The following is a 288,358-nucleotide window of genomic DNA, read 5'->3' as shown; positions in this document are numbered from 1 at the left end:
ATGATAGAAGAGGTACATAAAGCTATAGCTATTGGCAAAGTCAAACTTGTCAAATTTATTGCTGAGTTGTCCCCTCAACTCAAGCACATTCTTTATTTATTTTAGAAACTTTGTACATTTTCTTTATTCATTAAAGATATCAAAAATAAAATAGAAGCAATTGAGAAAGAGATCACTGATCTCTCAAATAAGTTGACCACAGAGCCCAATTCAGTTTAGAATTTCTATACAAAGTTACAACAACTCATGGCTCAACAATTAGACCTAAGAAATGAAGAACACAAGATCAGGATGGACATAATGACACTTCAGACATTATTCCTTCCTCATCTTTCATCTGTCCAAGAACAGATCAACTGAGCCACATACTTATCTACTACATAAGAGGGAAGAACTTTAGATGGCTTAATATCATTACTGGCTGATATTCAAGCGCATAATTCTTTAATAGACAGTGTAAAGGATGTCCTCTCTGTCGCTCTCACCGAAGCACGGACAAAGTACAAATCCATTTTTGACCAGTTGCCACCACCGAATGGTAACTAAATTTTGATGTTTGTCAAAAAGGGGGAGTGATATAGTATTCAAAGCATCAAAGTATAGTATCAAACAAAATGAGTGTAGTATACATGGGGAGTATACCAAGCAGAGTAAGCAGAGTATCCAAGAGCAGCAAACTAAGTAGTGAACAGAACAGTAAGCAAAGAACAAGAGCAGATCACCGAGCATACAAAATGAGAGTTTTGTACTGTATATTGATAACGGGAGTATATTTGGATTTACTATTTCATTGACTATTGTATATACTGTCAGTATAGTCAAATTTTGCAAAGTATATAGATTATTGAGTTATAACTTTGAAAGCAGTTTTTGTCAAACATTTCAACTAATGTCAAAAGGGGAGATTGTTACTACTTATCAAGTTGCCATTAGTTTTATGTTCAAAGTTATTCTATATACTCTAGTCGGTTATCTCTACTGAAATATTCAGTCGGTATGCACAATCCAGTCGGTTATAGAAGAAAGTAGTCAAGAGCCCAATATGCACTGAGCTTTCTACCGAGTATCATTCCATGTCCACCAAGCAGCAAATATGACACACTGAGTTGACATACACCAAGTGAAATGTGTTACCAGATTAATTGAACCTGGACATACATATGAAACGTGTTACAAGATCAAGGAACATAGAACCGTTATCACATTGGAAATTGCACTTAAAGATTGTGTATGATTTCGAGGTCATCTAACCAATGAAATATTTTGCATGGTTATTCATTCAATAAAACATGTTTGTAAGATCAAAGCAATGAATGGATCATCGACATAAGAGATCTATTTATACAAAATGGATTAAGATCACACATATACATGGAGCATGATAGAAAGGAAGATATAGAAATATATGAAGCAAGACATGTGAAAGCACTAAGTGTTATGACTATTACAGAGACACAAAGGTCACCGAGAAGGATTTTAGAGAACAGTCAAATAACAGTAAATAGAAGGGTTTACCGAGTTACTATATGGGTTACCGAGGTATGCTATAAGCAACGTAGTCTTATTCTGAGCACATAGAATCTTCTATAACATTCCAGATGTAAATTTGTAGATATTTGTAATGATTTTATTGTAATATTTTGAAGTTGTAAGAGAAACCTTTAACAGGGTAAAAGACTCTAATCAAGTCTATAAATTGTAAAACCTCTAACCAGGTGCAACATTAAAATTAAGTGTTGTAAAATCCTTTAGCATGGTAGATCTAATAGTTCTTGATACTCCTAATAGGGTAAGCTATCAGAAATAGCTAAACATGTAGCTCTAACCGAGCAACCTTTATTATTGCAGTAGTGAAGTTGTGGGTGCCATCCCCACTGCAGTTTTTCTCTCTAACCAAGAGTTTATGCGTTACCAAAATATATGTGTTATGGAGTGAATCATGTATGATTGTTATTTATTTGTTTTAGCATTATATTATGTTACTGCACTATTCAGTTTCTGCTTAATAGTAAAGATATTGTTAAGAAAAGGATTTGAAGTACTGATTCACCCCTCCCCTCTCAGTACATTAGCTTTCCATATTGGGCCTAACAATTGGTATTAGAGCTTCAATCTTGGAAAAGGGTTTAACTACCTAAAGATAAAGATCATATCAATGGAAGGCTATAAACAATCTTGGAGGATTGTGTATCTGCAAGAAGAGCTAGATCATGCTAATCAAGTGATTGCAGACATGCAAAGGCAAATGCAAAAATCTCTGAAAGTGAGAAAAAGATTATATGATGATTTGTAGGACTCTCAAGAGTTAGTAGAACAAATTGAGACATCATCTGAGAATAGTATATCTAAAGAGACTAAAGAAATGATTGGAGTATTGAAAGAAAAGAACAAAGCACTGGCTAATCAACTAAAAGCAATGAAAAGAGAACATGAACATTTCAGCACATAGATGACTGAAAATCTTGATGCATTGAGAATCCATTGCATGAGACTCAGCGGCCATATTCTAATTAGCTATTGGGTGTGTACCTAAGTTTGCAATCAATGGTTTTCTCTCCTCAGCCAACCTCCTTAGGGTTAGCATACTTGTGGTCACTTATCATATCGCGTGTTTGTTGTGTATTCATCCCTAAATTGAAAAAAAAAAATAGGCATCTAAAACTTGAAAACATAAGAAAAACATCAAAATTCATTGATTAAAATTCAACCAAACAAACACATTTTCCTCTGATCTGCTCTTGTTCATACAAGTCATTTATCTTGTCATATGGTTTAGGAAAGTTCATCATATGGTCTAGTTATTTGTCATATGGTTTAGAAAATACTATCGTACAAGCCTTTTCTTTTTCACATAAAAATCCTAGTTTGTCGTATGGGCTTGTATCTTTTGTCATTTGGGCCTGTATAGTTTGTCGTACAAGTCTCTATTTCTGCTAGTCCAAAGCTGTGTCCTGTATGCCTTTTTTAGATTTTTCATTTCTTCTTGGTCAATTTGTAGTAATCAAAAACATCGATTATTTATCACTTTGTGCTTAGATTGTCTTCTTGGTTCACTTTGTCAATTTATCATCCGTCAAAATTAGACTTTAGAACATAAACACCTCAAGATTTTCAAGTGCTTATCCTAAACAAGTTCAAGATCTAAACATCTCAAAGTGCATTATCACCCTCTTTGATAAACTAATCACTCAAACATAGTTTCTCATCAGAATCTATCATCCTTTATCACAAAACTGAAACGTTTGGTCAAGATAATCTTGTCCCACATCGTAGGATATATCATTCCTACTAGACTTGGTTCTTATCAAATCATCATCATTGCACTCCTAAATCAAAGATCAAAAAACTTGCAAAACTTTAAACACATGAACCATCTTTTCGTGTCATATCACACTATCACATTTACCTTAACAATTGTTCACTTATCAAAACCAACTTTTGGGAAATTGAATCCTAGCCAAATAACACACGTGTATTCCCATTCTAACTAGATCTCAGAGACGAAGAATCACAGAGATAGAAATTAAAACATTGGAAACAACTGAAGAGTATATAACCATGGAACACGAATATGAAATACAAGTCAAAGAAGAAATAATAGAACAAAATATTAGAGACATCAAAAAGGATCCTCAATTTGATAAATTTATGCAGAAATTATTGGAGGAAGAAAAAGAAAAATATTTTCTAATGCTAGCAAAATCTGGTGCTACACTTCCCCAAGATTTTGATGTTAACAAATTGACACAAAAGAAAAGTGATCCTCCCTCTAATAATGAACAATATGAGGATATTTTTGGTCTTCACATGAATGACACATCAATTCCCAATAACACCAGAACCAATGAAGAAACTTACATACCCAAAAGAGATGAAGTGGAAATTTTGAATAACATTCAATCCAATGAAGATACAAGAAGGACTAGAGATGAAACAAGATGAGATCCAAATCCCCCTAGGGTGTAAAATCATGGTCATGCAAGAACAAATCATGTCCATAATCCTATCACAACTCTCACACAACAACTACAAACATTGCAAACACAAATTCAAGATATGCAAAGAGGAAATGTTAGATAATACTCACTTCAAGAAATCTATCCTTATCCATTCAATAGAAACCTAAACATGGTACCATTGGCCCTCAAGATCATATACGATAATTTTTGCACATTGAGTATAGAATTTGCACACAAGGATACCTACTTAATGAGATTATTCCCCAAAAGCTTAACTGGACTAGCTATGGAATGGTTCTCCAAACTTCCACCTGTAATCATATCATTCTCAGAATTGGTGGATAAGTTTGTTTCACAATACTCTTGCAACATACAACATGAAGTAGCAATGCTAGACCTATGTAATGCCAAACAAAAAAGTGGAGAACCTTTCATGACATTTTTACAATGATGGAGATGATTAGCTTTGCGACATCCTCGTACAATGTCAGAATACAAAAAAATGGACATATTCATCGACAAATTAAATGATCAAATGAGTTATCACTTAAAAATACAAGGAAATCAAAGTTTTGGAAAAATGATTGATAATGGAATCAGAATGGAGGAAGACATGATAAAGAAAGGTGAATTGAAAATATACAAAGATGGATTTCATCCTCCTAATGACAACAACAATAACAACAATCACAATGATAAGCCAAAGTTTTGGAATAGAAATTGAAATATTGGCAATGATGGAATAGTGGATAACAACAATGTGAAACCAAAGCAACTAACTTTTAATTTATCCACTCACTCAGTAGTGGCTCAGCAAAACAACCATCACCAAAAAGCAACTATCAAAAATTTCTTTCAAAGGCAATTTACAAACATCGGTGAACCCCTTGGGTCAACACTAAAGACACTTCTCGCAAACAAATTGATTACTTTACCAAAAGAAAGGAACTATGAACCTCAAATAAAACCACCTTGGTCGAATGATAACCATTATTGTGATTTCCATCGAAACAAGGGACATCACACAGATAGTTGCTAGCGGTTGAAACATGTCATCTAAGATTTGATAGATAATGGAGTAATAACTATGGATGGACATAAAACTAATGAATCTCATACAACTTTTAAAAATCCACTTCCAAACTATGAGAAAGGTGAATCATCAACAACAAACAATGGCAAGGGTGAAGCGAAGGTAATCTATGCTCATACATATGATAATGTGGTAAACATGATTATAGTTAAAGAAAAGCAAAATCAAGAACATGCTCATGCTATCACAAGAAGTAAAGCCAAAGTTTTTTTCCCGAGTCCTACGACAAACACATCATCCACTACCAAACAATACAACCTAGTGGATCAATTGCAGAAAACACTCGCACAAATATGTAAAGCCAATTTTTTTTTCCTGGGTCCTACAAAAAATGCATCATCCACTACCAAACAATACAACCTAGTGGATCAATTGCAGAAAAATCTCGCACAAATATCCATCTTGGAACTTTTAAATCTTTCACCTGCACACAGAAATTCTTGAACGAGCATTAGTACATACAACAGTGTCCAAAGATCTTGATATCAATCAATTCCAAACCATGGTGGGACACCTAATAAACCCTCACTTCTTATCATTCACTGAAGAAGATGACATGTCCTTGAAACATCCCCATAAGGATCCCTTGCATATCGAATTCATCATTCATAAGACGCGAGTTAAACACGTCCTAATAGATGGAGGAGTTGGCTTAAACATCTGCTCTTTGAGTCTTGTTTGTGCTGTAGGTTATTCAGAAGATGCAGCTGATCCCTGGAAAAAGATCACCATTAAAGCCTATGATGAAGAAGAACATTCCTCTAGAGGAATTGTGATGTTACCCATCAGAGTGGGACCTTTGCAGAAAGACACAACATGCCAAGTTCTAGACTTAGATTTATCATACACTATACTCTTGGGAAGACACTAGATACATGACATACAAGATGTTCCATCAACATATCATCAATGCTTAAAGTTTCCCTACAGTGTGCAGGAAATCATGATCTCAGCAGATTCAAATCCATTTTAGCATTGTAGTGATCTTAAACCAATTCAAGAAGTCATTGTTCCTCATAATAAAGAGGCATCATCTTCGAACACACAATCTAAGGAACAATCATTTGCCTCTATCTTGTCAAGAATGGAAAAAAAAATGCAGCTAAGAGATCGAGGGCATGGAGAATATTCAATATCATAATTACCACTTTCTCCTAAATCCTTTGGAAAACCATCAAATTCTAAACAACAACCAATTGTAAAACATCTTCCGATATTTGATGGAGCATTTGTTAGTGTTGGAACCTTATCAGAGGAAACATAAGACAAAGATGTGCTATGGTGGCTATACAAGGATGAAGAATGTCAACAAAATATTAACAATGTTAGAATACGTACAGAAAAGTATGGAAAAGGATTTAACATTCTCAGAAAAATGGGATACACTGGAACAGGTCCTATAGGGAAACGAAAAGAAGGTATCTCAGAACCTATTCAACCTTACACTTAGCAGACTATAGACAAACAGGCTTAGGGTATGAACAAGTCAATCTACCAGAAGACACATCTTTTAGTCAACAACAAGAGGAATATGACAACATACAAGAACAACTGGCAATTGAAAGAGAAGAAACATCAGCTAAGCAACAAACACAAACAAAAATGAAATGGGAAAAGAAACAAGCTTCAAATCAACAAGAGAAACAAACTAAAAGCATCTCTCAAGTAGCATTAAAGCTTGATCAAAACAAGAAAGAAGCTAATATAAGTCAAGGAGAGCTCATAGAAAAATTGACAAAACTCAATCTCAGTCCCGAAGAAGCTGAATATGAAAGAAGAAAAGATATAACAAGAAAAGTAGAAGAAATACTATATGAACAAATCTGTAGATTGCAAGCTGCAAGTGATACAAATTCTAATGAATGGGAATGGGATTCCTATCACTCTAAAGAATCAACTGAAGAAAATTGCTTTAAAGGAGATGTAGGAGTCGATGTAGTTCATATGTATGCAAGACAAATGTCAAGAACTAGTTCACTTAAATTAGAATCACATTTGGCTGACTTGGACTTAACCGAGGACAATCAAGAGTTTCTTATGTGAGGTCATTCTGATGAGAGTATAGTTCTAGACATCGACATACATATTGAAAACTTTGATACATCTATCATGATCTTCGATACCCTTGAAACATCTCAACCTGAAGATCCCTTACCTCTAATCCACCTTGAGCTTATTGATTGGGAAAATGAAGGACATACCTCCATTGATACCTTTCCAAATGACCAGGCCATATATGTATATCTTAACGCAATAGAACCTGTAACAAATCTCACTAGGAATTTCAGCAATGCATCTTCTAGTCAAGTGGGTGCCAAATCTCCTAGTCGCAAAAGTGAAAATAAATAAAACAATATCAGGTCTAATGCTCAAAACCATTTTTTGGCAACATTAGATAAGGAAAACATAAAAAGAAAGGATGCACCTAATGGTGAAAACTTGCTTGAGATGTCAGAAGATGGGAGATTTGACACTTTACCTAAGCACTATCAAGAAAGGTCATCCATTTTGATCAAACCAACAAAGGCAGTTAACATTGGCACAATAGAGCAAACAAAGATTCTTCATCCAACTTCTCTGTCTGAGGAAGAAATGCAACAATATAAGGAATTTTTCAAACAATGGCAAATCAAATTTTCCTAGTCATATGTAGACATGCCAGGGTTGGATAGAGATCTTATTATGCATCACTTAAATGTTAGTCTAGGAGCCAAACCAGTCAAACAGAAGTTAAGGAAAATGCATCCGCATATTGCTCTCTTGGTCAGAGTAGAGCTAAAGAAATTATTGGATGTAGGATTTGTCTACCCCAACTATAATGACAATAATAATACCTCTAATTGAAATCTCAATCTGAAGTTTGAACATTCATATGGTAGAGTTTACTATTCTCATGGCTGGTGTTCATTTAGTTGTCAATCCAGGAACGTAAAACTTGAAATGGGTGTGCAATATATATGCACTAAGCTCCTTAAATGATTATTCTTAATTACTATAGGAAAGGTAGGAATGGAAATCATAAAAGGCTAAATGAAAGCTTTACAAAACTCTGCTGAAAAGATATAATAAAAATAACAGGAATCACACCGTTCTGCCTTGGCTACAAGAATAGTCAAAGGATCTATTTCTAGTGGCTGCAGGAATAGTCCAGTCATAAACTTCTACTGCAACTAAGTAAAAACTAACTTTAATAATCATAAACATAGGATCACTCACCAAGTGGGCCCCCTTGGATGAGTGATATCAAACTTTTAGCAAAGATCTATTAGTAGATCAAAATAACATATATTTATTCATTTTTCTTGAAAGATGATTACATATTCTAAAAGAGAAAAATTTAGAATGTGTGACAAAAACTCTGCTCAATCCCTTTCCATTCTATCTAACTCAGAAAAGAAGGAAGAGCTTATTATAAAGAAAAGACAAACTATAATGGACAACTCCAGTTATGCCCATAAGAAGAGGCAGATAGCTATCAGATGAAGGGGATAATAGAGAGCTTGGCTGCAGGAACTGTGGATCTGAAACCGAACCATAGTCTTTGCACACCAAAGAGATATTTTGCAAATTAAACATGCACCAGAGTTAAACTCCCAATGGTGAAGTACAACTACTTTGATTATGCCATAGATTGCACTCGCTTGAATGTCCTTCAATTTGACCTCCAGCTATCTGAATGTGATTCTCCAATCCTTAGGCGCAAAGGAAAATTCTCCACTGCGGCATCAATTATTATCTACACTAAAATAGAAACAATATACAAGGACATGCATATGCATCTTACTTAACTAATACATTCATTAACTCATATATGAAATCATCCTAAATAATCTGCTTATCACAGGGACAAACCATTTGGCTATAGGAATAAACTGGCATGGCTGTAGGAATTAACAGACAAGGTTCAAACATGATTTCTTAAATTTAGTTTTAAAACATGGATTACATATATTCAATTCACAATATTTTACTATCACAATGCAACCCAAAAGATACCAAAAACCTAAGAGTCCTAATAAAAAATATGTCAATACACCGACTTATCATGCCCCCCAACTTTAAGGGTTTGTTGCTCCTCCAGCAAAAGGAAAATTTCTGATTTTTGCTGAAACTTTGAAATCACCAACAGTGTCCTGTCCGGTTCCCTTGGAAGGCAAATTTCAATAAAATCCCTTCATCTTCTTCAACCTGAACCATCTAGTTGTTTCTTCCACATCTACATCATAATTCTATTCTATTGGTTGATATGCCAAAAGTGGCCACATAAGGATAGGAGGCTGAAAGATTAATGGCAACCAATTATTGGATTTCTCCCTACCTAGCTATATGTACTTGGAGGCTCTATGTATAGCTGCATGAAAATTCTATAATGAGTAGGGTTCTCCCAGTTTTAAATGGTCTGGTAGATGATTCCAGTGTTGAGTTAGTCCTTCTAGTGCTGTTGTCTTATGGGTATGAACCAATTGCTCATATGCTTGATAGACTTCCTCTCTCATTAGAAGTACTATCTTACTAACATCATCTCTTATTAGCAACTTTTGCCAATCATAATACAGAACCCTAGGTGCTTCTGATTCCCTCCTCAAAGGCAATGGACATTCAAGTTCCAATTTTTCAAACTCCAAGGCTTGTGGTCCTATATTCATTTCATTTTGTATCCAAGACATTAGAGCTCTGAGATGAATATCCCCAATGTACAACAAAGGATTCCAATCTCTGTCCTGGGGTACAACATAATTATGTAAATATAATTCACATAATAGGTTCCTTACAGAATATGGGGAGGTTTGATAAGCATGATAGAATTCCTTAGGTGTTTCCAAGGATGGATTAAGATCCCTTACTATGCGGTTTAATCTGAAATTCAGATACCATTCTTTCAAGTGCACTGCATAAATTCTTGGGGGAGCCCTACACTGCATTATCTCAGGAATCATACCATAAATCTCTTCTACCTTAGTCTCCAATTCTTTAATTCTATTATCTTTTTTCTCAATCTCTTTTTGTTGCTTATTAATTATCCCTTGCAACCTATCCTTCTCTATTTCCCATGGCCGAAAGAATGTTAAAGCAATTGATAAACTAGTTAGGGATGAAGGAGTTCTTATGGGTCCTACCTTAGACCGTGGGATTTCTTCAATAACTTCCTCATTCTGGATTGGCATATCTCCCACGTTTTCTTCAGGTTGGTATAAAACATCATCAATAATCTCCTCACATTGCAATGCCACTGAAGCCAGATTTGCAAGCTTATCCATTACAATTTCTTCCTAAATTTCTTATTCTATAGGGTTTTCTTGAATTTCCTCTTCTATATGGATTTCTTGAATTTCCTCTTCTGTAGGGTTTTCTTCTTCTGAAGTTTCTACTGCAATCACCTCTATTGGATTACTCACTGGTTGAGTCTTTTGTGTCCTCTTTCTCGTTCTCCTCACATACACTTTTGAAACAGACGCAGGAGTTTTTGTTTTTGTTCGACGCCTCTTGGCTGTAGGAGGGATATGCACTTCCTATGGCCGGATAACAAATTCTTCATCTGACTCCTCTTTTTCCAATTCTTTTCCTTCCCTCTGCAAAATAGGTGAACCTCCTTGAAGAGAGGTAGAGGGTTGTCCTTTGATTGACTCTACTTCAATATTTTCTTCTAAAATAATTGCAGCTCCTTTAGCAACCAGCAAACCCTCATCTTCACCAGAAAGACCTTCCAAAACTATCTCTTCTTGAACTGGCAGATTATTTTCAATAGGGGCTTCATCTACCCTAAATTGCAGAATATCTTCAAATACACCCCATTCCATCTATGAAACATCTCTCAAGGACCATTGTACCAGCAACTTCACCAGTCCATGATAGCTAACAAAGCAATTTTCATATTTTTTAGTCTCCTTAGCACTTATAGAAATGAGATGATACAAGAAATTTGAGACATTAACTCACCGGTAATGACACAAATGACTAAGTAACTTGAAGTGAGGTGAATGGAGATTTGAATACCGTCCTTCACAGGTAATAAATTTCATAATATATAGAGCTACCTGAGGACAATGTGTTGGCAAAGAAACCCTTCTAGTCCCTTGCCTATCCACCATTAAGGGTTTGTCAGTAGGAACTGTGAACTCTGCCCTGGCACTCCTTGCATCCTTTGATTCTAGAAAGAGTTTTCCTTCCTGCAGCAACCCTATGACCTCTGCAATTCGTTGCTTTATAGCAATTACCCTCAACCCCTTAACTGTAGCTTCTCCTTCGTCAAAAGAATGCATAAATTCTGCAACTATTTCATCATTGAAATCCTTGATTCTTAAGAAATAATCTAGCCAGCCGTGGTTTTGGAAATAATGCACACAGACAACATCCTGCAGCAACCCTTCATGGACAGTGGGTTCATGGCGAATCAGATCACCACCCATCATTTACTCTAATAATTCCGCAGCTTCACCAAAATGTTTGACAGATTCACAAAAGCTAAAATCTACATATCTTAAATTTGGCGGTAGAAGTTATTATTCACTCACATGAAATAATAATCATCATACGTAATGTCAGTTAGGAAATTAGTTTGGGATAATAAATCTTACTCGGAAAAAGGACCATAAAGTACCCCCCCCAACTTAACCTAGCATGTGTCCACACAAGCTGATGAGATTTTGGGTTTGGAGCAGATTAAAATAGAATTAAAATCATAATGACCTAATAAATGCATAATTAAAATAATGTACAATATACACGTACCTGCAATTGGGTGAAAATGATGGTGAAATGAAATGAAGTGATAGATAAGAAAGTGGGATGGAGTGTAGTGGATGAAACTTTATGTACAAAGAACAATATTCCTAATGGAAATATTTTATTATGATACGGTCAATAAGTTCACTGCAGAGGCTACAGGAACATCACCTTTATCAACACACTCAAATGCAATAGGAAGGTCATGAATTGATACCAAAGCATTGGCAGTTGCTGCAAGAACAATACCAGTTGCTGCAGGAACTTGTATTTCATTTTGAGGAGCAAACTGCTTCAGGAACTCTTCTCTAGTAGATGGCTTGTGATAAAGTCGTAGTCGGTGTCCATTCACTAAGATTTTAAATTGAATAGGATCTATTATGGACAATTGAACTGCTCCATTGTGAAAAACTTCTTCTACCTCATAAGGACCCAACCACCTTGTTTGGAGTTTTCCCATAGCATCCTTATATCTGGAATCATACAAGAGTGCCTAGTTACCAACTTTGAATTTCTTTTCTTTGATATATTTATCATGCCATCTAGCTCTTTGGTTTTGAATCAACTCTGTCTGTTGAACAACTATCTTTCTCCATTCATCAAGAGCATTTAACTACTGAATGCATTCCTTCTGTGCTTTAGACAATGTCATATTTAGTTGTAGAGCTGTTCTCAAGGTTTTATACTCAAATTCAATAGGCATCATTGTTGTTTTGCCATAAACCATCTCAAGAGGTGTGAATCCAATTGGTGTTTTCATGTTGTTCTATATGCCCAAATTGCCTCTGAAAGCCGATTAGACCAATCTTTCTTGTTGATAGACACTATTTTTGTAAGAATACCCTCAAGCTCTTTGTTGGTAACTTCTACTTGGCCATTAGACTTTGGATGATATGGAGTAGATTTTATGTGTCTTATATTGTATTCATTGACCAAAGCTTTTATCAATGTTGATGTAAATTATGGTCCCTAATCTGAGACAATTTCCCTGGGTACTCCATACCTTTTAAATATTTCTTCATAGAGAAATTCAGGTACCTTATTGTCTCTTGCATGTTGCATAGCTCTAGCTTCTACCCATTTTGTCACATAGTCTGTACATACCAAGATATAAGATTTGCCATTAGAAGGTGGATCAATGGGGCCAACAAAATCTAGTCCCCATTTGTCAAATGGTGTAACAGATATTTGAGGGTATAGTGGCATCTCATCAGATTTTGTAGGTCTACCCATTCGCTGACATCTGGCACATTTCCTTGTGTACTGAGCTGCATCCTTGTGTAGTGTAGTCCAGTAATAACTAGTATTGAGTACTTTCAGTGTTGTCCTTTTGGCAGCAAAATGACCTCCACATGGCTCATCATGACATGCATGCAAGATGTCATATGTTTCATCCTCTCTAACACATCTTCGCATGACTTGATTGGGTCCAGTATAAAATAGACAATCAGCAATCCATGAAAAGTTAAAACTTTTTTCAACTAGCAACCTTCTTTCCTTAGGAGAAAAAGAAATTGGCATCTTAGCTACAGCTAAATAGTTGACAATATTAGCATACCAAGGAGTATGAGCCTGTATGAGAAACAAATGCTCATCTGGAAAAGTGTCATCTATTATTGTAGAGTCTTCCTGCAATTGAAGACGTGAAAGATAATCTGCAACAACATTAGACTTCCCTGGCTTATCAACAACTGTGATATCAAATTCCTGCATCAACAATAACCAGCAAGCCAGTCTACCGGTGATGGATGGCTTATTCATAAGACATCTAATTGTAGTATGATCCATATGCACAAATATTGGATACCTTGTAATATAGTGTCTAAACTTGTTAAGGGCATATATGACAACTAGCATTTCCTTTTCAGTAACTGTATAATTCAATTCAGGTCCCTGCAAATTCTTGCTGATATAATATATTGCATTTTCCAACTTATCAACTTTTTGTCCTAGCACTACTCCTATAGCATAATCAGATGCATCAGTATGGATTTGGAATGGTAGAGACCAATTAGGTCCTTTTAGAACTGGTGCTTGAGTCAAAGCATGCTTAAGCTTTAAAAAAGCTTCATTGCATGATGAGGTCCATTTAAATTTTGCATCTTTAGTAAGCAATGTATATAAAGGACTTGCAATTTTGCTAAAATATTTGATGAACCGTCTGCAGTATCTAGCATGGCCAAGAAAACTTCTCACATCTTTCTACTTCACAGGGTTATTAATATGCTGAATAACCTCAATCTTTGCTAGATCCACTTGTATGTCTTGTACAAATATATGATGACCAAGGACTATTCCTTCTTCCATCATAATGAACCACTTTTCACTATTTAGAGACAAGTTGTAGTGTTCACACATCTGCAAAACTTTCTTCAAATTACCCAATGCTTGATCAAATTCAGAACCAAAGGTTGTAAAGTCATCCATGTAAATTTCCATTATGTCTTGAGAAATATCAGAAAAAATACTGATGACTGCCCTTTGAAAAGTGGCTGGAGCATTACACAACCCTAAAGGAAGAACAGAATATGCATAAGTGCTCCATGGACAAGTAAATGTTGTTTTCTCCTGATCCTCAGGAGCTATTTGTATCTGATTATAGCCACTAAATCTATCCAGAAATGAAAAATATCTCTTACCAGCAAGAGAATCCAATACCTGATCCACAAATGGCAGTGGAAAATGATCCTTCCTTGTGGCTAAGTTCAAAGCTCTATAATCAACACATACTCTACATTTGCCTCCCTTTTTAGGAACTATCACCAAAGGTGATACCCATTGACTGTTAGAGATAGGATAGATAAACCCAGCTTTCAACAATTTTTGCAATTGTTCCTTAACTATCTCCTTTAGGGTAGGATTGACTCTTATTTGAGGTTGTCTGAGGGGGCAACACTCATCTTTATATAAATGCGATGAGTACAAACTGCTCGATCAATTCCATTCATATCCTTCTAATCCCATGCAAAGACATTTCTATGGAGTTTTAGCAAGTCCACCAGGCTATCTTTCTGAGCATCTGCTATATTCTTGTTGATGTTCAAATATTTATTCAATTCAACCTCTATCTTGATAGTAAGATCAATCTGATTTATATCAGAAACATGAGAATATGACAGTTCTTGTGGCAACAAGGTATGTAAGATATCAGTGGCTGCAGGAAAGTCCAACCCTGCAATATTCAGAACCAATTCCTGCAATTCTTGGTTTTCTAATTCGTTTATCAAGACCTTATAAAAGATTGATTCTTCATCATATAACTGCATGAGTGGCACTCAATTAATCATCATAAGGTGATTAATAGAGTCAATTTCTTTAGATTCCTCTCCCAAAATAGGCCAAACAACCTGATGCTGATCAAGCTGAGGTTTTGCAGGGGAATACAAGGCCAATGTTTTTGTGGAATTGCCATTTGAAACAGTCATGTCTCCTAATCTACACCCAATATATGCATCAGTTGTGGCAAGCCATGGCCTTCCCAAAATGACTGGATATCCCCCCAATGTTGCTTTTGGGGATAAAATCATAAAGTCTGCAAGATATTCCCAGGAATCTAGAATGACCACTATATCTTCTATCATACCATCAGGTCTTACTACAGAGCCATCAACAAGTTGAAGAACTATGGGTGTAGCCCTTAAACTATCTATCTCTAGATGTTTCATTACTTCACTTGTCATTACATTAATGGCTGCCCCTAGATCAACTAAAACATTTTTTATTTGACTGCCATTAATAACTATACTAACAATAGGACTGCCTGGATCAGAATACTTTGGAATAACAATTTTTCCTAACATAATATCAGCCAATTGACCCATAACATGAACTGGGATCTTTTTTCTTTCTGCTAGGTTTCTTTAGGCATGCCTCTCTCAATGCTTTACCATATATTGGAACATCCTTTATTGCTTGCAACAATGGAATTTTAACACAAATGTGCTTTAGTTGATCAAGAATATCAAAGCTTTGCTGTTGATCAGTTGAAACTTCTTTGTCTTTCAATCTTTGGGGAAATGGTGGTAATATTTGAGTCTGAGGTATTACATCATTAGGATCAGAGATTGGATGCTCTTCTTGTACCTCAGTAATAGCTGGCTGAGAGGGATTAGGTAGTGTTTTTCTAGATCGGAGGTGAATACCATCTAGTGATAAAGAATAGGCTAGGTATTGATTAGCATCAGCTGAATAAGCTTGTTGTTGTTGCTGAGATTTGATATTTGTGTAGCATCGGAATTAGGAATCATCAAAAAAGTAGATCAAAACACTAGACATGATAACTCAATCATGAGAGCACTCATTGCAAATGAACCTAATCCTAAGCACACTCAATAGAGATATGAAAACAAAGCATTCAAAATGAAAGATTATGCAAACCAAATGCAGAATTGAATGCTCCTTCCATGCGGCTCCATTATTGTTCTTTCCTCTTCAATGGATTTGTGGATCTCACCTACAAGTGCACATACAATTGAAAGCAAGATTGATGAAAAGCTCAAGAGTACTAGAAGCGTAAGTTCGATAGTCTAATAGGAATTCGGGATTAAGAATCAAGGGATTTAAGGGGTTTGATTGAAGAAAATCATCCAATTTATAGAAGAATTGGAGAGATGACAAGATTAGCATGATAGTGATTCGAATGGAAATTCAAATCAAGAATAGCAAAATTATGACATGTCTATGACAAATTGCTATGCAAGGATTTATGACAATTTATGACAATTTATGACAAATTGCTATGCAAAGATTTATGACAAGAATTTGAAATAGAAATAGACATTTAGGAATATAGGAGAATTTAGAAAATTAGGTTGGAAATGATGACTTGGAAATTAGAAAATTGATGAAAAATAGGTAAATTAATTAATAATTTCTCATTCATTAATTAATTTACAAAAATAGGAGGAATTAATTAGCCAATTAAATAAACATTTAATTGTGACAAGAAGACTTAGGATAAATAAATAAATTATTTAACTTAGAGGGAAAATGCCAAACAAGATTAAATGAATAAATCATAAAACCTTGGAAGATGAATTAGAAATGCAAGGATGACAATTAGGTCTTGATGATAGATAATTAATGTCGATTATGATTTTGAATTGATAAATGAACAGTGTTGATAAATGATTTGATTGAGATTGGTTGACAAAAATTAATGACAAATTGACCAAATTGACATGATTGAAAAGGACAAGGATCGATGACGAATCGATCGCAATATGACAAGATTGACAAAAGGACAAAGATTGACCAAAATCATGATTAAAGATTGTTATCGACAAGACCTAATTCAAAAGCAAGACAAATGAAGAATACAGAAGAATGACTCAATGCTCGCAAATGATAAAGATCAAGTGTGAATCATAGGAGAAATGTTAATGCGACGCAAAAACCTAAAATGAGGCAATGCGCAAATGTTAAAGTATGACTCCGCAAGCGTTGACCATTTTTAGGTGTCTACATTTTGCCCCTCTTTGAGACAATGCGATTTTAAGCGTTGTTTCAAAGAACAATAATGAAAATGCCCCAGAAAATAATAATGACATATGCATGCCCCCTCGAGGAATTGGCCGGAAACATGCAGGAAAGAGGCCAATTGATCGATAAAAATGATAGAATCGAATGGACTGACAATCGGAGATCAGATGCATGAAGGACAAGCAATGTAAGGTGAACAAGACCGCGACCAACATAAGATGGAGAGGACGCATGTCCATATATGAAATGACAAAGAGCTATAAATGAGACCAAAAGGGTGAAAATTGCTCATTTTTACTAGCCAAAGAGGAGAATTTGTTGCTCTGGACAAGGACACGTGCAGAGAGATGGCGAACATTCCCATGGTGGATCACCTTGGAGAACGTGTATGAACATTTAGATGACCGGACGATGCAGGAGCAGCGGTATGTATCTTGAAAACCCATGTGTTGAATTTCATGAATTTTGAGTGCTTGCGGGACATTGCGGGGCCCACAGAGGATGTAGAAACTAACTTCTGTGCTTGTGTAGGGTCTTCTGCGCTTGTGTAAGGTCTTCTGCGCTTGTGTGAGGTCTTATGCACTTGTGTAAGGGTACACAAGTGCAGGTTACATGAAACAAGCGCAGGTTCCTTGACACAAGCGCAGTTGTGCATTGGGAACTCAATTTTGGTCCAAAACAACACGCAAATGATCCGAAAAGGGGGGATAAGGGTAGGATAGGTCAGAATAGATGAAAAACACCCTGAGGTGGACATGAAAATGAGGAAATGCGACCTGTAGGAGCAAACCCTAAAACTGACAAAATGTGCCCCAATTGTGATGCAGAGTCGACAATGTCCATTGATCACACGGGAGAACCGACCTGACTGCTTCATGTTATGACATAGGCTCAGGAGCACGGACATAGATACATTAGCAGGACTTGAGACATGGTAGGGATGAGGAGGATAGAGGGAGAACCCAGTGACAGAGGCACATGCTCCTTATGACAGACAGTGGACATTATTTAGTTTGACATTATATAGTCAGCCTGTGGGCCATACTTAGGACAGATAGTCCAATTTTGTACTCCGATATTATTATGATATGTGACATGAAATGCATTGATATGATGGGATGCAATGTGTTATGATTTGTAGTTATTTTTCTATGTATGGATGACTTATGTATTGTTTATGAACATGTATGGATGTATTTTTATGTATTTTTGATGTATTTATGAAATGAAATGGATAAAATGCTTGATGTGGTGCAAATGTAATGCAAATGTACTAACCAAATGGATGCAGGATGCAGTATATGTGTTTGGATATCGGAGCACTAGACCGAACTGACTATCCGGACTGATGGAAGAAATGTTAGTAAGAAGAAATGAGACAGGGGAGAGTTAGAGACGAAGAAAAACTTGCTTTCAGTAATGCACTTTGTAGGTGAGAACCTTTATTTTTATGTAGCAAAATGGATGCGTAGCATCATGGCATGGAAGGCCAGAGCTGAAATGCAACCCTTTTTGCAAAAGACAGACACATTACAGACAAACGACAATCACAATCAAAAAAAGAAAAGGGATCATGAACCATCCCGGTCACTCTAAATCACTCAGTGACATCATCGAGCGACATAGGAACATGATCGAAGCCAAAGATAAATCAATAAAAAGATAAGACTCACAAATTCAAGCAAATCAGACAAACATCTTGAGCTTCATTGTCAAAAGTTGAAAGTGCTGATAGGACGATCATGTTGTCTGGTTTCAAGAAATGTGGTACCCCATCTAAGACAGGACACAGTCTGGTTTCGAGTATACCACACCCTGTATAAGACCCATGATAGTATGCCAAGGACAAATGATTGTGAGGTTGATTGAGATGACAAGTTTGATCAGTTTGAATGTTTGATTTGATTGAAAAAGTTCATCTGGTTAAAGCATGATGTCATTAAAGCATAGTGTTCGATTGATTGCGAGGCATTGGATGGATGCTCAGTGATCTGTCTATGGACAAAGGGGATCCTTTATTGCAAAATGCGTGTTTTTGGATTTTAATGTTTTGAAAAAAAAATTGTGTTCATTTTTTCAGGACGTTATGTGATTTTTAGGGATTTTCATTTTTTCAATTTTTAGATATTTTTTCAGGACATTATTCGATTTTTTTGAGATTTTTTTTCAGGACATTTTTAAATGTTTTTGAGATTTTTTCAGGACATTTTTCAATTTTTTTATGAAATTTTTTCAGGACATTTTAAATTTTTTTGTTTTTAGTTTTTAATGACTTTGCCCCCAGTGTCTAGCAAGGCAAGGAATATGACAGGTGAATAAATAGGCTTGCTGAAATGATGGTGGATAGAGGGAAGACAAAGGCCTTTTATCATGGAGACAATATGGATGCAATTTCCAAGGGCTATGGCATGATGGGACAAGAGACTGGATATGACAATGTAAAGCAGGAACATGGCATGAGGGACATGTCAAGAGGTGTTTGAAACCATGTTTAAATTTTGCGTCCTTATGTCAGATCAAGATCAAGGAATGAAAAAGAGTGTATGGATAGTGATAAGATATGGATAGGATATGCAAGACCAAGAATGGATAAGGGACATGGATTGAAGGTCGGGATTGGCTAAGGGACAGTGGCAGAAAGTTGCAATAAGCCAGGGAATATGGATGAAAGGTTGTAATAAGCAAATGGATAAATGACCAAAAGCTATGATAGACTGAAAGCTACAAACAAGATGCATGATGCTCATGATGATCGTTAGCCTTTGTCAAGATCAAATGTGGAAAGGGAAAATGGACATGAAGGACAATAGGGTATGAAGGGTAATGATAGGGGTTCGATAGGATAGTGAAGGGCAATAAGATATGAAGGAGGAAACTTGCCCCCAAGTGTGGTGTGCAAGAAGTTCATAGATTACGCATGACGCCTGTTTGCTAGGTTTTCATCACGGTACTTGCCCAAAGCACTTGTTTGCCAGGTTTTCACTAGTGGACGAATTATTTTTCTTTATTTTGGTTTTTTTTTCACTTTTTTCTTTTTTTTGTCTTTTTGATTTTTTCAATAGAAGATGGACACATGATAGGGAATGGAAGAAGGACTCAAACATCTTTTTGTTTGGATAGTAGCCTTTAAAAAAAAATGGACCATGACCTTTAAAAGTATGCTCAAAGATGTTGGTAGGATAAGGACATGGAAAAAGAGATGAAACTAAGGCAAGGATTTATGCAAAGGATTGGACCAAAGGGATGGAAGGATGGAAAATATGCATTGGATAATGGATAGGGTATTGGAAGAACTGGGCTTCAGTTGATGGAAATGTTGGCAAGATCGGCATTGGCACACACCTTGAGGGGTGATGGACTGATGGAGGAAAAATGGATCTCAGATTGTGAGATTTGGATGGAGGAATAGCTTGGGATTTTGGGACATAAGGGCCCAAAATGGATGAAGAAGGTGATGTAGGAATAGATTTGAGAGGTTTGGATGGAGGAATAGCAATTTTGGATGCCAAGTGGGATATTTCTTTAGGCTTTTGTGCTTCAAGGAGCCGCTTAGGGATCCACATGGTTTTTGATTTTTCATGCTTTTGTGGTTCCTTGGAGTGCATTGCTTGCACAAGGGATTTAGGAACCCATATATATTTTGACTTTGCTTTATTTTGCTCAGTGGGCCTTTGTGGCCTTTGAGATATTTCTTTTTCTTTATAGATCATATTGTTCTTTGTTTTGACATGTCGATTATATTGGACATGTTGATCCTTGAATACATGTGGATTTTTAGACTTATGACTTTTATACTTGGCATCCAAATTACTTGGAGGGGGAAAGGAATGCATGGATGGATATGAATGAAATGGAGTTCTTTTGGATGGATGGAATTTACTCAAGGATGTGTGCCTTTGTTGACCTTGCATAGAGGATGAAGGGATATAAGGACCTAAGATGGATGGAAGGGATGATGGGGAAAGTGGACATTTGGATTTTGACTTTGAAGGGATATCAATGCCTTGAGTGTGAGCTCTGTAGCCATGACCATTAGTATATTCTTTGATATGAAGGGGTTCTTGCTCATGGAGGTCTACTCCTTTGCCTTTATGAATATCTTGACTTGTAGGAGACTCTTTTCTTTGGGACAAAGACGCGAGTCCATTATGAGGTGGATATGATATGAGAGAAATAATGAGTTCTTGAAGTGGATCGGATTGCACCAAAGTGGAAGAACCCATTATGCATGTCGAGGGTTCATGAACATCTTGCACTGGCACGTTAGGATCATGAGTGGAATTAGAATCGTGAGGGGGACTAGGATTGTGTAGTGGACATGGTTCAATGACAAGCTCTTCAAGAGATGGAATGGGATCATCAAAAGAAATGCGATCTTGGAGTGTATATGCTGGATTAGGATGTGGAGATGGAGGAACAAGTGGATCTTGTGGAGGATCTGAAGGAATGATAGGGTCTTGTGTTGGAAATGAACTTGGAAGGATACTTTGATCTTGACAAGGAGGAAGATCATTGGATTCCTCTTTAAAATTGCTTTGCTCTGGACTTTCAATGGGATCATCAGAAAGGATGGAAGGGATATTTGGAATGTCAATGGGATTTGAAAGGACATTTTTTTCATGAAATGGAAGGGGATCATTTGGGATTGGATGGACTGGGATATCTTGATCTTGCTCGGGGAATGGAGTGTCAATAGGATCTTGGATAGGATGGACAAGAATAGGGGAATCATTGTGAGTGTCTGGGAACATGAGATCCTAGTCAACAATTGGATGGGATGATAAGTTTTCAGGATCTTGATCTTGATCTATTTCAAGACACGTTTCTTCATGCTCTAAATTATCCTCTTGACATGAGGTTGGACTTTGGATATGCATGGGGGATTCTGACAAGGAATCAATGTTTTGACATGAAGGAAATGCACTTTGAACATTTGTGATGGATTCTGACAAGGAATCAATGCTTGAACATGAGGAAGAGGGACTTTGACTGGGGTCCTCTAAAATAGGTAATGGCAATAAAGTGCATGGTGGCATTGGGTCTTTTATTTCTGAAACATGACAAGGATGTGCATCATGAATTGGATTCTCTTGGCAATCAATTATGGATAGCTCTTGTATAATTGCATCCTTGGGTGTATTGTTTGATGAGGACAATATGGAAGGTTCTTGTGAAACTTCTAGAGGTGTAGGGATAGATGCCACTGGAGAGTCAATTTGTTTGCGAGGGGATGAGGCATTGCTAGACATGGTTGTATTATCTTGATCTTCCTCAATAAACTCACTTGGTAATTTCCTTAAGAGCATTGCAATAAAGCCACCTTTCTTTCAAGGTTTTGACATAGTTGTATTTGGAATTTGAACTTGTTTGGCAAGAATTTGGTTCTGATCTGATGTCATGTTTTGATATTGGACTTGGTTCAATTGTTCTGACATGTTTGAAACTTGGCTTGGTGTGTGCTGCAACCTTTGTTTTTGAATTTGTGATTGTGGTTGTTCACATTGATATGTTGATTGAACTTGTTGATATCCCACCATTGGTTGAACCATTTGTTGACATTGTATAGTTGGTTGGACATATTGTTGAAATTGGACCATAGGTTGTATTGGTTGTATATGTTGAACAATTTTTTGTGATGGTTGAAAATCTGATTGATAGTAAACACCTTCTTGTTCTTGTTGTGGAGGCACATAATGTTGAAATTGATGTTGTCTCCTTTCTTGAAATTGTTTCATCATCTCTATTTGTGAGAGGAGAGCTGGTATGTCTGATCATTCAAGAAGAGATCTTACATCAATTGGCTCAATCTTTGGATTTTGACCTGGAAATTTTTGAAACATTTTGGACATTTGTGATCTATTCTTCACAATGTTTTTCACTCTTTGTTCTAATATCTCATTTTCTTGAGCTAGTTTCTCCTCTAGTTTTTGTATTTGGAGATTTGTTTCATCATAAAAAGTTTGATCAATATTGCCTTGTTGTTGGGTTGGATAGAATTGTGATTGCCTTGGATTAAAATTTGATTGCATTGTCGGTTGATACGTCAAACTTTGTTGCATCATTGGTGCTTGGAACCTTGTTTCAATAGACATGTCACTATGAAAATGCAATATTTTTTGGAATTTTTCAAGGATAATGTATGATATGCAACTAAATGCAAACTAAATAGATGAAAATGCAAATCTATGGCAAGAATGCAACCTATGTTTTTGGTTATTTTTTCAAGATTTTGACAAACTTTTGAAATGCAAATCTAAAAAGAGACCCTTAGGAAATTGAAATGATGTCTAGACCTCAAAGGACAAAAGGACCAAGTGACAAAAGGACAAAATGACAATGTCTCCCCTATATGCTTGGATACTAAGCTAGGTTTGATGAAATGATATTGATGACAAAAGGACAAAAGATTTGATAAGGTCTAGACTTCTTAACAATGACTTAGGGTTGCATCAAAGATTTGGATTACCCAAGTATGACAAAACCTAGTTTTGACACTATATGCTAAGGGTCAATTAATATGAAAGTGACCCTAATATGATATGACAATGACTTAAGCTTAATGAAGAGACTTAGGATATGCAAATATGAATGTATGATAATGGTATGACTTTAATGCAAGAGGACACATGCAAATGAATGACCCTTATTAATATGCAAAGGAGTATGACTTAGGTGAAACCTAACCTTGGTACTTGACAATGAACTTCGCAAAATGCAACCTAGGATGAACCTAAATGTAAGTGACATGAATGTTGAGACAAGATTTTGAAAAATGTTTGACAACCATGTTTGAAGATGAGTTTTTGAATCTAGTTGAACCTTTGTTGGATGAATGTCTCTTGTGTTTAAATCTTGTTTGGAATCAATTTGCCTTGTTTTTGAAATGGGATGCAATTCAACTTTTGACAAGCAAAGAATACAAGATATTACAACTTAGACTCAAGACAATCATGCTCATTTCCACATTTCTTATGGTAGGCAAGGACATTAGGTACTTGAGAGGTAGACTCATTATGGGATTCAAGGAGAATACTTAGATGCTTGACCCAACGGGCTCCCCTCCACGACACTCACTTCTCAGGGCAACCAAGCATCAGTCCCCATGGAATCTCCCCATGGCGAACTTAGTATCTCTTCCAAGTATCCGAATTTGTCCTTCTCAGGCAACTAGAAGGGTTTTTGGCCTCTAAAAACAAGGTGTTTAGTAAGGATTTCTGTTAAGCATTACTCCTTGATGTCACACAAGCATTATTGAGACATTAAGCCCATCAAGATAGCAAACAAATGTAGTCATGCAAGCACGATTTAGACCAAAAGGCCCTACTTAGATGTTGATATGAGAAAGAGTTTCAAGGGGCATCACTTCCCAAGTAACTACAATTCCCACGTAACACTTCCTTCAAAGCTTTCGCTCATCAGGTATTTGTTTATAGTGAGTTAGAATGCCAAGGAATTCTAGCCGTACTCACTTTGGGTTGTTCCCTTCTCACGATTATCACTTGCTTGCAAAAGCAAAGTGGTCGAGAAGGCAGGCCCTCTAAGGGTGCCAAACAATCAAAGACATGAGCATGGTATTGAAGATCTGGATTTCTGATCACCCTAAAACGATGAAAGCATACTCTCCCACTCCAATGTCAAACTCAACAATCAAATCAAAAACATGTTCATTCCAACCTACTTATAAATCACTAAGTGCCTAATTAAAAATCTCAAACACACAGTTTGGTTGTTTCTCCAAGGCAACCTGCAAAACCCAAGTTAGAGGTTTGATTTGTTGTCTTTGACCATCGATTCTGCATAACACATGTTAGTAGTTTGATTTGTAGTCTTTTCCATGTGTATGCCAAGATTCTGCACAAATAATTAGTACCAAAATCCAAAGCACAGAAAATAGAATGCAAAAACACCAAAAAATTCAAGTAAAAACTGTATTTTTCACCTCTATTCTGGACTTTACACAAGCGCAAGATGCATGACACAGGCGCAAGATGTATGACACAAGCACGGAATGTCACCTACACAAGTGCAAGATTCATGACACAAGCACAAGATGTCTGACACAAGCGCGGAAGTGTCCAGAATACCTTGCACGGCCCTGTTTTGGGGTTTTTTGCCTGCAAAATCAACATAAAAGCACTCCAAATCACAGTTAAAGGGTTAGAAGGTTAGTATTTCACGTCAAGTTCACCAATTAATGTAGCATTAGAATTAGGAATCATCAAAAAAGTAGATCAAAACACTAGACATGATAACTCAATCATGACAGCACTCATTGCAAATGAACCTAATCCTAAGCACACTCAATAGAGATATGAAAACAAAGCATTCAAAATGAAAGATTATGCAAACCAAATGCAGAATTGAATGCTCCTTCCATGCAGCTCCATTATTGTTCTTTCCTCTTCAATGGATTTGTGGATCTCACCTACAAGTGCACATACAATTGAAAGCAAGATTGATGAAAAGCTCAAGAGTACTAGAAGCGTAAGTTCGATAGTCTAATAGGAATTCAGGATTAAGAATCAAGGGATTTGGGATTCAAGAATCAAGGGATTTAAGGGGTTTGATTGAAGAAAATCATCCAATTTATAGAAGAATTGGAGAGATGAAAAGATTAGCATGATAGTGATTCGAATGGAAATTCAAATCAAGAATAGCAAAATTATGACATGTCTATGACAAATTGCTATGCAAGGATTTATGACAATTTATGACAATTTATGACAAATTGCTATGCAAAGATTTATGACAAGAATTTGAAATAGAAATAGACATTTAGGAATATAGGGGAATTTAGAAAATTAGGTTGGAAATGATGACTTGGAAATTAGAAAATTGATGAAAAATAGGTAAATTAATTAATAATTTCTCATTCATTAATTAATTTACAAAAATAGGAGGAATTAATTAGCCAATTAAATAAACATTTAATTGTGACAAGAAGACTTAGGATAAATAAATAAATTATTTAACCTAGAGGGAAAATGCCAAATAAGATTAAATGAATAAATCATAAAACCTTGGAAGATGAATTAGAAATGCAAGGATGACAATTAGGTCTTGATGATAGATAATTAATGTCGATTATGATTTTGAATGGATAAATGAACAGTGTTGATAAATGATTTGATTGAGATTGGTTGACAAAAATTAATGACAAATTGACCAAATTAACATGATTGAAAAGGACAAGGATTGATGACGAATCGATCGCAATATGACAAGATTGACAAAACGACAAAGATCGACCAAAATCATGATTAAAGATTGTTATCGACAAGACCTAATTCAAAAGCAAGACAAATGAAGAATACAGAAGAATGACTCGATTCTCGCAAATGATAAAGATCAAGTGCGAATCATAGGAGAAATGTTAATGTGATGCAAAAACCTAAAATGAGGCAATGCGCAAATGTTAAAGTATGACTCCGCAAGCATTGAGCATTTTTAGGTGTCTACAATTTGGATTAGGCAATGGTTGAGTAGGTAGTTGTGTTGGCCTGGGAGGTGGTGTTGTGGCTACAGGAGGTGGCATTAAAGCAGGAGGTTGTGGCTGCTGAGCAGAGGGCTGATATCTAGAAGATTGGGATGACCATGATGGGTTTCCCCTCCATTGAGAGGTAGGTTGTCAATTCCCTTGAAACTGGTTCCCTACACCCTGAGGTGGATACTAGTTTCCCTGTGGCTACTGCCATTGGGGTATTTGATTAGAAAATTTCTATCCTTGGCCTTGTGATCCATACCAATGTGGATAATTACTAAAATTTTGAGAATACTGTGGTTTTCGTTGGTTATTTGGTGCATAAGAAATACCACTATAACTAGAAAAGGAAAGTGGATCAGGTGGCATACGTTGTCTCTAAAAATTTGGTCTTCTTTGAGCAACATAGAAGACTTGTTCATCCTCCCCTTGAACTAGTTTGAACTCAGGTACTTCAACATTTGCAACCATCTTACATCTACAATCTTTCTTCCGCTACTTACAATGAGGACAAAATTCTGCAAGAAATGCATCAGCTTCCTCATGCTTCTTCTTGGCTACCAATGTATCCAACTGAGTAGCCATATTGTTTATAATATCCTCATTGAAATCTTTTAATAAATGACTAAGTTCCAACCTAGAAACTCCTTTTCTAGATGATGATGATAGTGCTCCTGGCTTAAATCTCCTATTCTTCTTAGAAGTGGATCTGGAATACTTTTTGCAAATTTGTCCTATTTCAGCCCAAGTAGACTGTGTAATGTCACCTCCCCCCATTAGATCTAAGGAATCGGTGCATTCATCACTGATACCCCTCAAGAATATCAATTTGAGGGAATCTTCATTCAGATTACTATGCTTGGACTTCTTGACACTAAACAAAATCCTTTCTAGATAATCCTCAAGGCTCTCATCTTCAGTTTGTGTCATTCTAAAGATATCATCCCCATGATGATCAGTGCCTCTACAGTAATCTTTGTATTTTGCAAGAAACAACCATTTCATCTCATCCCATGTATTGATTGTGCTACTACTCAAGCTCATAAACCATCTCAAGGATGACTCCTTCAAAGTGGCTGGAAATTTTTTGAGTCTAGGGGCATCTGTAGTATACTCAAAAATCCTACAAAGAACATCAAACTCAAACAGAAATGTATCCGGATCCTCTGTAACCAACCCATAGAACTTAGGAAGTGAAGATGCTGGAATGTTCTTGAGGTTAGCATTATCATGCTGGTCAGAGATGGGAAACTCAAATGTTGGACCAGGTGGTGGTGGTGGATTATTTCCACCAGGAGGTGTGTTCCCTTGCATTGGACTTGTGGGGGTTATTACAATAGGCAATTCTTCTTCTTGTGGACCAAAAAGGAATTGAAGACTACCTTCTGGAAATTCAGACTCAAGGTGATTCAAATTTTGTGGGACTTGATATAGCTCAGAAAAAGGGTTTATATCTGGAAAACTATCTTTTGCATGAGTAGAATGAGTGGGTAAAAATCTACCTCTGGCATCTCTTCTTCTATTATGCATGCAGATTCATGAGATTCAAACAATTAACTAGAAACTAAAATAATCATAAAAGGCTCTTAGCTTGACACCATCCCCAGCAACAGCGCCAAAAATGTCTACCCCAACTATAATGACAATAATAATACCTCTAATTGAAATCTCAATCTAAAGTTTGGACATTCATATGGTAGAGTTTACTATTCTCATGGCTGGTGTTCATTTAGTTGTTAATCCAGGAACATAAAACTTGAAATGGGTTTGCAATATATATGCACTAAGCTCCTTAAATGATTATTCTTAATTACTGCAAGAAAGGTAGGAATGGAAATCATAAAAGGCCAAATGAAAGCTTTACAAAACTCTATTGAAAAGATCTAATAAAAATAATAGGAATCACACCGTTCTGCCTTGGCTACAGGAATAGTCAAAGGATCTATTTCTAGTGGCTGCAGGAATAGTCCAATCATGAACTTCTACTACAACTAAGTAAAAACTAACTTAAATAATCATAAACATAGGATCACTCACCAAGTGGGCCCCCTTGGATGAGTGATATCAAACTCTTAGCAAAGAACTATTAGTAGATCAGAATAACATATCTTTATTCATTTTTCTTGAAAGATGATTACATATTCTAAAAGAGAAAAATTCAGAATGCATGACAAAAATTGTGCTCAATCCCTTTCCATTATGTCTAACTCAGAAAAGAAGGAAGAGCTTATTATAAAGAAAATACAAACTACAATGGACAACTCTAGTTATGCTCAGAAAAAGAGGCGGATAGCTATCAGATGAAGGGGATAATAGAGAGCTTGGCTACAGGAACTATGGATCTGAAATTGAACCACATTCTTTGCACGCCAAAGAGATATTTTGCAAATTAAACATGCACTAGAGTTATACTCCCATTTTGAAGTACAACTGCTTTGATTATGCCATAGATTGGGCTCGCTTGAATCTCCTTCAATTTGACCTCCAATCCTTAGGCGTGAAGGAGAATTCTCCACCACGGCATCAATTATTATCTGCACTAAAATAGAAACACTATACAAGGACATGCATATGCATCTTACTTAACTAATACATTCATTAACTCATATATGAAATCATCCTAAATAATCCGTATATCACAGGGACAAACCATTTGGCTATAGGAATAAACTAGCATGGTTGCAGGAATTAACACACAAGGTTCAAACATGATTTCTTAAGTTTAGTTTTAAAACATGGATTACATATATTCAATTCACAATATTTTACTATCACAATGCAACCCAAAAGATACCAAAAACCTAAGAGTCCTGATAAAAAACATGTCAATACATCGACTTATCAAGATTCATCAAACCTGTAGCTTATCTTCAATGGGTATCCAACATCGTTCCTATTTCAAAACCAAATAAAAGCATCAGAATATGCACAGACTTCAAAGATCTTAATAATGCATGTCCAAAGGATGACTTTCCTTTTCCTAACATCGACATCATTGTAGATTTAACTATTGGACACTCCATGTTTTCTTTAATGGATGGTTTCTCTGGATACAGTCAGATCAAAATAGCACCCGAAGATCAAGAAAAGACATCTTTCACATGCTAGTGGGGTACTTTATGCTAGAACGTCATGCCTTTTGGATTAAAGAATGTTGGTGTTACATATTAGAGAGCTATGACAACAATATTCCATGACATGATGCATACATTCATGGAAGACTATGTGGATGACATCTTGGCTAAATCATACAATAGAGAAGAACATATAGAGATACAGGAAAAGATCTTTGATAGGTTAGAACAATACAAGTTATGGCCAAATCCTAAGAAATGTGCCTTTGGTGTCACTTTAGGAAAGTTATTGGGATACATTGTTTCAGCTAGAGGTATCGAAGTGGATCCAACTAAGGCAAAATAAATCATGGAAATGGCATCTCCCAAGAATATAAGTCAACTCAGATTACTCCAAGGAAGACTCCAATCAATCAGAAGATTTGTTGCTCAACTAGCCGATAAATGTCAACCATTTACTCATCTATTGCACAAAAATGTTCATTTCAAGTGGGACCATCAATGTGAAGATGCATTCAACAAGATCAAGGCATATCTCATGCAACCACCCATCCTAATGTCACCAATTCTAGGAAAACCATTGTTACTCTATGTATCGACCACCAAAACATCATTAGGAGTTTTGCTTGCACAACAAGATAGTGAAGGAAAAGAACGAGCTATCTACTACATCAGTAGAACACTAGTAGGATATGAGATCAACTATTCACTAACAGAAAAAGAATGCTTGGCAATATTTTTTGCTTCTCAAAAATTCTGATACTATCTACTATTTCACTCCATCAAGTTGATAGCTAAAATTGATCCACTAAAATATTTACTCAGCAAAGCAACATTGACAGGATGACTAGCAAAATGGATCATGATTCTAAGTGAGTTTTATATTGAGTATGTTGATAGAAAAGCTATAAAAGGACAAGTCATTGCAGACCAACTAGCAGAGGCACCACTTCCAGATGATAATCCTTTACATATTTAATTTACCGATGCTGATATCCTAACAGTCACCATAAAAATATGGCAATTATACTTTGATAGTTCATATACACAACATGGATCAGGAGCAGGTATTCTATTCATCACACCACAAGGTCATACAATTCCAAAAGCATACAAATTAATCTTTCCTTGCACCAACAACATAGTAGAATATGAAGCTTTGGTTATAGGTATCAAAATGGCTATAGAATGGAACATTACACAACTTCAAGTCTTTGGAGACTCTTAGCTCATCATCAATCAAATTAATGATGACTATCAAATAAAGGATGAAAATTTAATGCTTTATAAAATGATGGTTGATGATATCAAGAAATACTTTGTAGAAATAACCTTTCAGCAGATTCCAAGAAATGACAACAAAGCAACAAATGCCATGACTACACTTTCTTCTCTACTTCAGACACACGAAAATCAACAATGTTATGAATTCCCGGTGGAAGAATTATTTTACCCTGCTCATAATTGTCTTGATTCCCAAACTATCTATCACCTTGTTGGGCATGATTTCTCCCGCTACAACCAAACTTACACCTCCTGACATATTGAAATATCAAAAGAGAAACTTTATTCGCCAATCCTCACATTTTACTCTCATGGCGGATACCCTATTTAAATGAGGTCTAGACGGTACTCTTTTAAGATGCCTCAAATAAGAAGAATCTGAGAAGGCCTTACATGAATTCCATAACAAAATTTGTGGCACTTATTCAAGTGGTCTTACCCTTTCAAAAAAACTCATATGCTTGGGCTATTATTGGTCGTCTATGGAATGAGATTCTTTTCAAATAGCTAGAACATGAAAACACTGTCAGATCCATGGGAATTTGATTCATGCACCAACAAAAGAACTTCATGCTTTGGCAACATCTTAGACTTTTTATCAATGGGGTCTTGATCTAGTAGGAAAAATAAATCCTTCTTCATCTAATGGTCACAAATTCATCCTTGTAGCTATAGAATATTTCATAAAATGGATTGAGGCATTACCTCTCATAAATATCATGGGAAAACAAAGTGCTACATTTGTCTTGAACTATATCATCTGTCGCTATGGAATACCAATGACCATTATCAATGACAATGGGTGACCATTCAAGAATCAGGATGTACAAGAGCTATGTGAGAAATTCAAGATCCAACATAGATTCTCCACACCCTACTATCCACAGGGAAATGGGCAAGCAGAAGCATCAAACAAAGCTATTCTAAAAATCCTCAAAAAGACAATGAATGATGCTAGAAGAAATTTGCATATTCAATTGAACCCTACTCTATGGTCCTACCATACTAGTATTCACACACCAACAAGTACCACACCTTTCTCTCCTATTTATGGATCAGAAGCAATATTGCCAATAGAAGTAGAGATACCTTCTCTACGAGTATCATTAAAAGGTCTCATCCCAGATGAAGAACAACGAGTATCTAGACTGCAAGAGTTAGAATTGATCCATGAATGAAGACAAAATGCCTTTGATCATTTAAAAGTATATCAACAAAGAATGTGCCAAAGCTATAATCACAAGGTCAAACCACAATTTTTTCAAGTAGGGGAATTAGTACTAAAAGATAATCCACGCAACCAAGCAGATCGTGAAAAGAAAGGAAAGTTTGAACCAAATTGGTTAGGTCCGTTTGTGGTCACAATAGTATTTAGATCAGGAGCATATCAGCTATCAACACAGGATGGAGATCAGCTTGAAGAACCCATCAATAGCATGCATCTGAAGAAATTCTATGTCTTAAAAAGCAGAAAAAAAAAAAAAAAAAAGTGAAAAAGCAGAAAAAAAAAAAAAGAAAAAAAGAAAAAAAAAGTGAAAAAGCAGAAAAAAATCAAAAATAGTGAAAAAGAAAAAAACAAAAAAAAAATCAAATATGAAAGAAAAAAGTGCAATAAAAATAGACAGTGAAAACCTGGCAAATAGGTGCTATCTGTCAGCTAGCTCTTCCATCTATTAGTTCATGCATTTTTTTAGCTTGCATTCATTTTCCATTAGCGCTATTCATATGCATAATGAAGCCTTTGTACATACGCAGGCATCCCATGTGGCTTCTTGCCATGGTTTGGATCATTAGGTATATCATAACAACTTTGTTTCTAGGCTTGGGGTAAAATCCTGCACTTAGCTGGGGGCAAAACTTCTTGATCATTTTGAGCTTAATCAAATAGGTAGAACAATAGTTAAACAACCCTTATCAAGCAAAAACTGAGACATATCCAACATTGAACACGAGAACAAATTATCAACCATCAAACTATCACAAAGTCAGTCCAAACGCATGGATGATATCTTTTGGATAATGATTTTAACATGATTGTTCAACTTTTTTATCTTGATTTTCGTTATCATGATTTCTGAGTGACTCTAGGATGTCTTTGACTAGAGGAACAAGGAATAAACATGATATTTTTCTTGTCTCTTGTCTGAAAATTAATCATTAATATGTGCAAATTTGTCTCAAGACATGATCATCAGAGTACCATTGAAGACATTTCCGATTTGCATATATCAATGGTTAATACTGCCTATTTTATGCAAGAAACACTCAATTCATCTTGACTCAATTATACCTTGATGCTTGTGCTAACTTTCCATATCAAAATCCAAGAAAGAAGTCCTCAGGTAATCATGGTTAATTATACCATCGATGTTTGCACTCACTTCCCACATTTCAACAGCTCAATGATGACAAAATGCAATATTCCAGTGACTGGTCCGATCATAGCTTTGCATTTCATTTGCATTTAGCTTGCATCACATTCTTGCATGGGAACCCGCATGCTCCTTTTATCCAAGGTTAAATATATCATAGGAATCATCAAGGTATCATCACAAGTGTATACACAATCAGACTAATGACTCATATCTCTCCAGATATTGTCGACCCAACAAAAATCTTATGCTACCCTCTCAATAGAACCAACATCAACATATCCAAATATTTCTGCAACTTGATATCAACAAACTCTCAGTTCTTTATCCAATCAATCTTATCAATTCTATCAATCAATCACATCTAAATTGATTCTCTCGTGTCTTATATAGGATGTATCTTTCCTGAAACCAAATGTTTTGATCATGTCTTATACAAGATATATCGTTCTTGAAACTAGACGCTTTGATCATCTTTGTCTTATACAGGAGGTGTCATTCCTGAAACCACACTGAATCTCAATCATATTGATCTAATCAATCAAGCTTTATCAATAATCAATAACCACATCATCATGCTTATTGAACTCGCATTTTCATCAATCAGAGTTGCAGACATCAAATCATTTCTAATCAGGACATCAATTTCCCAATCATCCAAACCACTCCAAAAAATCAATTATCTCAATTGATCTTCGGAGGGGGCATCATCGTATCATAATTTATCAATCAAGAGCTGGGGCATCCTATCGAACCAATATCATCATCAAAATGAGATTATTCTTTGAATCAACAGGTCACCACACCTCGCTTCAAAGAGGGGCAAAATGTATACACCTAAAAATGGTTTTGAAGATAATAAATTGAATAAGCAATTATTTAATTAATCCCCTTTCCCAACTTAATTGAATTCACTAAGTAATTTGATTAAATTCCCCCTTTCAACTACTTATTAATAAATCTAAGGATTTATTTAATAAGTTCATTTTGATAATCTCCTTAAATTAATTAATTCCCCCCATCAAATTCATTTCTTCTAAATCCCCTAATTAATTAAAACCAATCAATTTATGAGTTGTTGAGATTAATTAGCCTTTTCCTATTATTTGAATTTTTAAATTCAAATTCTCCTAACTTCTAACCACCTAACCTAACCCCTTCTAAACCTAACTCATTCCATCTAACCCCGGGTTTAATTAACCCCATCCTAGCTTGCACATCCTAACCACCATGTCCCCTTTCCTTAGACATTTTCTCTCTCATGAACAAAGTCTCTTGTCACTTGCCACCATAAAGATGGAAAATGTTCCCTTTCATCCAACCTTTCTAGAAGCTCCTTGACACTTGTCACCATAGGGATGACAAATGTTCCCTTTCATCCAACCTCTTTTCCAACCTCCTCCAATTTCACCATTGATATCTTTAGACTTAATCTTGACCATTGATTCCTACCACCTCACCCTTGGCCTTGGAAATCCTATAAATAGACCCCATTTTGGAGCAATAATGATCCCATCTCATTTGCATTTCATGCATTGTTACTATAGGCATAATATCTCTTAGCATATCATTTGAGCATTGTTATTATAGGCAATTGCATTCTTCGATCTATCTTATTTTCTAACATAGTTGTTGAATCATGTAGCTTAATCATGCTCTTTTCTAGCTTAAGTACATAATTATCATCTTAAATCCTCCATCTAGATGAAGTCAAGTCACTATAATTTTCTTATCCAGATCTGAGAGAAAATCTACACTCACATTTATTAGGAGACGATAGATCGATTAGCCATGGTTTTATCTTTATTTGTTTTAAATTTTCTAACCATGCTTGTAATGATCTATTGAGTGTTTTGTGTTGTAGCTACAGGTATACACTTCACAAGCACAACAGATTCCATGATGTGTATTTTAGATGAGTAACTAAAAAAATGTCTTTCTTATGAATAACATGATAATGTGCTTGCATTTGACAATTTGTTTGGATTTTGCATTAATAGGATGTGCTAAGGAAGAACATGTTGATGTGTATCCATAATCATGTAATAGTTAATGGATAGATCTCTCTCTCCCCACTTTTCCTCATAGCTTGATATTCAATGAAAGATGATAGTTAAATATGTGCTTGTATTAGTGGGAAGTAGCGAGTGCGTACATAAGAGGTTTGTCTGTTAGAAAAGATTGTCTGCGTTGATTTCATCTTGAAAGTTAGGACATTTAGCAATATGTATAATTTTATGAAATGCTATGACAGATTAATTTGCATGTCTCTAAGTTGGCAAAGAAATGAATTTTAGTACAATAATGACATCATAGGGAAAAAATTTAACATCTTTGCATGACCTTTCTCGTTTACTTGTATATGTATGAATTGTATGACTATTAATTTCCCTCTCTCATTCCTCCATCTAGGTATAAGAATTCATAGGAATGCTACTATTTGATGTATTTGAAAGTAAAGAAGATAATTGCATTGTAATGAGTATTATATAGCTTGCATTAAGGAATGTTTGATTAATCACTACATTAAAGTCCTTAAAGATTACATTGTACTAAAAAGTTATGTAGTTAACTTAATAGCCTGGGGTGTCTATTATACATTTTCTAACACACTCAACTTATGTGATCTTGGGTGTTTTGAAGTAGTTACTCCCTATAGTGTGGCTAATATTGGTCACCTCCTTTTGAGATTTTGTTGTGACCATGATTTCATTGAATTTATTATGAATTGTATTTTGTGAACTTGGGACTAGCATTATTATTTTATAATTTCTTATGAAAGGTATGACCACTAAATTCTCTTTTTTCTCCATTAATTTATGAAACTTGTCATGTTTTTGGTGTTGTTGGTTGTCGAAATCACTGACACTTTTCATTGTTTATTATTGGTCTTGATGGTGTTGCTTCTTGGATTATTCTCTCTTTGAATCTTTGGTGGTCATTCTTAATGTTTGTTATAGCTACCCCTACTTATGTGTTAGTGTTACTTCTATCATGTTCGCTAGAACCTCTGATAGTGTGTTAAGGGAGAACACCGTGGAGAATGGATCTAGTCATGTTGGGTAATCAAATAGTATTAATAGTAATCTAAGGAAATAAAAGTGTAATCTCTAAGATGAGATTCATTTGTAATAATTTGGATCATAAGATATAATAGAAAGAAGTGTGAGCTAGATTAATTAGATTGGGTTATATGCTTGTGATAAATATATGGTCTATAGATTGATTATTTGATGTGTGTTTCTTGATGCCTGTAGACATGGATTCTATTTGAATTAAGATGGTTGATGTATGAAATTATTTTCACTACCCCTCTTAGATGGAGACTATATTGTGCATTATGATTGGATCTTTGTGTTGATCTGATATGATATATGCACCATGAACTCTTATCTTCATCCAATGTGCATGCATTATGGACCTTAGATGATAAATGATACATTAGTTATTGTTGGCATTACAGTGAGAAAGATTGTCAGTATTTCAATATTGGGAGATTGTTGATATTCAATAAGGATATTGAGAAAGATGTTGAAGATTATTGATACAACTGAAGAAGGATGATAACTATCTTTATAACATTATTTTATCATTGATGTCAAGAAATTGATTATCTGATTCAGTATGATGTTGCCATATCTTGAGAAGATTGATTAGAAGAGAATTAAGATGTCGGTAAAAGATATAGAAAGAATGTGATGAATAAAGGGAGGAATAAGTTATTCAATGGGAAACTATTATCAAATTAGACAATGACGAGATCATGATGTTTAGATTGTAAGGTTAATACTATACTATGTAATTGAGCAAAGAACCTAGTCGGTAAACCCTAAGGTTATTGATATCGGTTAATGAAGGCAAAATGTCTACTGAGTAAAGTTTAGTATTTATCGAGTTGCAACCAAGTTATGACAATGCGCATGGGATGGATAAAAGCATTATTTAATGAAGGACAATGATTAGCTAGAGATTTATAAATGATTGGTATGCCATACATGAAGTTTGTTAAGGATCTATGGCAAAGGAAAATCGGCAGGAAGATCTACAACGCAGATTGAATCGCAATAACCTTATGCAGGTTCCAACAAGGAAATGCAAGTCCCTAGGTAAGGTAAAATGTTTTCAGATCATAAGGATACATTGAACCTAGTCAAGTTTGAAGATCTGATGGCTAAGATTGATCATGGGAAATGTGATCAAGGAGATTCAGCAGTTAGCAATTGTTTATAAATAAGGAATTGTTGAAAAACAATGTATGCGGGCAAGTGTATGCATAGGGATGCTACATAGTGATTACCAAGCATAGAAGCTTGAAGACCTGTTTGAATAATAGAGTAGAGAGCCTAGAAGAGGGACAAGATAAGTCCTATGACTAGATTGTTTTGAGCAAAAAAGAATCTACTTTAGCATTTTAGATGTGAAGTTGCAGATAGATTTTTATTATTGTTATTTTGTAATTGATAGAAAATCTCTTAACCGAGTGGACTTAACAGACTTATTTGTAAACCCTCTAGCAAGGTAACATTCTAAGTGAGTGTTTGAAATCCTTTGACAAGGTCACTTCTAACAAAGTGAAGATCCTAGCAGTTCTAAGGGAAATCCCTTAATCGGGTCACATCTAGCAATGTGTTTGTAATCTTTAACAGGATTTGCTTTTAACCGAGCATACTCTAGAAGAGTATATTTCTTAGTGGGTCTGAAATCCCATAGTGGTTTTTCCCTATTTGGATTTCCACGTTAAATCTGGTGTTATGAGTGTTATTATGATTATGTGTTCATAATTTTGCATGTTTAGCAAGTTTTTGGTTAAGTTGTTGAAGTTTAAGTTACCGAGGTTGAATCTGTTGATTTTATGGAAGTTTAAGTTTGTATGATTCACCCCCCCTCTCATCTTGTTAGCTATTGGCATCTATACTTTACATTAAGTATCAGAACTAACAATTGGTATCAGAGCTTTGGACTCCAAAAGAAAAATTTTAAAGGTACTTGAGGGAAAGATCCGAAGATGTATAAAAGGGATGCACCGAAGCTAAACAAGTCAAGTTTCTCCACATGGCAGAAAAGGATGAAGTTGCATTTATCAGGAATTGGAGAATATGCAACATATTATCTAGAGAATGATTACGTTGCACTGAGCACCAACCCTATGACCTTGGAAGAGATTAAGGAAAAGCAAGAACATATTCAAGCTATGATTGAAATAACATCAGCATTGACTGACTCGGAGTTTAATGATCTAGAAGGCTGTAATGATGCAAAAGCAATGTGGACTAAACTCATATATGTGTATGGAGGTGATGAACATGTTCAAAGAGAAAAAGTAGATAGTCTAAGAGGACAACTTGAATCCATGAGGATGAATGAAGGTGAGAACATAACCCAATACAGTACAAGACTAAAGGAGATTGTCAATCAAATTAAAGGAGCGGGTGAAACTATTGAAGAAAAGGATATAACAAGTAAGTTGTTGAGAACCCTTCTACCAGCTTATGCATGCTAGTTTCTTTGGATGCTACTATTGATAAGCTACATGCATTTGAGTTGAGTAATTTTAATAATAGTGGGTCTTCGGTAAATAAAGTAGAATTTGCATTTAGTTCTTTTCATATTGGTGAATCTGATGATTACAATGATAGAATGAGTAAGTACTCTGAAGGGGATCACAGTGGAGCAAGTGAAAGATTTCGCAAGAACATGGAAAAAATGCACAAACTGTATGAGGAAATCAAGAAGGAAGAAGAATTTGAAGCATTATTAGCCAAAAGGTTACCGAGAGGAAAAGGTAAGTATAAAGGAAAGCTACCTTTAAAATGTTTCAATTGTGATAAAATAGGACATATGGCTTCTAACTGCCCTGACAAAGAATCTAGTGAAAAGAGAGAATACCGAGATAACAGGCAGAAAGATAACCAATACAGAGGACATCGAGACTTCAGAAGGAGAGAAAGAAAGACATGTCTAGTAGCAGATGAGGAATCCAACAATGACAAATCTGATGAAACTGATACTGAGGAAGTTGTTTATGTGGCTATTAAAGATGGATTTGATGAAGAAAGGTATGAAGAAAAAGCCCTAATATCTCACATAAATAATAATGATTCTTGGATCATAAACAGTGGATGCTCACATCATATGACAGGTGATAAACACAAGTTTGTTAAATTAGAAGACTATGATGGAGGCTATGTAAGATTTGGTAATGGTGCACCATGTCCGGTAAAAGGTAAAGGATCTATAACACTTCTTGACAATGCTAAATGTGATGATGTATACTGGGTTGAAGGTTTGAAATACAATTTGTTGAGTGTAGCACAACTAAACAATACAAGATACCGAATAGAATTTTAGAAAGGAATTGTCAAAGTTCATGACAAACATGGAAAGTTAGCTGCTACTGGGACACAAACAAAAGGTAATACATTTCATCTTGACTCAACTCGGAACAAGTGTCTTTATGCAAAGATAGATGGTACCTAGTTATGGTATAAAAGGTTTTGTCATGTAAATTTTGATAATCTGATCAAAATAAGTAAGAAGCACCAAAAAATAGGTCTACCGAGTCTTGAAAAACCTGAGAGTGCTATGTGCTGAGGATGCTAGATGGGTAGATGGGTAAGATGGCAAGATCAAGCTTTACAAGTAAGTCTTACACTTCTAAAGGAATTTTAGATCTAGTACACACTAATCTTTGTGGTCCTATGAAAGTTCAAAGTTATTATGGTGATAAATATTTCATATTATTTGTGGATGATTACTCAAGGATGATGTCAGTTATGTTTTTAAAGAAAAATCAGAAGCTTTTCAAATGTTCAAATGGTACAAGGAAAGAGTTGAAAATGAAATAGGAAGAGAACTGAAATGTCTTAGATCTGATAGAGGAGGAGAATTCACTTGTGGTGAATTTAACTTATTCTGCAATGATCATGGTATAAAGAGGCAACTATCTGCACCGAGAACACCTCAACAAAATGGGATAGCCGAGAGAAGAAATAGATCAATTGTGGATTGTGCAAGAACCCTGGTGATAGAAAAGAGGGTACCTCAAACATTTTGGAGAGAAGCAATTAGCACTATAGTTTACACCCTGAACCGAGTTCAACTGAAGAAAGGAACTATGAAGACACCATATGAGATTTGGTATGATAAGAAACCTAATGTAAGTTACTTTAAAATCTTTGGAAGTAGATGCTATGTTCAAAAAGATGACAAAAATGGAAAGTTTGATTAGAAAAGTGAAGAAGGAACATTTCTTGGTTATTCTTCTAGAAGTAAAGCATTTAAATGTCTGATAAAATTATCTAACAAAATAGTGGAAAGTGCAAATGTGAAAACTAATGAATTTACAGAAAGAAATGATGAACGAAATTCCAAAGAACCAGAAGATTATGAAGAATTTGTTTATGTTCAACCAAGAAGTCCTACCAAGAATGCTGCTGAAGAAAATGAGGATAATGTCCAGTTACCAAGTGACGAAGAAGATCATATAGAACCTACCGAGCCTATATTAGCCAAATATGTTAGAAGACATCATGCATCAAGTTAGATTATAGGAGATAAAGATGATCCAGTGATGACAAGAAACAAACTGAGATAGAGCACATGTCTGATTTCTGAATTTGAACCGAGAATAGTGAAAGAGGCATTTAACAATGAAGATTGGGTAAATGCTATGATAGAAGAAATTGATCAAATCAAGAAGAATAACACATGGTCACTAATCCCAAGATCAAAGGAAAAAAATGTAATCGGTACTAAGTGGATTTTCAGAAACAAGCTAAATGAAAAAGGTGAGGTCATTCACAACAAAGCAAGACTAGTTTGCAAAGGTTATGCTCAAGAAGAAGGAATATATTATGGTGAGACTTTTGCACCTGTGGCTAGACTTGAGGGAGTAAGAACATTGTTGGCATATGTTGCTTTCAAAAATTTCAAGGTATATCAAATGGATGTTAAATCTGCATTTTTGAATGGTATACTAGAAGAACAAGTTTTCATTGAACAACTTGAAGGATTTGTTGAAGACAGGAGTAAAGATCAGGTATGCAAACTAAACAAATCCTTATATGGTCTGAAACAAGCACCTAGAGCATGGTATGAAAGATTGCACTCTTATTTAATCAAGATTGGTTTTATAAGGACAAGTGAAAACAACAATATGTACATGAAGAAAGATGAGAAAAATGGAATACTGATCTCAACTATATTTGTTGATGACATTATATTTTGTGGTAATGACTCCTTATGCAAGAACTTTGGAAATAAAATGTGCAAAGAATTTGAGATGTCACTAATCGGTGAGATAAAGTATTTTATAGGTTTATATATATTGCAAATGAAATATGAGATTTTCATTACTCAATCCAAGTACATAAAGGAAATCTTGAAGAAATTTGGAATGGAGGATTATAATCTAGTAAGTACTCCTATGACTACTAACTATAAATTATCAACGAATGATGAATCTGCATCTATTGATGAGACACTTTACCGATTTATGATTGGAAAATTGCAATATGTTGTGCATAGTAGACTAGATATAGCACATGCAGTAGGTATTGTAGCAAGATTCTTTGCAGATCCCAAGGAAACCCATATGACAACAATCAAGAGAATTTTCAGATACTTGAGAGGCACTAAAGATTATGGCTTAGTATATGAAAAGATGAATAATTTTGATTTAAAAGTTTATACTGATGCTGATTAGGCAGGCAACATAGATGACAGGAAAAACACAAGTGGTGGAGCTTTCTTTTTGGGAGAAAGACTAGTAAGTTGGCTTAGCAAGAAACAAGGATTTATTTCTCAGTCTACAATAGAAGCTGAATATGTTGCTACAACATTGAATTGTACTAATATAGCATGGATCAAACAACTATTGGAAGGTATAAATGAGAAAGTTATCGAGCCAGTAACTATATTCTGTGATAATACTAGTGCCATTAACATTTCAAAGAATCTAGTAATGCAATCTAAGACAAAGCATATATCTATAAAGTATCACTATCTCAAAGAAGAAGTTCAAGAGAAGAAAGTTGTGCTAGAATATATCAGTTCAAAGGAGCAATTAGCAGACATCTTCACAAAGCCACTGCCAAGGGACACTTTTGAGTATCTCAAAAGCAAGTTAGGGGTCCTACCCCTATCATCTACTCACTGACTGAGTTCGGTGAAAGCATCAATTCAATGAATCTATAAAATATTATGTGTGGATTGATGTTGATTTATGCACTTTAGAAGGTTTTTTTAAGGTGTGCAAGAAAAAGTGAATAGAGACAAGTTGATCTGACCGAGACTGAGATGTTAGACAGCAAGACAAATCACTTCACAGAGGAAGAAATCATGATTTAGTTCTTTTACTTTTTGGCATTGTTGTCAAAGGAGGAGAAGACTAAATGGTTGGAAGACTAAATGGTTGACTGAATGGTAAAAGCCCTGAATGATGGAAATAATACAAGACTAATGACAGGGGGAGATTATTATAACACGGAAAAGACTAAATGCAAGTAAATGCAAGTCAACAGCTCAGAAGCCTAATGAAAAATGGAGAAGACTTCAGAAGACAACAGATCAAGGATAACAGGAGAAGTCTAACAGCAATCTGAATCTGACTCAATTTGAATATCTTGTTGGTATTACCATTTAATTGTTGGTTTTGCCATCAATGCCAAAGGGGGAGATTGTTGGCATTATAGTAAGAAATATTGTTGGTATTTCAATATCAGGAGATTGTTGATATTCAATAAAGATATTGAGAAAGTTGTTGAAGATTATTGATATAACTGAAGAAGGATGATAACTATCTTTATAACATTATTTTGTCATTGATGTCAAGAAATTGATTATCTGATTCAGTATGATGTTGCCATATCTTGAGAAGATTGATTAGAAGAGAATTAAGATGTCGGTAAAAGACACAAAAAGAATGTGATGAATAAAGGGAAGAATAAGTTATTCAATGGGCAACTATTACTGAGTTAGACAATGATGAGATTTTGATATCCTACATACGTTGTTGATTGTAAGGTTAATACTATACTATACAACTAAGCAAAGAACCTAGCTGGTAAACCCTAAAGAACCTAGTTGGTCAAACTTAAGGTTATCGACATTGGTTAATGAAGGCAAAATGTCTACCGAGTAAAGTTAAGTATTTACCAAGTTGCAACTGAGTTATGACAATGCACATGGGATGGATAAAAGCATTATTTAATGAAGGACAATGATTAGCTGGAGATGTATAAATGATTGGTATGCCATACATGAAGTTTGTTAAGGATCTATGGCAAAGGAAAATCGACATGAAGATCTACAACGCGGATTGAACTGCAATAACCTTATGCAAGTTCCAAGAAGGAAATGCAAGTCCCTAGGTAAGGTAAAACATTTTCAGATTGAAAGGATACATTGAACCTAGTCAAGTTTGAAGATCTAATGGCTAAGATTGATCATGGGAAATGTGATCAAGGAGATTTAGTGGTTAGCAATTGTTTATAAATAATGAATTATTGATAAAGAATGTATGCAGACAAGTGTATGCACAAGGATGCTACATAGTGATTACCAATCACAAAAGCTTGAAGACCTGTTTGAATAATAGAGTAGAGAGCCTAGCAGAGGGGCAAGATAAGTCCTATGACTAGATTGTTTTGAGCAAATAAGAATCTACTTTAGCATTTTAGATGTGAAGTTGCAGATAGATTTTTATTACTGCTATTTTGTAATTGACAGAAAATCTCATAACCGAGTGGACTTAACAGTTTTATTTGTAAACCCTCTAGCAAGGTAACATTCTAAGTGAGTGTTTGAAATCCTTTGACAAGGTCACTTCTAACAAAGTGAAGATCCTAACAGATCCAAGGGAAATCCCTTAATCGGGTCACATCTAGCAATGTGTTTGTAATCTTTAATAGGATTTGCTTTTAACCGAGCATACTCTAGAAGAGTATATTTCTTAGTGGGTCTGAAATCCCATAGTGGTTTTTCCCTATTTGGGTTTCCACGTTAAATTTGGTGTTATGAGTGTTATTATGATTATGTGTTCATAAGTTTACATGTTTAGCAGGTTTTTGGTTAAGTTGCTGAAGTATAATTTACCGAGGTTGAATCTATTGATTTTATGGAAGTTTAAGTTTGTATGATTCACCCCCCCCTCATCTTGTTAGCTATTGGCATATGTACTTTACATTAAGTATCAGAACTAATAGTTATGACTAAAACTGCGAGATTAATCTGGTAGTATGTTATGTTTGCCTTGGTATGTAGAAAGAAATGTATGTGTGGGATGTTGAAATTATATGTATATCTATCCATTTTATGGTGCATATAGATGTTAATGAGGTGTTGTCTTCCTTGAAAAGTGTAGGTTTTGATGTTTGTACATTATGATATATCCACTTTCCAATAAGGAATTCAGAAAAGGATTGTTTTTTTGCAAAAATAATTGTGCAATGATGGTTTTGGAATTATTTAATATAAGTATTATGACTAACATGTCCTTGTTGTTCCTAATTGGTCCTTGTGACTTCCAGAAGTAATTCAAACCCTAGGAGGGGAGGATGTGATGCCCCTCCCTTGATCAGACTTGATTTAACCTAGTTTGACTCTAGATGATCTTATGTGGCTATCTATGGTATATCCTTTATGGATCGATGATTTAAATATTGATGTGATTATATGTTGTTATTTATGCTCTAAAAGATAGATGATTAAGAAGATGGCTTATATGTGTGATGTTAGGATCTAGTCAATATATTTATCTATGTTTAATTATTTTGATATACACTATGTTTTATCCTTGATGTGCTTGGGTGGAAGGGAAAAGTGTCACACTATTTTTTATGGGAAAACTACGTCAATTCCATTCCCTTTTCATGGTATGATATTATATGGTTATATATCCATATTCAATAGCTTGTTTATGTAGCTGCAGGTACTAAGCCTCGACTCCACCTGAATCTTTAGGTCTAAGTGTGATGTACAACCCAATGGTAAAGTGGAAATTGGAGCTATCAATGAGACCCTTGTTGTACCACAATTCCTACAAGAATGAGTCCCCAATTAGGTATGCTTGTTTCTTAGTTGTCTGGTCTTGTCAGTCAGTCACTGTATTGGTCTATCATGTTCTGTCTTGTCACAATTCATTACTCTCGTGTATAGTATAATAATTATCTAGTACTTTTGTGAAAGAGATTAATTTTTTTTTTTTTGGCAAAAGTGGAAGAACCACGAATATATTTATTATAATAGTAAATGTTAGGTCCTGGAGACAACTTAGAGGGGGGGTGAATCAGTTATCCAATAAATTCAACCAAAATTAACTTAACCAGAACTTAATGCTTAATGTCGGTAAACCAAACTTTATGTCGGTAGACAGTTTTATCAGTTAATTGTAGTGTCGATAAAGATTAATGCATGAAACAAAAAGACAATAACATCCACAACACATAACACAAATATTTGTACGTGGAAACCCTATAAGGGTGAAAACCATGGTGGGAAGCCTTACCCACAATCAAATGATACTACTACAGATAGTATGTGTGTACAATATGGAGTCTGCACATATAGAAAGGCCAGCTGCCTAGAGCTCACTGCTCAATCACAAAATGGGAGTCACATTGACTACAATTGGATGGTTAAATCCAATGATAATGTACTGCATAAAATAGCATCTTAATATGTTAGATTCATTACCGGTTTAGCTCTGATTGCCTTCACAAAAACCTTCCTTTAGTCTTCAAATGATGTTTGCATGTATAGCTCTGCTTATTTTCACATATACCCTATTACAATCCTTTTCCTTATTGCATATCAATCTCATAAATGAGATCTTACATTTATACCGTAGCCTAAGACCAATTGAATAGGTCGGCTCACTAAAAGATATTACAATAAAATCAATTACAAATAAATCATTATGTGATGCATCATGTTGACTCAATGCATTTATAATAATAATAAATCATCTCCATAATGTTTTGTGTTGATCTGGAATAGATATGCTTGTCGGTGCATAACCTGGACCTATTTGTTGGTAACAACAAATATGCAAACCCGAATAGACCAATAACCAAATTGCCAAAACTAAGTGATCAAATAATGTGTTCGACATAACCAAGTAGTCTCCAAGTCATTCCAAGTACCGGTGAACAATATAACCTTTCGGTGAACCAAATACCGGTGACTGTACATAAGTCACTGACTTGCCGGTGAACAAAACCAAAGATCTCCAAGTGCTGATAAGTTTGACAAGTGTTTGACAAGTGATGACATCAATGACAAAACCATATCAACATATCCAAAATACCAATATTAAACTGGTTCAATAGCTCCTGGAGGAAAGAACCAGTTAAGAAATCCTCACTCAAGATTACAATGTATAAGAGGAATCCAATATCTCTGAAGATGAAACCTACATACCTAGCTATATAGAAATATAATACATCCCAAAAAACTAAAAAAAAATACTCATAAATGGTGTTCTAAAATTACCCAAAAAACACCTAGCAATCAGTATATCCAAGGACTAACACAGTCCAAACATGACACTTCAAAACCTATCATGAGATAACGAGCCCAAGTAAGACATTCAAAGACCATAATAAAACACCACCAAATAATAAGTGTTTCTTGCACGATATACATATACAAGTATCAAATCCCCTTTATTAGACAAAACTTATTTTTTAGTAACAACTCCCCTTTATTAGAAGTAGAACATCAACTAACAAACCAATTAACTCCTTCAAAATTAACAAAATGAGGCTGTCGAACAAAGCCAGGAACAAAGATAGGGGACATATAGTATATTATCACAAAAATTCTATTTGAAATGAAACCAAAAATTCACTCCTCCATTGGTTGTGAACCTGAGCCAACACTTAAAGCGGCAAAAGAAACTACCATTCCTTTGATAGGGTCAGATGATTGGTGAAGGTCATTGACATGGTTCAAAGAAAGCCTAATAGGTGCAGAATCCCAGTCAACCTGCATCACATCCTTGTTACCCACTTGCATTGGTGGGCGGAGAGAAGAGATTCCTGATTACCCATGATCAATGGCATTTGAATATTATTGATTAATGAATTAATAAAATTTAAATTATTAAAGATAAAATTTAAATTGATGTTATTGGTAAAATGATTAAATTTATCTTATCCTTGTTGTAAATGATTAATTAAATTGGGAAATTAGGCATTTAATTTGGTATTTACTATGCTTAACATAAATTAATTTTTAAAGTAATTTATATTTAATTATTTTCAATTTTAAAATTTGCATGTCTGGAAGTTACAAAAAGAAAATAAATAAATCAATTAATGAATTTAAAGTGGGAATCTTGCATTCTTTTTGGGGGGGAGTTATTTCTAGGGAAAGAAATGCTTTTTGCTTCCCGTGATTGTTACTATGTGCACGAATTCTCTGAAAATGGGTTTTTGAAAAGATTTTTCTCTCGTAAATATGGTTTGGAAAGAGGATATTGGAAAAATAATGGAGTTCTATTTTGGATTTTGCTAACGAACTAGTGAAAGGGTTTGAAATTATATTGTTGAAACTTCTGGATTTGGGTTTTTGGTTCTTCGAGATTCATGGCCATGGAACTTCTTGAGGATTTTTGCTTATGCTTCTCTGCGTGATTTCCAAATAGCATTTTAGAGGTAGGGTTCTAGAATTACTTCTTTTGCATAAAGAATCTCTTTTAGTTTGATTACAAATTTAGTTTGTTGTTCACTTGAAAATAGAAAATTTAAAGGATTGTCTGTTAAATGGGGGTTATTGGGCAATTGAAATTATCTGGGAATCTTGTAATTCTGGAAATTATGGGTTTATGGATTTGAAATCTTTTAAGATCCTTCCTCTAAAAATATTTCTATGAAATCATGTCCGTTATGTGTTTATATATATATATATATATATATATATATTTCAATGTAAATTAATATCTACTTTGTGTATAATTTAATTTTTGCATATTAAGTTTTTTTTTAAATTTTGGTGCACTGATTTTATTTATTTTTGGGTGTCATGGGCACCCACGGTGTTGGGAAACAACACCCACCATATGCTTACCCACGATGGTGGGGAGCTCATCCACCGTGGGCTTACCCATAGTGGTGGGGAGCCCACCCACCGTGGGCTTAACCACAGTGACCCCCCTCACGACATCATTGTTTTAGTCTACTATTAAATTAATAAATAATAGATTGTTTTCTTAATAAACAGTTTTGTAGATATTAATTTTTTGTTGTTATATTTTATGTGTGTATATATATATATTCAAATCAAATCATTATTATATATATACATAAGTATTTTGGTATATTTAAATTGTTGTTGTTCAATAAATTAGATAAAATTATATATATTCATAATTTGGAAAATGTAGTTTATTTTGATAAGATAGTTGAATGGATTAAAAATTAGATATATTTAGATTAATGTTAATAGATTTGAGCATAGAGTTATATTTTGGTGAAATATATATAGATACTTTGTTAAATATAGATATATTTGAAAATTAGATGTATTTTTGTGAAAAGTAAATGTGATTAGATTAAAACATATGTCATTTCATATAATCAATTTATCACATGGTTAAGTTCTATTTAAGATTATATATATGTTTTCATATGAACTTGGCTAATCTTCATTTAATTTATTGTTCATCTAATATAATGATAGAAATTGTAGGAATGGACTACGATTTCTTAAATGTTGTGAATAATAAAATGTCAGTATCATTGAGAAAATAATTAGGAATAAAGTGAGTTATAATGGTTATTAAAATTAATGCTAATTTGAATTAATTGATGTATAGATGATATTATGGCCTCTTTGTTGTTTTATTATGTTGGATTCTCTTATGTTGACTTTATGAGACCTTGTATTTTCTTATGGATCTTGTCTATCATAGTTGGATACTCAGTGAAATGTTTCTTTAATGCAATTTTGTTCTAGAGGCTAAGGAAAATGTTTGAGTTCCTACTTGTGTATGGTTATGTTTTCATCTTTTAATGTAATGAGATTGGTTTCATGCATGACTTCTATGCTAGTCACTCACTCTTTGTTGTATTGAATCTCCTTGATTGTAATATTGTTCTAGCAAGTTAACCAGCCTTATTATGGTAGACGAGTCTAGACTCTTGGTGTTTTGGGTGTCATAGACCTTGTTTTGAAATTTTAATCCTAGGTGCAAGTCAAGGGGGAGTGGCTTGTTAGGTCCCAAAGACAACTGAGAGGGGGGGGGGGTGAATCAGTTGTCAAATAAATTTAAACCAAAAACAACTTAACCAACTTAATGCTTAATACCCGTAAACCAGTTCAATATGCCGGTAGATAGTTTTAATAGTTAATTGCTATACCAATAAGGATTAGTGCATGAAACATAAACACAAAGTTATCCACAACACATAACACCAATATTTGTACGTGGAAAACCTTGTAAGGGGAAAAACCACGGTGGGAAACCTTACCCACAATCAGATGATACCACTACAAATAGTAAGTGTAAATAAATGGGGCCTGCACATGCAGAAAGGCCAACCACCTAGAGCTCACTGCTCAATCACAAAATGGGAGTCACACTGACTACAGTTGGATGGTTAAATCCAATAAGAATGTATTGAATAAAATAGCATCTTCATATGCTGGATTTAGTACCGGTGTAGTTTTGATTGTCTTCAAAAAACCTTCCTTCAATCTTCAAATGATGTCTGCATGTATAGCTCTCCTTATTTTCGCAAATACCTTCACACAATCCTTTTTCGCATTCCACATTTGATCTTACAAATAAGATCTTACATTTATACCATAACCTAAGAGGAATTTTAGTAGGTCGGCTCTACAAGATATTACAATAAAAAAATTTTACAAACAATACAATATCTGATGAAATAACTGATTGAACATGTTGGCTTAATGCATTTACAACAATAATTAATCATCTCCATAGCGTGCCATGTTGATCTAGAAAAGATAAACCTGTTGGTGTAACCCTAGACCTATTTGCTGGTAACAGAAAATATGTAGCTATGAATATACCAATGAACAAAACTCTAGGACAAGATGTCCAAATGATGTCTTTGACATAACCATGTGTTTTCCATATCATTCCAAGTATCGGTGATCATTATATATTGCTGGTATACTAGACACTGGTGACTATGCATGAATCACTTGCTTGCCAGTGAATGTTGTTGATTCTCCAAAGTGCCAACGTTGATAAGAGTTTAGTAGGTGTTGACATAAATGGTAAAACCATACCAAAATACCAACAATCTCCCCCTTTGGCATTGATGGCAACACAAGATGGAAAAACTATCAAAGTGCCAAAACAGAAATTCCAAGTACCAAAAACCAACAATCTCCAAAAAGATCATAAATAGAAATCAAAATACAGATACAGAGAGTAATAACCTCTCCTAAACAACAATCTCTCCCCTTGGGAGCAACATGTGTTTTCCTTGTGTTTTTCAAAGTTTTTCCATACCAATCTCTCCCCCTTTGACATCAAATGCCAAAGTTACAATAAAACCAAGTTCATATACAAAATACCAATCAATTCAATATACCAAGTACCCCCCCTGAGAAGTAGCTTCCCATCAAAGACTGGAATAAAAGATTTCTCTATTAATTCTACTAGTTGATGACAATCATCAACTGTCTAAGTCTTTACCAGTGGTGGTATGACTCCAAGCTGATCTCTGAGATATTCAAAAGTCTCCTTAGGTAAAGGTTTAGTGAAAATATCTGCAATCTGTTCTTTAGTATTCACATAAACCAGTTTTATCTCCTTTGCTTCAACATTTTCCCTTACAAAATTCAGTCTAATAGAAACATGTTTGGTTTTAGAATGTAATACTGGATTCTTAGATATATCAATTGTTGCAGTGTTATCACAATAGATAGTAATAGGTTCCAATTACATTTTTATCTTTATGTCTTTCAACATTTGCTTAAGCCATAGTACTTGTGTACAGTTAGTTGCTGCTGCAACATATTCAGATTCCTACTATTAATAAAAATGTACAACTTTGTTTCTTACTCAACCAAGAAACTAATCTATTTCAAAGAAAGAATGCTCCACCGGTGGTGCTTTTTCTGTCATCCACATCTCCTGCCCAATTTGCATTTGTGTATGCACATAATTCAAAGTTTTCATCTCTAGGATACCATAATCCAAGATTTATAGTTCCTTGTAAGTATCAAAAAATCATTTTTACTGCCGATTCATGATTTTATCTAGGATTACTTTGAAATATTGAAACAATACATACTACATTCATAATATCAGGTCTGGTTTGTGTCAAATATAGTAAACCTCCTATCATAGATTTGTATCTAGTTGGATTAATAGGTGTAGATTCATCCCTTTGTGATAATTTGTCATTTGTTGTCATAGGTGTGCTTACCGGTTTAGAGTTCTCCATCCCAAATTTCTTTAGTAACTCTTTTAAGTATTTGGATTGACTCAAGAATATACCTTTATCAGTCTGTGAAATTTGCAATCCTAAAAAGAATTTTATTTCTCCAATCATAGACATTTCAAATTCTTGCTGCATTTTAATAGAAAATTCTTTACATAATCCATCTTCTCCTCCAAAGATTATATCATCAACAAATACTTCTATAATCAAGATGTCATCATTAGTTACTTTATAATATAAATTGTTGTCTGCATTTCTTTTAGTAAAACCAATCTTTAAAAGATACTTATCCAATCTTGCATACCAAGCTCTTGGAGCTTGTTTTAGTCCATACAAAACTTTTCTTAACCTGCAAACCATATCATTGTCATCTATCAAAGAAAATCCATCAGGTTGTTCAATGTATACTTTCTCTTCAAGATCTCCATTCAAAAATGCACAAACCCAACATGGTCAGCAGGGTAACTCAATGAGATTTTTGTAATCAAGTGAACATTTAAAGTAATTAACAGGGGAGGGTAGCTAGTTCACATTAATAAAGATTAAATTGTTGCCTCTTATTATCGAATGTTTATTTAGGACTGAGGTAAGTAGAAAAGACCTGGAATGGCTTTCATCAATATTTTTCTTTCAAAAGGTTGGTGTGGTCCACTAGTGTTTATACGAGGGATGGGGTGGGGAGAGGTCTCCAAGGTAACCCAAGAAGGGGGTTGGGACCTAGTGAACACTCACCAAGGTAACTCATCACAAACTAGTGATGACTTATGTAGAGGCCTACCCAAACTCCTAATGACAAGCCCAAATTAGGTTAGGCTAGTGACCCTTCAACTACTCACAAGGGTCCTACAAGGAAGGACTCTACACCTTGGATGAAACTACTCACACACTTAATAGTCATGAGCCTACTCAAGATGAGTAAAAGGCTTCAACTCTTCAAAATTAACCCTAGTCCATAATTGGCTAGGTTTTTTGCACCTTCTACACTTTGAACTTTTCCAAAGTTCAGGCGGGTATACCACTTGTGAATTGAATTCACACTACAAAAATAGATCCACGATAAACCAGTCTGAAAACTAGTGAATCATATTGCCTTTAAACTAACTAAAACAAATAAATAAGGCTTATGCTCATGTTCAGTATTGACCTACAAGATATATAAATTCTGAGTCTGGTATGCCCTAGTTGCTTCAAAATTGTTTTAAGTCCTAAAGGGTCTAGGGTTTTGGTCTTAAATTGCTCCTATGTTTGAAAAAAACCCTTATAATTCTATTTTCATGTTACTTTATTCACTTACAAGGAGGGTCCATTGGTTGTGAAGAGTGTCCCCCCCCTTCTTTAATTTTTCCTAGGCAGGTTTATCAACACATTATCCTTCTATGTCTTTCCTAAAGTTTTAATTTCTTAATCAGGCTCCTAAAAGGTGAGGAAGTTCCTTTTGATCTAAAGGTGCGTGTGGTTTCTATGAGCTAAGATGCCCATGAGTTACCAATTGCAAAGCAGTGAAAGGCATAGGTGGGCCTGACCAGATGGACTGACCATCGGGTAAAAGAGTTACATCTTGATTGTGATCCAATGACTTGCGTTGATTCGCTAGCCCGAGATGCATATGGTTTATGTTCTGCAAAGCAGTGAAAACACGTGGCAGGTCCCAAAGACAAGCAATCTTCCTTGGTTAAAGAGTGATCAAGTTGGAAAAGGATCAATGGCTTGCATTGATTCGTGGTCGGGAAATGCGCATGTTTTACCTTTCACGAAGTAGAAAAAAGGTGGCGAGTCCTGCTAAAGGTGTCGATAAAGGTGGTAGATCTAGCTGGTGATGACAGAGCAGTGACAAGGTGGTTAGTTGGTGGTCCGTAGTGGGCCCGGGCAAGGTTGCCAGAGAAAGAGTAAACAACGAGTAGGTTCCTGAAATCCAATGGCTTGCATGGATTCGTGAAGGTAAGATGCTAGTAAGTTAGTCATCGCGAAGTCGCGAAAAGGTTAGTGGGGCCCAAAAGATAGGCAAGGCACATAGTTAAAAGCTGATCATATCTATTTTGATCCAACGACTCTCGTTGTTTCGTGGCTGCAAGCCAAATGAAGATTAATGTTCATGAAATGGCGAAAGACAAGTGGACATCACACAAAGGCATGACATGGCATGATAGCTGCTGCTTTTCGTAGAGCTTGATAGTGATGTGTCGAATGCCATGTGGCTCTGAAGGGTAGTTAAGGGCCCACCCAAGTGTAACCGGCAGTTATGTGGGAATAATAAAGAGAACATGCGGTGGATTTAGGGTGGAACCCAGAGGAGTTTTCAGAGCTAAAGGTCGATTGCCATGTGGCACTTGTTAATTAGAGAATAAATAGAGTAAGTGATTTCCAAATAAAGGGCCCACTTAAAAGGTTTGAAGCCTGTTAAAAAGTATTCATCTCATGGTCGATCCAATAGTTCTCATTGTTTCATGGCCCGAAGGTGCTTGCGGCTTAACCTCTGCAAAATGGCAAAAACTGTTAGCCATCAAGATGAGGCGCGGCTAGTTAGTAAGGTTGACAGTCCTAGTTAGAGTTAAAGACTGGGTGTTTTGAGCATGATCTAATGGTTGGCGTGGCTTTGCGAAAGAAAAATGCATGAGTGTTAAAGTCCACGAAGTCATGAAAAGGAGGTAGGGCCTGACACTAAAGCAGATAGATCAATCAGAGCCAAGACAATGTAAGTTCTCATGATCCAATAGCCAACGTTGCTTTGCAAAAGAAAAGAGCACAAGTTTTATGTTCCACGAAATGGCGAAAGAGTGAAATAGAGGAAAGACTCAGAGAAGTTATGACCCATTAGGGCCAGTTTTGAATTCGATTTGGTGAATTCAATTCTAAAAAGAAAGCTGAAGCATGCGGAGTTAATTTCTAAAAATTCAATGCCAACTTGCCCTTATGAGTCTGCATCAACTTGATTGCTAGTATTGTTTCATCAAAGTTTGTTGCAGAGGAAATTGGTGTGGAGCATTTCTCTTCAGGCGAATAATCAGGTTTTTTGTGCTTTTCTTGATAATTCTGGTCTGTTTCCAAATATTGTTGTGTGAATTATTTCATTAGAGATCTATGCTAGTTGCTAGTGGTTTAGTTGCTTGTTCAGAATGGCACCAAGAAGAGAGTTGACAAGAAAAGTCAATTATCAGGATAGAAACATCTATGATGATTTTTTAGAGCAATTAACCGTGTCTACCAATGTCGGGGCTAAGGCCAAAGAGCTATTACCAAAGAACCCTCACCTGAAAATTGGGGATGGCCTATATGATAAAGGTAATTGGTTAAGGGACCCTGAAATAGGAATATCAGATTTAGGACTGTTCAAAGTCAATTTTGGGTAGAGACATTCCCCAACTCCTCTGAATAGCATATGGGAACTAGATGTAGGAAAGCTTGTGGTCCCAGGTGTTTTCATGGATGTAGATCTGTTGACCGTAATTGCATAGAATTATGACCCTATGGCAAGATGCATCAGGAATATAAAGGGATCAGTCCTGATTGAAATAAATGAAGATGAATTCAGGAAAGTGTTTAAACTCAGTGAGGCCTCCAATTTATTAGAGCCTATTGACTTTGAGTCATTAGCCCAAGTTTATAATGCACAAAGGGATCATCTCAAGAGTGGCCCATTGAAAGAATTTTTTGTTAAGATAGGAGGGTTAATAGTTGTAGGCCCCAGCACAATGGAACCATTCTCCCTCAATTTATTCACTCTGAGGGATAAGGGTATGTATTGGGCCTTATGTTAGATCTTTGTAGAGGATGCTGAAAAGAATATGTCAACCCATTACATGTTAATGATTGCACAAATTCTAAACCCCTCCCTAGCAATAACATTTGATTATGCCTCATACCTTGCTAATGCAATTCATAAAGGGCTAGTAGGGATCAAAAATGGTAAGGTGGATAGACCGTTTGGATGGTACTCATGTTAATGCACATGTTCTATTCAAAGGTGCCAATTACTTTGCAAAGGAAATGGACTTGATCAAGATAAAGGATAAGGAAGAGATGCATGTTCAACTCTGGAGCACTGTCTTATCCTGGGATAGAGAAGATGCTAGTTTCTTGAAATTTGATAGGTGCTTTGCTCTAAAATTAGAATTCTTTTATGCAGACAAAACCCTAGAATTCCTAAGGCTCTTTTGGAATTCCTTAGACCTAAGGAGTTTGTAGAGGATAATAAGATTTGTTTTCACAATTGGGGAGACATAAATTTGTACCTTGTGTCAACTATTTTCAGAGTGTATGGATTTAGAGGTACCCCCTATTTACTGCCCTTTCAGGTCCCATTAAAGATAGGGATTGAAAAAGTATGAAGATAGATTGGAGGAGTGCAAGAGGAAGAGCTAACCAATAGGGTTAAAGGGACCATTTTCCCAACTATTACCATGGCCCACCATTTTGTAATCACTAAGGGTGGATGGAAATATTTTGAAGAATTATTTAAACCATATAGGCTGTCAACTACAATTTCAAGATGTGCAGACCCTGAGGACTTCTTCAATGGCATGTTCAGAAGGAGAGCAGTGTGTACAGGTAGGCCTCACAAATTTCAGTTCCCAGAAGATTTAATCAGAAATGAATTCAGCTTAGATGAGCAGGAACTAAGGAAAGAGAAGTGGATCGCATACAAGAAGGCACTTGATTTTATCCATCAATTTGACAGTAGCTATGATCCTCTTTCTAGCTTCAACCCTTTTGAGGAGAAAATCAAATTCTTGATTCTCTATTTTGAAGACCTCATGCAAACCTTAAAAGAAAGAAGGGAGGCCATAATGCAAAATGATCCTGATAAGGTTAAGTTGGTCTTGGCCAAGCCTACCTTTGCTAAGGCTATCCCACCTAGTGACTATGTAATGCATAAGAAGTCAAAGTACACTATGATGATGCTAGTGATAGTTGAGCCTTCCACTTCAAAAGGAAAAAGGAAAATTGAAGATGTCATTGACATTCAGGATTCTCGTAAAAGACAAAGAGTGGGAAAGGAAATTGAAACTGATCTACCTCAATATTCTCCATCTCAGTCCCCCATACACATTGGAGATGAACAAGCAGTGGCTAAACAATTATTACAGTTAGGGAGTCTCGGTGATATTGCCTATACTTATGAAGAGACCTAAGAGGGAATTCCTGAAGAGCCACATAGTGCTGAAGTGAATTTGACTGATGGTGAGCTAAAAGGCCAAGAATTGGACCTTACTGTTAAGCAAGCCAGTGAAGAATTCTTGGCTGACAATAACTTTGTTACAACAGGGGCTTTTATGTAATTTGTATGGAAGAAAAATATGGAGAAATTCAAGGTTAGATGTGAACAGAGGAAGAGTGAACAACCTCTCAGAGATACAACTCAGGTGGAAGAAGAGATAAAGCAAGAAATCATGGAAGAATTTAAGACTATTACCCTTGAGAAAGGAAGAGAAATGGTAGCAAAAGCTGGTGTGTTGATTCTCCCTGAATGGGATATAGTCGATGCTCTAGTGCTTGATGCCGTAAGGAAAGAAACAAAGCCTATGGAAGTAGTGACATTCAGCAGGGATAATGTTGCTCTTGTCATGTGGTCTTTAAAGAAGGAAAGATGCATCGGATTCTAGCCTACTAGGAGGCATCATTATCAAAAGAGCCCAAGATACAGGGGTAGTGGAAGCTGCAAGCATTGTTTTGGAAACTGTAAAGTTCAATGTGGCAGTAGCAGAGAGAAAGGCACAAGAAAGAGATAGTCTCCAATTGAAGTTGGAGACTATCTTAAAGGCCTACAATGAGGTTAAAGAAGAAATAGCCAATAGGGATAACATTATTACTAGACTCTAGAGTCAGTTGGTAGGTCAGTACCATCCAGGTGAATCCTCTACACTCATGATAGCCTCCTCTCCAGCAAGACCCCCTCCTACTAGTCCCATTGTAAAATACTCCCCTTCTCCTATGCCTTCTGGTTCCCAATCACCTGAAAGTGTCCAACATGAGTTGAAAAGGTTGAAACAAGCTAAAGCCTTGTTTGCAAACAAATATGAAGAGAAGGTGAAAGCCATAGTCTTGAAGTTTGTTGACTCAGTCAAGCTCCCCATTGTATACATAAATATGAAAAGGATTTTGGATGTTATGATCAAATTCAGAGAAGATGAGGCCACTTTGGAGCCAATCCTTAATAAGTGGATGCCCAGAGGTAAAGAATTGGAGCTCATGTGCTCATCTCATCCAGATGCAGAGGAGAATGACCTTCTAAGGTCTACCAATGAGTTTATAAAAGAGATGAATATTCTCTCAAAGGAAAGGGTAGGTGTGAAAAGAAAAGCCCTACTTTATAGAAAAGAATATTTGGATCATAAATTTGAATTGTTTCCAGGAGGTTTTATTGGTCCAATTCAGTTGAAAGAAGAGAAGACCTGGTTGAAAGAGGTGGACCACAATTTATCCTTAAGGATCAATCAAATTATCAAAACTGATGACACCTCCCTATTTGTCCAAACAATTGAAGAAATTGAAAAGGTGAAATCTCATTACGGTTTCATAGAAAAGGAAATTGGACATTTAAGAGTCACTTGGAAAAGGCTAGAAGACATGAAGTAGAAGGTTGTTAGTTTTTCTTGGCCAAGTGATGATGCTTATCAAGAATGGAAGAGAAGTTATATGGGACATAAAGAAGATGCCCTGAAGTACTTAGAAGGGGTTGCGACTGAACAAGAGGCACAAGAAGCTGTGGATGCTGAAAAAGACTTGTAACCATTTCTTGGAGAGTAATTCGGTTTGTAACAAACCTTTTTGAAAACTGTCTGAAGCTTGTATGCATCCATGTTATTATAAATGGATACCAAGACAATGAAAAAGGGATTGCAAGAAATTGTAAGAAAAATCTGTAGAAATATATCTAGGATTTTTCTAGTCTTATGGAGAAAACTCTAATGTTTTGGTAATCTTTTCTGAAATTAATATCAATATACAGACCATCAATGTTGAGCCTAGAATCTGTGTTGTCTTTGGGTGTGCTTGCAAATATTTACTGGTCTCAATGTCAGTGATTCAAGGTTATTCATTTGAGCATGGGTTGTAAGGCAATCTTTTATATGTGTGTTTCTTAGCTTTTCTCTTTAGGAGGGAAATTAAATACGCAAGAAATATCTCTATCAGTGAATTATTTGTTTAGAAACTTTGAATTTGATGAATTCTTTCTAGTTTGATAAGGATAAAATTTTATATATGTTAGGCGTATGTGGGGTTTATAGAAGCCAAGGTGATGGGATGTGTTGAGATGTCTAAATGAGGGATTATTGTTTAAACTTAGATGACTCTATGGCTTGGATAAGGCACTGGTATTAATTCTAGTTATCTTTTTACATATCATATAGGTCAACACTGAACATGAGCATAAGCCTTATTTATTTGTTTTAGTTAGTTTAAAGGTGATAAGATTCACTGGTTTTTAGACTAGCTTACCATGGATCTATTTTTATAGTGTGAATTCAATTCACAAGTGGTATACCTGCCTAAACTTTGGAAAAGTTTGAAGTGTAGAAGGTGCAAAAAACCTTGTCATATGTTGCTCTGAAGTTCCTTTTCCTTGATCTCTCTTTTGCAGATAGAGTTATAATTTTTTCACAAGAGATAAGAAGAAATCATAACTTGAGACCAACAGGTCCTACAAGGAAGGACTCTACACCTTGGATGAAACTACTCACACACTCAATAGTCATGAGCCTATTCAAGATGAGTAAAAGGCTTCAACTCTTCAAAAGTACCTTACTGGTGATCCCTACTTCTTGGTAATTTTTATTTCATCCACACATAACATCTAAGACCTCTTTTGAGAATTGGCTTTGTTCTTGAGCATCAAATCCTTATACCTCCTTTGTGAACCTACCCCCTAGGCTTGTAGCCCTATTTGACAATAGAATGGATCTTAACTCAAAAAAGTTCCACACACCCATACAAAAAACTTATCATTTCAAACACCCTTTTGGAATTTATACTGATCCCTTGAATAATTTGATCAGATCTACAAATATAAGGTATGCTCCCTTTAGAGGCTAAGGGACCTAATTAGGGCAATTAGCCCTATTTTCCAAAGCAACTACCTTTACTGACCTAGACCAAATGAAAACTAAAATTAATATGCATGTGTAGGTTAGTGATAAACTTCTACTTCTAGGTTTGTACGCCTAGAATCCATCGCTAAAACAAATTATGATGACTATCCTGAAACTTGTCCTAGGTAGTCACATAGAGATGCCCACCTAAATCTCTTATTTTCTCCACACAAAAAGGTTTCTCCTACAAAAAAACATAAAAAAACTAAAATAAAAAGGCTTCTCATGCATCCCTCCAAAGGTAGAGTCTTCTAATAGACTGGAGTACAAGATAAAGCCATTTTGGTTCAAAACCCTCTCCAAACCCTCACTTTCTGGGTCACAGTCAGTAAAATGGAGGGTTCTCTCTACTCCAGAATGATTAGGACCTCAAAAAACAACAAAAAGAAATATAATTAATCTCCCTATTTAATCCATGGATGGTGGGGTTCAGAACAATCCGTACAGTCATGTACAACACCTGCAAACTCAAAATTTCTGAGAAAACTGATGTATTTTGAGTATTATTGCTTCATAAATTCCAACTCCAACAACATACCCCTTTGGAATCAAGCCCAAAATTCCTATACCCCTCTTCAATATTTTCCCACCAAATTTGGAGTAGGTTGGAGCCATTGAAAGGCTTCCCCTAACCAAATTACAAAAAGTTGCACTTTTGCACTCAAAAGTTGCATTTGTGCAATTTTGCACAAAAAGTTGTCATACTTCCTATGGTTGGGATCCACACACATGGACCAATAAAACACACAAAAAACATAACTAAATCCTATCAAACACAAATCTAAACCATATACTACCCCTCTTTACCACATTGTCCCAATTGACGTGTCAAATTGCCTAATTGGTGACATGGGCTTACATGGTGGGGTTTATTTACATACATGAAACACATGACACTCTAACATATCCTAGTGGTCCTAGTATTCATCTTCAGGGTCATGAATAAATTTTTGATGAGGTGCTTCTACACCATACTCCCCAGGAGAAGAGATCTCAAGCCTACTTGAGATCAGAGTTTGTAAATCTGCACCATGATTGGATATTTGTTCACTTGTCATCCAAACCACCTCAGAATCTGGTTTATCCTGCCAATCCACCAAGTACTCAATGTACTCCTTATTCCTTGTCTTCTTTGTGACTCTAGTTTCAATGAATTTTCTCAACTTAAGTGATTCTTTCCTTGGAATGTCATTGTTTGCTACAACCTGCAATTGTTCCTCTTCTTCATTATCAGTACCTTTGAAAAGTGTAAAATCACACACATTAAAGATGGGTGATAATCCAAGATCAAGAGGAAGTTGGATCTCATATGCATTTTGTCCACACTTCTTCAAAATCTGACATGGTCCAATCTTTATCTGCATGAGTTTGGTTTATTTTCCTTTTAGTAGTCTCTCCTTTTTCAAATGTACCCATACCAGTTCCCCAACATTAAATTGTACATCTCTCTTCTTCTTATCAGCATGAGCTTTATACTTCACTGTAGATTGTTGGAGATGAGACTTGACTCGATCATGCACCTCTTTAATGGCTGATGTAAAAGCTTCACCATTTGCACTAATGGCTTCTCCTTTTGGTAGATCTCTTAACTCCAACACTCTCCTTGGGTGTATGCCATAAACAATGTGAAAAGGAGATTTACTAATACTCCTATTTATGGTGTCATTGTATGAGAATTCTGCCTGTGACAAAATGTTTTCCCACTTCTCTCCACGTTTCCTTGTTAAACACCTTAATAGGTTCCCTAATGACCTATTGACAACTTTAGTTTGCCCATCCATTTGAGGATGGTAGGCTGATGAGAAAGCTAGGTTAGTTCCCAACTTCTTCCAAAGAGTCCTCCAACAGTGACCTATGAACTTCACATCTCTGTCTAAAACAATGTTCAAGGGAAATCCATGTATCCGAACTATCTCTTTGAAGAATAGGTCTTCAACATATGATGCATCACAAGAAGTCTTACATGGAAAGAAGTGAGTCATTTTACTAAACTTGTTTACTACTAGAAAGACACTATCAAATCCTCTCCTAGTTCTAGGCAAACCCAACACAAAGTCCATACTTATGCTCTCCCATGGCCTAGAAGGAATGGGTAAATGCTGATATAAACCTGCATTTGTAGACTTCCCCTTGGCTTTCTGACATATGACACATGTTTCCACAAACTTTCTTACATCTGCTTGCAATTTAGGCCAAAAATAATGTCTCTTCACAAGGTTTAGGGTCTTGTCAAGACCGAAATGACCTGCCATAGCTCCACAATGCTTCTCCCTAATAATATTCAACCTCATGGAACATTTAGGAATACACAAATACACTCCCTTGAACAACAATCCATCTTGTATCAAAAAGTCAGAAAACTCAATATGATACCAGTCACTCAAAGTTTCACATACCTTGTATATTTCTCCAAAATCTTCATCAACAACATACATACTCTTCAAGGAATCAATACCAACACTCTCTATCTTGATTTGGTTTAAAGTCAAGACTCTTCTACTCAAATCATCACCAACTTTGTTCTTAACCCCCTTCTTGTGTTTGAGGGTAAATGTGAAGGCTTGCAGAGTCTCTACCCACTTCATATGCCGATGATTAAGCTTCTCTTGACTATTTATGAAACTGAGTGCCTAGTTATTAGTAAACACTATGAACTCCTTAGGCAATAAATAGTGCCTTCATTTCTTCAAGGACTCTACTAGAGCATACATCTCCAAGTCATAAGATGAGTATCTTTTCTTAGCATCATTTAGCTTTTCAATAAAAAAAGCAATATGCCTTCCTTCTTGACTAATTACTACTCCAATTGCCATGTGACTTCCATCACATTCCACCTAAAATATCTTGTTGAAGTCTGGTAAGGAAAGGACTGGTTGTTTTGCAACCTTCTTCTTCGATGTCTCAAATGAAACATCTGTCTCTTTGGTCCAACTGAACCTGCACTTTTGTCCCCACTTTATGGTATTAAGCATGGGTGCACAAACATGACTAAATCCTCTTATGAATTTCCTATAAAAATTTTCTAGACAATATAGCACTCACCTTCTTCTGATCCATTTTCAACTCACCTTGTGAGATTACAAAACCCAAGTAGATGATTTCTTCCTGCATGAACAAACACTTCTTCAAATTGATCATTAGTCGCTCTTCATGTAATCTCTTGAGAACCATATCTGTGTTTGAGGTGCTCTTCCATTGTGTGACTGAAGATAAAGATATCATCTAGGTATACTATGACAAATCTCCCTATGAATTCCACCAAGACTTCATTCATTAACCTCATAAAGGTACTAGGTGCATTGGATAACCCAAATGGCATTAATTTCCATTCATATAACCCCTCATTATTTTTAAATTTTTATTTTCCATTCATCCCCTGGCCTTATTCTAATCTGATGGTATCCACTTTTTAGATCCATTTTTGTAAAGTATTTAGCACTCCCTAAGCAATCAATCAAATCCTCTATTCTAGGGATTGGGAACCTATACCTTATGGTTATCTTATTGATGGCTCTTGAGTCTATACAAAGCCTCTAAGTGCCTTCTTTCTTGGGTGCAAGGACTATTAGTACTACACATGGGCTTAGACTTTTTCCAATCAGTCTTGATTCAAGTAACTCTTCAATCTGCCTTGCCATTTCTACATTCTGGTCTAGGGTGAGCTTGTAGGCTGCTTTGTTTGGCAATGTAGATCCAGGGATCAGATCTATGAAATGACTAATGTCCCTTACCAGTGGTAGGGACCTTGGCATTCCATCTAAGATGATGCCTTGATGCTTATCAAGCAACTTTCTGAATGTCGGGTCTATGTGCTTTGGTCCTCCTTCTTTCTCTTATGTAAACTGCTCTTTCCTTGTCACCTTCGGACTAGGCATGAGGGCATAGCAAACTGCACCTTTCTTTGTAATCTCCATCATGAATTTTTTACCTTCTACTATCAGCAATCTTGTATCCTTCCCTTTTGATTCCATCTCTTCCTCTATCAGAGGTAAGAGTTCTATCACCTTCCCATCTTTGGTGATTGAGTAGGTGTTTCTTAGCCCATCATGATGAGCTTTCAAGTCATACTACCATGGTCTCCCAAATAAGAGATGGCATGCATCCATTTTGGCTATGTCAAATAGCAATCTATCCTTGTAAGATCCAATCTGAAACTTCACCCAAGCCTTCTTTTCCACCACTACTTGTTGACCTTGGGTGAGGCATGAAACCTTATAGACATATAGGTGAGGCAACTTTCTAAGTTTAAGCTTTTCTACCATTTCAAGTGATACAAAATTTTCAATGGATCCAGAGTCTATCAGAACCTTGCATACCTTTCCTCCTGCCTTACAAGTGGATTTGAAAAGAGATTTCCTTTGTGTGGGTCCTTGTCAGGTACTTTCATGGTGGTTGATGAATAATGATGAACAGTTAGTACCAAACCGGTACTGAGAGGGGGGGTGAATCAGTACAGACAAAAAATTTCCCTGAACCAGTTTGATTGCAAAAGACTGCACTTAACTGGTAAATAGTAACACCGGTCTAAATTAGGGCACTACAGATAAAACACAGCCAGAGTATGAAAGACATAAACTGGTAAACACTTAGATCTCCACACAATCTAATATCTCATTTCCACTTCACCCATATGCATAAACAAGTAATATATCATTAGAAATATAATGACTGTCGGTTCAACATGCTTTATCACTTGACAGAAAATATTAAAGCATCACATGAAAAGCATCACACATGCCACACTAGTTTTTCACGTGGAAACCCAACTAGGAAAAACCATGGTGGGGATGAGTACCCACAAGCTGTTATTTGAACTCTTTTGAAGTCTGCTCTATTAGGATCCTAGTCTGGTTAAAGACTTTTTACAATAGGTTCTGCTAGGAACCTATCCTGCTAGGGATCACCTGGTTAAGGGATGGCTAAATACCTAGTTAAAGGGTAGAACCCTATTAAAGGTTACCTTGCAAGAGGATTTGAAAAACTCATTGAATTGAGTCACCCTATTAAAGGATTTACATAGAAGCCTATTAAAGCTACCCGGTTAAGGGATTTTCCAACTGCTGAAATGGTTAGAAGTCAACAGGTAATACACTGATCTGATAATAGTACTCAATGCCAAGGCAAGTCCACTTTAGCTTCTTTACTTCTGCAGTCATACTCTACAAGTATCAACACACTTCTCTGGTCTAGCAAGAATCAAGTGTCTCTTCACTTGGATACACACATAACATTTGCCAACAACTTCAAAATGAAAAACATCATCGACCTTATAGGAAATAGAGGTCAGTAGCATAAACCCTAAACCCTAAACATTTTAGGTTTAACACTTCAATCAGTTCAATCCTGACCATTAATCATATTGCGTTGAATACAATAGTCTTGAATAGATCTCAAGACGTTCTCCAACATTCATTCTTTATTGCTTGAGAAAGTTGATAACCCATCACATGCACTCCACCATTTATAGAGACTTCACACATTCCCAAGGTAGATAGGATCAATCTCCATGCAAGATCCTCAAGGAAATCCTTCACGTGCACAAGGCTAACATGGCAACACTATCTGAACTTCATTATAATGATAACTCATCACAAGATGTCATCGGTTGAATCACACAAGCTTGGAATGCATCAATCGAAAACCCTAAAGTGTAGACTACTAATGGGTAGTCATGCTACATGAAACCCCAATATAGAATTTCCCATATATCGGTTCTCATTCCAATATACTGCTTCACTTTTTCACATATTTTGGTTCACAATATCATACCGATTCTCACATATACCGGTTTGCTTACTTCAATATATCGGTTCGTACTTTAGCATATTGACATCAATGACAACATACAATATCATCATGTCATCAAGCTCTACACATATGCCAAGGATCTCCCCCTTTGGCATTGATGGCAATATACAAAGACATCTTTTTGCTTCACATATTTTCCCCAATATTGTAGATATCTTCTCCGCTTCACATCTTCTCCCCCTTTGACAACAATGCCAAAGTGGAGGCACAAATAGCTATGTTCCACTATGTTGCTCCCCCTAAGGAGTAGCATCCTTCAACAAACCAATCCTGAAAAATATTTATCAATGCCATACCTGACTAATGTGGAGGACACACCTTTAGTTCATCTCTTGAAGGGGTAACACCCCTAATTCACCTCTTAAATAGGTAAATGTAGCCTTTGGTAGAGGCTTGGTGAATATGTCTGCTAACTGCTCCTTATGGGAAACATGTTCCAATACAACTTCTTTGTTCTGAACCTTCTCCCTCAAGAAATGATACTTGACCTCGAAGTGCTTAGTTCTAGCATGTAAAACTGGATTCTTGGAAACATTAATTGCATTTGTGTTGTCATAGAATATACTTACCGGTTCAAATACAGGAACTTTGAAGCCACTTAATACATGCTTCATCCAAATTGTCTGGGTATAGTTCATAAATGCTGCAACATATTCCACTTCTATTTTTAGACTGAGAGATACAACTCTACTTCTTACTCATCCATGAGACTAGTCTACCACCAAGAAAGAATGCACTACCGGTTGTGCTCTTCCGATCGTCCACATTACTAGCCCAATCAGCATCTGTAAACACTTTGAGGTTGAAATCATTACTATATGGATACCATAATCCATAGTCAATAGTTCCCTTCAGATATCTAAGAATCCGCTTGACTGCTACCAAGTGGGATTCTCTTGGATATTTCTAGAACCATGTAGTAATGCCCACTGCATGTGCAATGTCCAGTCTGCTATGTACTACAAAGTGCAGCTTACCAATCATTGATCGGTATTCCTTCTCATTCACCAATGCTGAGTCATCCTCTTTTGATAATTTACAACCAATAACCATCGGTGTACCAACCAGTTTGTTGTCTTCCATGCCAAAGGTCTTCAACACTCTTTGACATACTTGGACTAAGTGATAAAGATACCATCTTTCATTTGTTGAATCTGTAGTCCAATGAAGAAGTTAATCTCCCCTATAAGTGACATCTCAAATTCCTTTTTCATCTCATCTACAAAATCATGACTCATCTTGTCATCTCCTCCAAAAATTATGTCATTAATAAATACTTCACAGATCGAAATCTGATCTCCTTCTGACTTCAAATAGATATTGCTATCTTCACTTGTTCTTTTAAATCCAATGTTCACAAGATGGGAGTGTAAGCGTTCATACCATGCTCTAGGTGTCTGCTTCAATCCATACAAGGCTTTATGTAGCCTACACACCATGTCACTATCTTCTGATAGGGAAAACCCATCTGGTTGTTCTATACATACCTCCTCTTCAAGTATTGCATTCAGAAATGTAGATTTTACATCCATTTGATATACTTTGAATCCCTTGAAGGCTACATATGCAAGAAGCATACGAACTCCTTCCAATCTAGCTACTGGAGCAAAGGTTTCTCCATAGTCTTCTCCTTCTTCTTGAGCATATCCCTTACACACTAGTCTGGCTTTGTTTCTTACCACTATGCCATTTTCATTCAGCTTATTTCTAAAAACCTATTGTTGAAACAATTCTTTGATACTTTCAAAAATTCTTTGAGTCCTATTGTTGAAACACTTGAGAGCTTTGCTCTTGGTGGAATATCCTAGGAATATTCCCTCATCACATTTTGCATCAAACTTGCTCTGATGTTCACTCATCTTGATATAACATTTGCTACCAAACACTCTAAAGTAGCTTAGTACAGGAGTCTTACCAGTCCAATATTCATAAGGTGTTTTATCCTTACCTTTCTTGATGAGTACCCGGTTCATAGTGTAGACTACATTGCTCACCGATTCTCTCCAGAAGGCGTGAGCAACCTTCCCTTGAATCAACATTGTTATGGCTGCTTCAACTATAGTCTATTTGTTCCTCTCTGCTAGGCCATTCTATTGTGGAGTCTGAGGGGCAGACAATTTCCTCTTGATCCCATTCTCTTCACAATACTTGTTGAATTCATCGGAAGTGAATTCTCCTCCTTGATCAGTTCTTAGGCACTTAATCCTCTTACCACTTTCCTTTTCGACTAGTGCTCTGAAAGCTTTGAACTTTCCAAAAGCTTCAGACTTATCTTTCAAGAATGTCACCCACATCATTCTTGAGCAGTCATCAATGAGAATCATAAAGTACCTATCTCCCTGCACACCCCTAGTTTTCATAGGACCACACAAATTAGTATGCACAAGATCAAGTAAATTGTCTGTAGTGAAATATTTACCTTTGAAGGTTGTGGAAGACATTTTCCCTAGTTGACACTCTCTACATAAAGGAATCTCTAGTTTGCTCAGCACAGGAAATCCTCTAACTACCTTGATCTTATTGGCCTTCACAATATTATCAAAGTTTACATGGCAGAGCCTCCCATGCCATATCCAACTATCATCAAACTTAGCCATTAGACATGTACTGATATTTGCATTCAGTTGAAATAAGTTACCTTTGGTCTGCATACCGGTGGCCATTAGTTTGCCACTCTTTCCTTTTATTTTGCACACTCCATCTTTGAATTCCAGAGTGAGTCCATTGTCATTCAGCTGGGCAACACTCAAAAGGTCATGCCTAAGACCTTCTACCCAATACACATTATCAGCACTACTTTTTCCATTTAGAGAGATGGGCCCTCTGCCTTTTACCATACATGGTGCATCATTACCAAATCGGACCACACCACCATCATACTCTTCCAGAGACATAAACTTACTCCGGTCACCAGTCATGTGGTGAGAACAAACATTGTCAATAATCCACTCATTGGAATTATCAAAGTGGGAGACAAGAGCCTTCTTGTTTGACACATCTTCCTTAGCTGCTACAAACACAATGTCTTTACTTTCTTCATCTTCTGATTCCTCATCAGTGACACCTTCATCAACTGCTACAAAATAGTTTCTCCTGTTTCCTCTTTTGAACTTCTTGAACTTCTTCGGTTTGCCCTTATTATCACCATTAGGACAATTTACAACAATGTGTCCTATCCTATTGCAAGAAAAGCATTTCAAAGGGAGCTTACCTCTGTATTTACCAATTCCCTTAGGAAGTCTCATGGCAAGGAAAGATTCAAATTCCATCAGGATCTCCTCATCATCCATTTCTCTGCTTTGTCTTGGTTCACAACTAATACTAGCTTCTTTTCCCTTTCTAGATGGTGTAGCAGATGCTCTAAAGGCTGATTCAGTCTTCTAAATACTGCCATAATAATTATTTAGCTCATATGTGGTCAACTTAGTAATGATGGAGTCTAGGGATACCTTTGTCTTGTCTATAGACATCAACTCCAGAATAGCAACAACCCTTATTGCATAGACCAGTAATAAGGATCTCAAGAATTTTCTAACAATAGTGGAATCATCTATTTTACCTCCTACACTCTTGATGTCTCCAACAACAGTTTTGATTCTTATTTCATATTGTTGAATGGTCTCTCCTTCAACCATCTACATGTCTTCAAAATTTCCCCTAAGGCTCTCTTCCTTAGCTTGTTTCACATACTCATCACCACCATAGAGAATACCATACTTCTTTGGGATTATCTTTATCCTGAACATCAATAAACTCAATGTCAGATAGACTGCTGATTAGGGCTTCCATGACTTGCCCATTCTCCTGAATCTCTCTTTTTTGATCAACGGTGAGAGTACTAGTAGGGATAACATAATAATTCTCAACATAGCTCCAGTGCTGAGCACCCATGCTTCTAATGTAGATCTTCATTTTGTCCTTCCATATCTTAAAGTTATCACTGTTGAACTTTGGACCTTCCCTCTTCATCATTAGAGTAGGATGTTTTCCTCAAGTGGTTAAGCTTACAACACAGAGGACCTAGAAGATGCTCTGATACTAATTGATGAATAATGATGAACAATTAGTACCAAACTAGTATGAGGAGGGGGCCAGGGGCGGTGAATCAGTATAGACTAAAACTTTCCCTAAACCAGTTTGACTACAAAAGACTGCACTTAACTAGTAAACAGTAACACCAGTCTAAATCAGGGCACTACCAGTAAAACATAGTGAGAGTATGAAAGACATAAACTGGTAAACACTTATATCTCCACGCAATCTAATATCTCATTTCCACTTCACCCATATGCATAAACAAGTAATATATCATCAGAAATATAATGACTATCAGTTCAACATGCTTTATCACTTAACAAAAAATATTAAAGCATCACATGAAAAGCATCACACATGACACACTAATTTTTCAAGTGGAAACCCAACTAGGAAAAACCACGATGGGGATGAGTACCCACAAGCTGTTATTTGAACTCTTTTGAAGTCTGCTCTATTAGGAGCCTAGTTTGGTTAAAAACTTTTTACAATAGGTTCTGCTAGGAACCAATCTTGCTAGGGATCACCTGGTTAAGGGATGGCTAAATACTCAGTTAAAGGTTAGAACCCTATTAAAGGTTACCTCACAAGAGGATTTGAAGAACTCATTGAATTCATTCACCCTGTTAAAGGATTTACACAGAGGCCTATTAAAGCTACTCGGTTAAGGGATTTTCCAATTGCTAAAATGGTTAGAAGTCAATAGGTAATACACTGATCTGATAACAACACTCAATGCCAAGGTAGATCCACTTTAGCTCCTTTTCTTCTATTGTCACACTCTACAGGTATCAACACACTTCTCCGGTCTGGTAAGAATCAAGTATCTCTTCACTTGGATACACACATAACATTTGCCAACAACTTTAAAATGAAAAACATCATCGACCTTATAGGAAACATCATCGACTTAATAATGTTGGGGTTTTAGTTTTATTTGTTTTTGAAATGTTATTAAAACTCAAAAAAAAGAATAGATATATATATATATATATATATATATATATATATACATTACTGTTGGTTTGTGTACCCAGCAGCTGAGGTTTTAGTTTTATTTGTTTTTGAAATGTTATTAAAACTCAAAAAAAAGAAATATATATATGTGTGTGTGTGTGTGTGTGTGTGTGTGTGTGTGTGTGTGTGTAAAAACATATACATTATTGCTGGTTTGTGTACCCAGTAGCTGAGATTTTAGTTTTATTTGTTTTGAAATGTTATTAAAACTGAAAACTCAGTTGTTGGGTACACAAACTAGCAGTAATGTAATATATATATATATATATATATATATATATATATATATATATATATATATATATATATATATATATATATATACATACATACATATATATATATATGTATATATATATATATATATACATATATATATATATATTACTGTCGGTCTGTGTACCCATCAGCTGGGGTTTTAGTTTTATTTGTTTTGAAATTTTATTAAAACTCAATATATATATATATATATATATATATATATATATACTGGTCTGTGTACCCAGCAACTGGGGTTTTAGTTTAATTAATTATTAATTATTAATCATATATATTTATTAATGAAGATTAATATATATATATATATATATATATTAATTAATATTTGATTGGATTATTGTGTATTATTAATTATTAATTGTGTATATTTTATTAATCATGGGTTAATAAATATATATTAATTAATATTTAATTTTGGTATCAGTATTAATGGGAAAGTATCTTTTTGGGAAAAAGATAGAATATTATTTTGATCAAAAAATTGTTGAAGTAAAATATATTTATTAATTGATAATTTTTAAATAATATTTTATCGAGGAACATATTTGAAAAGTAAAAATAAAATGAATGAGATATTTATCATTGGATATTTTGAAAACATAGCTCATTTAGAAAACTTGATCGACATTTAAATGTTTAAATCAACATGAGAAAAGATTGTATTTTCCGGTTATTGCTTGTGCAAGGTTTAATTTTTGCTTTCACTTTTGTTTAAAGTAATGGCAAGTTCCTTGATATGTTTGTTTGGACCCTGTTGTTTGGTTGTTTTGTGTTTGGCCATAATTGGTCAAGTCCCCAGGTTAGTGTACTGCTAGACAAGAGACCTTTGTAGTTCTTTTAATATGCTCAGTTGGATCCGTTTCTATGTAGAGATCTTTTAGAATTTATTGACTGAAGTGGTCATTTGTATATTGTTGTGCTCGCCTAAAAGGGTAGGAATGTAAATGATGTGTAACCTATGTAACTATAACTTAATTAATTACCAGAGGGGTCTTGCAGTTGAGCAGACCCGGACATGTAGCCCTTTAGGGGTGAAATCTGAGATCATTTTTGTGTGATGTGATGTTTTTTTCTCTCATGTTTCATGGATAGTGCTAGCATGTATGGATGATAATTGGATAGAATATATAAGTGGGTTAGATGAGAATTATCGTAATTCATGTATGTAGTCATCTTTTAAATGCAATAAATGGATCATGAAGGAATGTAATCAATTTTAGTTAATGATGATACAATTAAGTATGCATGAAAGAACTCATTAGTTATGATGAAATTATAGTACATTTTGGAACAAGATGCATGGCATGTGTTAATGTAAACTTGAACGCAATGAATGGATAACAATTACTGGATGAACTCATCATATTATCTAAATTGTAATTCTAATGGATGAACTTCATTTAGTTATCTACATTTTTAACCTCAATAAATGAACTTCATCTTATTAGCTATAATTTAACTATAATGGATGTACTCATCAAGTTATCTATATTTTAACCCTAATGGATGAACCTCATTATGCTGCTTACATTATAACCTTAATAAATGTACTCCATCTTAATAGCTATAATTGAACTAAAATGGGTGAACTCATTAGTTATTTATATTTTAATCTTAATAAATGAACTTCATCATATTAACCTTATTTTAACTACAATGGGTGAACTCAATAAGCTATCTATATTTTAACCCTAATGGATGAACTTCATTATGTTATTTACATTTTATCCTTAATAAATGATCTTCATCTTATTAGATATATTTTAACTATAATGGATGAATTCATTTGGTTATTTACATTTTAACCTTAATAAATGAACTTCATCTTATTAGTTATATTTTAACTAGATTGGATGAACTCATCAAGATAACTACATTTCAACCTTAATGGATGAATTCATATGTTATCTATGCTTTAACTTGAAAGGGGTAGATATCCTCTTGTTAGCCTCAACTCCAACCATAATAGATGAACATTTCCTAAATTCTATATCGTTAATTCACTGAACAAATTTAATCCATGTTCCAAGTAATAACATGTAATTAAGATATCCTACATAATTGGATCAAATGTCACGAGTTGAGTTAGGTGTTAAGTTACATAATCACGTTGGGAAACTCCTTAGGTTCATTTAGTCTCCCACTGTGTTATCTAAGCGTTAGATAACTCCAAGGAATCTTAATGTTGTGCCTTATTATTATAAAAAAAATAAAAAAATATTTACACTCCATTTGAGTGTTTTAGCTTTATCCCTTCGAGGTTTCCTGGTGGGGCATTACAACTTTGCACATTCCCAAGGTAGATAGGATCAATCTCCATGTAGGATCCTCAAGGAAATCCTTCACGTGCACAAGGCTGATGTGGCAACACTATCTGAACTTCATTATAATGCTAACTAATCACAAGATGTCATCAGTTAAATCACACAGGCTTGGAATGCATCAATCGGAAACCCTGAAGTTCAGACTACCAACCAGTAGTCATGCCAAATGAAACCTCAATACAAAATTTCCCATATACCAGTTCTCATTCCAACATACCGCTTCACTTTTTCACATATACCAGTTCACAATATCATACCGGTTCTCACATATACCGATTTTCTTACTTCAATATACTAGTTCATACTTCAGCATATTGACATCAGTGAGAACATGCAATATCATGATGTCATCAAGCTCTGTACATATGCCAATAGTGGTTGCTACTCTCCTCATCATCAGGGCTTCTCCTCCTTTAGGATATCGATAACTATCAAGAGCATTCACACTTTGATAAGTGCTTGCACTTGCCACACTTTGACAATTAGATTCCTGCACCAAATTGCTCCTCCTTTCTCCCATGGAGCTAGAAGCCTTCTTTAGATGCCTATTGGCCATATGCCCTTCTTGATTATAGTTATATCACCTAGGAGGTCCTCTACCTTGGGATCTCCCTCTAGAGGGTGGTCTTCTACCCCTAAAGATCCCTCTTGGATTGTAGCCTCCTCCATGGTTGTAACCACTCTCTCCTCTATTGCCTTCTTGATTAGAGTCTCCTTGGTAACCAAAACCATTTCCTCTACCTCTAAAAGCACCTCTTCCTCCTCTTTTCTATCTCCCTTTACCTTTTCCATTTTGATCCTACCTTCTCTTCAAATTCTCCTTCACTTTGAGTGTCAATTGAAAGCACTTTTAGACTGTCTCTAGGGTGTGGATATTCAAGTCTTCTTGGATTGTAAATCTCAACCCATTGAGATACCTTGCCACCTTCTCATATTCATTCTCTTTCACCTTAGCCCTCACACATAACTTCATGAAATCCTTAGTATAGGAACTCACATCCATCTCCTTTTGTTTCAAATTTTGTCTCCTCCTATGGAATTGGATATTGTAATCCATTAGAACATAGGCTTCTTTCACCAAAGAAATCATCTTCTTCCATGTAGCTTTTATTCTCTTTCTCTCTTTCACCCTCTCCTCTTGGATGAAAGTCCACCAAGTTAATGCAGCCCCTTTCAATTTAGAGTTAGCTGTCTTCACCCTCTCATGGTCTGGTATGTCTTCACTTTCAAAAAAAGTTGTCCAAGGAGTCTATCCACTCCATCACGGTGTCAGGCTCCATCTTGCCTACAAATACTGGCAGATCCATTTTCACATCCATTGTTCTTCTCTCCATGGACTTGAGGACACTCATCAGGGGTCTCTGGTCTGCAGGTACCTCTAGCTCTTCCTTCATAGGGATCTCCTCTTCATCCCTTTCTTCTCCAGAGTCTCTCTCTCCCCTTTCCACTCTGTCCTTCAATCGGTCCATCTCATTTCTCAAGGCCTGATTCTTAGCCCTGAATACTCTGCTCTTTTCCATCTACTTCTTCACCAAGACATTCAATTCTGCATTAGTCATTCTTGAAGGTGCCTCATGGGATCCTTCTTCTGACATCTTATCTTCTCCTTCTCTTCCAAAGAACACTCCTTTGCTCTGATACCACTTGATGCAGAGGCCTACCCAAACTCCTAATGAAAATATTAAATGAGGTTAGGCTAGTTACCCTTTAACTACCCATAAGGGTCCTCCAAGGAAGGACTCTACACCATGGATGAAACTACTCACACACTCAATAGTATAGTCCTGAGCCTACTCAAGATGAGTAAAAGGCTTCAACTCTTCAAACTTACCTTACTGATGATCCCTACTCCTTGGGAATTTTTATCTAGTCCACACATAACATCCAAGACCTCTTTCAAGCATTCACTTTGATCTTGGGCATCAAATCCTTATACCTCCTTTCTGAACCTACCCCTTAGGCTTGTAGCCCTATTTGACGATAGAATGGATCTTAACTCAAAAATTTTCCACACACCCATGCAAAAAAATTATCATTTAAGACACCCTTTTGGAATTTATACTAAACCCCAAAATGTTTTGATTAGATCTACAAATATAAGGTCTGCTCCCTTTAGAGGCTAAGAGACCTAATTGAAGCAATTAGCCCTATTTTCCAAAGCAACTACCTTTACCAGTAGACCAAATGAAAAATAAACTTAATAGGCATGTGGGGGTTAGTGATAAACTTCTAATTCTATGGTTGCATGCTTAGAATCCATCGCTAAGACAAATTATGATGACTGTACTAAAACTTGTCCTAGGTAGTCACATAGAGATGCCTACCTAAATCTGTTCTTTTCTCCACACAACAAGCTCTCTCCTACAAAAAGACATTAAAAAAACTAAAATAAAAAGTCTTATCCTATATCCCTCCAAAGGAGGATTTTTCTAATTAGCTGGAGTGCAGGATAAAGCCATTTTGGTTCAAAACCCTCACCAAACCCTCACTTTCTGGGTCACAGTCAGTAAAATGGAGGGTTCTTTCTACTCCAGAATGATTAATACCTTAGACCAAAACCAAAAGAAATATAAGTAATCTCCCTATCTACTCCATGGATGGTGGGGTTCAAATCAATCTGTACAGTCACGTACAACACCTACAAACTCAGAATTTCTGAGAAAACTGAAGTATTTTGAGTACTATTGCTTCATAAACTCCAACTCCAACAACAACGCCCTTGGGAGTGAAGTCCACAAGGCTTATACCAATATAAAATGGTTTCCCACCAAATTTGGAGTAGGTTGGAGCTATTGAAAGGCTTCCCCCAACCAAATTACAAAAGGTTGCACTTTTGCACTAAAAAGTTGCATTTTTGCAATTTTGCACAAAAAGTTGTCATACTTCCTAAGGTTGGGATCCACACACATGGACCAAAAAAACACACACAAAACATGTCTAAAACATATCAAACATAAATCTAAACCATCTACTACCCCTCTTTACTACATTGTCCCAATTGGCTTCTCAAATCGCCTAATTGGTGGCATGGGCCATTTGGCTTACATGGTGGGGTTTATTTGCATACATGAAACACAAGACACTCTAACATATCATAATGGTCCTATTCTTCATCCTTAGGGTCATGAATATCTTGTTGATGAGGTTCTCCTACACTAATGACACTCTTCCCTATTGCATACCTAGTGGTTCCTCTCGGATTTGTCCTTCTCTGGATTGCTTGGGCCTCTGAAAATTGGTTGTTTTTACTTTTGAGTTCCTATGATCCTAGACTTGTGGGTCTCTTATGATTATAGTCTTGTAATCCTCATGAGATTCTTTATATCATCTTTTTCTTCCTTTTGTCTCTTGGTTCTGGTTGATACCTCCTAGCATGGGGGGTGGACCTGATGGTACCATATGGTTGGGATGGGTGCTTTTTGCACCCATTAAGTTTTGGTTCATACTGCATCATATTCGTGATGGATCATGGGAAGATTGAATAATTTCATTCTGTACCACATTGATGTATTCACTCCATTATTTGTACTTATGAATATTTTATCCTTATGGATACCCTATGATGTAATCGATGATCATATGTTTATTCTCATGGAAATGTACATTATGTATCATGATCTTGGTAAGATGTTGCTATAATATTTAATGAGATTTTGTATGTCCTTGTATGTTTGGTTATTAATATCCTTGAGTAACATTGTTGTGGGGCCTTGAGGATTATTGTTATGTTGGAATCCAAGAACACTAAGAGGGGGGTGAATGAGTATTCTATCACAATCTTCAATTTTACCTTATTATAAAATGCATTCACCAACCGATAAACCGATACATGTATAATTGAAAGAAGTAAAGAAATTAATAAGCCAATCACACAAATGAATACCATAACACAAATAATTTATATGTGGAAAATGTCAAAGAGGAAAAACCATGGTGGGATTTGTGACCCACAATATCAATCCATTGGCCATATGAAAAGATATTACATAATAAGGGGGCCTGCACATGCAGGAAAACTTATAGCCTAGAGCTCACTACTCAATACAAAGTAGTCTCACTAACTATAGTTACTTTGAATAACAAAATATAATACTAAACTCATTTAATACATCTTCTATGCCTGATTGAGTTTTGGTTCAAGCTCTGACTTTTCTGGTTTTGAAAACCCTAAACCATTACCAGAATAACCTCTTATACAAATGTCCTCATATACATGATCTTCACATCACTCACAACATCAACATCCTATCATATCTCTTATTACACAAAATGATTATACATGTCATCTCAATACATATATACATAAATAACAAAATGAATTGCCAATTGCCAGATCTCCCAATCATGTCAACCTCCAATGTCGGTACCCATAGAATCCTTCCTACCAGTGAAGATTCCTACCGGTGTCGGTGAAGTGTCTGCCAGTGAAGAACCAAACCAAAGAATGAAGCTAGAACATGTTTCCATCAATGATAGCATATGAAACCAATTAGATGAGTGTCAATTTCCAAGAATCTCCCCCTTTGGCATTGATGGCAACACTCATGTGAAAATGATAATGATTTACGTCTATTGGTTTCACCTTGAGACTACTCCCCATGAGTTGAATATCCATCTATGATCATGATCTATACAAATGCTCTATATCTCCTGATGTCTAGGATATATTTTTCACCTATACCTCTCCCTTTGACATCAATGCCAAAACACCAAAAATTGGGATGAAGAATAAAATTTTGTACAAAGAAAGTGTCCCACAACACGTTACCAGAGTTGGATATACTTGAAAATTTCCAAATAGGCTTTCTCCAAAAGCTCTAGATAAGTGTCCCAACTTGATTTTCATGTGCTTGATATTGGTAGAAGTCCATTAAGCATGTGAGCATGAGACTCTTTCTCCTTAAGCTTTGTCGGTGTGGGCCTACCAACCATATCAATGCATTCCTTCTTATGTACACTCAAGGAGTCCAACCGGGGACTCACCAATCCTCTGAGCCATATAGCTCTCCCGATGATTTTGTCTTTTTCCCTTTCAAGAGCTGAAATTTGAGCATCTAACAATTAAATCTACCCATCAATAGATGTAGTCAAAGAATTGGAACCATCAAAAGAATTGACTATACCTACACTTTTATCTTGAGAATGTTGGCATTATGTGAACCGGTATGTGGACATAATGACATTGTATGTTGTCATTGATGTCAATATGTTGAAGAGGTATGAACCGACATATGTGAGAATCGGTATAACACTATGAACCAACATTTGTGCCAAAGTGAAGTGGTGTGCTTGTTCAAGATAAACCAGCATACAGTTATGCGAACCGGCACATGGAAGCGTTGTATGACTACCGGTTGGTAGTCTCAACTTTAGGGTTTCCGATTGAAGTGCTTTAAGCCTGTATGGCTCAACCGGTGATCTTTGTGTAATGAGTAAGCAGTATAACAAAGAATAGATCATGTTGCCACATCAGCCTTGCGCACATGAAGGATCTTGCATGAAGAACACTATCCCTATCTACCTCAGGAATGTGTGAAGTTTGTAAATGGTGAAAATGCATGATGGATTATTAGCCACCATGAAATCAGTGGATAATAAATGATGGAGAATGTCTTGATATTTATTCAAGATCTACTACATTTAATATAGTATGATCAACGATCAGGATTGAACTGTTTGAATTCCTTAACCTAATAGGTCTATGGTTTAGGGTTTATACTACCGACCTATCTGTTGTCCTATAGGGTCAATGTTGTGATTCCTTCAAAGGTTGTTGGCAAAAGCTATGTGTGACTATCCAAGAGAAGGGATACGAGATCCTTGCTAGACCAAAGGAGAGAAGTGATACCTACAGAGTGCAAGTATAGAAGGTGAAGAGGAGCTTAAGTGGATCTGCATTGACATTGAGTGTTGTTACCAGATCATTGCAATACCTACTGATCTTTAACCACCTCAACAGTTGGAAAATCCCCTAATAGGGTAGCCTTAACTAGCTTACTGTAAATCCCTTAATAGGGTAACTCAAAGTTATTGAGATCTAGAAAGCTAGTGAGCTTTGGAAATCCTTTATCTATTGAGTTCTTGAAATCCTCTAACAGGGTACCCTTAACAGGGTTTAACCCTTAACTGGGTATTGTAGCCATCCCTTAACCAGGTGATCTCTAAAAGGATCGGTTCCTAGAAGAACCTTTTGTAATGTCTTTAATCGAACAAGACTTCTAACAGAGCGGATTTCCAAAGAGTTCAACAACAAACTTGTGGGTATTCATCCCCACCGTGGTTTTTCCCAATTGGGTTTCCATGTGAAAAATATGTGTTTCATGTGTGATGCTTTTATCTTGTGATGCTTTGTTATTACCTATTAAGCATATGATGGTTTTGTGTTTTATACCTGTCAATAAAACTTGTTGAACTAGCTGTTGTGAAGATATGATGATAGATTACCTATTCATACATAAGGGTGAAATGGTAGTGTAGTTCTGAGTTGAGTGGAAAGCTCAATGAGTAACTGGTTTATGGTTGTTTTAGTTGTTCTGAGTTTTTCCGGTTGCACTCTGTTTCAAACCGGTGTCACTATTTGCCAGTCATTTGGAGTGATTGCTACTAAACCAGTTTAGGTCTGTATTTTGTCTGTACTGATTCACCCCCCGCCTCTCAGCACTAATTTGGTACTATTCGTTCATCATTGAGTTATCAATTGGTATAAGAGCTTCCTCCATCTCCTCTATGTTTTAAGCTTAACCGCTTGAGGTAAAGATCCCAGTCAAATGATGAAGAGGGAAGGTCTAAAGTTTAACAGGGAAAATTTTGGTATATGGAAAGATAGGATGAAGATATTCATCAGAAGCATGGTTGCTCAACACTCAATTTATGTTGAGAATGTCTATGTTGTCCCTACCGGTACTCTCACCATTGACCAAAAGAGAGAGATACAAGAAAATGGGCAAGTCATGGAAGCCCTTATTAGTAGTCTATCTGACATTGAGTTTATTGATGTTCAAGACAAGGTAAATCCCAAAGAGGTATGGGATGCTCTTGAAAATATCTATGGTGGTGATGAACATGTAAAACAGGCTAAGGAAGAAAGCCTGAGAAGGAAGTTTGAAGATATGCAGATGGTTGAAGGTGAGACCATTCAATAGTATGGAATAAGAATCAAAATAGTTGTTGGAGAAATCAAGAGTGCAGGTGGTAAAATAGAAGATTCCACTGTGGTAAGCAAAGTCCTGAGATCCCAATTGTCGGTCTATACAATAAGGGTTGCTGCTATTCAGGAGCTAAGATCAATAGACAAGGCTAAGGTATCCATGGACTCCATCATAGCCAAGTTGACAACCTATGAGCTAAATTGTTTGGATGGCAGTGCTCAAAAGACTGAATCAACATTTAAAGCCTCTGCTATATCATCTAGAAAAGGAAAAGAAGCTAGCACTAGTGGTGAACCTAGACAGAGTAGAGAAATGGACGATGAGGAGATTTTGATGGCATTTGAAGCTCTCCTTGCCAGGAAGCTTCCTAAAGGAACCAGTAAATACAAAGGTAAGCTACCTTTGAAATGCTTTCCTTGTAACTGGATAGGACATATTTCTATAAACTATCCTAATGGCGATATCAAGGAAAAACCAGAAAGGTTCAGGAAATTTAAATGAGGAAACCAGAGAAACTGTTTTGTGGCAATTGATGAAGGTGTCATAGATGAGGAATCAAAAGATGAAGAGAATGAAGACATTGTGTTTGTTGCTGTAAAGGAAGATGTGGTAGACAAGAAGGCTCTTGTCTCCTAGTTTGATAATTCCAATGAGTGGATCATTGACAGTGACTGTTCTCACCATATGACTGGTGACTGGAGTAAGTTTCTATCCTTGGAGGAGTATGATGGTGGTGTGGTTCACTTTGGCAATGATGCACCATGCATGGTCAAAGGTAGAGGGTCCATCTCTCTGAATAGAAAGAGTAGTGCTGACAATGTGTACTGGATTGATGGTCTCAGATACAACCTTCCGAGTGTTGCCCAGCTGAATGACAGTGGCCTCACTCTAGAATTAAATAATGGAGTCTGCAAAATGAAAGGAAAATATGGTGAATTGGTGGCCACTGGCATGCAGACCAAAGGTAACCTATTTCATCTGAATGCAAATATAAGTACATGTCTTATGAATAAGTTTGATGATAGCTGGATATGGCATACGAGACTCTGCCATGTAAACTTTGATAACATTGTGAAGGTTAGTAAGATCAAGGCAGTTAGAGGGTTGCCAGTTCTAAGCAAACTAGATAATACCTTGTGCAGAGAGTGTCAATTGGGGAAAATATCTTCCTCAACCTTTAAAGGTAAATCTTTCATTGCTGACAACTTGCTTGATCTTGTGCATACTAATTTGTGTGGTCCTATGGAAATTAGAAGTGTGTAGGGTGATATGTACTTCATGATTCTCACTGATGACTACTCAATAATGATGTGGGTCACATTCTTGAAAGACAAGTCTGAAGCCTTTGTGAAGTTCAAAGCTTTCAGAGCATTAGTAGAGAAGGAAAGCAGTAAAAGGATCAAGTGTCTCAGAACTAATCAAGGAGGGGAATTCACTTCCAGTGAATTGAACAAGTATTGTGAAGAATTTGGCATCAAGAGGCAACTGTTTGCCCCTCGAACTCGACAGTAGATTGGCCTAGCAAAGAGGAATAACCAGACTGTGGTTGAAGCAGCTAGAACCATGTTGATTCAAGGAAATGTAGCTCACACCTTTTGGAGAGAAGCGGTGAGCACTACAGTCTACACAATGAATCGGGTACTCATTAAGAAAGGTAAGGACAAAACTCCTTATGAGTATTGGACTGGTAAGACACCTGTTGTTAGCTACTTTAGGGTATTTGGTAGCAAATGTTACATCAAGAGGAGTGAACATCAGGGCAAATTTGAAGCTAAATGCGATGAGGGAATATTCCTAGGATATTCCACCAAGAGTAAAGCTCTCAAGTGTTACAACAATAGGACTCAGAGAATTTTGGAAAGTATCAATGTAAGAGTTGATGAATCCTCTGAGAAAACTAAGGAAACTGGTAGTGAGCAAAATGTAAATGAATGGGTTGCAACCTTTTGGGAATTGATTGTCAGTCAATCAAGTACCATTAATAGTGTTACTAAACTGGTGAATGCTAATACTGATGAAGATGACGATAAAGAAGAAAAGTGAGAAGAACCAGTCAAGACCATTCCTTGGTATGTCAAGCTGAATCATGATCCCAAGCAGATCATAGCACATAAGGATGCAGGAATCCTTACAAGAAGAAAGATCAGAGAAAACTCATTTATAATCTCTGAATTTGAGCCTAAATCATTCAAAGAGGCTCATAAAGATGAAGACTGGATCAAGGCAATGGAAAAGGAACTTGACCAGATAGAGAAAAATGGTACATGGTCCTTGGTACCCAAACTAGAGCATAAAAATGTCATTGGCACCAAATGGGTGTTCAGAAACAAGCTGAATGAGGATGGCACAGTGATTAGGAATAAAGCCAGATTGGTGTGCAAAGGATATGCTCAAGAAGAAGGAGAAGACTATGGAGAAACCTTTGCTCATGTAGCCAGATTGGAAGGAGTTTGTATGCTTCTTGCATATGCAGCTTTTAAAGGCTTCAAAGTATATCAAATGGATGTAAAATTTTCATTCCTAAATGGTGTACTTGAAGAGGAGGTGTATATTGATCAACTAGGTGGGTTTGCCCTATCTGAAGATAGTGACATGGTATGTAGGCTACATAAAGTCTTGTATGGTCTAAAGCAAGCACCTAGGGCATGGTATGAGCACCTACATTCCCATCTTATGAATATTGGATTTGAGAGAACAAGTGAAGATAGCAATATTGACTTGAAGTTTAAAGGAGATCAGACCTTTATCTGTGAGGTATTTGTTGACGACATTATCTTTGGTGGTGATGACAAGATGAGTCATGAGTTTGCTGATGAGATGAAGGAAGACTTTGAGATGTCACTCATAGGGGAGATTAAGTTCTTCATTGGACTATAGATTCAACAGATCAAGGATGGAATCTTTATCACTCAGTCCAAATATGTCAAAGAGGTGTTGAAGACCTTTGGCATGGAAGATAGCAAACCAGTTGGTACACAGATGGTGACCGGTTGTAAACTATCCAAAGAGGATGACTCTGCATTGGTTGATGAGAAGGAATATAGATCAATGAATGGTAAGATGCATTATGTAATACATAGCAAACCGGATATTGCACATGCAGTTGGCATTACTGCAAGGTTTCAGAAAAGTCCAAGAGAATCCCACTTGGTTGTAGTCAAGTGAATTCTTAGGTATCTAAAGGGAGCTATTGACTATGGATTGTGGTATCCATATAGCAAGGACTTCAACTTGAAAGTGTTCACAGATGCTGATTGGGCTGGTAATGTAGATGACTAGAAGAGCACATCTAGTGGTGCATTATTCCTTAGTGGTAGACTGGTCTCATGGATGAGTAAAAAGCAGAGTTGTATCTCTTAGTCTATAGCGGAAGTGAAGTATGTTGTAGCTTTCATGAACTACACTCAGACAAATTGGATGAAGCATGTACTGAAAGGCTCCAAAATTACTGTACCTAAACTAGTAAGTATATTCTGTGATAACACAAGTGCTATCAATATTTGAAAGAATTTGGTTTTACATTCTAGAACCAAGCACTTTGAGCTTAAGTATCATTTTTTAAGGGAAAAGGTTCAGAACAAAGAGATTGCACTAGAGCATGTGTCCAGTAAGGAGTAGTTAGCAGACATATTCACCAAGCCTCTTCCAAAGACTACATTTACACACTTAAGAGGTGAATTAGGGGTACTACCCCTTCAAGAGGTGAACTAAAGGTATATTCTCCACATCAGTCATGTATTGCATAGTCAAATCTTTCTTCAGGATTGATGTGTTGAAGGATGCTACTCCTTAGGTGGAGTAGCATAATGGAACCAAGAAGCTTGTGCCTCCACTTTGGCATTGTTGTCAAAGGGGGAGAAGATGTCAAGCAGAGAAGATACCTATAGAAATTGGGGGGAGAAAATGTGAAGCGGAGAGATATCTTTTTATATTGCCATCAATGCCAAAGGGGGAGATTATTTGCATTATGTGAACTGGTATGTGGACATAATGACATTGTATGTTGTCATTGATGTCAATATGTTGAAGAGGTATGAACCCCGACATATGTGAGAACTGGTATAACACTGTGAACTAGCATTTGTGCCAAAGTGAAGTGGTGTGCTTGTTCAAGATGAACTGGCATATAGTTATGGGAACTGGCACATGGAAGCATTATATAGCTACTGGTTGGTAGTTTCAACTTCGAGGTTTTCGGTTGAAGTGCTTCAAGCCTATATGGCTCAACCGGTGATCTTTGTGTAATGAGTAAGCAGTATAACAAAGAACAGATCATGTTGCCATGTTAGCCTTGTGTAGAAGGTGAAGAGGAGCTTAAGCGGATCTACATTGGTATTGAGTGTTGTTACCAAATCATTGTAATACCTATTGATCTCTAACCACCTCAACAGTTGGAAAATCCCCTAACAGGGTAGCCTTAACCAGCTTGCTGTAAGTACCTTAACAGGGTAACTCAAAGTTATTGAGATCTAGAAAGCTAGTGAGCTCTGGAAATCCTTTAGCTATTGAGTTCTTGAAATCCTCTAACAATGTACCCTTAACAGGGTTCAACACTTAACCAAGTATTGTAGCCATCCCTTAACCAGGTGATCTCTAATAGGATTGGTTCCTAGCAGAACCTTTTGTAATGTCTTTAATCGAACAAGGCTTCTAACAGAGAAAACTTCCAAAGATTTCAACAACAAGCTTGTGGGTATTCATCCCCACTGTGGGTTTTCCCAGTTGGATTTCCATGTGAAAAATATGTGTGTCATGTGTGATGCTTTTATCTTGTGATGCTTTGTTATTACCTATTAAGCATATGATGGTTTTGTGTTTTATGCTTGTCAATAAAACATGTTGAACTAGCTGTTGTGAAGATATGATGATAGATTACCTATTCATACATAAGGGTGAAATGGTAGTGTAGTTCTGAGTTGAGTGGAAAGATCAGTGAGTAACCCGTTTATGGTTGTTTTAGTTGTTCTGAGTTTTACCGGTTGCACTCTGTTTCAAACCGGTGTCACTGTTTGTGAGTCATTTGGAGTGATTACTGCTGAACCAGTTTAGGTCTATATTTTGTCTGTAGTGATTCACCCCCCCTCTTAGTACTAAATTGGTACTATTTGTTCATCATTGAGTTATCAATTGGTATCAGGGCATCCTCGAGGTCCTCTATGTTTTAAGCTTAACTACTTGAGGTAAAGATCCCAGTCAAATGATGAAGAGGGAAGGTCCAAAGTTTAATAGGGAAAATTTTGGTATATGGAAAGATAGGATGAAGATATTCATCAGAAGCATGGGAACCCAACACTGGATTTATGTTGATAATGTCTATGTTGTCCCTACCGGTACTCTCACTGATGACCAAAAGAGAGAGATATAAGAAAATGGGCAAGTCATGAAAGCCCTTATTAGTAGTCTATCTGACATTGAGTTTATTGATGTTCAGGACATGGTAAATCCCAAAGAGGTATGGGATGCTCTTGAAAATATCTATGGTGGTGATGAACATGTAAAACAGGCTAAGGAAGAAAGCTTGAGAAGGAAGTTTGAAGATATGCAGATGGTTGAAGGTGAGACCATTCAGCAGTATGGAATAAGAATCAAAAAAGTTGTTGGAGAAATCAGGAGTGCAGGTGGTAAAATAGAAGATTCCACTGTGGTAAGCAAAGTCCTGAGATCCCTATTGTGGGTCTATGCAATAAGGGTCGCTTCTATTCAAGAGCTGAGATCAATAGACAAGAATAAGGTATTCTTGGACTCCATCATAGCATGTTTGATAGCCTATGAGCTAAATAGTTTGGATGGCAGTGTTCAAAAGATTGAATCAACATTTAAAGCCTGTGCTATACCATCCAAAAAAGGAAAAGAAGCTAGCACTAGTGGTGAACCTAGACAGAGTAGATAAATGGAAGATGAGGAGATTCTGATGGCATTTGAAGCTCTCCTTGCTAGGAAGCTTCCTAAAGGAATAGGTAAATACAAAGGTAAGCTACCTTTGAAATGCTTTTCTTATAACTAGATAGGACATATTGCTATAAACTGTCCTAATGGCGATATCAAGGAAAAGCTAGAAAGGTTCAGGAAATTCAAAGGAGGAAACTGGAGAAACTATTTTGTGGTAGTTGATGAAGGTGTCATAGATGAGGAATCAGAAGATGAAGAGAATGAAGACATTGTGTTTGTTGTTGTAAAGGAAGATGTGGCAAATAAGAAGTCTCTTGTCTCCTGGTTTGATAATTTCAATGAGTGGATCATTGACAGTGGCTATTCTCACCATATGACTGGTGACGGGAACAAGTTTCTATCCTTGGAGGAGTATGATGGTGTTGTGGTTTGCTATGGCAATGATGCACCATGCATGGTCAAAGGGAGAGGTTCCATCTCTCTGAATGGAAATAGTAGTGCTGACAATGTGTAATGGGTTGATGATCTTAGACACAACCTTCTGAGTGTTGACCAACTAAATGACAGTGGCCTCACTCTAGAATTCAAGAATGGAGTCTGTAGAATCGAAGGAAAAGATGGTGAATTGGTGGCCACCAACATGCAGACCAAAGGTAACCTATTTCATCTGAATGCAAATATAAGTACATGTCTTATGGCTAGGTTTGATGATAGCTAGATATGGCATAGGAGACTCTGCCATGTAAACTTTGATAACATTGTGAAGGTTAGTAAGATCAAGGCAGTTAGAGGGTTGTTGGTGCTAAGGAAACCAGATAATACCTTGTGCAGAGAGAGTCAATTGGGGAAAATGTCTTCCTCAACCTTTAAAGGTAAATCTTTCACTGCTGACAACTTGCTTGATCTTGTACATACTGATTTGTGTGGTCCTATGAAAATAAAGAAGTGTGCAGGGTGATAGGTACTTCATGATTATCATTGATGACTGCTCAAGAATGATGTGGGTCACATTCATGAAAGATAAGTCTGAAGCCTTCATGAAGTTCAAAGCTTTTAGAGCATTAGTAGAGAAGGAAAGTAGTAAAAGGATCAAGTGTCTCAAAATTGATCAAGGAGGGGAATTCACTTCCGGTGAATTCAATAAGTATTGTGAAGAATTTGGCATCAAGAGGCAACTGTCTGCCCCCCAGACTCCATAGCAGAATGGCCTAGTAGAAAGGAATAACTGGACTATGTTTGAAGCAGCTAGAACCATGTTGATTCAAGGAAAGGTAGCGAACACCTTTTGGAGAGAAGCAGTGAGCACTGTAGTCTACACAATGAACCGGGTACTCATTAAGAAAGTTAAGGACAACACTCCTTATGAGTATTGGACTGGTAAGACACCTGTGGTTAGCTACTTTAGGGTATTTGGTAGCAAATGTTACATCAAGAGGAGTGAACATCAGAGAAAATTTGAAGCTAAATGCGATGAGGGAATATTCCTAGGATATTCCACCAAGAGTAAAGCTCTCAAGTGTTACAACAATAGGATTCAGAGAATTATGGAAAGTATCAATGTAAGAGTTGATGAATCCTCTGAGAAAACTGAGGAAACCAGAAATGAGCAAGCTATAAATGAAATGGTTGCAACCTTCTGGGAACCAATTGGCAGTCAACCAGGTACCAGTAACAGTGTTCCTGAATCGGTGAATGCTGATACTGATGAAGATGAGGATGAAGAAGAAAAACAAGAGGAAATAGTTAAGACCATTCCTTAGTATGTCAAGCTGAATCATGATCCCAAGAAGATCATAGGAGATAAGGATGTAGGAATCCTTACAAGAAGAAAGATCAGAGAAAACTCATGTATGATCTTTGAATTTGACCCTAAATCATTCAAAGAGGCTCATAAAGATGAAGACTGGATCAAGGCAATGAAAGAGGAACTTGACCAGATAGAGAAAAATGGTACATGGTCCTTGGTACCCAGACCGGAGCATAAAAATGTCATTGGCACCAAATGGGTGTTCATAAACAAGCTGAATGAGGATGGCACAGTGATTAGGAATAAAGCCAGATTGGTATGGAAATGGTATGCGTAAGAAGAAGAAGAAGAATATGGAGAAACCTTTGCTCCTATAGCCAGATTGGAAGGAGTTTGTATGCTTCTTGCATATGCAGCTTTTAAAGGCTTCAAAGTATATCAAATGGATGTAAAATCTACATTTCTAAATGGTGTACTTGAAGAGGAGGTGTATATTGAGCAACCAGATGGGTTTTCCCTATCTAAAGACAGTGACATGGTATGTAGGCTACATAAATCCTTATATGGTCTTAAGCAAGTACCTAGGGCATGGTATGAGTGCCTACATTCCCATCTTGTGAAGATTGGATTTGAGAGAACAAGTGAAGATAGCAATATCTACTTGAAGTCTAAAGGAGATTAGATCCTGATCTGTGAGGTATTTGTTGATGACATTATCTTTGGTGGTGATGACAAGATGAGTCATGAGTTTGCTGATGAGATGAAGGAAGAATTTGAGATGTCACTCATAGGGGAGATTAAGTTCTTCATTGGACTACAAATTCAACAGATGAAGGATGGAATCTTTATCACTCTGTCCAAATATGTCAAAGAGGTGTTGAAGACCTTTGGCATGGAAGATAGCAAATTGGTTGGTACACCAATGGTGACTGATTGTAAACTATCCAAAGAGGATGACTCTGCATTGGTTGATGAGAAGGAATACTGATCAATGATTGGTAAGCTACATTATGTAATACATAGCAGACTGGATATTGCACATGTAGTTGGAATTACTGCAAGGTTCTAGAAAAGTCCAAGAGAATCCCACTTGGTTGTAGTCAAGCGAATTCTTAGGTATCTGTAGGGAACTGTTGACTATGGATTGTGGTATCCATATAGCAAGGACTTCAACTTGAAAGTGTTCATATATGTTGATTGGGATAGTAATGTAGATTACCGAAAGAGCACAACCGGTGGTGAATTCTTCCTTGGTGGTAGACTGGTCTCATGGATGAGTAAAAAGCAGAGTTGTATCTCTTAGTCTACAGCGGAAGCGGAGTATGTTGCAGCTTTCATGAACTGCACTCAGACAATTTGGATGAAGCATGTACTGAAAGGCTTCAAATTCCCTGTACCTGAACCGGTAAGTATATTCTATGATAACACAAGTGCTATCAATATTTGAAAGAATCTAGTTTTACATTCTAGAACCAAGCACTTTGAGCTTAAGTATCATTTCTTAAGGGAAAAGGTTCAGAACAAAGAGATTGCACTAGAGCATGTGTCCAGTAAGGAGCACTTAACAAACATATTCACCAAGCCTCTTCCAAAGACTACATTTACACACTTAAAAGGTGAATTAGGGGTACTACCCCTTCAAGAGGTGAACTAAAGGATGCTTCTCCTTAGGGGGAGTAGCATAATGGAACCAAGAAGCTTGTGCCTCTAGTTTGGCATTGTTATCAAAGGGAGAGAAGATGTCAAGCAGAGAAGATACCTACAAAAATTGGGGGGAGAAAATGTGAAGCGCAAGGATATCTTTGTATATTGCCATCAATGCCAAAGGGGGAGATTGTTGGAATTATGTGAACCAGTATGTGGACATAATGACATTGTATGTTGTCATTGATGTCAATATGTTGAAGAGGTATGAATTGGCATATGTGAGAACCGATATAACACTGTGAACTGGCATTTGTGCCAAAGTGAAGTGGTGTGCTTGTTCAAGATGAACCAGCATACAGTTATGGGAACCGGCACATGGAAGCATTGTATGACTACCGGTTGGTAGTTTCAACTTCAGGGTTTTCGGTTGAAGTGCTTCAAGCCTATATGGCTCAACCGGTGATCTTTGTGTAATGAGTAAGCAGTATAACAAAGAACAGATCATGTTGCCATGTCAACCTTACGTGCATGAAGGATCTTGAATGAAGAAGACTATCCCTATCTACCTCAGGAATGTGCGAAGTTTGTAAATGGTGAAAATGCGCGATGTATTATCAGCCGCCATGAAATCAGTGGATAATGAACAATGGAGAATGTCTTGAGATTTATTGAAGATCTGTTGCATTTAATACAGTATGATCAACGATCAGGATTGAACTATTTGAATTCCTAAACCTAACAGGTCTATGGTTTAGGATTTATGCTACCGACCTATTTTTTGTCCTATAAGGTCGATGTTGTGATTCTTTTAGAGGTTGTTGGAAAAAGTTGTGTGTGAGTATCCAAGAGAAGGGATACGAGATCCTTGCTAGACTAGAGGAGAGAAGTGATACCTGCAGAGTGCAAGTGCAGAAGGTGAAGAGGATCTTAAGCGGATCTGTATTGGCATTCATTTCTGTTACTAGATCATTGTAATACCTATTGATCTCTAACCACCTCAACAGTTGGAAATCCCCTAACAGGGTAGCCTTAACCGGCTTGCTGTAAATCCCTTAACAGGGTAACTCAAAGTTATTGAGATCTGTAAAGCTAGTGAGCTTTCGAAATCCTTTAGCTATTGAGTTCTTGAAATCCTCTAGCAAGGTACCCTTAACAAGGTTTAACCCTTAACTAGGTATTGTAGCCATCCCCTAACTGGGTGATCTCTAATAGGATCGGTTCCTAGCAGAACCTTTTGTAATGTCTTTAACTGGACAAGGCTTATAACAAAGTGGACTTTCGAAGAGTTCAACAATAAGCTTGTGGGTATTCATCCCCACCGTGGTTTTTCCTAGTTGGGTATCCACATGAAAAATATGTGTGTTGTGTGTGATGCTTTTATGTTGTGATGCTTTGTTATTACCTGTTAAGCATATGATGGTTCTATGTTTTATGCCTGTCAATAAAACATGTTGAACTAGCTATTGTGAAGATATGATGATAGATTACCTGTTCATACATAAGGGTGAAATGGTAGTGTAGTTCTGAGTTGAGTGGAAATCTCAGTGAGTAACTGGTTTATTGTTGTTTTAGTTGTTCTATGTTTTACCAGTTGCACTCTGTTTCAAACCAGTGTCACTGTTTGCCAGTCATTTGGAGTGATTGCTGCTGAACTGGTTTAGGTCTATATTTTGTCTGTACTGATTCACTCCCCCTGCTTAGTATCAATTTGGTACTATTCATTCATAATTGAGTTATCAAAGAATCTGTAATCCCTTTATCTATATCTGCAGTAAGTAATCTAGTGTTACAACATACTCTGTATATAATAGTACATTGCCTTAAAGTATTATCAATTAAATTCAATTTTCTAGTAGTATCTTTCTTTTCTAATTCAATCATCTGATAAAAAATGGGTCTCTTAGCTTGTGTGAATCTTTCTAATGCTTGTCAGTTAGATATTTTCTCCAGTGATTGAAAATCCTTAGAAATGTTCTTAGTCATTATTTTGAGCTTGTCGGATGGGCTTGCTCCTTTGTCAAAATAGTACTCCGGGACAAGTCTATACAAAATTGGGATTGACTGATCAATTATTCCTTTGTCCACTGATCCTTCCTTCATTATCTTTTGAGAAGCCATCATCATGAGCTTAGTAGAAATCATCTTAGTTATGCTCTTTTTCTCTACCAGGGAGGTGTCAATTGACAACAATTATGTTCTTGCTATTAGTTCCTTGTCAAATTCCTCTCCCTTCTCCTTTGATGGTTGATTAACTTTAATAACATCCTCTTTTGCAAATATGTCTTCACCACTTGGTGCAATATCTGGTATTGTCAGTTCCACATGAACTGTATCCTTAACCTGTACATTCTGATATGGAGGACTATTGTCCTCAACATTTGTAACCTGTACATTTTGTGAATTTGCCAGTATATCTACTTTATCTACTTCTTCCACTATCTCCTCTATGTTCTATATATTAGATTCTACTAGGTGCTTTACATCCAATGCCTTAGTATCCTTCAAAATTGTAGGTGGGGTACCCACTATACCTTTTCCTTTCCCTTCAACTAGGATGTCAGTAGTGTCAGTTTTAGCTTTCGATGAAGAGAAGAAACTAGGATTGTCAACAAGGAATTGAACCCATGCCTTGTGGGTTTCACTGATTATTTCATTAACCCTACCTGACATAAGACCAATTACCCTGTGCTTGCTATGGAAAATTATTCTGTCAGCAACTTCAAGGATCATATCCAACTCATTTGGAGTAGTTGATCCACAAGTAGTGAATAACTCTTGAATTTTTATGCACTTCTCCTCCTCCATAGCGGATAATCTCCTAGAATCTATATTGTTATATAGTTGTGCTGGTATTTGATTCTCAATTTCTAACAAAGCCTTCTTAAATATATCTAGGTATAACAAAACTACTTCATCAATTTCTTTCTACTCATCATCATTTAAGTGCTCATAATAGAATTGTACATTTTTTAAAATTCCATCCTTGGTGATTTCATCTATCAATTTTGCACAAGTCTTGGGAAGGATTATACTTACATTACTGGATACAATAGCAAGGTTTGTGTCATCTATCTTCTTTCTTTTGCTAGTACCACATGGTGTAGAAGGTGTATGAGATGTTTCCTTTGGAGCTCTTTTATTTTCAGGTTTGTTGGCTACTACTTTGATTGTGACCTTCCTTATCGGTTGCTTCCTTGCTTCCTCCTTAGACTCCTCACTTTTTTTCCTCAATACCCTCTTGAATGCTAAAGGAGTGTCATCTTCAGTTCTAGAGTCTGATAGAATAGGCTCAATGAAGATTTTGGGCTCTTTCCTCTTCCTTCCTTTTTCCAGAACAACATCCATTAAGGCCTTGATGTCCCAAGATACTTTTTCAACAAATGTTTTGGCCTTTCCTTTTTATTTCTCCCTCTTCTTTTGATTGAATTCAGTTTGAACCTCTTGCTTCTTTTGTTTTGTAGTACCAAAGGACTTTTTACTCTCATCAATATGAGCATCAATCCTCTTGGCATAAGCATCCAGAATCTTAGTATCAACCTCATATCCCATCTCCTCTATCCATATCTTCTAGGGTTTAACTGCTTCCATTAAGGTTTCATCCTTTTTGACCATAAAGAAGATCTTGGTTTAGTATTTCTCAACAATGTGGTTAAGAACCCTCTCTCTAGATTTTATTGCTTTATGAAATTCCTTGAAGTAACCCCAAACCTTATCATCTCGCCGGCTACCCAAGCTAGCAATAGATTGCTTCAGTTGTCTGCCTACCAGGATATCAAATGGCCATTGTCTCTTCCCAAAACTGGGAGTTTCATTAAGAAAAATTAACATTAAGAATACAATAAGATTTCTATACTAGAATACCCCCTTTTTCTCTACTTTAATCTTCCCAAGGTTAATGATCAACTCATCTACCATCTATCCACATAGATCTATCTTCTCATTTTCCCTCATAATCTTATGTGCGACAAATATGCAGGAGCTAGAAAAAAAATTGAGATGATTGGACTGAGTTACCTTATACCTAATGATCATGCTACCAAATCCGATATCTCAATTAGTGATGACGTTGACCCTCATCGATCAGTGGTCTGAAGTTGCAATAGTGAGTTTGTTAACTTGATCATTTGAAATCTTTTTCTCTGAACGCTGACCAATTTGTGGCAAACCGGTGATGGCCCTAATGGCCTCCTTTGTGATCTTATAAGGCCTATCTAGCCAAATGAGCTCTCCATAAACTCTACTCAGAACATATCGGATGATTTCATCTTCAAATTCAAGGATATTAAGCATGCTAGTAAACCCTAGATCCTCAATGTGCTTATATTCAGGCTTGATCTTTCTTGAGTAACCCATCAACTCATTCATATACATACTCTTGATGTCACTAGTACCCAGATCCTCATTGTGGAAGTGAATGTATACTCTGACATCTTCCACATAAACAACTCCTTTAGGAACACAGGAAAATGCACCAACTCAATCATCCAAGGTGGCAATATGTGGACATTGCTTGAAATTTGGCTTGGGATGATCCTTAACCTTGAAAATAGTTAAATTTGCAATGAAATTAGGTGCAGAGAATGATCATGCTTCCATGATGCAATATGGTTGCGATAAATACATGAGAAATGATTGTCGGTGAATAACCCTAAAGAACTCTTCCAATCGCTGGTGGAATCACTGAAGAAGATATCTAATCACACTAAATCTCATTAGACTCACTCTATATTGGTCTTAATCACTTTGAATGCAAGGTGATAATAAATGAATTGGATTTGTGAGGCCCTACCCCGACCCATCCTATCTCTTCAGTTATTTTCATTTTGGAACTATTTTGGATGCTAGTTTTGACACACTATGGATATAGAACTTTTCATGGTTCCGCGATTTCGGTAACATTGATATATATGGATGCTTCATTTCTATGCCTTGTGGATGATAGAATATTATATGATTCTAGATTAGGGTAATATTGTGATGATGCAGGTTATTATCTGAATTTCAGAATTTGTTATAATGTTAGAAAAATATTTGCATATCTTGTAGATGGATCAAATTTTGAGGATTATGATGAAATTGCTTTGATTTGTGACAAATCGTATTTTATAATGTCAAGTCCTTGCAGAATGAATGTATTGTATTATGATTTTGTGTTATATATTATATGAGGCTATTTGGGAAATACTATTGTTTAAATTGAGATGTGTAGGAAATTATCCATGTGACCATGGAAATATTAGGGAGAATCAAGCCTAGGCCAATGTGCGTTAGTAAAACCAGGGGTTGTCTATTTGGAGAGACAACACCCCGTATGTACTGTATTTTATTCGTAAATGTAAAATGTTGCATGAATGTAATTTGTATTTATTGGATTGTTTTAATTGTTTAAGGGACAATTGCCATGTGTATATTGTGATGTGAAATTATTTTGTAGTGTCACTTGGCACCTATGTAGTATGTTGTGTTGGCAATTTGTCATGTCACCTTTTTGAGAGTTTTAATTTTGTTAATTGTTATATCTCCTAATTATCCTTGAAGGAACCAAGAAATCTAGGTTAGTGAGCCACAAGGAAGGTCAACTCAGAGTTGACCAGTAGGTTAACTTCAGGTGGACTTTCTGAAGGTCAAATCAACTCCTAGAGTCAATTTTAGAGCTTTTCTATTAGGCCTCATGGGGTACCTATGGGTGAAGGCTAAAATTGGCCATGTGTCTTTCCCTTAGGACTTGTTTAACCACCCAAAAAAGTGGTTTTACCAAGATGGACGAATTCCATCTATAGGAGTGCCATCCTTGATAGGATAACCTTCTTGGAGATAGTAATCCCTCTTCCCCATTTCATTTCCCTTCTCTAGACACCTAGGTTAGGGAGTGTGTAAGACCTAGGGAAGACCAACCAATGGGGGATCTCTCACTCTATCCAAGAGGTTGGAAGGAGTGAGAGAGGCCTTCTTAGGCTAAGAATGGAAGCTTAGTGAGCTAATCACCCACTCTCCATCCTAGGAGATTTTTGGAAAAACTTGGGAGAAAAAAAAAAAGAAACCAGTTTTAGGAATAGAGGAATTTGGGGGGGGCCAAAGAATTGCAGAAAGTTGTGTGGATTGGGCAGCTCATCTCCAACTAAAATTAGCATACCTATTGGCAGGATAAGGTTGGTTTTTATCTCCTCTTGTTTATGTTGTTTATGTTAGTTTATGTTGTTTGTTGAAGGAAAGAAATGCTTGTAAAGGGAGTGTTTATGTAAATTGTTGTTGGAAAAAAAAAGTGTAGTTTCACTTCTATGTTTTTTGTTTGTGTTCTTGTTTTGGGAGTGTCCAAGATCTTCTACTCTTGGGAGAGTAGGATGATCTTGGGGTGGAAGAATCATGACAGCCTTGGGTGAGAGGCTCTCCTTAAGGAGAGTGGTCTCAAGGGTGTCCTTTGTGACCCTTGCTGCATAGCCTTGTGTATGCATTAGGGGGTCATAAGGGGAGAGAATATGGCTTTGAGCCTTTGGGGGGCATAAGGTGTGTGGGATGAATCTATTGTGTATTTTGTGTTGCCATGAGGTGGCTTGAGTTATATTTTGGCTGCAGTCTCCCCAATGGTACTTGGTCCACTTCCACCCATAGATTGATCATCACAAAGTGTGGTGAAAGTGTAGCTTGGGATGGAAGGTGTATGTTTGTGTGTTTGCCCTATTGTTGTGTTGTATTGCTTGGTTGTAACCCCATCTAGGTCTTGATTCTCCTAGCTCGGGGGTGGCTTCTGGTAAGCCTAGGCTGGGAGGTGAGCATCCCATGGTCACAGTCCTAAATTTTACTTGCAGGTGGCTTGGAACCAGACTAGGAGTTGCAGATTGTGTTGTTGCAGAGTTTTGTTCAGATTTCAAATTTCCATTAAATGCAGAAAAGCAAAGAAAGAAATGTAACCTTATGATTTGTAAAAAAAGAAAGGGGAAAAGAGAAAGTGCATACGTAAATATAGGGCTTAAGTTGATTTTCTTCCTGTTTAAATAAATGTATTCTTTATTTGCTGTGTAAAGATTAGAAAAAAAAAGAGACTGTTAGATTATTTACCCATCTTTTTTATTTGGGCTATTGTAACTTATCATTCTGGAAAGCAATGTAACTTTAATTATATTTTGATGTCTAATGTGTTTGTTGTAGCCTACATTTAAATCTGGTCTATTCACTAGTTTATTTACTGCAATGTTAAAGAAAGGAAAAGAAAAATGCATTAGGACTCCCTATTTACTTGCATAGTTTAAATTCTGTTATTTTATGACTGTTAAAACAAAAAAAAAAAGGGAGAACCAGAATTGTTTTACTTCTGTAGAAAGTTTAAATAAAAGGAAGAAGAAAATAGACCTATTCTAAATGTTGTTAGAAGACTAAAAACAGAATGTAAATGGTTAAAATCTCAAATCAATATAAGGGTTTTTAGCCCTATTATTCCAACATATAATTATATATATCTATAGGTATATAAGTATATATATTGAAAATATATACCTATATATATATAAATATATATATAAGCTTCCTGTATGTGCATACCCCTTTAACAACGAAATAAAAGATACATTCTGAACTTGTGCATCCCTGTTATAGAATATATAAAAGATTATATACTGCTGTGTTTAAAATATAATGCAGAATAAACTTCTTAATATATATATATATATATATATATATATATATATATATATATATATATATATATATATATATATATATATATATATATATATATATATATATATATATATTCTGCATCTAAAAATATACTCTGTGGATGCCTGTAGAAGAAAATATTTTCATATTCATAAATGATATTGTGCACCGTGTGTATATATATATATATATAATATACATAATATACATTTGACATTCAAAAAAACTCATCACATAATGTTTACCCCAACGAAATATTTAAATGAAAACAAAAAAAAGGGAGTAATAATAACACTGGCCGAACCACTGTGTGTAAACACAGTGGATGGCTCTCGGGCCGCGCCACTGTGTTTACCCACAGTGGACGGCACGGTAAAGCCGAGCCACTATGTGTAAACACAGTGGGTGGCGCTCGGGCTGCGCCACTGTGCTTACCCACAGTGGATGGCACGGAGGGTGCCGCCACTGTGTGTAAGCACAGTGGATGGTCCGCGGCCGCCACTGTGCTTATACATAGTGGACGGCACCGCCGTCACTGTGTATAAACACAGTGGCGACCGGGATAGCCCCGCGCCGCCTCCTCCTCTCATTTCCCCCCCTCTACAAAAAAAAACTCCGCTTGCTACCCTCCACCGTGCCCTAGCTTCGCCGTACCTGCGATCTCCAAACCACAAAAAAGGGGGACAAACAATAAAATAAAGGGGTTTAATAAACCCTAACCCATTTCGGGTTAGGGTATAAAATGATGAATAAAATAAAACAAGAGTAATATATAAAAATGCAACCCTAACCCAATTTCGGGTTAGGGTTAGCATTTTAATAATATATATATATATATATATATATATATATATATATATATATATATATATATATATATATATATATATATATATATATATATATATATATATATATATATGGGAGGTTTAAATTTGAATTTTAAACTTAGATTTTAATATATATTTGGGGTTAAGTTAATAATTGAAATATTATGGAATTTTAAACTTTGATTTTAATATATATATAATAGGGGTTAAATTAATAATTGAATTATTATATGTTTCCATTCTTTAGAAATTTAAATTTTAATATAGTTAATTCAAGGGGGTTAATAATAAAGGATTACTATAGTGGGATAAACTATACATTTAATCCAGCAATATATTTAATTAATCAATGGACTTACCCCCCATATAATTGGACGTTAGGAAAATTTAAAAAGGAGGAATTTTTAAATTTATGAACCTTAAGCCCTTGAGACCGATTTTGGTCGGATTGAAATTTAATTGTCAAAATCAAGGGATTTAGGGAAAATTAGAATTGGCCTTAGCTTATTGTCAGTTTTAGTGGGCAAATGTCATTGTAGTAATTCGAACCCTCGTCGGTTGGATGTATATAATAATTTCGCATGTGCATCAATTAATTAATAGCATTATCCTTATATGGATTTGGAATGATATAATACACTAAGATAATCAATTATCCCTTGATTTAATTAGCGACATCTTGTCTTAGGAAATTGAGCTAGCTAACTAATCCGCGATGCTAATTAATCTCCACCAAACAAGTCGCTCGCTCGAGTTGGTTAATTTACCCAACCTTAGAAGTAAGTTTATTTACATCCTAGATAAGGCAAAAAAAAAATTTAATAAAGTTATTATGTTATTAGGATATATTGCGAGTTCTTGACGTCAAAAAAAAATTTGTTGTTCCGTTTTTTGTGCCCTAAAGTTTGGGCGTGACATTCTGGTATCAGAGCAAGGTTTCCGACACTAGGAACCTTTCTCCATTACGTTTCGCTTTAATTACCTAAATTGATCAGATATTTTCTTAAAAAGAAAATATAAATATAAATATATGAAGATTAAATTATTTAATTAATTGTTATTTATTTTATTTTTGTTTCCTCATTAGGATGCCTCCGACTACGCGACAAGCTCGCAAGTGCGGAAGGGGTCCTAGGCGTACACGTATGGCACGCGAAGATGTTGCTAGGGAGGAACCGGTTCCAGAAGGGAACCTGGAAGCACCTCCCAAACCACTGGTTGACCCTAACCAAGACATCGTGCTAGCTCTTCAGAACTTGATCAGGATTGTGCAGGATAGGCTTCCAGCAGTGGACCGTCATGCAGACAATCAGAACTCAAGGAGTCATAGGTCAGTTGAGAGGGAACGGAGTAGGAGTCCACCTCCTAATTCCATAGAGGGCGAGGCAGAGCATGAGCCAGAGTCCGTTCACCTGCCCGAACCCCCTCCAGTAGCAGCACCTGTGTACTTTGAGAGAGCCCGTTAGGAACCAGGAGACCTGATTAGAGAGGTTTTACGCCTCCAGCCACCATCCTTTGGAGGGACTACTGACGGAGTAGAGGCTGAGGCATGGCTTTTGAGCCTAGATCGGTGCTTCGCATTGCGATCTTATGAAAACAATCTGAAGGCACGAGTTGTAGTCCACCTTCTGAGATCAACAGCCTCCACATGGTGGAAGCAAGAGGAGTTCAAGTGTGGACTCACGGCAGATACCATCGCATGGGAAATCTTCACAGAGAGGTTCAGAGAGAGGTACTTGTCAGAGCACTTCAGGCAGCGTAGGATCGATGAGTTCTACGACCTCCAGCAGAAGGGTCTCTCAGTGACCCAGTACGAGAGTAAGTTTATTGAGCTCCTACCTTATGTAGATTACCTGAAGGATGAGAAGTTGCTCATCAACCGATCTGTTAGGGGACTCAATGCTGGGATAGCAGGACCAGTGAGGATGGCCGCTCTAGGGAGCCTTCGGGTTGCCATGGAGAAGGCCCTTATAGCCGAGGAGATTCAGATTAGGCCATAGGACACGAGGGATCGGTTCCAGAACTGAAACCCAGCTCCCCAGCCTTTCGGGTTTCAGAAACCCCATTGGAAAGGCAACCACAGAAATGTTTGGGGTCCCATAAACCCCCTCCTCCACAGCAGTCACAACAGAGTTAGAGACAGAGGCCACCTCAGGGACAACAGGGCTCCAGGCCCAAGCAGTGGCAGTCATAGGGTCCTAGGCGTGACCAGAGAGCATAGGGTACATACACACCCCCGGCACGGGCTCAGCAGTCCTCCAGGGGTGGGTACAATGGTTCTAGCCGGACAGGTGGGCATCCTTTTACTAGGCCTCAAGGCACACAGTTTCAGGCACGCGGTGCTTGCTTCACATGTGGAGCCATGGGGCACATGGCGAGAGAGTGTCCACAGGGACAGATGACAGGGAATCAGAGGATGGCAACATCAGAGCCTACAGTTGGGGACATGGGCAAGTCCCATAGAGTCTTCGCAGCGGTTGACAACCGCCAGGTAGAGCACCAGGCCATAGTAATTGAGGCTGCAGGTAAGGTCAGAGGTAGTAGTATTTCTATATTATTTAACTCAAGAGCGACTGACTCCTTTATATCTCCATTGGTTGTGGAGCGTTGCGGACTATTGGCAGTAAGGAAAAGTGTCAGCTGGGAAGTGGAGTTAGCTTTAGGGGCTAGAGTGTCAGTGGAATCAGAGGTTAGGGGATGTCCGCTCCAGATTGGTAATACCACCACCTTAGTAGACCTTAGAGTTACACCACTCGGATCTTATGGCGTTGTACTTGGCATGGATTGGCTTTACTCCCACAGAGCCAAGATGGATTGTCGCTTGAAAAAGGTCAAGTGTGAGGATGATCATGGAGCTCCCATAGTAATCACTGGGATTCAAAGACCTGTGTCTCTTCATATGATATCCGCTATGCAGCTTAAGCAGAGCATGCGGAAGGGATGCCAGTTGTTTGCTATCACAATCAGTGACCGAGAGGAAGAAAATGAGAAGGAGCCTTCCATAGATGATCATCCCATCCTTGAGGCATTTGCAGATGTGTTTCCTGATGAGCTACCCGGTATGCCACCCAGCAGGGAGATTGACTTCCACATAGATTTGGTACCAGGAGCTGAGCCAGTTTCGAGAGCACCTTATAGGATGACCACTCATGAGCTTAATGAGCTCAAGATGCAACTAGAGGAACTCTTAGAGAAGGGTAACATCCATCCTAGCGTCTCCCCTTGGGGTGCACCAGTCATCTTCGTGAAGAAGAAAGACGGATCCCTTCAGTTATGCATGGATTATAGGCAATTGAATAAAGTAACCATCAAGAACCGCTATCCCTTGCCGAGGATCGATGACTTGTTTGATCAGCTTCAGGGTGCCAAGGTGTTTTCCAAAATAGACCTGAAGTCAGGATACCATCAGTTGAGGATTGTGGAAAGTGATATCCATAAGACCGCGTTTCATACCAGATATGGCCACTATGAGTTCACTGTGGTCCCATTCTGTCTTACGAATGCTCCAGCTGTATTCATGAGTCTCATGAATGGGGTATTCTGCACCTTCCTCGACTGATTTGTGATAGTGTTCCTCGACGACATATTGATCTATTCCCGAAATGAGCAGGAGCATGAGGAGCATTTGAGGCAGGTTTTGCAGTGTTTGAGGGACAACCAGTTGTTTGGCAGTTTGTCGAAGTGCGCTTTCTTTAGATTAGAGGTCAAGTACCTAGGGCATGTTATATCCGGTGATGGGATCTCAGTTGACCCATCAAAGATTAGAGCATCATGGATTGGCCGGCGCCTACCAGTGTGACAGAGGTCAGGAGCTTCATGGGTTTGGCAGGGTACTACAGACGTTTTGTTGAGGGATTTTCCAGAGTTGCACACCCTATCACATCCCTCCAGCAAAAAGGGAAGAAATTCAAGTGGACAGAGAAGTGTGAGAGGGCTTTTCAGGGTCTAAAAAGGGCACTTACTAGTGCACCTATTCTTATAGTGCCAGACCCCACGGCTGACTTCATGGTATGCATAGATGCTTCCTTAGATGGATTGAGAGCAGTTCTTATGCAGGAGGGTAGGGTTATAGCATACGAGTCTAGGAAGCTTAAGACTCACGAGCTTAACTACCCTACGCATGACCTAGAGCTTGCAGCAGTTGTACATGCACTTGTGAGGTGGAGACACTTCCTTTTAGGTCATCACTTCGAGCTTCATTCGGACCATCAGAGTTTGCAGTACATCTTCACCCAGCCTAACCTTAATGCACGTCAGAGGAGATGGATGGAGTTCCTTTGTGAGTATGATTTTGATGTTCATTACATCAAAGGAAAGGAGAATGTGGTCGCAAATGCCCTAAGTAGGAGACGACATGAGGTTTACACCATATCCATGAGCATAGATTTGAGAGACCATATTTTGCAGCGATTGCCAGAGGATGATTGGTATCTAGAGGTTTGTCAGAGGATCCATAATCAGGAGACCCTGGAAGGGAAGTTTGTGGACTACTCTTTGGAGTCCGATGGTTTATTACACCATAGAGGGCGCATCTATGTACCCTCTCCTGGGGGTTTGCGAGATTTCATTATCATGGAGGCTTATAGAGCTCCTTATGCAGCACATCCCGGGGTTAAGAAGATGCATGCTGACTTGAGACAGTTATATCATTGGCCAGGAATGCGGCAACTTATCGCCGAGTTAGTAGCCCGATGCCTTGAGTGTCAGAGAGTCAAGGCGGAGCACCGCCATCCAGGTGGGTTACTCCAATCCCATGCTATACCAGAGTGGAAGTGGGATACTATATCCATGGACTTCATCATTGGTCTTCCTATGTCATCTCGTCACCATGATGCTATCTTGGTGACAGTTGACAAATTGACCAAAGTACCCCACTTCTCACCAGTCCGGACTACCTTCACAGCTCCAGCAGTGGCACAGGTGTTCTTACGAGACATTGTTAGGCTTCATGGTGTCCCATGCAAGATTATTTCTGATAGGGATTCTCTCTTTACATCTTCCTTTTGGAAGGCATTACAGGCAGCATTGGGCACCAAGCTCAACTTCAGCACAGCCTATCATCCAGAGACAGATGGACAGATAGAGTGGGTTAACCAGGTGTTAGAGGATATGCTCCACATGTACGTCATGGATCATCAGACCTGATGGGAGGAGTACCTACATTTAGTAGAATTTGCCTATAATAATGGGCATCACACTTCTTTGGGGATGCCACCTTTTCAGGCTTTGTACGGCAGACCATGCAGGACGCCTTTGAGTTGGGACCGTATTGAGGATAGGGTGGCCATAGGCCCTGAGATGGTCCATGATATGGAGTAGTAGGTAATTTTGATTAGATAGCGCCTTAGAGAGGCACAGGATAGGCAGAAGAAATATGCAGATGCAAAGAGGATAGACCGGAGTTACATGGTTGGGGACAGAGTTTTCCTGAGAGTGCGACCGCATAAGAGTCCAATCCGCTATGGAAAGGGTTCTAAGCTCACACCTCGCTTTGTCGGACCCTTTGAGATCCTTGAGAGGATAGGACCAGTTGCTTATCGCCTAGCTTTGCCACCTAGCCTGTAACGCATCCACGATGTATTTCATGTGTTAGTTTTGAGAAAGTATATCTATGATGAGTCTCATATTTTAGATTGGGATGCCTTGCAGGTGGAGTCGGATGGGTAGCTAGTCTTAGAGCCCATTCGCATTTTGGCTCACCCAATGTTGGCCCTTCGAGGTCGAGAGCTGGACCAGGTTAGGGTCCAGTGGGATTGCTATGATGAGGTCACAACTTCATGGGAGGATGCAGCACGTATGAGATCACAGTACCCTCATCTTTTTGATGAACTCCAGGAGGACGTTCATGCCCAGAGGGGGAGGGTGTGAGGCCCTACCCCGACCCATCCTATCTCTTCAGTTATTTTCATTTTGGAACTATTTTGGATGCTAGTTTTGACACACTATGGATATAGAACTTTTCATGGTTCCGCGATTTCGGTAACATTGATATATATGGATGCTTCATTTCTATGCCTTGTGGATGATAGAATATTATATGATTCTAGATTAGGGTAATATTGTGATGATGCAGGTTATTATCTGAATTTCAGAATTTGTTATAATGTTAGAAAAATATTTGCATATCTTGTAGATGGATCAAATTTTGAGGATTATGATGAAATTGCTTTGATTTGTGACAAATCGTATTTTATAATGTCAAGTCCTTGCAGAATGAATGTATTGTATTATGATTTTGTGTTATATATTATATGAGGCTATTTGGGAAATACTAATGTTTAAATTGAGATGTGCAGGAAATTATCCATGTGACCATGGAAATATTAGGGAGAATCAAGCCTAGGCCAATGTGCGTTAGTAAAACCAGGGGTTGTCTATTTGTAGAGACAACACCCCGTATGTACTGTATTTTATTCGTAAATGTAAAATGTTGCATGAGTGTAATTTGTATTTATTGGATTGTTTTAATTGTTTAAGGGACAATTTCCATGTGTATATTGTGATGTGGAATTATTTTGTAGTGTCACTTGACACCTATGTAGTATGTTGTGTTGGCAATTTGTCATGTCACCTTTTTGAGAGTTTTAATTTTGTTAATTGTTATATCTCCTAATTATCCTTGAAGGAACCAAGAAATCTAGGTTAGTGAGCCACAAGGAAGGTCAACTTAGAGTTGACCCGTAGGTTAACTTCAGGTGGACTTTCTGAAGGTCAAATCAACTCCTAGAGTCAATTTTAGAGCTTTTCTATTAGGCCTCATGGGGTACCTATGGGTGAAGGCTAAAATTGGCCATGTGGCTTTCCCTTAGGACTTGTTTAACCACCCAAAAAAGTGGTTTTACCAAGATGGATGAATTCTATCTATAGGAGTGCCATCCTTGGTAGGATAACCTTCTTGGAGATAGTAATCCCTCTTCCCCATTTCATTTCCCTTCTCTAGACACCTAGGTTAGGGAGTGTGTAAGACCTAGGGAAGACCAACCAATGGGGGATCTCTCACTCTATCCAAGAGGTTGGAAGGAGTGAGAGAGGCCTTCTTAGGCTAAGAATGGAAGCTTAGTGATCTAATCACCCACTCTCCATCCTTGGAGATTTTTGGAAAAACTTGGGAGAAAAAAAAAAAGAAACTAGTTTTAGGAATAGAGGAATTTGGGGGGACCCAAAGAATTGCAGACAGTTGTGTGGATTGGGCAGCTCATCTCCAACTAAAATTAGCATACCTATTGGCAGGATAAGGTTGGTTTTTATCTCCTCTTGTTTATGTTGTTTATGTTAGTTTATGTTGTTTGTTGAAGGAAAGAAATGCTTGTAAAGGGAGTGTTTATGTAAATTGTTGTTGGAAAAATAAAGTGTAGTTTCATTTCTATGTTTTTTGTTTGTGTTCTTGTTTTGGGAGTGTCCAAGATCTTCTACTCTTGGGAGAGTAGGATGATCTTGGGGTGGAAGAAGCATGACAGCCTTGGGTGAGAGGCTCTCCTTAAGGAGAGTGGTCTCAAGAGTGTCCTTTGTGACCCTTGCTGCATAGCCTTGTGTATGCATTTGGGGGTCATAAGGGGAGAGAATATGGCTTTGAGCCTTTGGGGGGCATAAGGTGTGTGGGATGAATCTATTGTGTATTTTGTGTTGCCATGAGGTGGCTTGAGTTATATTTTGGCTGCAGTCTCCCCAATGGTACTTGGTCCACTTCCACCCATAGATTGATCATCACAAAGTGTGGTGAAAGTGTAGCTTGGGATGGGAAGGTGTATGTTTGTGTGTTTGCCCTATTGTTGTGTTGTATTGCTTGGTTGTAACCCCGTCTAGGTCTTGATTCTCCTAGCTCAGGGGTGGCTTCTGGTAAGCCTAGGCTGGGAGGTGAGCATCCCATGGTCACAGTCCTAAATTTTACTTGCAGGTGGCTTGGAACTAGACTAGGAGTTGCAGATTGTGTTGTTGCAGAGTTTTGTTCAGATTTTAGATTTCCATTAAATACAGAAAAGGAAAGAAAGAAATGTAACCTTATGATTTGTAAAAAAAGAAAGGGGAAAAGAGAAAGTGCATACGTAAATATAGGGCTTAAGTTGATTTTCTTCCTGTTTAAATAAATGTATTCTTTATTTGCTGTGTAAAGATTAGAAAAAAAAAGAGACTGTTAGATTATTTACCCATCTTTTTTATTTGGGCTATTGTAACTTATCATTCTGGAAAGCAATGTAACTTTAATTATATTTTGATGTCTAATGTGTTTGTTGTAGCCTACATTTAAATCTGGTCTATTCACTAGTTTATTTACTGCAATGTTAAAGAAAGGAAAAGAAAAATGCATTAGGACTCCCTATTTACTTGCATAGTTTAAATTCTGTTATTTTATGACTGTTAAAAAAAAAAAAAAAGGGAGAACCAGAATTGTTTTACTTCTGTAGAAAGTTTAAATAAAAGGAAGAAGAAAATAGACCTATTCTAAATGCTGTTAGAAGACTAAAAATAGAATGTAAATGGTTAAAATCTCAAATCAATATAAGGGTTTTTAGCCCTATTATTCCAACATATAATTATATATATCTATAGGTATATAAGTATATATATTGAAAATATATACCTATATATATATAAATATATATATAAGCTTCCTGTATGTGCATACCACTGTAACAACGAAATAAAAGATACATTCTGAACTTGTGCATCCCTGTTACAGAATATATAAAAGATTATATACTGCTGTGTTTAAAATAAAATGCAGAATAAACTTCTTAATATATATATATATATATATATATATATATATATATATATATTCTGCATCTAAAAATATACTCTGTGGATGCCTGTAGAAGAAAATATTTTCATATTCATAAATGATATTGTGCACCGTGTGTATATATATATATATATATATAATATACATAATATACATTTGACATTCAAAAAAACTCATCACATAATTTTTACCCCCACGAAATATTTAAATGAAAACAAAAAAAAGGGAGTAATAATAACACTAGCCGAACCACTATGTGTAAACACAGTGGACGGCTCTCGGGCCGCGCCACTGTGTTTACCCACAGTGGACGGCATGGTAAAGACGAGCCACTGTGTGTAAACACAGTGGGTGGCGCTCGGGCCGCGCCACTGTGCTTACCCACAGTGGACGGCATGGATGGTGCGGCCATTGTATGTAAGCACAGTGGACGGTCCGTGGCCGCCACTGTGCTTATACACAGTGGACGACACCGCCGTCACTGTGTATAAACACAGTGGCGACCGGGAGAGCCCCGCACCGCCTCCTCCTCTCATTTCCCCCCCTCTACAAAAAGAAACTCTGCTTGATACCCTCCGCCGTCCCCTAGCTTCACCGTACCTATGATCTCCAAACCACAAAAAAGGGGGACAAACAATAAAATAAAGGGGTTTAATAAACCCTAACCCATTTCGGGTTAGGGTATAAAATGATGAATAAAATAAAACAAGAGTAATATATAAAAATGCAACCCTAACCCAATTTCGGGTTAGGGTTAGCATTTTAATAATATATATATATATATATATATATATATATATATATATATATGGGAGGTTTAAATTTGAATTTTAAACTTAGATTTTAATATATATTTGGGGTTAAGTTAATAATTGAAATATTATGGAATTTTAAACTTTGATTTTAATATATATATAATAGGGGTTAAATTAATAATTGAATTATTATATGTTTCCATTCTTTAGAAATTTAAATTTTAATATAGTTAATTCAAGGGGGTTAATAATAAAGGATTACTATAGTGGGATAAACTATATGTTTAATCCAGCAATATATTTAATTAATCAATGGACTTACCCCCCATATAATTGGACGTTAGGAAAATTTAAAAAGGAGGAATTTGTAAATTTATGAACCTTAAGCCCTTGAGACCGATTTTGGTCGGATTGAAATTTAATTGTCAAAATCAAGGGATTTAGGGAAAATTAGAATTGGCCTTAGCTTATTGTCGGTTTTAGTGGGCAAATGTCATTGTAGTAATTCGAACCCTTGTCGGTTGGATGTATATAATAATTTTGCATGTGCATCAATTAATTAATAGCATTATCCTTATATGGATTTGGAATGATATAATACATTAAGATAATCAATTATCCCTTGATTTAATTAGCGACATCTTGTCTTAGGTAATTGAGCTAGCTAACTAATCCACGATGCTAATTAATCTCCACCAAACAAGTCGCTCACTCGAGTTGGTTAATTTACCCAACCTTAGAAGTAAGTTTATTTACATCCTAGATAAGGCAAAAAAAAAATTTAATAAAGTTATTATGTTATTAGGATATATTGCGAGTTCTTGACGTCAAAAAAAAATTTGTTGTTCCGTTTTTTGTGCCCTAAAGTTTGGGCGTGACAGGATTAAACCCTTTAACCTTCAAGAAACCCTAATCTTCCATTGATATGAATGTCTTCCAGTGGAGCATACCAGATCTCGATCAAACATTTCCATACCGGATAAACATTTTATGATGTCTGGAACATCTTCTAGATCTCCTTCCCAAAGATTATGCAATAATTTCTTAAAATTTTCCTACCCCTAAGGCATCTACCTCAGTTATCAGATGAGCTTCCTGCTAGTGTAGGAGCAATCTCCTCTATTGGTTGAGTAACAGAGCATTTCCTTCTACTAATTGATCAGTTGTCTTCCTGACCCATTTCTTGGTATGAAATTACCGGATTTCATTGACCTTCTCTTTCCATTTATCATTTGATCCATCACTGCTAATCGATGGTTTTTTGCTTCTATAGAACTTAGCTATGTGTCCAATCTTGTTGCATGCATAACATGTAACATTGTTCTTTTCAATTGCTTTTCTATAACCGCTATAACTTCTTAACTTGAACTGATTAGCCATATGTCTAAATCTTCCACATGCATAACATTTTGCATTCATTCTGCAATCTTCTATCTTATGACCATACTTATTGCATTTAAAACATTGACCGAGAGTAGAATTATAGTTTTGATTTCTCTATTTCTACATTGCCTATCCATATGACCAAATTTATTATAAACAAATCATCTACCATTGAATTTGTAAGCATTGAGCTGCCTTACCGGTGTCTTCTAGTTTTGATCTTTATTTGCAGTACCAGAGCTTTGACTTTGTTCAAATCCAAGTCCACTGGAATCTTCATTCTATCTTTGGCTTTTCAATAATTCATCAAGTTGTGCTGAACTAACTTTGAATTTGTCCTTGTACTCATTTGCAATAGCTAGATAATCTCTTTGGATTATCATCTGTCCTTCAAGTTCTTGTTCATTTCTTTGGGATTGTACTAATTCTATTCTCAACATATCATTTTTGCCAACCAGATGCATTCTTCAAATCAATCTTTTAGAGATCTCCCAAGGTTTTCTTCATTCATCTTCTAGTATTCAATCTCCTTCGACATCCTTATAGTTAGCGCTTGCATTTCATTCCTCATGACCATACTCTCTTGACTCGGCTTCTAACATTTTTCATTAAAGGCATCTTTCTCTTCATCATCTTGATTTTTCAGAAGTTCCTTCCTCCTAGCTTGAACATATGACAACATCTCTTGTAGGATAAGAATGAATTCCTTTTCATAATTCAATTAATCTTGTAAATTTAGGTTCTTCATCCTTTCAGTATCATAATATTCAAGTGGTACCTCAAGTTGCTTCTCCATACTCATATCCATGGATTCTGAATTCAAGATCTCCCTCAAGTTTTTAGACTTCCTCTGAGGCACAAGGCTCTGATACCAATTGTTGGAATCCAAGAACAATGAGAGGGGGGGGGTGAATCAGTCTTCTGATGGAATGTTCAATTTTAACCTTATCATAAAATGCATTCACCAACCGGTAAACCGGTACATATATAATTGAAATAAGTAAAGAAATTAATAAATCAATCACACAAATGAATACCACAAAACATAGAATTTATATGTAGAAATCCTCAAAGAGGAAAAACCACAATGGGATTTGTGACCCACAATATCAATCCAATGGCCATATGAAAAGATATTACATAATATGGGGGCCTGCACATGCATGAAGGCTTACAACCTAGAGAACACTGCTCAACACAAAGTAGTCTCACTGACTACAATCATTTTGAATTAAAAAACATAATACTGAACTCATTTAATGCATCTTCTATGCCTAGTTGAGTTCTAGTTCAAGCTCTGATTGTTCTAGTTTTGAAAACCCTAAACCCTTACCAGAATAACCTCTTATACAAATTTCCTCATATACATGATCTTTTCATCACTCATAACATCAACATTCCTATCATATCTCTTATTACACAAAATGATCTAACAACTGACATATATACCCTTACAATCTTTCATGACTCATGTCGGCTTACATAGATAATACAAAATGATTATACATGTTTGCTCAAGATATATATACATAAATAACAAAATGAATTGACAATTTCTAGATCTCCCAATGATGTCGGCCTCCAATGGCGACACCCATAGAATCCTTCCTATTGATGAAGATACATGTTGGTGCTGATGAAGTGTTTGCCGATGAAGAATCAAACCAAAGAATCAAGCCAAATCATGTTGCCATCAATGACAACATATGAGACCAATTAGATGAGTATCAATTGCCAACATGTTAGTTAATATTTGTATAGCTTTCTTTAGATCTTGTTGTATGGAACTCATTACATACATATATTTTAACTTATAAAAAAAAATTATTCACATTTTCTTTATTTTATTTGTTAATTTCCTCTAGGCCTTATAGCGGGGTGTTACAGAAGGGCAATAAACTCCCAAGATCACAACAAAAATAAGGTAAAAAAAATTGTGAGTTTATTTTATGCTCAATTTGAATGTAGTTTTCATGATTGTTCTAGATTAGTGATGTATTGCATTGCTTCATGGTGATATTAATTATGATATTGCATTGAGATGCATGCTTGCTTCCTTGTGCCTAGATGTAAAAACTATTGCATTATTGTTTTGGATGCTTGATTAATTGGGTTGTTGCTATGACTTTATCTAGACCTATTCTTCTTTGATGGTTGAGATAGATTAATGTCATGATTCATAATTTCCAAATGAGAGATGTGGATATAAATGTTGATTTGAGTAATGATTAGAATAAGATAAGTGATGTTAATTGTATTAGTTGATTAAAGGTAATAAATAATATTTTATGTTATTTTGATTTGATGAGACACTAGTAATTTTGACTCCATTTGGGGAATATCTATATGCTCATTGATGTAGAGAAATAATATTGATGATGATTATTTAATGTTGTTAATTAGATATAGTTATTGTTATAGAGTTTAATTTATAATTATATGTGAAAGGGATGATATCATATCATTCGAGTAAATGAGAATGAAACTTAGTTACAAGCTAGTTTGAGATCATTAAAAAGAAAAAGGGAAAGGTGAAGAACCCTACCTCATTTTCCTCCAAATAAAAAATACAAAGATCATTTGACATAGCTAGCCAATTTGTAAACCTTTTGGATATATAGCTTGATGACCTCCTCATTCCTAATCCAATGCAACAAACCACATATTAATCCATCCAAAAACTAATTCAAACTCCCCATTTCAAAATCCAAACATGGAGAGGCTTTTGTCTCCTCAAAAATTGTTTTTCCCCAAAAATGTACTCAATAACCATATATAAAATCACTATGAGTTCGAAGTATAATAATAATAATAATAATAATAATAATAATAATAATAATAATAATAATAATAATAATAATATCGCATTAAACTTAAAATGCCAATTAACATCCCCAAAGACTCCTAATGATAATAATAATATCAAATTAAACTTAAAATGTCAATTAACCTCCCCAAAGACCCCTAATGGTAAATCACTTAATTCTTATTAAATTAAACACAAATAAGACACATTTCATATTTAAGTATTAAATTACTTTAATAATATTAAATTACCATTAATATGTGCAATAAATTGACGATAAATCACAATTGGCTAACTATGCACAACAATACTTGTAGGTTGACTAATGTGACAATTGGATTTTTCAAAAGATACCCTCTATAGTAGTTAGGGCTTAAAATAATAAAATAATAAAATGAAGGTAATCGCCCTTATTAAAGGATGACAAGTCTTGGCTGGGTATTTGGCCAATGTGCAATCTCCTATTAACTACCCTGTAACCGTATTCATTGAAAAATTCACATGTGATTTCAGTGGTGGCTTGTATCTATTGATTTTCAGGAAAACAATTATATCTGGCAATGTTCAAGTTAGAGCTAATATCCCATAAAAAGGCTAATGGATATGATTTTATTCCTTGAAAATGAATTTGCAATTTTAAACAAGGACATGAAGTTGTAATAGGTTGTCTAAAAGCTCTTTATTGTTTAGGAATTTCTTCTCCTATGTCTGGGTGAAATACCTCAGCTTGGATTGCTTCTTCCATAAGAGGACTATAGATCATTTCTTGATTATAAAGTTCCTCTACTTCTTCTAGAGAAAATTCATTGAATCTAGAAATGAAGGCTTTCATTTCTTTTCCTTTTGTTAATTCCTCTATAAGATTCTTATTTCCTTTATCCTCTAATTCTTAAATTTCTTCTTTGGCTTGATAGATTAATTTTTGAAGAAATTGAATTCTTTGTCTACGCCAAATTCTACGTGTCATACTACCACTAGTAGCTACTTCAAAAGAATTCCTTTGGTTGAGAGGTATGGTTTTCTTTAGATGTGAATATCTTATTGATTTGACAGAGGATGAGGGTTCATCTAATTGAATAAGTAAATATATTTTCTTTTCTTCTAACCTCGTGAATTTTTCTTTATTTTTTCTCCATGTTTATGATCCTACATTAATCTCATTTTTAATTTGTTCTATTCTACACATCTCATCAATGATTTCATCTAATATTAGAGTTGTGTTTGTAGAATAGTTTTTCCCTTGCATAATTATATAAAAAAAGATACTTCAAATGATTCTAAGTTTGAATCTTCAGACTTGTTTTCAGGTTCAAAAAATTCTTCATTTTCCTTTGACTGATCCATTTCTTCTTCATTAGTTAGAACAATCTCATCAGGGTTAGAAGCATAATAATCTTTGTAGATATATTCATCTGAATTATCTAACACTGCCTATTTGAGTTTCCTAACCTTTCCTCTGTGTTTACCCTTATGTCTTTTAGTGCATTTATTGGCATGATGTTCTCCTTTATAGATATAACATGTGGGTTTCCAATTAGATTTCCTTTTGAATTTATCTTTCTTGCAAAACAAACCTGTTTTCTTATAACTCTTTTTCTTTTTATAGTTTCCTTGTTTGCAAGAATAGCCTAAACAAGATTGATACTTACATTTTCTTTTGTGAGTCTTTGGAGCTCTTGGTTCTATAAACTGAAATCCTAAAGTGATTTGTTTACAAACTGACGTATATATCAAGGGTCTTACCCTTTCCATTTCTCTTTCCTTCTTAATATCATTGCAGATTTGCACATTGATTTATGTAAGGAATTGGACAATCTGAGGGAAGGTGAGTTCTTTCATCTCAAGTTGTTTATGAACCAAATTTTCTAGAACTCTATTATGATAATATTCTCCTATTCCCTTGAAGATTTTAATGAAATTTGTGAACATCACTTCCTAATTTTGTTATTTTCTTGACCAATAGAAGCTCTCATACTGTTCTTCACAATATTGTTTAAACAAGGACAAATATTTACACATGTTTAATATAAATTTATTATAATATTCTTTCCATAGAATCATTTCTACCCACAAACATTCTGATTAGCTGAGAACACACCTGATCTACACCCCTTTGGATAAGATCATTTTTATATGCATCATCCAATCTATCCCAAACTCTTTTAGCCATCCCTATCATTGAGTCTAGGGCCTCATGAATTACATCAATAAAATGAACATGCGAGATGGTAGATAGATAATTTCAAACCCATGACCTCATTGAATCTATGCTCCTCATGTTTTCTATTTTGTCAAATTTGTCAAAATTTTACTAAGGGAGGAGTTTTTTCTTTAATTTTATGTATATTTCTATATGGATCTGGAGATCCATTTCCTCTAGCCATCTCCATTTTTCCTTGTTTTTCTTTTGGTGTAGCATCCCTCATTTTCCCCAAGGCAATATCCTAGACCTTTTCAATAGTTGGCTCTAGTATTCTAGGATTTAGACCCTTTCCTGAATATTGGGCTTGAAGATAACTAGCCAAACTTGTGGGAAAAATTAATTTTTTTGTTGGCTTAGATGACACAGGCATAGACACAAAAACATGTTTTTTAACTTCCTCGACTTGTTTTACTATAGTGTTTTCAAGATGTAATGTAGTTTGATTGATACTCTAGGAAATTGTGTCTATTCTTTGGACAATCTATACTAGAGTAGAAAATTCAGATTTAAGACCTTTCAAATGCTTCTCATGTTGTTTCTGAGTGTTTTGTTGCTTGGCCCGCCAAGCTTCCACTTCACTCTTGAAAAGAAAGTAGTCAATGCGAAGATGAGTTATTTTAGCATAAACAAAAGATTTCCATTCTTCACTAAGGTGAGCTTCAAGAGTTTGTAACTAGGAAAGAACAGGAAAACATGTTGACCAAGGTGGTATAAATTTTTTGTTGGTCAAGATGATGAGCTTGTTTTTGGTAACAAAGATCCTATGCAAGGATTATTTGTTTGTGAAGGCAAAGATTAGACCAATTTATTAAACACAAGATGTCACTGAGAGGGGGGGTGAATCAGTGATTTCCAAATCTTTTCCCTTTTCTATCCTATGTGTATATATCAGTTCATTGATCTAACATAAAGAAGACATACATGTTAGATTGGAGGATAACACAAAAGCAACCACACATAAAAGGGACATCACATAACACCATATGTATGAGGAAAATCCAAGATGGAAAAAACCTCGGTGAGAAGTGCTGCTAGAGTCTACTGCTCCAATCTAGCCTCACAATGAAAACCTCAGTTACAACATTCAGGGCACCAACCCAAAGAGCACCGACCCTTGATTTTAGGGCACCAACACGTGCACCAACCTCCAATTCAGTGATTACAAGATCATATCATAAATACAAAAGTAATATTCCCGTTACAAAATAACTTTGTAACTCTCATGTATGTCTCTCCATTGTTTTTCCTTTCTAAATATATTTGTTGGTTGTCTGCTCACCCTCTCACTGCTGCAACCTTATCTCCTGCTACAACTCACTCTTTGTTGCAACCTTATTGGTTTAGCCTCTTCTTCTTCTCTGTTGGTTCTGCTCTCTGTCAGTTCTCCCTCCTCTCTATCACACTACTATTAGCCAACACCTATCTTCTTCACTCAGTCAGATGTCTACTATCTAATTACTATTGGTTCTTAGCTTACTGGTACTTCACTGCAATATTCTCTAGAATATTTTCTTTTCCATTTGGTGGAAGTGATTATGTGTTGCAATGATGTTTTGTCATTAATGCCAACACTAGATATTTGGATGCTTTACCGACACCCATCTAGTAACGGTAGGTTAAGTGGTTTCTGGTTAACTTGGATCTGACATGATCTGGTAGGCTCTAATATAGTTTGGTGATGGAATTAGCTTGTTCATGATACTTATACTCATATTTGGTCAATTGGTTTTGGTTTGGAGGTTAGATGCTATCCTACTTTCTTAGAAAATTGGTTTCTAGTTCTGGCAAGGGTTTCACCGGCAAATCTTTTGATGGAGATCTTTGATGAATTGCATAAGTAGTGTTGGTTTAGCTTCTAATGAAATTTTAGGATGTTGTTGGTGATCATGTTTGAGACTTGGCGGTTGGAGATCATTTTTGAAGCGTATGGACCTATTTTTGGTCCAGGTTGATCTAGGTTATGGACCAGATTTAATGTAACATGTGGATAGGACCTATTGATATATTTATGAGATGTCTTATATATTGATATTATTTGTCTGGTCTAAGGCCGACATGGTTTGTAATTATGTAATTGGTTTATTGTCTAGTGGTCGACCTAATTGTTTATGCTCAAGGGTTTGTATATATAGATGTAAGATCTCATTGTAGATCATCATGGTTAATGTTAGAGGCCATGGTCAAGGAATATAATGTGTGAATAATGTAATATCATTCAGGCGAAGGAGTTGGTCGATCATTGGAGATTGAATTAGGTTTATGTAAGAGGACTTAGTCCTTTGGTATTGAGATTAATCAGAACTATACTCAAGCATAAGAGATGCTATCTTTTGTAGTTCAATACTTCTCTAGATTGTAGTATGGATTTCTATGTATTCAGTAAGGCTCCTTTTGTGATGAGTAGTGCACTCTAGGATTTTGGTCTTCCTGCAGGTGTAGGCCCCTCAATTGTAATTCACATACTTACTATAGAAGTATTATCTGACTGTGGGTAGGCTTCTCACCATGGTTTTTCCCTTTACCAAGTTTTCCATGTACAATTCTTTGTGTTATATGGATGACTTTTATTTTATGATTATTTTTATGCTTAATTGGTTTATCTTCTATTCCGATATTAATGTGTTGGGTTCTGGTATTAAATTTTAAATGGCTAATGGTTCCTATAATCTATGACAACTGATTCACCCCCCTCTCAGTTGTCTTTTGGTTATTTGAACTATCTAACAATTCATATCAGAACATTGGTCCTCTCTGTAAAAATATTAACTACTTGAGGAAGATCCTATGGTGACTAACAATTCAAGTTCATCAAGTTCTTTTGGAGCTATCTTTTGAAGGGATATTCTGATGCTTGATGGAACAAATTACTTAGTATAGAAGATTCAAATGGAGACTCATTTGAGATGTCTTGGAAAAATAATGTGGGAGATCACATAGAATGTTGTTGTAATGCCTCGCCAAGAACCCCAAAGGAAAAACTCACAACTAAGCAAATAAGGGTGAAATAATTATTTTTTAGAAAGTATAAATCACATTAAGTGCTTTAATTACTACATTGCACAATAATAACACAAGTTGAAGACTAACACAAGAATTCCTAAAGGGTTACCAACAAAGAATTAAATGAAAGGTTAAATTCAATAATTAAGATTAATCCAATTAACCATCAGTTCTCATTGAACATAATAAGCCATATTCACATAACAAGTTACACCAATTAAAGATTGAGAGTATTACAATATAATTTCCTCCTCAATAAAGAATTTGCACAAAGCATAAGGATAACTAATAAATAACATCCAAAACTTAAGATTTCATTACTCATAAAATATATGTCTTCCAATAATACATATAGAGTTTACATCATTACTAATTACAATGTTACATAAATCTATTAATACAAATGACCACATAGGTCTTGAAAGGGAAATAATATCCAACATGAGATGATGCACAAATCATGAACCATAGGAACACTTGTGAAGCCAATCCTCGCATGAAGCCATGAACAACAACATTCAATGGGAAGTGGCACTACCACTCGACCATGTGATCCCAAAATGGAATCACCCCACCTTGCTAGGAGATAGCAGAAGACCCTCAAGAAAGCATAAGAAAGACATGGATGGTAGTACAATAAGAATCCATAATACTCCAGGTGAAATCAACATCACAATCCACTAGTGACCCTAAAGAGACAGTGTCATCGCATAGCTTATGATGGTTACTCTAGGTAGGCCTCTGTAGGTCTCGACCCCCATCCTAGGCTATCTTGGTGACCTTTCCCGAACCCCCGGTTCCATCTAAGTCTCTTGCGGACCCTACCAACCCTTCGTGAAGACAAGGTGGTTGGTTTGCCATTCCAGGCCTTCCCACTACATCTCAAGCCTATACAAGCACTCAACCATGAATGGGGTACAATATTTTATTTAATGTTAAGAACTACCCACCCCCTAATCAATTATTAGGTTATCACTTATTATCTAACTTTTGAGGGTTATCCTGCCAACCACTTTAAGTGCAGCCCCCACTCAAAAGCCACTCTCTCAAAGGACAATAAACAAACATGGCCACTCCACGAGGACCCTTTGGTGAAATAGACAGTCATAACACCACTATCAAAATATAGGTTACCAAAAACATAGACTTACTAACCCTTGGTTAACCTTAAGGAATAAGAACAATATGGTTAAAACAACAAGGTCATAAATCTAAACACCTGATCAAGAGGTACAAAATAAACCACAACAAGGCGACTAAACATAGACAAGAAATTGCACAAAATAAACTCCTTACAAGAAATGCTAAATTCACTAAGACCGAACTCAGACAATCTTTGAGAATAATAACATCGGAAGCACTTGCAAACTCATTGATTCAATTTTAATAAAGCATCATAATAATGATGAAGAGAAATTCAAGTCATTATCAAACTCATAAGACTAGAATCTAACTAATCATAAAAAAGAAATAAAATGTTAGGATTCCCATAGATACTGAGAGGGGGGGGTGAATCAGTATCTAACTAGTTGGATAATTTTCTTAACTTAAAACATGTAAAGCATATCAATACTATATACCGGTAAACAAAAAGTAATCCAATAAATAGAGATAACAACAACCACATGAAAAGAACACCATAACATAGTAGTTTAACGAGGAAACCCGATGTGGGAAAAACCTCGGTGGGATTTGTGACCCACAATATTCACTTGCTGGCCAATAAGAGAATATTACTGCTATAATAGGGGCCTACACATGCAGGAAGGCCAAGTGCCTAGAGCTCACTGCTCAATTATAAAATGTGAAGTCTCACTGACTTACATAATGGATTATGCAAATCCAATGTCTTGTACTACTTCAAAATAGCATCTACTATGCCAGATCCAGTACCGGTTTTAGCTCTGGTTCATACATAAACCCTTAACCTATAATTCGCATAATAGGTCTGCCTTATTTCGCCTATCTTCTTGCTTACAAAATGTTCTATAATGATCTCATACATATATGAGTCATTTTGCAACTTTCCAAGTCGGCTTACAATGATTTTACAATTAATTACAAAATATATTATAAACAAAATTCCTGTCGGCCTGGGTGTCGGTATACTTCCTTTTACTACCAGTGTTCTATGTGCTGGTGTAGAGTCTGTTGTTGCTGGTGCCAGTATATTGTCTTGCCGGTATCATATGATTGCAAGGTTTCCATCAATGACAAAACCTTCAATCACCTACAATATCTCATTGGAGTGTGCATTTGCCAACAATCTCCCCCTTTGGCATTGATGGCAACACTCATGAGAAAAATCCAAAAAGTGTCATCCAAAAAGAATCTGCCAGAATTGTCTTACCAAAAATTGTGTACCCAAAAAAATATGTGCTCCCCCTGAGCTGATGAGCCATTTGATGATTATTTTTCTCATTACCACTACTTCCCCTTTGGCATCAATGTCAAAGGTTGTCAAAGTGTCAATTGAGTGTCATTTCCAGCTTCATCCTTGTAACCGGTTGGTTACAATCTGAAAAAGGTCTGCCAATACCAGATTCAGGCTCTCAGTGAACTGTTCATTGTCCTTTAATGCGGTCTTTGTCCTCTGAATTGTACTGGTGAGGTGTCACATTTGTTGTTTCGGTGTTTTCTATCCTTGAACTAGAGCCTCAGATATCTCTTTTCTCAAGGAGGCAAGGTAGTCCAATCTTGGACTAAGTTTCCATTTTAGATCTTTTACCTTTCCTTTTATAATTTCCTTCTCTCTTTCCAATTTTAGAAGTTCCTCCTCAAAACCTACTGTTTTCTACTAAAAAACTGATAATGGTTCAGATCAATTAATGAAGTTGTCAGCTAATTTATTTATTTCTTCCTGTACCTTGTTGATCTTCTTGTCTATATCTACTGTCAAAAAGTTTGTTTTGCATGTATCTCTGTACAAAGTTTTAAACTCTTTTAGTGTATTACATAGTGCTGGTAAAAGAGTGTCAAATTGTCTCATGCACTTCTTTATTTCCTCTTCAAATAATTTGTGTTTTTCCTTCTCTAGTTTCTCTTTTAATGATTCCTCATTTATTTGTTCAACTATCAGAATGTTGTCAGTAATATACATAGACAATGTGTCAAGTTGATTCAAAGAATCTTTATTATCCACATTACATTTGGGTGCTATCATTTTCAAAATTGGGATTGTATCATCAATAGCTATGTATTCTTGTGAGCTACACTCTGTTATTTTCTTGATAGAATCCAAAAGAACTTTTGTCACATTTATTGGTCTAAATTCTGCATTGGGAGAACCAACAATCGATATTCCACCGGTGTGACTAATTTATTTGCTTGTAGTGACCTCTGGTAGGTTAGTTTGTGTTTGCATTTCTCTAAGCAAAGGTTTGGCTTGCTCAGTTTTTGCTGGTGGCACTGTCTTCGCACGAACCTATTCCTATGAGGGAGCCTATTGCTCTGCCTATTTCTCAATGTTGTCCACTGCCATTTTTTCTTCTGTGCTACCTATTGTTGGTGGCCCAGTTGCCACATCTATTTTCCCTATTGATTCCTTATCTACCACAATATTGAATTTCTAAGTGTCAATGTTAATTGTATATAACACCTCAGAATCAAGATTTGTGTCCTAATGTGGTATGTCCATACTCTCACTAGCTGGTTGATTGTCAGTAGTAACTACCAATGGAGTATCTAGAGGCGATGGGGATAAGTTGTCTGTTATTTTTATGTTGGGTGCTCCACCAACCTTTCCTTTTCCCTTATCCTTTTGATATACCTTGATGGGTTTAGGACTTCGATACTCTTCTTGATTTTCCTTCTCTACAAGGAATATGTCCCATGCATTAGTTGTTTCTTCTGTTACCTCATTCACTCTCCTTGCCATTAGTGCTACATGTCGGTGAGCAATTGAAAATACTAACTGGTTAGCCTCTGAGATCAATTTATCTATCTCATCAGGTGAGTTGACAGGATGTACATCAAGTAATTTTTCAATTTTTATTTTCTTATCAAGTTCAATAATACCTACTCTCCTAGCTTCAAGTCTGTTGTAGAGATCTGTCGATATTTCATCAACAACTTGCATCAAAAATTTCTTTAAAATATCTAAGTGCAATATTACACTGTTCTCTACTTTATCTTTGCCATCATCTGATAATGTGTTATACATTTTGCTGATATTTTTCAATTTACCATCCTCAGTAATTTCATATAGTAATTTATCAATAGGAGCTATGGACTTCTTCTTAGGAGTCACCTTTTTCTTCTTCGGAGTTAATTTCTTTGCTAGGGGCCTTACTACCTGTTGTTTATGTCTTGTTCTTCTAGGAGAATGTGAAGATACCAGTGAAGATTTCCTTTTTCTCACAACTCTTTTGAATGCAACTGGTATGTCACTTTCTGAAGAAGTTCCTATTGGTGAAAGGTGAATTTCCAATTGAAGTGCTTCTAACTCATCTTCAGTAATACTAGTTTGTTTAAGTACATCTTCCTTAATAGCTTTTGCTTGCCTGGATCCTTTTCTAACTGTTGCCTCAACCTTTTTAACATTTTTCTTGGATTGAATTTGTTTTTCAATAGTCTCAGCATTGCCAAACACCTCTTCTTTAGGTTCCTTAGGTGCTTCTAGGAGGGCTTTTCCATATGTTTCTATTAAGTGGTCATCAGTTTCATACCCCATTTCAGTAACCCAGATGGTTCTTGGGATAACTGCCTCCATCCAAATTTCATCCTTCTTTATTACAAAATAGATTTCATCCTTATACTTGTCCATAATTGCTTGTGATAATCTAACTCTGGTCTTCATTTGGGCCTTCAATGCTTGAAAATACTCTTTTATGTTCTTTTCTTTGTTCTCTCCCATGTTGTTTAGTAAATCTAACAAGTGTTTGCCGACTGGTATATCAAAACCAAAATTTCTAATACCAATACTGGGTATTTGTTTGGTTATGTGCAACATTAGACAAACAAGTAGGTTTCCAAATCTGAATGTTCCCTTTTTGTCTTTCTTTATCTTTCCCAAATTGTCAATTAGTTCATCTTTAAGCCATTCACACACATCTATTCTTGCATTACCATTAATCATATCATAGGCACTTTTAATGCATAGGCTAGAGACTGAGTTTAACCTATTTGCATGTGTATTTTTGTAGCCTAAGATCATACTAGTGAAATTCACATTGATATCCATTACATCATTTACCCTTAAAGATCTCTTATCGGATGTTGAACCGGTTAGGTTTATCACTAGGTCATTTGAGACCTTCTTTGTTTTGTCAGGTCTGTTACTGGTGGAAGGTAACCCTGTCATGGCCTTTACTGCTTCTTTTGTGATTTTGTGAATTGAGTCCAACCAAAAGAATGTAGCATGTACCCTACTTAGTACTATCCTTATAACATCCTTGGCAAAATCTGGGATACTGAGAATTTTAGTGAAACCTAGGGTTTCAACTATCTTGTGTTCAGGTTTGATATTTTTGGATTCATCACAAATTATAGATTTATACATATTCTTAATTTCCTCATCATCCAATTCCTTTATATGACAATGTATGTACATTCTAGGGTCTTCAACAAAAACTACTCCCTTAGGAATTTTAGAAAATGCACCAATGTTTTCATCTTTCTTGGCAACTTCAGGAACTAACTGGAATACAGGTCTAGGGCATTTAATAAATTTGACAACAGTAGAGTTTGCAATGAATTCAAGAGTAGATGAAGAAGCCATGGATATAAATACCTTTATCTGCCTTAAGGAATGATTGCTTGATGAATTGCTTCACTTGTTTTCTTGGAATGCCTTCGCTCTAGAATTTTCACACTCTTGAAGATTTGAATGCTCGGTGAAATGAAAATGGAGCCAAAACACTTGCTTTATAATGTTAATTTCATCAACCACCACATTTAATTCTTGCCGATTAAGTAATGACTTAACTTATCTACTGGTATAAAAATAATTTCAACTTCTCACCATCAACCAAGGGAATAATAGCATTTTTCACATTTGGTTGCTAAGCCTTCAAAGGAATTTTCTTCAGTTAGATGAAGAGTCTCCTGCCGGTGGAGTGTTACTCTATTCTACTGGTGCAGTGTTACTTTGTTCTGTCGGTGGAGGAGTATTCCTATCAACATTTACATTTGACTTTCTGATCCATTTTTTTGAGAATTCTTGCTTTACCTCTTCAACCTTTCAGACTAGCACCATTATTGCTTGTCGATGATGCCTTACTTCTGCAAAATTTTGTAATATGTCCAATCTTGTTGCAAGCATAATAGGTCACATTATTTTTCTGAATAGCTTTCCCATATCCTATGTTGGTTTGTGTTCTACACTGATTAGATAAGTGTCCAAATCTTCCACAAACATAACATCTTATATTCATTCTACAATTTTCTGAATTATGACCAGTTTTGTTGTATTTGGAGCATTGACCGATGGGTGTATTAGTGCTCTGATAATTTCTAGATCTACACTGATTTTCTTTATGACCATACTTGTTACAATTAAAGCATTTGCCATTAAATTTATAAGAATTTGGTTGTCTTACCGGTTTGCTATGATCATGTGCATTTGCAGTACCAGAGCTTTCACCAACTTTAAAGCCAAGGCCATTAGTGTCACCATTTGGTTTTTGATTTTTCAGCAAGTCACCAAGTTCTTCAGAGCTTTTCTTGAATTTTTCCTTGTGTTGATTTGCAATAGCTAGTTCTCTTTCCAAGATACCTTTTTTTCTCATGAGTTCATTTGAGTCATTTTGTGCATGCATCAGATCTGTCTTAAACATATCATTTTCATAACTAAGTCTTGTGTTTTCGTTTGTAGCATCATTGAGTCTTCTAGTCAAGTCTTCTTCTTTCTTCTTTCTATCTTCAATTTCTTTATAAAATATCATAGTCATATCTTGCATCTCATTCTTTGTTGTCATGTTTTCTTGTTTCAACTTATTCATCAGATCACTAAGAGTTTCTTTTTCATCATTCTCATATTGCATTTTTTCACAAAGTTCTCTTCTCTTGTTTCTTGCAATGGTAAGATTTTCTTGAAGTGCTTGAATATTATCATGTGCAGCCTTTAGATCATCTTCAAGTTTGATATTTTTCAACTTTTTTGTATCATAGTATGAGAGAGCTTCTTATAATTGCTTCATCAAGTTTTCCATCTCTACTAGTGTCAAGATCTTCCTCAAGTTGTTAGGCTTCTGAAAAAGAGAGGACCAAGCTCTGATACCAATTGTTAGGATTCCCAAAGATACTGAGAGGGGGGGTGAATCAGTATCTAACTGGTTGGATAATTTTCTTAACTTAAAATATGTAAAGCATATCAATACTGTGTACCGGTAAACAAAAAGTAATGCAATAAATAGAGATAACAACAACCACATGAAAAGCACACCATAACATAGTAGTTTAACGAGGAAACCCGGTATGGGAAAAACCTTGGTGGGATTTGTGACCCACAATATTCACTTACTAGCCAATAAGAGAATATTACTGCTACAATAGGGGCCTGCACATGCAGGAAGGCCAAGTGCCTAGAGCTCACTACTCAATTACAAAATGGGAAGTCTCATTGACTTACAAAATGGATTATGCAAATCCAATGTCTTGTACTGCTTCAAAATAGTATCTACTATGCCAGATGTAGTACCGGTTTTAGCTCTGCTTCATACATAAACCCTTAACCTATAATTCGCATAATAGGTCTGCCTTATTTCACCTATCTTCTTGCTTACAAAATGTTCTATAATGATCTCATACATATATGAGTCATTTTACAACTTTCCAAGTTGGCTTACAATGATTTAACAATTAATTACAAAATATATTATAAACAAAATTCCCATCGACCTGGGTACTGGTATACTTCCTTTTACTATCGGTGTTCTATGTGCTGGTGTAGAGTTTGTTGTTGCTGGTGCCGGTACATTGTCTTTCCGGTATCATATGATTGGAAGGTTTCCATCAATGACAAAACCTTCAATCACCTACAATATCTCATTGGAGTGTGCATTTACCAACATACAATTTACCTCTTTCAATTAGAACAAGCAATAGTCATAATCATTTTAACAAATAAAAACACCCCACATTTCTAACACATCATCCTAAGACGTCATTCAATTTTTATTTCCAATACAATGATCCAAATAAAATAATAAAAATCAATATTAAACATATATAAAATAAAATATGAATTATATTAAAGTATTTAATCTATTTCTAGAATAAATCCAATTTACTAAATTAATCATGAAAAACTAATGTCTTGAATAGACAAGTAAATATATTAATAAAATAATATTTAAAATGAAAATATAAATAAATCATGCGATGTTATTAAACATCGAACATTCTTATTATTAACCACCATGATGAGGGAGAAAAAGGTAAAAAGTGGTGGCAAGGACTACCTACCAGTAGTGCTGCTACCATACGGTATAGTAGCAGACACTACCAACCAGTAATGTTGCTACCCTTTGATAGCAGTCACTACCGCTAGTAGTGTTGCTAGCATATGGTAGCAGACACTACTGCCGGTAGTGTTGCTACCTTATGGTAGCAACAACTACCATCCCACATGGTGGGAATACCCTGCCACGTGGGGTTCAATTTATTATTTATTTTTTAATAACACATAACTTCATTGGTAATGAACAAAAAAAATTTCTTGCAATGAAGTTTTTCAATAAGGGATTCTGATAAACCAATAAATCATAAAAGACCCAAATCTAAAGATCTTGGGCAAAAGTTTCAAAAGAATTTTAAGAATTAAGAGGGGATTTGATTCTTTTTTTTTAATTTCTTCACACACAGGAAGAATCCTTGCATCATGCAAAGAGGCAAATTAACAAAATTTTGCCAGCATAACCCCCAAATTTTGGACAAATAAAAACTTGCAATCAATCAGAAAATAAACTCTCTTCCCTACTACCAAATTAGAGAAAATAATCAAAAAATTAAATTTTACAAAGAACTTGGAAACACACAGCCAGCAAGATATTGGACAATCTCTTTTCAACATACACATATTGATTAGAGATTCAATTAAATTAAATAGCAACTGCTCTATTTTTCCAAATGAAACTTTCAACAAGAATCTCCAACAAGGTTTAACAATTTTAATCAAACACGGGGAAAAAGCTCAAACATTCAAATTTTTATTGCAACACAAGAAGAAAACTACACAACCTGTAAAGCAATCTAGGAAGAATATTGTGGAAGAGTTTCAATCCTACATACCAATTCCAAATTCTAGACTCCTCCTTCCAAATGGTTTCCAAGTTTTTGTATTAAAAAATGCCTCCCTTTTTCCTGTGAACTCCCACGTAATATAGGCAAAAAATATTTTCATCCTAAAATTTTTAGGTTAAAATTTTCCCCAACCAATGGGAATAAAATATTTAAAAAGTAAAACAAATCTAATTTCCCTTTTCCATAAAATAATTCTTTTTACACAAAAATAAAATTTAAAAGCTAACCAAAAAGGTAAATGGGAATGCGTCTTTATTTTTATTTTCATTTTCTTTTCCACGTGAATTTAACTCAACATTTGCACTAAAATTCAAATAGCATAACATTTAACTTATTTCTTTTTTCCAAATAATTTAATACAACTATTTTCTCAATATAACATGCAATTTAACCATTTAATTTAACAACTACATTATTAAATTAAATCAATAAACTCAAGGGCATATTAATTAAATTAAATTAAATATGCCAACACAAAATAACACCATTCACTCAATTTAAAACTATTCAAATAATTGGAAGCATGCAAAACAAGGAAAGATCAAACGACAATTCACAACACAAAAGTACCAAAGCACTATGACTCGCATACCGGTCAAACATGAAAAGATGACCGACTGACAACAGTCACATGAATGCAACTGTAGGTCAAGTTAGGGTCCAACAACTATCTCCTCCACTTCCATCAGACAAATAAGGCATGATTAGACCTGTGAAACTAGGTGGATTCTATACCCCATACCTACCCGGTACTTGTACCTGCAATGTCTTGCATCAACGAACCACATGTGTATATAGAAAAATATATAAACAAACATGACACACACACACCGATGAGGGAGAATCATGATGTTCCCTATCTCACTGGAGTGAGTGAAGGAAAATCATCCCCTCGCATCCCATACACTTGCAAACATGAAACATGTAAGTAATGCATCACACATATAAAGTAAATGTGTCAGTCCATGTCAGCAAACCATAAAAATCTCATTTAACATAAGTAATGAAATACTACATGAAAGCATACACTACACATCAAGTTAAAGCATGTAATAGCATCGCATAAAATCTAAATAAAGTATAACAATAATGTATGCACTGAATAGACAAGTTAACTCAAACATGAGTCTAAAAAGTCTGATCAGGAAGGGATACTACACTCTCCCCCCCAAAACTAGGCTTACTCTTGGAAGCCTAAAACAGAAAAGAATAAATCTCTCTCAGCTTCACTGCATTATCTCATGTCACCGAGGTCTCATCATTTGAGTCACATAGGACCCTTACCTAGTTGATGGTATGGGCCTAGAGGGTCGAATCCTGATGCTAAAGAATGCACATGGGCTCCATGGAAAGTTGCGCATCCTCGACATGCAAGGCATTCAAATCAAGAACATGAGTCACATCAAGATGATAAGGTCAAAGAACAAAAACATGAAAGACATCATGGATGTGGGATAGACTCAGTGGTAAGGCAAGATGGTAGGCAATAGGTCCTATCCTCTCAAGGATCTCAAAAGGGCCAACAAAATGAGGTGGCAACTTAGAACCCTTTCCATAACAGATCAAACTCTTCCACGAACACACTCTCAAGAACACGCAGTTGCCAACTGAGAACTGGTGATCCACTCTATGAGAATCAGCATACTTCTTCTGCCTATCTTGAGCAACAACCAAATGCCCATGAATCTGCTCAACCTACTGCTCCATCTCTTGAAGCATATCCGGTCCTAAATGCACCTTATCCTCTAATCTATCCCAACTCAAAGGAGTATGGAAAGGACAACCATACAATTCCTGGAAGGGAGACATGCCTATGGAGCTATGATATCCATTATTATAAGCAAACTCCACAAGGTAAAGATATTCCTCCCAGTGCTACTGCTGGTCCATAACATACATGCAAAGCATGTCCTCCAAGACCTAATTCACACGCTCAGTCTAAGCGTCAATCTCTGGGTGATAAGCTAAATTGAAGTTCAATTGGGCCCCCAAAGCATGTTGGAGTGAGGTCCACAATGCTCAAGTAAAGACAAGATCTCTATCAGAAATGATCCGCCTAGGAATCCCATGCAACCTCACCAAATATCCCAAGAAAACTTGAGCCACCACTATTGTTATATAAGAAGATTGAATAGGAACAAAATGAGCAAATTTGGTCAATCTATCAATAATGACAATGATGGCATCATGACGACACGAAGAAACAGGCAACCCCACTATGAAATCCATGGAAATGATATCCCATTTCCAATCCGGTACCAAATTAGGTTGTAAAAGCCCTCCAGGGTGCTGATGCTTTGCCTTCCCTGCTAACATTCTAAACACTTCGACACAAAATCAATAATGTCACATTTAATACTAGCCCAATGATATATCTATCTAAGATCTATGTGCATCTTCTTGACACCAGGGTGTGTTGAATAAGGTGCACAATGGGCCTCAGTCATGATCAAAATGTGAAGACCCTCCAAAGGAGGTACATAGATCCATCCAAGATGTCGAAGAAGACCGTCTACCTCAAGATTATATCCATAATATCTACCCTCTAATGGTCTTCCAGACTCCCTCATAGCTCTAACATCCTGATACCAAGTGTTCTAAGGAAGAATCCCAAGAATTCTCTCCCTCAAGTCCACTCCAAGGGACAATACTGCAACCTCATCGTGCCTATGACTCAAAGAATCTACCAATACATTCTCTTTCCTCTGAATATATTGAACCTCAAAATCATACTCACTGAGGAATTCCATCCATCTTCATTATTGAGCATTCAAGTTTAGCTGCATGAAAATATACTACAAACTACGGTGATCACTATGCAGCTCAAACCGATGCCCCAATAGAAAATGTCACCATCTAACCAACGCATGCATTATAACTTCCAACTCCAAGTTATGAAATGGATAGTTTAGCTCATGGTCCTTTAGTTTGCGAAACTCATAGGCAACCACACGACCATCTTGAATAAGCACTACTCCTATACCTTCTAAAGAGGAATCTGTACATACCATAAAATCTTTAGATGTATCAGAAACTGCCAAAATTGGAGCACTAATAAGGAGTTCCTTCAAGGTATGAAAAAATGACCCACACTTCTCTGACCAAACAAAATCCTTCCCCTTCCTCTGAAGAGAAGTGATCGAGTGACCTATATGGGAAAAACTCTGAACAAAGAGACGGTAATATCTAGCCAAACCCGTACTTCAAACCTTTGAAACATTGGTTGGTACTGGCCAATCTACAATGGCTTGGATCTCAGAAGGATCCATGGATACACCTTCTCCTGAAACTATATGACCAAGATGGTTCACCTCTCACTGGAAGAAATCACACATCGCCAAGTTGGCATAAAGCTGATTCTTCCTCAAGCACTACAATACCTGTCGCAAGTGGCCCTCATGGTCTTCCATAGATCCAAAATAAATCAATATGTGATCCAAGAAAACAAGGACAAAATGATCGAGGTAGGTACAGAAAACCCTATTCATGAGGCTCATGAAAACTGAAGGTGTGTTCGTCAACCCAAATGGCACCACTATGAACTCATAGTGACCATAACGAGTATGAAACGTCGTTCTATGAATGTCTACATCATGAATGCACAACTGATGATACCCAGATTTCAGATCTTAGAGAACACCTTGTCTCCCTTTACTTGATCAAAAAGATCTTCTATACGAGGCAATGTATAATGATTCCTGATGGTTACCTTATTCAGCTATCGATAATCAATGCATAACTGAATAGAACCATCCTTCTTCTTAACAAAGATAATAGGCGCACCCCAAGGAGAAACACTAGGATGAATGAACCCCTTGGCCGACAATTCCTCCATCTACAACTTCAACTCACTCAACTCTTGAGTAGTCATCTGATATGGAGCTCTTGAAATAGGTTCCGCACCAAGAACCAAGTCAATTTGAAATCTTTGTCTCTCTTTGGAGGCATATCGGGAATATCGAAAGGAAACACATCAACATACTCTCGAAGAATAGGGTGACCATCAAGAGAGATTTATTGACTCTCTTCCTCATCCACATCCTCAAGAGAAACTACAAAAGGCTGACACCCTCAATGCATACACCACTTAAGTTGCATAGCGGAAATCATACATAAGGATATCGATCTCTGAACTCCAATGATATCCTATCATGCCCCACCAAGGAACCTGGTAGGACAAGAACAAAAGTTCCAAAATATGCTACAATATTTTTTTTTTATATAACATACATCTACCACCTCTAGAAAGTAAATATAATTAATGCCCTTACAGGTTCCCTTTAATGTTCATCAACATAATTGAAAGATATAACCACTTAACACATAACATAATGTGCATAAAATAAACATACAATGATCTTCTTAATTATGAGCATAATATAATAATTCACAACACATTAACTTTACTACCTATTGACTATGCTACAAAGCTTTTATCATTTCACTTGAGACCAAAGTAAAAGTACATAACAATCCCATTTCCCATAATCCCATTCCCACTATAGAATGAATACTATCCTTTCAATCATTTTCCTCTTGATTATTATTTACAACATCCATATAATTAATACTTTTCATTTGATAACAACATATATAATAATGCAATTGCAATTTCTATTAATGCCTTCTACTCAATTTTCATAATAACACAATAAGATCATAAATGGATAGATTAGGAAGGGTAACATAACTTTTAAAAACATTGTTTCAAATACAAAATCATCCCTTATCATAGTTCCTATAAACTACCCTCCCTTTTACAATGCTTTTCATAAAATCACATGTTTATTATAAGGCCATTCATGGCTTACAAATAATATTTACAATATTTGAATGTACTAGCTCAAAAGAAAGGTCTTCAACATCTTCAATCAAGGATCAAGAAGCATCATCAAAAGAGATCACAAACACACCTTGAAAAAAAACATTTACCACCCAACCACGTGGAACCACAAAGGTCCACTCCCCCATGCTAGGAGATAAAACCAAGGTCCATGCAAGTACTAGGACAATACTAAGGCCATTGGACATGTTTACCCAAAACAATAAACAAGAACCACATATCACATAACAACATCAAATAACATCACAAGAGAGAGAGAGAGAGAGAGAACTAGAACACCTACTAGGTGGGTGTCATCATACAGCCTTAATGTTGGGATCCACCCTGCCTACCATGTACCATGGTCCCCTCTCAAAAGGATCCACCCAACCTGTAACAATCGTCGCGGTACCCAACAGGCCTATATGGACTAAAATAATAATTTCTCTTGTATTAGTGTGTTATATCCCAACCCAACCCAAGTTTATTTTTAAAAAGGTTATCACTTGAATTAAACCCACTAATAGGATCTCCTAGAAACCACTTTGGGTCCTAGCAACCTATAGTGATCCACCCACCTAGGGTATCTAGTTACCCTACTCAAAACATTTATCAAATAAAAATAATAATAATTCTATTCACACAATAAGCATACAAGTTCAAGTACTCTCCCATGTACTCCAAACCATAAGGATGAGTTTGACCAATATCCCTAAGCCACAATCAAGCATGAGAAGGAGGTGACCAATACATAACATATATAAAACATTTTATTTTATTTTTATCATGAACACCTCACATACATGAATTAGAGTCTTTAAAATAGAGGTACCTACTATAGAAAGCACCCAAACCCCTAAGAAGGAAAATCAACCCAAAGAACAACTCAAAAACCTATTAAAATTGAACCATGTTTCTTGTTGTTTAATAGATATTTATCTTAATAAATGGTTTGAGTGAAGACTGAAATATATTTGAGAAAATAGTATAATGATTTATATGTAATTATAGCCTCAACCAAAGATTATAATAAAAGTTTAAATAAATTTTATTAAAACTATTTAAAACCCCCTTTGATAGAGTTGAGTAAAAGAGTATGTTCATAAATTAATTTTAAATCATTAAAAGATGATGGATTCTTATAATATTTGGAGTTTTATTTCATATCCATTTATTTTATAATCATTTGGTTTTAGTTTGAGGAAGATGTTTGATGCCCTAGTGACACAAACAATGAATGATTTTTAATTTTGATTGACAGAAAATTAGTCTTGGGACAGGGAACATAACTTTCAAACTAACCGTTGGATTTTCCTAAATTTTGAATATCTTTTAGTACGCCTAGATTTATACATTTTCACTGAAGTGATTTGACAAATAATATACGTAGTGAAATTTATGAATAACAGAATCAGAACTAGCAAAACTAGGACAATTAAAAATTATAAAAATAAAACTAAAACAAATACAAGAGTTATTACTCCCAACATGACACTCATTTTCTCTAGGTTGAATTTCCCAGCCAAGCATATCTCTTACACAAACAAAGAAAGAAGCAGAAGAAAGTATTTCAAGAATAACACTCAAATTTTTAAATTTAAATTTTCATCTAATATTTATTTAAATTATGCAAGAATAGCACAAGCAAGCCACATAGATTCTTCCTGGAATGAGGCCTATCTTGGTTCCTACGGAGAAAATCCTTTGAGAAAGAACAAGCAAAAATCCAACCTCTTCCTATGCAAATCTCTCTTTCTGCTCCTAAACCTTCAAATTCCTTCTGATTACCTTCCCGGAAAATACCAACCCCCTTCTCCAAAAATACAAACTTCAATAAATAATACCAACTTGTATAGTTGGAGAGGTTGATTTATGGGAAGCAACCATTCCAACCTCTATAGTTGGTATTATTTATTAACACTAACTATAATAGTTTATTTAAAATTTAATAAATACCCCACGTAAATAAGCATACTAAATACTAGATAGCTAACAAAAATCTCAAATAACACATATAGCTCAACGGTAACTATCAAGACTCATACAAGAGAAGTCATAGGTTCAAAACTCATTGACTAATATAACATTATTTTAAACCTCAATCTTTTTATTTTATCCTTTTTTATATATATAGAATTAATAAAAACAAATCTTATTTTACACATACATACAATATATATAACATAATAAATCTATATTACTTTTGTTTCATCTTTTTAATACAACATAGCATAAACCACTTAAATCATTTAATGTGTAGGTATCCTATCAAAGAAATAATAAAAAAATATGAACAATATAAATCCAAACCAATCAAAATACTCAACCCAATACCCATCATAAACATGACATTGCCCAACCCTCAAGATAGGGCGATCTTCCTAAACAGGAGACCTACATCCAATAGGTTTACTTGTAGGAACCTTGGTGTTATCTCCACAACAACAACATTCAAGGATTTAGAGGCATGCTCAGACCTGTGTAGCCAGGTGGAGTCGATGCCCAATACCTGCAATCCTGCATCACCAAAATATATATCCATATACAAATGATAAACAAGGAGGGGGAGTGCGACATCGTGTGGGTCTTAGTAGAGTAACTACGACTACCTCCCCTCATCCTACAGATATCTCATATAGTAATCTATTCCAAGCATGGTTGGGTTAGCATTGTTAGCTCGAGATAATAAATATAAAATATAGCAGCCATATGAAAAGATTATCATAATAAAATCATGCACATAAACCAATGAAACCCCTAACTCACTAATGCATCAGATAACATATTGAACCATAAAGGTGCAAATATAACTAAATATGTCTCATCATCTACTCTAACAAGGAAATATAGAGTCCAACATCACCAAATATAACAAATAATGTCCATGCCAAGAAAATTCGCTAGGGTGGGTATTACATCCTCCCCCCTAGAACTAGGCTTACTCCTAGAAGCCTATAAACAAATAGGGGTAAGTAGCTCTAAGTCTACCCAAATCCTCCCATGTAGCTGAAGTTTCATCATTTGGGTCCCATTGGACCCTTGCTTGCTCTATGATGCACCCCCTGAGGGTCAAGGTCTACTGCTGTAGTATACATACTAGCTCCAAAGCTAGTTGCCCATTCGCTTCCTGTAAAGAAGTCCAATCCAATACATTTGTCAAATTTGGAATATATTTTCTAAGAACAGAAACATGAAATACGTCATGAATACGTGCAAGGCTAGGTGGCAGGGCGAGTCGATAAGCAACTGGTCCTTTCCTCTCTAGGATCTCAAATGGACCTACAAATCTAGGTGCCAGCTTAGAACCTTTTCCATAATGAATTGGGCTCTTAAGAGGGCAAACCCTCAAAAACACCCTATCACCAACTACTAATTGCCTATCAACCCTATGAGCATCTGCATACTTCTTCTGTCTATCTTGTGTAGCTGCCAAATATTGTCTGATACTCTAAACTTGTACTTCCATATCCTGTAACATTTCTGATCCAAGAAGTGTCCTATCATCCAATCTATCCCAACTCAAGGGTGTGCGACAAGGTCTACCATACAAGGCCTGATACGGTGACATGCCAATAGAACTGTGATACCCATTGTTATATGCAAACTTGACTAGATACAAGTAATCCTCCCAAGCAGACTGTCGATCCATCACATACATCCTCAACATGTCCTCCAAAATTTGATTAACTCGCTCTGTCTGACCATCGGTCTCGGGATGGTAAGCAGTACTATAGTTTAGCTGAGTCCCTAAATCATGTTGCAAGGCTGTCCAGAAAGATGAAGTGAACACTGGATCCTGATCTGAAATAATCTTACGTGGAATTCCATGTAATCTAACAATGTCTCTAACAAAAATTTGTGCTACTGAAGATACTGTATATGAAGATCTAAGAGGAGAAAAATGAGCAACCTTAGTCAACCGATCAACGGTAACCATAATGGCATCATGACGTCGCGAAGATGTAGGCAAGCCAACTATGAAATCCATAGAAATGATGTCCCATTTCCATTCTGGAACTGCATGGGACTGCAAATATCCTGTTGGATGTTGGTGCTCTGCCTTCACCCTTTGACACTCAAGGCAACAAGATACAAAGTCTTCTATGTCTCTCCTCATTCCTGCCCAATAGTAGAGTTTCCTCAAATCTGCATGCATCTTCTTGACACTAGGATGTGCCGAGTAAGGTGCACGATGGGCTTCCACTAAAATTAACCTTCGAAGTCCATCAGAGGGTGGAACATAAATATGTCCCATACACCTAAGAAGACCATCAATATCCATTGAATATCCATTATATCTACCTTCTAGCATTCTACCTGAAGCAATCTTTGATCGGACCTCTTGATACCAGTCATCTAATGGGAGTGCATTAAGTATCTTACCCTTCAAATCAACTTCAACTATTACTGTTGATATCTCATGCCTCCTATAGCTCAAGGCATCTGCAACTATATTTTCTTTTCCTTGAATGTATTTTACTTCAAAATAATATTCACACAAAAATTCCATCCACCTGCACTGCCTGGCATTGAGATTAGGCTGAGTAAATATGTACTGAAGGCTATAGTGATCTGTATGGAGTTCAAATCGATGTCCTAACAAGAAATGTCTCCATTGGTTCAAGGCATGAACTACAACCACTAACTCGAAATCATGAGTAGAATAGTTGAGTTCATGGTTTTTCAACTTCCTAGACTCATAAGCAATAACTCTACCTTCCTGCATTAATACTGCCCCTATGCCTTCCAAGGAAGCATCTGTGCAAACCAAAAAATCTTCTGAGGGGTTAGGTATTGCCAAAATTGGAGCATTGGTTAGCTTCTCCTTTAAACATTGAAAAGCTTCTTCACATTTTTTGGTCCAAATAAACTTCTTCCCCTTCCTCTGCAAGGAAGTGATAGGATGAGCTATCTTGGAAAAACCCATAATAAAACGTTGATAATAGCCAGCTAGGCCCATGAAACTGCAAACTTCTAAGACATTAGTGGGTGTTGACCATTCTACTATGGCTTGAATCTTTGTTAGGTCCACAAATATTCCTTCCCCTGAGATAACGTGACCAAGATACTTAACTTCAGTTTGAAAGAACTCACATTTCTCAACATTAGCATATAACTGATTTTCTCATAGGCATTGTAACACTTGGCGTAGATGTTGTTCATGCTCTTCCATTATTTTTGAGTACACCAATATATAATCTAAGAAAACTATCACAAACTTATTCAATTAAGTTCTGAATACTCCATTCATAAGGCTCATGAATACTGAAGGAGCATTAGTTAGACCAAAAGGCACCACAGTGAATTCATAGTGGCCATATCGAGTACGAAAGGTTGTATGATAGATGTTGGTCTCAAGGATCCTTAGCTGGTGGTATCCTGACTTAAGGTCAATTTTGGAAAATACCTTTGCCTCTTTCATCTGATCAAACAAGCCATCAATACAGGATAGTGGGTATCGATTCTTAATGGTAACTTTATTGAGTTGTCGATAGTCAATACAAAGCCTAAGAGAACCATCCTTCTTCTTCACAAAAGTCACTATTGCACCCCATGGTGATACACTTGGCCTGATAAAACCCTTTTCCAATATTTCCTCTAATTGTAACTTTAACTCACTTAGTTCCTGAGTAGTCATGCGGTATGGAGCTTTGGAGATGGGTTCTGCTCCCCGTACCAAGTCTATACAAAAATCAATATCCCTTTTTGGAGGTATTCCTAGGATTTCCTTGGGAAATACATCAACAAACTCTTGAAGCAAGGGGTGATCAAGTGTTACTTCCTTACTTTCCTCTTCATCAAGATCATTAACCGAGACTGCAAAAAGTTGACATCCCTTTCACATACATCTCTTGAGTTGCATTGTAGATATCATATGAAGAGATATGGGTTGTTGAATACCTACTATCACTCTATGCTCACTAGAATCATCAATACAATATATAGTTTTCTTTCTGCACTCTATGTTAGATTCATGCTCTTCTAGCCAATCCATACCTAAAACAACCCCATAAGAGCCAAGAGGGATTACATGAAGGTCTACCTTTGTAGTGAAGGGTCCTAATCCCAATTCACATTCTTGGACACATAAATCTGTGCTCATTTTGGTCCTAGAGGATAGTTCTACCTACCACCTAACTCCTTTCCCTTTTGCCACTAGCCCACACTTTTCTACTAAGGATGGAGATATGAAGGAATCAGTTGCTCCAGAATCAAATAAAATAGATATAGTTTTACCCTTTAACGAACCTATGGTTCAATAACTGTGCCTTGGTGATTAGTTTGCTTTTGCTCTATTGCGGAAAATATTCTATGGGACTGGCCTGCATTTCCTACTGTGGGTTCAGAGGCTGCCTGATTGTGGTTTGCGAGGGACTTGGTGCATTGAGGACAATGTACTGCAATATGCCCATGCTGCCCGCAAGAATAACAACCCGTGTTTCTCACAAAATTTCTTGTAGATAGTGCACTCGATTGCTGGTAACTCCCTTTATTAATGTTCTTAGAAATTTGGGATGGTTGAGGGGTATACTTCTGCTGGGTGCAATAATTACCACAATTTTGTTGGTATTGAAATTTTCTAACACTCTGATTGTAATTCTGGGACTTTTTCTTGTGTGAGAAATGTCCTCCTTTGAGAGTTGATTGTTGATTCTTAGAGCCTGACGTCCCTTGATATTGGTTCCCCTTAGAGATGGCCCCAACACTGTTACCTCGATTGTCGAAATGGCCTCCTAAACCCAAATTAACATTCCTCTCCACCAGAAAGGCTTTGGATATTGCATCTCGAAGACTCTTTGGTTCAAAGACCGCTACATCCCTAGAAATATGGCCATTCAATCCCCTAATAAAATGTTGCACCAACATAGGTCCATCCTCCTTATAACCTGAGAAGGGCTTAAGTTCATAGAACTTTCGCTCATAATCTTCAACCGACATGTTGTTTTTCTTTAGGTGATGGAATTCTTCTCCTCTACCCTGTCTCCATTGATCTGACATGAATCTATCTTTAAAGCTTTCTAAAAATAATTCCCAAGAAATGGTGTCTATGCTAACCTGGAGTTTTTCTTCCTCCATTCGCCACCATGTTGAAGCAAACTTTCTTAAGTGCATAATGGCACATCTAGCTTTAACATTGCTACTAAAAGGGTGCATGGTGAAACATCTTTCAAGATCAAATATCCAAGTTTTTGTCGTAGATCCCCCCTCATTGCCAAAGAAAAGAGGTATCTTAGCCCTAAGTAAATCCCTCATGTGAGCAATAGAATCACTATCTGGTCTCCTTGTCTCTCTCCTAGGGCTCCTATCTCTTTCCCTATCATGATGTTGAGAGTTATTTCCTTCCTCATGGTTTTCTTTATTTTCAATTGTGTCTAACCTCTGTAGGATCTCCCCCATCATGCACCTCAATTGAACCCATTCAGATTCATTATTCTGACTTGCATCTCTCTCTTCCCTATGGGTATCTTGGGATTGTTCTCCCTCATGGTCCCCTTGGAAACTCTCTTGCTAACACCTAGAGGTAGAGTTTTGGTTTCCATCCCTAGCTGCTCCACAAGTAGCAGGGGCCATTTGAGAGAGTAACACAACATAAGAAAGGATATATATAGATGTGAAATATAATCTAACTAAGCATAATAGACCCTAGAGTTCCCAATGTAGTAACCTAGGGCTTTGATACCAAACTATCATGCCCCACCAAGGAACCTGATAGGACAAGAACAAAAGTTCCAAAATATGCTACAATATTTTTTTTTAATATAACATACATCTACCACCTCTAGAAAGTAAACATACTTAATGCCCTTACAGGTTCCCTTTAATTTTCATCAACATAATTGAAAGATATAACCGCTTAACACATAACATAATGTGCATAAAATAAACATACAATGATCTTCTTAATTATAAGCATGATATAATAATTCACAACACATTAACTTTACTACCTATTGACTATGCTACAAAGCTTTTATCATTTCACTTAAGACCAAAGTAAAAGTACATAACAATCCCATTTCCCATAATCCCATTCCCACTATAGAATGAATACTATTCTTTGCATCATTTTCTCCTTGATTATTATTTACAACATCCATACAATTAATACTTTTCATTTGATAACAACATATATAATAATGCAATTGCAATTTCTATTAATGCCTTCTACTAAATTTTCATAATAACACAATAAGATCATAATGGGATAGATTAGGAAGGGTAACATAACTTTTAAAAACATTGTTTCAAATACAAAGTAATCATCGCTTATCATAGTTCCTATAAACTACCCTCCCTTTTACAATGTTTTTCATAAAATTACATGTCAATTATAAGGCCATTCATGGCTTACAAATAATATTTACAATATTTGAATGTACTAGCTCAAAAGAAAGGTCTTCAACATCTTCAATCAAGGATCAAGAAGCATCATCAAAAGAGATCATGAACACACCTTGAAAAAAAATATTTACCACCCAACCACATGGAACCACAAAGGTCCACTCCCCTGTGCTAGGAGATAAAACCAAGGTCCACGCAAGTACTAGGGCAATACTAAGGCCATGAGACATGTTTCCCCAAAACAATAAACAAGAACCACATATCACATAACAACATCAAATAACATCACAAGAGAGAGAGAGAACTAGAACACCTACTAGGTGGGTGTCATCATACAACCTTAATGTTGGGATCCACCCTGCCTACCATGTACAACGGTCCCCTCTCAAAAGGATCCACCTAGCCTGTAACAATGGTTGTGGTACTCCAACAGGCCTATGTGGACTAAAATAATCATTTCTCTTGTATTAGTGTGTTATATCCCAACCCAACCCAAGTTCATTTTTAAAAAGGTTATCACTTGAATTAAACCCACTCATAGGATCTCCTAGAAACCACTTTGGGTCCTGGCAACCTATAGTGAGACACCCACCTAGGGTATCTAGTTACCCTACTCAAAACATTTATCAAATAAAAATAATAATAATTCATCTCACACAATAAGCATATAATTTCAAGTACTCTCCCATGTACTCCAAACCATAAGGATGAGTTTGACCCATATCCCTAAGCCACAATCAAGCATGAGAAGGAGGTGGCCAATACATAACATATATAAAACATTTTATTTTATTTTTATCATGAACACCTCACATACATGAATTAGAGTCTTTAAAATAGAGGTACCTACTATAGAAAGCACCCAAACCCCTAAGAAGGAAAATCAACCCAAAGAACAACTCAAAAACCTATTAAAATTGAACCATGTTTCTTGTTGTTTAATAGATATTTATCTTGATAAATGGTTTGAGTGAAGACTGAAATATATTTGAGAAAATAGTATAATGATTTATATTTAATTTTAGCCTCAACCAAAGATTATAATAAAAGTTTAAATAAATTTTATTAAAACTATTTAAAACCCTCTTTGATAGAGTTGAGTAAAAGAGTATGTACATAAATTAGTTTTAAATCATTAAAAGATGATGGATTCTTATAATATTTGAAGTTTTATTTCATATCCATTTATTTTATAATCATTTGGTTTTAGTTTGAGGAAGATATTTGATGCCCTAGTGACACAAACAATGAATGATTTTTAGTTTTGATTGACAGAAAATTAGTCTTGGGACAGGGAACATAACTTTCAAACTAACCGTTGGATTTTCCTAAATTTTGAATATGTTTTAGTACGCCTAGATTTATATGTTTTCACTGAAGCGATTAGACAAATAATATTCATAGTGAAAGTTATGAATAACAAAATCTAAACTAGCAAAACTGGGACAATTAAAAATTATAAAAATAAAACTAAAACAAATACAAGAGTTATTACTCCCAACATGACACTCATTTTCTCCAGGTTGAATTTCCCAGCCAAGCATTTCTCTTACACAAACAAAGAAAGAAGCAGAAGAAAGTATTTCATGAATAACACTCAAATTTTTAAATTTAAATTTTCATCTAATATTTATTTAAATTATGCAAGCATAGCACAAGCAAGCCACATAGATTCTTCCTGGAATGAGGCCTACCTTGGTTCCTACGGAGAAAATCCTTTGAGAAAGAACAAGCAAAAATCCAACCTCTTCCTATGCAAATCTCTCTTTCTGCTCCTAAACCTTCAAATTCCTTCTGATTACCTTCCCGGAAAATACCAACCCCCTTCTCCAAAAATAGAAACTTCAATAAATAATACCGACTTGTATAGTTGGAGAGGTTGTTTTATGGGAAGCAACCGTTCCAACCTCTATAGTTGGTATTATTTATTAACACTAAGTATAATAGTTTATTTAAAATTTAATAAATACCCCACGTAAATAAGCATACTAAATACTAGATAGCTAACAAAAATCTCAAATAACACATATAGCTCAACGGTAACTATCAAGACTCATACAAGAGAAGTCATAGGTTCAAAACTCATTGACTAATATAACATTATTTTAAACCTCAATCTTTTTATTTTATCCTTTTTTTTATATATAGAATTAATAAAAACAAATCTTATTTTACACATACATACAATATATATAACATAATAAATCTATATTACTTTTGTTTCATCTTTTTAATACAACATAACATAAACCACTTAAATCATTTAATGTGTAGGTATCCTATCAAAGAAATAATAGAAAAATATGAACAATATAAATCCGAACCAATCAAAATACTCAACCCAATACCCATCATAAACATGACATTGCCAAACCCTCAAGATAGGGTGATCTTCCTAAACAGGAGACCTACGTCCAATAGGTTTACTTGTAGGAACCGTGGTGTTATCTCCACAACAACAATATTCAAGGATTTAGAGGCATGCTCAGACCTGTGTAGCTAGGTGGAGTCGATGCCCAGCACTTGCAATCCTGCATCACCAAAATATATATCCATATACAAATGATAAACAAGGAGGGGGAGTGCGACATCGTGTGGGTCTTCGTAGAGTAACTATGACTACCTCCCCTCATCCTACAGATATCTCATATAGTAATCTATTCCAAGCATGGTTGGGTTAGCATTGTTAGCTTGAGATAATAAATATAAAATATAGCAGCCATATGAAAAGATTATCATAATAAAATCATGTACATAAACCAATGAAACCCCTAACTCACTAATGCATCAGATAACATACTGAACCATAAAGGTGCAAATATAACTAAATATGTCTCATCATCTACTCTAACAAGGAAATATAGAGTCCAACATCACCAAATATAACAAATAATGTCCATGCCAAGAAAAGTCGCTAGGGTGGGTATTACATCTCCACTTTTTTGCCATGATCATCTAAACACTCTACTATCTTCTGACGATAGTATACATGAGCATTGTGAGATGATTGGCAATCCATCCCCAACACAACTCCATAAGACCCCAAAGGAATGAATCGAAGGTAAACTGAAGTAATAAAGGGTCCTAGGTCCAACTCACAACTAGGAATGAAGGTATCTATAGACACATGCACATCGATAGCCAACTATGCTTTCCACCTATCTGCCTGCTTAGCAGATGCGAGCCCACACCGCTCCATAATGGATGAAGAAATGAAAGAATCTGAAGCACTGGAGTCAAAAAGTACAGAGATAGGAATACCACACAAGACAATTGCAGCCTCAATCACTATACCCTAGTGCTCATCCTAGTCATCATCAACCGCTACAAATACTTTATGGGATCTACCTGCATCCCCCACTATCATCTTTGATGCTACTAGCCTTTGACTACCCATCTGGTGAGAACACTAAGGGCACTGAACGGCCTTGTGATGAAACTAACGATGTGAGAAGCAAGCTCCCCTACCAAGTCCTCTACCTCCAAACGGATTACTAGACTGCTGGAAGCTTCCCCTACTAGGGGTCTAAGATGTACCTTGAGAGGACTGCCCTGGGAAACTCTGCCTACTCCTCTGCTAGTTCCTTCTCTTCTTATGCTGAGAGTTTCCACCCTCCTGGCTCTAAAACTGTTTCGGCCTCAGTAGCTGCTACTGCTTTCCATCCTTAGCGAGTGCTTGAGAACCCCTAAAAGGTGCAGCAGTCTTGGATTGATTCCCTCTAACTTTGCACCCATTGAAAGGCACACTCCCGATCTGCACTCCAGACTAACCGCCATGAGCACATAAGATTCTTCTCCACCAACCTGGCTTTGCCATGGCTATATCTACTGAAGTAGACTCAAACACTCTCACTCCTCCAATAATGCAGTCATTTAGACCCCTCATGAAGTGTTGAACTAGCATCACCTTATCATTACTAATATCGACTTATTGTTTGAGCTCATAAAACCTATGCTCAAACTAATCTACAAACATACCAAACTGGTGTAGAGCATAGAACTCATCTGCCTGAGACTGTCTCCAATGGGGTGAGAGAAATTGTGTCCTGAATCTCTCCAGAAAAATCTCCCATGACACGATGCTAATGCTCACACCAATCCTCTCCTCCTCTAACCACCACCAGATGGATGCAAAACTCTTGAGATGCATGATGGCGCATCTCACCTTGGTGTTGCTACCATATGGATGCATGACAAAACATTGATCTAAGCTAATCAGCTAGGTCTTTGCCTCAAGACCAGTACCCTTACCATCAAAGAAAGGAGGATGGGATCTCATCGAGTCCCTCATGTGCCCCATGGTAGCTAAGTCCTAGTCTACTGGGACCTCTTTCCTTTTGGGAGACCTTTTTCTCTCTCTCCTCCAAAATCTACTGATGCGACTCCTCTACTTGAGCATGAATGGAATGATCGGCCTCAGGTTTGGGGCCTAGTCTGGCTAGTACCTCCTGAAACATCTACCTCAACTCTTCCCTTTTGGGAACCTTCTCTACTACATGTTGTTCATCCTGATGAATAGACTAATCCTAATCCACACTTGCATGAGTTGGTGGTGGTGAAGGGATATGGCGGCCTAAAACTCAACCATGTCCCCCACCTCTACCTCTATTGTGGTCACCAACACAAACACCTCCCTTGGCTTTCCTAGCCATGACCTAACACTACACAAGAGAAAAAGGTTTAGATCTACGGCAAGGATACTAACAAGGGAAACACAAATACTAAGACCTAATCAAAAGGTCAAGCTGAACGGGCTCAATATATACCAGAGTACCCAATGTTGAAACATGGGCTCTGATACCAAATGTAATACCCCACCAGGAACCCCAAAGGAAAACCTCACAACTAAGCAGCTAAGGGTGAAATAATTTTATTTTTTAAAGTGTAAATCATGTTAAGTGCTTTAATTACTACATTGCACAATAATAACAAAAGTAGAAGACTAACACAAGAATTCCTAAAGGGTTACCAACAAAGAATTAAATGAAAGGTAAAATTCCATAATTAAGATTAATCCAATTAACAATCAATTACTCACTGAACATAATAAGACATATTCACATAGAAGATTACACTAGTTAAAGATTGAAAGTATTACAATGTAATTTCCTCCTCAATAAAGCATTCACACAAAGCATAAGGATAACTGATAAATAACATCCAAAACTTAAGATTACATTGCTCATAAAATACATGGCTTCCAATAATACATATAAAGGTCACATCATTACCAATTACAAGGTTATATAAATACATTAATACAAATGAGCACATAGGTCTTGAAAGGGCAATAATCTCCAATATGAGATGATGCACAGATAATGAACCATAGGAACACCTATGAAGCCTATCCTCGCATGAAGGCATGAACAAGAACATCCGATGGGAAGTGGCACTACCACCTGACCATGTGCTCCCAAACCGGAATCACCCCACCATTCTAGGAGATAGCAAAAGACCCTCAAGCAAGCATAAGAAAGAAATGGATGATAGTACAATACGACTCCACAATACTCTAGGTGAACTCAACATCACAATACACTAGTGACCCTAAAGAGAGAGTCTCATCGCATAGCTTATGATGGTTACCCTAGGTAGGCCTCAATAGGTTGCAGCCCCCATCCTGGGTTATCCTGGTGACCTTTCTCAAACCCTCGATTCCATCTAAGTCTCATACAGACCCTACAAATGCTTTGTGAAGACAAGGTGGTCAGTTTGCAATTCCAGGCCTTCCCACTACATCTTGAGCCTATACGAGCACTCAACCATGTGTGGGGTAGAATATCTTATTTAATGTTAAGAACTACCTAACCCCTAATCAATTATTAGGTTATCACTTATTATCTGACTTTTGAGGGGTTATCCTACCAACCACTTTGGGTGCAGCCCCCTTGAAAGCCACTCTCTCAAAGGAAACTAAAAAAACATGGCCACTCCATGAGGACCCTAAGGTGAAATAGACAACCATAACACCACTATCAAAATATAGGTTACCAAAAACATAGACTTACTAACCCTTGGTTAACCATAAGGAATAATCATAATATGGTTAAAACAATGAGGTCGTAAATCCCAACACCTAATCAAGAGGTACAAAATACACCACAATAGGGTGACTAATCATAGACAAGAAATTTCACAAAATAAACTCCTTACAAGAAATGCTAAATTCACTAAGACCAAACTCAGACAATCTTTGAGAATAATAACATCAGAAGCACTTGCAAATTCATTGATTCAATTTTAATAAAGCGTCACCATAATAATCAAGAAAAATTCAAGTCATTATCGAACTCATAAAACTAGAATCTAACTAATCATAAAAAAAAATACAATTTACCTCTTTCAATTAGAACAAGAAATAGTCATAATCATTTTAACGAATAAAAACACCCCACATTTCTAACACGTCATCCTAAGACCTCATTCAATTTTTATTTCCAATACAATGATCCAAATAAAATAATAAAAAATCCATATTAAACATATATAAAAATAAAATATGAATTATATTAAAGTATTTAATCTATTTCTAGAATAAATCCAATTTACTAAATTAATCATGAAAAACTAATGTCTTGAATAGACATGTAAATATATTAATTAAATAATATTTAAAATGAAAACATAAATAAATCATGCACTGCTATTAAACATCAAACACTCTTATTATTAACCACCGTGATGAGGGAGAAAAAGGTAAAAAGCGGTGGCAAGGACTAACTACCAGTAGTGCTGCTACCATATGGTAGCAGACACTACCAACCGGTAGTGTTGCTACCATACGGTAGCAGTCACTACCACTGGTAGTGCTGGCAGTGTTGCTACCCTACGAAAGCAGCCAGTACCACCGGTAGTGTTGCTACCTAATGGTAGCAGCAACTACCATCCCACGTGGTGGGAATACCCTGCCATTTGGGGTTCAATTTCTTGTTTATTTATTTATTTTTTATTTTTATTTTTTTATAACACATAACTTCACTGGTAATGAACAAAATTTTATTATTGTAATGAAGTTTTTCAATAAGGTATTCTAGTAAACCAATAAAGCATAAAAGACCCAAATCTATAGATCTTTGGAAAACATTTCAAAAGAATTTTAAACATTAAGAGGGGATTTGATTCATTTTTTTTAGTTCTTCACACATAGAAAGAATCCTTACATCATGCAAAGAGGAAAATTAATAAAATTTTGCTAGCATAACCCCCAAATTTTGAACAAATAAAAACTTGCAATCAATCAGAAAACAAACTCTGTTCCTTACTACCAAAATAGAGAAAATAATCAAAAACTAAATTTTACAAAGAACTTGGAAACACACAGCCAACAAGATATTGGACAATCTCTTTTCAACATACAGTTATTGATTAGGGATTCAATTAAATTAAATAGCAATTGCTCTATTTTTCCAAATCAAACTTTCAACAAGAATCTCCAACAAGGTTTAACAATTTTAATCAAACACACAGGGAAAAAGCACAAACATTCAAATTTTTATTACAACACAAGAAGAAAACTACCCAACCTACAAAGCAATCTAGGAACAATATTGTGGAAGAGCTTCAATCCTGCATACCAATTCCAAATTACAAACTCCTCATTCCAAATGGTTTCCAAGTTTTTGTATTAAAAAATGCCTCCCTTTTTCTAGTGAACTCCCAGGTAATATAGCCAAAAAATATTTTCAACCAAAACTTCTTAGGTTAAATGTTTTCCCAACCAATGGGAATAAACATTTTAAAAGTAAAACAAATCTAATTTCCCTTTTCCATGATATAATTCTTTTTACACAAAAATAAAATCTAAAAGCTAACCAAAAAGGTAAAGGGGAATGTTCATTTATTTTTATTTTCAGTTTCTTTTCCACATGAGTTTAACTCAACATTTACACTAAAATTCAAATAGCATAGCATTTAACTTATTTTATTTTTTCAAATAATATAATACAACTATTTTAACAATATAACATGCAATTTAACCATTTAATTTAACAACTACATTATTAAATTAAATCAATAAACTCGACGGCATATTAATTAAATTAAATACGCCAACACAAAATAACACCATTCACTCAATTTAAAACTATTCAAATAATTGGAAGCACACAAAACAAGGAAAGATCAAACGATGAATCACAAAACGAAAATTACAAAGCACTATGACCTACACACCGGTCAAACAAGAAAAGACGACCGACTGACAATACTAATATGAGTACAACTATGGATCAAATTAGGGTCCAACAACTATCTCCTCCACTCCCATCGGACAAATAAGCCACACTCAGACCTGTGAAACCAGGTGGAGTCGATACCCCTGTTGGCATTGTGTTGTCATTGATGTTAACCAGTATGGGATCACTACTGATATGAGAGATGTATGTGCAACATTGCTATAAATGAGTATATAATGAGATATCTTTGATATCACCTTGTGTTTTAGACAATCGGTAAGGTAAGGAAGATGACCCTGAGAATCATCGGTATAAAAGTTGTTGCTTGAGTTGTGTGGCTAGAATGGTAGGTTGATCGATACTAGTACTGTGTATCACCGGTAAGGAAAGGATGTCAACTAGTAGGTGATGTGTTGACATGTAGAAGTTAGTGAAACCATGTGAGTGGTTGTCTTCCTGTAAAGGTCATGTCCAATGTACAAGCAGGATGAGCAAGGTGCTTGGATGTTATTTGTGATGAAGAGGCAGAATGTTACCTTAATCACATCAACACTGGAGGAGAAGAATGAACAGATCACAGGTATGCTGCAAGGTTGCAGGACAATAGGACTCCCACCTGATGAAGATGCAGTCATCATGAGAAGCAATGACTGACAGTGTGTGTGCCCACACCAAATATTTTGATGAAACAAAGGAATGCCTTAAGTGCATGTAATCAGGGTTACACACCAACCAATAGAGAAGGCATGTTGAGATGCCGGTATAGATGAAGAGTGATGTGTTTGTCACTTTGACAAACTAGCTGTAATATGGTCAAAGTTGATTAGGGAAAAGGCAAGGTTGACCAAATGTAGATAAAGGAAGATTAGCTTGATTAAAGATGGAGTCTACGAAAGGTTGATGACATGGTGTCATCAAGAGGGTTTTACCATAATGGATGATCATCAGTAATATGGATAAGGTACAAATGCAGATGACTCCCCATCTAATGATGTTGTACATAATGTTGGAACCCTAAAATTGTCAAATTTTAGAGTTCTAGATTCATGCCAAAAAATAGATTTCTATGTTCAATCATGTGTAACATCTATAATCAAGTAGGTTCATTCAATTCTAACTTTCAGAGACCAGGTCTGATGCATCCATCAGGAGTTCAACTCGAGGTATGTATTTGTTTCACAAATTTTGGAATCAAGCCAAGTATACTTTTTCAAACCACAATTCTTTTTCATATCAACACTATCAGGTCAAATTGATTATTCCTTTGTATTTCATGTATATATGATGACCTACGTTTCAAATTTTGCATTCATATGAGGTTATTTGATATGTTTTCTAAAGGAAATTCTAAATACAACTTATCTGAATTTACAATATACAACTCTAAATTCAGATCTTTCCAGTCAGATATTAGTAAAACATTTTGCAGGAGCATTACTAAAGAAAATGGAGTTGTCCAAAAGAGGGAAAGCCTTTATCCCACATTATTTGTGGGATAGGCTCTTTTAACATTGAAGTCCAAAGTGACTCGCATGATAATCATTGAAATACAAATGACTTTTTGCATGGAGAAGGCTGAACCTAGTGGACCCCATGCATGTGGACACACATCTTGAGGCAACCAAAGTTTTACGATAGACTAGAGAGGATGGAGGCTAAATATCGAGCAAGTCAGATAGATCCGATGGTCGGGAAGATGATCCAATGGTGGTCACTCTGCTGCAATGGGAAAGTGCATGACATATACCTATCATGGATCAATGACAAAGCATGTGCAGAAAAGGCGAGTTAACAATCGAGCAAGTTGAAAGAGATCCAACAGTTGTCACTATTCTGCAATGGGAAAGTGCATGATAGATACCTATCATGGATCAACAATAAAGAAGAGTCAAGGTCAGTGGTGGGTCCATCGGTGCTGAAGTGGTGGATGAAGTACTGCCCAGATGGACTCACAAACCAATTTAGAAGTAACACATGGCAAGGTACAGAAATGAAAAAGCAGAGATAAAGAGCTAGCAGGTCCGAGGGAGATCGACGGTTGTCGCTATACTGCGATAGGAAAGTGCACGATGGTTATTCATCGTGGATCAGTGAAAAAGCACGTGCAGTAAAGAATGAGGTAAACAGTGAGAAGCTCATGGAAGATCCAACAGATATCGCTATTCTATGATTGAAAGTTGTACAATTAATATCTATTGTGAATCCGTGACAAAGAGGAAACAAAGTGAAATGGTGGGTCTAGCGGTGTTGAGGTGGTAGACTGATGGTGATGAGATAGTAGTCAGGTGGTATGTCATCAAATTCATAAAGTGACTTATCAAAGAAACCTTGGCTGCATAAGATCTCTAAAAGGATTCACTGAAAGCATCAGTTTCATCAACATAAAGCACATCAAAGAAATCAGAAGTGGCCTCATCAAAAAAATAAAAAGTATCGATGAAACTACATAATCGATAAGACCTGTGAACAACTCGCCGAGGGAGGAAGTCTGGATGAAAGAATAATACTGATTCATGGATATCATTATAAAGGGAAGTATTTTATTTTATTTTATTTGATATAACAATCTTTTTAGGGTAAATTATTATCTTATGTCAATGAATGTTATATTTGCACATTATTTTCTTAAAAGAAGGAAAATACTTTGGTTTTATTGAATAATTTTAAACAAGTACTTATATAAAGATTATTGAGTTCCAAACTAAAAGCTAAGGTGGAATATGTTTAATTTTCAAATCAAGGAATTTGATTGGCTTATCTTGTTTGCAAGAGATAATGAGAAGATGATAGATATTTGCTAAGGAATTTTATCAAGGCAAAGAATAAGAGACACATGATTTAAGTATCATTTAGCATTTTTAAGGATTCTCATTTATAATTAATTATTAAACCAAAGGTGTGTCCTTTGGGATGTAACTGTCTGTAGCTTTCTCTTTTGTGAATGAAAGGGTGTGTCCTTTCATATATGTCTTTTGATTGACATACTTATAGGGAGTCATTTTGTATAAAAAAGGGGGAGGAATGAGGAGAACAACATACTGCTGTAAGGACTAAATGACATTTTGTATTAGGGAAGTCTATAGGAAAAAGTATCATTTTGTTTAAGCAATCTTTAATGGAGTATCTACAAGTGCAGCTTATGTAGGCAATTATTTCCTGTAGATTAATATACAAGGTTTGTTGTTTCTTTTTTTGAATATTGTGTACACTTTGATGTTGATTATTATCTTTATCCTCTTGATAAATATGTTTATAGAATTTATATGATGTGAATCACATGTTGTTGCATTAAGTGAAAGGTTGAGTTCTTATTGTTTGTGTAGCACATACTGAACCTTTATAGTTGATGAGAAATTGTCTCTTGAGTTGATAAGATATTTTGTCCATTAAGTGTCATATATATCCCTAGATAGAGGCACTGGTCTGTTATTGATCTTTTAAGGTTTTGATTTGTATGCATTCAAGGTCCTTGATAGAGAAACATTCTTCCCAAATCCTTTATTAACTGATCTATGTAGATTTAATATAAGTCATGAAAGTAATCTCATTTTCAATATACATTCACAATCATTTCTTCTCAAAGCATTCAGTTAAAGTACATAATAAAGCATAGTTGCAGAACAATAATTTGCCAGTTGTGTAAACTTACTAAAGGTTTAAATCCACTATAAATAACCTTTTTTATGCTTGAGAGGAAGAGGCACACCCACCTAGGTTTAGTGGAGCCTTAAGTGCATAGGGATTTGGTCTTTGACCATCCCCATTCATTGCCCAAGGATGATTGGACTACTTGAGGATTTGGCAAGTCTTTTGGTTTTCCAATATGTGGTTTTGGGAACCAACAGATTGGTGACTTTACTAGGGAGTTGTCATACATAGTTTGACATTCACCTAGAAGCTCTGGGGTTTTTTCATTGAAGATTTTGTAAGTTTTGTTTTCCCCATCTGAGTCACACAACAGATTGGCAACTCTACTAGGGAAGTTGTCTGTAAAAACATCAATTCCAGAATCTCATTTAAGGTGTTCTACTAGAAGGAAGAACCCAGGAGCTTAATAAGTAATCTTTCCTCCATAGGAGGTGGTGACTCTACCTAATAAGAGGTTTTAATACATGAATAATAGTTGGTATTTTGAGAAAATAAGAGAAACCCCTAGACATTTATCAATAAAATTGATGCAGGGGAGAAGGTCTTTGCATAAAGGGTAGGATAATCTTGTTGAGTTGAGTTCTAAGAAAAGATATAAAGAAAATAAATCAACAACAAGTATGGCATCCTGGGGTTATAAAAAGTTTCCTAGCAGAGAGGATGGTTCTTCATCCGATGATAAGTCTGAAAATATGGAGGAAAATCCATTTTATGCCTTAAATGCAAAAGATAATAATGGTGGCCATGATGAAATCTTGACTGAGGAGGACAAGCAACTGGATGAAATCATACTTAAAATGGCAGTCTTGAATGAAGATGAATCCAAAATGGCAAAATCTTTTAGGAGACAACCAGATTGGGTATTGCAAAAACTAGGGATACAAAGGGATACAATTCAAATCCCTTGGCCAGGAGGGATAAAAAACAGTGAGGGAGGTAGGTCAATGATACCTAAATATAGTCCCCCTCATATGAAAAGAATAGAGAATCCTTTTATAACCTTTGTTAACTTGTTATTAAATGGAAGCAGTAGATGGAGGGATGTGCATAGGGATCAAAGTGAAGAAAGTAATAGAAACAACCAAGATAATGGAGGAAGAAATGAAAGTAAGGAAAATGATGGAAACTGGAATAACACAAATATAGGTAATATTATAAATAATAATAGAGGAAGTAATAGGTATGGTAGCAACCAAAATAATGGAAATAATGGAAATAATGATGACAATTATGAAAATGGTAATGGTGGAGGTAGAAACAAAAATAATCGCAATGGAGGTAATCATACAAATAACGACAATAATAATGGTGGTGGAAACAATGGGAACAATGGTAATTATGGCAGAAATGGTGGATTCGGCAGAGGAAATGTTAACAATCAAAATAACAATCAGGGTGGCAAACAGCCTATGATCATTGAAAGATATAGGCAATTAGATCTCACTAGCATTGTTGGTTATCCAAATCAGATCAATAATGATTTAAGATCAGCAATCCCCAAATTCTTAGGAAATAGAACTGATTCTATAGAACAACATGTAATTAATGTAAAAAATATCATTGAAGAATTTGAGTTTCCTCATGAGGATGTATTCATGAAGTTGTTTGTTCAGTCTTTGACAGAAGATGCAGGAGAATGGTATAGGAACCTTCCCGATGGATGTATCAGCAGTTGGGATGAGTTTGTAACATTAATCCTGGAAGAATTTGGAGATCACAATGGTCCTTCATTTACATCCCATGAATTAACAAGTATAAAGAAAAATCAGAATGAATCAATTATTGAGTTTAATAAAAGATGTAATAAAGTATTAAATAGAATACCTAGAGATGTCAGACCTGTTGACTCATTTCTTATTGACTTTTATTTGAGTGCTTTTGATAGCAAAACTCATTATGAGATTTTGTCTCATAGACCTAATAATCTACAACAAGAATTCAAGATTGTTGCTACCATTGAGAACAATAGGAAGGTTGCTGGGAAAATTGCTAAAAGAGATGATCCAAAGTTATATAATCCAAGGGTTCCCAAGAAAGATGACCTTACTCAGATCATGGACATGCTTAAGGACATAAAAGGTAAACAAAATCTTAATGAAAAGCCACCATACAGAAATTATAAGAAAATAAATTTCAATAGGCCCAGACTCCATGATATGCCTTATAACACCAACTAGAAGGATGGGAAGCTAGTAAAACCAAATCCGAGTAAAGAAAATCTAGATCCACTGAAGAGAGCAAATAAATTTGTGGGAGATTTCCCATGGTGTGAGGTCTGTAATCTTCCCCATGATGAAGATCAATGCATGATTGCACAGGGCCTGATGGAGGATTGTAATCAAGAAGAGGAATATGAGCCTATAGTTAATGTTTTGTCATCAGATCCTATGTGGGGTAGAGATGAGGATTCATCTGAGGAAGAGCAACATTCAGATATGCAAAGGATGAGAAACCATCAACACCATAGCATACAATAGGTTTTTCTGATGATGATGAAGATATCCTTGCCTTGAGAAAATTGTTTCAAGAGGAAGCAGTGCCTTCTTTGAGAAACTTGACTGAAGAGAAGAGATAATTCACAGTGGTTTTTGTTGCCCAGGCCAAGAGTAATTACTAGCTGAGAAATAGAACAGTGAATCTTGAATAGGGGAGGCCTGCAGGAATATTCACAAAAGTCTCAAAACAAAATGTGAACAAGGAGGCAAATGACAAGAAAGGAAAAGAGGCTCCAAGTGAACCAACAAAGCAAATTGATGCCCCAAAGTTGGTCAAGCCTATGGAGAAAAAATAAGTCAGTAAGCCTCTTTCAAACTGTGGAATTCTTATGTCTCAAGCATTGTCTCAAGTAAAAAATTTTATGCCTTTGCTTGTAGTGATGAAATTTCCAGATTACAAGAATGAGACTTTGAAAATCTTATCAAATGTGGGTGATGCCAATAACAAAAAATTCAAAATCAAAAGAATATCCTCTTGTGGTATATCTAGGCACGTCCATTACCAAAAACTTCACACAAGTGGATCCTTTTTTTTTAACACTGCTTATAAACAATAAGATGGCAAGAAACTGCATGATAGACTCAGGAGCATCCGTAAATATTATGCTAGAGGATGTCATGAAAGAGCTCAGAATGAAGGTAGATACCCCTTATGGAAAATGTTGTGCAATGGATAATAGGTTAGTCCCAGTGGTCAAGATCATGAAGGATATTGAGTTCAAGTTTCCAGCTTGTCTAGACACTACCTATAAAATAGATGTAATAGTTGTGCAAGTGCCTACGAACTATGGAATTCTTCTATCCAGATAGTGGTCAAACTTGGTAGGTGGATATGTGAAATTAGATCTATCATATGCTACCATCATGGTCAAAGGAACGGAGGTAAGAATCAATAGAGAACCAAGATCTCCCTACCTCATAGAGGAAGTGGATCCAGATCAAGTAACTTGCTTTTGCCATTCCGATATGGACAACTTTTAGGTAAGTATTTCTAAACCTTTATAAATTGAAAAAATTGCAAGGGCTATTAAACACAATGAAAGTTTAATTTGGAAATTGTATTTTGATGGTGCCTGCAGTGAAGATGGAAATGGAGCAGGAGTTGTGTTTATTTCACGTAATGGAAAATATTTTAAATACTCTTTCTCATTGGCTTTGGAATGTACTAATAATATTGCTGAATATGAAGCTCTCTTATTAGGACTTAAATTAGCAAACAAGCATGGAATTAAGTTACTAATAGTTTATGGTGATTCAGAATTAGTTGTTTCACAAGTTAGAGGCAAATTTGCTGCAAAAAATACAAAATTAAGAAGTTATAGGAATGAGGTTTGGGATTATATTGAACTTTTTGATGCTTTTTCCATTAATTAGACTGAAAGGTCCAATAATATTTTGGTGGACTTTATGGCTAACCTGACAATTAAACATAATGATATTCCTTTTGATGATATTACATAAGTTGAAATTAGAACAAGACCATCTGTTCTTGATAATGTTAAGAGTTGGCAAGTGTTTGATGATGATAGGGATCTGCTAAGATTTCTCTTTTGTGAAGATCAGTATGCAAACTAGCAAATTGATTGGAATGGACTTGTAGAAGACAAGGATGGCATAGAGATAGTGTGCGGGTAGGAGGTATTGCAGCTAAAGACAAATAAAATCCTGAAGGGATTGGTAGAGCTGGAAAGAATGTTTGATGATAAAGACATGACTAGTTTTAGACCTAGTTCAGGAGGGTGTGAAGGTGTTGAAAAATTAAACTTGGGAAGTGAGAGCAATCCAAGAGAAGTGTATATTGGAAAAAATCTCACACCAAAGATTAGAACAAAATTGATAAATTTATTGAGGAAGTATAGGAATGTCTTTGCCTGGTCATATGATGACCTTAAAGCATACAAAGAAGACCTTTTTCAGCATGAGGTACCATTAAAACTGGATGCTAAACCTTTCAGGAAAAAACAAAGGCCTATAAACCCTACTTTGGCTCCTAAGATGAAGGAGGAGTTAATGAAAATGAGAAATGCAGGGATTATTGAGCCTATAAGGCACTCAACATGGGTGACAAACTTAGTACCAATACGAAAGAAAAATGGTGATATTAGGTTATGTGTAGATTTTAGAAATCTAAATGTTTCATCTTTGAAGGATAACTATGCTTTTCCTAACATGGAAGCTCTGTTGTAGAAGGTTATAGGAAATGAATTGTTGTCTATGATGGATGGGTTTTTAGGCTATAACCATGTTAAGGTCAAGAAGTCAAAGAAATACAAGACAACCTTTACTACACCATGGGGCACTTATGTGTATGCAAGGATGCCTTTCGGGTTAAAAAATGTAGGAGCTACATTCCAGAGGGCTATGGATGTAGCCTTTGAAGGGTTAATTGATCATATTTTAGCAGTGTACCAAGATGATATGACTTCTTATTCTAAAAATACAGAAGATCATTGTAACGACTTAGAATTTTTTTTATTAGAGCATTAGAATATGGCATATCTTTGAATCCTAAAAAATGTGATCTTGAGGTTACTAAAGGAAAGTTGTTAGGTCATATTGTTTCAAAAGATGGTGTGAGAATCAATCCAGAAAGGATTGCTGCTATTGATAAAATTCAAATCCTCAAAATAGTTAAAGCAATTCAATCTTTTTTCGGTCAAATTAACTTTGTAAGAAGATTTGTTTCAAACTTCTCTTAAATCATAAAGCCTATTGCTAAAATGTTGAAAAAGGGTGCTAAAATAAAATGGACTAATGAAGCTCTTGAAGCTTTTGTAAATATCAAAAGAGCTATCAAGGAAGCCTCTGTATTAAAATCACTTGATTTCTCTAAACCCTTCCAAGTGTTTTCATTTGCTTCATTCCATACCATTGTTGTTGTCATGTTACAAAAGAATGATGAGGGCCATGAACAACTAGTGGCATTTTTTAGCAAAAAATTACAAGCATCTGAATTGAACAATGATTTGAACGAAAAACATTCTTATGCTCTTGTGAAAGCTGTAAAATCTTTCAGACCCTATTTGGTTGGTGCCAATATCATTGCATATGTGCCAAATGGTGTTGTTAAAGACATCTTCAGACAATCAAAAACTACTGGAAGGAGATGCAGATGGATAAATCAGATCCAAGAATTCAATATTGATCTAAAAATCAAAAAGTTGGTAAGGGGTCAGGGTTTGGCAAAGTTAATGGCAGAATCCAATTTTGAAGCAGCACAGGTAAATCAGGTAGAGTTGGAAGATGCACAAATTAGCATTGAGATGTGTCCTTGGTATACAAATGTTGTATATTACTTGAAATACATGAAATGTCAGGATAGTTTAAATGATAGCCAGAATAGAACTTTAAAGCTTCAAATATCTAAGTATGTGTTACTTAATGGAGATTTATATTGGAAAAATAGAGATGGTGTTCTCTTATTGTGTCTAGTTGAGTGTCAAGCATCTGTTGTTTTAACAGATTTATATGAAGGTGTATGTGGAGGTCATTTTTCAGCCAAAACCACTGCTCATAAAATTCTAAATGCTGGTTATTATTAACCCCAAATTTTCAAAGATAGTCATGCTTATATCAGAAAATGTGAAGCATGTCAAAAGTTTTTAGGAAAACTTAAGTACATTGTGCCATTCCTCTCAGACCCATGCATACAGAGGAACCGTTCCAGATGTGGGGTATTGAATTCATAGGGGAAGTAGCAAATAAATCTAGTGGTGGGCATAAATGGATTTTGGTGGCTACTAATTATTTTACTAAGTGGGTTGAAGCCATTCCCACAAGATAGGCTACCAACAAAGTTGTAATAAAATTTTGTTTGGAAAACATTCTGACTAGATTTGGGGTACCCCAGAAGATTGTGGTAGATAATGGGATGTGTTTTAGATCCAATGAGTTCTCTGATTTCTGTAAAAATTATGGCATCACTTTGTCCTATTCATCACCTTACCATCCCTAAGGAAATGGACAAGCAGAATCCAGCAATAAAAACTTGTTGAAGATTATCAGAAGGATGTTGGGTGATAATAAAAGAGCTTGGGATTTGAAATTGATATTAATAGTATGGGATGATAGAGTGATAGTTAAGAAATCCATAGGATTCGCTCCATATGAGCTTGTATATGGCAAAGAAGTAAGATTACCCTTGAGTAATTTGTTACAGAAGAGTTTTTAGAAGAAGTGAACTTTATGGGGGATAGATTGATGGCATTGGATGAGTTGGATGAATGTGGAAAAGAGTCTCAGGAAAGAAACATCTAGAGGCAATAGATGGTTAAGTCTTTACATGATAAAAGGGCTTGTGATAGAACTTTTGAGGAGGGAAAATGGGTACTCAAATGGAATGCCAAAGACCGAGACAAAGGAAAACATGGAAAATTTGATGCACTCTGGTTAGGACCTTATATCATCTTTGAAAAGGGTGGAGAAAACTAATATTACTTGCAGGGTACTGATGGCGAATTGCTAGAATTTCCAGGCCATGCTCAATACCTCAAGCATTTCTTCTCTTGATGATCGGGGAGTATTTCTTGTATTATAGTAATATAGTTTTTCTCTTATTTTTTGTTATATGTTTTCAATTTTGATTTTGGTCTGCTTATCCACAGATAGTTGAGATCTCGCTATGCTCACATGGAGCATACGTCCCCAGAAAGAGCCACTGTTGGAACCCTAAAATTTTCAAATTTTAGAGTTCTGGATTCATGCCAAAAAGTAGATTTCTATGTTCAATCATGTGTAACATCTATAATCAAGTAGGTTCATTCAATTCTAACTTTCAGAGACTAGGTCTGATGCATCCATTAAGAGGTCAGCTCAAGGTATGTATATGTTTTACAAATTCCAAAATCAAGCCAGGTATACCTTTTCAAACCATAATTCTTTTTCATCTCAACACTATCAGGTCAAATTAATTATTCCTTTGTATTTCATGTATATATGAGGACCTACGTTTCAAATTTTGGATTCATATGATGATATTTGATATGTTTTCTAAAGGCAAATCTAAATTTATCCGAATTTACAATATGCAATTCTAAATTTAGATCTTTCCAATCGGATATTAGTAAATTGTTTTGTAGGAGCATTACTAAAGAAAATGGAGTTTTCCAAAAGAGGGAAAGCCTTTATCCCACATTGTTTGTGGGATAGGCTCTTTTAATGTTTAAGTCCAAATTGACTCACATGATAACTATCGAAAGACAAATGGATTTTTGTGTGAAGAAGGCTAAACCCAGTGGACCCCACACATGTAGACACACATCACGAGGCAACCAAAGTTTTATGATAGACTGGCGAGGATGGAGGCTAAAGATAGAGCAAGTCAGGCAGATCTGATGGTTAGGTAGATGATCCAACAGTGGTTGCTATACTGCAATGGGAAAGTGCACGACAGATACCTATCGTGGATTAGCGACAAAGCACATGCAGAAAAGGCAAGTTAACGATTGAGAAAGTTTAAATAGATCCAACGGTTGTCGCTATTCTACAATGGGAAAGTGCATGACAAATACCTATCACAGATCAGCGACAAAGAAGAGCTGAAGTGGTAGAAGAAGTGGTGCCTAGATGGACTTGCAAACCATTTCAGAAGTAACACATGGCACAACACAGAAACAAAAAGCAAAGATAAAGAGCTGGCAAGTTTGAGAGAGATCAACGGTTTTCATTATACCACGATAGGAAAGTGCATGATGGTTATTCATTGTGGATCAACGAAAAAGTACGTGTAGTAAAGAATGGGGTAAAGAGTGAGCAGATCATGGAAGATCCAACAAATATCGATATTCTGCGATTGAAAGTTGCACAATCAATATCAATTACAGATTGGCAACAAAGAGGATACAAAGTGAAATAGTGGGTTCAGCTGTGCTGAGGTGGTAGACCGGTGGTGATGAGTTGGTAGTCAAGTTGCACGTCATCAAATTCATAAGGTGACTTATTGAACAAACCTTGTATGTGTTAGATCTCTAAAAGGATTCACTAAAAGCATCAGTTTCATTGACATAAAGCACATCGAAGAAATCGAAAGTGGTCCTGCCGATAAAATAAAAAGTATCAATGAAACTGTAGAATCGATAAGACCTGTGAACAGCTCACCGAGGGAGGAAATTTGGCCAAAAGAATACTACTGATTCACAGATATCATTATAAAGGGAAGTATTTTCTTTTATTTTATTTGATATAACAATCTTTTTAGGGTAAATTATTATCTTATGTCAATGAATGTTATATTTGCACATTATTTTCTTAAAAGAAAGAAAATACTTTGGTTTTATTGAATTATTTTAAACAAGTACTTATATAAAGATTATTGACTTCCAAACTAAAACATAAGGTGGAATATATTTAATTTTCAAATCAAGGAATTTGATTGGCTTATCTTGTGTGCAGGAGATAATGAGAAGACGATGGATATTTGCTGAGGAATTTTATCAAGGCAGAGACTAAAAGACACATGATTTAAGTATCATTTAGTATTTTTAAGGATTCTCATTTGTAATTAATTATTAAACCAAAGGTGTGTCCTTTGGGATGTAACTGTTTGTAGCTTTCTCTTCTATGAATGAAAGGGTGTGTCCTTTCATACATATCTTTTGATTGACATATTTATATGGAGTCATTTTGTATAAAAAAGGGGGAGGAATCAGGAGAACAACATAATGATGTAAGGACTAAATGTTATTTTGTATTAGGGAAGTCTATAGGAAGAAGAAGTATCATTTTGTGCAAGCAATTTGTAATGGAGTATCTACAAGTGCAACTTATGTATGCAATTATTTCCTGAAGATTAATATACAAGGTTCACTGTTTCTTTTTCCAAATCTTGTGTACACTTTGGTGTTGATGATTATCTTTGTCCTCTTGATAAATTGATTTATAGATTTTTTATGATGTGAATCACATGTCATTGCATTAAGTGAAATATTGAGTTCTTATTGTTTGTGTAATGCATATTGAACCTTCATAGTTGATGAGAAATTGTCTCTTGAGTTGATAAGATATTTTATCCATAAAGTGTCATATATATCCCTAGATAGAGGCATTGGTCTGTTATTAATCTTTTAAGGTTTTGATCTATATGCATTCAAGGTCCTTGATAGAGAAACATTTTCTCCAAATCCTATATGAACTAATCTATGTAGATTTCATTTATGTCTTGAAAGCAATCTCAATCTCAATATACATTCACAATCATTTCTTTTCAAAGCATTCAGTTAAAGCACATAATAAAGCATAGTTATAGAACAATAATTTGCCAGTTGTGTAAACTTGCTAAAAGGTTTAAATCCACTATAAATAATCTCTTTTGTGCTTGAGAGGAAGAGGTACACCCACCTAGGTTTAGTGGAGCCTTAAGTGCAGAGGGATTTGGTCTTTGACCATCCCTGTTTGTTGTCCAAGGCAGATTGGACTACTTGAGGAGTTGGCAAATCTTTTGGTTTTCCAATCTGTGGTTTTGGGAACTAACACATAATGCAGGCTAGCAATTATGCTAACTGATTGAGAAGTCCACTGGAAGAGAAGCAGAGTGCAAAATGGATAACAAACCAACTTGATGGTTTAACCGACAGAGTTAGCAAACTGTTAATAAGAGGAACTAGTAGAGTGGCTAGTTGGGGAACCTATCCAAACCAACATGATGATCTAGGCTGGTAGTTGGTCAATATGGATGCCACATGGTGTCAAGGTGGTAAATCTATATGCAGCGATAGAAGGAATCTACACTAACGAGGTAGTTGTTGAGTTGGTTGATATTAATGACAGATCCCAAAAGTCACGGGACACGTTACAGAGTTGTTGCAGGGGTTTGTGGCTTGAGATCTGGAGGACAACTATGAGCCAGCTAAGAGTGATTGAGGAGATCAAGGCGGATGAAGGAAACAACTAGTTTTATCTTGGTGTTTGACCAAGATACCTGTCGATAGGGTAAAAAGTAGATAGCCAGATATTGAAGGTGTGATCCAGAAGGCATGTTAGTGGAGGAATTGTATAGTTGGTAGTCTGAAAGATTAGATCGTGCAGGATCTGATTGGATTTGGTTTGTCTTGAGGATGATGAGGAAACCCTAACCACCTAAATTTTGAATTGTCTTTTGGTAAAAAAATGGCTATAAATATGAAAGAAAAACACACTGTTAGTTGCTACTAAATATAAGAAGAGTGTGTTGTTGCAAAGTGATAGAGTGTTACTTCTACATGTGAGAGCAAATCAGCCAAGTGCTCAACAAGCATCTAAGAAGAGAGCGAGAGTGAACCAAGTTAAAATGTTCAACTGGTAGTAGAGTAGAATCGGTAGTGGTTATACTGGTAGAGAAGAAGTGAAGAGAGTTGCAGACAAGGGAGATAGAGAAATGACAGAGTATAGTACTGGTGAAGTGCCTAACTATGAGGAGGAGATCCAACAAAGAAGAAGAAGAGGAGAGGTGTACCGGTAGTAAGGTAGGAGGAGAGGTGAGTCAGTGTAGCAGAGAAGGTATCTCACCAGTAGAGTAAGTTATATGAAATGGTTGCAAGATTCACTTGTAACAAGACAACTTCTTTTATAATTGATGTTTTCATTGTGATCACTGAATTGTAGCTCGGTGCAGGGGTTGTAGATCCTTTGGGTTGTAGCCCATAAACAAGTTAGGGGTTGGTGCTCCTTGGGTTGGTGCCCTAAATCAGGTGTTGTAACTCCTTGGGTTGGTGCCCTAAATCTGGGGTTGGTACTCCTTGGGTAGGTGCCCTAAACATTGTAATAGTTTTTCATTATGAGGTTGGATTGGAGTAGTAGACTCTAGCAACATTGCTCACCAAGGTTTTTCCCATCTTGGGTTTTCCTCGGATATATTGGTGTTATGTGATGTCCCTTGTGTGATTGCAGTTGTGTAAGTCTCCCCACTAACCGGTAAGTATGCATTAAGTTAGATCTATTAACCAGTATGCTCACATAGGATAGACAAAGAGAAAAGTTTGAGAACCACTGATTCACCCCACCTCTCAGTGGTGCATTGTGTTTAACAATTGGTATCAGAGCCTAGGTTCCCAGTTAGAAGAGCATTCTCCAGCTTGGGTAGATTCAGGCCTAAGGACATAATGGTTTGGTTAATTCCAATCCCTTCTCATGTGTTTGATGGTTCAAAATTTTCTATTTGGAGTTGCAGAATGGAAGTATTCCTATCCTCTCTAGGGTTTGATGTATGGATGTCAATAGTTCATGGTCTCCCTAGAAATGTCTGCCTTCCTACCAAATCTGTAGAAGAAAGAAGAAACTAGTGCAATGAAGAAGCCATGAAAGCTATATTGAGTGGACTCACCAGTGATGTCTCCTCACAAGTGGATAGATGCAAATCAATAAAGAGCTTATGGGAAAGATTGAAGAGGCTCTATGGAAATGAGCCCACTACTGCAGAACCAGCATGTGAAGGAAAAATGAGAAATACATCTCATGTTAGTGAGGATGATGAAGATAGATCTTCTAGCAATGGCAGTAGAGATGAAGAAGTTACCCACCTCTTCATGGCTCAAGAATCTGAAGAAGAGGAGCACACATCTGAAAGTGCTAGGGCAAATAGATCCTATCAACAAGATATGTTTGACAATGATGATGAAGAAGTGAACAAGGAAGATAGATCTAGCCATCAAGATCTATTTGAGAGTGAAGGTGAAGAAGAGGTTGAAGAAGAAGTTCATCTTGAAGGAGAGCTTGTAAATGAACTTGAAGAACAAGGTAGAGTTAGAAGGGAATACAAGCTATTCAAGAATGTTTCTATAGTAGAGCAGAACCGGCTAACAAAATGCCTTGAATAATATGAGAAATGCTTCTCAGCATTGAAGTCTCAGGTAGAGAACACCAAGGAGTGCTAGGGTGAAGATATAGCTTCTCAACTAGAGATAAAAGATAAAGAACATCAAAATTTACTCATAGAAATGAAGGTTCTTTGAATTGACCTTGAGAAATGTAAGGATGAGCTCAAGGTGAGAATTAGGGTTGATGGCAGAAGTGATGCCTCAAAAAAGGTTTTGAAGAACCAAATGCATGCCAATGACACTGAAGGACCAGGAAGTGGTTTTGGTGAATGCTCCACTAGCAAGAATGTCCCCCACAATGACATTTTGTTTATCTCCTCAAATGGAGAAAACACAGGCCAGGCATTCCTAGTTAGAAATGCTACTCAAAAGAAGGTTGACCTGACCACAACTGGTAAGGATGTCAGAATTAATGATAGTCCCAAAGATACTGAGAGGGGGGGTGAATCAGTAGCTAACTAGTTAGCATAATATTTAACCTTATTAAGAACTTTGCATTCCAAAATAGTGTACCGGTAAATAAGAATTAATGTAGTAAACATGAATAATAAAGACAACATAGAAAAACCACCATAACACAAGATTTTTAATGAGGAAACCCAGCGTGGGAAAAACCTCGGTGGGATTTGTGACCCACAATATTCAGTCACTGGCCAATGAATAAATTTTACTTACAATGAGGGGCCTACACATGCAGGAATTCCAACTTCCTAGAGCTCTTTGCTCAATAAGAGTCACACTAACTATAAAAGTGGATTATGAAATCCAATACAATATACTCCTTCAAATCAACATCAACTATGCCAGGTTCAGTACCAGTTTAAGCTCATTCTATAACCAAAACCTTTGTTGTCACTTATATCACCTTATACATAATTTTCACTTCCATTCATGCTAAATGACCTATAAGATCTCATACATATATACGAGTCTTTTAAAATATGCCATGTCGGCTTTACAAAAGATAATTACATTTAAATACAGTAAACAAAATTTTATTCCCTGTTAGCTGGGATGTCGGTATGCATTGTTGTCGCTGCCGGTGAAGTGCCTGTTGGTGTATGTAGATGTCTATACCGGTATCGGTGTCTACCAGTATCTTACCAGATGAATGCCAGAAGGTTTCCAAAAGGTTGACATCAATGACAACACCAACTATTCTTAGAAGAGTGTAGAATGCCAACAATCTCCCCCTTTGGCATCGATGGCAATAGTCATGAGAAAAATCCAAAACTGTTCCAAAAACCAAAGTCCAAAAAGTTACCAAAAATATGTGCTCCCCCTGAGCAGATGATCTCCTCTGAATAATCATTTTTCTCTGTCCACTACTCCCCCTTTGACATCAATGACAAAGGTTGTCAAAAATTGTCAAATGAGTGAAAAAGTTTCACCTCATAGTTTGTAACCGGTTGGTTACAATCTAAATTATGTCTGCCAAAACCAAATTTAAACTCTGCATGAATCTGTTGTTGTCGTTCAAGGTTGTGTCAGTCTGTTGGATCGTGCTAGTGAGATGATGCATGTTCTCTTCTGGTGATCTTTCTCCTTGAAGTAATGCCTTAGAGATTTCATTTCTTAGAGAGATTAGATTGTCCAACTTGAGACCAAGTTTATACTTAAGTTCTCTAGCATTAGCCTTAATCCTTGCTTTGTCTTTCTCAAATTTCTCCAATTTCTCCTCAAAACCTACTATTTCCTGCTCAATAACTATTATAGGTTCGTATGAACCAATTATATTATCAGCTATGTCATCTATTTCTTTCTGTACTCTTCTTATTTCCTTTTCAATGTCCTTTGTCAAAAGATGTGGTTTGCATGTTTCTCTATATAGCTCTTTTTATTCCAAAATTGTAGTATTCAGTGCTGGTAAAAATGTATTTATGTGTTTTGTGCACTTCTTTATTGTATCCTCAAAGAATTTATCCTTTTCCTTTTCAACTTTCTCTTTGAATGTATCCTCATTCACCTTATCAACCGTTATTACATTGTCAGTAATGAATTTGGACAATGTGTCCAATTTACCTAAAGAATCCTATACATGATCTATGTTACATTTAGGTACAATCAATTTAAGAATTGGTATGTACCATCAATTGCCTTGTAAGCCAATGCATTACAATCAGTTATCTTCTTGATAGAGTCCAGGAGTACCTCTATTACATTAGTAGGTTTGAATTCACTTGATGAAGTACCGAATGTCTGACCAACTACCTTAATTACCTTTGTGCTTCTAACACTTGTAACCATTTTACTTGTGTTAACCTACAGTGGATCAATTTGTGTTTGCATTTCAACCAATAAAGGTTTTGATATCTCAGTGATTACTAGTTTCACTACCTTAATATGTACATCTACCTCTGTAGGTTTCTTTGTGTGCTCAACTATCGGTATCCCAATCTCGGTAGGTTTCTCTATGCCAGCATCTATACCTCCAGTATTCATTCTAGTATCCAATGGTTGCTATATTTGTAATGATTGCTCTGTTGGGATCTCAACCTCAACAGTCTCTACTAGTTTATCATCAATGTTGCCACTATCAACATTATCATCCTTAGCCTCTGTACCATCCTTATCCACAACAATATTCACTTCCCGAGTGTCTACATTCATGGTAAATAGTATTTCAGATTCATGATTAGTGTTATCATGTGTGACACCTTCACTTTCAGTAACCGGTGGATCATCAGTATGTACTGGTGCAGTATCCAAGGGTGGTGGAAAATTGTCAGTTATTTTGATGTTTGGCATTCCACCAACTTTACCTTTCCCTTTGTCCTTATCCTTCTGATAAACTTTGAATGTTTTCTTCGGCATGTTTATTTCCTCTTGTTTTTCCTTTTCCACAAAAAAGATATCCCATTTATCAGCAGTCTCCTCTACAATCTCATTTACTCTACATGCAATCAAACTTACTTGTCGATGACCACTAGCAAAAATGGATATGTTAGCTTCACAAATCAGGTCATCAATCTCCTCTTTTGAGTTAACTAGATGTATAGCTAGAATTTTTTCAACTTTTAGTTTCTTGTCCAATTCCATCACTACAATCCTCTTTGCATCTAACCTTCTATATAGTTCATTAGGCAAGTTATCCACAACTTCAATTAGAACTTTCTTGTATATAGATATAAAATTATATTGTTTTCAATGCTTTCCTTTTCTAAATCATTGAATGTGTTATACAATTTACTCACATTAGCGAAATTACCATCATCAGTTATTTCATTTAGTAAATTATCCAATGGAGGTATAACCGATTTCTGTTTCTTCTTGGGAGTTAGTTTCTTAGTTGGTTGTCTTACTGCCTGTTGTTTCTTCCTTAAGGTCCTTGTTCTTTTGGGTGGAGGAGATGGTACCGGTGAAGGTTTTCTCTTTATTTCAACTCTTTTGAATTCAGCTGGTATCTCATTGTCAGAAGATGTGCCAACCGGTGAAATGTGTGCCTCTAGTTGCAGTCCTTCTAGCTCACTAGCCGTTATACCAGTAATGTTCATAACATTTTCTTTGATTTCCTTTACCTACTTTGATGCATCTCTTATATATTTCTCTCTTTTCTTCCTTTGCTTCAGTATTTTCACATTACTTTCAATTGTTTTTGCACTACCAAAAACTTCTTCAGGTTATTCTCTTGGTGCATCTAACAAAGCTTTTTCATAAGTCTCAATTATGTTGAGATCTACCTCATAGCCCATTTCTACCCATACAGTTCTAGGAAGTACAACTTCCATCCATGTTTCATCCTTCTTGATGACAAAATAGATTTCTTTGTCATATTTATCCACTACACTCTATGGTAGTCTTTCTCTAGTTTTTATTTTAGCTTGAAAAACTTTAAAGTATTCAGTTATGTTGTTGTCCTTAGCAGTTCCCATGTCAATGAAAGCTTCCTGTAACTATTTTCCTACCGGTATGTCATATCCAAAGTCTTTCAGTCCTATACCGACGATTTCCTTTGTGAAATACAACATTAAGCATGCTAAGAGATTACCAAAATGAAATGTCCCTTTCTTGTCTACTTTTACCTTTTTTAAATTATCAATGAGTTCATCATTCAGCCATTCACATACATCAATCATTGCATTATTTTTGACCATTTCATAAGCACTATTAATGCAAAGACTAGAAACTAAATTAAGTCTATTTGCATGTGTAGTCTTGTAACCAAGTATCATACTTATGAATCTCACATTGATGTCCTTGTTGTCATTCACTCTTATTGATCTACTATCTGATGTTGCTCTAGTTAGGGTCATTACTTTGTTGTTAGGAACTTTCTTTGTTTTCTCTGGTCTTTTGACTGCCCTAATTGCTTGCCGAGTGAATTTGCAGATAGAGTCTAACCATATAAATTCTCCATGTGCCCTACTTAGGACAATTCTCACTACTTCTAGAAATTCAGGGATATTCAATATTTCAACAAAACCTAAAGTCTCCACAATCTTGTGTTTAGGTTTGACAGTGCCATTTTCATCACAAATTACAGTTGTAAACATTTTCAACAATTCTTCAGATCCTAATTCTTCAATGTTGCAATGAATATATATCCTAGGGTCTTCAACATAAGCTACACCTTTAGGAATCTTCAAAAATGCTCCTATGGAATCAACTTTCTTAGCTACTTCAGGAATAATTTTAAACACAAGCCTAGGGCATTTTACATTTTCCACAATAGTAGGGTTCACAATAAATTCGGGAGCAGAAGAAGAAGCCATTTCAAAAATACCTTTAGCTACCTAATAATATCTGAATGCTTGAAATAAATCACTTCACACCTTCACCTTGAATGTCTTCGCTCAGATTTTGTGCTCTCTACTAATTTGAATGCTCGGTGAATCAAAAATACAGGAAAACCAATGATTTATAATGACTTTTCATTCAACAAATGCATTAAATGCTCGTCGGTTAAGTGAAAACTTAACACATTTGCCAGTAAAAAAGAAATCTTTCTTCTCACCATCAACCAAGGGTAATCTACATGATATTCAATTTGTTGCAATACCCCCAAATGGTTACTTCTTAGTTGGATGAAGAATCTCCTATCGGTGGAGTAATACTCTGTTCTACCAGTGAAGAAATAGCCTCATCATCATTCTGATCTATCTTCGTAATCAATTGTTTTGAAAATTATTGCTTTACCTCATCTACCTTTTCTTTGCCTTTCAAATTGGATCCTTTATGATTTGCCCATGAATTCTTGCTTCTAAAATTTTTTGCAATATGTCCAATCTTGTTACAAGCATAACAAGTCACATTATTCTTCTGAATAGACTTTACATATCCTATGTCAGTTTGTGTTTGGCATTGATTAGATAAGTGTCCAAATCTTCCAAAAACATAACATCTCACATTCATTGTGCAGTTTTTTGAATTATGACCTACTTTGTTACATTTGGAACATTGACTGGTGGGTTCATTAATATTCTAATTGTTTCTAGATCTACACTGATTTTCTCTATGACCATACTTGTTACAGTTAAAGCATTTCCCATTAAATTTGTAAGGATTAGGTTGTCTTACATGTTTACTGTGATCATGATTGTTTGCAGTACTAGAACTTTCTCCAAATTCAAATCCAAGTCCATTAGTATCTCCATTAGGTTTTTGACTTGTCAGCATATCATCAAGTTCCTCTGAACTTTTATTGAATTTGTCTTTGTGTTGATTCACAGTAGCCAACTCATTTTCTAGAATTCCTTTTTGTCTCATAAGTTCAGTTTTATAATGTTGCATGTGAATCAGATCTGTCTTCAACATATCATTTTCATAACTGAGTCTTAGATTTTCATTTCCAACATCATTGAGTCTCCTAGTCAAGTCATCTTCATTCTTCTTCCTGTCTTCAATGTCTTTCCAAAACCTCATAGTCATATCTTGCATTTCATTCTTCATAGTACTATTTTTTGGTCTCAACTTGTTCACAAGTTCATTGAGAGTTTCCTTTGCATCATTATCATTCTGCATCTTCTCATGAAGTTCTTTTCTTTTATTTCAAGCTATAGTAAGATTCTCTTGAAGTTCTTGAATGAATTCCTATGCAGTTCTCATATCATCCTCAAGTTTGATATTCTTCAACTTCTCTGCATCAAAGTCTACAAGAGCTACTTCTAATTGTTTTGTTAAGTTCTCCATCTATACTAGTGTTAGAATCTTCCTCAAGTTGTTAGGCTTTTGAAAATAGAGGACCAGGCTTTGACACCAATTGTTAGGATTAATGACAATCCCAAAGATACTGAGAGGGGGGGTGAATCAGTATCTAACTAGTTAGTAGAATATTTAACCTTACTAAGAACTTTGCATTCCAAAATAGTGTACTGGTAAATAAGAATTAATGCAATAAATAAGAACAATAAAGACAACATAGAAAACACACCATAATACAAGATGTTTAACGAGGAAACCCAGTGTGGGAAAAACCTCAATGGGATTTGTGACCCACAATATTCACTCACTCACCAATGAATAAATATTAATTACAATGAGGGGCCTACACATGCAGGAAGGCCAACTACCTAGAGCTCACTGCTCAATAAGAGTCACACTGACTACAAAAGTGGATTATGAAATCCAATACAATGTCCTGCTTCAAATCAGCATCAACTATGTTAGGTTCAGTACCGGTTTATGGTCATTCTATAACCAAAACCTTCACTGTCACTTATATCACCTTATACATAATTTTCACTTCCATTCATGCTAAATGACCTATAAGATCTCATACATATATATGAGTCTTTTACAATATGCCATGTCGGCTTTACAAAAGATAATTATATTTAAATACAATAACAAAAGTTTATTCGCTGTCGGCTGGGGTGCCATTATGCATTGTTGTCGCTGTCAGTGAAGTGCCCTGCCAGTGTATGTAGATGACTATGCCGGTGTCAGTGGCTTACCAGATGAATACCAGAAGGTTGCCAGATGGTTGCCATCAATGACAACACCAACTATTCTCATAAGAGTGTAGAATGCCAACAAAGGACTTGCAGACAAGAGTAAAGACCAGTGTTGCAAGAAGGAAGAATCATGCAGATCCCAAAAGTAAGGGGAAGATGGGAGAAGATAGCCTTACTACAAGCAGGAAGATGAGGAAGCAGCAAAGAAGACCCTCTATCAGCAGAGGACAAATAAATGGAGATGCTAAACTAGTAAGATCTCCTCATGCATGGTAAAATAAATTTGTAAGTCATATGCCATCATTTATTGGTTATTGCTTTGCATGTAATGGTTATGGCCATAGGACAGAAGAATGAAGAAAGAGATCTAGAAGGAATGATTTAGGATCTCATAAATCAGAGGCATATAAGATAAATGTATCCAAGAGTAGATATATGCATGTTCCCTCTCCCAATTATATAGAGATTATTTTTCATTACTGAGAGTTTGAGTGTAGGAAAAGGAACCTGCAGTCACGTAGAGGCCAATACAACAACTATGCTCTGTAAAAAGTTGAATACAAAGCATATGGAAGTCAGAGACCTACATGGAACCAAAGGAGAAATGCCCATGCATGAGCAAGTGGTCCACTAGTTTTAGCTGCTAGACACAACAACATGGCCAAGAGGAGATGGTCTAACCTGCGTGCTAAGAGATTCCATAATCATGAAGTTGGGATGGATGTTGTGTGATACTATAGCACTACTTCTGGCTATGATGGAGAATTATTAAATGGAAGGACCCATCTGCAGAGGAAGGAAAGACTTGCTCCCAAGTTTGAAAAGGGGAGGAAAAGTGAGACCAAGCAGGTATGGAGGAAGAAGACCATGGACCGGCACTATGCATTAAATGCATAGGTGATATCTCCTAAGGCCTAAAGGAGATGCAAGATCTCAAGGGGAGTAGAACATTGAACTTATCATTCACCCCCTCAGTAAAGATGGCAACATGGAAGAACATGTTGTTTTTGGTGTGAAGAGAGAAGTTGAGAAGATAAGTGTGTATAGAAGCTACCTTGACTACACACCTACAGATCAGTGTTGGATCACTACTGGATGTTTCAATATAAAGGGGTTAATAGTTGGTATTAGATGTTAACCGGTATGTGCAGGCTATTACAGGCATGGGTGCTATCAAGTACTTGCAGGTTATGCAAGACAATGATGTTGGGAGATCATTTCTATGGCCTCGATAGCACTGAATGTGTAGGAAAATGTCAAGGTGGTATTGGAAAAGAACTGAATGACATATGATGGCTTGGTTGTTGATCATGCAAGCATGCACATCTATGGGCTAACCATTTTAATTTGAGGCATGGTGATGTTATTATATGGAATTGTGAGGCTTTAGGATCATGTCATAGGCTGTGGTGGATACAATGGATTTGAAGGATCATCAGATGATCATAAATGCATAGCTAAACTGGTGTATGGAGGAGATTGGAGTTCCAATATTGTACCTGACTAGAGATAAGGACATAAGATATATGACTCATGGGGAGTTCAAGTGCTCATAATGCAGATCCAGCTTGCTTGAACTTGAAAGGTAAGTACATTGACTACCCAAACTGTAGATGATGAAAGTTATAGTAGGAATACCCAGGAGAGCTTCATTGTAAGGGATATCTACTTGTCCTATGGATTGGTTGTATTGGTAGTAAAATCATACTTGATTCCTAAAGAAATTTGGATCAACTGGGAGGTAATGCAGTTTGACCAGTAGGTGAGTTGTGATGACTGACACATCCCTCTAAAATTGAGTATTTTAAAAATTGGTAAATTTTGCTTGCTCAATTGGTGTCGGTTGATGGTTGAGTCCTCTATCTCAAAGAGTTGTGACTTGAGAAAATGTACCAGTTTGCAATAATTGGTTTCAAAGGAGGAAGTGCATTTGGTAAAGAATAATGGGGAGAAAGAATTATGTTAGTGCCTAGAAAATACAAGGAGGAATGATATCCTGGTAGTACCCTTTGTCATTATTGTCAAAGGGGGAGATGGATTCGGTAGTATAGAACATACTACATGTGTTAAGAATCCAAGGATTAGAGAAAGGGGTAGAAAGAATATGTAGTATGCTAGATACTACATGAGTTAACATCAATGCCAAAGGGGGATATTGTTGGAATTGTGTTGTTATTGATGTCAACCGGTATGGGATGACTACCAATATGAGAGATGTCTATCCAACACTGCTATGAGGGAGTATAGAATGAGATATATTTGATATAACCTTGTGTTTTAGACAACCGGTAAGGCAAGAAAGATGACTCTAAGAATCACCAGTATACAAGTTGGTGCCTGACTTGTGTGGATGGAATGGTAAGGTGATCGGTACCGGTACTGTGTATCACCAGTAAGGAAAGGATGTCAACTGGTAGGTGATGTGTTGACATGGGGAAGTTAGAGAAACCATGTGAGTGGTTGTCTGCCTGTAAAGGTCATGTCTAGTGTACAAGAAGGATGAGCAAGGTGCTTGGATATTATTTGTGATGAAGAGCCAGAATGTTACCTTAATCACATCAACACTGGAGGAGAAGAATGAACAGATCATGGGTATGCTGCAAGGTTGCAGGACAATAGGGCTCCCATCTGATGAAGATTCAATCTGCTGGCATATGCACACTCCAATGAGACATTGTATGTGATTGAAGGTTTTGTCATTGATGGTAACCTTGCAATCCTATGCTACTGGCAAAGGCATTATACCAGCATCAGTAGATCACACTTTACACCGACACTCAGGACACCAACACCAGCACAAAGAAAAGAAGTATACCGACACAGAGGTTGACAAGATTTTGTTATATTATATTTTGTTTATTATTGTAAAAACTTTGTAAGCCGACTTGGAAAATTGTAAAATGACTCTTATATATAAAAGAGATCATTATAGACATTTGATATGAGTGATGAAGCGTTAAGGAAAAATATCAGACAGACCTATTATGCGAAATATAGGTTAAGGGTTTATGGAAGAAGAAGAGCAGCAACTAGTATTAGATCAGGCATTATAGATGCTATTGTAAAGAAATACAAGATATTGGATTTGTATAGTCCTCATTGTAAGTCAGTGAGACTTCCCATTGAGCAGTGAGCTCTAGGCAGTTCGCCTTCTTGCATGTGTAGGCCCTTATTGTAAGTAATATTCTCTTATTGGCTAGTGAGTGAATATTGTGGGTCACAAATCCCACCGAGGTTTTTCCCACACCGGGTTTCCTCATTAAAACCTTGTATTATGGTGTGATTTTCATGTGGATGTTCTTGATTCTGTTTATTGCATTATTTCTTGCATATCAATACACTATTATAATATGTTTTACATGTTTTAATTCAAGAAATTCTACTCATCGGTTAGATACTGATTCACCGCCCTCTCAGTATCTATGGGATTCCTAACACAATCATCATGAGAAGCAATGACTGATAGTGTGTGTGCCCACACCAGATATTTAGATGAAACAAATGAAAGCCTTAAGTGCACGTAATCAGGGTTACATGCCAAACAACAGTAAAGGCATGTTGATATGCTGGTATAGATGAAGAGTGATGTGTTTGTCACTTTGACAAATCGGTTGTGATATGGTCAAAGTTGATCAGGGAAAAGGCTAGGTTGAGTAGATGTAGATAAAGGAATATTAGCCTGATTAAAGATGGAGTCTGCGGAAGGTTGATGACATGGTGTCATCAAGAAGGTTTTTTTGATATTGATGATCACTGATAATATGGAAAAGGTGCAGAAGCAGATGACTCCCCATCTAATGATGTTATACATAATGTAGGTTAGCAAGTGTGCTAACTGATTGAGCAGTCCACTAGAAGAGAAGTAGACTACAAAATGGATAATAGACCAGCTTGAGGGTTTAACCAAAAGTTTTAGTGAACAAGCAATAAGAGGAACTGATAGATTGGTTGGTTGGGGAACCTATCCAAACCAACATGATGATCCAAGCTGGCAGTTGGTCGATATGGATGGCACATGGTGTCAAGGTGGTAAATCTGCATGTAGTGATAGAAGGAATGTACACCGACGGGGTAGTTGCTTAGCTGGTCAGCATTAATGATAGATCCCAAAAGACATAGGACATGTTGCAAAGTTATTGCAGGGGTTTATGGCTCGAGGTCTGGAGGACAACTATGAGCCAACTAAGAGTGATTGAGGAGATTGAGGTAGATGAAGGAAACAAATGGTCTGATCTTGGTGTTTGACAAAGAGACCTATCAATAAGGTAAAAAATAGATAGCCAGAGATGGAAGGCATGATCAAGAAGGCACGTTAATGGAAAAATTGTACACTTGGCAGTCTGGAAGAATAAATCATGCAGGATCTGATTGGATTTGGTTTGCCTCGAGGATGATGAGGAAACCCTAACCACCTAAATTTTGAATTATCTTTTGGTGGGAAACTCAGGCTATAAATATGCAAGCAAAAGACATTGTTAGTTGTTGCTAAATAGAAGAAGAGTGTTCTGTTGCAAAGTGATAGAGTGTTACTTCTGCATGTGAGAGAAAATCAGCCAAGTGCTCAATGAGCATCTGAGAAGAAAGTGAGAGTGAACAAAGTTGAAGTGTTCAATTAGTAGTAGAGCAGAACTGGTAGTGGTTATACCAATAGAGAAGAAGTGAAAAGAGTTGCAGAGAAGGTAGACAAAGAACCAAAAGAGTATCGTACTAGTGAAGTGCAGAACTATGAGGAGGAGATCCAGGAGGGACGAAGAAGAGGAGAGGTGTACCGATAGAGTTTTACCGGCAGTAAGGCAACAATTGACAGCAACAAGAGAGGTGAGTCAGTGTAGCAAAGAAGGTATCTGGTTGATAGAGTAAGATATATGAAATGGTTGCAAGATTCACTTGTAACAAGACAACTACTTTTGTAATTCATGTTTTCATTATGATCACTAAGTTGTAGCTTTTTTGGGTTGTATCCCATAAACAAGTTAGGGGTTGGTGCTCCTTGGGTTCTTGCCCTAAATTAGGGGTTGTAACTCCTTGGGTTGGTGCCCTAAATCAAGGGTTGGTTATCCTTGGGTAGGTGCCCTAAACATTGTAATAATTTTGCATTGTGAGGCTAGATTGGAGCAGTAAACCCCAGCAACATTTCTCACAGAGGTTTTTCCCATCTTGGGTTTTCCTCATATATATTGGTGTTATGTAATGTCCCTTGTGTGATTGCACTTGTGCAAGTCTCCCCACTAACCGCTAACTTTGCATTAAGTTAGATCTATTAACCGGTATGCTCACATAGGATAGACAAAGAGAAAAGTTTGAGAACCACTGATTCACCCCCCTCTTAGTGGTGCATTATGTCACAACCTCTTACATACCTAGTGCTTGTACTTGCAATGTCCTACATTAATGAACCACACATGCATATAGACAAATATATAAATAGAGACAAAATGCACATCGATGAGGGAGAATCGTGATGTTCCCTGTCTCACCAAAGTGAGTGAAGGAAAATAATCCACTTGCATCCCATTCACCTGCAAACACAAAACATGTAAATAATGCATCAGACATATAAAGTAAATGTGCCAGTCCATGTCAGTAATCCATAAAATTCTCATTTAACATAGGTAATGAAATAATGCATGAAATCATACACTACACATCAAGTTAAAGAATGTAATAACATCACATAAAGTCTAAATAAAGTATAACAATAATGTATCCACTGAAGTCAAACATGAGTCAAAAAATTCTAATCAAGAAGGGGTACTATAGGTGTCACACCCTATAATTCAAGATCTGACAATCCTCCTTTGGCAAATCTAGACAAGGAGCTTGCAAATGATTGTAGAGCAAGATAAGACCTCTTGTGTGTACTTTTTGATCAGTAAATAATAGGATCAACTGATTGTTGGCATTATGTGAACCGACATGAAGATATAATGATATTGTATGTTCTCATTGATGTCAATATGAGACATGGTGTGAACTGGCACATGTGATAGGTGAAAAGAGAGAAGAACTAGCATATGTATGAACCGGTTTATATGCCAAAGTGAATCGGCATATTTGTTCAAGATGAACCAGCATGCTATTATGGGAATTGGCACATGGAAGCATTGTGTTACTACCGGTTGGTAGGTAGTTCACACTTTAGGATTTCCAGTTGGAGCACCTCAAGCCTGTGTAACTCAATCGGTGCTCTTTGTGTGGTAAGTTAGTAGTATAATGGAGAATAGATTGTGTTGCCACGTAAGCTCTATGTGTATGAAGGATCTTGCATGAAGAAGACTATTCCTATCTACCTCAGGAATGTACGAAGTCTATCAAATGGTGATAACATATGATGGGTTATTAGCCACCATGAAATCAATGGAAAATGGATGATGGAGAATGCCTTGAGATTGATTCAAGATTGTTGCATTTAATGTAGTATGATTCAACAGTCAGGATTGAATCGCTTGAATTGCTTAACCTAACAGGTTTAGGGTTTTTTCTATTGACCTATCTGTTTCCTATAAGGTCGATGTTGAGTTTCTTTCTAAGGTTGTTGGAAAAAGTTGTGAGTGTGTATCCAAGGGAAGAGATACATGATTCTTGCCAGACCAAAGGAGAAAAGAGATATATGCAAAGTAAATGTGCAGAAGGAGAAGAGGAGCCAAAATGGATCTGCATTAGCATTGAGTGTTGTTATCAGATCATTGTAATTCCTGTTGATCTCTAACAACTTCAATAGTTGTGAAATACCCTAATAGGGTAGCCTTAATTGGCTTGATGCAAAATCCCCTAAAAAGGGTGGTCTTAATAGGCTTGACTCAAATCCCTTAACCGGGTAACTCGAGGTTAATGAGTTCTGAGAAACTATAGAGCTTGGGAGATCCTTTAGCTATTGAGTTCTAGAAATCCTCTAACAAGGTAAACCTAACCGGGTTTAACCCTTAACTGGGTATTATAGCCATCCCTTAACCTGGTGATCCCTAACAGGATCGGTTCCTAGAAGAACCTATTGTAATGTCTTTAACTAGACAAGGCTCCTAACAAAGTGGACTTCAAAAGAGTTCAAAAGTAGCTTGTGGGTATTCATCCCCACCATGGTTTTTTCCAGTTGGGTTTCCACATGAAAAATATGTGTGTCATGTGTGATGCTTTTATCTTGTGATGCTTTGTTATTACCTATTGAGCATATGATGGTTTTGTGTTTAATGCCTATCTATAAAGCATACTAAACTAACTATTGTGATGATCATATGATAGTTTACTTGTTCATGCATGAGGGTGAAATGGTAGTATTGTTTTGAGTTAAATGAAAAGCTAAGTGTTCAACTGGTCAATGCTTGTTTTACACACTCTTGGCTTTACTGGTTGTAGTCTGTGTTGAGTAGGTATCCATGTTTGCCAGTCATTTGGAGTATTTGCTATCAAACCGGTTTTGGACTGTATTTGTGTTTGTACTGATTCACCCCCCCCTCTTAGTACCAGTTTGGTACTAGTGGTTCATCATTGAGTTATCAATTGGTATCAGAGCACTCCAGGTCCTTTGTATTGTAAGCTTAACTACTTGAGGAAAAGATCCTAGTCAAATGATGAAGAGGGAAGGTCCAAAGTTTAACAGGGAAAATTTTGGTATATGGAAAGACAGGTTGAAGATATTCATCAAAAGCATGGGTGTTCAACACTGGAGTTATGTTGAAAATGTATATGTTTTTCCTACCGGTACTCTCAGCGATGACCAAAAGAGAGAGATACAAGAAATTGGGAAAGTCATGGAAGCCCTCATCAGTAGTCTATTTGACATTGAGTTTATTGATGTTCAAGACAAGGCAAATCCCAAAGAGGTATGGGATGCTCTTGAAAATATCTATGGTGGTGATGAGCATGTAAAACAGGCCAAGGAAGAAAGCATGAGAGGGAAGTTTGAAGACATGCAGATGGTTGAAGGAGAGACCATTCAGCAGTATGGAATAAGAATAAAAATGGTTGTTGGAGAAATCAAGAGTGCAGGTGGAAAAATAGAAGATTCCACTATGGTAAGTAAAGTCCTAAGATCCCTGTTGCTAGTCTATGCAATAAGGGTTGCTACTATTCAGGAGCTGAGATCAATAGACAAGTCTAAGGTGTCCCTGGACTCCATCATAGCTACAACCTATGAGCTGAATAGTTTTGATGATAGTGTTCAAAAGACAGATCAACATTTAAAGCCTCTGCTATACCATCCAGAAAAGGAAAAGAGGCTAGCACTAGTGAGGAACCTAATCAGAGTAGAGAAATGAATGATGAAGAGTTTCTAATGGAATTTGAAGCTCTTCTTGCTAGGAAATTTTCAAAAGGAACTGGTAAATACAAAGGTAAGCTACCTTTGAAATGTTTTTCCTATAACTGGATAGGACATATTGCTATGAACTGTCCTAATAGCGACAACAAGGATAAACCAGAAAGGTTCAAGAAATTCAAAGGAGGAAACCAAAGAAATTGTTTTGTGGTAGTTGATGAAGGTGTCACAGATGAGGAATCAAAAGATGAAGAGAATGAAGACATTGTGTTTGTTGCTATAAAGGAAGATGTGGCAAACAAGAATGCTCCTGTCTCTTAGTTTGATAATTCAAATGAGTGGATCATTGATAGTGGTTGTTCTCACCATATGACTGGTGACCGGAGCAAGTTTCTATCCTTGGAAGAGTATGATGGTGGTGTGATTTACTTTGGCAATGATGCACCATGCATGGTCAAAGGCAAAGGGTCCATCTCTCTGAATTGAAGGGGTAGTGCTGACAATGTGTACTGGGTTGATGGTCTCAGACACAACCTTCTAAGTGTTGCCCAGCTAAATGACAGTGGCCTCACTCTACAATTCAAGAATCGAGTTTGCAGAATCAAAGGAAAAGATGGTAAATTGGTGGCCACTGGAATGCAGACCAAAGGTAACCTATTTCAATTGAATGCAAATGTAAGTACCTATCTTATAGCTAAGCTTGATGATAGTTGGATATGGCATAGGAGACTCTGTCATGTAAACTTTGATAACATTGTAAAGGCTAGTAAGATCAAGGCAGTTAGAGGGTTGCCAGTGCTAAACAAACTGGATAATACCTTGTGTAGAGAGTGTAAATTGGGGAAAATGTCTTCCTCAACTTTTAAAGGTAAATCTTTCAATACTGACAACTTGCTTGATCTTGTACATACTGATTTGTGTGGTCCTATGAAAACTAGGAGTGTGCAGGGTGATAGGTACTTCATGATCCTCACTGATGATTACTCAAGAATGATGTGGGTCATATTATTGAAAGACAAGTCTGAAGCCTTTGGGAAATTCAAAGCTTTCAGAGCATTAGTGGAGAAGGAAAGTGGTAAAAGGATCAAGTGTCTCAGAACTGATCAAGGAGGGGAATTCACTTCCGGTGAATTCAACAAGTATTGTGAAGAATTTGGCATCAAGAGACAACTGTCTACCCCCCAGACTCCACAACAGAATGGCCTAGCAGAGAGGAATAACCGGACTATGGTTGAAGTAGCTAGAACCATGTTGATTCAAGGAAAGGTAGCTCACACCTTTTGGAGAGAAGCAGTGAGCACTGTAGTCTACACTATGAACTGGGTACTCATCAAGAAAGGTAAGGACAAAACTCCTTATGAGTATTGGACTGGTAAGACACCTGTGGCTAGCTACTTTAAGGTATTTGGTAGCAAATGTTACATCAAGAGGAGTGAACATCAGTGCAAATTTGAAGCTAAATGTGATGAGGGAATATTTCTAGGATATTCCACCAAGAGTAAAGCTTTCAAGTGCTACAATAATAGGACTCAGAGAATTATGGAAAGTATCAATGTAAGAGTTGATGAATCCTCTGAGAAAATTGAGGAAATCAGTAGTGAGCAAGCTGTAAATGAACCAGTTGCAACCTTCTAGAAACCAGTTATTAGCCAACCAAGTACCAGTAATAGTGTCCTTGAACCGGTGAATGCTGATATTGATGAAGATGAGGATGAAGAAGAAAAGAAAGAAGAACCAGTTAAGACCATTCCTCGATATGTCAAGTTGAATCATGATCCTAAGTAGATCATAGGTGATAAGGATGCAAGAATCCTTACAAGAAGAAAGATTAGAGAAAACTCATGTATGATCTTTGAATTTGAGCCTAAATCATTCAAAGAGGCTCATAAAGATGAAGACTGGATCAAGGCAATGGAAGAGGAACTTGACCAGATAGAGAAAAATGGTACATGGTCCTTGGTACCCAGACCTGAGCATAAAAATGTCATTGGCACCAAATGGGTGTTCAGAAACAAGTTGAATGAGGATGGCACAATGATTAGGAATAAATTCAGATTGGTATGCAAAGGATATGCTCAAGAAGAAGGAGAAGACTATGGAGAAACCTTTGCTCCTGTAGCCAAATTGGAAGGAGTTCTTATGCTTCTTGCATATGATACTTTTAAAAGGTTCAAAGTATATCAAATGGATGTAAAATTTGCATTCCTAAATGGTGTACTTGAAGAGGAGGTATATATAGAGCAACCAAATGGGTTTTCCCTATCTGAAGACAGTGATGTGGTGTGTAGGCTACATAAAGTATTATATGGTCTAAAGCAAGCACCTAGGGCATGGTATGAGTGCCTACATTCCCATCTTTTGAAGATTGGATTTGAGAGAACAAGTGAAGATAGCAATATCTACTTGAATTCTGAAGGAGATCAGATCCTGATCTGTGAGGTTTTTTTTGAGGACATTATGTTTGGAGGAAATGACAAGATGAGTCACGAGTTTGCTGATGAGATGAAGAAAGAGTTTGAGATGTCACTCAAAGGGGAGATTAAGTTCTTCATTGGACTGTAGATCCAGCAGATGGAAGATGGAATCTTTATCACTCAGTCCAAATATGTCAAAGAGGTACTGAAGACCTTTGGCATGGAAGATAGCAAACTGGTTGGTACATCGATGGTGACTAGTTGCAAATTGACAAAAGAAGATGATTCCGCACTAGTTGATGAGAAGGAATACCGATCAATGATTGGTAAGTTGCATTATGTAGTACATAGCAGACCGAATATTGCACATGTAGTTGGCATTACTACAAGGTTCCAGAAGAGTCCAAGAGAATCCCACTTGATTGCAGTCAAGCGGATTCTTAGGTATCTAAAGGGAACAGTTGACTATGGATTGTGGTACCCTTACAACAATGACTTCAATCTGAAAGTGTTCATAGATGCTGATTGGGCAGGTAATGTGGATGACCAAAAGAGCACAACCGGTGGTGCATTCTTTCTCAGTGGTAGACTGGTCTCATGGATGAGTAAAAAGCAGAGTTGTATCTCTTAGTCTACAACGGAAGCGGAGTATGTTGCAGCTTTCATGAACTGCACTCAAACAATTTGGATGAAGCATGTACTAGAAGGCTTCAAAATTCCTATATCTAAACTGGTAAGTATATTCTGTGATAACACAAGTGCTATCAATATATCTAAGAATATGGTTTTACATTCTAGAACCAAGCATTTTGAGCTTAAGTATCATTTCTTGAGGGAAAAGGTTCAGAATAAAGAGATTGCACTAGAGCATGTGTCCAGTAAGGAGCAGTTAGCAGACATATTCACCAAGCCTCTCCCAAAGACAACATTTGTGCATTTGAGAGGTGAATTAGGGGTATTGCCCCTTCAGGAGGTGAACTAAAAGTAATTGTTCCACATCAGTCGGGTATTGGAAAGACAAATGTTTGGTTGATTGATGTGTTGAAGGATGCTACTCCTCAGGGGGAGCAACATGATGGAATAGAGATGCTTGTACCTCCACTTTGGCATTGTTGTCAAAGGGGGAGAAGGAGTGAAGCGAAAAGATATTTGCAGCAAATGGGGGAGAAGATGTGAAGCGGAGAAGATATCTTTGTATATTTTCATCAATGCCAAAGGGGGATATTGTTGGCATTATGTGAACCGACATGAAGACATAATGATATTGTATATTGTCATTGATGTCAATATGAGACATGGTGTGAACCGGCACATGTGATAGGTGAAAAGAGAGAAGAACCGACATATGTATGAACCGGTTTATATGCCAAAGTGAATCAACATATTTGTTCAAGATGAATCGGCATGCAATTACAGGAACCAACACATGGAAGCATTGTGTTACTACCGGTTGGTAGGTAGTTCACACTTTAGGATTTCCGGTTGGAGCACCTCAAGCCTGTGTGACTCAATTGGTGATCTTTGTGTGGTGAGTTAGCAGTATAATGGAGAAGAAATCATGTTTCCACGTAAGCTCTGTGCGTGTGAAGGATCTTGCATGAAGAAGACTATTCCTATCTACCTCGGGAATGTGTGAAGTCTGTCAAATGGTGATAACGTGTGATGGGTTATCAGCCGCCATGAAATTGGTGGAAAATGGATGATGGAGAATGCCTTGAGGTCAATTCAAGATTGTTGCATTTAATGCAGTATGATTCAATGGTCAGGATTGAACCGCTTGAATTGCTTAACCTAACAGGTTTAGGGTTTAGGGTTTTTGCGATCGACCTAACTGTTTCCTATAAGGTTGATGTTGAGTTTCTTTCTAAGGTTGTTGGCAAAAGTTGTGAGTGTGTATCCAAGGGAAGAGATACATGATTCTTGCTAGACCAAAGGAGAAAAGAGATACCTGCAAAGTAAATGTGCAAAAGGAGAAGAGGAGCCAAAACAGATCTGCATTAGCATTGAGTGTTGTTATCAGATCATTGTAATTCTTGTTGATCTCTAATAACTTCAATAGTTGTGAAATCCCCTAATAGGGTAGCCTTAACTGGCTTGATGCAAAATCCCCTAACAGGGTGGTCTTACGAGGCTTGATTCAAATCCCTTGTAATGCCCAAAAATTTATTAGGCAAAACACAACCATTTTTTTTTTTTTTTAAGAAACTTTATTGGAACATTGCTATAAACTTAACTATATTATCTGTTGTAACCGCTAAATCGGTACTCCTACTGATGTACTACACTTTATACTTTCTATCAATAGTATGTTTTGCTACTACTATTATTATTATTATTCTAATGTTCATATTTCAATTAATATTATTACTAACCTTATTGCCAAAATTATGTTTTCATTTGAGATTAACATTATTAATAATGGAAAATGAAAATTACTAGCACTCCATTTAACATCATTACTCTACACTAATAATAATCACATCCGCCTTAAGGTTCTTGTTAGGAGTATTAATATCCATATTGTTATAAAAAAAAACACACACAAAAAAAAATCCATATCAATCCACTACTATTCTCATTGACATTATTAATATTATTAATAATACTTTACTACTATCCTTGGTAATAATGCCAACCCAAGAAATTAGTTTGTGATCCATCTACAAAATCAAAATCATCCAATTAACACACTTAATTCTCTTAAATACTACAGATATTTTCTTCTACTTCATAAGTTCTCAATCTATATAACTATTATTTTTTTAATTTTTTTTTAAATATTAACCAAGTCCATTTATTCTCCAAGGAGAATGATAATTCACATCTTTATTTATAAAACATTCATAATTTAAAATTTGTATAAAATAAATAAATTAATCTCTCATTTTCAAATATTGATTATTGAACATCAACAATATAAAATTTCTATACTACTAAGTGATCAAATTTTAAATTATTAAATTTCTATCTTAGATAATATTTAATATTTGTATACGAAATGAAATGTTTAAACTTAGAAAGATCTAAGTAATAAAAAGAATTAGAAACATCCAATAAAATTTATGAATTTTAAATTCTAGTTTCTTTTCTTGTCATTTAATATCTATTTCAAAGATAAAAAACAAAACAAAACAAAAAAACAAAGAAGAATTTTAAAACTAAAATGTCATATAAAAAAAATTAGAAACATCTCAGTTAGAATTTAGACACATCCAATAACATTATTCATTTATAATATATTTTAATACAATAAGAAAAAGAAACAACCTAATTTTTATTTTATTTTTACAATTGCATTTCTGTATTTTCTTTTGCTAGGCTATTCATTCCTTATAGTGCTTGTCTATTTCTGAAACTGCATATGAATCTACTATTACCCAGCATCCAGGTGAATTCATAGTTACTTAAGAAGATTAATACATATATTTGGTGCAATATAGGTAATGCTGAATTTTTTTTAATTTTTATTTTCATAAATTGTCCAGGAGTATATATGAGATCTTATATTATGATTCACAATAAGATGATTAAACTCACATTCATTGATATGATAAGTATTGAATGAATCCACTATTTTACAATAGTTGAAATGAATTTGTGTCTCAACCCCCTCGGATTAATTAACTTACACGAATTTTCTTTTTTTCTTGTTTTGGTTAAAAGTTTCATTTAATATTATGCCAGAGAAGAATGTGGAGCACAAACCCATATAACATCGTTGTTCCTTTCTTCAAGACCACATGAATGACTCAGACAGATGCAAATGTACATTTATGTGGTTAGGTAGGATTAGATCAATACCGTATTACAGGAACCACCTAGCGAGTTGACTGAGTTGTTCGAGAAAGGCGTATAACTCAAGATATAGGTGATTACTTTATGTTCAAGCAGACTTCATTTGTACTAAATCTCTGCTTGCTAGCTTGATTATTTAGCTGAAGCATCCGTGCTGTTGCAAAAATGGGGAAGAACAACTCTTCTTACACATCAAGAACACTATAACTGTTGGATTCAAAATGAAATAGGTTGAGGATAGAAGGTAACACCTTTCAACTTCATACCAGATGGACACTGAAAGCATTTATTATCATGACCGTAATGGTGATGCTGGAAGTGGGGGGGCGTCACACATAATAGATATTGAAGAGGCAAAGCATAAGAGATGTGGGCTTGAGAGCTATTGATGATGAGTGTTGGATGCAGTACTACAGAAATAGAATATTGTTTATTCTCTTAAATAATTATTTTAGTTTGCAATTTACGCTCCCTGTAGCTTTTTGTAGTGGATATACTTATGGCTTCAGAACTGTAGATCTGGGTGAAGGGAAAGATAATGCGTATGTACATTTTGTTTACAGGTTTTAAAAATTTCATATTACACTTAGGATATTTGTACCAGAAATGGGCTATGGACATTTTATTTTCTCCCCTAAGAGAGAGGAGAATTCCCAAATCAATAATGAAGTAGAGATATTATATATCTACCCTATAGCCTTAAGTTGCAGCTTAGTAGGGGTCATAACTTATTATCTTACAAACTTCTGATAATGTAATGTCACCAAGACAACAGTTTAAACATAGAATGTGATTATTCAATCACTTAAAGATTTTAATGTGTGTTTACCTATACGGTGTTCAAGATTCATCTGTCAATATATGATAATGTAAGGGCTCAAATCTTACAAACAAGTGTATAGAGATATGTACAGGCTTGTTACCATATTCTTTTGTTTGAGACCACTTTACAAAACAAGGGCTGTAGGGCTGGAATGAGAAAGTACAGTTTAGATAGCCTAACAATTTAATGAGTGTAGTTCTCTTAGTTTAAAATCTAGTTGGCAGAATTTTTATTTTTATTTTTTTCTTATTGGAGATATGAAATCTGTTTTGGCTTATCTTGACACTGGTATTGTACCCCTTTTTTTTATATATATATCTGGTTTAATAAGCAAATACCTTCATCTATTTTAAATGATCACTTCACATCCTTCATTCTACTGGTAACAATTGAGATATAATACCAACGTTAACTTACTTAGAAGGCAGATTTTGAACTCAAGAGAATTACTGAATACAATAAAATGATTGTCAACATTATACAATCTCAAGCATTTAGCTTCCTAGTATTATCATGTTGATGAGGAGGCTTAAACTCTTAATATTAAATATGCCTAACTTACTCCTTACATAAATTGTAAAATCTTACATAGTTTTCTCTTTTGTTACATAACAATATTCCTTAACCAAACATTGCAAAGTAAACTTGGAACTATCATTTCAACAATTGATTCCCAAAGCAGTATACAAATGGGTATAAGATAACACAAGGCTTTCTCTTTCATTACACAACAACTTTTCTTTAACTAAACACTTTGAAAAATCTCACAATCGTACATGACAATGGGTAAACACAAAACAAGGCTTGCTCTCCTCCCAACCATAATGACATCATGAAGCCTCATGAGCTCTAGCCATACCCCCGAGCAAGATAAACATTTTATACACCATGAAAATCTATGGTGAATGTATCCTAGTATAGCATATTCTTTCTTTAACACTCTTTTTTTTGTTCTCATAACATTCTCACAACTCAAGTCTTCCATGATTTTCAATCCTCATAGTATCATCTATGCTAAAATCAACAACAAAAGTGAAGAATAACTTATCTTTCTTCCAAGCCCACAAAATGATTTCCTTCTCCATCAAGAACCTTTCCTCTTCTTCTTCTTCCATCTAAAGATTCTTCTCAATCCAAGTTCTCCAAAAAGGAGAAGTGGGTAATGTCCTCTCTAGTTTCTTGCTAAGACATATATGGGTCTCAACCCTAATCCCATCACTTACAAACAAGTGGGATTTTGAAGGGTCACATCAAGCCCAAAGGACACTATCACATGTTCTAAAGGTCCCCAACCCCAAGGTATTGACCCTAGGGGTCTATTTTTGTACCATAAACCCATAAAATTGACCACACAATACCTTTTTGAAACCCATACAAAGACCCATTCAAGTTTTGGCTTTACCCAAAGGGTTTCCAAACATAGATCTCCTCTCTCACCACATGACCTAAAGTTCTATGCCCTCTCCACACATTTAAAATTGACTCTAAATAAGATAAATACATCCCTTCATTTATTTCTATGCAAAATAGGTTACCCTTCTAACACCTTCACAAGATTTTTGATTTGGAGTAATCCCCTTTTCTTCCTTATATTGTACACCATCTATCCTGCATTACCCAACCACAAGCACAATTAGATCATCATAATTTTGCATATAAATTGTTGTCCAAATTCCCAATAATTTTTACTTGTGAATTATTTAAACATCATTTCTAAGCAGTCCCATATTATATCATCATTTCATATGCACATATACAATTGTTAGTTATCAATAATCAAATCCATACATTGGAAACTTAGATGTTAATGCTATTTAACTTTTCTCGCAATTAGAGTGATGCATAAAACACAACTAATAGAATAGCATCACTTCCATTCTACCACCATTTTAGTTTAACTATGATATTTTGCAACAATTAGGATTGTATTAATGGTGTGGGGTCTTACATCCCTTAACTGGGTAACTCTAGGTTAATGAGTTTTGAGAAACTATAGAGCTTGGGAGATCCTTTAGCTATTGAGTTCTAGAAATCCTCTAACAAGGTAACCCTAACCGGGTATTATAGCCATCCCTTAACCGGGTGATCCCTAATAGGATCGGTTCCTAGCAGAACCTATTGTAATGTCTTTAACCGGACAAGGCTCCTAATAGAGCGAACTTCAAAAGAGTTCAAAAGTAGCTTGTGGGTATTCATCCCCACCATGGTTTTTCCCAGTTGGGTTTCCACGTGAAAAATATGTGTGTCATGTGTGATGCTTTTATCTTGTGATGCTTTGTTATTACCTATTGAGCATATGATGGTTCTGTGTTTTATGCCTATCTATAAAGCATACTGAACTAACTGTTGTGATGATTAGATGATAGTTTACTTGTTCATGCATGAGGGTGAAATGGTAGTATTGTTTTGAGTTAAATGAAAAGCTAAGTGTTCAACCGGTCAATGCTTGTTTTAGACACTCTTGGCTTTACCAATTGCAGTTTGTGTTGAGTAGGTATTCCTGTTTGCCAGTCGTTTGGAGGATTTGTTGTCAAACTAGTTTTGGACTGTATTTGTGTTTGTACTGATTCACCCCCCCCTCTCAGTACCAGTTTGGTACTAGTGGTTCATCATTGATTTATCACTGACAAAGCATTTGGAAAGGCTATATGGGATAAGTTGGAGACTCTTAATGAAGGTGACCCTAGAGTGAAGATTGCTAAACTTGATGGTTACCGAGTGAGATATAAAAACCTAAAGATGGAAGAAGATGAAAGGATTACTGCATTCATGGAAAGGGTAAATGAGATTGTAATGGGAATTCAATGTTTTGGTCGAACTCTGAGCAAAGATGAAATTGTTTCTAAAGTCCTCAGAGCCCTACCATCGGCTTAAAAAATGAAGGCTACTGCTATCAATGAGTTGAGAACAATGGCTAATACATCTATTAACAGAGATACTTTGGTTGGAAAACTATCTTCTTTTGAGCTTGAAGAATTTGGACATTCTGGAGCTATGAATTTTGAACTTGCTTTTCATGCATCTACATCTACAATCGATAAGCAATATTGAAAGTTTTTTATGCAAAGGAGTTGGAAGATATGAAGAGAGAAGATGATGAGTTTTAGCAACTTGAAGCACTATTTTCTAGAAGAGTACCAAAAGGACTAATAGGAAGTAAGTATAAAGGAAAAGCACCTTTTAAATGTTTTGCATGTAATAAGATTGGTCATTTTGCATCTAGATGTCTTGAAAGGAATTCAAGATTTGAAGAAAGAGATAGAAGATCATTTACGCCTAACCCTAGATATCAGAATAAGTATAAATACAAGAAAAACAAAGATAAATCATTCTACATAGTGGATGAGGAAGGCATTGTTGATTCTGATGATGAAGTGACATAAGACTCTGCTAGTGGATCCAGAAATGAGAAGGAATAGGTATTCTTGGCTATCAAGGAAGATGATTTGGCATTGGAAGAGAATGTATCTGAAGAGAAGGCACTTCCTGCTAAAATTGAAGACAGGGATGAATGGGTAATTGACAATGGTTGTTCATATAATATGACTGGAGATAAAGGGAAGTTTTTGTCTTTGCAATAATTTGATGGTGGTCTAGTTAAATTTGGAGATCACAAGGCATGTATGATTAAAGGTAAAGGAACTATATAATTGCATGGGAAGAATGATACTAACAATGTTTATTATGTTGAAGGTTTCAGGCATAATCTTTTTAGTGTAGGACAATTGGTAGACAAGGGATTTCAATTACAGTTCAAGGATGGACAATGCAAAATCATTAACAAATATGGATTGGAGATTGCAACCGGTACAGAAACAAAAGGTAATATATTTCATTTGAACTCCAATGAGAAGATATGTCTAATTACACAGATTAATGAGAGTTGGCTATGGCATAAAAGGTTGTGTCATGTGAATTTGATTGCATTCTTAAGATCAATTCAACTAAGGCAGTTAGGGATATACCTAAGATTATGAAGCCCTATAATCTGGTATGTAAAGAATGTCAAATGGGTAAACAGGTTAGAACCTCTTTTAGGAGTATACAAGATAAATCAAATCATGTTCTTGATCTTATTCATACTAATTTGTGTGGCCCTGCTAGAATTAAAAGTTTTAAAGGTGATAGATATTTCATGCTAATCATTGATGATTATTCTAGAATGATGTTACTTTTTTGAGAGAAAAATATGAAGCATTTGAAAAATTTTAAAATCTTTAAGGCTAAAGTGGAAACTGAGAGAAGATTAAAGATTACATGTTTGAGATCAGACCATGATGGTGAATTCACATTTGGTGAGTTTAATAACTTTTGTGACAAGCATGGTATAAGAAGACAATTTTATGCTCCATGGACACCTTAGCAGAATGGAGTTGTGGAAAGGAAGAATAGAACTATCTTGAATGCTTCTAGAACAGTGATGACAAAAACTAGTCTACCTCATATCTACTAGAGAGAAGAAGTGAGTACAATAATTTATAAATTCAACAAAGTACATATCAAAGGAGAAACCAGTAAGATACCTTATGAATTATGGTTTGGCAGTACACCTACAGTTGATTATTTTAGAATTTTTTGTTGTAAATGTTATATCAGGAGAGATGATACTATTGGTAAATTTGATCCTAGATGTGATGAAGGCATATTTCTTGGTTATTCTAATGAAAGAAAAGCATATAGATGGTATAACAAGAGATTGTAGAGAATTGTGGAGAGTGATAATGTCAAAGTAGATGAGTTGAACAGAAAGCAAATCTGAGTTTATGAGAAGGATTCGGTAGTAGAAATTATTATATCTAAACCGGTAGCACCTTTACCAGAATAGAGAGTTGAACCAATTACTCCAACAACATCGGAGAATTCTACAGTAACTGAAGAACAGGGAAGAAGAACATAAAGTTAGAAGACTCCTAGGTATGTAAGATTGAATCACTCAAAAGATCAAATCATTAGGGATAAGAGCAATGGAGTGATGACAAGAAGAAGACTAGAATCTAATGAGGTATTTTTAATTTCACAAGTTGAACCGGTATCAGTAAATAAGGCATGTAAAGATGAGTATTGGTTAAAATCTATGGAAGAAGAATTAGATCAGATTGAGAAAAATAACACATGGACCTTGGTTCCCCAACCTAAAAATAAAAATGTTATTGGAACTTAATGGGTTATTAGGAATAAATTAAATTAGGATGGTCAAGTTATGAGGAATAAGGCTAGATTGGTTTGTAAAGGATATTCTCAGAAGGAAGGAATTGATTATGGAGAAACTTTTGCAAATGTAGCTAGGATTGAAGCTGTAAGATTTTTTCTTGCCTATGCTGCTTATAAAAAATACAAGGTTTATCAGATGGGCATTAAATGTGCATTTTTGAATGGGGATCTTGATGAGGAAGTTTATATTGAGCAACCTGATGGTTTTTCACTATCAAATGATACATATATGGTTTGCATGTTAAGGAAATCTTTATGTGGATTGAAACAAGTACCTAGAGCTTGGTATGCAAGGTTGGATAAATATCTTTTGAAGTTTGGTTTTACTAAGGAAAGTGATGAGAGTAATTTATATTATAAAATGATGATGATATACTAATTATGGAATTATTTGTTGATGACATTATTTTTGGAGGTGAAGATAAGTTATGCATAGAATTTTCTAAGAATATGGAGAAATAATTTAAGATGTCTATGATTGGTGAGATGAAATTTTTCTTAGGTTTGCAGATTACTCAAACTGACATAGGTATTTTAATCTGTCAAACTAAATATGCTAAAGGATTTTTTGAATAAATTTGGTATGGGAGATTCTAAACTGGTAAGTACTCCTATAATTACAAGTGATAAATTGAAAAGAAAAGATGTCTCTACATCGGTAAATCCTACAAGATACAAATCTATGATTGGAGCTCTGCTTCATTTGACTCAGACTAGGCCTAACATTATGAATGTTGTTTGCATTGTTTCAAAATTTCAGAGTGATCCTAGAGAAAATCATGAGATGGTGGTGAAAAGGATTTTTAGATACTTTCAAGCCACATCGGAATATGGCTTATGGTACCCTAAGGATGGTGACTTTACATTATGCACATATACAGATTCTGATTGGGCTGGAGATGTTGATGACCAAAAAATTACTTTCAATGGAGCTTTCTTTCTTGGAAAGAAGTTGGTTTCATGGATCAACAAGAAACAACCATGTACTTCTTTATCTACTACTGAAGCTGAGTATATTGTCACTGCTACTAACTGTACACAAGTTTTATGGATGAAATAAATGTTGAAGGATGTAAAAGTCAATTGTAATGCACCAGTAGTTATTCACTATGATAAGTTTGTTGCTATTGATATATCGAAGAATCTAATATTTCATTCTAAAATAAAGCACATATCTATCTATTGGCAATATGGAAGGATTGATTATGTGTTGCATTGATGTTTGTCATTGATGTCAACACTAGTGTTATGATTGGTTACCGACAAACAGGTTTTGGTTACTGAAAAAAGATCTAGTGTTATCGATAGTAGAGACTATCTATTGGACACTTTCGACATGTTTGGATCAATGGAATATGTTGGGTTATATGTGTTACATGATTCTGGAGCATGTCTTGGTCAGATGGTGTGGACTTGGTGTTCATATGCTATCATACACTCTAGTAAACACTTACCGGCAGAGCTTTTAGTGAGAATCTTTCACATGATGCATAAGTGGTGTTGGTGTGGTTTCTAGGATGCAAAAGACCATATCTAATCATACTTCAACTAGTTGGAGACATCACTTTGGCATGGTGGACCCAGAATAGGTCTGATGCCTATCTAGGTTATGGACCGGTATCATCTTAACGTGTTCTCTAAATGTTACTAGGATGATTTATGGATTGGTTAATATTGTTTTGGTCTAAAGCCAACATGGTATATCATTGTAATATGGATGTATGTAATGATCTTATTGTAATATCTTTTAGGTGGCTGACCTAAATGGTTTAGACCTTAGGGTTTATATAAATTGATGTAAGATCTCATTGAAGTTTATAGTAGAAATGGTGTGGATAAGAAATGGAATGAAATGTGTGAATATTGTAATATCATTCAGGCAGAGGATTAGGTCAATCATTGAAGATCAAATTAGGTTTATGTTAGAGGTCAAAGGCCTCTAGTATTGAGCTTAACTGCGACTGTAATCAGGCATAGTAGATGCTATCACTGGCAATTCACTCTACTGAATTGTTGTCCGATTATCTTGAGGTGGTTTTAACCTCTCTGTAGTTAGTGAGACTCTTTTGTAATGAGAAGTGCACTCTAGGAAGTGTACCTTCCTGAATGTGTAGGCCCCTCATTGTATCACATACTTTCTATAGAAGTATCTTCTGACTCTGGGTAGGCTTCCCACCATGGTTTTTCCCTTTACTGGGTTTTCCACGTACAAATCATAGTGTTATGTGGTATAGTTTCATTGTGTTGATTATCTATTTCTTTGTTGATTTGCATTGTTTACCGGTATTTATTTCTATCGGTATCTGTTTCTGCTATTTTGGTATTTAATGTTTATGTGCTCCGGTTTAAGTTTGTAAAGTGGATTAATTGATATAATATGTTAACAACTGATTCACTCCCCCCTCTCAGTTGTTCACCGATTATCCTAACAATTGGTATCAGAGCCATGGTCCTCTTTTGTAGAAGCTTAACCGCTTGAGGTAGATCCTATGGCAACTAATCCATTGACAACTATCTTCAGAAGAGAAATCCCTAAGCTTGATGGAACAAATTATGGGATATGGAAAATCCAAATGGAGACTCATCTTAGATGTCTTCACAAGGACATTTGGGAGATCACTGAGAAATGATACACACCTTATGATCCAACATCTAGCAATCCTACTCCTATAGACTTGGGTAAAAATATTGAGAATGATTGCAGAGCTAGAGAAGCCCTCCTATGTGCACTTACTAATTAGCAGATCATGGGATTGACTGATAAATCATCTGCAAAAGTTATGCGAGATAAATTGCAAACTCTGAATGAAGGTGACCCTACTATCAAAATTGCTAAACTTGATGATTACCGGGTGAGATATGAAAACCTGAAGATGGATGACAATGAAAGAATTTCTACATTTATGGATAGAGTAAATGAGATTGTCATGGGAATTCAATGTTGTGGAGGATCTCTGAGTGATGATGAAATAGTTTCCAAAGTCTTGAGAGACCTTCCACCGGCTTACAAGATGAAGGAAACTGCAATTATGAAATTGAGAAAAAGAGCAAACACCTCAATTAATAGAGATATTCTGATTGGGAAGTTATATGCTTTTGAACTTGAAAAATTTGGACCTTCTAGAGCTACAAAATCTGAACCTTCTTTTCATGCATCATCATCATCATCTATAGGCAAGAATGATTGGAAATCCTATATGCAAAAGAACTGTAAGATATGAGGAAAGAGGATGAAGAATTTGAGCAACTTGAAGCCTTATTTGCTAGAAGAGTACCTAAAGGACTGACAGGAAGTAAGTATGAAGGAAAAGTACCTTTTATATGTTTTGCATGTAATAAGATTGGTCATTTTGCTTCTAGATGTCCTGAAAGGAATGCAAGATTTGAAGAAAGAGTTAATAAATCATTCAAGCCTAATCAGAACAGATATAGATTCAAGAGAAACAAACAATGCTACATAGCAGATGAGGAAGGAGTAACTGATGACTCTGAGGATAAACCAACAAAAGACTCTGTTGGTATTATGGATGACTTCATTATGTGTTGCATTGGTTTTGTCATTGATATCAACACTTATCCTTCTAGAGGTCTACATTGATGATTTGGCACTTTGGTTATATTGGTTTGTTGTTGAATAGACACGTTGTGGTCCCAACATGGTTATTGGCCTATGCATAGTCACTGGTATATGTTTCACCGGTAGCTCACGAAGTTGATGATGACTTGCTATCATCTGGATATCATTTGGTTATGTCAAAGACATGGATTTCATGTTTACATTTGTTGTTCTCATAGTGGATAGATTAGGTTCACATATTTGCCTTAATCGATAGATAGGTCTAGGATATGGACCAGTACAAGATATCATGTTCCAGATCAGTACGACACATTTTGGAAATGGTTTATTGACTGGATAATGTGTAAATGTATTAAGGCCAACATATTGTATCGCATCAAGACTTATTTTGTAATTGATTTAAATGTAATATCTTTAGTGAGCCAACCTTATGATTTGGTCATAGGTTTTGTATAAATAAATTTAAGATCTTATTTGAGAGATGTAACATGTGAGTGTGTGTGAATATTGGAGATCATTGTGAAGAGTGAAAATAAGAAGATCCTTGTGAAAATCATGCAGATATTATTTGAAGGTTGAAGGAAAGATTATGAAGGTTTTTGGTCCTCATGCGCAGAGCTTAAACTGGAACTGAATCCAGCATTGAAGATGCAATATTGAAGCAGTATATTGTTTATTGGATTTAACCATCCAACTATAGTCAATTTGACTCCTATTTTGTGACTGAGCACTGAGCTCTAGGTGGTTGGCCTTTCTGCATGTGCAGACCCCTTATTGTATACACTTACTATCTGTAGTAGTATTATCTAATTGTGGGTAAGGTTTCCCATCGTGGTTTTTCCCCTTATAGGGTTTCCACGTCAAAATCTCTATGTCATGTGTTGTGGATGTTGTTTTCCTTTCTATTTCATGCATTAAGTTGTACTGCTAATACTATAACTATTAATCTACTTTACCGACACTAAGTTTTAAGTTGGAATAATTTGTCTTGGGTTATAATTTATTGACAACTGATTCACCCGCCCCCCTCTCAGTTGTCCTTCCGAGTTCCTAACAATTGGTATCAGAGTTGAGTACTCTTTTTGCAAAAGCCTAACAACTTGAGGAGATCCTATGGAAGCAAATATTTTCAGAAAGGACAGTCCTAAACTTGATGGAACTAACTATGGTATATGGAAGATTAGAATGGAAACACATATAAACTGCATTAGAAGAGATATATGGGATGTTACAAAGAATGGCTATGTTGGTCCTACTCCGAATAACCCTCATCCATCGACCTTGGCTAAAGACTTGGAGAATGATTGCAAAGAAAGAGAAGCACTTCTGAGCACATTATCAGATCAGCAAATCATGGGATTATCTGACAAATCTATTGTAAAATATATTTGGGATAAACTAGAAACATTGAATGAAGGAGATACCAATGTCAAAATTGCAAAACTGGAATGTTTTGATTAATTAGAAAAGTATTATTTTCAAGACCCGAAACCTTTAACATGGGATATTAAGAAATGTCATCATAGAGTTCCAAAACATAGAAACTAGATACAAAATGACTAGCAATAAGCCAGTAAACAGAAAAGACAACAAAAGATAGGAACAACAAAACAACAAAAACTAGGAAAACACTCCACAATTAAAGAGTCTTCAGAAGGTCCTTCGCCTTAATCACCAGCTGGTCATAGGAGGTTGCAATAGCTTTGAGTTCATCTAGGTCCTTATTAGGCTTCTTCTCTTTCTTTTTTCCTTTGGTTTTGGTTTTGGGTCCTTGAACATCTCTTGTGCCTTCAGTGTCAGGGTCAATGTCCAGGGTATACTTCTCCTCATCCAATTTGCTAATGAGAGTTTTAGTATTGCCAGCATTGACCTTCAGAATGTTCAAGCTTTTATTTGTGCTACTTTTGAGACATTCCTCAATTTTTCTGACTTTACTAACAGTTCTTGACATAGTTTGATCCAAAGCATTAGCTTTTGCTTTCCTCTCCAGTAGGTCTTTCTTGATTTTCTCAAATCTGGGGTTGAAGGAGTCTCTTATATTTTCAGCTTTAGTGACATTTTTTGTCAAATCTTCCATATAATCAGCCATAGTCTTCCCTTCCCCAGTGTTAATAGTTTCCAGAATCTAGATTCTGTGGTTGAGCTTTTTGTTGTCATCCATAGCTTTCTTGCAACTGGTGATTAACCATTCCATGGTGTCCATAAAACCTTTCATACCCTGAGGAGGTGGGTTTGAGGAGAGATCAATCATGTCGGAGATGTCATGTTCCTTATGTGGGGTTTCACCAACAGTAGCTTTGTCATTAGCCCTAAGAATTTCTCCAGTGGTCACCTCCTCCAAGTTCTGGTCAGCTTCCAGAATCTTTTTCTGCTTATGATCCTCCAGTTCCTTCACATTCTCATCCTTTCTCTTTTGTTTGTTTCTAGTCTATCTATGGACTTTAGTTTTCTTTTTCTAAGAACCCTGGGGTTTATCCTTCTCTGAATCTTCTGGGACCTTCGAGGAGGAGGAGGAGGAGCTGATCTGGAGAATTTTGCCTTTGGGTTTCTTTCCCTATGAGGAGGAAGGTCTGATTTTCAGATATTTCCTTTTCTTACTTATTTTGACATCTGAGTCATCCATACTCTCCTCAAACTTGCTCATTGGATCACTATCAGAACCATCATCCAAGGAAAAAATAGAGTCTGACCCATCTTCCTCAGACTCAAAAATAGAGGGTTGTGGGTAGGCTATTTGGTTAGCCTTGAGATGGTCATAAATAAGAACCATTAAACCCTGATGCATGGCAACGTCCCCCGTAGGGTTCTCTTATGGAATGTTACCAGGCTAGGAATGAAAATTTAAAAATGGAAGAGGATGAAAGAATTTTTGCATTTATGGAAAGAGTTAATGAAATTGTTTTAGGAATACAATGTTTTGGAAGATCTTTAAGTGAAGATGAAATTGTTTCTAAAGTTTTAAGATCTTTGCCACCAGCTTACAAAATGAATGTGACAACTATTAATGAGTTGAGAACAATGCCTAATACATCAGTATCTAGAGATACTTTGGTTGGAAAACTTTCAACATTTGAGCTTGAAGAGTTTGGTCTTGTTGCTATAGTCAAGACTGATATTGCCTTCAAAGCTTCATGATCATCAGCATCATCATCATCATCTGAAAAAACTTATTGGAAAGCACTTTATGCAAAAGAACTTGAAGATATTAGAAGAGAAAATGAAGAACTTGAAGAACTTGAAGCACTATTTGCAAGGAAGATGCCTAAAGGTCTAGCAGGAAGTAAGTATGAGGGTAAAGAACCTTTCAAATGTTTTAATTGCAATAAAGTTGGTCATATGGTGTCTAGGTGTCCTGATAGACATGCAAGACTAAGGGAGGAAGCAAAAAGAATATATAAACCTAACCTTGAATATTAGAGATACTGATTTAAGAAAAATAGAGATGTCATGTTACTATGCAGATGAAGGTGTTACAGATGATTCAGATGAAGATCCAGCAGACAGCAGTTGGGCATTTGTTGCAATAAAAGAAGATCAACTGACACCTATTGTCAAACCAGTAGAGCAGGCACTAGCAAAAAAAATTGAAGAAAAGGATGAATGGATCATTGATAGTGGATGCTCGCATCATATGACTGGTGATAAAAGCAAATTCTTGTCATTTTGGGAATTTCATGGAGGTCTAGTAAGATTTGGAGATGATAAATCTTGTTTAATCAAAGGAAGAAGCACTATATCTTTAGATGGTAAGCACAATACTGACAATGTTTATTATGTTGAAGGTTTGAAGCATAATATTTTGAGTGTTGGTCAGCTCGTAGAAAAATGATTTCAATTATAATTCAAGAATGGAAAATGCAAAATAATAAACCAAACTAGATTGAAGATTACAATCGATAATCATACTAAAGGGAATATCTTTCATTTGAATTCCAGTGATAAGACATGTTTGATTGCAAACATTGATGAAAGTTGGTTATGGCATAAAAGACTTTATCATGTGAATTTTGTTTGCATTATAAAGATTAGTTCAACTAAGGCGGTAAGGTATTTACCTAAGATTGTGAAACCTCATAATCTAGTATGTAAAGAATGTCAAATGGGAAAGCAAGTTAGTGTTGGCATATGGAAAATCCAATGAGACATTGTGTGTGATTGAAGGTTTTGTCATTGATGGCAACCTTGCAATCCTATGACATCGGCAAGACATTATACCGGCAAAGCATTACACAGGCAACCTTGCAATCCTATGGCACTGGTAAGACATTATACCAGCAAAGCATTACATAGGCAACCTTGCAATCCTATGGCACCAGCAAGACATTCTACCGGTAAAGCATTATTCAAGCAAGACATTATACCAGCATCGACAAGATCACTCTACACCAGTACTAGCACTGACACAGAGGCCGACAGGATTTTTGATATGTAATATTTTGTTTATTATTGTAAGCCGACTTGGCAAATTGCAAAATGAATCTTGTATATAAAAGAGATCATTTAGTCATTTGTAGGATATGGATAGGAAGCATAAAGAAAATTATAAGGCAGACCTAATGTGCAAATTGTAGGTCAAGGGTATATGTAAAGAATAGAGCAAGAATTGGTACTGAATCTGGCATTGAAGATGCTATTGTAAAGTAGTACAGATCATTGGATTTGCATAATCCTCATTGTAAGTTAGTGTGACTTCTTATTGAGCAGTGTGCTCTAGGAAGTTGGCCTTCCTGCATGTGCAGGCCCCTATTGTAAGTAATATTCTCTTATTGGCCAGTAAGTGAATATTGTGGGTCACAAATCCCACCGAGGTTTTTCCCACACCAGGTTTCCTCATTAAACATCTTGTGTTATGGTGTTCTTTTCATGTGGATGTTTTTGATTCTGTTAATTACATTAATTCTTGCATATCGGTACACTATTACTTTATGTTCTGCATGTTCTGTTTTAAGAAAATCTCATTACCGATCAGATATTGATTCACCCCCCCTCTCAATATCTGTGGGAACCCTAACAATTGGTATCAGAACCTGGTCCTCTATTTTTAAAAGCCTAACAGCTTAAGGAAGATCTTGACACCGATAAAGATGGAAAATCTGATGAAGCAACTTGAAGGAGCTCTTACTGACTATGATGCAGAGAAGTTGAAAAATATCAAATTAGAAGATGATTTAAAAGAAGCTTAGGACATTATTTAGGCACTTCAAGAAAATCTTACTGTTACAAGAAATAAGAGAAGAGAACTTTGTGAAAAATTGCAAAATGAGAATGATGAAAAGGAATCACTAAATGATATGATAAGCAAATTGAAACAAGAGATCATGACAACAAAAAATGAAATGCAGGATATGACTATGAGATTTTGCAAAGAGATTGAGGATAGAAAGAAGAATGAAGAAGAATTGACCAGGAGACTAAGTGATGCAGCAAATGAGAACACAAGACTTAGCTATGAAAATGACATGTTGAAAATAGATCTGATGCATACTCAGAATGACTCGAATGAACCAATGAGACAAAAATAAATCTTGGAAAGGGAATTGGAAATTGCAAATCAACACAAAGAAAAATTCAAGAAAAGCTCAGAAGAACTTGGTACCTTATTGAAGAATCAAAAACCCAAAGGTTACACTTCTGGAATTGGATTTGAAGTTGGAGAAAGCTCTGGTACTGCAAATGCCCAGGATCACAACAAACCGGTAAGACCTTCTAATGCTTACAAATGCAATGGAAAATGCTTTAACTGCAATAAATATGATCATAGGGCAAATGAATTTAGATCTAGGAATTATCATAATATCAATCCTCTCCCCGGTCAATGCTCCAAATGCAACAAAATTGGTCATAACTCTGAAAATTGCAGAATGAATGTAAGATGTTATGTTTTTGGAAGATTTGGTCATTTATCAAATCAATGCAGAACACAAACCAGCATAGGTTATGGGAAAGCTATTCAGAAAAATAATGTAACTTGTTATGCATGTCACAAGATTGGTCATATTGCTAAATTTTGTAGAAGTAAAGGTAAACCGGTAGACAACAAAAGTACTATTTTGAAAGGTAAAGAAAAGGTTGAAGAGGTTAAGCAAGAATTCTCAAAGCAATGGATTAGAAAAGGTGATCTAAATATTAGGGATACTCCTCCATCGATAGAACCAACAAATGCTCCATCGGCAGGACAATATGATGCTCCACCGACAGGATAGAGCAATACTCCACCGGCAAGATGTTCTTCATCTAATTGAAGAAAATTATCTTGAGGGTCTGGCAATCTAATGACACATGTGCTATTATTCCCTCGGTTAGAGAAAAGAAGTTGAAAAATCACTCATTACCGGCAAATAAAGTTAAGCTAATACATTACTGGCAAGCAATTAATGTTGTAGGTAGCAGAAAAGACTTTATAAAATAAGGTTTTGGCTCCATTTCACTTCACTGAGCATTCAAACTTTCAGAGAGCGCGAATATTTTTGAGCTAAGGCATTTCGAGCAAAGAGGCAAAGCACTTCAGCAATCAATCCATCCAAAGGCAGAAAAAGGTATTTATCATCATGGCATCCTCCTCTACACCTGAATTCATAGCAAACCCTATAGTAGTCAAGGTTATAAAACACCCTAGGCCCATGTTTGAGCTAGTTCCCGAGGTAGCTAAGAAAGATGACAATACAGGTGCTTTTTCCCAAATTTGAAAAGGTGTTGTTTATGCAGAAGACCCTAGAATGTATATTCATTGCAACATAGAGGAATTAGGTGATGAAGAAATTAAAAACATGTATAAGACTGTTATATGTGACAATTCTGGAAATGTAAAACCTGAATATAAAGTTGTTGAAACCCTAGGATTCACTGAAATCCTCTGCATTCCTGAATTTCCCAAGGAAGTGATTAGGATAGTTTTAAGCAGGGTACATGGTTCATTCTTTTGGCTTGATTTAGTGCACAAAATTACAAAGGAAGCTGTGAAAGAAGTAACAGGGTTACCTTCCACCGGTAACAGACCTGACAAGACTAAGAAGGTCTCTAATGACCTAGTAATGAAGTTAACTAGTGCAACATCAGGCAGAAGGTCTCTGAGGGTTAATGATGTGACCGATACAAATGTTAGATTTGTTAGCATGATTTTAGGGTACAAAGCAACTCATGCAAATAGACTTAACTCAGTCTCCAGTTTATGCATTAAGAGTGCTCATGATATGGTAAAAGAAAATGTGAAAATTGATGTATGTGAATGGTTAAAAGATGAGTTGATTGATAACTTAGCCAAAATCAAGAAGGATAAGAAAGGAACTTTTAGATTTGGAAATCTGTTAGTATGTCTAATGCTACACATAACCAAACAGGTTCCTGGTATAGGCAACAAAGATTTTGGATTTGACATACTGGTAAGAAAATAATTATTAGACTTATTCAACAACATGGGTGAAAACAAGGAAAAGAATATCAATGAGTATTTTCAAGCATTAAAGGTCAGAATGAACAAAAGAATCAGACTATCATAGGAAATTGTCAACAAATACAAGGATGATATATGTTTTGTAATAAAAAAGGATGAGATCTAGATGGAAGCAGTCATCCCAAGGACAATTTGGGTAACAGAGATGGGTTATGAGACCAATGATCATATCATTGAAACTTATGCTAAAGCACTTCTGGAAGCACCCAAGGAACCAAAGGAAGAAGTATTTGGTAGTGCTGAGACCATAGAAAGTCAAATTCAATCTAAGAAGAGAGTGAAAAAGGTTGAGGCATTTGTGAGAAAAGGATCCAGACAAGCAAAAGCCATAAAGGAAGATGTATTAAAGAAAACCGACATAACTGAAGATGAGTTGGCAGCCCAACAACCTGAAGCTCATCTATCACTGGTAGGAACTTCCTTAGAAGGAGATATGCCAGCAACTTTCAAAAGAGTTGTTAGGAAAAGAGACCCCTCACCAGATACCACTCCTTCACCTAGAAGGACAAGGCAGAAGCAACAAGCTGTGAGATCTCCGGTCAGAACAGTCACACCTAAAAAGAAGCTGACACCCAAAAAGAAGAAAAAGACAAACACAGACTTGGCCCCTCTTGACATATTACTGAATGAGATCATAGAGGAAGGTAAACTAAAGAACATAGGGAAAATTTATGACATCCTATTGGATGATGAGAAAGGGCAAGTTGAGGAGAGTGTAATATTACACATGGACATGTATACAAAGGTTTTGATGTAAGTCTTAACTGAAATTCCTGATGATCTATACAAAAGACTTGAGGCCAGAAGGCAAGGAATAATTGAATTGGATAAGAAAATTAAAATAGAAAAACTACTTGCAGTATACCTGGTTAACTCACCTAAAGAAATTGATGATCTGATAGCTCAGGCCAACCGAACAGTTTTTTCCACTACACACCGGCAAATTTCACTGATGGCAGGCAGAGTTACAGAGGTTTCAAAGGAAACAGAAAATGGTTGGGATATATTCTTGGTTGAAAAAGAAAAACAAGAAGAATATAGGAATCCCAAGCCCATTCTGGTATATCAAAAGGACAAAGGGAAAGGTAAAGTTGGTAGACCACCAAGTATCAAGATTAGAGACAACTTACCCCCACCTCCTCTAAATACTCCACCGGTAAAAACAATAACTACTGAAGATCAACTGGCAGCTGAGAGTATGGATACAGAGGATAATAATCCTAATCCTGAAGTCCTATATATTGTGAATGTTGATACTTAGAAGATCAACATAGTGGTAGATAAGGATACAATAGATAAATTAGGTATAGCCAAAGAGCCTCCAGTAACAGGAAACATAGACCAACCGACAATAGATATAGAGAAAAAGATGGAATCTGAAACACAAATAGAGGAACCAACAGAGCTAAAGGCTCCAGAATAGATGCCACCGGTAAGAAATGAAGCAAGAAAACCAGTGCTTAAAGAAATGTAGACACAAACAGACCTACCAGAGGTCAATACAAGCTTGGTCACTTCCACTGGTACTCAGTTTGTTGGGTCACCATCAAATGTGACTGAGGTATTACTTGAATCTATCAAGAAAATAACTAATTATAGCTCACAAGCTTATAAAGCAATAGATGATTCAATTCCATTTTTGAAATCAATAGCTCCTAATTGTAATATAGACAATAAAGATTCTTTAGGCTAGTTGGATACACTTTGTAAATATATTTCTAGAAATTTTGAGCAAACAAAGGTAGAATCTGTAAAGGAAATTGTAGAAAAAGAGAAACATAAATTCTTTGAGGAAGGAATAAAAAAGTGTAACAAGGAGTTTGACACACTTCTACTGGAACTGTGTAATTTGTTAAAAGAGTACAAAAACCTGTATAAAGATACATGTAAAACAAACTTTTTGACTGTAGATGTAGACAAGAAAATAAGCAAGGCGCAGGATGAGATAAACAAACTTGCAGACAATTTTGTCAACTCACCTAATTCATTATCAGTTTTTGAAGAAAAGATAGCAAATTTTGAGGAAGAATTGCTCAAATTGGAAAGAGAGAAAGAGAAAATAATAAACAAGGCAAAAGTTTTGAGATCTAAACTAAGTCCAAGATTGGACTATTTAGTATCTCTGCGGAAGGAAATTTTAGAGGCACTAACACAGGGAAGCAAAACACTAGCAGAGCACATGCAGTATCTCACCGGTACAGTAAACAGAACTAAGACAACAATGAAAGACAGTATAAGTTTATGGATGGCATAAACTTAATTTTGGGAGATCTTCTTCAGATAATAACTACCCAACTACAAGGTTGAGGTTATGGATTGGTACAACTACAAAATCTACTAACCTTTGTCATTGATGCCAAAGGGGGAGTAGTAAGATGAGAAAATTCAAAAACACAGGGATCATATGCTCAGGGGGAGTTCTCACATTTTTGGTAACATTTTTGGTCTACACATTTTTGGATATCTTTTTGAAATTTCTCATGAGTGTTGCCATCAATGCCAAAGGGGGAGATTGTTGGCATATGGACACTCCAATGAGACATTGTGTGTGATTGAAGGTTTTGTCATTGATGGCAACCTTGCAATCCTATGGCACTGGCAAGACATTATACTGACAAAGCATTACACAGGAAACCTTGCAATCCTATGGCACCGACAAGACATTATACCGGCAAAGCATTACATAGGCAACCTTGCAATCCTATGGCACCGACAAGACATTCTACTGGTAAAGCATTATTCAAGCAAGACATTATACCAACATCAGCAAGATCACTCTACATCGGCACCAGCACCAGCACAGAAGAAAAGATGTATACCGGCACAGAGGCCGACAGGATTTTTGATATGTAATATTTTGTTTATTATTGTAAGCCAACTTGGCAAATTGTAAAATGACTCTTCTATATAAAAGAGATCATTGTAGTCATTTGTAGGATATGGATAGGAAGCATACAGAAAATTATATGGCAGACCTAATGTGCAAATTGTAGGTCAAGGGTATATGTAAAGAAAAGAGCAAGAACCGGTACTGAATTTGGCATTGAAGATGCTATTGTAAAGCAATACAGATCATTGGATTTGCATAATCCTCATTGTAAGTCAGTGTGACTTCTTATTGAGCAGTGTGCTCTAGGCAGTTGGCCTTCCTACATGTGCAAGCCCCTATTGTAAGTAATATTCTCTTATTGGCCAGTAAGTGAATATTGTGGGTCACAAATCCCACCGAGGTTTTTTCCACACCGGGTTTCCTCGTTAAACATCTTGTGTTATGGTGTTCTTTTCATGTGGATTTTTTTGATTCTATTAATTACATTAATTCTTGCATACGGGTACACTATTACTTTATGTTCTGCATGTTCTGTTTTAAGAAAATCTCATTATCGGTCAGATACTGATTCACCCCCCCTCTCAGTATCTGTGGGAACCCTAATAGTTAGAACAACATTTAAGAGCATTTTTGATAAATCCAATAATATTTTTGATTTAATTCATACTTATTTATGTGGTCCAGCAAGAACAAGAAGTCTTCAAGGTGATAGATATTTTATGCTAATAATTGATGATTATTCTTGAATGTGTTGGGTTAATTATCTGAGGGAGAAATCAAAAGCTTTTGGATGATTCAAGATATACAAGGTAATGGTAGAGAATGAAACTGGCAAGAAAATCAAATGTTTGAGATTAGATCAAGGAGGAGAATTTACATCTTGGGAATTTAATGCATACTATGAAGAGAATGGAATCAAAAGACAACTATCAGTACCCCGGTCACCCCAGCAGAATGGAGTTGTAGAAAGGAAGAATAGAACTATACTGGATGCAGCAAGATCCATGATGATGGAAGAAAATATACCTCATATGTACTAGAGAGAAGCAGTGAATACAACGGTTTACACTTTCAACAAAGTTAACATCAAAGGTGAAACTAGTAAGACCCCTTATGAACTATGGTTTGGTCATACTCCTACTCTTAAATATTTTAGAATATTTGGAAGAAAATGTTATATTAGGAGAGATGAGTCTATTGGAAAATTTGATCCTAGAAGTGATGAAGGAATCTTTCTTGGTTATTCAACTAGAAGCAAGACATATAGATGTTATAATAAAAGATTGCATAAAAGCATTGAAAGTGCTAATGTGAAGATGGATGAACATTTTAGAGGATAATCAAGATCTGTAGGTTTTGAACCGACAGTAGAAATGATTGTAAATGAACTGGCACTGATTGCACCAGAATAGAATGTAGAACCAGTCACATCGGCATCATAAGAGAACTCAACTGTGACTTAAGAACAACAACCTGTGAATGTATGTCAGAATAAACCCAGGTATGTAAGACTGAATCACTCAGAAAATCAGATAATTGGAAATAAAAATCAAGGTGCTATGACTAGAGGAATATTGGCAAATGAAGAGGTATGCTTAATTTCTCAAGTTGAACTAGCATCAATTGTTAAAGAATGTCAAGGTAAGCATTGGATAAAAGAAATGGAAGATGAATTAGAACAGATTGAAAAGAATAATACTTGGACGTTAGTTCCCCGATGTAAAGATAAAAATGTAATTGGAACTAAATGGGTATATAAAAATAATCTTAATGAAGATGGTGAAGTAATCAGAAACAAAGCAAGATTAGTTTTTAAAGGATATTCTCAGAAAGAAGGAATTGATTATAATGAAACCTTTGCACTAGTAGCTAGAATTGAAGCAGTTAGACTATTTCTTGTATTTGCAACTCACAAAAACTATAAATTTTATCAGATGGATGTAAAATGTGCATTTTTGAATGGAGATGTAGAAGAAGTTTACATTGACCAGCCTGATGGATTTTCATTAATAGATGATAAGGATATGGTTTGCAGGTTAAGGAAAGCTTTATATGGATTGAAGCAAGCTCCCAGAGCTTGGTATGCTAGACTGGATAAATATCTTTTAAAGCTTGGATACACAAAAGGTATTGCTTACAATAATTTGTATTATAAAGTTACCAATGATGATATTTTGGTTATTGAAGTATTTGTGGATGATATCATTTTTGGAGGTGAAGAGGAGTTATGTAAAGACTTTGCTAACAAGATGCAGGAAGAATTTGAAATGTCTATGATTGGAGAGATAAAAAAATTTCTTGGTTTGTAGATTTCTCAAACAGATAAAGGTATATTCATATGTCAGACAAAATACTTGAAGGAAATTTTGAAGAAATTTAGTATGGAAAACTCCAAACTGGTAAGCACTCCTATGACTACAACTGATAAATTGACATCAAAAGATGATTCAACTCCTATTAATCCGACAAGGTACAAATCTATGATTGGACGATTATTGTATTTGACACAAACTAGACCTAATATAATGAATGCAATGTGTATTGTTTCAAGATTTCAAAGAAATCCTAAAGAAAATCATGAAACCGTAGTAAAAAGGATTTTCCAATACCTACAAGGCACAACAAATATTGGTTTATGGTATCATAAGGAAGAAAATTTTGAGTTATGTGCATATACAGATGCAAATTGGGCAAGAGATGTGGATGACAGAAAGAGTACCACTGGTGGCGCATTCTTTCTTGGCAAAAGATTAATTTCATGGATCAACAAGAAGCAGACTTGTACATCATTATCTATAGCAGAAGCAGAATATGTTTCAATAACAACTAATTGCACTCAGGTATTATGGATCAAGAAAATGTTAAAGGATATCAAGGTAAAATGCAAAGAACTAGTAATTATTCATTGTGATAATTCAGAAACAATTGATATATCAAAGAATCTGATATTTCAGTCTAAAACAAAGCATGTTTCTATTAAGTATAATTTTCTGAAAGAAAATGTTGAAGCAAATGAAGTGAGATTGGTTTATGTGAATACTAAAGAGCAAATTGCAGATATTTTTACAAAGCCTTTGCCTAAGGAAACATTTGAATATCTTGGAGAGAATCTTGGGGTAATCACCCCACCGACAGAGACTTGAATGATGAAGATTGGCATCAAACTGGCAGAGACTAATAGAAAAATCATTTTTCTAGTCTTTATGAAGGAGAGCTACTACTCAGGGTGAGTAGTTAGCTGTATGATTATGTTTTGATTCTTAACTACTTTGGCATTTTATGTCAAAGGGGGAGAGATATCTAAGGAAAAACATTATTGTACTTTGAAGATTGGGGAGAGATGTATTCTTGTGGAGAGATGTATTTTTGGTTTTGGTTATATTGTTTATGTTCTTGGTACAGATCTTTGTATTGATTTATCTTGGAGAGATTGTTGGTTTGTTGGTATTTGGCATTCTATTTTTGGCACTTAAAAGTTTTTCCATCTAGTGTTGCCATCAATGCCAAATGGGGAGATTGTTGGTATTATGGATGACTTTGTCATGTGTTGCATTGATTTTGTCATTGATGTCAACACTTATCCTTCTGGCGGTCTACATTGATGATTTGGCACTTTGGTTATATTGGTTTGTTGTTCAACCGACACATTATGGTCCCGACATGGTTATTGGCTTATGCACAGTCACTGGTATATGTTTCACTAGAAGCTCAGGAAGTTGATGATGACTTGTTATCATCTAGAGATCATTTGTTTATGTCAAAGACATGGATTGGATGTTTTCATTTGGTGTTTTGCATAATGGATAGACTGGGTTCACATATTTGCCTTAACCGACCGATAGGTCTAGGTTATGGACCGGTACAAGATATAATGTTCCAGATCAATATAAAACATTTTGGAAATGGTTTATTAATTAAATAATGTGTAAATGTATTGAGGCTGACATATTGTATTGCATCAAGACTTATTTTGTAGTTTATCTTTAGTGAGATGACCTTATCATTTGGTCTTAGGTTTTGAATAAATAAATGTAAGATCTTATTTGAGAGATGTAACATGTGAGTGTGTGCAAATATTGAAGATCATTGTGAAGAGAGAAAATAAGTAGATCCTTGTGCAAATCGCACATATATTATTTGAAGGTTGAAGGAAAGGTTGTGAAGGTTTTTTGTCCTCATGCACAGAGCTTAAACCAATATTGAATCCAACATTGAAGATTCAATATTGAAGCAGTACATTGTTTATTGGATTTAACCATCCAACTATAGTCAGTGTGACTCCTATTTTGTGATTGAGCAGTGAGCTCTAGGTGGTTGGCCTTTCTGCATGTGTAGACCCATTATAGTATACACTTACTATCTGCAGTAGTATCATCTGATTGTGGGTAAGTTTTCCCATTGTGGTTTTTCCCCTTATAGGGTTTCCACATCAAAATCTCTATGCCATGTGTTGTGGATGTTGTTTTCCTTTCTGTATCATGCATTAAGTTGTATTGGTAATACTATAATTATTAATCTGCTTTACCAACAATAAGTTTTAAGTTGGAATAATTTGTTTTGGGTTATAATTTATAGACAACTGGTTCACCCCCCCTCTTAGTTGTCCTTCCTGGTTCTTAAAAGACTCTTCTAATGGATCTGGCAATGGAAAGGAATGGGTGTTTTGTGTCCTAAATGAAGATGAACCAAAATTGGCTATCAAAAATGAAGAAAACACCTTGGCAGCAAAAGTTGAAGACAAGGATGAATGGGTAATTGATAGTGGATGTTCACATCATATGACTAGAGATAAAAGAAAATGTATGTCCCTGCATGAATACAATGACTATCAAGTAAGATTTGGAGATGACAAAGCATGTATGATCAGAGGTAGAGGTACTATTTCTCTGGATGGTAAGCATAATATTGACAATGTCTATTATGTAGAAGGTTTAAAGCATAATCTTTTGAGTGTTGGTCAATTGTTGGACATGGGATTCCAACTTCAATTCAAGGATAGAAAATGCAAAATCATTAACAAGACTGGTTTGGAGATTGCTACTCGGTACTCAAACTGGAGGTAATATCTTTCACTTGAACACTGGTAATAAGACATGTTTGATTTCTCATATTGATGAGAGTTGGTTATGGCATAAAAGGTTGTGTCATGTTAATTTTATTATATTGTCAAGACCAGTTCAACAAAGGAAGTTAGAGATATACCTAAGATTATGAAGCCTCATAATCCGATATGTAAGGAATGTCAATTGGGAAAGCAAGTTAGAACTACTTTTAAGAGCATACAAGATAAATCTAATGATGTTCTTGATTTGATTCATACTGACTTATGTGGTCTAGTAAGGACTAGAATCTTTCAAGGTGATAGATACTTCATGCTAATAATTGATGATTATTATAAAATGATGTGGGTGACTTTTCTTAGGGAGAAGTCTGAAGCTTTTGAGAAATTCAAGATCTTTAAAGAAAAAGTAGAAACTGAAACTGGATTGAAAATCAAATGTCTAAGATCAAATCAAGGCAGTGAGTTCACTTCTCATGAATTTAACAGTTATTATGAGACAAATGAAATTAGGAGACAATTATCTATACTTAGGACTCCTCAGCAGAATGGAGTAGTGGAAAGAAAGAACATAACCATTTTAGATGCATCAAGGACCATGATGAAGGAAGCCAAATTACCTCATATCTACTGGAGAGAGGTAGTGAGTACAACAATCTACACATTCAACAAAGTTCACATCAAAGGTGAAACCGGTAAGACTCCTTATGAATTATGGTTTGGACATACACCTACTATTAAATATTTCAGAATTTTTGGAAGTAAATGTTATATCAAAGGGGATGATTCAATTAGGAAGTTTGATCCTAGATGTGATGAAGGAATATTTCTTGGATATTCTAATCAAAGCAAAGCATAAAGATGTTATAACAAAAGATTGCAGAAAATTGTGGAAAGTGCAAATGTGAAAGTGAATGAGCAATACAAAAATCAAAATATATCATATGATAGGGAACCCATAGTGGAAATGATCAAAATTGAACCAACAATACCTCAACTAGTATAGGACACTGAGACAGTTACACCGGCACCGTCAAAAAATTCAACTGTGACTGATGATCAGATCAGTGTGCCTGAAGTTCAGAAGACTCCAAGGTATGTAAGATTAAATCATTCTAAAGATCAAATCATTGGAGATAGGAACAAGGGATTTATAACAAGAATAAGACTGGCAAATGAAGAGGTATGTTTAATTTCTCAAGTTGAACTGACATCTATTATTGAAGCTTGTAAAGATAAACATTAATTAAAGCCATGGAGGATGAATTAGATTAGATAAAGAAGAATGAGACTTGGACTTTAGTTCCCTGACCTAAAAATAAGAGTGTTATTGGAACTAAATGGGTTTTTAGAAATAAACTAAATGATGATGGTCAAGCTATAAGAAGTAAGGCTAGACTAGTTTATAAAGGATATTCTTAAAAGGAAGGAATTGATTATGGTGAGACATTTGTACTTGTAGCTAGAATTGAAGTTGTTAGACTATTTCTTGCATATGCAACATATAAGAACTATAAGGTCTATCAAATGGATGTTAAATGTGCATTTTTGAATAGTGAACTTGAAGAAGAGGTATACATTGAGTATCCTGATGGTTTTTCACTGACAGATGATAAGGATATGGTTTGTAGGTTAAAGAAAGCATAATATGGATTGAAACAAGCTCTTAGAGCTTGGTATGCAAGGTTGGATAAATATCTTTTGAAGCTTGGTTTGACTAAAGGTAGTGCTAATATTAATTTATATTACAAGATCATTGATGATGATATTCTGATTATTGAAGTATTTGTTGATGATATCATTTTTGGAGGAGAAGATAAATTGTGCATGGAATTTGCTAACAACATGAAGAATGAATTTGAAATGTCCATGATTGGTGAAATGATTTTTTTTTTAGGTTTGCAAATTACTCAAACTGACAAAGGTATCTTTATCTATCAAACAAAGTATCTAAGGGAATTGTTGAAGAAGTTTGGTATGGATAATTCCAAACTGGTAAGTACTCCTATGGTGACAAGTGAGAAATTATCTATCAAAGATACATCTGCACCAGTAAATTCAACAAGGTATAAGTCTATGATTGGTGGCTTGTTATATCTAACTCAAAATAGACTAGATATTATGAATGCAGTGAGTATTGTTTCAAGATATCAAAGTAATCCTAAAGAAACTAATGAATGTGAAGTAAAGAGGATATTCTGATATTTGCAAGGTACAACTGAATATGGATTATGGCATTCTAAAGATGATAACTTCACTTTATGTGCACATACAGATTCATATTGGGCAGGTGATACCGATGATAAGAAGAGCACTTCTGGTGGAGCTTTCTTTTTTTGGAAAGAAGCTGGTTTCATGGATCAGCAAAAAATAGTCATGCATTTCTTTATGTTCTGTAGAAGATGAATATGTTGCAACAACAACTAATTTTATACAAGTTCTATGGCTGAAGAAAATGTTGAAGGATATCAAGGTAAATTGTAGTGAACCGGTAGTTATCTACTGTGATAACTCTATAGCTATTGACATGTCTAAGAATCTGATATTTCACTCTAAGATTAAGCACATATCAATAAAGTATAACTTTCTGAAGGACAAGCTAGAAGAAAAGGAAGTCAAATTGGTTTATGTGAACACTAAAGAGAAGATTGCAGATATATTCACTAAACCATTTTATAAACAATCAATTGAATATTGAAGAGACAGGTTAGGGGTATCTACCCCTCTGGAGGAGACTTAGCTTGTTATGTAGTGCAACATTCTGGTATGGATCAACAACTTTATCCTTTTCTCTAGAATGATGTAGTGGTGCTACTACTCAAGGGGATTAGTCAGCTTTGAGATTCACAAAATTTTGATATCTATGTCATATATCTAGCATTGATGTCAAAGGGGGAGAGATATTGATGTGAAAAAGAAAACTTAAGGAGTTTTTTTTAAGAGCTATATAGAGATATTATTCAAAGGGGAAGTTTTTTGGTTGTCTTCCATTGGGGAGACTTGTTTGGCATTTCTTGGTACTTAGATGTTTTTCACATCTAGTGTTGCCATCAATGCCAAAGGGGGAGATTGTTGGCAATATGGAAGGATTGATTATGTGTTGCATTTATGTTTTGTCATTGATGTCAACACTAGCTATTATGGTTGGTTATCGATAGACAAGTTTTGGTTACCGATAGAAGATCTAGTGTTACCGACAGTAGAGACTATCTGTTAGACACTTCCGACATGTTTGGTTATCAATGGAGTATGTTTGGTTATGTGTTACATTCTTCTGGAGCATGTCTTGGTCAGATGGTGTTGACTTGGTGTTCGGATGCTATCATACACTCTAGTAAAACCTTACCGATATAGGTTTAAGGTTTTACCAGAAGAGCTTTTATTGAGAATCTTTGACATGATGCATAAGTGGTGTTGGTGTGGTTTCTAGGATGTAGAAGATGATCTCTAATCGTACTTAAACTAGTTGGAGACATCGCTTTGGCATGGTGGACCCATAATAGGTCTATCGCTTTGGCATTGTGTAGATGGTTCTCTACACAATATCAGGATGATTTATGCATTCGTTAATATTGTTTTGGTCTAAATCTGACATGGCATATCATTGTAATATGGATGTATGTAATGATCTTATTGTAATATCTTTTAGGTGGCTAATCTAATTGGTTTAGGCCTTAGGGTTTGTATAAATTGATGTAAGATCTCATTGAAGATTATAATAGAAGTGGTGTGGACAAGAAATGTAATTTAATGTGTGAATATTGTAATACCATTCAGGAAGAGGATTAGGTTGATTATTGAAGATTGAATTGGGTTTATGTAAGAGGCCAAAGGCCTCCGGTATTGATCTTAACTATGACTGTAATTAGGCATGGTAGATGCTATCTCTAGAAATTCACTCTATTGGATTATTATCCAATTATCGTGAGGTTGTTTTAACCTCTTTGTAGTCAGTGAGACTCTTTTGTAATGAGCAGTGTGCTCTAGGCAGTGTGCCTTCGTGCATGTGCAAGCCCCTCATTGTATCACATACTTTCTACAAAAGTATCATCTTACTATGAGTAGGTTTCCCATCGTGGTTTTTCCCTTTATCAGGTTTTCCAAGTACAAATCATGGTGTAATGTGGAATTGTTGCATTGTGTTGAGTATATGTTTCTTTGTTGAGTTGCATTGTTTATCAGTATTTGTTTCTGCTATTCTAATATTTAATGTTTATGTACTCCAATTTAAGGTTGTAAAGTGTATTAATTGATATAATCTATTAAAACTGATTCACCCCCCCCTCTCAGTTGTTCACTAGTTATCCTAACACTATCAAGTATAACTTTTTGAAGGAGAAGGTGGAAGAAAGTGAAGTTAGAGTAGTCTACGTGAACACTAAAGAGAAGATTATATATATATATTCACTAAACCTTTGTCCATGGAATTATTTGAGTACCTGAGAGATAGATTGGGAGTTTCTTCTCCTCCAGTAGAGACTTGATTGATGCGGTTTGGCATCACTCTGAAATACACTATCAGAGATACTATTCATTCTGGCATGGATGTGGGATGCTACTTCTCAGGGAGAGTAGTTAGCTTTGTGATTCAAAGGATTTTTTTTTTTCTTTGATATTTCTATCACATTTTTGGCATTGATGTCAAAGGGGGAGTGATACTGATGTGAAAAAGGAAAAAGAAAAATAGGGAAAAAGAAAAAGAAAGGGGGAGAGATATTGATAAAGGAAAACTTTAGAGCTATATGTGGGAGGTTGTTGACTATGTTCCATAGGGGAAGACTTGTTTGGTATTTATTGGTACATAGATGTTTTTGACATCATGTGTTTCCATCAATGCCAAAGGGGGATATTGTTGGACATTTGGTAGAATTGATTATGTGTTGCATTGATGTTTTGTTGTTGATGCCAACACTAGTTGTTTGGATGCTTTACCGACACCCCTCTAGTCTCGGTAGGCTAAGTGGTTCCTAGTTAACTTGGATTTGACATGATCTAGTAGGATCCAGTATAGTTTGGTGATGGAACCAACTTGTTCATGATACTTATACTCATATTTGGTTAGTTGGTTTTGGTCTGGAGATTGGATGCTATCCTACTTGCTTAGAAAATTGGTTTTTAGCTTAGGTAAGGGTTTCACTAGTGGAGCTTTTGATGGATATCTTTGATGAATTGCATAAGTAGTGTTGGTGCATCTTTTGATAGAGTTTTAGGATGCTATTGGTGATCATGTCCAAGACTTGGCAGTCGAAGATCATTGCTGAAACATATGGACCTATACTTGGTCCTAGTTGATCTAGGTTATGGACCGGCTTTAATGTAACGTGTGTATAGGACCTATTGATGTATTTCTGAGATGTCTTATGTGTTGATATTATTTGTTTGGTCTAAGGCCAACATGGTTTGTAATTATGTAATTGGTTTATTATTTTGTGGCTGACCTGATTGTTTATGGTTGAGGGTTTGTATATATAGATGTAAGATCCCATTGTAGATTATCATGGTTAATGTTAGAGGTCATGGTCAAGGAATATAATGTACAAATAATGTAATATCATTTAGGTGAAGGAGTTGGTCAATCATTGGAGATCAAATTGGTTTTATGTAATAGGATTTAGTCCTTTGGTATTGAGCTTAATCATAATTCTACTGAGGCATAGGAGATGCCATCTTTTGCAATTCAACACTTCTCTGGATTGTAGTCTGGATTTCTAAGTAGTCGATGAGGGTCCTTTTGTGATGAGAAGTGCGCTCTAGGTTGTTGGCCTTAATGCAAGTGTAGGCCCCTCAATTGTAATTCAGATACTTACTGTAGAAGTATTATCTGACTGTGGGTAGGCTTCCCACAGTGGGTTTTCCCTTTACCGGGTTTTCGACATACAATTCTTGGTGTTATATGGATAGATTTTATACTGTGATTATTGTTTATGCTTAATTGGTTTATCTTCTATTCCAGTATTAATTTTTTGGGTTCCGGTATTAAAGTTTAAATGGCTAATAGTTCCTATTATCTATGACAACTGATTCAGCTCCCCTCTTAGTTGTCTTCTAGTTATTTTAACTGTCTAACATATTTTATGTCTCTTCTCCATCGGGTTAGTCACAACCAATATACTATGTCAGATTTAATGGAAGGCTACCGGTTATATCACTCTCACTGGTTGAACTCTTCAGATTGGTTCTCTCTTACACACTCAATCTCTTCTTTGATTGTCATTGAGCACTTGACTGAAGAACTCTCTTTACTAGCTTTACTCTCTAATGCAATAGAAACATTTACATATTTTATTCACACTCTTATAGCAAAAATTTACGGCCTAAACATGAGTTAAAACATTTACTTGCTAGGGTTTCCACCATGCACTGACTCTGCATCCAATCTAATCTTTGATCATCACGGAAAATCATATCCAATCAGATCTCATGTCCTTGATTGATGTTACATATCATCAGTCAACATCACCATATTCTTTACCTTTCAACACACGTCTTCTATCTTTAGCCATATGTAGCATGATTTTCGGATTTATGTCTTGTCAATCACGTGCATGATGTGGTTTTCTTCACCCACTTTGATCTACAAGATCAGTCTGTGTTGGATCTCTATTATTTCCTTGATCTCAAGTTGCAATCCTCTACCTTCCTTCCTCAAGATTTGTAGTCATCTTTAAATGTTGGACCAACTGCCAATGACTTCAATGAAAAATCACATCGATATATGCATGCGATGCAACTTCAACTCCATGTGGCCCCTTTTTCAGAATCTACCTTTGCTAGGTCTTTTGTGTTGGCCTAGACAAGATCAACGGCCAACCACACAACCAAGTTCATATACCGGTTCACAAACCCTGCCAGTTATACCCTAACTAGTTTGCCTTCAACATTGCACTTTTCTCCTCTTTTGGCGGAATGCACAAATTGATTAGCACACTAGCCAACCTACGTCATGTACATCTTCAATAGATGGGAGCCTTTCACTTCTACACCTTGTCATCTTTACCGGTGGACATACTTACCATCAACCACCTTGATGACACCATGTCGTCAATCTTCAATAATATCCATCTTCAATCCAGTTGCACTCTCTGTCTACAACTTTCTCAACCTTGCCTTCTTCATCATTGAACCGATTCTCCTATTAACTAGTTTGTCAAAATGATAAACATATCCTTCAATATCTATATCGAGAACTCATCTTGTCTACTCAGTTGATCTCGTACATGTCTTTGATCTCATGCACCTAAGGCAATTTAGTGTTTCACTAGTTAATCTAGTGTAAGCCTTCAAACACCTGCCTTTAACTCTTTTGTCTTATCTTGGAGAACTATGATGCATTCCATGCATAATAGGAGATAACCTCCACTTATCGGTGGGAGTGGATCCTTGTCATCTACATCTGACATTGCACCAATATGGCTTCCCTATTTGAGCATGCATATCTTCAAATAGGCACACAGGATCTGGTTGGGCACATTCAATGTCATTTATCTCTTCATATGGTGATTGCATCTTTACCGATGGGAGTACTATTGTTTCACATCGACACAACATACCAATGGCCTACACATACTTCACCTCTGGTGTTGGTGTGATTTTTGGAGGATTCCGCCTCTTCATTACAATCAACAACCCAACATTTTTCTCTCTTGACAGTTGGCAACAATGCACTGCCAACATGTCACTTACCGGTGTTATACCATATCAGTCTTCATTCCATATATTCAACCTAAGTCAGCACTAACTTGTGTACCAGTGACTCCAATCACAACACTTGAGATGGAGGTCTCAACCACCAACTGATACCAATTTCTTAGCAACCAAGTGTATATACAAAATGGATTCCAATTGCATAGACAAGTCTGAAACTATTTGAAGGAACATGTGTTAGTGAATAAACCTTACTTGCTAGTCAAACTGCATCATCTGCCCTTTGATATGCAGAAGTTATTTTGACCCTAATTTGTTGATATCAAGTGTTGAAGCTGACACTGATACCAATCATATCTTCTCCGATACCAACTATATGTTCTCCTATGCAGGTAACTCTCCCTCTTTGTAGACAACTCTCCTGGTGGTCCAATTGTGATTTCAGTTAAGTACAAATTAAATAGTCATTGAAACACCTCACAACCTTAGACCGATGAGCACATCCCAAGGTCTCAATCATACTAGTACAACCATAGATACTTGCATACCCTTTGTGTCTAGCAAGTCTGATACAAGTCAGAAAACATGGTTGTCAACTCCCCCTCAGTCATACATCTTAGGTCTTCATTTGTTTGTTTGGTTCTAAACCGGAGCCAACCTACCCCTTATACTAGTTGTGTTGTTCATTTGTGATTAATATAATGATCTATCAACCCTACAATTTCCACCACAACATATGACATGATCCTAGGTGTATACAATGGCATACAATATCACTATCATGCCACATATCAAACCAGTTAGCCCAAAAACATGCATGCATACATGATCAATTACTAGGCCAACATATGTCATTCAGGACTTTTCTAGTACCACCTGAGACATAGATACCTCAATCCATGCTACCAAAGCAAATGCAATGATCCTAGACCTCATTGTCTTGCATAACTTGCAAATATTGGTCAGTATACATACTGGTAACATACTGCACATACCAATTTCCTACACCGATCCATCATCACCAACAAAGTACTTTCCTCTAACTCTTGTCTTCTTGTGTCAAGTGCCTCTGATTCCAAATACAATTTAGCCATCTAGTGACACATGCTATAGTGATTCATCTCTCATTTGTAGATATGTAGTTAAGGCAGCCACTACACACACTTCCATCTCATCTTCTTCCTTCTTACCGACAACAAATAATCTATCTATCTACCCATGTTTACTAAGGGGGTGACTAATGTGCTTAATGAGTAACTCCCCCTAAGGTTTTGCATCTCGTTTAAGCCTTAGGAGATATCACTTGTGCATTGAATGCACAGTGCTGGTCCATGGCTCTACTCTCTTCTTTCTTCCTCCATACCTGCATGGTCTAATTCTTCTTCCCATTTTCAGTCTTGGGAGCAGGTCTTACTTTCTTTTGTGGACTAGTCCTTTCTCTACCAGATTTTGCCACATGACTAGAAGCATTATTCTAGAAGAAAATAGTGTTCATACCATACACATGGTTGGAGGACCTTCTGTTAAACTGGTTTGACCATCTTCTTCTAGTCATGCTATTGTAACAGGTGGACCACTTGATCTTGCAAGAAAAAAACCTCTTCTCCTTTTGTTCCATGCAACATTTATTTTCTCATATGCTCTAACCCCATTTTCATACTAAGCACAACTATTATATCGGTTTCCATATGACTACAAGTTCATCCTTCTACAATTATCACTTTTATGGCCAAAGAAATTACACCTCTAATAGACAACTTTATTGTTTCTAGGAGGAGCATACTATCTATTCCTAGACTTCATTCTTCATTCATTTTCCCTATGGCCATACTCTTTGTATGCAAAATAGTAACTGGAGAAGGTTGGCACATAGCTTAAAAATTTGTTTTTTCATTCTTGTGGAGATCTTGCTAGTTTACTATCTCCATGTCTACTTCTCCGGGGATGGATTTTGGGATGTTCACTTTCTACAATTCTTCCATCTGATCCCTTCTTTTCCCACACTTTCTTTGTCTTGTGGGCAGTAGCAATTCCTTGTCTTTTACTGGTAGGAGGTCTTCTATGTTGTCTTCTTTTATTCTTGCTTCTGATGAAGCTTCTTTCTCCCATCTTTCCTTTTCCTTTAGGATGTGTATTGTTTCTCCTTCTTGCAGCACCGATAATCATCCTTGGCTTCATGTGTTCACTAGTTGTGGTTAGATAAACCTTCTTTCAAGGAGAATTTCAGACTGTGAAGATCTGTCCCTTGTTATCTCCATTTGAGGAGACAAACAGAATGTCATAGTGGGGGACATTCTTGGAGGTGGAGCATTCACTGACACCATTTCCTAATCCTTTGGTATCCTTGGAATTATTTTTCTTTTTTAATATTTTTTCAAAGGCATCATTGCTACCACCAAACTAGATTCTCACCTTGACCTCATCCTAACACTTCTTAATTTTTTTTTGGAGATTCTCCATATCTCCTTCTAGCTACTGATATTTTTTATCCTTGGCCTCTAGCTCAAATGCTAGATCATTACAACAACACTCCTTGGTGTCTTCTTGTTGATTCTTCAACTCTAAGATACATTTATCAGATTCTTCAAGGCATGTGATTAATGGGTACTCTTCCACAATCGCAACATTCTTGAACAACTTGTATTCATTCCTCACTCTTCTAATTTCTTCAAGTGCACTTACAAGTTCTCCTTCAAGGTCAACCTCAGTTCCATCTCCTTCTTCATCTTCAGTATCACTACTAAACACATCTTGTCAGTAGGAAAGATCTCCATGATCATTCTTAGATGTGTCTCTCATCTTCTAATTCTTGAGCCATGAGGAGGTGGGTTCCTTCTTCATCACTGCTATGACTGCTAACAAATCTACCTTCATCATCTACAAACACATGAGTTGCATTTCTCATCTTGTCTTCACAAACCAATTTTGTAGTGGTAGTCTCATTTTCATAGAGCTTCTTTAATCTGTCCCACAAAATCTTTAACTATTTGCATCGGTCCACCTATGAGGAAACATCATCTGATAACCCACAAAGTATATCCTTCATTGCTATATCATTATACCAGTTTCTTCTCTCTACATTTGAATCGGTGGGAGAAATGATTTTATTAGGGCAGCCAATAACAACCAACATCCACACATCAAACCCTAAGGATCATAGGTAGACTTCCATCCTACGACTCCAAATAGAATAATTTGAACCATCAAAAAGAGGAGTAGGGATTGACACTAAACAAACCATTGTATTCAAATACCATAATATACCCAAGATAGAGAAATCTTATCAACCGAGAACCTATGCTCTGATACCAATTGTTGAACACAAGATGTCACTGAGAGGGGGGTGAATCAATGATTTCCAAATTGTTTCCCTTTTGTATCCTATGTGTATATACTGATTAACTAATATAACATAAAAAAGACATATTGATTAGATGGGAGGATAATACAAACTCAACCACACATAAAAGGGACATCACATAACACCACATGTATGAGGAAAACCCAAGATGGGAAAAACCTTGGTGAGAAATGTTTCTGGAGCCTACTGCTCCAATCCAGTCTCACAATAAAAACCTTGGTTACATCATTTAGGGTACCAACACAAGGAGTACCACTCTTGCTTTAGGTAACCAACCCAAGGAGCACCAACCCCTTCACTGAGCTCCAACTTAGTGATTACAAGATCATATCATAAATATAAAAGTAATATTCCTATTACAAAAGAACTTTGTAACTCTCATGTATGTCTCTCCATCAGTTCTCCTCTCTTCAATTCTCTGTTAGTTCTCTGGTCACCCTCTCACTACTGCAACCTTATCTCTTGCTACAACTCACTCTTTGTTACAACATTACTGGTTTAGCCTCTTCTTCTTCCCTATTAGTTATTCTCTCTACTGGTTCTTCCTCCTCTCTGTCACACTACTGCTAGGCACCACCTATCTTCTTCACTTAGTCAGTTGTCCGCTATCTGATTACTGTCAGTTCTCAGCTTATCGATACTTCACTATAATATTCTCTGCAATATTTTGTGTCTCTTCTCTATCGGTGTGGTCACCACTGGTGTACTCTATAAAATTTAATGGTAGGCTACTAGTTATCTCTCTCTCACCAGTTGAACTCTTCAAAGAGGTTCTCTCTTACACACTCAGTCTCTTCTTTGATTGTCGTTGAGAACTTGACTGATCAAATCTCTTTACTAGCTTCAGTCTCTTATGCAATAGCAACATTTACATCTTTGATTCACATTCTTATAGCTAAAATTTCCTTCCTAAATATGAGATAAAACATTTGCGTGCTAGGGTTTCTGCCATGCATTGAATCTGCATCCAATCTAATCTTTGATCCTCATGGAAAATCATATCCAATTAGATCTCATGTCCTTGATTGATGACTTATATCTCATCAATCAACATCACCATATTCTTTACCTTTCAACACACATCTTCTATCTTTAGCTATTTGTAGCTTGATTTTTGGCCTTGTGTCTTGTCAATCGCATGCATGATGCAGTTTCCTTCACCCACTTTGATCTACAAGATCAGTCTATACTGGATCTATGTTGTTTCCTTGATCTGCAATCCTCTGCCTTCCTTCCTCAAGCTTTATATTCATCTTTAAATGTTGGACCAATGACCAATGACCTCAATGAAAAATCACACTGACTTGTGCATGCATGACACTTCAACTCAACATGGCCCCTTTTATCGGCATCCACCTTTGCTAGTTCTTTTGTGTCAGTCCAGACAAGATCATCGAACAACCACACAACTAGGTTCATCTAACAGTTCACAAACCCTACCATTTATACCCTAACTGGTTTGCCTTCAGCCTTGCACTTTTCTTCTCTTCTGGTGGAATACTCAAACCGGTCAGTGCACTAGCCAACCTACCTTATGTACATTTTCAACAGATGGGGGCCTTTCACTTATGCACCTTGTCAGCTTTACTGGTGGACATACCTACCGACAACCACGTTGATGAGACCATGTCATCAATCTTCAACAACCTCCATCTTCAATTTGGTTGCACTCTCTGTCTGCAACTTGCTCAACCTTGCCTTCTTCATCATTTGATCAGTTCTCCTATTAACTAGTTTGTCAAAGTGACAAACATATCCTTCAATCTCTATACCAACAACTCATCATATCTACCTAGCTGATTAGGTGCATATCTCTGATCTCATGCACCTAGGAAACTTAGTGTTTCACAAGTTCATCTAATGTGAGCCTTCAAACACTTGCCTTTAACTCTTTTGTCCTATCTCAAAGAACTATGATGAATTCCATGCATAATAGGAGATAATATCCACTTATCGGTGGGAGTAGATCCTTGTCATCTGCATCTAGCATTGCACCAATATGGCTTCCCTATTTGAGAATGCATATCTTCAAACATGCACATATGATCTAGTTGGGCACATTCATTGTCAGTCATCTCTTCATATGGTGGCTGCATCTTTATCTGGTGAGAGTCTTGCTATTTCACATCAACACAATATATCAGTTGCTTGCACATACTTCACCTCTGGTGTTGATGTGATTTTTGTAACATTCTGCCTCTTCATCAGAATCGACAACCCAACATTTTTCTCTCTTGACGGTTGGCAACAATGCCCTGCCAACATGTCACTTACCAATCTTCAGTCCATGTCTTTAACACAAGTCAACACTAACTTGTGTATCGATGACTCCTCTGATCATAATGTTGAATGGCACTCTCTTCCTTACCGGTGACCTGCTAAGATAGGTGACATCAAAGACATCACTTCTGATATGCATCAATAATAGTAATGAACATACATCTCCCATGTTGATTACCATCCTATGTCAGTTGACATCAATGACAACACAATGCCAACACAATTAATAATTTTTCTTTAACTGGGAACAAGTTCACCAATAAGAAAAACATGTTGAGGCCAAAATTCAATCTGATATTTTCTAGTTGTATCATATTGCATGAAATCCTCAAAAGATGGTATGATTGCTGGAATAATAGATTTCCTAGCTGGAGTTTCAATAATCATTTCTTCCTAATTATAATTATCAGGAGAAGGAAAAGAAAAAAAATTTTGGACATCATTCGAGATTTACTAGATTGAAAAATAAAATTAAAAATACCACATTTCATTAGTCTATTTTCTAGTTTAGAAAAATGAACACGAGTGTAGGAGAATGTATCAGATCCTAGCATAGAGCTTTTCCTTTTTACCAAGAAGTTACAATCACAAGAATTGTGAGCATCAGGAATCCCTTTATGTATTAATCCTTTTATAAATTGAAATATATGTTCCCATCTAGGTGTAGGATGAATATATATTGAGGGAATGTGATATTCTTACAGATGGAGCTTTATCTTGGTTATAATTAAATACTCTTTCAGTTTGCATAGACTAGCTTTGAGCAACTGTTGGCATGGAGAATTTTAGGATCTTTATCATCAATTTCATGTATACTAATCCCTTGCAATTCTAAAGGTTTTTCTACTTGATAATCCTCGCTCCATAGTTCAAGTGCCCATGAGGTTGACATCTTGATATCTTTATGTTTTATCATATATGTAGATCTCTTTGCTGGGTTGTTGGACTAGTGGATTTTCAAATGATAGATAAGGCTTCTTTAGGAGATAGATATTTAATTTGGTTAATCATTAATAGAAGAGATTTATTATATGACCAATAATGGACCAGAAAGACCAGGGTATGATCAAGAAATTTGTTTTTCATATACAACTTCATGGTCTTAAACTAGTAGGTCAGGACATCATCCAAATTTCCATCTTTTAAACTAACAAAATAGTCTAAAGAATTGTCAATATATATTGGACCATTTTCCATAGTGTCACAAGATCTTCCTGAGAGTATGTGGGAGGTTTTGGTACAATTCTAGTATCTTTCAATAACATCGAGACAATGATGGGTAATCCTTTTCAATAATAAACTATGATCCCTATCATGAGGGCTTCACTGACTAGGAAATATTATATCATGTGCATTCATATTGGTGGATTTAATATCACAAAAATGAGGGTGCAATATATTTCCTATTAGTGAAAATGGGGGGGTTTTAAATTCTGGCTATGAAAAAATACAATATTTGGTGAAAATAGGGGGTTTTAAATTTGGGTTGTGTATTGGGAGGGGTTGACAAAAAAATAGTCTAGGGCAATATTTTTTTAAATAGGGAGATTGTTTAGTATGCCATGAACTAATGTGCAATAACCAAATTTCATTAAGTGAAGCCCCCATGATCCCTATTTTTACATATGAGAAATGCATGTATTGAATGTTTCGGGGATCATCTCTTTCTTGACATTGGAGCTCTCCAATTTCAATTTTAGTGAATAAATTTAAGTTCCCTTTAGACCCATTGGTTACTACATATTGTAACTCGACTACTTTACAATGACTTTCACTCTTATAAGAAAAAAATCTCTAAGACCCTTAGGTATATATTTATAAATATCAATTGCTTTTATTTTAGGGACTAAATTATTTATTAGTAAATCTATCATTATTATCTTCTCAAGCATTTGAAGAGGAACCTTGCAAAGAAAAATCTTTCTCAAATTGTGCAAAAAAGTGCATAAAACTTGCCTCAACATTTTTTACATCTGTCTGATCTTGATTACTGGGGAATAAATCCATAATTCTGGTGTGCTCAAACTTGTACTCAAATCTTCACTCGAATCAGAAGTCTTATTGTCTAAATTTTCCCATTAACTATGAGATGATATGACTAAACAAAGTGGGTCTTACTCAATTAGGACTTATAGCGAGAACATCAGGATTTGTGAGAGACAATGAGGAGAGTCAATACAAGGAGTTGTATACCATTATGGATTCAACATGCAGATCAAGATAAACAGACTAGGAAAATGCAATGATAAATTTTGTATTCACTTTAATGCAAAATTTGGAATGCAAGATTCCTTATAGGCTCTTATACCATATTTTTAACAAATTGTGAGACAAAAGCAGGACCAACTTTTGTTCCTTAAATCATGTGCTTATACATAAGACTATATAGTTTATTCAAGACAATCATACCTATGACTTAAGCAAGATTTGAGTTTTTGATTCCCTATCAGGGAAGAGCATACTTCTCTACCCACAAGCCACAAGCTAAGATAACACAAGTTAAGACTCTCTAGGACTTCTTAGATAATGGAAAGAGTGTACCTTTTATCGACCCATCTCATTAAGTGATTTACTTCTACCCAACCCACCTAAGGTTAATTTTTTTATGTTATCACTTGATTACAAGGAAAACTCCCAATGAGCTATCCTGGCGGTCTAGACCCTAGGTAGCTTTGTAGTCTAATCCTCATGACCCTAGTCACTCACTTGGAAGCCCACTCCCCCTAGTATGCACCTAGACCTTAGGGTGTCAAAAAAACATATCACACAAACAAGGGCTCTCAATGCAACATAATTGGATGACCAAGGTTATTAATCAAATGATATACTCATAGGAATGAATAACATATTCCACAATCATAGCCACACATAGGCAACCAAGAATCACCCAGTAAACAAGAATATCAATATCAAGATACATCCATCCTGATCCCAAAGAATAACAACAAGGTATGTCTCATCTTTCTCAAATACAAAGTAACATAGATATCCAATAACAATTAATAAAATGATCCTGGAACAACTAGGGAACTTTGAAACCAACAAAAACAACCTCTAGAAAGATATAGATTTAGAAAAATCAACTAAGAAAGCTAGAATGATTGAGAACAAGAGACAAAGAAGATTAGCGCTTCTCCAAAATAGTCTAGCACTTTCACCTAGCACTATAGCGCATGCATTTAGTAGTGTAACACTTTTACTTAACAATTCAACACATATATGAATCTCTTCAGCTCATGTGTCAAACTAAACAATGCTTTCATTAGATAGAATAGTGCTTATAAGGCATCTTTTAGCACATATATCCCTCAAACTAGGGCATTCACACATTCTGATCACACATAGATTCATTTCTCCAATGATTTTGACCTAAAGAATAGAACATACATACAAAAGAATAGAACAAACACTGTCTAGTGTATATGTGGTGAGGTTCAACACATTCATGATAGTATACTTGGATTATGGAAATGAAAGACTTACGATTCAATTCCAAAAACATAAAGACAATAATTATGACACCAACCAATCTAGAGGTGCAATAGGAAATGAAAACTCAAAAATACACAAGTGAATAGGATAACAAGTCATGATATCAAACAAGGTGTAACTCCTCACAAGCAACAAAACATAACCGGAGGAGAATTTAAAACCCAAAGTTCTTTGATCGGTGCTAAATAAACTTTAATCCCAACATATTCACAAAGAGACAGGCTAAAAATAAACACCAAAGATCTCCATACACTCACCGCTATATCATGACATTTCATAGGAAATAGATATAGCCTTATTTGACAAGCATAGAATAGAGAATCAAACACCAGCAAATTAAATCTAGAATACAATAATTTTTCCCATCACCATAGTGATAATAAAACTATACAAATAATTCAACAGTATTATCAATTGCCCATTTCCCACAAGCAATCTTTTCATAGACACAGAGAAAACATTCTTTTCAAAGTAAAAATGCAAGAAGGACAAGATCCATCACATGTAATATCAAAGTTATGGCAAAACAATAAATCTAAAGAAGTGCAATCACTATCCCAATCCAAGCTCCAAATCCAAATCCAAAAAAATCCAAAATCTTCAACAATACAAATTTTTCTAGAAGGCCCACCCTCAATAAAAATCAGAAGGCTAAATAAATAGCATGTCAAACCCAAACTATACAAATACATTGGCCAATCAAAAAAATCTATAAAATATATTTCAAACCTACCATGCCATACATCGAGGCAAATATCAATAATATAATATTATTTAAACTTACCCAATCCCACAACCAATAATAAAATAGGGTAGGTAGAGTAAATAATTAAGTAATAATTAAATATTTAAACCAAATGGGGAAATAGAAAATAAATAATAATCAATAAAAAAATATTAAATCTTAATAAAATAAACCCAATAAATCAAAAGCCCAATTAAATATTAAACTATAAAATAATATAATATAAATGTGATATTTTGCCAAGATCAAGAGCTCAATGAAATGAACAAAATAGAGAGATGAAATATAGGACAAGAATAAATTGTATTCTCATCAATAGATAAATGATCAATAGTTGTTACATACAATGAATATGAGTTTTCTTATATAGGAAAGGCTATATGGATATGTGAGCACACAAGCATGACATCCGGCTCAATAAGAAACAAGGGTAGGTAGGATAAACAATATAATATTCCACATGAGGTGGATCACCCACTGAAGGTGGAATTATCACTCTACAATAAGTGGATATGATAGAATAGTAACAAGATCACACCATAAAAGGTAAAATTTCTTCTACACACACTATCCCAATGTGGAACAAACACCCAAGTGTCTCATACCCAAAACTACTATGAAATGCATTTCCTAAGTAAAATTAAGTAAGGTGTAATAATATCCATGATGAATAATTATTTAAACCAACACCCCCCCTTAAGTACAACTTAGGGGAATGCACTTAAGTCTATAATGTAACTAAGCAATGCATGATGGGTCCTGGCTACAAGGCCATGTTAGGTACCAATGTACAAATGCAAATGCATGCAATCCAATGCAATGATATCTCTCACAAAGTGGGGAAAGAGAGAAAAACCCAATGGGAAAAAACCCTCCCCCAAAAGAGAGATGAAAACTATACAAGAGAACTCTCATAGAAGTATGTGAGGAACAAAACCCCATGTGAGAAAAAAGTCCCCCCATATGAGAGAAGAAGAGAAGATAGGTAGCCCCCCTTCAATGTAGAATTTGCACCAATGATAGAAACTAGAGAATGAAAGAAGAAACTACTCCATGAATATTGAATAACATTCCTCCCCTTAGAATGAGAAGGATTCTCATCAGCAAACAGGAGAATGAGAAGGATTCCCTAGAGCTGGAACCTAACATTGAAGGTACGAGAGAAGTGCAAGGACTTAGAACAAGTACCAGAAGCAAAAAGAAGGAGAAGAAGCCAAACAAGGATATAAAAAAACTCAAAGTTGCTTTGGCAAACTATGACTAGCTGGTCAATAAGGCGACTGATCTTCTTAAGTCTTTATAGTTGTTGTTTGTCTTTCTGTCTTTTCTCTAGTTTTTCCACTTTGTTGTTCCTTTCTTTAGCTGTGTGTTTGGTTTATTGGCCTTTTTGCTAGTCTTTTTGTAAGTTGTTTCAAGCTGGTCTGGATGCTTTTTGATGAACTATTTTATGCTCCTATGTTAAAGGTTTCGGGTCCTTAAAACTTGTTATTCATATTAATTAGAACATTCCTCCCCTTAGGAAGAAACAAAACCAAAGGCGTATCCATGGAGTCTCCCCAATCATGAAGGGAAGATGTATGAAATAAACTCATGATGAATGAAGTCTCTTAAAATTGCTCAAGTCTCCCCACATTGATGTTGAAAGATACCCCCTCCAAAGGTGGTGAACTGCTCTACATTACTAAAAAGGGCACTCCATGATCTAGTGGAGATGAATGTAGAACATGATCCAAATACTCACATGTCTCCTCAAAGTATAAAGAGACCTCCTCCAAGTGTTGTACATAAGTATCCACAATCATGTCAACCTCAAAAGAATGATCATGTAGAGAATGAACAAGAGGGTTAGAGTGTTCCCTCACAACAATCGAAGAAGGATCATATTCATCAAAGAGAAGATGAATATCATCAATGATGTCTCCCAAATCTGCAATGTAGGATTCCACAAACAAACCTGCAATGTCTGTCAAGTAGGCATCCCATGAAACTGAAGTTGGAATACATGAAATATCTTGTTGCACTAAATCACAAGAAGGAAAAATTGTAGCACTATATGCATCATTAGGTGCAATAGGTGATGTGATATCAATAGGAGGAGATGAAACAAAAGTCTCAAGAATGGGGTCACATGTGAGAATCCCCAAGTTCATGTACCCAAAGCTCTCCTCAAAATATGAACCATCACAAGAAGTGTGATCATCATGTATAGAATCATCATATGTCAAATCATCATCATCAACAAAATCTGAAAAGGAGTATAACAGAGATACATGATCAACCACCCCAATCACAATGATAGCTCTAATACCATGTGAGATTTTGCCAAGATCAAGAGCTCAATAAAAAGTACAAAATAGAGAGACAAAATATAGGAAAAGAATAAACTATATTCTCATTAATAGATAGATGATTAATAGTTGTTACATAGAATGAATATGAGCATGCTTATATAGGCAAGGCTATATGGATATGTGAGCACACAAGCATGACATGTGGCTCAATACGAAAAAAGGGTAGGTGAGAAATAAGTGTGGTAGGTAGGAGAAACAACATAATATTCCACATGAGGTGGATCACCCACCGAAGGTGGAATTATCACTCCACAAAAAGTAGATATGATAGAGTAGTAACAAGATCACACCATAAAAGGTGGAATTTCTCCTACACACACTATCCCAATGTGGCACAAACACCCAAGTGTCTCATACCCAAACTACTATAAAATGCATTTCCTAAGTAAACTTAAATAAGGTGTAATAATATCCATGATGAATAATTATTTACACCAACAATAAATAAATAAATAAACAATTAAATAATAACATCTCACAAGCACAACTCCCAAAAGGGTCCAATCATAACAAGGGGTAGGGAAATAAATAATAACAAATAAATAAATAATAAATATATAAACCAACAACAAATAAATAATCAATAGATATATAAACTAACAACAAATAAATAAATACTAAACAATTAATTAAATGTATTGTTAGATATAAATGCTCCAGCCAATATAATTTAAGCTCAATACCATTAATATCTCTCAAATACACATCTAAAATATAATAAATAAATAATCTTTTATGCATAATTATAAATACCAGATACTACGATCCACAAAATGACATTAATAAATAATAACCCTCAATAATTAAATATGCAATTTATATTTGAATATCCATTCCACCCATTTTAATTTAATTTAATATTAATAAACTATATAAATAAATTAATTAATTTAATAATTTAATTAATATTCACAACTACTCAAGGAAACCCAACATAGGGTAACATAAAATACCACATGATGCTTACCACGAGCAACTCTAACCAAGACACCAACTGTCAAGATACTAACTAAACCTAGAGTATATAATAGGATCCCATGTCACCTCCAATCAACTTGCCATTGGGATAAGGACACAATCAGACCTATGAAGCCAGATGGAGTCGATGTCCAGTACCTGCAAACCTATCACCACCAATTCATGTACAATAACATCTACAATACATATATCATGAAATAATTAGATAGGTGAAAGGGAATCATAATGTCGTATCATGCTCATTAATGAGTGGTGTAGATGAGGGAAATTGATTGAATACAAGATTCAATTTTACAACATCCAACAATGAAGTTTTTCTTGCCAAAACACACATGAAAATTGAAATCTAACCTAGAAAAACACACATGCATAATACAAAATCCTACTCCATTTCCCTCTTACTATCAAGATCTTCTGTTCAAATAATAAGTGCTCTCATAAAGCATGCACAAGAAGCTATGAAAGTTGGAGATTCACGAAAATTTATCAAAATGCAAGAAACAACCGATTTTGAAAGAAAAACTTGTGTATTCTAAAATGGGAGAGGTGCTTTGCTTAAATAGGCATCCTTAGGTGAATTTAGATTATGGGATGAATGTGGGACAAAAAATGATTTTGAAATTTGTAAGTGTTTATCCCACAAGTGTGAGGTGACTGAAAGTAGGTAGAGGAGGAAGCATAAATGAATGATTCAAATTCATGTATTTGTGAAAATAGATAAATGATATTATTATAAAATATATAGGTGATAGATGATAAATAGTTGATAAGATAATAATATTATTAAATAATTAATCGAATAATAATAATATTAATGATAATATTAATAATGGATAAATTATGAATAATAATAATATTAACAATAATATTAATAATGGATAAATGGTGATAAATGATAATAGATGGAATAATGCATTAAAAAAAATGAAGTGGATTCACCCAGAATTAAGATGACAATTTTTTATGTTTCTACATTTTGCCCCTCTTTGAGACAATGTAGCATGTCGCATTGTTTCAAAGAAAATGATCAACTGATATATGCCTCAGAGATATCCTGGTAAGGATGATGATTTATTAGTTATGCCCCTTCAAGAAATTGATCGAAAAAATGATGAGAAGATTGATCTCTCGATAGATTATGAAAAAGAGATTGGATGATTGATATTGCGCAAGTGATTAAGTAGAGATGTACATTTGATGAAAATGTATAGTTGATGAGGCATAACTGAACAAGTGATGGAAATGAACAGTATAGCCAAGTTGATAAGCTAATTAAGCTAATTGAGATGATTAAGCTAATTGAGCTGATTGAGCTGATTAAGCTGATTGAGCTAATTAAGTTGATAGGGAGTGATGCTAGTACAAGATAAGGTGATCCAAGGATTGATTGATTGATTGATCTAGGAGTGATGAGATTTCAAGATGCGAGTTGGTTGATTTGATAAAGTGATTTAAGATAAAAAAAGACATACATCAGTTGGATAAAATATTTAATTGATCTTGTCGCAATAAGAAGAATGAAGAAGATGATGAAATAAATGATGAAAAAAAGAGTGATGAAAGGGGGTGGTGAAAGGAGAAAAGTGATGAGACAAAAGAATGAGTGAAGAGAAAGAGAATATGAAAGAGATGAGAAGTCTCATTCTTTTTAAGTTCTAAAGTCATCATCAAGCTTATTATGGCAAATGGAAAAACTCACTTAGATATGAATAAGACCCAAATGAATGGTCATACCAATTGCATAAAAGAAACACATCAAACAAGAAGGATTGCCTTAGTTTGCATCAAACTATTATGTCCTCGATGATTTTAGATGATCATATTCTAAGATGAGTCATCATATTACTAAGGAAAAAAGCCACAAGCAGCAAATATGTGAAGATGCCCCATCCTCGCCTTTCTAGTCAAAGACATCCTGGACATAAAATATCTAGTCAAAGAAATCTCATAAAAGCTAAAAGACATTTCACCAAAAAAATATTTCAGAAACAATCAAAAGAAATAAGCATTGAACAAACAAACAATATATTTCATGTTGAATGATTTTGGTTCATAGTTAAATATGTTTGGTCTTAATAAGTTGATCAAATATTGTTATGTTTGTTCAATCGTAATCTCATCATGTCATGAGTTCATTGAAGTGCAAAGCTACATTCTTGTCCAAAGTCTTTGTGTCATCGAAATATTTATTACATGTTTTTGGATTTTTAGGATTTTTAGGGTTTTATAAATGTTTTAAATTTTTAGGGGTTTTCCAAGATTTTTTATTATTTTTAGGATTTTTTCAAGACATTTTATGGTTTTTAGGATTTTTTCAAGACATTTTAGGGTTTTTAGGATTTTGTTAGGTCATTTAATGATTTTTATTATTTTTTCAAGACATTTAATGATTTTTATGATTTTTTCAAGAAATTTTATGATTTTTATGGTTTTTTTAGGACATTTTATGATTTTAATGATTTTTTCAGTTAATTTTACAGATAGTTTCTCCGACCATGAGATTACAAATATCCCAACCTAGTGCTAAGGTTGAAGAGATGACCTAGTGAGGGATAAGACTATCTTAATATATAAGGGCAACACACATGAAGGTTATGCAAATCAATCCACAAGCTATTATGGGGGTGGGAAGGCTATTATGGAATGGGAGGGCAGATATAGATAAGGCATGATCAAGTATACTACTGAAGGAAAGAGGAGAAAAATCACTGTGCATGGTGCTGGTTGCCCGGTTTTCACCATGGTACTTTCCTAAGGCACCTGTTTTCTAGTTTTTTACCAATGGATGAATTTATTTTATTTTACTTTTTTTATTTTTTATTTTTTTTGTGTCACTAGGTGCCTGTTTGCCAAGTTTTCACCAAAGTGATGATCTTTTTTTATGACCTTTTTCTCCTTCTTTTTGTATTTTTTCAGGATCTTTTAAAGAAACTCTCTAAAATAATCAAGCGTAGAACTTGAGAAGGTGAATGCTATTGATTGGATATTCAAGTGGTTCACCCTCAAGATTTTTTAGTTGATATGCTCCCAATCCATACACGGTAGTGATAATATATGGACCAAACCAATTAGCTTCAAACTTATCCCTTTTCTCTCTATCTTGTTGATTCTTTGGATTTTCTCTAAGGACAAGATCACCAACCTCAAATGTGCGAGATCTAACTCTGTGGTTGTAACTTCTACACATGTGTTGCTGATATGCTCTGAGGTAATCAAAAGTAGTTTTTCTTCTTTCAGCTATATATTCTAAGTCATGTAAGTGGGAGACTTTGTATTCTTCATCACTAATCATGTTGCACAAAGAGACCTATAGTGGTCGAGTCATCGGTTAGGAGTGACCTCAAAGAGATCAATTTGGAACCGTCAACAAGAGTAAACACAATGGAAACACAAGGATATGATGGAGGCAATATGAAACTTAATGAATTATATCATGAAAAATGATTACAATCAACTGGTAATAACTAAGTTATAGAAACTGGCTCACTGGCCTGCTAAAACATGCTTAATTACAAAATAGGTCACAACCGAGACCTCAAATCTTATGATCTATCTTCTATGTTCTATATCAATGGATCTCCATTCTAATGCTCAATTAAAATGATTTATATGATCCAAGGTGATCCAATCAGCCCAAAAAAGGATCAAATGCCAAAGAAAAAGACCTAACATGTAAAAACAAGAAGGTCGACCTTCACCAAAGAAATTCCTTTGGAAAATCCAAAGGATGAAGTGAGAATCAAAGGGAAGGTTGGCCACATGCCAAGGAACATTAGAATTAATGCTTAGGGCTTTGTAAGATATGGAAGGGATTTGGTAGATCTTGGTAGATTACAAATGCAAATAGGTCCATGCAACTGGTACATAAAAACTATCTCAGAAACTGGTAGCGATAACTTGTCGAAAAATTATCCAAATGCTCCATGATTTGGGAATAAGGTAGATGATCTAATCCTCAAGCAAAATCCAAATCCTCAAGATCTGGTGAGCCAATGCCAGAAAATGCAAAATGAAATGTTGAAATTGCAAAATAGAAAGAAAAACATAAAGAAATATTTTTGCTTGATAGAAGATTGCCAAGAACCGAGGATTCTCCTGCATCATGTAGGGAAGTGTTGGTGTAAATAATTATTAATCTTGGATATTATTACACTTACTTAAGTTTACTTAGGAAATGCATTTCATAGTAGTTTGGGTATGAGACACTTGGGTGTTTGTGCTACATTGGGATAGTGTGTAGAGGAGAATTTCCACCTTTTATGGTGTTGATCTTGTTGTTACACTCCACATTCAGTGGGTGATCCACCTCATGTGGAATATTATATTGTTTCTCCTACCTACCCAAACCTATTTCCTACCTACCCTTGTTTCTTATTGAGCCACATATCATGTTTGTGTGCTCACATATCCATATAGCCTTGCCTATATAAGTAGGCTCATATTCGTCGTAACAATTGGAACAATTGATCATTTATCTATTGACGAGAATATAGTTTATTCTTATCCTATATTTTCTCTCTATTGTAATTTTCATTGAGCTCTTGATCTTTGCAAAATCTCACATGGTATCAGAGCCATTAAAGCGTCATTGATTCGTCTTGAAGATGCATTATTGCGACATCAAGAGGCAGATCTGAGGAGCAACATCTTTTAGAGGTGTCCTAGACAAGATTCAACCATGCCATTACATCTAGGAGGCCATTTCCATAAAAATCGAGTATAAATCCGACCTATTTTGGCGAAAATCGATTTTTGGTTGTGGAGGAAATTTTCTAGCCAATTTGGGTGGTACGGTATGGAATTTTCGGATTTTTTTTCAAAAAATCAATATATATATATATATATATATATATATATATATATTTATTTATTTATTTATTTTTTCTGAAAATTATTTTCCAGATTGAAAATTTTTTTTGAAAAAAAAAATTCGTCAAAAAAAAAAATTGAAAAAAAAATTTTTGGAAAAATTTTCATTAAAAAAAAAAGAATTCAAAAAAAAATTATTGTTTTTGGGGGTTTGCAGACCCCCCCCCGTGACCTGTCATACTTTGTAGGTCTACAACACTAGTCCACCGGCGGCTTTCATGCTCCCGGCGCCTCCCCAGCTCCTCGGCTCCCTAGCAACCGACATCTTCCCGGCCCGCCGTCTGGACCAGCTGCTTCTCTAGCCGGTCACGCTGCATTGTTGGCCACGTCGATGCCGCCACCCGCTAGCACCTCCACCCGCCGGTACCTCCGGCTCCTTCGGCGCCGTCGACCCCTCTGATCATGCTGCTTCTACCCGCCAGCATCCGTGCCACGTCAACCAGGCTCCACGTGACCTTTGCCAGTAAACTCCCACCACGTGGACTATCCACCTCAGCGTCGGGCCCGCTGTCCTCTGACCATGTCAACTAGACACATTAGATAGCCACGTCATTTTTTTGCCTAGTCAGATCACCATGTGTCATGTCCGTATTGTACAGACGCTAAATGGGCAGGGAGGGAAACTTTTTTGACTAGCAGACGGGTGTCAAATTTATGCTCGTCATTTGTTGATGTCAGTGCCACATCAACAGTATTTTGAAATTTTTGCAGGCCCCTCTCATTGAGCTTTTTGATTTTGTAGTTTAACTTCAAATGGCCATATCTTGCTCATTTTTGCTCCTTTTTTGGTGTAATGTTTTTTGAAATAGGCTATAATTTCATGTACTTTCATGTGGTGGAATTATTTTCCAATTTTGATGGATAGATTTTTCAGAATTCTCAGTTTTTGGTGACTGTACCTATCCAATTCCCTTTTCTGCAACTTCCAGGTCTCCGTTCGAGCTCATACGAACTCCTTTTGAGGTGCCATTTTTTTTGGAAGTGCATTATTTTTTGTCTACTCTCAGAATATGCTATCAATTTGTAGCAATTGTGGGTAGAAATTGTACTTTCATCATATGGTTTTATTTGGCCAATTTGGCATTTGTATTACATAGATCTATCTTTCTAATCTTTTTCTTTGAAGTTCTGAGCCTATTGGGGCAGTTGTAAAACAAAATCAAAATCCACCTTGCCATTGTTTGCAAGTGGCCTATTATACACGCACTACATATAAAGTGCCAAAATCATCATTTTTGGGGGGCACTTTGATTGAGTGAATTTGGGGGGATGTCTCTTGTGCTTTTGTACTCTTGTGTTCCTTCCTTTTTTCTGCTATGGGTTCTTCTAAGTTTCCTCTCTTAACTCATCATAATTATGGTACTTGGAAAATTGATGCATGGAGTAAACTTATGGAAAAAAGGACTAACTCATTACATTGATGGAACTATTGTTGCTCCTATTGATCCTAAGGTTGATCCAGTTGGTCACATAGACTGGCTTACTAAAATATCATGGCAATTGGTACCTTAAGAAAGTATATATCAAAGAATCTCATTTTTCATATTGAGAAATATACTCTAATCAAGGATGCTTGGCAAAAGTTTCAAGACTTATATGGTTAAGTTGATGAGATTAGGGGATATCAAATTGATAGTGATCTCACCATGTTGGATCCCAAGAACTTTGATACTATACAAGATTATGTCACTAAGGCAAATGAGTTGAGGGCACAACTCAAAGATTGTGGCATTGATAAGAAGGATACTCAATTGATATTCAACTTGATAGGCAAGCTTCCACAAGAATATGTAGCATTTGTTTCTAGTTTCCAAACCCATAGGATGACAATGGGTTCAAGCTACACAATGCCTACATTTGATGCTTTCAATGAAATGTTGATGATGGAACGAACTAAGTTGATAAGCATGGGCATTCTTAAGACTTCTAAGTCTCAAGCATTAGTGGCAAATCAAGGGAACAAAGGAAATCAAGGAAAGGACAACTCAAAAAGAAGAAATGGTAATCAAAGCCTAAGGACAAAGCACCATCTTCTCCACAACAAGGAGATTCATCCTCTTCCAAGAGGGATAACTCACCAAAGAGGGAGAGACCTACTTGTTCCTATTGTAAAAATTTTGGTCATGAGGAGCGTCGTTGCCATTCTAAGAAGATTGATGAGCTCACACATATCATCAAAAAGCATAACATTGATTTGCCTAATGTCTACAAGAAGGATGATTCATCAAATTCCACTTCCTCACATTCAAAAGGAAAAGGGCAAGCATTCATGGCTTCTACAAGTGGGAAGACTCACTCTTTTGGGAAAAGAAAAGGAAAAGCTCTATGTGCTACTATCAGTCATGATTCAAAGAGATGGCTTCTAGATTCAGGGGCTTCTCATCATATGGCATCTTCACATTCTATGTTCTCTACATTTGAGTCTTGCACCATGCCCTGGATTTTGATGGGCAATCATACATACATGGATGTGATTGGTAAAGGATCTATTAACATTGGGGATAACTCCTTCAATGATGTGTTGTGTGTACCCCACTTGACAAACAATCTCCTTTCCATCTATCAAATCACACATGGTGCAACTAAGAGAGTTGTGGAGTTCACACTTGAGTCAGTTTTCATTCGAGACTTGGAGACTAGAGCTATCATTGCGACTAGGGTGGTTGATCATGCATCTTGGTTATACTCCTTTTCAAATTTTGTTGATGATGATGATTTCACATTTGATGATTGTACACATGATGATCACACTTCTTGTGATGGTTCATTTTTTGAGGAGAACTTTGGGCACTTGAACATGGGGATTCTCACATGTGACCCCATTCCTGAGCCTTGTATTTCATCTCCTCATATTGATATCACATCACCTATTACACCTAATGATGCAGATAGTGCGACAGTTTTGCCTTCATGTGATTCAGTGCAACAGGATATTCATTTTCTTCCAGCTTCAGATTCATGGGATGATTATTTGACAGACATTGCAGGTTTGTTTGTGGAATCCTACATTGCAGATTTGGGAAACATCATTCATCACATTCATCTTCTCTTTGATGAAGATGATCCTTCTTTGATTGTTGCGAGGGAACACTCTGACCCTCTTTTTCATTCTCTACATGATCATTCTTTCGAGGTTGACATGATTGTGGATACTTATGTACAGTAGTTGGAGGAGGTCTCTTTATTTTTTGAGGAGACATGTGAGTCTTTGGGACATGTTCTACATCCATCTCCACTAGATCTTGGAATGCCTTTTTCAGCAGTGTGGCACAGTTTACCACCTTTGGAGGGGGTATCTTTCAGCATCAACATGGGGACACTTGAGCATTTTTTCAGAGATTCCTTTCATCATGAGTTTTCTTCATACATCTTCCCTTCATGATTGGGGAGACTTCATGGACACACCGTTGGTTTTGTTTCTTCCTAAGGGGAGGAATATTGTTCGACATTCGTGGAGCAGTTTCTTCATACATAAAGCTTCTATCATTGGTGTAGATTCCACATTAATGGGGGGCTTCCTAGCTTCTCTTCTTCTCTCATATGGGGGGGACTTTTTCCTCACATTCTTCTATGAGAGTTCTCTTGTATGTTTTCATCTCTCTTTTGGGGGAGGGTTTTTTCCCATTGGGTTTTTCTCTCTTTCCCTACTTTGTGAGAGATTTCATTGCATTGGTTTGCATGCATTTGCATTTGTACATGGGTACCTAACATGGCCTAGTAGCCAGGACCCATCTTGCATTGCTTAGTTGCATTGTAGACTTAAGTGCATTCCCCTAAGTTGCACTTAAGGGGGGGTGTTGGTGTAAATAATTATTCATCTTGGATATTATTACACTTACTTAAGTTTACTTAGGAAATTCATTTCATAGTAGTTTGGGTATGAGACACTTGGGTGTTTGTGCCACATTGGGATAGTGTGTGTAGGAGAATTTCCACCTTTTATGGTGTTGATCTTGTTGTTACACTCCACATTCAGTGGGTGATCTACCTCATGTGGAATATTATATTGTTTCTCCTACCTACCCACACCTGTTTCCTACCTACCCTTGCTTCTTATTGAGCCACATGTCATGTTTGTGTGTTCACATATCCATATAGCCTGGCCTATATAAGTACGCTCATATTCATTGTAACAATTGGAACAATTGATCATTTATCTATTGATGAGAATATAGTTTATTCTTATCCTATATTTTGTCTCTATTGTACTTTTCATTGAGCTCTTGATCTTGGCAAAATCTCACAGGAAGGTATCTTGGCCTCAATGGGAAATATAGATTCAGTACCATAAACAAGGGAATATGGAGTGGCACGTGTGGGAGTGCAAACACTCATGCGATAAGCCCACTAGGTTGGGTTCAATTGGATTTGTCAATCACGACTAGCTTCATTGACTATCTTTTTGAGGATTCTAAGGATATGTTTGTCAGTGGCCTTAGCCTGGCCATTACCTTGAGGATAGGATAGTGTGGAGAAATGATGATGGATATGGAATTTATCACAAAGCTCATGGACATCCTGATTATTGAAGGGATGACCATTACCAGTAAAGATGGAAAGGGGGACACCATATTGATAGATGATGTAATTCAGGATAAAAGTGGCAATTTATTTTCCAATGATATGGGTAAGAGGAAGGACTTCAATCCATTTTGTGAAATACCCAGTTATAGTGATGATGATTTTTTTCCCATTGGATGAGGGTGGATTGATTTTTCCCATGAAGTCGAGTCCCCACTGATAGAAGAGCCAAGAGGTGATAATTGGTTACAATTCCTATGCAGGTGCATTGTATCAAGTCTCCATGTATCTGACATTTCTTTTTTTTCTTAACAAACTAATAAGAATCCTTCTCCATAGTAGGCTATATATAACCATTATGAAAGAGTTTCTTAACTAGGGCATGATTGCTTAAATGTGCCCCACACACACCTTTGTGTAACTCTCACAAGGTAGTGTTGCTTTCCTCATGCTCAAGACATCTGATTAAGGTACCATTTTTGGAATCCAAGAACAGTGAGAGGGGGGTGAATCAGTGTTCTACTGGTGAGATCAATTTTAACCTTATTAAAAAAGAAATTCAGTAACCAATAGCCATAAAAGAATATACAGTAAGTATAAATGATGCAACCATAAGAACATACACCATAACACAATGATTTATACATGGAAAACCTCAAAGAGGAAAAACCATGGTGGGATTGGTGACCCACAATGTCTACCCACTGGCCAAATGAATAAATATTATATATGGGGCCTACACATACAAGAAGGCCAACAACCCAGAGTACACTGCTCAACACAAAAGGAGCCTCACTAACTACAAACACAAAATACTGGTTTACAGACAAAATTCTAAACTCAGAGAATGCATTATCTATATTGGTTTTCATTGTGTCCTCCTTTACTGGTAATTTACTTCACATCCCAAATCTCTAAACCAATAACCAAGACTGACTACAAAATATTATATTCATATTCAGTCGATCAACATTGCTTGCATAATATCACACCACTATATATTCTTTCTCTTTGTATGTATATTCAAAATAACCTAACCGGGTTGACTTAAATACCCTTCCCAATCATAAATATGAATGCCTTATGTTGGCTTGCAAAGATATTATAATTTATTTACATGTCGACCTAGACAAAAATAAATACATTAAACTTTGTGACCAATGTCATTGATTGTTATTGTATAAATCTGCCTGATTAATCTCCTATGTTGGCCTCATATACCGATTCCTAGTTTTCCGGTTTCCCTTGTCTATCAGATGACTTGAATTTAGGTTGTCGAATCATGAATACCTGTGAGTAACGGTTAAGTTTCCAACCCAAAATGATGTATGTTGCCATCAATGACAACACAACTAAACAAGATGAGTGTCAATTGCGAGAAATCTCCCCCTTTCCCATTGATGGCAACACTCATGTGAAAAAAATGGATCGCTGAAGTGTTGTCCCAATTCCTCCCAAAACTAACCTTTCTCCCCCTAAGCTATACATTAATTCTTATGTCCCTTAACATGTTTCACAAAAACCACCCCCCCTTTGACATCAATGAAAAAGGATGGGGCAAATGAATGAAATCAAAAATGTGTTTACCAAATCTAGATGTACTTGAATATATCTGGGTAAGCACCCTTCAAAAATCCTAAGTAGCCAAACCGGTTTTCAATGTTCCAAAAATAGATACAAACACATTAAGAATGTATGCATGAAGTTCTTCTTCAGTTATGTCTATCAGTCTGGGTTTATTCAATTCTATACTTTCCCACTTATTAACTAATAAAGTGTTCAACCAAGGACTTACCAATCCTCTCAATTCCCTTGCTCGTTGGATTAACATGTCCATATCTTTCTCCAAGGTTGATATCTTAGATTTTGTAACCAAAATTTGACCATCAATAGCGTTGGTCAATGACCAAGTACCATCAAAAATTTTATCTAGATGTTCCAACCGAGCCTTTGCTGCTTTTATTTTTACCTCCAAATCTGCTATGAGTTTGTCGGTGTCAGTACAAGACCTATGTATGCAACTACATTGATTAGGAGCCTCATCAATCTTTGTTAGTTGCTCAGTCATCTTCACCTTGTCAAATATGTTCATATTGTCACAGGTGACCTTCCTAGCTGCATTGTATCTCTCTATTTACTATCAGTTTGATATTTGTTGAAGAGTTTGAAACTCTTTTGCAATGTGTTTAGTCAAACTCTTAATCTTACCAGAGGGGCTAGCTACCGAACTAGTGTATCCTAGAACTAGCTATTACAAAATTGGAATGGCCTGCTCAATGACTTACTTGTCTTTTGTTCCTTCATTCATTAACTTATGAGCTGCAACATACATCAATTCAAAACTGCTTTGTTGCTCAATATTCTTCTTTCCAAAATCAACTTGATCGAATGAGCCAAGTGCCAGCAATGAATTACTAGACTCTCCAACCTATTGACTGGCACCAGTAGCTATGCCACTTGGTGTAGTAACCTTTTCAACCTTAGCCTCTTCTATATGTACATTTGTTGATGGAAGTTCAATATCCTCAGCTTGTTTATTTTATATATCTACATCAATAATCCCTACATCCAGAATTTTTTGTTCCAGTACATCCTACTTATCATGGGTAGCTTCAATATTATCTATCAGTTTCTCTACATTCTGTACAAGTGATACTACCAAAGGAATATCCTCTATTACTTTATGTTCCAAAATTGGTGAATCCAAACCTAATATACCTTTCCCCTTACCATCAACTAAGATGTCTTAAATACCAGACCGAGGAGGGGAAATCCATGGAGTAAAGAAATCAGGTTTATCTACAAATAATTTTACCCATGCCTCATGGGTCTCCTTAACTATTTTATTTACTCTACCTACCATTAGACTCACATGTCGGTGTTTGCTCCAAAAAATTATTTTATTTGCATATTATAGACACTTCTACAACTCCTCATCATTTATTGCACCACAAATAGTTAATAACTCTTGCATCTTTATATATTTATCCTCTTCAACTGCAAACAATCTCCTAGCATCTATCTTATTGTACACATCTCTTGGTATTTATGTTTCAAACTCAAGTAATACCTTCTTATATATATCTAAGTATAACAAAATTCCTTCCTCAATCTCCATTTGTTCCTTATTTTGAGTAATGCTGGATATTACTCAAAATTCCATCTTTAGTTATTTGATCTATTAGTTCGGCAACTAAGAGAGGAGGAATGAATTCAATACTCTTACCGGATTAGAGAGACATATCTATGTCTGATTTCATCTTCTTGCCAAGAGTATAAGTACTCTTTAACCAGTTTCCTCTTCTTTGTGGGTTTCCTCTCCTTCAAAATTTTCTTTGGGGCTGTCGGAGTGGTGACCTTTACTTTATGTTTCTTTCCTTCCTCATGCTTCTTCCTTAGTATCTTGATGTAAGTCTTGGGAATCTTTGAGGGCACAACATCAATATTAGAATTAGATTCAACAGGGGCAATATAAGTTTCTAGTTTCTTCCTCTTAAATATACCCTTTTCGGTTGTTTCTTTTGGTGGAGTCTGAACTACTACCAAAGATGATCCTTCTGCTATTGCAATGATCTGTTTGATTTCAGAGGAAAATTTCTCCATAGCTTCCCCAACCTTCTTGATTTTTCCTTCCCTTTTCTTCTTGCTAAAACCTATCTAAATTTTGGATTCCTTTTTCTTTGTTGTCCCTAAGTTTTTGTTAGCTTCATCAACCGGGGCATCAATAAGAGCCTTGGCATATAAGTCCAAGATGTCAGCATCAACCTCATGGCCCATCTCAGTGATTCAGATCTTTCATGGTTGAACTTACTTCATCAATTTTCATCCTTCTTAACCATAAAGCAGATTTTTGTAAAGTACTTATCAACAATATGCTTAGGCACTCTCTCTCTTCTTCATTGTCTTCTAAAAATATTTGAAATAACCTCATAAAATGAAGTCTCTCTCCTTGTCCTATCCCAAACCTCTTATAGCATATTTTATTTGTTTCCATATCAACATATCAAATGGTCATTATGTTTAATTGGATCCCGGTAGCTCATTCAGAAAGAAAAGCGTCAAGCAAACATCAATGTTGCCATATCGGAAAACACCTTTCTTCTTACACTTAATCTTCCCTAGGTTTAATATTATCTCTTTACACATCTATTGATGGAGATCATAACTATCATTTTCTTTGACCATATTTTGAGCACAATAAATGCATGAACTGGAAATAGAGTTCAATCAATTTGATTGGGTTACCTTGTAAACGATGATCATGCTTGCAAATTGAACAACTTTGTCTCTAATAGTGCTTATCCTCATTGACTGGTTGTCAAAAGTTGCACCAGTTAACTTGTCCACCTCATTGTTAGATATTTTCTCCTTTTCGAGAGTCTAACCAGTGTGGGGCAAACCAACAATTGCATGAATAACCTCCTTGGTGATTTTGTAAGGTCGGTCTAGCCACATGAATTCCTTGTGGACACGGATCAGTGCATACTGAATCATTTCATCTTCAAATTTCAGAATCTCCAAAATGCCTATGAAACTCTAATCCTTCAAAATTTATAATTCCAGTTTCATTGATCCATTCCTATCTAGGAGATTTGTCATGTACATTTTTTTGATGTCAATAGAACCTAAATCCTCTAGAGTGCAGTAGATATATGCACGAACATCTTCAATAAATAGAACTCAGTCTGGAACCCTAGAAAATACACTGATTGGATCATCAACCTTCGCAATCTGAGCGAATTGCTTGAAAACTAGGTGTGGACGATCCTTCATGTCAACAACAATAGTGGTATTAAAACATACCAGAGCGAGAGCTGATCCAGAAGCCATTGCAAACAAAAGATAGCACATAAACTGATAAAATACCTCACAACCTTTTCCAATGAAAGGTCTTGAAAATCCACTCTAAATGCACTAAAATTCACTTGAAAATGCTCTTGATTTCCTTGAATCACCTTAAACTCATTCTTCTTTACTCTGAATGTTGTGTGATTAGAAATGAACCAAGATTTACCTCTTATTCAATAAAAACCCTAATTTCACATTGACATAAATGTGTGTCGACCTATCATACCAGATTCAAAATCCATAATCTTAGCACTGGAAAACCTTTAGACTGACTTCTCCAAGATCTAAAACAAGCTTTTAGACCGCTACTAGGGGTAATGCAAGATCTATCATTAATTTTCCTCCCCCTAAGGCTAATCCCTTAGTTACCACATGAGTTTCCTATTGGTGCAGGAACATTCTACTCTTCTGGTTGAGTAACTGGGTTGTTTGTCTTTGTCGGTTGATCTTCAGATTTCCTAACCCATTTCTTCTCTTGCTCCTTCTAAATATCATAAACCTTATATTTTCCTTTCTCATCATTTCCTACCGAATTGTTCTTGCTTCTAGAGAATTTAGCAACATGTCCTATTTTTTTGCATGCATAGTAAGTGATATTATTTTTTTGAATTCCCTTACTGTATCCTTGATCATTCCTTAACCTGGATTGATTATCCATATGTCCAAACTTTCCACATGCATGATATTTCACATTCATTCTACAATATGTTGCATTGATGTCAACACTAGTTGTTATGGCTGATTACCAACAGACTTTTTTTGGTTATTGGTAGAAGATCTAGTGTTACCGACAGAGGAGACTATCTGTTGGACACTTTTGGTATGTTTGGATCAGTGGAATGTGTTGATTTCATGTGTTATATTCTCCATGAGCATGTTTTCATCATTTGGTATTGGTTTGGTAATTGGATGCTATCATACACTCTGGTAAACCCTTATCGGCATTGGTTTAAGGCTTTACCAGCAGAGCTTTCATTGAGGAATCATGATAGGATGCATAATTGGTGTTGGTGCATCTTTTTCATGGATTTCAAGATGTTGAAGATGTTCTTTGATGGTGCTTCAACTGCTTGAAGACATTGCTTTGGCGTGGTGGACCTAGAGTAGGTCCAGTACCTATCTAGGTTATGGAATAGTATCATGCTAATGTGTACTCTATATGTTACCAAAATGTTTCAAGATGATTTATGGATTTGTTATTGTTTTTTCAGTCTTAAGCAGACATGGCATATCATTGTAATATGGAATTATGTAATGATCTTATTGTAATATCTTTTAGGTGACCGACCTAATTGGTTTAGACCTAAAGGTTTGTATAAATAAGAGGTAGAAACTCTTTGTAGTGTATCACGATTATGAAAGATCATGGGCAGGGAATGTAATGTGCGAATATTGTAATATCATTTAGGTAGAGGAGTTGGTCGATCATTGGTGATTGAATTGGATTCAAAAGAGGATTGTGTCCTCCGACACTGAGCTTAACTGGTACTGTGATTAGGCATGGTAGATGCTATTTTTGGTAGTTCACTCTATTGGATTGTTGTCCATTTATCTTGAGATGGTTGTAGCCTCTCTTTAGTCAGTGAGACTCTTTTGTAATGAGTGGTATGCTCTAGGTAGTTGCCTTCCTGCAAGTGCAGGCCCCTCATTGTATCACCTACTTTCTGCAGAAGTATCATTTGACTATGGGTAGGCTTCCCACTGTGGTTTTTACCTTTTTGGGTTTTCCATGTACAAATCATGGTGTTATGTGGTATGATTGCTTTGCATTGATTATCTAGATAATTATTAAGTTGTATTATTTACCGTATCTATTCCTATCAGCATCTGTATGTGCTTTACTGATACTTGATTCATCTAAGGTTGTATTGTGGATTAAAATTTATAATCTATTAACAATTGATTCACCCCCCCTCTCAGTTGTTCACCGGTTATCCTAACAATTGGTATCAAAGATTTGGTCCTCTTTTGCAGAAGCTTAACCGCTTGAGGTACATCCTATGGCAACTAACACCTTGAATCCACTGACAACTATTTTCAAAAGAGAAATCCCTAAACTTGATGGAACAAATTATGGGATATGGAAAATTTGAATGGAGACTCATCTTAGATCTCTTGCCAAGGACATTTGGGAGATCACTAAGAAAGGATACACACCTTATGATCTGGCATCTAGAAATTCTGCTCCTGCAAGCTTGGATAAGAATATTGAGAATGATTGTAGAGCTAGAGAAGCCCTTTTGTGTGCACTTACTGATCAACACATCATGGGATTGACTGATAAATCATCGGCTAAGGTTATGTGGGACAAATTGAAAACTCTGAATGAAGGTGATCCTACTGTCAAAATTGCTAAACTTGATGGTAACTAGGTAAGATATGAAAACTTGAAAATGGAAGATAATGAAAGAATTGCTATGTTTATGGAAAGAGTAAATGAGATTGTTATGGTAATTCAATGTTGTGGAGGATTTCTAAGTGAGGATGAAATAGTTTCCAAAGTATTGAGAGCCCTTCCACCGGCTTACAAGATGAAGGCAACTACAATTAATGAGTTGAGAACAATGACAAACACTTCAGTTAACAAAGACATTCTGATTGGGAAATTATCTACTTTTGAGCTTGAAGAATTTGGATCTTCTGGAGCTGTAAAGTCTGAACTTGCTTTTCATGCATCATCATCATCATCTACCAGAAAAAGTGATTGGAAATCCCTATATGCAAAAGAATTGGAAGACATGAGGAAAGAAGATGAAGAACTTGAGAAAATTGAAGCCTTATTTGTTAGAAGAGTACCTAAAGGACCGACTAGAAGTAAGTATGAAGGAAAAGCACCTTTTAAATGTTTTGCATGCAATAAGATTGGTCATTTTGCATCTAGATGTCCTAAAAGGAATGCAATTTTTGAGGAAAGGGTTAAGAAATCTTTTAAGCCTAACCAAAATAGATTTAGATTCAAGAAAACTAAACAACGCTACATAGAAAATGAGGAAGGAGTAACTAATGACTCTAGAGATGAACCAATAGAAGACTTTGCTAGTGGATCTGGCAATGGAAAAGAATGGGTGTTCTATGCTTTGGAGGAATATGAACTGGAACTCGATATCAAGAATGAAGAAAAGGCCCTGGCAGCAAAATTTGAAGATAACGATGAATGGGTAATTGGTAGTGGATGATCACATTATATGACTAGAGATAAAGGGAAATTTATGTCCCTTTAAGAATACAATGGCAGTCAAGTCAGATTTGGAGATGACAAGGCATGCATGATCAAAGGTAGAGGTATTATTTCTTTGAATGGCAAGCATAATACTGATAATGTCTATTATGTAGAAGGTTTAAAGCATAATCTTTTTAGTGTTGGTCAATTGGTTGATAAGGGTTTTCAACTTCAATTTAAAGATAGAAAGTGCAAAATCATTAATGACTGGTTTGGAAATTGCAACCGGTATTCAGATAGGAAGTAATATCTTGCACTTGAACACTAGTAAGAAGACATGCTTGATTGATTATATTGATGAGAGTTGGCTATGGTATAAGAGGTTGTGTCATGTTAATTTTGATTGAATTGTTAAGATCAATTCAACTAAGGCAGTTAGAGATATACCTAAGATTATGAAGCCTCATAATCCGATATGTAAGGAATGTTAATTGGGTAAGCAAGTCAAAAGTTCTTTTAAGAGCATACATTATAAATCTAATGATGTACTTGATTTTATTCACACTAACTTTTGTGGTCCAACAAGGACTAGAATCTTTCAAGGTGATAGGTATTTCATGCTGATTATTGATGACTATTCTAGAATGATGTCGGTGACTTTTCTAAGGGAGAAGTTTCAAGATTTTGAGAAATTTAAGATCTTTAAAGAAAGGGTTGAAACTGGATTGAAAATCAAATGTCTAAGATTAGATCATAGCGGTGAGTTCACTTCTCATGAATTTAACAGTTATTGTGAGACAAATGTAATCAGGAGACAACTATCTACACCTAGGACTCCTCAGCAAAATGGAGTAGTAGAAAGAAAGAACAATAGTCTACACATTACCGCATATGAAGCCAAATTACTGCATATCTACTGTAGAGAAGAAGTGAGTACAATAGTCTACACATTCAATAGAGTTCACGTCAAAGGTGAAACTAGTAAGACCCCTTATGAACTATGGTTTGGACATACACCTACTATTAAGTATTTCATAATTTTTGGAAGTAAATGCTATATCAAAAGAGATGATTCAATCGAAAAGTTTGATCCTAGATGTGATGAAGGGATATTTCTTGGTTATTCAATTCGGAGAAAAGCATATAGATGTTATAACAAAAGATTGCAGAAAATTGTTGAGAGTGCTAATGTGAAAGTGGATGACCAGTACATAAATCATTCTATATCATATGATAGGAACTGGAAGTGGAAATGATCATAACTGAAGCAACAATGCCTCAACTGATATAGGAAGTGAAGATAATTACACCGACACAATCAGTAAATTCAATTGTGACTAGTGATCAGAGCAGTGAAACTGAAGTTCAAAAGACACCAAGGTATGTAAGATTAAATCAATCTGAAGATAAAATCATTGGAGATAAGAACAAAGGAGTTATGACAAGAAGAAAACTAGCTAATGAGGAGGTATTTCTTATTTCTCAAGTTGAACCAGCAACTGTTATTGAAGCTTGTAAGGATAAACATTAGTTAAAGGCTATGGAAGATGAATTAGATCAAATAGAGAAGAATGAAACTTGGTCTTTAGTTCCCTGACCTAAAAATAAAAATGTTAGTGGAACTAAATGGGTTTTTAGGAATAAAATGAATGAGGATGGTCAAGTTGTAAGAAACGAGGCTAGATTGGTATGTAAAGGATGTTCTCAAATGGAAGGAATTGATTATGGTAAGACATTTGGACTTGTAGCTAGAATTGAAGTTGTTAGACTATTTCTTGCCTATGTAGCTTATAAGAACTATAAGGTTTATCAAATGGATGTTAAATGTGCATTTTTGAATGGTGAGCTTTAAGAAGAAGTATAGATTGAGAAACCTGAATAGATGATAAAGATATGGTTTGCAGATTGGAGAAAGATTTATATGGTTTAAAACAGGCTCCTAGAGCTTGGTATGCAAGGTTGGATAAATATCGTTTGAAGCTTGGTTTTACTAAAGGAAATGTTGATAGTAATTTATATTATAAGATCACTGATAATGATATTTTGATTATTGAAGTATTTGTTGATGATATCATTTTTGGAGGAGAAGATAAATTGTGCATGGAATTTGTTAACAACATGAAGAATGAATTTGAAATGTCCATGATTGGTGAGATGAAATTTTTCTTAGGTTTGCAGATTACTCAAACTGGAAAAGGCATTTTTATCTGTCAAACTAAGTATCTGAGGGAATTGTTGAAGAATTTTGGTATGGATAATTCCAAACTAGTAAGTACTCCTATGGTGACAAGTGAGAAATTATCTATCAAGGATACTTCTACACCGATAAATCTAACAAGGTATAAGTATATGATTGGTGGTTTGTTATATCTAACTCAGACTAGACCTGATATTATGAATGTAGTAAGTATTGTTTCAAGGTACCAAAGTAATCCTAAAGAAAATCATGAATGTGTAGTAAAGAGAATATTCTATTATTTGCAAGGAACAATAGAATATGGTTTATGGTATTCTAAAAATGATGATTTCACCTTATGTGCATATACTGGCTAAGATTGAGCAGGAGATACTGATGATAGGAAGAGCACTTCTAGTGCATCTTTCTTTCTTGGAAAGAAACTAGTTTCATGGATCAGCAAAAAATAGTCATGCATTTCTTTATCTACTGCAGAAGCTGAGTATGTTGCAGCAGCAACTAATTGCACTCAAGTCTTGTGAATGAAGAAAATGTTGAAGGATATCAGGGTAAATTGTAGTGAACCAGTAGTTATCTATTGTGATAACTCTGTAGCTATTGACATATCTTAGAATCCAGTATTTCACTCTTAGACTAAGCATATTTCAATAAATTATAACTTTTTGAAGGACAAGGTAGAAGCAAAGGAAGTCAAATTGGTTTTGATGAATACTAAGAGGGCGGGGTGAATTAGTATACAAAAAAACTTACTGCAGACTGGTATATCCTTTTAAACAGTAAACTGGTTAATACACAGAAAAGACAAATAGCGAATAAAGCATTCACCCACAATAACACAATCACCATTACACAAGATATTTTGACGTGGAAACCCAAATGGGAAAAACCACGGTGAGTAAAACTCACAAGTCTACTATCTATAGAATAGCAACCAGACCGATTAAGATCAGACTCATTAAGGGCTTATAATGTTCTTCACCAGAACATATCATGTTAGGAATCTAGATCTCTACTAGGAGATAGGTCCTATTAAAGACTACCCTATTAAAGGATTTCAGATCCATAACTGTGAACCACCTTGTTAGAGGATTTTTGAACAGGCTTAACTAAGCCTACCTAGTTAAGGGTTTCAAACTTGTCGAAGAGATTAGTAATCAACAAGTAAGTGATCTATAAAGTAGCACAAAATGCTTAGTTAGATCCTTGAATTCTCTTTGTTCATGCATTACAACATTACTTTAGTCTTCTATTCAATCTTTGTTGCAAGATACTTTTTCCACAAAGACCTAATCTATTTTACACAACCATTCTACACACATACATAAAACCCTAGACATGATGTTCTCATATAGGAATCTGATTTCATGTCAGTCCAATGAGATTAGACTACAATTTCCTAGGTACAATGCATGTAGACACAATTTGTAACACGACACAGAATCACTGCATCGGTGTCGGTGGATGATAACTCATCACACTTTATGTAATGCCCCTACCCTAGTCGAACTTGTAAAACCCATTTGACCTTGATTGACATCCTATGTGGCATTCTTGAATGGTAGGTTAACCATGATGCAATGTGTAGATTAGATAATATAAATAATTGTGCATACCTATTATTGTGCTTTTGCATCAATTTTTCTGTAAATGTAGTTGTTTCCTAATTCTGGTTATAAATATCAAGCTAACACCTTCATTGAATGTGTATATGTATATGTATGCTTGCATGATTCATGGGTGCAGGAGATTGTAGGTACAACACCGCCTAGGGGGAGGTTCATCTCCTTTGGATTCGCAGGGTTGAGTATACCTCCTCCATCCTTAGAATTCAGATTTGGGGGTCGTAAACCTCTCATCTTGCCTTAGCCATGGTTAGGTGAGCGTCGTGTGTGGTCTATAGGTTTTTCTTTTCGTTGGGTTATGTGTCATGTGATTTGGTGGACTTCCTCGGTTTGCATGCCTTGCGCAGGGTAAGTGGAGTTTGTTATCCTAAGTATTTAATCCAATTTAATGTGAGGATGTATGCATTTGAAATTTAGAAATTTAAAATAGGTAGTTTTCTTTTATATGATTAATCATTAATTTAAGAGATCTCTTTATTTGTATTTGTAGCAAGCTTAAGCATTTAAATTGAAATAATGTGTTCATTTACGCATTAATAGTTGAGGAATTAAAATAAATAGGTTCCTTCATGAGATTAGTCATTTATTAAAAATAGTCACTTTATTATGTTGTAGCGAGTTAATTTAATAGTTAATTTTAAATAACGAATTCAATTAGTTATGCATTTTTAGAAAGGAAAGATTTAAAGTCATTGGGAAATAGAAATAAATTTATCATTTTCGCATACTATATCACCTGGTAAAGTTGATATAGTATAAAGGATTGATTTTTGGAAAATTTAAATTAACCTAAATACCTTACCCTTGTTAGTAGTTCAAAATATAAATGTTGGCTAAAGTAATAAGGAGAAATTAAAATTAGAATTAAATAAGAAATAGAAGCATTTTAATTTTAATAAGAAAAAAAAACAAAAACGGATAAGATGTATTGAATAGTGGAAAGGAATGATTTCCATTTTCATTTTTCTTTTATTTTAAACATAAATGGCTAACTTCGAAATTGAAAATTAGGTCAAAAAAAGGGAGTTTTTCATTTAACCTAGTCTTTGGAAATATTTTGGGGGTTCTCTTTTTGGGATCTTTTGGGGAATGGAGATGGGGGAATTTTGGAGAAAATGGAGTTTTGCTTTGAGTTGCAGGTGGAGCTCTCCTTCAAGTCTTGCTCGGAATGTGTTATGAGGTAGGATTCCAACCTACCCTTTTATTTATTTGTTGAATCAAAAAATTTGGTGTTTGAATGTTCTCCATGAAATGCTGGAAAAAGAAATGATAATGCCCATGAATGTCTTTAAGATTTAGTTTCAGTTTTTGAAAGCTTGGTTGTTCTTGGATTCAAGATTTGTCATGGTTTCTTGGACATTTTGAAAGGAAAAAATCTTCCCCATTCTTTGCTTAAACATTCTAGAAAAAAAAAAAAAAGAGAGATATCATTTAAAATAAAAATATAAAATAAATGGCTATGGCTATGAATGTGTTTTGATTTTTTTTAAGTATCCTTATTTAAAATTTTTTTTTGACTTAGTTATAAACTGTGATCCTTCCAAAATTGAAGAGAAAAAAAAAATGAATATAAAAAAACAAGAAAAAAATATTATATTGGGGTTAGGGTTTGGCGGGCGGAGGAGCCGAAGCTCGGCTCGTGCTACTGCCCCCTCCCCCATTTTCTCCCTACCCGTGGCACCGTAGGGTCCCGCACTGCATAGGTCGCAGAGACCTACATCTGCGGCGTCTGCAGGGGCCTCTGTGCACGCGGAGACCACAGGCACCTATGTCCGCAGCGGCCGCAGGGTTTCCCTATGTACGCAGCGGCCGCAGGGGTTTCTGCGCCCACGACGGTGTCCGCAGGGAGGAGCTGCGGGCCTCTCCCGTGATGGGAGGTGGGTCCCGTAGTGCTCCCCAATAATTTATTTTTAGTTTCATTTTTTTATTATTATTTATTTTATTTAAAAAAAAAATAATATAGTGCAATAAATTAAATAATTGGATTTTAATGGCAGTTTTCTTAAATGTAGTTTTTTTTTAGTTATTAATTAGTTTTTTTTTTAAATTTAATATATATATTTAATGTGAGGGTTAATAAATGTATTAATAAATAATTAATCTGAAATTCGAATGTTGTTAGACAATATTAATAATATATATATATTTTTAAGGATATATATATATATATATATATATATATATATATTGAATAGTATTAAATAACTGGTGGTTTTTAAATAATACAATATTCAGGAGACACCTAGTGATTCGATCTGATCATTATGAGAACTTAGAAATAGAAAGCTAAAATGTTTTAAGTATTTTAAGTTCGTCATGGAAATTTTGAAAACTCAAATGATATGCTAACAAGATCATCAGAAATTAAATAATGTGTTGATTGGAAGTTTGGAAGAAAATGATACCTTCTTTTAGTAAAATAAATAGTTTAGTTATTTCTTCCCCGATGATGTGAAATAGATAATGGAAAAGATGGCAAGTTTATTTTATGTGTTTGCTTGTGTTATGTACTAGCAAGACTTTGATAGGTTTGTTTGGACCCTGTCATCTGGTTACTTGTGTTGGTCATAGCCGGTTACGTTCCTAGTTAGAGTATTGTCAGTCAATAGAACCCGTAATTGTTTTGAAGTGTTCGTTTGGATCCGCTTCAAAAGGTATCATTATGTAAATTTTGACCGAGGTGTCTATTGTATATTGGTTGTATTTGCTTAAGTGGCAAGGATGTAAAAGACTTATAAATTATGTATTCCTAACGATATTAATACCAAAGGGGTCTTGCAGTTGAGCAGACCCAGAGATGTAGCCCTTTAGGGGTGAACTCCGAGATCATATCCGTGTTATGCGATGTCTTGTTTCTTTATTTCATATTATAAGTTATCATGTATGGTTGCTTTTCATAAGTGTATGATGGGAACTTAATGAAGCTAAATCAAAGGGTATAAATTCAATCATCTTGATAAATGTAGAAATCAGGTCATAAAACATTGTAATTATGATTATGGAATAATATTTTGTTTATGTTAATTAGAAGTAGTAATAGTGGAAAGAATCTTGCTAGGTTACCATTATTGGATTAACTTGTTATTAAGCATGTAAAATGAATGAATGTGATTGGGAAATAAAGTTAGAATTAGTGTTATAATTTCTAAGTTTAAATCTAAAGGATGAACCTCATATAGGTATTTACCTTCTGATATTAGTAAATGAGTATCGCCATGTTAATTATGTTTCACTATATTGGATGAATTTGTTTAGTTATTTCACGTTTTAATCTTAACAGATAATTCTTACCAAACTAACTTGATAATTGGGTGAACTCAGTTGTTTATCCATAATTATAACCCTAATAAAAGAATCTCTTATGATTGCTAAAATTGAACTGAAAAGGGAAGTATTTGTATAGTTGTTTATATCTTAAACTTAGTAAATGTATATTTTCATATTAACTTCATTTCACTAAAAGGAGTGACATGCAATAAGATAGTTATATTCTAATCCTAATGGTAGAACGTCACTATGAACTTATATTTTAATCCTGTAATAATGAATACCATCTTGCTAACTATATTTTAATTTAAAGGATGAACTCATGTGTTCCTAATACATTTTCGCCTTAATGAATTTTAGTCCATCTATTAGCATTATTAAAACTTCAATGAATGAACTTTATGGCTACTTACATTCTATCCTCCATAAAGAACTATGACTCATTAGTTGGTTATGCTTGAATTCAAATGAAGGAACCTCACTCTATTAATGGTAGTTTAATCCTTAATGAATGAATCACATCTTTTTAACCATACTTTTAATTATAAAGGATGATAACAATTGTGGGTGGTTACCTTAAACCCAAATGAATGAACTTCATGATATTTGTCGTATTGAACCTTATGGGTGGCCTCTTAGCTTAATTATGTTTTAAAGTGCATTGAGTAAATAACCTCACGATCGCCTCCTAACCACACAAAGTAAATGAGCGCTTCCTAAAAATTATAAGATGTCTATTTATTGAACATAATATATATCCATGACTTAGGTATTAACATGTAATTAAGTTATCGAGCTTAATTAGATCAATTGTCACGAGATGAGTTAAGTGTAAGGTTACGTAATCGTGTTGGGAAACTCCTTAGGTTTGTTTAGCGTTCCGTTGTGTTATCTAAGTTTCAGATATCTCCAAATTATCTTAATGTTGTAACTTATTAGTAACGCTCGTAATTATTATTATAAAAAAAAAATAAAAATTATTTACACTCTATTTGAGTGTTTTTAACTTAAACCCTTTGGGGTTTCCTGGCAGGGCATTACAATTTACAAGTTTGCTGGCTAACCAAACATAGTATACTGATTACCAGTTTATAAACAAAGACTAGTAAACTAGAACATAGTATTTTGATCCTAAAAGATTGGCTACCACTTGGAGTCCTCATACTGCTTGAGGTCCTCGATCATGCTTTGACCGGTAAGCTCCTTCTGCAAATACCAATTGTCTTGAACAAACAAAGACTATGCATACAATAGCATACAATACTGGTTTGAGCAATACATCACATAGTACTGGTTGAGAATAAATCATATAACAAATAAGTATGTGTCCATCAATGACAATCACAACTAAACATCATCAAAATGCCAACAACCTCCCGCTTTGGCATTGATGGCAACACAGGAAAATTTGACATCTAAGTGCTTACAAAAAAAAAATGATGCCATAATCAAAATTACTCCCCCTAAGCATATACACTACTCCCTTTGCCAAAATTGCAAGCATGAACTACTTCAATACCACTCCCCATAAAATTTTGAAACCAAAATTACTCCCCCTTTGCCAATAATGACAAAGTAATACAAACATGCCAAAATCATATTGCATAACATAAAAATAGAGTATATGTCTATGACAATAATGAGTAAAACTTTTCAAAAATGAATTTAAATTTTTTGAAAAATTCCTTCATGTCTGTAGACCAGGTATCTAGGAGTGAGGCAACAATTTCACTCTGAGTCTTCATCTAGAATGCTAATTCCTCCATGGAATCAATAGTACTCAATTCTTGAGTGACAATAATAGTGTCCATGTTTAGAAAGCACTTCTAAAGAATCTACAACTTAGGTAACAATAACAACTGAAGTTTCTGCAGATCTCTAAATCAAATCTGCCAATTTGTTGTCAGTGAGTCTGTATAGTCTACCCATACACTGTGAAGGAATCATATGGCACTTTAAAGTTGTCTATATGTTGCTTTAACTATGATTGGAGTTGACCCTTCTTCTTCAAAGCATCATCACCGAATAGATCGGGCTGGCAGATTTTGCTTAGAAGTTTATTACCTTCAACCATGGCCAGACTGATATCATCTCTCTAATGTATTAGCTTGGCAATTTTTAGTTCCTTTGCATGCTTTTTCTCTGTGGTAGTCTGGGCAGCATCTTCGAATGATTGTACTTGATCACCCACTATTGTGCATAGAAGTTTCAACTGGGCCAGTGAGGAATCGGTACCAGAAAGATCAATATTGGGAAATAAGGTTGAAAAAGTATCAACAGGAAGTTGAATAACATCTTTTTATTTCTTCCTTCTTAGTTCCTCCAATATTTCTTAAGCAAGTTTTGATTAATATGAGAAACTAGTTTTAAGGACCCCAAACCTTTAACATAGGAGAATAAGATAGTTCATCAAAAAGCATCCAGATCAGCTTTAAAACAACTTACAAAAAGACTAGTAAAAAAGCTAGTAAACTGAACGGACAACTAAAGAAAGGAACAACAAAGCGAAAAAACCAGAGAAAAGACAAAAAGACAAACACCAATTATATTTCTTGAGCAAGTTTAATACTTCTCAGGAGCTCATTTTCATCTACCAATTTGGTGAGACAGGCAAGAGTCCGTACATTCTGACCAGTGGAATCAACCTGTTTAACTTAACCTTGATCTCTGGTTGCCTTGGGAGTCTCAGAAGTCTGTCCACCTTCCTTTGCTTTTATTTCCTCTTGTCTCTTCTTCTCCTTCTCTTCTTTCTCCTTAGCCTCCTTGTCAACCTTCTATTTTTCCTCTTTCTCCTTCTCTAGCTTCTCCTTCTCTGCCTTCTCCTTCTCCATTTTCTCTTTCTCTGCTTGCTCCTTCTCCATTTTCTCCTTCTTTACTTTCTCTTTCTCTACTTTTTCCTTTTCCACTTTCTCTTTCTCCGCTTTCTCCTTCTCCACTTTCTCCACTTTCTCCTTCTTTGCTTTCCCCTTTTCTTCTTTTTCCTTTTTTGCTTTCTCTTTCTCCGCTTTCTTCTTATCTTCTTTATCCTTTTCCGTTTTCTCCTTCTCCACTTTCTCTTTTTCCACTTTCTCTTTCTCCTCTTTCTCCTTATCCTTCTTCGCTTTCTCCTTCTCCACTTTATCCTTTTCCATTTTCTCCTTCTCCACTTTCTCTTTTTCCACTTTCTCTTTCTCCTCTTTCTCCTTATCCTTCTCTGCTTTCTCTGGCTTAGTACCTTCAACATCTAATGCATCCACATCAATACGGTCATTTTTCTCAGTTACTCTTTCTCCCTGATCATTGAAGGTTTCATCCGGTTTAGATTTTGATAGGTCAAGCTCTTGCTTAGCCTATCGATTTTCTTCAGATACCTTCTATATCTTGACAACCTCTTTATCCTGCAAATGGGTGTCTTTTTCCACCTCTGAGACTTTACCTTCAAGTAACTGAAGTCTTCTCTTTTGCATGAAAAAGATGCCTTTGTACTGATTAAGAAGCTCAAATGATTCAGAATTAGATGCATTTGGAAAATATTGAGCAAAAATTTGCTCCCTAATTTCTTGCTCCTTTTCAATGACAATGCACCTTTTATTATCCAAAGAATTAGAAACAATAGGTTTAATATCAATTAGAGACTGATCATTATCACGTAAATACTTAATAAGTTCTTGCTCTACCTCCTGCTTTTCAATATTGCTAAGATCATAAAAATAATCTTTTACATCATCAAGAATTTTCCTTCTAATGTTCTTCATAATCCTTTGAAAATGTGTCATAGGCTTGTAAGAAGCAACATGTATATTTACCAGTGCAGAGGTTGTAGGTACATTACTGGTTGTCTTGGTCTTCTTACTCAATTGCCTCACCTTATTTATTTCATCTTTCGATTCAATGTCTACTCAATCCTGTGCTTCATTCTTGGTTCTCTTCTTCCTCTCAAATACCTTTGGCAGAATATCCTCTGGTTTGTTCTTGGCTAGTGACTTCTTTGTTACTTTAGGACTAGAAGCATATGTAACCGGTGCCGATGCCAATGGCACAACTTTCCTCTTCTTCTGCTTTGGTACTACAATAGGATTAACCCTCTCAGAGTAGGTATTGGTCCTCTTCTTCTTTGGATCAAGTGATGAAGCAAGTAGGGTAGAGGCATAACCAGTAAGTATATCGTTCACCACTTCATAGACCATAGGCTCAACTTCATCTTGTCTAGGCTCAACCACTTCCATTATGCATTGATCCACTTTGATTGTGAAATAGATATTATCTTCATACTTCTTAACCAGGTCACTTGATATCCTTGTTCTCTGGTTCATCTTCAATCTGAAATCATCAAAATACCTATTTAGAGTCTCTGGATAAGTAGATTCCACGACTTGCAAACTCTCCTTGATTTGTCTTGTAACTAGTAGGTCACTTGACTATTAAACATCACCAACTCCTGGAAAATACCCTTGAAAGTAGAAAAACAACCCGACAAGTAGTTGACCAAATTTGAACCTTAGTGTCTTGTCTTCTTTGATGGATTTCAAATTCTCTATGAGTTGTTTTTGCATGCAGGTACACAAGTCGTACTCTACATCTTTCTTAATTATTCAATAAGCAACATGCACCATAGCTGTAGGAATAAATTTTATTCTACTAGCATAGAATACTCTATATCCGATCACCATGCATGCATACTTCACCAAATCATCTTCAATGGTGTTGACATTCATTGCCCTCTTGTCGCTCATAAAACTAGTGAGCTCTGTCACTTTGGTTTTTGTGATCTTACAAAGAATAGGGACTTCTCCAATATTGCAGAAACCGGTCATGACATGGATTGCCTTCAATGTGATATCATGGGTTCTCTCAAGATACATCTTGTCACCATGAACCCTACTTAGAATAATTCTTACATGATCTTCTATGAATTCCTCAATAAAATATGTTGCATTGTGGATTTTCTTCTTCTCGATCATGCTATACTCTGGTTTAATCTTCTTATCTTTTCCACATAATAAACTTAACTAGGAGTGAATCACTAGAGACCCTAAGTATTCCAATTTGCAATCAATGTAACCAGAAACATCCCCTTCGACAATGGCTCTTGTGGGAATTTAAGATAGGGCATTGTATTTCACCTTCTGCCTAAGAGATTCAGATGACTCCTCAGTTGTGGAAGAACTAGAAGAGACTTTGGATGTAGAAGCCATGTCTAAATAATTTTGACTGATAAGAGTGAATCGATGAAAAATACCTTTTCACTCCGAACTAGGGTTCACCGATGTCAAGCACAACACACTTCTCCAAAATATTTCTTTACCACTCTGACCTCCACTCTGGATAACTTGAAATAACTGTTGAATCTTGCACAAGATTTCTTTTTGGATTTCTTCGAATGCAATATTAATCACTTTTGTTGCTCTGCTCAAGTTAGAAAAATGCTTCTTCAAAAATAGGTAAGTAAAAATGACTACAAAAATTGCCTTTATACATGCTCCTACCTACCATAATAAATGCATCACCATTAGGGTACAAACCCTAATTTTACCTTTTACCACTGTATTTCTTCTGTCGGTCGACAGGTAACCAATACTGATAAAAGAACTTTACCGATATACTATGGGGGTTCAAAGCATTGTTACTGATATGTTCCCCCTTAAGCTTTTCGAAGCTCAATTTGTTGATTCAGGGGTCTCCACACTGGGTGTGGAAACTAGTGCATCTTGTGTCTTCTCTTCAGATTTCTTTTTCCAAATTTTATCCATATCAGCTTGAATGATTTCAACATTGACCTTTCCTTTACCTTCTAAATTTGATCGGTTTGTCTTTCGATGGATTTTGTCTCAGTCTGCATGCTCTGGCAAGATGTCCCAGTTTGTTACAATGATAGCATACCATACCAGGTGCTCTCTATGGCCCGATGTTCACCTTTCCATTCTTTCTCCTACATGTTGTAGCAGTGTGACCACTACCATGACAAATCACATAGGTTGCTCTCCAACCATTCATTTCTCCATAACCATTTGACCTATGGTCATAGTTTCTATATTGGTTTGGGTTCCGGTTCATAAGAGGTTCTAGGACAACTTCTTTTGATCTCGATGCATAACCTCCAGAGTTGTTCATAACTGACCTGCACTCAAAAGATCTATGCCCAAACTTGTTGCATGCATAACAATGACCATTAAATCTACCAGTTCTAGCCTTGTGGTCATACACATTGTTTTGCATGTAAGGGAAATTATTATAATCCTTGCTCCTACATACATTGGCAGTATGTCCTTTCTTATGACAGTTAAAACATACAGGTTTGAACTTTGGCTTACCATTGCTTTTGTTTCTTTTCTCAGATACCAGTTTCTCTTTTGATGCATCAATCTTGGTTCTAGATGATTCACCTTCCTCATATGCAGAGAAATCAAGTCCAAAGGTATCCTTTGATGGCTTCATTGATTCCATCTTTTGGTTCAACTTTGCAGCACTCTGGTTGAACTTTGCAAGTATCTCCTTCATCTTAGCAAGTTCCTTGGAAAGAGCTTCATTGGTCTTCATTAGGGTTTCATTCTGAGAAATGGTTACATTCAGTTCTTCTTGCATTTATTCTTTCTCTTCCTTACCCTCTTGTAGATAAGCGATAATGGTACCAATTTCTTGTTTCAACTTAGAGATCTCATGCTCCTTGTCCTTCACTGTATCCTCAGCTTTTCTTCAATTTTCTAGTTTCTAACTCATCCTAATGGTCAATCCTGCCAACTCCCTCCTTAGGTTAGTTTTGGATTCATTCAGCTTCTCCACTTCTTCAACTAGGGCATCCATGTTTGCCTCATCAAAAGAGTTGTTTTTCAGTAATTTCCAACATTTGCTTAGCAAGTTCTCTTCTTTTGGCTAAAGAGGCTTTATACTTAACCTTAAGTTCATCATAGGATTTCTCAGATTCTGCCAGTTGGTGAGTGAGTTCCCTCATTCTGTATTCCCCCATATCTCCTTTCAAGTGGTTATACTTAAAGAAAGGTTGGCTCTGGTACCAATTGATGAATACTAAGAGGGGGGGTGAATTAGTATACAAAAAAACTTTACCAAACACTTAAGCAAATTTACTGCAGACTGGTATAGCCTTTTAAATAGTAAACTCGTTAATACACAAAAAGCATTCATCCACAATAACACAATCACCATAACACAAGATATTTTGACATGGAAACCCAAATGGGAAAAACTACGGTGAGTAAAACTCACAAGTCTACTATCTACAGAATAGAAACTAGATCGGTTAAGGTCAGACCGATTAAGGCCTTACAATGTTCTTCACCAGAATAGATCCTGTTAGGAATCCAAATCTCTATTAGGAGATAAGTCCTGTTAAAGACTACCTTGTTACAGGATTTCAAATCCACAACTATGAACCACCTTGTTAGAGGACTTTTGAACAGGCTTAACTAAGCCTACCTGATTAAGGGTTTCAGACTTGTCAGTAACAACAAGTAAGTGATCTAGAAAGTAGCACATAATGCTTAGTTAGATCCTTGAATGCTCTTTGTTAATGAATTACAACATTACTTTAGTCTTCAATTCAATCTCTATTGCAAGATACTTTTTCCACAAAGACCTAATCTCTCTTACACAACCCTTCTACACACATACATAAAACCCTAGACATGATGTCCTCATATAGGAATCTGATTTCCTATCAGTCCAATGAGATTAGACTACAATTTCCTAGGTACAGTGCATCTAGACACAATTTGTAACATGACACAGAATCACCGCATCAGTGTCAGTGGATGATAACTCATCACACTTTACAAGTTTGCCGGTTAAACAAACACAGTATACCGATTACCGGTTTACAAACAAAGACTGGTAAACTAGAACATAGTGTTCTGATCCTAAAAATATTGGTTGTCGCTTGGGTTCCTCATACCACTTGAAGTCCTCATACCGCTTGAGCTCCTCGTTCATTCTTTGACCGATAAGCTCCTTCTGCAAACACTGATAGTCTTCAACAAACAAAGACTATGCATACAATGGCATACAATACCAATTTGAACAATACATCACATAGTACTAGTTGAGAATAACTCATATAATAAATAAGTGTGTGTCCATCAATGACAATCACAACTAAACATCATCAAAATGCCAACAAGTTTATGTGAACACTAAAGAATAGATTGCAGACATATTCACTAAACTGATGTCTAAGGAATCATTTGAGTTTTTGAGATACAAGTTAGGGGTTTCTGCCCCTCTGACAGAGACTTGATTAATGAAGTTTGTCATTAGTCTGACATGCATTATCAGGAACATTATTCATTATGACACCAATGATTGGTGCTACTACTTAGGGGGAGTGGTCATCTTTGAGATTTAGAGGTCTACATTATTGCTTTGATATTTTTGTCAGATTTCTGGCATTGATGTCAAAGGGGGAGTGATAGTGATGCAAAAAATCATTCAGAATCTTACACAGATATCATTCATAGGGGGAGATATTTAGGAGATTGTTGGTTTTCTTCCACAAGGGGAGACTTGTTTGGCACTTCTTGGTACTTAGATGTTTTTCACATCTAGTCTTGTCATCAATGCCAAAGGGGGAGATTGTTGGCATTATGGATGAATTGATTATGTCTTGCATTGATGTTTTGTCATCGATGTCAACACTAGTTGTTATGGTTGATTACCGACAGACTTGTTTTGGTTACTAGTAGAAGATCTAGTGTTACTAGCAGAGGAGACTATCTATTGGATACTTCCGGCATGTTTGGATTAGTGGAATGTGTTGATTTCATGTGTTATATTCTCCATGAGCATGTTTTGGTTAGTTGGTATTGGTTTGGTAATCAGATGCTATCATACACTCTGGTAAACCCTTACCAACATTGGTTTAAGGCTTTACCGGCAGAGCTTTCATTGAGGAATCATGAAAGGATGCATAATTGGTGTTGGTGCAGCTTTTTCGTAGATTTTAGGATGTTGATGATGTTCTTTGATTGTGCTTCAACTGCTTGAAACCATTTCTTTGGCGTGGTGGACCCAGAATAGGTCTGGTACCTATCTAGGTTATGGACTGATATCATTCTAATGTGTACTCTATACATTACCAGAATGTTTCGAGATGATTTATGGATTTGTTATTGTTGTTTTAGTCTTAAGCCGACATGGTATATCATTGTAATATGGAACTACGTAATGATCTTATTGGAATATCTTTTAGGTGGCCGAGCTAATTGGTTTAGGCCTTAGCGTTTATATAAATAAGAGGTAAAAACTCTTTGTAGTGCATCATGGTTATGAAAGGTCATGGTCAGGGAATGTAATGTGCGAATATTGTAATATCATTCAGGCAGAGGAGTTGGTCGATCATTGGTGACCGAATTGGATTCAGAAGAGGATTCAATCCTCCTGTGGTGAGCTTAACTGAGACTGTGATCAAGCATGGTAGATTTTATTTCTAGCAGTTCACTCTATTGGATTGTTGTCCATTTATCTTGAGATGGTTGTAGCCTCTTTGTACTCATCGAGACTCTGTTATAATGAGTAGTATGCTCTAGGTAGTGTGCCTTCCTGCAAGTGCGGGCCCCTCATTATATCACATGCTTTTTGCAAAAGTATCATTTGACTATGGGTAGGCTTGCCACCATGGTTTTCCCCTTTTTGGGGTTTCCACATAAAAATCATAGTGTTATGTGGTATGGTTGCTTTGTATTTCTTATCTGGCTAATTGTTAAGTTGTATTATTTACTGATATTTGTTCCTATAGGTATTTGTATGTTCTTTATCGGTACTTGATTTCTTTACAGTTGTATTATAGATTAAAAGTTATAATATGTTAACAACTTATTCAACCCCCCCTTTCAGTTGTTCACTGGTTATCCTAACATCTCCATGCTCAAATCCAAGACCTCTAGTATCTCTCTTGCACCTTTGATCCTTCAATAACTCATCAAGCTTTGCAAAACTATCCTTAAACTTGTCTTTGTATTCATTTGCAGTATCCAGGTCTCCCCTTGGGATTGTTATCAATCTTTCCAACTCTTGCTCATTATTATGGGTTGGCACTAGTTCAGTTCTCAACATATCATTCTCATGTGCCAGCCTAATGCATTCCTTAGATCTATATTTTAGTGATATGCTAGGATTTTTTGCATTCTTCTTCCAGTCTTCAATATCCTTGGACATCCTCATAGTTAGGGCTTGCATTTCATTCTTCATGACACTATTCCCCTAACTCAGCTTTTGACATTGTTCTTTAAGGGCATTCTTTTCTTCATCATCTTGATTTTGTAAAAGTTCCTTCCTTCTATCTTGAGTAGACAACAACATCTCTTGTAGGATGAGAATGAATTCCTTTGTAGAATTCAACTCATATTGCAACTTCAAGTTCTTCTGCTAGACTTACTCCAAGGTATCAGGATTTGATACCAATGGTTGGAATCTAAGAATACGTAGAGGGGGGTGGAATTAGGTTTCTATTGGTGAGATGAATTTTAACCTTATTAATAGAGTAATTCAATAATCAATAACCATAAAAGAATATAACATTAAGTATAATTGATGCAACCACATGAACATACATCATAACATAGAGATTTATATGTGGAAAAACTCAAAGAGGAAAATCCACAGTGGGATTGGTGACCCACAATATCTACCCACTGGCCAGATGAATAAATATTACAATATGGTTCTGCACATGCAGGAAGACCAACATCTTAGAGCATACTACTCAACACAAAAGGAGCCTCACTAACTACAAACACCAAATACTATTTTACAGACAAAATTTTGAACTCAGAGAATGTATCTGCTATGCTGGATGAGTTCCAGTTCAAGCACTATCTATACCAGTTTTCATTGTGTCCTCCTTTATCAGCAATTTAATTTGTATCCCAAACCTCTAAACAAATAACCAAGACTGACTATAAAATATTATATTCACATTTGGTCAATCAATATTTCTCTCACAATATCATACCACTATATATTCCTTCTCTTTGTATGTATATCCAAAATAGCCTAACTAGGCTGACTTAAATACCCTTCCCAATCATAAATATGAATGCCTTATGCCAGCTTACAAAGATATTACAATTTATTAACATGTCAGCCTAGACAAAAAAAACACATTAAACTTTGTGATTGATGCCACTGATTGTTGCTATGTAAACCTATCAGATCAATCTCATATGTCAGCCTCATATACTAGTTCCTAGTTTGTCGGTTTCCCTTTTCTACTGGATGACTTGAATGTTGGTTGATGAATCATGAATACCGGTTAAGTTTCCAAACAAAAATTATGTGTGTTTCCATCAATGAAAACACAACTAAACCAGATGAGTTTCAATTGCAAACAACCATCAAGACCCTGATAATATAGGGTATCAGCTAAAATGGCATAACAAAAGGCTTGGTGAATAATTGTTTTTTGGAATTTGTTGGATAGATTAGGAGGTAAGATATTATCATGTAAATAGGAATAAATATCTTCGTACCATTGATAATTAGGACCAACAATGAGACATATCATTTCAGATTGCGGTACATTGTATGCAGGCTCTAAGAGCGGTTTAACCAAGAACTCACAGTATTCAACATTACTTGGTATTATTACAAGGGAGGCGATTGTAGCCATTGCATCACTTGCTCTTTTTTTGTCCCAAGGATTTTTATCAAATTTGATTGTAGTAAAGTAAGCCTTGAAATCATCCACTATTCTCTTGTATGGCATAAGCCCCTCATCTTTTGTCTTATAATCATTATTAACCTATCTGATCACTAACTCAGAATCACCAAGAACACACAAAACTAAGATTTTCCATTGTACAATCATATGGAGTCCAAAAAGTAATGTTTCATATTATGTAATATTTTTTATACATGAAAACTGTATCTTATAAGCCTTAGGTATGCAATGAATGTGCGGTGTGACAAAGAGGATTCCAGCTCTAGAACCACCATGTGTGAAGGAGCCATCAAAATATAGAGTCTAGAGATTTGAGGATTCCAAGTTAAAGATTGATTCATCTGGTAATTCTGTGATAAGTGGATGATCATTTGTGACAGGAGCATTAGTGAGTTGATCTTCTATATCTTATCCCTTGATTTCTTTTATTTTGACATATTCAATGTCAAACTTGCTGAGAATAATGACCCATTTAGCTAGTCGTCCTGTAAGAGTTGCTTTACTCAAAAGGTATTTAAGTGTATCGATTTTTGCAATGAGCTTTATTTGGTGTGTAATAATGTAATATCATAGTTTCTGTGAAGCAAAAACTACAACAAGACATGCTCTCTCAATAGGACTGTAATTAAGCTCATATCCCGCTAGGTTACAACTGATGTAATATATTGCACATATTTTTCCTTAAGAGTCATGTTGCACCAAAAGTGTCACTAGTGTTGTAGTAGTTGTGGATATATATAGTAGTTGAGGCTTGTCATCTATGGTAGATACTAACACTAGTCATGACATTAGGTATTCTTTGATCTATTGAAAATATTGTTCACATTTGTCATCCCATCTGAATGAAATATTTTTATGTAGCAGGTGTTGAAATGATTGACACTTATCTGCCAGTTGTGTTATAAAGTGGTGGATAGATTGGAGTTTCCCTTGTAAAGATTTCAACTGGCGGATATTCCTTGGTGGTGGCATCTCAAGTATGGATTTTACTTTTTCAAGATCAACTTCAATTTCCTTAGATGATACAATGTATCGAAGGATTTTCCCAGAGGTTACCCCAAAGACACATTTCTTTGGATTCAATCAACTTTATATTTTTCCAACCTTGTAAATATTTTATCCATGATTTCTAAAAGTCCCTTTCTGGTGTAACATTTTCCAAGAAAGTCATCTACATAATCTTCCAAATATGTGTGAATCATGCAATGAAAAATAGTGGTCATTTCACATTGATAAGTAGCTCCGACATTCATCAATTCGAAGGGCATGGTATTCCAAAAAAATATTCCATCTAGTCTTTAGGAGTTTTTAAGTAATTATGGCTCAAGAACCCATCCATGAGGGATAACATCTTGTGTCTTGTTGTGGAATCTGATAACTCTAATGCCAATTGTTAATAAGATGAGAGGGGGGGGGTGTGAATCATACAAACTTAATCTTCAATATATTCATTAGATTCAACCTCGGTAGCTTTAATAGATATATGTAACCAAAACTGTAAAACATGCAAACTTAAGAACACATAATCATAACAACACTCATAACACCAGATTTAACGTGGAAACCCAAATAGGGAAAAACCACTATGGGAGTTCAGACCCACTAAGAAATATACTCTTCTAGAGTATGCTCGGTTAATAGAAAATCCTATTAAAGATTACAAACACATTGCTAGATGTGACCCGGTTAAGGGATTTCCCTCAGATCTATTAGGATCCTCACCTTGTTAGAGGTGACCTTGTTACAGGGTTTCAAACACTCAATCAGAATGTCACCTTGCTAGAGGATTTACAAATAAGACTGTTATGTCCACTCGGTTAAGAGATTTTTTGTCACTTACAAATAAATAACAGTAATGAGTATGTTTGCAACTTTGCATCTAAAATGCTAAAGAGGATTCTTATTTTCTCAATACAATCTAGTCATAGGACTTATCTTGTCCCTCTGCTAGGCTCCTTGCTTTGTTATTCAAATAGGTCTTCAAGATTCTATGCTCGGTAGTCACTATGTAGCATCCCTATGCTTACACTTGCCTGCATACATTGTTTATCAACAGTTCCTTATTTATAAATAATTTGCTAACCACTTAATCTCTTTGATCACATCTCCCATGATCAATCATAGCCATCAGATCTTCAATCTTGACTAGGTTCAATGTATCCTTCGATCGGAGAACATTTTACCTAGCCTTGAAATTTGCATACATTTCTTGGAACTTGTGCTAGGGTATTGTGGTTCAATCTGAGTTGTAGATCTTCCTATCGATCTTCCATTGTCATAGATCCTTAACAAACTTCATTCACATTGTATCAATCATTTAATCATAACCAGCTCATCAGCTTCCATCATTAAATATCGCATGTATATATCCAATGCATTCTGTTACTACTCGGTTGCAACTCGGTAAATACTAAACTTCACTCAGTAGACATTCTGCCTTCATTAACTGATAACGATAACCTTAGGGTTTACCGACTAAGTTCCTTTCTCGGTAACATAGTATAGTATTAACCTTACAAATAATAGCATATGTAGGATATCAAAATAATCTAAACAACATGATCTCATCATTGTCTAACTTGGTAATAGTTTCCCATTGAATAACTTATTCCTCCCCTTATTCATCACATTCTTTCTGTGTCTTTTACCGACATCTTAATTCTCTTCAAAACATACTTCTTAAGATATGGCAACATCATACTAAATCAAAAAATCAATTTCTTGACATCAATGAAAAAATAATATTGTGAAGATAGTAAACATCCTTAATCAGTTATATCCATAATTATCAACAACCTTCTCAATATCCTAATTGAAATGCCAACAATCTCTTATTGTCTGTTATAATGCCAACATAATCCACTATCATGTCAATATTTGGAAGTGGGAAGTCGTCTTTAGGAAAAACTTTATTTAAATCTCTAAAATTTGTGAAAGCACATACACTCCCATTAGGTTTTGAAACTGGTACCAAGTTTGAAATCCATTCAGCATAGTTAATAGGTCTAATAAATCTGTCATCTAGCAACTTTTGTAGTTCTACCTTTACCAATAGTATCACATGAGGATGCATTTTTCTTAATTTTTGTTTGATAGGTTTTTCCCATGGTGCCAAAGACAAGTGATGCATAACTAACTCGGGGTCAAGTTCTTGCATGTCTACATAGGACCATGCAAAATTAATATATGTCCTTCCTTTTAAAACTGGATATGCTCTATTCTCTCTTTGGGTGTCAATGATTCTGCTAGATGTATAATCTTTGGTTTCTCTTGTGTGCCTAAGTTTGTTGGTATTGTCTTTTCCACTAACAAAGATGAATTCTCATGGTATACTTCTAGGGGAAGTGTGTCAATCCTTCCATCCTCAGGCACCTCAGAGAGATTTTCACCTTCGGATATGTCATTTTTTTTTACTTTTTTTGGGTCTAATAGCGTCACAGAACAATTTTCACTAGAAGACCTATTGATATTTTCCATAATTTTGTGACTAAAAGTCTTGGCACATTCCCCAAAGTAATCTACACTACTGAATTCTATGGTGAATCTATCCCTATTAACTCCAAGGGGTAAATCACTTTGTTCTCCAAGAAAGTTTATGATTTCTTCATTATTTTGAAAACAATCTAACTAGGGTTGTCCCTCGTTGTCCCAACTGATAAGTTTCAAGTGAACAAGAGGTAAAGTATCATGATTAGGTTCAAGGTTATGAATAGTTTCAAGGGTACAAATAGAATCATATCAATGAAGTCATCAGATTCATCGATAATACCTTCCTCATCAGTCTGTGTTGCATTAGAAGACTCCCCTACCTCACTCGAGTTACCCTTAGTACTCAAGGTCTTATCTTTCCGCGTATCATACCCTAAAGGAGGAACCTTACATCCACCATCAAGTTTTATTGGTTCAAGTATACCTTGTTTATGTAAACAAAGAGGACTGTGACCATCATAGCCATATCTTTTCATTATCTTTAGTCCCTTTCCATATTGCTCAGCTAGTATTTTGACTTCAAGTTCTGAAATTTTTTCTTTCTCTATATATTCATCTTTGTATAACCATCTCAAGAGATCCTCTTCTTCCATTTCATCATATAAATCTCCCCATTTTTTGAAACTAGTAGATTTTCAAACTATAGTAGTGGTATCCAATGTGGTTTTAGTCATTTGTAGTTTTCCATAAGTGCAAGGGGACAAAGGTAACTTTCCAATGTAGAGAGAACAACATAGAATATGTTGGCCATTTGGTGGAATTGATTATGCATTGCATTAATGTTTTGTCATTGATGACAACACTAGCTATTGGGATGCTTTACCAACACCCTTCTGGTCCTAGTAGGTTGAGTGGTTTTGTGGTTGATTTGGATCTGGCATGATCTAGTATTCTTTGATATAGTTTGGTTATGGAATTGGCTTTCTCATGATACTCATGCTCATATTCAATCAGTTGGTTTTGGTCTGGTGATTGGATACTATCTTGTTTGCTTAGAAGCTTGGTTTCTAGTTCCGATGAGGGTTTCACTGGTAGAGCTTTTGATGAAGATCTTTGATGAATTACATAAGTGGTGTTGGTGCAGCTTCCGGTGGAGTTTTAGGGTGCTAATGGTGATCATATTCAAGACTTGGTGAATGGAGATCATTGTTGTAGCATGTAGACCTATACTAGGTCCCGGTTGGTCTAGGTTATGGACCAAATTAATGAAGTGTGTGGATTGGACCTCTCGATGCTTTTTCGGGATGTCTTATGTGTTGGATATTATTTTTTTGGTCTAAGGCCTACATGTTTTGTAATTATGTAATTGGTCTATTATCTGGTAGCCTACCTGATTGTTTATAGTCAAGGGTTTGTATATGTAGATGTAAGATCTCATTGTAGATCATCATGGTTATGTGAGAGGTCATGATCAAGGGATATATTATATGAATAATATACTATCACTCATGCATAGGATTTGGTCGATCATTGGAGATCAAATTGGGTTTATGTGAGAGGAGTTAGTCCTCTGGTATTGATCTTAACTGAAACTGTACTCAGGCATAGGAGATGCTATCTTTTGCAATTCAACACTTAGTTCAGATTTTAGTTTGGATTTCTATGTAGTTAGTTAGACTCCTTTTGTGATGAGTAGTGCACTTTAGGCTATTGGCCTTCCTGCAAGTGTAGGCCCCTCAATTGTAATTCACATACTTATTGTAGAAGTATTATCAAATTGTGGGTAGGCTTCCCACCATGGTTTTTCCCTTTACCGAGTTTTCCAAGTACAAATCTTGGTGTCATGTGGATGGTATTTGTTTTGTGACTATTGCTTATGCTTAATTGTTTTAACTACTATTCCTATATTTAGTTTAAGCATCCCGGTATTAATGTTTTGGGTTCTAGTATTAAAGTTTTAATTGATAATGGTTCTGATAATCTGTGACAACTAATTCATTCCCCCCTCTCAGTTGTCTTCCTATTATTTCAACTATCTAACAATTGTTATAAAAGCTTTAGTCCTCTCTGCAGAAAGCTTAACCACTTAATGAAGATCCTATGGTGTCTAACAGTTCAAGTTCATCTAGTTCATCTGGAGCTATGTTTCAGAGAGATATTCCTAGGCTTAATTGAACAAATTACATAGTATGGAAGATTCAGATGGAGACTCATTTGAGATGTCTTGGAAAGGAGATTTGGGAGATCACATAGAATTGTGTCACACCTTATCATCTAGCATCTGGTGATCCTCCTCCAACAAACTTGGATAAGGAGATTGAGAATGATTGTAGAGCAAGAGAATCCCTCTTGTGTGCACTTTTTGATCAATAAATAATGGGATTAACTGACAAATCATCTGGAAAGGCTATATGGGATAAGTTGGAGACTCTTAATGAAGGTGACACTATAGTGAAGATTGCTAAACGTGATGGTTACTAGGTGAGATATGAAAACTTGAAGATGGAAGAAGATGAAAGGATTACTGCAATCATGGAAAGGGTAAATGAGATTGTTATGGGAATTCAATGTTGTGGTGGAACTCTGAGTGAAGATGAATTTGTTTCTAGAGTCTTGAGAGCCCTACCACAAACTTGCAAGATGAAGGATACTGTTATTAATTAGTTAATAATAATGGTTAATATATCTATGAACTAAGATACTTTGGTTGAGAAATTATCTTCTTTTGAGCTTGAAGAATTTGGACCTTCTAGAGCTGTGAAGACTAAACCTTCTTTTCATGCATCTAAATCTGCAAATAGTAAGAAAGATTGGAAAGGTTTATATGAAAAGGAATTGGAAGATATGATGAGAGAAGATGATGAGTTTGAGCAACTTGAAGCACTATTTTCTAGAAGAGTACCTAAAGGACCGATGGGAAGTAAGTATGAAGGAAAAGTACCTTTTAAATGTTTTGGATGTAATAAGATTGGTCATTTTGCATCTATATGTCCTAAAAGGAATTCAAGATTTGAAGAAAGAGTTAGAAGATCTATTAAGCCTAACCCTAGATATCAAAACAAGTATAAGTATAATGAAAACAGAGACAAATCATGCTACATAGTAGATGAGGAAGGCATTATTGATTCTAATAATGAACCGATAGAATATTCTGCTAGTGGTTCCAACAATGGGAAGGAATGGGTGTTCATGGGTATCAAGGAAGATGATCTGGCAATGGAAGAGAATGTATCTTAAGAGAAGGCACTTGCTACTAAAATTGAAGAGAAGGATGATTGGGTAATTGATAACAGTTGTTCACATCATATGACTTGAGATAAATGGAAGTTTCTATCTTTATACTAATTTGATGGCGGTCTAGTTAGATTTGGAGATGGAAAAACATGTATGATCAAAGGAAAAGTAACTATATCATTGGATGGTAAGAACAATAATGATATTGCTTATTATTTTTAAGGTTTTAAGGCATAATATTTTGAGTGTGGGATAATTGGTAGACAAGAGATTTCAATTACAGTTAAAGGATGGAAAATGCAAAATCATTATCCTGGTTTGGAGATTGGAACTGGTACACAGACAAAAGATAATATATTTTATTTGAACTCTAATGAGAAGACATGTTTGATTACACATATTGATGAGAGTTGGATATGCCATAAAAGGTTGTGGCATGTGAATTTTGATTGCATCGTAAAGATCAGTTCAGCTAAGGCAATTAGGGATATACCTAAGATTATGAAGCCTTATAATCTAGTATGTAAAGAATGTTAAATGGGAAAATGGGTCAGAACCTCTTTTAGGAGTATACAAGATAAATCAAATGATGTTCTTGATCTTATTCATACTAATTTGTGTGGCCATGCTAGAGTTAAAAGTTTTCAAGGTGACAAATATTTCATGCTAATAATTGATGATTAATCTAGAATGATGTGGGTTACTTTTGTAAGGGAAAAATATGAAGAATTTGAAAAGTTTAAAATATTTAAGGCTAAACTGGAAACTAAGATAGGATTGAAGATTACATGTTTGAGGTCAGATCATGGTGGATAATTCACATCCAGTGAGTTTAATAACTTTTGTGACAAGCATGGTATAAGAAGACAATTTTCTACTCCCCGAATGCCTCAGTAGAATGGAGTTGTGGAAAGGAAGAACATAACTATCTTGGATGTTGCTAGAACAATGATGATGGAAGCTAGTCTACCTCATATCTACTGGAGAGAAGTAGTGAGCACAACAGTTTATACATTCAACATAGTACATATCAAAGGAGAAACCGGTAAGACACCTTATGAATTGTGGTTTGGCAATACACCTATAGTTAAGTATTTTAGAATTTTTGGTAGTAAATATCATATCAGGAGAGATGATATCATTCACAAATTTGATCCTAGATGTGATGAAGAAAAATTTCTTGGTTATTATAATTAAAGTAAGGCATATAGATGTTATAACAAGAGATTGCAAAGAATTGTGGAGAGTGCTAATGTCAAAGTAGATGAGCTAAACATAAGTCAAATCAAAGTTTATGAGAAGAAATCGACAGTAGAAATGATTATATTTGTATCATCAGCACCTTTACCAGAATAGAGAGTTGAACCAGTTATTATGATAGTATCAGAGAATTCTATAGTAACTAAATATTAGAGAAGAGGGATAGAGAGTCAGAAGACTCCTAGGTATGTGAGATTAAATCATTCAGAAGATCAGATCATTGGGGATAAGAGCAATGGAGTGATGACAAGAAGACAACTGGCAACTAATGAGGTATGTTTAATTTCAAAAGTTGAACCGGTATCAGTAATTGAGGCATGTAAAGATGAATATTGGTTGAAAGTTATGGAAGAAGAATTAGATCAGACTGAGAAAAACAACAAATGGACTTTGGTTCCTCGACCTAAAAATAAGAATTTTATTGGAACTAAATGGATTTTTAGGAATAGATTGAATGAGGATGGTCAAGTTATAAGAAATAAGGCAAGATTGGTTTGTAAAGGATATTCTCAAAAGGAAGGAATTGATTATGGAGATACTTTTTCACCTATAGCTAGGATTAAAGCTGTAAAATTATTTCTTGCCTATGCTACTTATAAGAACTAGAAGGTTGATTAGATGGATGTTAAATGTGCATTTTTGAATGGGGATTTTGATGAGGAAGTTTATATTGAGCAACCTGATGGTTTTTCACTATCAGATGATACAACATGGTTTGCAGGTTAAGGAAAGCTTTATATGGATTGAAAACAACCACCTAGAGCTTGGTATGCAAGGTTGGATATATATCTTTTCAAACTTGGTTTTTCTAAGGGTAGTGCTAACAGTAATTTATATTATAAGATCACTAATGATGATATACTAATTATTGAAGTATTTATTGATGAAATTATTTTTGGAGGTGAAAATAAGCTATGCATAAAATTTTCTAAAAATATGGAGAAAGAATTTGAGATGTCTATGATTGGAGAGATGAAAATTTTCTTAGGTTTGCAGATTACACAGACTGATAAATCTATTTTTATCTGTCAAACTAAGTATGCTAAGGAACTATTGAAGAAATTTGGTATGGGAGATTCTAAACTGGTAAGTACTCTTATGGTTACAAGTGAGAAATTGACAAGAAAATATGTTTCTGCACCAGTAAATCCTACAAGATAAAAATCTATGATTGGAGGTCTACATTATTTGACTCAGACTAGGCCTGACATTATGTATGTTGTTTGTATTGTTTCAATATTTTAGAGTAATCCTAGAGAAAATCGTGACAGTGCAGTGAAAAGGATTTTTAAATACTTGCAAGGTACATCAGAATATGGTTTGTGGTACCCTAAGGATGATAACTTTACTTTATGTGCATATACAAATGTTGATTGGGCTGGAGATGTTGATGACTGGAAAAGTACTTCTCGTGGAGCTTTCTTTCTTGGAAAGAAGTTGGTTTCATGGATCAACAAGAAAAAATCATATACTTCTTTATCTACTACTGAAGTTGAGAATGTTGTTGCTGCTACTAACTGTACATAGGTTTTATGGATGAAGCAAATGTTGAAGGATATAAAGGTGGATTGTGATGCACCAATAGTTATTCATTGTGATAACTCTACTGCTATTGATATATCAAAGAATCAGGTATTTCATTCTAACACAAAGCACATATCTATTAAGTATAAATTTTTGAAGGAAAAGGTGGAAGCAAATGAAGTTAGATTGGTTTATTTGAACACTAAAGAGAATATTGCAGGTATTTTCACTAAACCTTTGCCCAAGGAATAGTCTGAGTACCCGAGAGATAGATTGGGAGTTTCTACCCCTTCGATAGAGACTTGATTGATGTTGTTTGGCATCAGTCTGGTATGGATTATTAGATATACTATTCATTTTGGCATTGATGTGGGGATGCTACTGCTCTAGGGGAGTAGTCAACTTTGTGATTCATAGGTTTATGTTTTTGGCTTTGATATTTTTGTCAGATTTCTAGCATTGATGTCAAAGGGGGAGAGATATTGATGTGAAAAAGAAAAAGAAAGGGGGAGAGATATTAATAAAGAGATATTCAGAGCTTTACAAAGATATTATTCATAGGGGGAGTTTGGTCTTTGTTTTAGAACCTCATTGCTACATCTATTTGTGGGAGATTGGTGGTTATCTTCCATTGGGGGAGATTTGTTTATCATTTCTTGGTACTTAGATGTTTTTCACATCTAGTGTTGCTATCAATACCAAAGGGGGATATTTTTTTCCATTTGGTGGAATTGATTATGTGTTGCATTAATGTTTTGTCATTGATGCCAACACTAGCTATTTGGATGCTTTACCGGCACCCTTCTGGTCTCGGTAGGTATTTTTTATTGGTTGATTTGGATCCAACATGATCTAGTAGGCTCCGATATAGTTTGGTTATGGAATTGGTTTTCTCATGATACTCATGCTCATATTTAGTTAGTTGGTTTTGGTCTGGTGATCGAATGCTATCATATTTGCTTAGAAGCTTGATTTCTAGTTCCGACGAGGATTTCACCGGAAGAGCTTTTGATGAAGATCTTTGATGAATTACATAAGTGGTGTTGGTGCAGCTTCTAGTGAAGTTTCAGGATGCTGATGGTGATCATACTCAAGACTTGGGGAATGGAGATCATTGATGTAGTGTGTGGACCTATACTGGGTCCCGATTGGTCTAGGTTATGGACCAATTTAATGAAGCATGTGGATTGGACCTCTTGATGCATTTTTCAGGATGTCTTATGTGTTGGTTATTATTTGTTTGGTCTAAGGCTAAAATGTTTTATAATTATGTAATTGGTCTATTATCTGGCAGTTGACCTAATTGTTTGTAGTCAAGGGTTTGTATATATAGATGTAAGATTTCATTGCATATCATCGTGATTATGTTAGAGGTCATGGTCAAGGGATATAATGTACGAATAATTTAATATCATTCAAGGAAAGGATTTGGTTGATAATTGGAGATTGAATTGGGTTTATGTTAGAGGAGTTAATCCTCTAGTATTGAGCTTAACTAGAACCATACTCAAGCATAGGAGATGCTATCTTTTGTAGTTTAACACTACTCTGGATTGTAGTTTGGATTTTTATTTAGTCAGTGAGACTCCTGTTGTAATGAGCAGTGTGCTCTAGGTTGTTGGCCTTCTTACAAGTGTAAGCCTCTTAATTGTAATTCACATACTTACTACAGAAGTATTATCTAACTATGGGTAGGCTTCCCACCATGGTTTTTCCCTTTACTGGGTTTTCCACGTACAAATATTGGTGTCATGTGGATGACATTTGTTCTATGACTATTTCTTATGCTTAATTGGTTTAATTGCTATTCCGGTAGTTGGTTTAAGAATCCCGGTATTAATGTTTTGGGTTTTGTTATTAATGTTTTAATTTCTAATAGTTTTGATAATCTGTGACAACTGATTCACCCCCCTCCCCCTCTCAATTGTCTTCCAATTATTTTAACTGCCTAACAGAATATTCCCCTACTCTACGGTCTTTTACTTTTCTTCTAATCTCAGCTTCATTATTTTGGAAGTGGATGCATTTAAGGATTCAAAATTAATGTATTCTTGGGAAGGAGGTTTCTCTTGATTGCTACAAATAATGGATTTAGCCTTAGAACTCAAATTGTTGCAATACATAAAAGGGTTTGGATCTTCTGGTATAGTTACTTCAACACCATTGTGCAGAAATTTGATACATTGATGGTAGGTAGAAAATACAACTTGCATTGCATGGATCCGAGGCCTTTTGAGGAGAATGTTTTAAGTCAAGGGGAGATCAAGGACTTGAAAAACCACATCCTTCACCACAGGTCCTAATTTGATAGGCAATGTAACTGATCCCTAGATGAGCGTTCGTCATCATCATATGCCTTTATCATAATCTTTTTCTTTGGATCAACTGCATTTTGGTCAGACCCAATCTCTCTAATCAATTTCAGAGTATAAATATTTAGACCCACTCCTTTGTCTATCAAAACTCACTTGATCTTAACTCTATGGAAAATAACCTCAATGTGTAGGAGCACATTATGTGGTTGTTGCATGGATATATCATCATTTTCAGTGAAAGTGAGGGTATGAGGGGAGGCAATATGTCCTACTATAGCTTGAAATTGATCTACATGTAGATTTGTAGGCATTGTGGTAGTAACGAGTGCTTTATCAAGGATATCTTTATTTCCAGGGGATAGGCGTAGTAACTCAAGTATGGAAGTGTGTACAACATTTTCCCTAAATTCTCTATAAGGTTATATTGCAAAGATGGTGTATCGGGTTTAGAATTAGAGCCCTTAAGAATAAATGTGCCTCTACAGGTGGTAACATTACAATCAATTTATTTTCCCTTTATCATGAAGGTATTCACATGATTATAAATCTCACTGATGTTGTTTATGGTATAATCATATTTAGCATTGGTATAGTTCACACGATGACTAGATTTAGGGGCCTTCCTGTGAGATTTTGCCAAGATCAGGAGCTTGATCAAAAGTACAATAGACAGATAAAATAAATGATAGGAATAAATTGTATTCTATCAAGATGAAAATACTGATCAACTAGATCATCAAAAGTTACATACAAAGAATATGAGTCTACTTATATAGGCAAGACTATATGGATATGTGAGCACACAAACATAACATGTGGATCAATGAGAAACAAGGGTAGGTAGGAGAAACAATAAAATATTCCACATAAGGTGGATCACCCACCGAAGGTGGAATTATCATCCCACAATAAGTAAATATGATAAAGTAATAACAAGATCACACCATAAAAGGTGGAAATCATCCTACACACACTATCCCAATGTGGCACAAACACCCAAGTGTCTCATACCCAAACTAATATGAAATGCATTATCCTAAGTAAACTTAAGTAAGGTGTAATAATATACAACTTGAATAAATAATTACACCAATACTTCCCTTTATCCTTGTCATTCTTAGGGAAAGGATTTTTTCATATCTCATGATTAGAGTTATTGGAAGGAGTATGCCCATCAACTAAAATCTTTCCCTCATCAAGAAGGTCTTGTATGACATGTCAGAGTTTATTAAAACTATTATTCTCATGACCCTTTTGTCTATGGTAATCGCAAATGTGATCATCATTCAACAATGAGGGTTTAACTTGAGGATTGCATTCCCTTATCTATGGCAAATGTTATAAGATTGTTTTCAAGGAGTTATTTCAATGCTGATTCGAGTGGTTGTGCTAATGGTATAAAATTTCATTTAGGGAAGCTTCTTTGTTTTTTTTTTCTTTGTCTGAGGATTAACCCTTAATGTAATGCCCCATAAGGAACCCTAAAGGAAAACATCATGATCTATGCAACTAAGGGTGAAATAATTTTTTTTTTTTTTGATTAAGTGCATGAATTAAACCTTAGCACATCTAATAACATAGCGGAAGTCTAACACCTGAATTTCCTAAGGGTTACCAACGAATATTACTTCATAAATTAACTATTTAAAATAAAATCACCACAATGAAAGAATCTAAAATACTTCAAGCAATCATATACATCAGAAATCAATAATTGAAGTAGCATATATTACAATATTTCTTTGCTTTCAATATTCAAAAATACATGTTTTCAAAAAGAAATTACATCATGAGCTAAAATGTTACAAAATGAAAGTTACATATAGTTTCTTTTCAAAACCTCTAGTATTTAACTGAAAGATGGATAGGAATGAGAGTCGGTACATGAATCATGATCCAAGAACATCAGCGAAGTCCTTCCTTGCCTGAAGATACATACCAGAACATCCGATGGGAAGTGACACTACCACCTGACCATGTGATTCTGAAAGGGAACCACCCCACCGTGCTGGAGATAGTAGATAACCCTCAAGCAAGAAAAATGAAACAAGAACGAAAGGACTACAAGACTCCACTTACAATCATGTGACCTAACTCACAAAACACTAGTGACTCTAAGGAGAAAGTGTCATCGCATGTCTTACGGTGGATACCATGGTACAGCCTCCATAGGTCCCGGTCCCCATCCTGGGTTATCCTGGTAACCTCTCCCGAACCTCCGATTCCAACTAAGACTCATGCAGACCTTACCAATCCTCTCACGAAGACAAGGTGGTAGGTTTGCCATTCCAGGCCTTCTCGCTAAATTATGAGTCCTGTACTAGCACTCACCTATGTGCGAGGCACATTGTTTTATTTAACTTTTATTCTACCCTTCCCTAGTCATTTATTAGATTTTCACTTTCTTAACCAACTTCCAACAGGTTATCCTGTCACCACTTTGGGCATGGCTCCCGCTCAAAAGCCACTCTCTCTCTAAGGATACTACGGGTTAGTTCTATCTACATAACTCTATGGCGACACAACACACAAGACATACTGACAAAATGACTTAATGTACTTAGTTGTGACCAGCATATAAAACAAGGTAATCTTATGTACCAACACCTATCACAAAATTAACTTGAAATACGAATATACGTTGAAGAACAATATGGTCGGTATAACACAAAATTTTACACTTATTGACAAGTCTAAGAGTTTCAATTACTCTTGTTAACTACTATAGGTAAGCCACCTTAATAATTTCCATTTATACAATAGACGAAGATTAAAATATATTTATTTCATCAAGGAAGTCTTACAACCAGACATAATACATTTCTTCATAGAGTAATGTCTTTATTTTTATTTATTTATTTTTACACTAGAGTGTTACATCATTCTTCCGAAAAATATGGAGAAGTAGGATTATATCCTTCAGATTTGCTTTCACTCTGGGGCAAGTACCCCATAGACTCATTATCACTTAAGGGGGTATACCCCTCCGACGAGTCAGAACTTATAACTATTGGCTTTTCAGGCGAGCACACTGGCTTGGGTTCTTTTCCTTTCTCAATGGTAACTTCTTTAGTGGAACTCTAAATAGGACCTTTTTCTATTTCTTTAATCTCTTCTAGAGCTGGGTTCTCTTCAGCAGGGTTGTCATCCACAACGGGCTTGACAGGTGTCAAAGAATCCTTCTTCACTTTCAAGTAGTGAGCATAACCTACTACGAATTTGCATGCTGTCTATTTAACTCATACCATCTCTGTAATGTATCAATAGTAAACTATTACTTCCCAGCCTCTCCGAGAGCTACGCCTGATAAATCTTAATAACTAGGTTTTGAACGCAACCATACATTTCTTCCATATAATAACAAGTATGCAATTTGAACTTAAACACTATTCCACTTCTATAGTCATAATGTAATCACAACTTCTATTCTATGATTTTATTTAACAATCCCTAATGATAAATAAAACATATTCATAACTATTTCATAAGCAAGACAATAAACATGACATATAATAGAGATTGTAAATGTTGATGCTCACAAACTAAGAAATTCCTGACCTATTGAATTGTTGATCAATGAGCAAGAACTTAATGCCCTTTCTCTGATAAATGCGCCTTGCTTGCGATCCTTTTCACCAATACTTTCCAACTCTATGAAAACAACTCTCTTGACACTATCAAAACAATATCCTCTCTAAAAAAAACAACTCTCTAACTCTCTTCTTCTTTCTGCAATCCACCGTCTTTTCTTGGATGCCAAAATGACTTCTCTCCTCCTTTCCTCTCTACTCCTACCCCCTATTTATACAAAAATCATTCATCACTTCTCCTAAATTTGGGGCTTAGTGATAGTTATCAACTAAACGTCTTTTATCTCCAACTCTTCTTATTTCTCCACGTAAGGAGTCCATCCCTAGTTAACTACAGCTCTCTGCGCTCCTTGATAGAGGTTATAGCAATTATCGGCTAGGTGGAGAGATCCGTATGTTGGCATTCAACGAAATGTATGTTTAATCTGCCAGGTCTTGAGTCAACTAAGGTTGATGTTTCAGTCTTAACCTTACATGCCAGTCTAATCCCCTCCTCAATCAGTCAATATTCTATTAGATGCCAATGAACTGGAGCTCATGGAGAAACTGGATGTGGAGAGTAGTTGTTTATCGCTTTGAAATAGCGAGAGGGCGAGAGGTGTCATTGCTGACTGCAGAGTTAACAAAGGAAACCTCTCTATGCCTTCTGACTACAGTGTTTAATGGAGGGAGTACGTGTTATGTGAAGGAGGAGGGTAGTCGGTGGTAATACCTACCCCTCCCTATATTAAGGGGGGTGGTCGATATTACCATCGACCACCATTTACCTTATTCTAACTATAACCCCCGCCACCTTCTATATAATCTAATTTGTTTTATTTGTTTAATATAATTTGTTTTATTTGTTTAATATAATTTCTTTGTTATATTTTAGCAATTAATTAATGATTTTCATTTTAATATTTAAACATTAATCTTCCTAGCAATTTTACGTTTATATATATAAATATATACTTGTTTTCAAATGCTTGTAAATTTATATTCGAACAATCAAATTATATATATCATATCTATAATTCTAACTTATACATGCATAAACCAAAAACATAATAACCCGATGGGCGATATCAACTACAGATAATACGATCACCTTATCTTAACTCCAATAACTACTTATAAGTGACTATTGCCTTCCGAGTATATAATGTCCTTACATATATTCAAATGATCAAATTGCAACTATCGAGCTAACAAGCTGATAAAATTCATATCAACTCATACCAAGATATTAACTCGTCCTTTATAAACAATATTAAGTCACTAGATCACTTGATTCTTTTTCCTCCAATTATCAAAACTACTCTTTACTCTTATAGATGTAATAAACGTAACAATTACCTATGACATACAAAAATTGGGAATACTGGACACGCAAACTGAGCAAGCATCATGCGACTTTTATAAAGATCAAGCAATAAAATATGAAGACCAAACCAATTGACAGAATGACTAACTGAAGGCACTCACCCGAGTGTAACTGACTAAAAATAGGGTCAACTACTATCTCCTTCACTTCCAATGGAAAATATAAGGCACGCTCAGACCTGTGTAGCCAAGTGGAGATGATACCCCGTACCTACTCGGTACTTGTACCTGCAACATCCTGCATCACCGACCACACATGCATATATACATATATAGAAATTTCAACATACACACCAATGAAGGAGATTCGTGATGTTCCCTATCTCACCGAGATGAGTGAAGGAAAATTGTCCCCATGCATCCCATACACTCGCAGATACACAACACATAGTGCATAGATGAAGTAAAGCGTCAGTACATAGCAATGAACCATATAATGCCATAAAACATAAGTACATAAATACTACAAATAAATCATATGTCTCATAATTAGATAAAACATGGAACAATGTTATACAATTCTAAATAACCAATGATAATGTATCCACTGAGAATAATAAGAACAAAATATCAGTTCAAATGAGTAAGGGTACTACATTCTCCCCCCAAAGACTAGGCTTACTCCTGGAAGCCTAAAACAAATATGAATATATCTCTCTCATCTTCACTGCATCCTCCCAAGTTGCGGAGGTCTCATCTTTTGGGTCCCATAGGACCCTTACCTGGTCGATGGTGCAACCCCTGAGGATCAAATCCTGACGCTGAAGAATGCACATGGGTTCCATGGAAAGCTGCCCGTCCTCGACCTACAAAGAGTTCCAATCAAGAACATGTGTCACATCAGGGTGATAAGGTCGAAGAACTGAAACATGAAAAACATCATGGATGTGGGGTAGACTCGGTGGCAAGGCAAGGCAGTAAGCAATAGGACTTATCCTCTCAAGAATCTCAAAAGGGCCTACAAACTGAGGCGCCAACTTAGAACCCTTCCCATAATGGATCGGACTCTTCCGTGGATGCACTCTCAAAAACACATGGTCGCCAATAGAAAATTGATGATCTATCCTATGAGCATCTGCATACTTCTTCTGCCTATCATGTGCAGCTACCAAATGCTCTCAAATCCGCTCAACTTGTTGCTCCATCTCTTGAAGAATATCCAGACCTATAAGCACCCTATCCTCTAACCGATCCCAACTCAAAGGAGTACGGAAAGGATGACCATATAATGCCTGGAAGGGGGACATACCTATGGAGCTATGATATCCATTGTTATACGCAAACTCTACAAGGTAGATATAATCCTCCCAACGCAACTGCTGGTCCATAACATACATGCGAAGCATGTCCTCCAAAACTTGATTCACTCTCTCTGTCTGACCATCCGTCTCAGGGTGATAGGCTAAACTAAATTTCAACTGAGTTCCCAAAGCATGCTGAAGTGAGGTCCATAAAGCTAAAGTAAAGACAGGATCTCTATCAGAGATGATCCACCTCGGAATCCCATGCAGTTTCACTACTTCTTCCAAGAAGACTCGTGCCACCACCGCTGCTGTATAGGAAGCTCGAATAGGAACAAAATGAGCAATCTTAGTCAACCTATCAACTATGACCATGATGGCATCATGCCGACGTGAAGAGACAGGCAACCCAACAATGAAATCCATGGAAATGATATCCCATTTCCAATCCAGTATCAAATTAGGTTGAAGAAGCCCTGCCAGGTGCTGATGCTCTACCTTCACCCGCTGACATTCTAAACACTTTGACATGAAATCAGCAATGTCACGTTTCATACCTTCCCAATGATAAACTTGTCTAAGATCTGTGTGCATCTTCTTGACACCTAGATGTGCCGAATAAGGTGCACGATGGGCCTCAGTCATAATCAAGATGCGAAGACCCTCTAAAGAAGGTACAAAGATCTGCCCATGGTGATGAAGAAGTCCATTTGCCTCAAGATTATATCCAGAATATCTTCCCTCTAAAGGCCTTCCGGACTCTATCATGGTTCTAACATCTTGATACCAAGTATCCTGAGGGAGAACTCTGAGAATCCTTTCTCTCAAGTCAATTCCAAGGGACAATACCGAAACTTCATGCCACCTATGACTCAAAGCATTTGCCACCACGTTCTCTTTCCCCTGAATGTATCAAACATCAAAATCATACTCGCAGAGGAATTCCATCCATCTCTGTTGTCGAGCATTCAAATTTGGTTGTGTGAAAATATACTGTAGACTACGGTGATCACTATGCAGTTCAAAATGATGCCCTAACAGAAAATGATGCCATCTAACCAAAGCATGAACTACAGCTGCCAACTCCAAATCATGAACTGGATAGTTCAACTCGTGGTTCTTGAGTTTGCGAGACTCATAAACAACCACTCATCCATCTTTCATAAGCACTGCACCTATACCTTCCAAAGAGGCATCTGTGCATACTATAAAATCTCTAGATGGATCAGGAACTGCCAAAATTGGAGCACTAACAAGGAGTTCTTTCAAGGTATGAAAAGTTGACTCACATTGTTCTGACCAAACAAACTTCTTCCCTTTCTACTATAGAGAAGTAATCAGGTGACCTATCCGGGAAAAACCTTGAACAAATCGACGGTAGTATCCGGCCAAACCCATAAAACTCCGAACTTCAGAAATGCTGGTTGGCACTGGCCAATCAACAATGGCTTCGATCTTTGAAGGATCCACAGATACACCTTCCCCTGAAACTATATGACCAAGATAGTTTACCTCTGATTGAAAAAAATCACACTTTGCCAAATTAGCATAAAGTTGGTTTTCCCTCAAGCACTGCATTACCTATCGTAAGTGACCTTCATGTTCTTCCATAGTTCTAGAATAAATTAATATGTCATCTAAGAACACAAGGACAAAATGATCAAGGTAGGTGCAAAAAACCCCATTCATGAGGCTCATGAAAACTGAAGGCACATTCGTCAACCCAAATGGTACTACTGTGAACTCATAGTGACCATAACGAGTGTGAAATGCTGTCTTATGAATATCTGCATCCTCGATACGCAATTGGTGATATCTAGATTTTAGGTCAATCTTAGAGAACATCTTGGCTCCCTTTACCTGATCAAAAAGATCATCAATATGAGGCAAAGGATATCGATTCTGGATGGTTACCTTATTCAGCTGTCGGTAATCAATGCATAACTGAAGAGAACCATCCTTTTTCTTAACAAAGATAACAGGCGCACCCCAAGGAGAAACACTAGGATGAATAAATCCATTGCCTAACAATTCTTCTAGTTGTAGCTTCAATTCACTCAACTCCTAAGTGGTCATCTGATATGGAGCTCTCGAAATAGGTTCTGCACCAGGAACCAAATCAATGTGAAAGTCTATGTCTCTCTTTGGAGGCATACCAGGAATATCTAATGGGAATACATCAGCATACTCTTGAAGAATAGGGTGACTATCAAGAGTGATTTCTCGACTCTTTAACTCATCCATGTCCTCAAGAGTAACTGCAAAAAGCTGACACCCTCTACGCATGCATTGCTTAAGTTGCATAGCAGAGATCATACGTAAGGATATTGGTCTCTGAACTCCAACAATTTTCACTTCCTTGCCAAGGTCATCTAAACAATCCACTGTCTTCTTACGACAATCTACGTGAGCATTATGAGAAGATAGCCAATCCATTCCCAACACAACTCCATAAGAACCCAAAGGAATGACTCGAAGGTCAACTGAAGTAACTATGGTTCCTAGATTCAACTCACAACTAGGGATAAAGGCATCTACAGAAACATGGACACCTGTAGCCAACTCTACTTGCCACCTATTCATCTCCTTAGCAGACATGAGTCCACACCGCTCCACAATAGACGAAGAAATGAAAGAATCTGAAGCTCCGGAATCAAAAAGTACAGAGATAGGGATTCCACGCAACATACCTACTACTTCTATGACTATACCTTGATGATCAGCTTGGTGGTTATCCACCGCTGCGAACACTCTATGAGATCTGCCTGCATCTCCCACTATAAGCTCTGATGCTACCGACCGTTGACTACCTATGTTGTGGAAATGCTGAGGACACTGCGCAGCTTTGTGACCATACTGCCCACAAGAGAAGCAAGCTCCTCTATTACTTGTCGGACCACTGGATTGCTGATAATTTTCTTGGCTAGGAGCATGAGATGCACTTTGCGAGGATTCCCCTGTAGGGCCCTATCTGCTTCTCTGCCAATTTCTATTTTTCTTAAATTGAGCATTGCCACCCTTCTGGCTCTAGAACTGTTTTGGTTTTGATGGTTGCTGCTACTATGGTCCACCCTTAGCAGGTGCCTGAGGAGTTCTAAATAGTGTAGCTGACTGAAACTAATTACCACGAGCTCTATTTCCACTGGAAGGAGCACTCCTTATCTACACACCTGTTTGCCCACCAAGAGCATGGCTAAGGTTTAGCTCTACCAATCTGGCCTTTGCCACAGCTATCTCCACTGAAGTTGGCTCAAATACCCTAACACCTCCACTAATGCAATCATTCAAGCCCCTCAAGAAATGTTGTACAAGCATAGCCTCATTATTACCAATTCCAGCATACTGCTTGAGCT

This window comes from Cryptomeria japonica, chromosome 10 (assembly GCF_030272615.1).
Source record: "Cryptomeria japonica chromosome 10, Sugi_1.0, whole genome shotgun sequence".
Lineage (NCBI taxonomy): Eukaryota > Viridiplantae > Streptophyta > Pinopsida > Cupressales > Cupressaceae > Cryptomeria > Cryptomeria japonica.
This window is presented reverse-complemented; position numbering follows the sequence as displayed.